The following is a 246,926-nucleotide window of genomic DNA, read 5'->3' as shown; positions in this document are numbered from 1 at the left end:
CAAACAACCGTCGATAGTGGGAGGATTCCATGATGATGCTAGCATATTCAAGAATAGACCTAATCAGAGCACAGTAAAGGTTTCTTATGCAGCTTTGAGCTCTAAAGATAGAGGTAAAACGTAAAATAAACCCAATGGTTCGGTTAGCTTTTAGTAGAAGCAGAGCAGAGCAGATCAAGCTGCAGAACCTCATCAGTTGCAGATAAGTTAAGACGACTGTCAAATATAACACCAAGGTCACGGATAGACATAACACGAGAGAGGGACGGGTTAGAAAGAGTATAGTTAAACAAAATAGGAGAAAGAGAGTGAGAGAAAGAAATAATAGTACACTATTCAGGACACAGGCGAAGTAAATTGGATGAACACCAATGAACAAAAACATTGAGGTAATGTTGAAGTCTCAAACAATCAGAAAAAGAAGACACAAGTAAAAAAGATTTTGATATCATCCGCATAAAGGAGATGACCATCAGGAGGTTAGACATTACAAACATCATTGATGAACAAAGAAAACAGAAGATAAATACGACCGGATTTTAACCCTGCAAGATCGATTATTTAAGTATGAGGACAGCCTGCAAATAATGCCATCACCAAACCCATATTATTATAGTTTGCTTCCTCAAACTCAAACCGTGGAGGTGACAAATTTATAATTTTAAAATACAAACTGTGATATCCCATGTGTTGGGGTGCAGTTTTGTGCCCGAGAATGTGTGCCGCAGTCTTGTGATCAAAATCTGCAGTTCTGAGAATTGTTAACGTATTCAAGAATCGAGCTGCAATCTTGCGAATAATTCGATGACGATACGTGAAAGTGTCCGGCAGTCTTGAGTTCAATCGTAAAATTCTGCAAAGAGAAAAGAGGGGGGGGGGTTAAGGACAGTGAAAACCCGGTACAGGTTGTCTGGGTCGAGAAGAAACTGCGTATCTAGAATTTCAATTGCTTCTAGAATTTCAATCTAGAACGCAATTGGTTTTCGTGTAATTTTGCATAGGTGAGGCCTTTTAGAATTTGATTTAGATTTTTAAATTCGAACTAAAGGGAAATTATTTTGCATTAGACAATTGATGTGTAAAATCAATTTAATTTGTTTTGTCTGTGGTAGCTATCAAATTAAAAAAAAAAAAACTGCGTATTTCCGAACCAGCTTATGAGATTTACCGCGTATATCGGGGACTTCCTGTACTTTGCTTGTTAAGAATGAGGTACAGTTTACGTTCAGTAGTCCACACTTCATTGAGTGCGGATTATCGAATTACGTTTTGAGGTGTTTTTTAAAACTTCTTATTTTTACCCAGTTTATGAGATTATTTTTAAATTACATAGATTTTCACGTTGTATAAAGAAAGCTTCTTCTTCTTCTTTTGCACAACAGCCGTTGTCGGTCAAGGTCAGTCTGTACCCACTAGTAATCCTGATTATTGGTGTTACCACATTTTATATCGCATGTATCAATAAGATGCATTGAATACAGCCAATTGCAATTACCAGCCTTGCATCACGAACCATTGCATTTATTGTTTTATATTTTTAAGCGTATTCTTTTATAGGGAATTTTGAGCATGTCGTGCATAACACAAAAACATAATGCATAAAACCGCATACTTAAAGCAAACCCCAAACACTTTTGTAGTTCTAAACATACAGGTTTTTTACGCTTTAAATTTTGCGTAATGTCCTACGCGAATATGCCAGTCAGATAGTCAGTTTTGCGAGTTGACCACTATACCACAGGACGAGTTAGAAAAATGCATTGTTAATTTAAAACCTTCAGATAAATGTTAAAAGTCTATAGCAGACATGTGAAACATACGGCCCGCAAAGGCTCCTAATCCGAACCGTGAAGAACTTTGGCAGTTATTTGCATGAATCAGAAATAGATTGTAAATTATAAGATAAGAAAAACGGTTGTTTTGATGTTGATTCACTGAGTAAGAAGGTTTCAACAATCAGTTTTAATAGTTCGATTATCGAAGAGTGAAGTAAGTTACACATAGTTACTTGTTTGGGAAGGTATCCGCGAAGATGTCATGTAGTAAGTGTTTTAGTAGTTGTTTCCTGAGAGCACTCTAAAGTCGGACTATCAATATTTTCGCCCATTTTCCGACATTGAGTTCGGAAAGTTCGGAAATCATGTATTGAAATACCATTTTCTTCACTTCATTGATGAAGGTACTCTTTAGATATGGTTCTGCCAAAATCAGGTCGACATATTCAAAAACCATGAAAAACCAAGCCCTCAAAAAAGTTAAGAACTGTATGAGGTCGACTGTATGCTGGTGCAACAAAATGGCCACATATCTAGCCAATACTTGCTGATGTAGTGATAAATTTTGATTTATCGTTATTAGTCATTAGCGTTGTCAAAATGCAGCATTTGTACACCCGACAAACCGATGTGACACTTCGAACAAAATTACCTTCAAAAGTTGTCTCCTTATTTCAAATGAAAATACGTTAAACACTAGCGCCATCTCTATAATGATTCGCTTACTACACTGACACAGAGGAGAAACTACTAAAACCCCTTTTTGTTTTTCTCCCCAACTTCCAACGATGAATATTTTCTCCACTTCCACATGAATTTCATGAACTGTTTATTGGAGGCTTATAAAAAAATGTAAATAAGATTCTAGGTCCAAGAATAAGTCCTTAATGATTTTTGTCGATTGAAAGTCCTACCATCCCACCGCCATCCAACTGCGGCCCGCGAGAATATTTTGAACCGTAATGTAGCCCGCGACCCAAAACGAGTTTGACATCACTGGTAAACAGGAAATTTGCTCAAAAATGATATAGAAAAGGAATATGCGATTTCATGCAACTTCACATGTTAAGAAAGCCTACATAAATAGCCAGATCCGCTCAGTTCTAGGCACCCACGGCTTTGGAGTCGGTTATAAGGCAGAGCACCAAAATAATCCCTTTTCGAATGAAGTATCAAACGGGAAAATGTGTTGGAAAATCCGGAAAGACAGTATAGGCCTGCATGTCCACGTATGACGTTTACGTCAATAATAATAATAAGAAGAAAAAGACTGAAGGTTAGTTTAGTGAAATACTAAAAGAAGTGAAACTCGATTGAATAACTATTGTAATTCGTAACGATCGACACTACCAAAATATACTATAGGCAGCCGCACATCCATTCCTTTGAGGAGTCGGACGTCTAAATGGCCGTGGAAAAAAACTCTAAAGGATGCAAGGAAAAGGAAAAAAACTCTAAAGGAACGACCTAAACGAGGCCTCCCTTGGGGTGACAGAACGCTGCGCAGGCTCAAAACGGCTAAAGCTGCCGCGTATCGCGATTATTTGTTGCGTAGGTGTCCCGCTGCATTGCGCAACTATAATACTGCGCACTCTCTCTATCGGCGCTATAACAGGTTCCGCTACCTGGGGCACGTACGGCGTACGGTTTTGCGCTGCCGCGGCAATTCACGTGTACTGTGGAACTTCGCAAACAATCGTCGGAAATCCTCTGGTTTTCCTAGCTCCGTCAGTTTCAACGGGCGCAACGGCAACAATCCGTCTGCAGTATGTGATATTTTTGCCTCGCGCTTTGCCGCCACCTTTCTTCCAGCTGTAACTGATGAGAGGCAGATAGCCGACGCATTATCAAACGTACCGGTGGATGCTATGGCCCCAAACTTGCCGATCATCGATGAGTATTCAGTCTCGAAAGCGATTGACAGGCTGAAATCTTCGTTTGCTCCAGGGCCTGACGGGATCCCGGCTTCCACGCTTAAGCGTTGTGGCACCACCATCGCGCCTATCCTGGCCTCGATTTTTCGCGACTCGCTGCGTTTGGGCATCTATCCTGCCTGCTGGAAAATTTCGTGGCTTGTTCCAGTGCACAAAAAGGGGGACAAATCAAATGCATGTAATTACCGTGGCATTACATCGCTTTGTGCCTGCGCTAAGGTCTTCGAGCTCCTGGTGTACGAACCTCTCCTCGCAGCTGCCTCGAACTACATTAGCACAGCTCAACATGGATTTGTCCCTCAGCGTTCAACCACCACCAACCTGGTTGAGTTCGTTAGCCTCTGCCACAGGACCATCGATGCCGGCTCGCAGATCGACGCAGTCTACACGGACATCAAGGCTGTCTTCGATAGCGTTCCGCACGCCTTGCTGCTCGCAAAGCTCGAAACGCTTGGTCTGCCCGTGCAGCTGCTGGCCTGGATGCGCTCCTATCTTGCTGGTCGCACATACTGCGTGAAGATGGGACCCCATACGTCGCGCCGTATCGATGCTTCTTCGGGGGTGCCGCAGGGGAGTAACCTTGGACCGCTGCTGTTTGTCATTTTCCTGAATGACGTAACACGGTTGCTCCCTCCTGACGGCCACCTATTGTATGCAGACGACGCGAAGCTGTTCCTGCCTATCCGTGACCGGTCAGACCAACTCCGCCTTCAAGCCACTCTAAGTGCCTTCCAGTCATGGTGCTCTTTGAATGGTCTTGAATTGTGCGTCGAGAAGTGTGTTGTCGTTACGTTTGCGAGAAAGCGGTGCCCCTTAGTGTATGACTATGCGTTAAATGGATCTACCATTGGTCGCAAAAGCTGTGTCACGGATCTAGGAGTGCTCCTTGACGAAAAGTTGAGCTTCCACGACCAGCTAGAGCACGTTGTCACTAAGGGTAACCAATTGATCGGCTTACTAAAACAAATAGCACGAGACATCACTGACCCGATATGCATCAAGACGCTATATTGTGCTTTGGTGCGACCAGTGTTAGAATACGCTTCAGTAGTATGGTGGCCTACAGCTGCTCGTCCCCTAGCTCGTTTAGAGTCGATCCAGCGCAAATTCACGCGGTTCGCTTTGCGCTCCTGGAGTGTCCAACTGGACTATGAGGGACGCTGTGCGTTGCTTGGCATCGAGACGCTGAAGCAGCGGAACTGCAACGCTCAGAGGCTGTTTGTCGCGGGACTTCTTGACAATCGGATCGACTCGCCCGCGCTTCTTTCGAGGCTCAACATGTATGTCCCGCCGAGATCGCTCCGAGCTAGATCGCTACTTGACGTGGAGGAACGCCGCACTCGCTTTGGCTCCTCTGATCCGTTTATTCGTATGTGCCGTGAGTTTAATGTTATTTGTGATCGTCATCAACCTGACATGTCGCGCACCGCATTGTTAAATAGTATTCGTGTCGTGCGACCTTTTACATGTTAATTATGTTACTTAAGACTAAGCGTGACAAATGAATGACCGAAATGTGACTATGCTAATGTAAATGAATTCGCTTCAAGTGGGCCACTTGCGGTCCGTTGAATTTTAATTAATAAATAACAAATAACAAGACATGCACGTCAATAAAAACAATCACATCGAGTGTTTGCTTCCACACTCGCGAGAAGATACATTCGTTTCTTTTAGGCTAACGTAATACCGTATCCATTGAACCGTCAGTGCGGAGCCGTTGGTACGCTCCGAAATGCCCACCAAACTGGAATTTATAATTCGGTCAAGGTCAATGAAAATGTTGTGTGAACATTTGCTGCCAAATCGTTTGAACGAACTGTCAAACTGAAGTTGTTGAAACATTTTGTTGCAAAAAAAATCGATTTATTTGTTGCAGGAGCATTTTCGAATCCGTGTGCATACCAAGACAGGTATAAAACAATTTCAACCTAATTTAAAAACATTATGGTGAGCAACTTTGTGTACAGTATTTGAAATCAATATGAAAATCCAGAAATGTTGCCATCGAATAAATGTTGCGCAACCAAGGATTAAAAAAATTAAGATACAAATTATCGAATTTGCGTTTTTGTATGGAGCGTAACGTATTAGAAAGGATCAAACTATTGCGTATAGCGAATTCATGTCGAAAAATGTTAAAGTGTCTTTACAAGGGGTAAACATATACCGAGTACCATGTTGAAACGAATATTTTGATCACAAAAAGTTCATGGAGCTTATTAAATGTAAGTCTAATTAAAAGTACTGACGTACTGCAAAAGTATGTATACCATGAATTGCATGGGAATCGCGAGGAATGGCCGGTCGCGTGGTAAACAGTACCTCAATAAGGAGCACTGATTATCCTGCTACGGGTATTCAATAAGTCGCTGATAGCTCAATACCGGTTGTTCTGCCAAAGAAGAAGAAGAAGAAGAATAAGGAATGATGTACTGTGGAAATTTGATATAAACAATAACTTCAGAGCGTTTACTGTCACCTGAACAAAACAAGAAGAAAGCTTAAAAATGAGTAAGTAAAATAATCTAAATTCATTTTGCCTTCAGCGTAAATAATTTTAAAACAAAACATTATTGAATTGATGTATCTAATAATTAATTGAATTATATCATCAAAAGAATGCCTGTCATGTGCCCAACTCTTGCATGGATCGAGTCCCTGATACTTAAGGCGGTTTATCCTGGTATATGGGTAAACCAATCAACTCACTGGTGTCCAAACGAATGATTGATATGTCAGATCTTAACTACCTACGGTTATTACGCCAGATAAGAAGAAACGAAGCTTTGGGATAAACCGTTGGAATAGTTTTAGTACTCCTCGGATTGCATATTCTTCTATTTTTGAATTAAAACGAGACATTAATGTTAGCCAGTGTGTAACCGGGTAAATCAGCTAGTTTTAATAATAATCCACCACTTTTTACCGAACACTGTTTTATCTCATAACATTGGTTGTTGATGTGAAAGTGCAGATCATCGAGCGTGCGGATTCAAAAGGTGCGGATGCAGCATATTTGCTAAACAGACCTTATTATAAACCACACTATCAGCTATAGACACATTGTAACACACTTCGCAAAGCCAAATCACACTAATTATATTACATTAGCAAATCATTCCACACCATAGCAACATACCCAGACCATACCGTCCATATAAAAAAACATTGAGACACATTTATCGAAAACAACCGAAACGCGCAACATAAGCATTTCAAGCGTTACTGCAGCAAAGTGGTCAAACAGAGAACGCATAGTAATTTATTGCTAAAAGCGCAGTGTAGGCAAAGATCGACGAACGCACTCGTTCTTTGGCTAGAATAGTTGAAACTTTCCAGAACCTTTGTAAAAACACTAAAAGCGCAGCAAAGGCACATTGTTATATCTTTCGGATATATTGAATGAAACACGACCACTCTGTTTGGTTGTTCGTACGCGAGAGAGCGTGCCGCCAAAATCCTCTTTGTATTTTCTTCTTCCTTCACTTCCATATCTGCCGCCGCGCGTCAACTGTCACAGCGGTTTACACATCGTGGTTGGATACGCACGGTGTGTACGAGGTGTATATAACATCTCTCCCCTTGACGACTGAAAACAAGGATCCGGATGATTGCATTGAAATCATCTTCCTTGCAATCTGCTCGAACGTCTCAGGTTCACTGCATCCTGACTACTTGTAGGTTGTGCATCTGTCAGATTGTTGTTCGAATCTGGTAGGTCCTCCCCCACACCCATCATTTGATTAGTGTGCCGTTCCCATACTCTGCCATCGTCGAGACGTACCGAATACCGCAGTTTTCCTAACTTTTCCATCACTCGTCCAAATTTCCATTTGTCCGACGATAGGTAGTCTCGCACTCTTACACGGTCGCCATCCGAAAATTGCTTCGTATGCAAATTTCCTCCATGATCTACTTCATTCGAAGGTAGCATAAGATCAATACGTGACCTTATTTGACGACCGTAAATCAGTTGTGATGGTGTTTTACCTGTGGAAGGATGAATCATTTTGCGGTAAGTGATTAGTATGTTGCATAGACTAAGATGCAACTCAGACATTGAACATTTCAAAGCCTTCAGCTTTTGCTTGAACGTTTGCACATAACGTTCCGCTTGCCCGTTAGTAGCTGGATGGTATGGTGCTCCCATCTTATGGACAATTCCGTTCATCTTCAAAAATCGCTGAAACACATCGGAAGTGAACTGTCTTCCGTGATCGCTGACCAATACCGATGGTAATCCATGACTACTAAATATCTCGCGACACATTTGTACCGTTTTTTTCTGCTGTAGTAGATTTGCAAATTCGTATTTCCGGCCATTTACTGTAGGCGTCGACCATGATAAAGAAATAGGTATCCATGAAAGGTCCCGCAAAGTCTACATGAACTCTTTCGAACGGAGCCGTTGGTTTCTCCCAACAGTGTAAGGGAACTTTTGATGGTTCCGGTCTTGTAGATTGGCACTCAGCGCAGTTCTTTATCATTGTCTCAATAGCGATGTCGATACCGGGCCACCAGCAATAGCCTCTTGCTAGAGATTTTGTTCTTGTTACGCCAAAATGTGTCGAATGCAGTTCCTCTAGTACTCGCGCTCTCAATTTAGCCGGAACGTTGTTTTGTGGGTTTACAGGGGTTACAAGTACTTTTTATTATCACCACTTAAAATAACAGGATGGGTGTGTGTGTGGCGAACCGATCGCTTCGGTGTCGAGCAAAAGAGAGAGCTTCGTTACCACATTGCCACTACTTATAAAGCCTAACTGAGTGCCTCTCGCGGGCACTCCCTAGCTTCGGGTTTGCTATAAACTAAAGCATGCGTTACACTACGCTAACCTTAACATGCAGATCCCATAACACGCCCAATTTTTTTTTTTTTTTTTTAGTTATGCCATTTCTTGAGCCTATTTTTGTGTATTACTTCGCTTTTATTATGATCTTCGAGCCTAACGTTTTCTCCTTCATCTTTGATTACGGTGTACGGACCAGTGTATGGAGGTTCTAATTTTTTTTTGTTTTCTTCCCTGATTAGTACTTGATTGCCTGGTTGGAACATTTTCGTTTTTGTTTTTTCATCGTAGTGGATTTTGCTTTTTTGCTTATTTTTTATCAACCTTTCCCTGACTTCTGCATGGGCTATTCTCAATTTTATTTGTAATACATTCGCATAGTCGTCTAGATTGTATCGCACTTTCTTTGCGCTCTCATTTATTATGTTGGTTGGTACATTAGCCTGTCTTCCATGCATTAGGTAAAATGGTGTATATCCTGTAGCGGTATGCACGGTATTATTATAAGCAAACTCGTAAAAGTTTAACCATTGGAACCAATCTAGTGCTTTCTCTTCGCTATATATCCGTAAGAAATTTCCTAGCTGTTTATGTGAATTTTACAGCGCTCCAACTGTTTCGTGATGGTAAGCGGTTGATTGTAATTTCTGAATTTGCAATACCTTACATATTTCGCTAAATAATCCTGATAAAAATTCAGTTCCTCTGTCAGTACAAATGGTTCTTGGCACTCCATACTTTAGGATGACTTTTTCTACGAAAGTTCGTGCTACTGTATCTGTTCGTTTATTTGTGATTGGCGTGGCTGTTATGAATTTAGTTAGATCGCATTGCGTAGTTAAGATATATTCAAATCCGTTAGAATTTACTAGGGGACCAACAAGGTCTATAAAAATCTTCTCCATTGCTTCATTGGCCGTATCTGTTATTTTGAGAGGAATTTTAAATGGTTTATTTGATTTATAAAGCTGACAGTGCTTACATTTTGCTATCATATCTCTAACGTCTTTATCGATTCCGGGCCAAGTGTATTTTTGCTTAATTGTATTAATCGTTCTTTGAATTCCTGCGTGCCCTGCGGTTGGTAGTGTATGATAATCATTCATAACAATCAATTTCTTTGCTTTTTCTCGTTCTCCAAGTACTTTTACGTCTTCGTTTAGTATGATTATTTTTGGCATCCCCTTCTCATTGAGGGTTTTTAAGTTTTCCATGAATTTGGTTGTATGTTCATCACGTTTTCTTATTACCAAATACAGTGAACCCTCTCTTATTTGACACCTCTCCAATTTGAAAAACCTCTCTTATTTGAACATTTTGCACAGTCCCTTGCTTTACAGTACATTTTTGTTCCTCTAATTTGGAAAACCTCTGAAATCTATGTCCCTCTTATTTGTGTATGGTGTTGCCATGGTTATTGAATGATGTATGCTCAAATTGGCAATCCTGTTCGCAGTTTCCTATAGCAACAGTTCAGGCTGCATACTAAATGTTCTGTCTCTTTCTTGTTTGGATGGACCTTTCATTCACTTTCCACCTCTGTAATTTGAAAACCCCTCTTATTCGACAGTCCCATCGCCTCTCAAATAAAATAATAAAATCTTACTTTTCAACGATTTGATGTAAGATTTTATCCTTACTATCATTCCTCGTAAGCGAACGATAGTGGTGGATTGTGGTAATATTATTTTGTGTTTAGAAACAATAAGATCTTTAGTATTAGGATTTAACTGAAGCTCAACATTGGTTACTTTAGATATTGCTGACTCATTAATGTCTTCGCAAGTATCGTTGCTTTCAGTTTTGGATCTCGTAGATATTAGCACTTCATCTCGCACACTCATGGCTTTCAATTCAGAAATTGGCAATCGGGATAAGGCGTCCGCTATTACATTTTCTGCTCCTTTTTTGTAACAGACGGTGAAGTTGTATTCTTCTAACGCTAAACGAAATTTAGTTAGGCGGCTTGAAGGATCGTTCATGGTAAATAGATACGTTAAAGGTTTATGATCTGTGAAGATGTTAAAATGTCTTCCAAATAAGTAGGGACGGTAATGTTTAATTGACCATACTATTGCTAATAGTTCTTTTTCAATTGTTGCATAATTTAATTCGGCTTTGTTTAATGCTCTACTAGCAAATGATATTGGTTTTCCATTTTGATTACTAAGGACTGCTCCTATGGCACTGTTGGAGGCATCAGTGTGCAAATTGAAAGTATTTGTTGAATTATAATCTGGAAAATCTAAAATCGGTGGTTTAACAAATGATTCTTTCAATTTTTCAAACGCAAATTGACAATCAGGAGTCCATTCAAAGGGAACACCTTTTCTTGTCAAACGATTTAGTGGCATGCATATTGCAGCAAAGTTTTTAATATGTTTTCTGTAATAGTTTGCAAAAGCTACAAATCTCTTAGTTTCATCAGCAGAAGTTGGGGCTTTCCAATTTTGGATGCATTCCAATTTGCTCGGATCTGGTTTTATACCTTCCGCGGAAATATAGTGACCTAGGTAAATTAACTCTTCTTTAAGGAAGTGGCATTTTTCCGGATTCAGCTTTAGGTTTACCTTTCTTAATCTTTCAAATATATTCATTAAATGTTTGTTATGTTCCTCTATTGTTTTTCCAAATACTATAATGTCATCTAGATATATCAGACATTGTTCTGTATTTAATCCTGACATAGCTACCGTCATCATCCTTGAAAACGTAGATGGGCTTATTTTTAATCCCATCGGTAGCTTAGTCATTTGGTATTGACCGGTAGGGGTTGTAAAAGCTGTAATAGGCCTGTCTTTTTTTCGTAATGGACATTGATAGTACCCCTGGGATAAGTCTAAATGCGAAAAATATTTGCATCCAGACAACGTATCAATGACTTCATCGATGTTAGGTAGAGGAAATTTGTCGTTTTGCAATACCGTATTTACCTTTCGGTAGTCTATTACGAGTCTCCATTTCTTTGTATCATCAGCACTCTTTTTAGGGACCAATAAGATTGGACTATTCCACTCCGATTGTGTTTCTTCTATAGTTTTATTTTTCAACATTTTGTTAATTTGATTTTCTACTTCTGCCTTTTGGGAGTAGGGTAGTCTGTAAGGTTTGGAATATATTGGCATAGTATTGTTGTTAACTTTCAAGGAAGCTTCGTAAATTGAACTAGTGCTTAATTGATCGTTTTGTAGACAGAATACATCATTATATTTGATGCAAATTTTCCCAATAATAGATCTATCAGGTTCCGATAAATGAGTTAGTTTGAGTTCTTTTAATAGTTTATTTGCGTGATTACTATCGTGACGAAGAGTATTGAGTTCTAATATTTTATAATCTGTAGCAGGTTTTATGATTGGAAGTATCTTTGCTAAAGTTACGGTTTTGTTTTGGAAATTTGCTATCCGAATTGGAAGTTTACCATTTTTAGAATGGGCTATAGAATTTGCTACATACACATTTGGTTGAAGCACTTGATTTAATACAACACAAGTATTGGTTTCTGCTGTTTAAAAAAATGTAACAATCTCTGTTCTAGGCGGAATTATTAGGTTTACTGCATTATTATTGGTAGTACAAATTAAATCCATATTTCCAAAGTTTAGGATAGCCTTATGTTTTTTAAGAAAATCAGCTCCTGTTAATCCTACGATATGAGAAGGCAATGTATCCACAACATGAAACACTATATGAAAACTATTTGAATCCGTAGAAATGATGGTGTTAATACATCCTAGTGATTTGGCTGGACCGTTAATTCCATACATTTTTAACACAATTGTTTTATCGATAATTGAATTTTTAGGCAAGTAATTAAGATTTAATATACAACAGGTGGCTCCTGTATCAAGGACAAGATCATGATATTCACCAAATAAATAAAATTTTGCTTTAACACTGCTATTGAAATGTAGCTTAGCGAAATAAATTAATTATTTCCTCATGTTCAATATCAGATTCTGGGATGTTACCGTTAACTGATTCTAATGGATTACTAGATGCCAATTGCACTCGAGTTGTTGTATTATTTCGTCTATTGGAATTATTGTTAGATGGTAACTGACTAAAGTGATTGTTGGAATAAGGCCTACCTCTATACGTTCCTCTGTTGTTATTATTGGTAAATCTTGATTGATTTTCACTTGAGGAATTGTTACCAAAACGTTGTGAATTGGATCCACGGTAAGGTTGATTATAAAATGATCTAGGATAATACGAGTGATGAGGGCGTCTGGTATATCGACGAATGTTCTGCGGATATGAACACCAAAGTGTCATTTCTCTATCCTCTCCAGCTGATTTAACTGGTTCGCACTCCAAAGCATCAGATATGGCTTTATTTAGAGTAGAGGGGTTGCGAGCTTGAAGGAAGAATTTTGTATTGGCTTTGTTTAAACCTTGTATGAATGCACGAATCACTATAGGGTTTACTATATTATGCGCGGCAAATTCGGTTTCAAACGTTCCAGTAGACACGTGTGCAGCAACAAGTTTAGCAGCCATTTTCTCCAATTCTAGTCCAAATTCAGAAATCGATTTAGCACCTTGTCTTAGAGACAGGATTTCTTTTTCCACGGCTAATGGTGTTAGTTGCACACTAAAACGTGTTCGTAGAAGAACGAAAGCTTGTTTTAGCGTCTCTGCTGTATCGATAACTCCATGGGCAATACCAACTAAAGTAGTTCTCACAAACTTGAGGATTTCCTTTTCATCTACTTCTTGTGCGTAATCTTGCAACAATTCGATACTTTCAATGTATGCATTTAGTAATGTGGGTGTACCATCAAACGGTTTAATCAACTTCAGAGCCAATTGAATATCAAGTTTGGGAGCCATTTTGTGCCTTACAATATTACCAACTGCAGTAATGATGCGCCGAGGTGTACGAGTAGCGCAAGTTGTTCTTTTCATGAAGGTTTAGGATGAGATCCTTTTGTTAAATGGTTAAGGTTTATTCAAATTGTTTTAAATTCAGGAATATGCCAATATTGTTAAAAAGGAAAATGATCAAAAGCAAGAAACCGGATTGAAACCAGTGACGAACGATCACCTCACAAGCTTGTAGGACTTTATAGCATTCGTCGAACTTTCAACACAATCAAACACTTTGATAGCATAATTAACATAGAATGGATTTAGTAATAAACGCACTTTCAGGTTGAGCTATAGGACGGATTTGAATATATTGAATAACTATTTAAAATCAACAACGCGATAACTAATTATGAGAAAATATAGGGATCATAGTTTTAGCTTTTTTTTTTCACTTAGCACTGGTTTAACACTTTTTACTCGATTTGTTAGCGGTTTGAGTTTACGCAGTTTAAAATAAATATAATAAATATAAACGCAATTTGACGCAATTGAACAAAAAAAAATAATTTAAATTATCTAGCTAGCTCTCTTTAAAAAAAATATGTGGCAATTTTGTGGTTACGTACCTTGCTCTCGAAGGGTTAAGTGTGTGCAGCTTAGTATGATGTCTTCAGACCGCATGGTTTTGAGCAGCGCGATGGCGGGATATAGATGTCTTCAGATCGCATAGTTTTGCTCAGCGCGATGGCGGGATATAGGTGTCTTCAGACCGCGTGGTTTTGCTCAGCGCGATGGCGGGATATAGATGTCTTCAGATAGACACTACGATGGCGGCTTGGATTGTCTTCATGTGGCGGCTTACGGTGTCTTTTTGCGGCGTTTTTTTTTTTTTGTAACTGCAGCTTTCCTCTCGGTCAGTTTTTTTGGCCTGTCGTCTCACGATGCGTGCGATAGAACGGTCACACGTCGTCTCACGATGCGTGCGATAGAACGGTGCACGAGTCGGCTCACGATGCGTGCGATGGAACGGTGTACGCGTCGGCTCACGATGTGTGCGATGAACGGTACGCTCGTGTAGCGCGTTCTGCAGTTAGGTGGCGTGTGGTTGTATGCGTGCGCATGGACTTCGATCGGGATGAGCGTCGCTCTGAGGGTTATTCGTCTCTCTTCGTCCCCTTTTGTGTTGGCTGTTGCGTCGATCCTCTTTTGTTAACACTGTCCAATACTTTGCGGCACTTACACTTTCACTTCACCACGTTGCACTGATTATTGTGTTATACTTAAACGGCTACCGGCACACAGTACTTTATTAACCATCCAAGCGAACAGCTCCTGGCAGGATCGCCATGTTTTGTGGGTTTACAGGGGTTACAAGTACTTTTTATTATCACCACTTAAAATAACAGGATGGGTGTGTGTGTGGCGAACCGATCGCTTCGGTGTCGAGCAAAAGAGAGAGCTTCGTTACCACATTGCCACTACTTATAAAGCCTAACTGAGTGCCTCTCGCGGGCACTCCCTAGCTTCGGGTTTGCTATAAACTAAAGCATGCGTTACACTACGCTAACCTTAACATGCAGATCCCATAACAACGTAAACTCTTACTCCCCCAAGTAAGCAACCTTGTTGTATCGTAAACTCTTGTCGTTCAATTCCGAATCTGTTTTCATTTGGTACTTGCTTCCCATGTGTGATACCTTGTATGAGTGTTTTTACTGTTAGATCTTCGGCTGTTGCTTGGCTTAGTTCTTTTACTGTAAGTGGAAGTGTTTCAATCTGGTTAATTTCAATACCATCAGTTTCTTCAAAGAATGTAGTGGTATCTTGGCAACTTAATGGCAGTCGTGAAAGGGTATCTGCATTAGCATTATCGGCGGCTTTTCTGAATCGTATTTTGTAATCAAATGCTTGTAAGTAAGTTGCGTAGTGTTGCATTCGTAAAGCTGACATTACTGGAATACCTTTGTGCTCTCCTAGAATTTTAGCAATCGCTTGATAATCGGTAACCAGTGTAAATTGACGTCCGTATAAATATTGGAAAAATTTCTTCACCGCAAACATGATAGCGTATGCCTCTTTATCTACATGCATATACTTTTGTTGTACCTTATTCAGAGTTTGTGACGCGAACTGAATAGGTCGTTCTGTGCCGTCGGGATATACATGGCTCAATACTGCACCAACTCCGTATGGAGAAGCATCTGTTGCCAACAAAATTGGTAGTTCTGGTGAATAGTGCACTAAGCATTCATTAAATTGGATATGCTCTTTCACTTTTTGAAATGATTTCTCTTGTTCTTTGTTCCATTTAAATGGAGTGTCATTCTTTAGCAAGTTATTTAAAGGATAGAGAATTGTGCTCAGATCTCGCATAAACCTTCCATAGTAATTGACCAGACCCACAAACGAACGTACTTCGTCTTTGTTACTTGGCCTACGCATATTAGCAATTGCTTCGATCTTGTCACGCATTTTGTGTATACCATGTTCATCTATGGTGTAACCACAATAATCTATTTGTTTAGCAAGAAACAGGCATTTTTCTTTGTTAAGGCGTATGTTTCCATCATTTAGTCGTTTTAAGACTTCTTCTAGCCTTTGCAAATGAATTTGATCATTAGGACCAGTGATTTTAATATCATCGAGAAAAACGCTTACCCCTGAAATTCCATGCAGGATTCCTTCCATTTGCCGTTGCCAAATCGCCGGGGCTGATGCAATACCATACATCAAACGCTTTGGACGAAACAGTCCTCGAGTATTAAGAGTCAGCATCTCACGATCTTCGGGTGCTACCTCCATTTGCAAATAAGCTTGTACTAAATCGATTTTTGAAAACCGTTTACCACCAGCTAGGGACGCAAACAACTCTTCTACAGTTGGTAATGGGTGTTGATCTACCTGCAACTTTTGATTAACAGTTTGCTTGTAATCTCCGCAAATTCGGACTTTACCTTCTGCCTTCCGCACCGGTACAATCGGCGTTGCCCATTTGCTGGTTGGTACTTCTTCTAGCACGTCCTCTGCAACAAGCTTGTCAAGCTCTTGATCTACAGCATCGATCAAATTGAACGGCACACGTCGTGCTTTCAAGAAGATTGGCTGTGTGTTTTCTTTGAGGGTCAGGTGTGCTTGTACTCCCGATATTTTGCCTAAATTTGGATCGAAAACGTCGGCGTATTTCTGCAAAATAGTATTAAGGCTGTTTGTATTTATTGCCATTTCATTTACCTTGTTTACCTGTAACCGATTATTCCAATCGGGTACCGCATTTAACCATTCTCTACCAAGTAATGGTCGTTTCATGAGATTCACCACATAGAGCGGAAGCATTTCATTATCCACTTTTACTTTTATTGTGCCAAGCACTTCGATTGCATTGTTTGTATAGCTCACGAGTTCGACATTGCATTTTTGAAGAGGTTTGTTTTTGAAATATTTCTCGTAGCATTGTTTTCCAATAATGGTTAGCGGTGATCCTGTATCCACTTCGAAACGCATTGTAATGTTATCTACGGTAAGATCTATCCACCATTTCGGAACGATGTTGTTTAACGAAATTACCGTGCACACTTCATTTTGGCTTTGCTTTTTCATGCAAACTTTTGCTAAATGCCCTTTCTTCCGACAGAAGTTGCAAATCGTATTGATATGCTTGCATTTGTTTGCCACATGTTTTGCATCACCGCATCGATAACAGGTTACGTTCTTTGGCAAGCTTTTGTTTGCTTTTGCTTCTTTGTGGTTATGTTTTTCATTACGTTTCTGAACTGCATGTACATCTTGTGATGGACCACCATTTTCTATTTCAGCACTGCTTTTTTTGATAGCTCCATGCCAACAGCTATGTCTCTCGCTTCCTCTAACGTAAGGTTCCGCTTTTCAAGCAAACGATTACGGATATCGTTCCTCTTCAAACCAAATACTAATTGGTTTCGCAATGCGGTTGACAAATACTGCCCGAAATTGCATGTTGTGGCAATTTTTCGCAATGCCACTAAATATTCGTCCACACTTTCTTCTGCTGAATGGGCATCTTTGTCACCTTGACGTCGGCACTTGAACCTGACATTTTCGCTAATTTCCAATGGTTCTTCCAAATATTCTTCCAGCGTAGCAATCACCTCTTTGTACTCGCATTCCCGTGGTCGTTTTCAGAGCTATGTCGCACAGCACATCGTATGCTTCACCTCCCATTTGGTGAAGAAGAACATTTCGCTTGACCCTTACATCTTTTATAGCGTATATCTCAAACGCTGTTTCGATTCTTTCCACCCATCGACTCCATTTGCATTTTGCCTTATCAAAGGCGTCGAATGCGAAATTTGCATGAGTGATGGTGCGGGGGGCCTCAGCAGTATTGTTGTTATTTGTAGCATTTGCAGCATTTGCAGCACTTGTAGTCGGTCGAGGTTCCTCGTCGTTCGCCATACTGCGGGTTTTTACTCCGTCCCTCGTCGCCACTTTGTTATATCTTCCCGATATATTGAATGAAACACGACCACTCTGTTTGGTTGTTCGTACGCGAGAGAGCGTGCCGCCAAAATCCTCTTTGTATTTTCTTCTTCCTTCACTTCCATATCTGCCGCCGCGCGTCAACTGTCACAGCGGTTTACACATCGTGGTTGGATACGCACGGTGTGTACGAGGTGTATATAACACACATAATGACTGGCACCTCACTCCGATACAATGTATAAATTGCAACTTCATATCGATAACCTTTAATTGGCACAAAAACACATCCCAAAACCAAATGTACGAAACCTATTGAGTATAAATAAAACCAATTCCGAATGTGGAAGTCAGATTCGTTCGGACTGTCAAGACAGGACGTTACGCTGCCCAAAAATTTCGCCTTCCAACTTTTTTCAAGAGTTTAGTTGTGTCCCCCTTCCCAAGACAAGGCTTCTAAACTCCAACGTTTCCAGTAAGGGAAATCCTTTCCGGGTTTCTATGATCGCCTGGACGATCAAGTGTTGAAAAGTCCGCTTCGAACAAAGTATTATTCTTCCTCGATACATGTCAGCGAAACACTGACCTACCGCGACGTTGATCGATGTACCGTATGTACGATCATCACATTACATGGCGACCCTAGCAATCTCCGAACTTACTACACGGATTACCGAGCGTGAACTGTACAATGATAATAACAATCTTTTAAGAATCAGGATATTTTTTCACTTTTTTTAATTGGTAATCGTTTTCCACCTAGGCCTTACTGTAATCGAATTGCCTTACGGGGTTAAAGTTGATACCATTTCAGCATTTTTATTGGATGAAAGCGTGATTGCACTTGACCATATGCATAGGCATACGAAAAAAAGAAAAATAATTCAAATTTCATGTGAATTTATGAAATACACATTTTTTTAGCCTGATGTGGAGAAAGACATCTTCTTCTTCTTCTTTTTGACTCAACAACCGTTGTCGTTCAAGGCCTGCCTGTACCCACTTGTGGGATTGGCTTTCAGTGACTTTTTTTTATTACCCCCTATAGCAGAATGACATCAATTGTTTGTATTCTGAATGCAAGTAATTCTATCAAGTTATCAACTCCCTCGACTCAATAATACACCGTCATGGGTTCAAGCCGTTTCACACTTTGAAAAACTAAAAAAATCATATTTGCCAATGTCGATTCAGCCACAGACCCAACACCCGTCTGTGCACTATTTCAGTATTATCGCAAACCTAAATTGTCCAGCTCCTACTGGAGGGCGGAAGGGAGTACTTTGGTAACCAATGCGTTGGATCGTAGATTTATATATTGGTCAGATATGCTACACTGCATGCAAGCACGCAAAAGTTGAGCAAGAATTCGGAATACTGTGCATGTTATTGAAGAAATTATAACAAAAAGTCAAAACTTTACGACGAGTTTTCAATTCCGGACACCACATCCAGTTAAGAAAGAGGATGTTTAGATTATAAAATTGGTTATTCAACTGCATAATGAAAGCAGGATTCCAGAATTGATTTAGGAAGAAGGGAATATAAATGAGCGGAAAAAACAATAACAAATTGTATAAAATACATCAGTCAGATACAGTATGTGAACATTTGTGTCACCGCCTGAGTCTGCAATTTCGATCTGTTGGCAGAACAAGCCAGTATAGCAAGACAAGATAAGTGAGCATGGTTGCATTGTGTCTATGACAACACAAAATATCCATCAATCGCAGCAAACATTCCATGTGAAATTTGCTTACAAACCTCAAATAAAAATAAAATCAAGAAGCTTAGCTTACAAAATCCCATTTGCTAAAGATATGTTTCAAGATGGAGAACGTACTACAAGAAAATGTTTTGTGTGTGCAAAATGATAAACAGGATTTTGTAGTGTCTGCCACTGTTTATAAAGCACGTCATTTGCGAAAACTCAATTGTGATACATTCGTTATGGTATCCTGTAATGGAAAATATAAACGAACAAGGATTGCATATCGTACGGATAATCCTTATTTCAATGAGGTAATTACTGCTCCTTGCCTTTTATTTACTGAACTAGTTGTTCTGGTAAGAAGAAGTAGCAGATAAAATAATGAATACTTAATTCGCTATGAAGTATTTCAGTTTTTCATTGCACTGCTCTGGACGAAAACTTCGTAGGAAAGGAATCGTGTTTTCATTGTATCGGCCTTCGATTTGCACGACCATGCATTCATGCATCGGGGAATTCCATGTAGATCTTAACACCGTGTGGGAACAAGAGAGTAAGTACTAGGCAGTACAATTTAGACGATTTATTTATAAATACTTGTTACAGATCATGCATTTATAAAGAAATGGGCAATGTTCGAACCGATTGGTAGAGCCTCGTCGAACGAACTGCACTGTGGTTATCTTCTGATAGATTTAATGATAACTTCTTCGAAAGAGATGTCATTTCCCATTTCATTGGATAATGCGTTAGACTACGACATTATTGAGAGGTATGAAGTGTTTTAGAAAGGAGTTTGAATTAAATTTGTGTTAATTTTTAAAGCTCTTACACAGAAATAAGCTACTTCCTACGTACGATGCAAACGACGAAGTTCAAAAAGTACGATTTTGCTTCAGTGTTTTTGAAGGAGAGTTTGTTAATAGCGCAGAATATGCTGTCCGTATTTCGTACGCAGGGTTGAAGGTAAGTATCACTAATAGCCCTTTTCACGTGGTCATAAAACATGATATTAATTCAACAGGTACGAACAAGAACCAGTTCTTTTGGAAGAAACTGTCGTTGGAATGAAAAGTTATCCTTTGTTGGTACGTATCCTACGACCAATCAAATAATTGGAATTGATCTACTCACAACTAATTGCTGTACTAGTATTGTAAAATCAGCAAAAGATATTCATTTCTCTTCTTTATCGAAACATACCAACGACACATGTAAGTTACATGTATTACGTAGATAAGCAAATTATTTGATTTGCGATTATTGTTTGTAGATAATTTGCCCACGTTTGGACCAGCTTGGATGTATTTGTACAGCGGTACTCAGGAATCACAATATGTTGGCAAACTTTTAGTATCTTTCAATACGGAGGTTTTGTCATTCCAATCGGTACCGGCACACAAAACACATACCAATCGAATCTATGAGCCACTTGTCACGTCCAACTACTGGGAAGAGCAAGTTTTTGTAATTAAGCTCTGCATGATACAGATGCAGCTCTTCGCCGAGCTGTCCACGCGTCAACTATTGGTATATCTTAGCTGTGCTGATATTCGCTCCAAAGTCATAATTCTTAACATAGACAAACAAAAACTAACACAATGTCATCGATCTGTGCATTGTGGTGAGGTTATTATAACACTGAAGACACAAGCACCCGACTATAGGCATAAATATTTTGTACAAGCGACCATCAGTAATTTACATGGTGACATAAAGGATTTCTCGAATCTGTTCAAAAGAGCAATAATCGGGCAAGGTGAAAACAAATTTGATTTGAAAAATCGCAATATTTTTATCCATTTGCTGGCACAGTTGGAATTGGATTTTATACATGCTTATGAAACAATAGCACAAGGCAATTTCAAGCAACATACAAAATTGGATCAACTGCGTAAAAGCTACATCTTGCAACAATTGGTGAGTATGTTCATGCTATATGTATATACACTAAACGAGTTTAAAGTGATATACCTGATAACTAATACTCGTGTTTTCGCCAGATGTTGAAGAAATCAGAGATTACTGCTATTAGATCCCGTTTGAGTTCTTCTACCACCTTTCAAGAAGTTGCATTGCTCATTACGGACGTAGACGCTATTTTAAGCTGTTTATTGGAGTTATCAAATGATGTAAGTACTACTAAATAGCTTTCAAGTAAATGTGACACTTTTCCAGATATTTATTTATTCTGAAAGGATCAAAACCAGTACCCTGACGTCTTGCTACATGTGTATGCGTCAGGTCATTCATCAGTGATTGCAATTGCACGGTTCCACATGGTCCATTACCTTCAGTCAAACGCTTCAGGCGTGCCTGGAATACGATGTGGAAAACGATGCTCAATACTCCTGAGATCAATACACTGCAACCATTCGTGTCCTGATCATTGCGGTTGTATTTATGCTAAGCTGGACTATCAGTTGCAAATAGGAACCGAACGAAGGGAACAGGAACCTCCGAGCGGCTTGATGGTAGTGGAAGATCCCTCATGGGGTATTACTGATGTTCGACAGCAACTACTGAACAATCATATGACAACAACATTTGTTCGCTGCAAAATACACGTGTATCAAGGACGGATTTTTGCGGGAGTAGATGAATCTGAACAGTGTAATGTAAAATTAAGTATACTTTTTGAAGATTACGAAATGGCTCTTACGGTAGGTTTTATATAGTTTGTGTAAACTATTACTGGATTTACTGAATGAGTACTTTCGTTGCAGACACTACCATGCCCGCTTTCATCATTCTGGAATGAAACGATCGATTTTCAGAATGTGCCTTTTGTCAGGTCTACTGTGGCGTATGGCAATAATCAGCGATGTACTGTTATATTTATTTTACAGGACGATAAAAAGCTAACGGTAATTGTGTTGAGTTTTCTGTGGGCATTTGGGTGTTTACTATGTGAATGTTTGTTTGAATTGTTTGATATAATCACGTCGTGTTGGTATCCAAAAAAATGTAAAACAAAATAATTTAAATTTCATTCTAGTCAAAAATAGCAATTGGCTGGTTGGAAACATCAATTAAGCCGTTACAAGCAGAAGAACTAAAGGAAAGAAGCAAAGATCAGCCGCACGAAACCCTCAGGACTACAGAACTTCGAATTTTGAATATGACCATGCAATGGATTCCCCTTTTTCAACGAGGAATAAAGGTGGCAGAAATCCTTGTATCAAGCGAAATAGAGGAGGTTTTTGTCCAACAGTTTACAACTTTTTTTTATATTAATTTTAACAAATCAGTTAACACTAACTATATTAATATTTTAGATTCCTAACTTAGCACAGAAAAGCTGTGAACTGTTGCTAGTACATAGTTTGCCACCAGAGATAGTTCCAACGTTGGTTCCTTTTATAATTCGAGTACGCTTTATTGGTCTACGACAAATGCATAAGCGTTCATATGAAAAGTTGAAAAAAGCTAGAATTTTGATAACAATTGGAGATGGTAACATTATGAGTGGAGTTTCTAAAGCTACTTATGAAAACAGTGCTAACTTTCCGGAAGGATACGAAACATGTTCTGTAGTGAGTAGAACAACAACAAAAAAAATACAAGAAAAATGTAATAACTTTTCGACAATTATTACAGCGGCTTCCAGCGAATCCAAATTATTGGCCTTTGATGACCATCAAGCATTTTTGTTTAACAAAAGAAAAACAGATGAAATTAATCGGCAAATCCATAGTAAATGCATCTGGATTGCTAAATAATTCAATTGTCAAAAGATCTCCTGCTGAAAACACAACTATAATCGAAATAGATCAGGAAGAGAATATAACGAGTATTCCAAAACGTTATGAATTGACTACGTTATATTTATGGTCAAACGTTCGTGATATGATCGATCAACAGGTTAAAGAATTTGTTGAACCTAAAACATCGACGATAGAGCTGAATGCTGATGCTATGAATCACACATGGTGGACAAAATTTTATGATAACCAGCTTTCAAAAAAATACCAAAGAGCTATACTGAAGGTGAAATTTGTAAATTAATATTAGTACATTTTAAAAGTAACATTTCTTCATAATATTTCACAGATATTTCCTACAGAACTGGAGAATGTTTCAGAATTTCACGGATTCAAAGATTGGAGTGGTAGTTACACATTGCATAAAGTAAAAGACGAAAAGAAAGGTGGCATCCTTAAGCAAGAATATGGCGTTGTTAAAAGTCTGATTCAAATTCATTCTGACATTAAAACAATGGATCTTAACAAGCAAAACGAAGCGTAAGGCGCGGCAGTCGTGTATTATATCTGCTTACATTCATTATCAAGTTTTACCACTATTTCAGCGTGGACAAACGAATAATACCGACCACCGTGGAATTAGTAGTTGTGGTGTACGTTGTACAGGCTTTAAATCTTACTTCGCGTGATATTATGTCAGAATCAGATGCCTACATAAAAATATCCTACGGCCACCAATGTGTACGCGATCGTGCATATTACATTCCAAATCAAGCATCCCCCGTGTTTGGGAGACGGTTTGAACTACGCGGCAAATTGCCAAGGTAAGCATGAACAATGATAATTGATAATTGATTGAATAATTGATTAATGATTATGATTTGAACGTTGTTTATAAGCAAACATATATTTATTTGCACCACAGGGATCAAATATTGCATCTATCAGTGTATGACAGAGACTTTGCCTCCAAGGATGACTTAATCGGCAGCACCAGCATAGATATCGAGGATCGTTTCCGCAGCAAACATTTACCCTGTTTTGGATTGCCAAACTATTTTACATCGAAAGGCTGCAACAAGTGGCGCCACCAAATGAAACCATCCGAAATGCTGCTTGATTTGTGTGAACGGTATCGAGTGGAGAAGCCACGAATTGAGGGACACAAGATCATCATTGGAAAGGCAGAATTCAAAGCCGAAGTTCCGACGGCAAATGAGTGCCTAACGGAACAGCTTTGCCTGCTGGCGCTTAATAATTTCAAGCACGTTGTCAATGGGTTTTCCCTAACGCCAGAACACGTGGAAACACGTTCGTTGTATCATCCCAAGCGGGGTGGCATTGAGCAGGGCAAGGTTCAACTATGGATTGAGTTGTACGAACCAAGCCGTCCACATCCGTTACCGATTGACATTACACCACAACTCCCGAAACCTTACGAGCTGCGGCTGATCGTTTGGAACACGGCTGACGTGATGCTAAATGAGCGCAACATTTTCGGCACGGAGATGAGTGACATCTACGTAAAATGGTACGTACCAATTCATCAAGGTCATGTCCGCCTAAGGGACGGGGTCAATGACAGCCAAGTTACCTTTTCTTTCCCTCCGCTTCGTGTCGTTGCAGTTGGCTACAGGAGTTCACGGAAGCTCAGTACACGGACGTTCATTATCGTTCACTAACCGGGGAAGGAAACTTTAACTGGCGCATGGTGTTTCCTTTCCGCTACTCGCCCGCCGATGGGATGGTAGGTAGATTTCATGCTTCGGGTGTTGACCTCCACTGCCCGATCGCTGGCGGTGGGTAGGTGGGGAAGGTTGCCACCAGCAACATTGGAAATGTTTAGGTAACTTTGATAATTAAGATTTTATTACGCTCTCAGTTAGTGCTCCGTCGCAGAAAGGCTTTCTATGAGCAATACGATACCGAGCTCAAGTATCCCCCAGTATTGACCGTGCAGATTTGGGATAATGACTCGTTTTCGGCGGACGATTTTCTCGGAACGGTGGATCTTAACCTCACGCAACTGCCTGTCCCAGCCAGCATGGCTGATGCTTGCACGCTGACTCAAAGCCTATCATTAACAGGATCCGGAAGCGGTACAGGTGGCAATGGTTCTTTGAACCTGTTTGTACGTCGCCGTGTCAGAGGATGGTTCCCGGTGCATGGCAACATAGCCTCCAACATCGATACCAGTGATCAACAACGTCAGTATGACGGTATATCGTTGACGGTGAGTCTTTCCCACGAAGGTGTATCATCAATCGCGTCGAGGGTATGAACTTTTTAATTTAATTATCTACCATTCTTTCCATACTTCTATGGAACCGTTCATGCCAAAATCAGGGTAAAATTGAGCTGGAGCTGGAAATTCTTAGTCAAGAAGATGCTACCCAGAATCCAGTTGGAGTGGGTCGTAAGCCACCGCAGCATCTTCCCGAGCCGCTGTAAGTATAGTTGCAGAATCGGTAGTTAGACCGGGAGTGCCAACATCGAAGAGCATAAAATTCCTTCCGTACACCGTCTTGCCCACGGTTAGAAACAACGTGAAACCGTACAAAACAAACTGCCGCATTTAATACACTGACGACACTGGTAGTCTACAAAAATGTCCTTCTTCGATTACTCAGCCATCGAGCCATTCAGAGTATCTTCAGACAATCATTGAGATTTTTATGGCTTCGATGGGATTCTATTTGTCTCAATTAATAGCAAAGCCAGTTGCTGACCATACACTTCTTTACTTTTTTGAAGAAGAGAGAGAGAGAGAGAGAGAGAGAGAGAGAGAGCGCGCGTGGTTTAGGTGTAGACTGATAAACAAGTTAACTGAAACTTCTTCTTCGCACTGTCTTCGGAATATTTGCACAACAAACAAGAAATTATTTTGGATCTTCATTAATCAATGTAAACATTGTATTTCTCGCGTTTCAACACATGGTTGTAATTAGTTATGCGTTTCGATGTGTTCGATGCTTTGTTACTGTTTCCATCCGCAACGCATCAGCATTATTGTTTGACAAACAACAACTGGTGCTATATTTCCGTCACTTTACGCAGTAGATGTTGAATCTTTTTATCACTTTCTACCTAGGCTAATGTTCATTTTTTTATTATTTATTCCTTCTTTTTCCAGGCGTCCGGAAGTATCTTTTAACTGGTTACAGCAACCAGCAAAAACATTCAACAAGCTGTTGTGGCCGCGTGTACGAAAATCCTTCATTTGGATAGGAATCACACTGTTACTGTGTTTGGTTGTTTATGGGTTGGTGATAAATATGCCTACAGTCTTTATGGTGCGATCGTTAGAACAGCGACAATCCACTGCAAGTTCGTTTTCCGGAGAATCTTAACTTGAGTTCAAATGATGTAATATAATTGATTCATATTTTTCAATAAATTAAAATATAAATTATTTAAATTGTTGCACACAATATTACTTATATATTGTCCATTGTGTGTGTAGTAAATGAAAATGATCCAACTTTACAACCCTGATGATACATATGTATGATACATATTCATACCAACTTTATGTATGATACATATTCATTATGTTTGTATTTTCATTCACCGAGTCAGTTCATAATTGATTTACCTTGCTTTTTCGGCTAACGGCGTTTTTCACACGCCCAAAAGTTTCATATTACATGGCAAAAATAACTGACTGCACTCATGAAATTGTTTAGCTCTTTGAACAAAAAATCGATTTTTGTGTAGTAGGAAAATAGGCACGGTAAATCAGGATTGTAGACACCCTTATACGCTGTGTTTCGTAGTAAATGTTAGTGTGTAAGCTCGCCGTTTGTTTGGCATGGAACCGACGACAGATTCAACAACTTATACGCTGTAATATGGGTGAAGCCACATGCAACAAGTTACACCCATTGCAGGATGATTCGAATGAAACCAAAAACGGCGTAACGTGCACTGGCGGTAAACTGAACTATCCCGGGACCCATTAAAATAATGACCGATAAGATCCAACAACACAGCAGAGAACGTTCGTTTGGGAATAGACAGTGAAATGTTACTTTGATAAATGGATACAATTGGCGCGAAACTCTTCGTGCGGTATCGATGCGCAAGTGGACCGTTCGTGAATCAGGCTGATTTCGGTCGATTGCATGATGCTAAAATGGTTGATGACGTTTCATTTTTTCCTTTTATTTCAAAGCAATTAAATTATAAAAAAGCTGCAGGTTTTATCATAAAAGGATGGGTCATTTATTGAGTGTTATAAATAATTTCACCCTATCCGACTCAAGTAAACAAAATTAACGACAGCTTCATAGTTTGTGTTGAAATTCAACTCATTCTCTTGAATGTCCTGCAAGTGATAACATCAACAGCTGCTTTCATGTAGCTCGTTAGAAGGAAACCTTACTTCAGCAAAATCACTAATCATATGATGGTTTCGATGGTGAATACAAGGCGTTCGTTGGGATTCCAAAGATCGTACTCTTATCGCAATCATTAATCTATGTACTTCATCTAACCCAGCCATCCAACTTGGCGAGGAATATAGACAGCAAAACGATTTTGTAGCAGCAGGCGCTAAATGATGTTTTCTTTGCGACGCGTGTGGTTTATCTTCCATGACTATTCCTCCGCGTGACTCTCCCCAGCCACGGAGGAATCAACAGTATCTGGGCTGTGAAATGTTAACCTAAACACGTCAGCACAGAGTACAACGTGCGAATGGGAGGGTACGTCAGTATGGAGCTTTAACCACGCTGTACCACATTTTCATCGCTGTATGTTTGCCCTCCAAAGAATGGCCACCATTCGACCCACCCTCGAAAGAGGAGGGGTTTCCACTAGTTTTGTTTTCCCCACATTGCTACGCACACACACCGAGCCAACTGTTTCCTGTCCCCTGTGTGGATTATTGCAGAAGACTGGCACTTTCTCGCCTCGCTCTAATCATTTGCTTAATTTAACTCGTTCCGGTGCTGTTGCAACAGTATTCCGTCAGCCGTTGGACAAGCCGAACGTGTGAGAGGAGTGCATGGATGATATCGTATCAACTTGGAACAACCAGAGTATAATCCTTTGCTGTAAATATACTGCAGCTTTGTGTTGTAAAGTGTTGTAAAGTCACATGTGATTGTGATTAGTACGATGGACATCGATGGATCAGAACACAAGGATTATGTGAAAAGATGACGATTTTAACTGCTGTTTGGTGTTACAGTGTTCCTACACTGGTGATCGTTAAATCCAATCGTTATTAAAGTGTTGTGTCGTTATAAATGAGTTACATTTCTGTGTTAAATTCAGTTTTCTTAAGCAATTACGCCCGTGGCCGTTACTTCGTATAAAAAAGATCCTGTGTTAATGCGTTTGGTGATAATATGTAAAATTGATTTACAAAATATTACGGTTTCATGGAACAAATTGTGTACTTTTAATATTGCAATGAAAGCCTTTCTACACAAAGGATTCAACTTAAACGCAAAACAGAATCATACTAATTGACCAGTACGTTTCAGCAATTCCTTACGAAGGATTGACATATGTAGTTAGCGTGACGTGTGTGGTATTAATTACTAACCGCAATAAAACACCAATTAATTTGAATCACAAAAAAATTCACATAATTGCGTCCAGTAATGCCATGGTGAAAATGTTAATTCGTGTTCAACTTGACCATGAAATTGCGGATTGCGTTAAAGTAATGTTGAAATATTTGAGTGAAAATTTTCATGAATAAAGTAATGAAAAATAGTTATTTGAGATACAATTATTAAGTTCGAGATGAGCCACAGTTATAAAATATCGATGTATGTTATTACAAAAAGGTGGACCTGTAAAGTAAATAGCCTAATTGCTGGTCTCATCATGGACTAATAAAAAAAATCAAACCATGCATGCAACTGATATGATATCAGTTAAATTTAGGCTATCTGATTGTAAAATTATGTGTCATAAAAGCGTATGAAAATTTCTGGTACAAACAATTGTTAACTTTACTTTATCACACTTTTTCTATTTGAATTACTTGGAGGTAGGATGAATTGCCTTCGAAGGCATTTAAGCGTTTATAGTGATCTTTTATAACTTTGATACCTTTTTTTAAAAAATTTTTTTCGGCTCGAAATAGGCCTTTTTTCGGCAATGTCCTCATCATTGGTCCTAAATTTCTTTTCAGCAAAAAAAAAATTCTAGTTCTACAAATAGAGAATAGTCCCTAAGGCAAGATCTGAAGCGCACGGTGGATGGGGCAACAATCTTATTCAATAACTTGTGACACGGTTTTTTGATGAATTGTGATCTCACGTGGCAGCCACTATGCGCAAAGCTTTATCATATCAATTTTTATGTAAATCATATGGCACACATGTTTCTTAGATAACGCATCTGCTTCTGTAATCTCGATCCATCCTATTTTATGGATATCAAACCAATTATTCCTATTTTCTGGGGTTTCCAGAAAAGTAGGAAACACCTCTTCAGGTTCCACAGTTTTGTGCTTCGATTGTGCCGCTATGGCAACGTTTAAACTAAAAAAACTAATATTTATTGTTTGAAAGTGATAGTGTCCCTACGGTACTTATCAATTCAACCGCTGTTTGGTTTGAACAGTTTTATTCCCATCAAAATTGAGTGATTTATCAGCACACGAAAAAGTTTGTATTGATGTTTTGCTACAGCAGTAGCCTCACTAAAAATCGTATATATATTTTGTAATCTAATAAACTAACAGCTATCAAACTCATTCACATATATTTCCATGGTTGAACAAAATTGGCAATCATTTTAAATGAATTTTTATGCTGCAATTTATACAAATGAACAAATACTTATTCATCCATCTGTAGTGTAATGTCCTTTTAAGGAATCAAATTTTTCTACGAAATAAAGGACATCTTTAATTGCTTTTATACAGATGTATAGTGTTGAGGGGACAAAAAGGCGTTAAGGAAATTGTAATATTTTGAAGTATCAGTCGGAAAATCTTTGAATTCAGGAAGAACTCGATTTTTTATAGAGATGTTTTTGCCTCGTTCCGAAAAGATAAACAAAAATGTAAATAACAACATGCTGACTGTACACCCTCCCCATAATACTATTTCGCTATAATTATTGAAACAATAAAACAGTACATCTCAAGTATGCGAATATTCGGACATATGTAATCAATGGAATAACTGCTATTTTTGTAAACATTTTACCTACCACAGCTAATTGTCAAATGTTAAAAGTTTTGTATGATGCGTAAGAGCATTGCTCACTTCAATAAACGATGCCTACTCCGCTGTACTTAATTCATAGTCCTAGATCAGTTCGATCGGATACGGATCACAATCATCCAACATGCGAAGTCAACCACGAAGAAGAAGATCTTCAACAAACTCAAGCCTTCAAGGTGAAGCATTAGCAAGCGAAAACATTGCCAATGAACAGCGAAATTTTATAACGCATCAAAACATCTTCCAGAGTTGGCTTCTATCCCGGCTGAAGCTTCCAACTGGCCATGGTATTCAAAACACAAAGGTGAATCAAATCAATGCACACGATAATAATGAACTGCAAGCCATCTTAACACAGCCGGCTGAGGCCGAAGTATGCTTACTTAGCGATAGCCCATACCGGATTCTAAGGGTGAGTAAGATGTTAAAACGCTTTGCTAAATGTACTCAAGCAACAACTCCCATTTCCAATGGTTGCGTATCGTTACATATTTTGTCTGCATAAATGAATCACGGTACACTGTAACCGCACATTTAAATTATAGTAATCCATTTGCCTCAGTTTTATGTAAAGGTCAAATTGAACATGTTTCATTTTTAATCGTGTTCCCCTGTGTTCCCCAAACTTGTTCAAACTTCAACCGATCGCGTGAAGCTAATGGATGCATGTCATATAACTGATTGCTTAAAATGCTTTACATAAGGTCCTTACCGTTGAGTAGGGTCAGTATATTCCCAGAAGTAAATTTAAAAAATGTATCACGCGTGCTAGACAGTCCACTTCCTCCGGGACTAAAGTGGAGTACTTTTTACTTTCCCCCCTTTCGAAATTTAATTTTATACCATATCTGTTCTGATGGCTTTCCCGCAGTGAAACGATTCAATGCCATTCCAATGTTTCCGAATGGTTGATTCTATACCTAGGAACCATTTCGTACGATCTACCTACGATACTTCGTGCAGCGTTCGTCGGTACGAACGTTTCAGGTGCATCATCAGAGCTCTCCGATTTTAACCACAAGCAATGGCAAAGGACACTCTTTGATTGATAGCAAAGAGGGTTTTACTCTCGAGCTTCATTCGTTTCTCGTGCTTTTACAAAGCTGCTACTTTTTTTTGAATGGATGTACGGAGGTAGCCCTTATTGCTCGCTCTCTGTTTACTTGGCTCTCTCAGCATCCTTGGTAATCCTTATGGAAAGACGTCCGGTCCTATAAAACACCTATTCGCTGGGTGGTGTGGTCTCAGTCTAGTGTTGTCCGCGATCTTAGCCGATGTGTTTGATGAGAAAGTGAAAATTCGGAACCATTCGTGTGTAACGGTTTATTACTTAAAGGATCAAACCATCGCACATCTTATTCAGTGTGGCAGTAGTGGCAAATATCAACATTTTCAATGGAAGTGTTATGTTGTGATATATGTCCTGTATTTGAAATGAAAGTAGTAAACTTCGTGCTTTGTACTGAAATGAACCATCTAAAATCAAGCGAAATGGGGCAATAAAGATTGAAAGATAAAGATTGATAAAGATATAGATGCGATGAGCTTTTACGACTCCCATCCATAATCCCTACAAGCTAATATGCGGAATAAATAAAAAGTGCGTTTATATTTGCGTTTATGCTACGAATAATACTACGAATCAATAATTTTGAATGCAGGAAGTACAATTCAGGAAGTTATGTGTTTTAGAAAATTTCGAAGTTAAATGAATTTCATGAAATGTAATAATGTATAGTCCTTTTTTACAATTTATCATTTTATTTTCATTTTTAAATTTTTATACTTTTTAATGTTTTATATTTCATATCCATTGGAATTTCATGACTATTTCAACATTTTTTTATTATTTTATATAGTTAAGTGTAAATAAAGGAACTGTACAATTTACTTCTAAACATAATAAATAGTTTCAAAGTGTTTAAAACATTTTCCTAAAAAAATCTTTGCTAGTCTTATCAGTTTTTTTTATCAGCTATTATTGAAACTTTGATAATGTGAACCTAACTTTTAATTCTGACTTTTTAAATTGATTTAATTAATTGTCACTATCCGGAAAGTTCGACCGCAGCTTCGTATAGTAAATGACAATTCGTTAATTGAGCTTGATGAATTAGATTGACGGATACAGGAAATTTGGCGATGTTAAGTTACAACTTTGTTCGTAGGTATACCAAATAGAAGATAGATCAATTACCAAACCTGTAACATAGTGGTCGCTTACGATTTATAGCAATAGCAATAAGTTGATTACAGCTTTCAAGAGAATAAAAAACCTCAATAATTGGCGTAAAGTTAAAATAGCAGCGGTAATAAATACTTAACTAGAGGCGGTGCGATAGTCTATCCGGCAAACAAACCGTATTTACACGGCCTTATCTCTTACCTACGACTAACTTAATTCGGTGAAATTGTGTTAGCCTTTTGTGACTCTAATCTTCGTAGTACTTTTAAGAATAGGTAATCAGTGTCAAAACTTAGATAAACATAATACTTTAAAACAAAACATGCTTTAAGCTTACATAAGTAACATAAGATGTTTCACAAATCAACGAAGTACAACAGTAACGCAGTACAACGAAACGTTACTTAAAACATTAAACAGAGTTTTGTTTGAACACGCGTGGAGCTCGATCTCAACAGTACCATTATACCCAGTGCCAATTTATTCCAGATTTACGAATATTATTGTCATCTGTTTGTGGAGCTGTGATCTAAAAAATCCTTCATCGATCAACACAGCTTACTTAGAGCTCTAGTGCTTCAGTGTATCCTTGTTCAAGTGCTCACCGGAATCACTGTAGGTTTCAGCGAGTAATTGAACCCATCATCCTATACTACACTTCAAGTGCAGCTAATCTGATGTTATCTGTTGCTATGTATACACGCAAATCTCTACGACATATGTGGCGCAACTGTGCACAACGGAACGGGTTCACGATCGCAACACCACTGAAAATACCCGTCAACTGGAGCCGAGTACTGCGCCTTCAAGGAAGCGCACGCATTAATGCGGAGGAAGTATTGCAGGTTACTATCGAACGGTATTGGTAGTTAGTGTAGTTTAGCAAAGCAGAAATAAATTAAATGCAGCTTTTGACTACACATGCACTTTTATTTGTAAAATCATACGAATGAAAAGTTAACTAACCCATCGCACCGTGTGAGTGTATACCGTGGTTGCAATGGAGACGCCTGGTACGATGTAATTTCTTATGCTCGTCAAGCGGAACGTAAACAACGTCTTTGATTTGAAGATTTGGTTGAAATTACTGGTAGAAATGTTCCGCACCAGGTTGATTCGTTTCAAAACGGTTGTTTTGCTTTCAATGCTTCATGGTGAAATCGATTGACTTTCCGTGCTTATCACTCAATACAGTTCAATTATCATACAATCAATACGCGACTCATCCGACCATCTGACTGTCGTGTTTGCATTGGCGATCCTACCGATAGGCACGCATCACTTCACGCCTGGTTCGATTTGGGAATTAAATCGCCAAGCATTTCCACCGATGACAGCAGCGTACAACATAGCGATAGGTTTGGCATATCTACGGACACACGAACAGTTAGATAATGCGTTGCTTTGTTACCAATGGTGGGCATTCCTTGGACAAAGTAAACATTCAATAAAATGTATTCTGGAAAGGGTTATACTTTCTCCCGAAAAGGCATTGGGTGGAAGGTAGCTTTATCGCAACACAGCAAACGCGAAGTGACATCTACTTTTATCATTAACACATGAAAGATGTCATCCATATAATGTTAGTTTATTCGTTCGAGTGATACATAGAACGCAACTATTAAAGCGCTCAGTTGATGAACGTCGGTTGAACCATTTTGGTTGTTTAGTTGATGTGATCGAACAAGTGAAGCATGGGTGAAAAATACGAAAAGAAGCACAAAACTGCACCGTACACCGAAACGCCGAGGGTGAAACTTTGCTGGATTGATACAATGAAAAACACCTTGCGTAGTTCGTTTTCCTTTCTGAGGGTCAGTCCATTGAAGCGATAAGACTTATTTATATTTTATGTGTTGAAAGGGTAACATGCTGTGGGTTGGATGTATGGTAGCGTTGGTGAAGTTAAAGAAAGTTTTGTGGCAAATTCAACAGATTTAGCTCTGTTTATTCAATTAAAATTTGATTGCTGGATGCAGTTGTTTCTTTGAAACAATACAAGTTGATTACTGTCTACTAAGTTCCATTAGTATTTTAGATGCAGCTTCATTGTATCAACACACAAAACAATAATTGTTAAATATTGTGCATAAATCTCGTAATTGTGTAATATTAAATCAAATTGGGTACCACACAAGAGAGTGGAGAGTGGAGTTGATACCAGAGAGTGAAATGCTTTCTAAATAATATTTCTACGAAACTTTGAACAGGCGGCAGAAGCCGGTAATCTAGAGGAATTCATACGCCTGTATGAAGGGGACAATAACCGACTTTCGGTGAAGGATAGCAAGGGACGCACGGCTGCCCATCAGGCGGCTGCACGGAATCGAGTTAACATCCTTACCTTCATACACGGCCAAGGCGGAAACTTGAATGCACAGGACATGGTTGGAAACACACCGCTTCATACGGCAGTCGAAAACGATTCGTTGGATGCGCTGGAATTTCTGTTGAAAATGTAAGTATATAATAAAGCTATGCTTAATCTTTCAGCTGCTTGCACACGTTTGGAGCGATAAGAGCGCGTTCTGGCTTTTGAAATAAGCGGTGCATTGTTTTGTTATGGAATTAAAAGTTTCGGATGAAAGTTTGTCGTTTAGGACGCATCTCATAAACCCGTCGGTTGGTTTGTTTTCGTATACCAGCCTTACATTTCTAAATTTTATTAAAAAGTGCATGGAAATTGCACAGCTCATTCAAACATTAATGTACAATAACTATGGAACTATTATTTACTTATGATTTAAAAACAATAATTAAATTATCTAAATCTTCTTAATGGATATTTCATCAGATTCGTTCAGTCCTTTTGTTTATTCTAACATATTGCTCTTACAGAAAATTTGATAAAAAAATAATATTAATTTTTCTATATGGTAAATGTACCAATAGTGGTACAATTTGTAGTGGTACCGATGTGTTTTAATGGATTTAAAGTGTCATGAAGGTAAATTCATGAATATTTTAACAAATAGCAATTGGAATATGTTTATCTTTGCAATCACAACCATTTTTACCATGAAACACATCAAATTTTTCAAAAAAAAAAAACATATTTTTGTGACTGCTTCGTTGTATCTATAATGGTGGTATGGTTCCTATAGTCGTCGTATTGTGTTCCTATAGTGGTGGTAAACAAATATGCCTCAAAACAGTGTATACTATCAATGGAGCTTAATTTTGAAGCTATTTTCGTATAAATAGCAAGGATCACTGTCATTATTTCGATTTCTTACATAATTTGATCGTAAAAAATGTATGAATTTGGTTAATTAAAATATTGACTTAAATACTGTATGACACCTTTCGTCAACCCACATCTTAAATCTAAACCTAAAATTTCCTGTTTTTATTGATTTTATAACTAAGAGCACTGTAGGAACATGCCTATTTTGCGTACCTATAATGGCACTATGGTAAAAAACACTTAAAATCACGTAAATTTGGTCAAAAGGCAAATAATTATAATAAACAATATCATTTGTTAACAATTATGTTAAAAAACTAATAATTGCGTTGTTATGTGGTAATGTAGAACGTTAACAATGATATGAGATTCGTTATGAAATCCTAAAGATTTTGGAAAAATGTTGACACAATTTACAAAATAATGAATTTTTCGGTCACTATGTAACGGAATGGCCCCATTTAACTTGTAAACCCTTTTTAAAAGGACAGAAAACATGTCACACTATCATAAATAACTTAATTACTGTTAATTATTCGTATGAGACGCATTTTAGTGCAATACCACCACTATTGGTACCAGCACCACTATAGGTACGTTTACCCTAAGTGAACTTAATCCATCTATTCACTTAGGCATTTGTTAGGATTCGGGAATTTGTTGATTATTCAATTTGTCTGCTTATTTTCGTTTGATTTATGACAATAATTTAAACATATATTTAATATTGGTAAATTTACCTTTATGTCCGAAAATGGTTGTTTCTTTAAATAAGATGTAAACGATGGCGTCGGCTATCTTATTATAGTACCTTATTATTTAATGAAGTATTAATCATAGGATTGAACTCTTTGCAATTGAGCTATGTAATTTGCAACTATGTTATTATGCTAGCCAAAGCCAACGCTCCTCAACCTAAGCCATATGTCGACACTGAATGCGTGCGAAGGCTAAAACTTCATTACCTTAAATATGAATGTGTATGATATAATAACGATGCTTTGCAATTTTTGCATATCATTCATAATTACTATAGTTTTTCTAGTATATTTGTGATCATATGCTTTGTAAGTTTATATATTTTGTATTCGTTTTGATTCAATGGCATAAGACTTAAAAAAACATCCTTAAGACAAAGAAAATGTCTTAATTTTCATTAATGGTCGTAATTTTATAGTTTCTTCAAGTCAAATCCCTTAGTAAAGTACCAATAAATAGTAAAGCACCAATTTAATTATTAAGGCATATTTTGCCATACAACAAGTTTAAGCTTCATCAAGTTCAATCAGGCCAACTTAATTATGATTAAAACAATAACATCTAAATCGTGATCCACTATCCAATTGCCTAATACTCGACAGTCCGGTGGCAACGAATGTACTGAACGAAAAGAAGCTCGCTCCAGTGCATCTTGCTACAGAGCAGAACAAAGTGCACGCTCTGCAGGTGATGGGTAAATATCGAGAAGTAATCGACATACAGCAGGGCGGAGAACACGGCAGAACGGCCTTGCATTTGGCGGCCATTTACGACAACGAAGAGTGTGCTAGAATATTGGTAAGAGCTCTCGTGTTCTTGTTGCGAAGGTTGTATTTATTGCACCTTAAACGTATTGCCTTTCTGCTTGATGACATTTACGCATGTAGATATCCGAGTTTGGAGCGTGTCCAAGGAAACCCTGCAACAACGGATACTACCCAATACACGAGGCCGCTAAAAACGCCAGCTCCAAAACGATGGAGGTCTTCTTCCAGTGGGGTGAATCGAAGGGTTGTACCAGGGAGGAGATGATTTCCTTCTACGACTCGGAAGGCAACGTGCCGCTACATTCGGCCGTGCACGGTGGCGACATTAAGGCGGTGGAGCTGTGTCTTAAATCTGGTGCAAAAATTTCGACGCAACAGCACGACCTCTCAACGCCGGTTCATCTGGCGGCTGCCCAAGGGGCGATTGAGATAGTGAAGCTCATGTTTCGTATGCAACCACTCGAGAAGCGTATCAGTTTGAACTGCACTGACATCCAGAAGATGACTCCGTTACACTGTGCCGCCATGTTTGACCATCCGGAAATTGTCGAGTATCTGGTGAAGGAGGGTGCCGATATCAATGCGATGGATAAGGAGAAGCGCTCACCCTTGCTGCTGTCCTCGTCACGCGGTGGCTGGCGCACCGTGATGGCCTTGATTAGGCTGGGCGCAAACATTAGCCTAAAGGACGCCAACTCACGGAACGTCCTACATCTGGTCATTATGAACGGTGGGTGTTTGGACGAGTTTGCGAAAGAGGTTTGTCGCACACAGTCCGAGATTTATCTGTTGCAGCTGCTGAACGAGAAGGACGACGCCGGTTGTTCGCCGCTGCACTACGCTAGCCGCGAAGGCCACATACGGTCGCTGGAGAACCTGATCCGGCTAGGAGCGTGCATTAATCTTAAGAACAATAACAACGAGAGCCCACTGCACTTTGCAGCGCGCTACGGACGATACAACACCGTACGCCAGCTGCTCGACTCCGAAAAGGGGACGTTTATCATCAACGAAAGCGATGGCGAAGGACTCACCCCGTTGCATATTGCGTCGCAGCAGGGTCACACAAGGGTCGTCCAGCTTTTGCTGAATCGAGGAGCACTGCTACACCGGGACCACAATGGACGCAATCCACTTCATCTGGCTGCAATGTCTGGTTACAGGCAGACGATCGAGCTGCTGCATTCCGTCCATTCGCACCTGTTGGATCAGGTCGACAAAGATGGGGTAAGTAGGATGGGTATGCGAAGATGACGGGTTTTGGCCTACCCTTACATGTTAGCTTAATATTTTGTTTGGTTAAACGCAATCGATATATGCAATTCACGAGATTCAAAATTTGATATATGCAAGGCGTTCACGCCTACTCAAGATGAAAGTTGCTCTCGATTCTCACTATTCTACTTAGAATACAGCGCTGCATTTAGCGACGATGGAGAATAAACCAAATGCGGTGATACTACTGCTAAGTCTTGGCTGTAAACTGCTACACAATTACATGGACATGAGCGCTATCGATTATGCGATTTATTACAAGTATCCCGAAGCGGCCCTGGCTATGGCAACCCACGAGGAGCGCTCCAGCGAGGTGATGGCACTCAAATCGGACAAACATCCGTGCGTAACGCTCGCACTGATCGCTTCGATGCCGCGTGTTTTTGAAGCCGTACAGGACAATTGCATCACCAAGGCTAACTGCAAGAAGGACTCGAAAAGCTTCTACGTAAGTACGATACGACTGACTCCAGTCGGTTAATTAATTTCTTTTCAGCAAACACTCTTCCGCACGTGGCTCACGGGCACGGGCACACGGGAAATGGTCTAAATAAAAGGCTACCAGCTGTGTTGCAAGCGTTCTAATAAAACCCTTCTCACAAACAGATTCGATACTCGTTTAGCTGTCTGCAGTGTCCAGCACTGTACGCGCAAATGGACGCTCGCACCGGAGAAGCCGTCCAGATATCGAAACCGATTCCGCTTCCCGCGTTGAATGTAAGCGGCTACTAACCTTGGCACGCTGTGCTTTTGCATGGTTTGCCTGGATCAGGATCTGCATGATATTTTGCAAAATTTCAGTCATTATACCATTATGCTTGCTCTCATTGGCATGGCTAGCTTGTCACATGGCATCAACTTCGGAATCGGCAGCACAGCGAACGCTTTGTGTTGCATGGCACAGCGAAGGTAGCAATTACGCACCATTTGTCAGCCGGTCCCGCTCAATCATCCTCGGCTGTTTCGTCTGCCTAGCTGACTGTATGCATTTTGCATGCGTTTATCGTTGTAACGTCACGATCGTTTTGAATGACACTAATATCTGAAGAAAAAAGAAGCATTTTGCGTAGAAAATGTGTACGAAGCTTGGAATGATTAACACTTTAGCACTTTTCAAGCAAGCAAGAGTGTGTTATTTGTCGCTCGTTAAATTGAGAGTATATGATTTGTTCATTTTTATTTAATTTACTTTAGATCAAATATTCATTTCACGCGTACCAAAAGTCACAAGAGGGCATTGCAGAAATGCGGAAAACTTTGAACGATCCCAAATGGCGCCCACAACCTTTGCATGTTGTTAATGTGAGTTATTTTTCGCTTAAAGGTAATGAATGTATGTCGTACCTGTATGTGTATCAAGGCCAGTATTAAAGATGGTTTTAGTTTTGTGGCAAATCTTCGGTAAGGGATTTTTCCTATTTTTTTAGTGTGCTTTAAGGTTCCATGAAATGCTTTAAATGTTTTATTTTAAATTTCTGCAACAACGGATGACTCATGCCATTAACAAATGGTAACATGTTTTACCTTTGTTTAGATGTTTTTATGTGTGCTATGAATTTATTCAAAATGTCACTCGTAAGAGTTCAAATTTGACGATAAGTAGATACATAATAACGTAAAAAAAACATGAAATTTTTACAAATACACCATTCAATTATCATGTATAAAATAACAAATCATTAATTTGGAACATATATTTGCAAGGAAAAGAACATTGTTTCAAGATAAAGACACGTTCCTACTCATCGACCCAAATTCCAGATCATCCGATCTATTTAAGGTAAGGGAAACGCGATCAAAGTAAAACCGAAGTGTATCAAACTTTTGAGATACGATGACACCGGCATTAACCTTTGCACAGGGTTTTGTCTGCAACGAACTACCGTTCTAGTTTATCCACCTCGAACGTTCCGTCCAGCTTCTTACAGCTTACGTGCCCTTATTTGTAGTGCATTGTTCGTGTTTGCTGTTTGCACAGTCAGTGTCTCCGTAATATTGGTGGCTTTCAAAACCTCATCAGTTCGTGCTTGAAGTAATTTAATTAATCTTTTATTCACGCCACTTCCTGTTGATATTACCTTGCCGCATGACGATCTTCTTGCGTCTGCCGCAATTTTCACGCCACCGCTCGCCAGGCCATGGTGGCACACGGTCGTGTGGAGTTACTGGCCCATCCCCTCAGTCAAAAGTACTTGCAAATGAAGTGGAACTCCTACGGCAAATACTTTCACCTAGCCAACTTGCTGTTCTACAGTGTGTTTTTGTTTTTCGTGACACTGTTCACGTCCCAGCTGATGCGCAACGCTACTCCTATCGGGCATACGGATGGAAATGTAAGAAACCGGGAAACGGAAGCTGAGAAACTGAGCCAGTTTCGAGGAAGGCTGCGTTTTAAGACTTATTAAAAATTCATCTCACATGCTTTGCAGCACACACAAGCAGCAGGTACACCGGTGGACAGTGGGCAACATATACTGGCACTCCGCTCAACAATAGCCCGTTCGAAGGGATACAATTTGGGTACCGTGGCTAATGTGAGCTCCTCCGTAGCACCACCTACGATTGAGGAACAGATGGAAGTCACAACCACGACGCTTGTCTCCGGGATCGGTATAATTATCTATATTGTCGTCAATGCTTTGCGTGAGCTGGTGCAGGTTTACCAACAAAAGTGGCACTACTTACTCGAGCCGAACAACTTCATCTCGTGGATACTGTATACGTCGGCACTGATTATGATTTGGCCCATGTTTTCTAGTGGGATGTGCTTCAGTATCAACTATTCGGCGGCTTCGATAACTGTCTTTCTGTCATGGTTCAATTTGCTGTTGTTTCTCCAACGATTTGACCAGGTAAGTAATTTTCATTTTTCATTCCTTAATCGTTGACAACATTGTCACATTTGAGGTTTGGTGTATTTGCTCCACTGCTTACTAGCAGTGTGAGCCATCAAATGAATGTTTTCAATCAATCCGTACAGTTAAAGTTGCTCCAACATCAAACCTACACTGAAATCACTAAAAAGCAACATAGAACCAATGAGCATGACATAAACACGTGTACGCTAGGACCGTTCCGTTCGTGGCAACCGATTTGGAAACATTGACGTCAAGCATCGTATATAACGCAAGAGCTACACTGAAAAGGATACGTTTGGGAAATTCTTTACATTTTTCTCTATTATAGATTATCCTGGTGCTCCCAATTTACGGTATCGTGCAGAAGCTGATGCTTGCTTTGGCCGTTCTTTATACCAATTTTATACCAAACAACGATTTTTAAACGGATACAATGATGAAGACAGCAGCCTGCTTTAAAGTCATAAAACAGTTGAATCAATGCATTGGACACTTATTCATTTATTTGTCTGTTGAAAATGTTGGTTATTTCTTGCTTTGCAGTGTTTTTTCTGTATTACCATTGTAGAATATGAATATTTTTTATAGTTATCAACTACAAAATATCTAGATATGATCATATGTTTTATATGTTTCTACTGTTTGCAACGAAATTTTTTTTATTAAATTTTCTTGTTTATTAAAACCATGTATAAACTAATGGGCCATCAATTCAGACTACTATCTGGTATGACTTTTCCTACACAGTTCATATACTTGTTTTGCCAAAAGTACGTGTTTTTTGCGACGTGTTTTGCTACATTCTCACCAATCAGTGGTATGTGTGTTCCTCACAGCCATGCGAAGGAAGTGTTTGTGAAAGTAAAATGTAATAAAGGCAAATGGCTTTCGGACGGTATTTGTCGAAGGAAACGATAGCTTCAAACATTCCTTCACCATTCTACACGCCACGACAGCAGCAACGGAACGGTTATTAATTTTTTGTCTTCTTCTTTGTCCCGGTTTTGTATGTTTGTTTGTTTTTAGATTGGTATATACGTGGTCATGTTTCTGGAAATCCTTCAAACGCTTATCAAGGTCCTGATTGTGTTCAGCATTTTGATCATCGCATTTGGGTTGGCATTTTACATTCTGCTGTCGAAGGTACGTACTGTTGGCTATTCGGTTCGTGCGATTGTAATTAAAGCGTCCCTTTAAACCGTTCAGGTGTCTGAGCCTCAAGTGAATCATCTGTCCTTCTCATCGATACCTATGTCTCTGGTGCGGACCTTTTCGATGATGCTGGGTGAGATGGATTTCGTCGGCACGTACGTGCAACCGTACCACGTGGGAGATCTACCCTTTCCTTTCCCTTCGTTTGTTATACTCTGTAAGTGATGTGAACGACGCAGGCAAGTGTGCAGACGTACACGGGCTAATACAATTTTTGTTGCGCAGGTTTGTTCATGATCCTTATGCCGATTCTGTTGATGAATCTGCTGATCGGTTTGGCGGTTGGTGACATCGAATCGGTTCGTCGCAATGCCCAACTCAAGCGGCTTGCCATGCAGGTGGTACTGCACACGGAGCTGGAGCGCAAGCTGCCCCAGATGTGGCTCGAGATGGTTGACAAAATGGAGCTGATCGAGTATCCGAACGAGAAAAAGTGTAAACTTGGCTTCCTCGATTCCGTCCTGCGTAAGTGGTTCTGCAATCCTTTCACGGATGATTACAAAGGTACCGTATTAGCTTTACCAGCGCGACATCACGCTGTACTGGTAGCCGGCAATGATATATCGCCATTCATATAGGTGGTATCGATTATGTACTGGAAAACACGGAAGACTACGTAGCGGTTGAGTTGGAGAAGCAGAAACGAAAACTGCGTGACATTGGTACAGCCCTGGATGCACAACATCAATTGCTTCGGTTGATCGTACAGGTACGTAATGCGATTAACGTTGATGTATGTGTACTAGAGCATAACACCAACACAAACACCCTTTCTCTCTCCCTCTCTCTCTCTGTCTCTTTCTCTCTCCCTATCGATTGTATTGACTTATTACTCAGAAAATGGAGATAAAAACCGAAGCAGATGACGTCGATGAAGGTGTCTCGACAAGCGATCTGAAGGCGTCCAGCGGGCTATTGACCGGGACTCGATCATCGCGCTGGTCATCGCCGAGAATACGCAAGAAACTAGGTGCCACCCTCAGCTTCAACAAATCTATTGGCAAGTGAACGCATCTAAAGTGAAGTTCATAGTCAATTGTTCGTTCAATCCGCTGATGCATCTTGAGAGCCGCAATGAATATGAACCTAACTGGGCGGTTTTCATAACCGTTTCATTTCAAACTAATCATAAAAAGAATACACAGAGCTTGTACGCGCGTGTTTGTGTGTATGTGTACGCGTGTGTGCGTATGTAGATATGTAACATTATCATTTCAGCATCCATGTTTATGTGTGATGAAACTGGCAGAAACGAATTGTATGCATAGACCACAAAATGATGTATTTTTATTGAAGATACTATTTTTACCCCTTTTACTACAGTAACGTTTGCACGCGGCACATTGATGTTGTTAGTAGAGCTACTATATTATAAATGTGATGAAAATAAATAAAAACATGAGTTAGCGCTACAAATAATGAATAGTTGTTCATTTATTTTTATGTGATTCCGGAAGGTAGGTCCGCACAGCATTATCCGGAGCCGGAATCGTCTGGAATCGACTGAAGTCACACGGAGTAGTCCGGAGTCATCAGGAGTCGCCCGGAGTCGTTCGGAGTTGTCCAAAGTAGGAGTTGTTCGGACTCGAAGTCGTTCGGAGTCGGAGTCGTTCGGAGTCGGAGTCGGCCGGACATGCACGCTGCAATGTTATTGTGGTCAGGCATTTAATTTCTGACTCCAACTCCTGTTGACTACGTTAGACTCAAATACTTACTTACTTACTTATCCGGCGTTACAACCGCTCTTGACCTGCATCAGTGTTCGTAACCGCTCATGGTCTCGCACCATCGTCTTCAGTCCGTTACCCCGGCCTTAATGGCGGACGCCTCCACGCCATCCTGTCACCTCAATTTGGGCCTACCACGCCTTCTTTGTCCTTGTGGACGGCCTAAAAAGACTATACGAACTGGGTCGTCTGTTTCCATACGTACAACATGGTCAGCCCACCGGAGCCTGGTGAGCTTGATACGCTGCAAGACAGTGAGATCGCCGTACATCTCATATAGCTCGTCATTATAGCGACTTGCGTGGAACTCAGCTACCATGTCATTGTTGTTGCTGACCTTTGACCCGAGATAGGCAAATTATGAGACGACTTCAAAAGTGCATCGACTCAAACAGCTATTCTAAAAAAATAATGGTCTGTCTAAGTCTAAGTAACACTCGGACATTGAAGTCAAACAAGTGGTAGGGGTTGTTGAAAATCGATAGAGATCGGAGAAAACGATCGTTCGAACCGTAGCGGGTCTGGCGGAATGAGATTGATAGAGATAGGGGAGAGGGTCTATCACAAAGACGACGATAGATAGGTTGGCAGCTACATGGCGCAATGACAAGAGTTCGGAACCACGCACCACACGCCCATACAGGTGATAAGTTCGAGTCTATTTGGTGGACGCCATAATAAACGAATGTTTCATCAGTGACAGCGTGTTTTGGACCAGTATTCCTTGAGGCATAAGAGAGTTTTAACTGGTTTAGATCCAGTTGCACATGTCCAGTTGCACTTAAACGATAAAGGGGGCCTAGAGAGGTATGGCGGATATAAAGGAAAGGGTTTACATGTTTCAATGTACAGCATATTTCATTTAGTAGAAGAGATTTTTTAACAATGGACACAACTTTCAATTACGTCATATTTGCTTTGCTCACATATTGAGTTCGAGGAGAAGAGATGAATTCCGCTCCTAGTAGAAATGAATTCCGTCTAAAACGAGTGAGATAGGCACTTTCTTCTATGAACCTCCTTATTAATCATTCTTTAGGTATTGGTGGGCAAATGATTTGATTCAGAACTGATTTCGCCATACCTTGGTTGCACAACTCATAAATTAGTTTGCTCAATTAGATAATTAGTAAATTGATTAATCCATCGGGATCTTGATGATCCTACATGTATTTACTTAAATAAGGCTACCATAAACTATATAAGATGCATAATTGGTCAGAGGAAATCTAATGCACCAGTAACAAAAATATTGTATAACAAAAATATGGATTTGGAATCGGGAAATGAACTGACGTGTATGTAGACGTCCTTCTAGTAGAAGGAGCGTTTAATTCCCATCACGAAAACTGCCCACCACGCCACAACGAAATCGAACATTGTGCGGCAGTTTGTGGACATTCCGGTATCTACAACATCTTGGCACTATTAGACAACAATCAGAGCATCGAAAGGAAGTCTGGTTCCGAATGTCTGACGACTCTGAGCGACGCTACATCACTGCGTTCGTTTGGCCAGGAGGTCGATGCTTCCAGCCAAATATTGCAAAACTACCTGTGAAACATGAACATACATATGTCAGGAAGCGGAAATCGCTTCCACTGGTTCCGCAGCTGCAGACAATGACGCCGCAACTAAAAGCGTTCAATTGAACACTTTAACGGCCGCGCACACCACCGTGGTGTGATGCAGCTTTTCGCTTCACTCAGATTATTGTATTATGAGTGTTTCAATATTTATTTTCATTATTTCATTATAGTATTTCATTATTTTCACGAAAGCGAATCCTGCGGCTGTTAAAGTGTTGAGAGATAGAGCGGCAGAATATCGATGTGACACCCCAGTCAGTGAACAGGTTCAACATCCCCCTGCAATGTCCCATCGGGAATTCCTAGACCAACATGATGAAAAAGCTCTACTCCAACATTTTTGTCGCGAAGACTGAAGAGAAATTGATTAAAACTGAAGATAAAACTTAACAACCTGCTCGCTGTAGCGAAAATTCCGGATAAGTGATAGATCCCAGCTCGCAAGGACTTTTTAATTTGATTAATTTGTGCAAGGAAGCTTTTTTTGTGTTTCAGACAAGGTGCACAATTGAGGGATTAAGGACACACGCGGCTCTTTAGTATAAACAACTTATATTCTAATATAAAAAATATGTGCGCTAAAAGGACTGTTGTGTGTGTCGGGTCGTAGCCTATGATCGAGTGCCCTACGCTCGGTAGCCCGATCGCTCCCGAAGCCCTTAACAGCCATTCAGACGTCGGATGCTGTCAGTTGCACGACAGCATCGAGTCGCGGTTATACTGAACTGTTTGTGTACACAACAGCTTTAATAATTACCTTTGATGGAAAATTTATGAACAGCAATTATCTGTCTTAGTTTTATTAGTTTAGTCCGAGTAAAAGTCCATTTTTATGCAAACATAAGTTCGGCTTTCAATTTGCATATTGCTGTTGTTTAGGGTTAAAAATTGCATAAAAAATAAATTGAACTGAGCTATGAAAATCTCCCTACACAAAATATGGCACAAATTTGGACAAGGTGCAGCTACACCTTTAGCTGTGCAAAAGTAGTTCGGGTTGCGAGGTTTAGAAAAGTGTGAACTCAAATGTGTTTAAAAAATGTCCCATCAATGGTCAGAGAAATCTAAAGGAGATTAACGATCACCGGAAGCCAACGGCGTTAGACCGTAGGCAGTAGCGGGCACTTCTCTAGCATTTCCAAATAGTAAAGCAATTAGTGTGATTAGAAAGTCAGTAGTCTACCCTCTACCTATCTCAGAAGGTTCCAGTACAAGGAAGAAGCTCGTTGATTTAACGCAGCTTTATCTGAAGTGGACTGTCACATTGATTTAAAGTTATAGAGGCCATTTTAAGATATTTATTAGTAATTTTTGGAGGTTGTCTTGGTTTGTAAAAATGAAAATGTCGCAACAACCATAATATTTAATTCACAGGTAATGTACATGATCATGATCTTCGGTGAGTCAGGTTTCGGATGTTCAACGTTCTCGTTCGTATTCAACGGTATCAACGGAATTGATACGAAACACATCGAAAAGCATGGTACCTTTCGTTGCAAGAAGGCGCGATAACCCCAAGCTAAAAGAATTAGAATGCGTTATAATGTCCGCCATAAAGCGATCGGGTTTGCAGATTCTTCTTCTTCTTCTTCTTCTTCACATGTCGGTACAACAACCAATGTCGGTGAAGGTATGCCTGTACACCATACTAGTGGGTTTGACTTTCAGTGACTTATTTCTTAACCATAGCAGGATAATCAGTTCTACGTACCGGGACACGGTCCATTCGGGCCCATGAGCCCATGATCCCGGTCCATGTGTTGTTAAGTCGTGCAAGTAGACGACTGCACCACGAGACCTGGCCATTCCGGTCTCATAGATAACGAATATATGTCATAGATTAGGAATAATGAAATTGTACAATTACAACAGACTAAAAACAAAAATAAGGTACAACATTGTGATACACAACATCATGAATAACGGCGGTATGCAATGAACGAATAGATGTTTGGTTTTCCGTGTACTCCCACAACGTTCACTTTTATTTTTCGCATAATGAATCGCATATCTTCGCCGTGCAACATGCATTACAATTTCCCTACAAACAAGGGCTCTTGATTTTATTTGCTTTTCTCTTTCTCTCTCTCTCTCTCGTTCTCTTTCTCCTTTTCTCTCTCTCTCTTTGTCGTTCTACGCATTTATTCTAGCTTATTCGTCGCCTTCGTCGAAAGCATTCCACTTCGTAGGCAAACACGTTCCACCAGATGTTACAAAACACTAGCCACACACGATTCACACGCTTTCGTTTGCTCTCTCCAATCTAAGATTGCTTCATACTTCGAATACAGGCTCCAGATAAAAGATGGTATGAATTTAATCTCTCTGCGATTGAATGAAACCCGCAACCATCTGCACTATAGTCACATGAACCGGTGATACTACCCTTCTTCTTAAAGTATGTTATTACGATTGAATTTTTATTACAATTATTTTTCTCAAATCTCACTCTTCTTTGATTTCATCATGGGTGCTTCTGCCTTACTCTGCTTCAGGTTCGATTTTCTGATCCTTTACGAGACGGTTACAGCTGTACCCCGTACGTTTACGGCTATCATCACCACGCTGGTTTTAAGTTGTTCTGAATTTCAGAATAATTCTATTCATTTCAATGCTGCACACCCTCGACACGACGAAATTAACACATCATGCAAAGGGTAATCTCGAACCGAAAGCAAGTCGCCTCAACCTTGTCTCAGCTTTGGGAGCTATCAAAATCGATCGATCGAAAAGGGCGTTTCGACTTACAATTTCATGATAAGGTCAATATCATAACGCTAAGCATGGGTTGCAGTGGCTGTCAGTAGGTGTTATAATAGGCAAAGAATTAATTTAATTCTTTGTAGGTTGCCAATACATTCAGTAGTACGCTGCCTATGAACCAATTAAGTGACGCACCAAACGGCCGCATACGGTGGTGGTGATCGAGTGCAGCGTGGCATTTAGTTTCAGCTCGATATAGATGTGATTTCCTTTTATCCCTTTGCCCTGCATTGTTATAAGAGTGTTATTCTGAACGTTTACATTTGACTACGAAACAATCACTACACACCTGGCACCAGAACCGGATAGACGATAGCTAACATATACTGTTTTGTTTTTTGTTTTTTTTTTGCTTCCATGTGTTGATGCTATTGCTGAGCTTCGGGCGGCGTTATGTGATTAATTTGTTTGTTTGTTTGTTTTTTTGTGTTATTTGCTGTTGCTTATTTTCATTTTGTTTCTTTTTATTATTGCTCGTTTGCGTGACATACAGATATTGTGTGCGCTGCAGCTGCAGTGTGCAAATTCATTTCAGTGTAATTTTTGAGTATGGACTTTCATTTCTTAGACTGACTTTGTACCGATTCGGTGCATTACAGTGAGAAAGAAAACTTATATCATTACAAAGCTAAACACAGTAGTTTAGGATGACTAGCCAGCTTCAGTAGAATCGAATCGGACAAACTGGATAAAGCTGGGTAAGCGGTTTCAAACCCGATTGCGGAATATTGCATTTTGCGCATACCTTGCGCTAACCCGCTGCACTACACAATTAGAAGCGATTGGTAATTAATTGCTGTTGCATGCATGTATTGAAAATTGTGTACCCCTTCTGTCGCACCATATGCTTTTTTTAATATATAGAAAAATGTTTGATTTTAATGCTGACATTTCCATATGCCATCCTAGTGTCCTAGTGACTGTAGCGCATTACTGACAATAGATCGAAGATCGGACAAAAGTGTTAATGCGGTTGCTTTCAACACGCTAGCTTTGATGCAGGAGCTCGTTATCGGCCGCTTGTCGATCGTTTTCGAAACAATTCTAAATATTTGGGGCTCATTTTTTATCATACTATTTGTTTGTGTTAGCTTATGGCGCAGACTTATTGCGCTTACGAGGATCAAATTGCATGCATACATATCGGTACATTGGTTATGAACAGCTTGGTGCTAGAGTAGAGTAAGAAGAGAAACGATGACAATTAACAATTTGAATGATGTTTGCAGCTGCAAAATTGTTCATGGTGGCATTTGGTAGATTTTGAGGCAAACATCTGGCTACTAGTCTTAAAAAGCAGTTGCTCGCTTCTGTGCAAGCACAGACATTGCACTAATTATAGCTTTTAAAACATTTTCACTCCTTTTTTGCCGCATATTGCATGTTCACCTAAACACTCGTATGTTCTCCAGATTATGTTTCAGTTAAAACATTCACTGAACTATTGGGCTGAACAGATAATTAACACACAAAGTACAGATGAGAGGGTCACGCAGAGATTGAATACTGTACTGTGTTTATGCTTCTGCAGTTGCGGTACATAGCCGTTCTCGTCAGACGGGTTTCACCACATCCAATCCATACCACGTTTGTGCAACATACCCATTACAAATAATCTCAGGAGATTCATGGCCGCTGTTTATGGCGAATACGTTGGTACGGTAACGATTCTTGATCCTTTCGCGTAACTATTGTACAATCACACATACACACATACAAATACGTTCATATACATCCACTGTTCACATCTCGAGCACATACGTTCTTGTCCTATGCCACTGGGTTGCGTTAGATGTGCAACAGATTGTAGCACGTGGTGTGTATGCGAGGGAGAATAATGCTACCACAGCAAGCTAGTATGACTTAAACTGCGCTACACAAAACATTCGATTATCGATAGCGTCGGTACTATGTGTAAGCGAATGGTACATTGAACGGCGAGCGAATCTTGCTCGCGATTAGTTCACCGGCCCATTTTGAATTGGATTCTTTTATAGTATGTTGTGTGCTTTATTTTCGTTCCATTTCCAGCACGAACATTGTATCGCGGTTTGAAATTGTGCGACAGGTGCAGATAAAACCGGAATTAAAGAAAAATGTGCCTCTTTCAGAGACCAATCACGTTTGCACGTTTGAATAGCATAGAAATTTAGAAACTGTTCTTTGGTAAGAAGTACTCTTTCCTAGATCGCTCTACACGTTTGCAAGACTTTGCGCGTGCATACTAATAGCGTCCAGCGAAACGTCCAGAACGTGTGTTTCGTCCACGTCGATTACCGCCCTTGGGGTTGGGTTTGTCATCCTTTGATTCTTTACTGTCGTCCTCTTTGCTGGAGTCTGCTTCGGTCTGTGCACCCGATTCGTCATCTTCGTTTGCAGGGGTAGTAGACGTTCTCGCACCGTCCTTACCCACCAAGTCCGATGCTGCTTCCGTTTCCATTGGCTCGACCTGTTCCGATCCGTTATGACCGTCGTCGCTTTTACCATCCTCAGCCATGCTGGCGTCGCCAGATTCTTGAGACATGAAAGTAAATATCATATTTAATCATGCGTTTTAGAGAAGGTGTACAGCTGAGGCAAACTCACTCCACGATAAACCGATTAACTGAACATAAACGTGATATCATGCTGGGAATCGTGTAAATAAGGTGAATAAAATAACTTAATGTTTACGAAAGAAAAAAAGGCATTTGTTTCAAGTCAAATTATCACGTGCACCATGTGCATATATTCACAGTACAAAGATCAATAAGTTTTAAACACTCGCGTAAACATAATCGGAACAGGAACGTTCCTATCTGGATTAGTAAATATAGTAGGGTGATGTGCAACACAAATCTAAGACGGCAAGCAACAGAAGAAAATAAATTATCACAAAAAGGGTAAAATAAACTGGACTTTCGTGCGAATTATTTTCTACAACCAACTCAAAAAGCCTTCAGTTACACCACATCTGCCTGTTTAACGGAAGCCATATCACTAGTGTTTAGATTGTAACGAGTAGCACTGCAACCAGTATCTTCATAATCATCACCTGTGGCTTCCGAGGGATCGTACAGGTCCGAGTCCTTCTTTTCGCCTTCACCGTTGTTTGCCTGTTCACCGTTCTGCTCTCCAGTGCACTTTTTCTCATCGACCAGCTTTTGTTTCTTCTTGGCCGCCTCCGCTTCCTCCAACGCAACGGCGGCACGCTTCTGAGCGATGCGTACCTCCATTGCCTTCTCATTGAGAAAGCGAATAAAAGCACGGTAGTGCGAATGTGTTCGAGCATGCACCTCGCCGGTTGCCTCACTATCGAAATACTTGTGGCAGATACGACACTCCACACATTCCAGCTTCCCAATTAAGCTCAACCCGAGGGCGCGGTTCTTTTTGTAGCGAGGCAACTTGTTGTCAATTTCCGGCGCGATCTCGTCGCCCGGTTTGTAATCTAGTATACAGTCTTCACTTTCTTCCTCCTTTACCATCTCATCCTCAGGGCATTCTTCGTCCAGCTTCGGGTCGTCCAGTGTCGCACCGACACCATCTTCCACTGATGGTTTGCTGCAGTCGCCGGCATCATCAGCTGTGGCTTCAGCCATGGCGGTCCCTTCTTCGCCCACTTTACTCGACTCGCCATTCTCCTCGGTACCACCTGATGCGGACTGTTCGGCTAGCTGAGTCTTAGTCGCAGACTTGCCTTCTATATCCGATTTCTTTGTGCTAGTCCCTGAGGTATCCTTTTCCTTTCTCTTTTTGGGTGCTATCTCTTCACGAATATCCAGCAATTCATCGTTCATTGTAGAGATGGTCAACTCTGGCATTTGGAATGGGAGAAAGGAAAGCAAACGTGATACGAATTATTACAATCGACCCAACTAGCGGCTAAAGCGGAAGAAGATTAGCTGGAAAACTTACGTTTTGCCTTTCGTTCGATCTCAAGTCGACTCGGTTTTGATTTGCAGTTTTTCATGTGTACAACCGAAAGTAGATGATCATCATATTCCGTGCGATTGTGAAACTCGAGCTCACAGTCGTCGCACTTGGGGTGAAGGAACTTCTTCAAATCCAAATGCTTCTCGGAGCGCCGATGGGCAATGATGTGCCCGTAGAAGAACAGTTCACACATGGGACAGTACTCGCGCACCTTGTAGTAGTTTTTCGCCTTCCCCATACGCTTCAGACGATCGATCTCGATCGTTTTAAGCTGCTCGGCGATGCGGGCCTCCTGCCGCAACAGTGTAGCACGCATTCGATAGCTCTCTTCAATGCTTTCCTTCATTACCCGATGCGTTCGACCGGTGATGTGGTTCTCAAACGATGTGGCGTCGTACATATGCTTATCGCACATATGACAGTAGAGAAAGTCGTTCGACACATCCATGTACGGTGATACCTTTGAAGTGGAGGATTTTTCCTTCGACCCACCCACAGGACCACCAGCTGGATTGCCCTTTTTGACTCCTTTATTACCACTGTATGCGCATCGAATTGATTACAGACGTTGTTGCGACATGGGAAAAGAATGAAAATATGTGTAAGTCAATAACTAAGGATCAGATCTACCTATTTTATAATTATTCCAACACAATACAAAAACAAACACTCACACACACTTATACGCACACACCGAGGACTACTTGAACTCAACCCGCAATGTAGATCATTCGCATGTTGCCTAATTACAGTTAGCAGTTTGGTAAAATTGTCTTTTTTTACAATTATGAATTTAATCAAGCCGGTGCTTCCAGTTTAGTATAATCTCAATTTCTGTGTATTGTATTGACGTAGGGAAATTAAAGAAAAGTTCATGCATTACGTGCACTACCAACATTTAATAACATAAATATGTTTCTTACTAGCATAGAGATGAGATAATTCTTAAAATTAAATGACATATAATGCGTATATAATGTTTAAACGTGAAGTTGGAGCCCAATCGGCAGTAAGTGCAATGATTTTTCTTATAGTTGCCTATGAAGATTTTTTTAATCACCTGTAAAGTATTAATTTGAAGTGGTGCATATATTCATGTATAATCAACCATGCAATCATGCAACATAACATAACCACCAGGCGTGGGGCATAGAATAACAACATATAAGTAGCATAAGCGGAATAATGTAGTGTGATAAACAATGCAAAAAGCCAGTGTGCAGGTTTATTGTAATATTACCTGTTCTTATTTTTACTATTATTACTAGACTGAATTGGATTTCGTCTTTGATACCCAAGATTTAACCGCGAAATATAGTCGTTCTGAAACGGAATAAACCGATAGAATAGAGAACAATAAATGGAGTACAAGATTGATCACAGTAGAAATTATAATGCTAGGCGAAAAACGAAAACAGACAGTCTTTAAGTATTTATTTCAGATTAAATAAAAGAAACACAATCATAATACAGCAAAACAGACTCATACATTGGTGATAAAATCATATTCAATATACAAAGAGATCATCCAAAAACATCGAAAGTCCTGTGAGATCAAATCAAATTTGCAACAAAAATCTTTTTATAGTTCTAACTTAAAACACCCACTCACATACACACGCACACACACACATATATTTAAGATACTGGGGGCGGCTTTTTGGTCTTTGCTTATCGATAGTAGAATCCAATTACAAGTCTAGTATCGAAGAGTCTTTGTTATTCGGCTCTTTTCTACATACTGAAATAGTAAGAATAGTAAGGAACAGGTCTTATTTAAAGGCGTTTCATTGCATATATATAAGGGTGAAATATGATTGCTGTACGAGGTGAGCGACAGTAAAATACAAACATTTGTACTTATTCAAGTTCAAGTTTAAGAACGAGAGAGAATAATGAAGAGAGCATGAAACGACGAATTAATACAAAAGATGTACCAGCGAGGCTTAAAACAACCATTCAAACTATAGGTTATCATTGAAACCGAACCGTGCAACGTAAAGAAATGAAAGATAAATAGATAACGTGAAGAAAGAAATATTGTAGATCATACTATTGGCAGTATCAGTTGCATATTTTGCGGATGAAGTTTGCATTATATAAATTAATGCTTGATACTAAACAGAAGCACCAACAACTGTAAACGTTTATTATGAAAGAATAATCTCAGAATTTTCGTAAAAAATTACGTTTGAAAATTCCGTGCAATGCAAACATTAGGTTGTGTATAAAGTTATTGCTCATTAGGTATACTTATTTTCTTAGCAAAATTTATTATTAATTATTTTTAAAAATCAAACTGACTTCTAATGTAATCTTCGTCATGGTATGGATGGTAACATAACAGAAACGAATTTTTAAGTGAATGTTACACTCGGCTTATAAATGCAATAATGCGCTCATACACGGGTTGATATATAGCTGGAGTGTGTGCGAGAAGAACGAAACTCCACGAAAAAGCTCCTGTTCATTTCCTTACCTATGATCGTTTCGGCTGCTTGTACCAGCATTGCCGAGAGCATCTTTACCTAAAGGTTTATTATAATTTTTCGATAGTACGTTCTTGGAACGAACAACTGCATCCGGTTTGCGAATGCCACGTCCATTTATGTTACGATTTTTGGTGTATCGGTTCTGAAGATTTTTTTTCACATACAAAATATAGAGTAAAAGAGAAAAAAGGGGAAGTGAAAAAAAGTGTTTGTATCGATAATCGGCCAAGTCGAAGCACCATCATATTGGTATATTGGTAAAATCGACATAATAGGTTTACGCAAACCCGCTAGCCGTTTTTGGTGTGAGTTTTTAGCCTTTAGGATTGGAGATGCTTTAATAATAGTCTTCTAATGTTTATGGATTTTGTTAAGCTATATAAATTAAGAAGCAAAAATCAAATGTATGAAAGGTTGATGTAATAAAAACCCAAAGAGACATAATAATACATCTACAATCGAAATCAATATCATTAACTTTAAAATACTAGTTACATTTATTTGAATTGGAATGAAAATCATTTGCATTTTTTGGACTGTTCGAATGTTTAAAATACCATAAACGATTCTAAGAAAATAGAAATTAGTAATTCAAATTAATATGAAAAGCGGAATAATGAAATAAGGACAAATAAAAAGTTCAAATATTATACAATTTGTTTCACTTATGATTATTATGATCGTAATGTAGAAAAACATTCATTTACTGCTCTTTGTTAAGGAATAGGTTTTCAAAAGAGAAAAATATTCAATTGGAATGAGATTCCACGTGTGCCGCACGAGCAAATTTTCAAAAGGTAGGAGACATATAATAAGCGGTAACTAATAAAATGTAAATACCCTGCTGAACAAAAAGCTATCTAGCTCGACGAAAAAAAAAATTGTATATCGGTACAGAACAGAACAGAAAAGATGCGTGATGTAACACTTACCCTAATAAAATTGTATCCATTCATATCGTCAAATCGCGAAGATTGCACACCGTCCAGAAGCGACGGCACTTGGTGGTTCGCGTTTTGATTGCCGAGCAGGTTGTTAATTAAACTGTTGGCAAACGAGAGCGCATCATTGTTCACGCGGACCCCGCCCACACCCGCATCCCAAGGATTGATACGGTTGCCATAGTTGTTTCCGAAGTTACTACTGCTACCTCCGCCACCGCCGCCACCTCCGCCACCACTTCCACCGCCACCGCCGCCGCTTCCACCACCTCCGCCACGACGGTTGTTGTTGTTCCGATAAGCCATGCTTTCAGTACGACAATTTATTTCTTCGGCTTAAGGAATATCTGAAAAAAAAGAATAAACAAACGATTTTGAGCTGTAATGCGACATCGCAAAAACATTTCCAGTTCTTACGCAAACGGCCATCAATCAGAAAGTATTGATGTAATGCAAGAACACTAACACGTTTGGCGGCGTTCCCGGTCGAATGATGATTTAAAATACGGCCGGCATACGGAGTGCCCTGGAGTACGAACTACGGCTGTGGGACATGCGCAGTATATCAACGAAATGTGCTTCATTTTGCACGAATAAGCATTAAAAATGCTTAAACTAAACGTCAACAATTTGGTCTCACTTGGACAGGCGTAGAGTTTAGTTTAAGAAAAAAATATTTTAATGATGAATTAAACCCATTCGTCAAATATGTATAACTATTAGAGCTACTTTAAAAAACAAATTTGCATTTTTTGTAAAGTATTAAACATTATAACTACATTATTTTCCCCGTCGTAGATAATTTAACATTTAACGCAAACAGCATAGATTTTGGATTTTTTAACTTGAGTGCAAACAAACGATAAACTCGAAGAAGCAAAAATTGATACGATCACAACGGTTAATAAAGCTAACGTCAAGACGTCTTCCACCCTTCCAGTCTGTCAAAAATCGATCGAAACAGCTGTTCGGCAAGCATAAAAATCAACCCCCATATAATGCGGATTTTTGCTACTTCTTTTTCTTATGAATTTTCATTGCCAGCAGTATAGCATTTAACAATTGATTTTTTAGCCAACATTCGCCAACGCTCTCTCAATATCTGTATTCACAAAATAATAATAACTCAATCGATTGATGCTCCAACCGCTATCTGCAATAATGATAATCACACGGGTTTTTTACACGATACCGGCTTTCATTACATTTGATGACGGCATGATTCGGAAGAGCTGGAAAATGTCTATTTCACTCATACCGTATGGCAACGCAAGTGGGTAACCGAGACAGTATCAGCGTGAGAAAAGCGCTGAGAAAAATCGATAATTTTCCATCACCTAACATCATCCCCAATTTTACACGCCATTGCTACACGATTACCGTATTGTTTTTTCGCATAATATAACCGGTGTATTGGTGAAGCATTTACGCTTAACATTACTAAAATATAAATGCCGGTAACTATCACTAGCGAGGCCGATAATAGACGTGTTTTTTTTTCTAAATAATTTATACACGACAGCACACAGGCGGCACATTTCGGTTCCATTTCTCCGTAGCAAGTAGATTTTATAGTCGTGTTACGATTTGCACACCGGTGGTGGTTGAATTATAACATGAACAACTTACTGTGCTTAAGCAATTACTTACTTGATATATAGAAGAAAAATTGTACACTTTGAGATACACCTATGAAATTTTCTGAAAGCGATGAAAAAGTTTGACAGACAGAGTTTTTATTTTCACAAAACGTTTCGTCAAACGTTAGAAACACCGATAGACCCGTTTATCTCTTTCTAGCAACATTTTTTGTCTCGTTTCGTTCAAACGTCTAACGTCTGACTCAAAATGAAGGAGGCATTTGAATGTTTCGTGGAAATTATCTTTTGTTCTTTTTGGTTTGTTTGATATTATCTTTATTGAATTACTTTAAATTTAAATTTTTTTAAACCATCAATCGTCAATTTTTTTGCGTGAACGTGATCAGCACAAACAGAATTAACAAAACACTGTTATTAAATTCCAGTTCCTATTGTGCAAATAAAAATCCAAATAATTATTTTTGGGCCTTGAAAACTTATCCCAAATGGTAAAAAAGAAAATTATTCACAAATACAGTGCTGTACTTCGATAACAAAAATATTTGCCCTTTATAAGTATTTTTCTCTTAATAAGAAAAGAAAAGAGGAAATATTGTTGTAACGCTTTCAAGTAGGAATTGTATGTGACGATGTATATATGTGTGATGTTTAAAACTAATAAGATGTGTCGAAATAATAAATAAAATAAATAATAAATACTCAAAGTTTGATGAAGTTCACAGACATTTATGTTTAAGCCCATTCAAGAGAGAATTATTGCTTGTCATCTTACGTAAATCCTACTTAAACAAAGCATTTGCAGAGAATACTGTTATTTTCATAACATTACAAACAATTTAAAGAGCAAAAGCTTTTCATACACTTGGCTGAAAACATATTTGGTACTATTAGTAGCATTGGTTCGCTAATAAAAATAGTTTGAAAAAACTGAATATCTTTTTAAAAACAATTAAACTGATAGGTACAGTCTGTTCCCGAGATACGCGATTTATGAGTTCCCGAGGCATTCGCCTAACACGAATATTCGCGTTGAAAAATGGGTATTTTTTAAATATTTTTTTGGGTATGGGTATTTGGGTGGGTGGGTATGGGTATTTTAGTATTTATATAAACTTAACTATTTATTTAATACAATTCGTGCAGAAATTTAGAAAAAAAACTAGTTTTCGTTTTCAAAATTGATATTGTATTAAATGAATAATAAATAAATAAATAAATTAACGATGGTATTGAAGTTCTGTTCAACAAGTTTTAAACCTAGCATTCGCTAACCGTAATCTTTTTAGTTAGTTTTGCACAGGTGTAGATTCACAGATGCGGAGAAATATTAAAATGAATGAAGTCTTGTGGCTTAAAATTGTGTTAATTACGATAGTACGAACAATAAAAGCTGATAAAGATAGATGAATTTAAATGAAACAATTTTCGGATCGACTAACGCTGCTAAACAGCTATATTTCGAGATTGATACAAAACCCACAGTCCTAAAATTTTAATGTAGCCTTCTCATTGTTTCCGCTCCAAATGATTGCGTGATTCATTGTTTTATTGAAGCATCATTCATTTCTGTTACATTATTTGCATTCTGTAGTACTTTCGGTTCGTAACGTTCCACTTTCTTAACGTTTTCTAACACGTTTCTTAACGTTCTAGCACACCTTCTTTCCGCTTTTTTTCTCTCTCTCTCCTTCGTTCTTTCTCTCTTTCTCGCTTTCTCTCGCTTTCTCTCTCTCTGTCTCTTGTGAGGGAATCCATCGTAAGTACTCTCATTTTTCATTTCACTAACAATGCATTCTTTTGCACTGGCGAGAAGATTTATAATAGCTTCCACTCCACTTTCTTTCGGCAAGTGTTCAGGCATAACAACATTGGACAAGTAATAATCAATGCTTTCCATAACAATCAATATTAAATAAATCATTTTTTTTTCAAATTTCGAATACACAATCGCTTCAATGTTGCACAACGATCTGTACGCATTGATGGTATGCTATGTGCTCTGCTTTGTATTGTGTCTTTTAAGATTTGATCTCGCACCATGGACAACGAAAAAAGTGCAAATTTACCACAATCTCTTCAACTACATTTACGTCAGCGCGGGCGCGTAGTATTACATTTGTGACTTCAAAAAAAGCTACAAGCATAATCGTACAAAAATACACAGTCTTCATCCATGCTAGCGATTAGTTTCCGTAACTTTTCTGCATTTCCGCATATTTTCAATAAGTATATAATAAATGATACAAGATTTGCTTAGTTGCCTGTGTACTGGGGTGTTTATATTCTTACTGGGATACAGTGCACATCAAAATTGATCGAGTTCAATATGTTAGATTAGCATGCGTCAGTGATGATCATTAGTAGGGATATTATGCATTGATTTAGTATATATATATATATTGCAAAATAGAGTTATTTTGTAGCTATGAAATGCAATTATTATTAATATGTCACGATTACTTGCTAAATGTTGTTTTCGCACATCATACTATAATTATTATTACTATATACCATATTTAAATTTATCTCAAACGCTCATCACGCACATCAAAACCGAACTAAAATGTGTGGAAAGGGGAAAGTGGTTGCATTATGTACGAGCAACCAGTGTGATGTTTACAGTTGCGATTTTTTTTTTTGTCATAAAAATTGTTGTTGATAAATTGTGAGTTTCATCATATGCACATAACTTGTTCTTCTTTTCAGTAGTATTGGATTGGTCCATTGCGTGCAAACAGGACATTACATAGGGTTGTACATTGGATTCAAGCGGTAGGATAATTGCATAAATCGGCGAAAGAGAAGCAGATTTGTAAAGATTTCTTTTCAATTAGTTCAAGCATAATATATATATGCACTTTACTGAGTACGCATGTACGCACGTATATATATATGAACAAAGTTAAAAGCCTGAGATACACTAGTCTATCAAATGAATGTTTTTTAGTAAAAGTCTAGGAGCTGATAGAATGGTAACAATTATTCAGCGACTCGTTTTAAACGAATCCCATTTTTCCCAGTTGATTGCTAAATAACCTTTCATGTAACAGTGTACTACAGGAAAATAAATTCATTATATAAAGGAAAACATGCAACAATGACATTCGTTTGAAAATAAAAATAGTCAATACAGTGGTCAGTATGCGATATCCAAACGTAGTCACACCATAGACGATGCTTATCACACGTGTGTTTGTAAGGGTTACAAAGGAAAATTGTCCACTAGTGCTACATTTCTTAAAATTAGGCAATCAATATTTTAAAGTTTTTCGCCGTGCAAACAGCGCACAGCTCCGTTTGCTACAATGTTAACGTTCGTTTTATTCGTCTCAACATTTTACATTTTAAAAGATAGTCTTAACATTTTACCACATCCCTGACCGATGCAGAAATGCATGTAAAGTTTTATGATGCGTTAGTGAAACGGACAGACTAAATTAGTAATATAAAGTATCGTAATAACATAAATGAGTTAAAATTTCCCTATATTCTCAATCATGGTACTTGTAGGAGGCACAATAACAGTTGTACGAAATAAATAATACATTTTATAGGGATAAGTATAGCACACACCAAACGATCATTGTTTTTCGCAAATAATGATCACGTTTATACACGACCTATTGTAGTTGTTGCAATTGATGTAAAAAGTCAAAACGAGTGATGATTATCTTTCAAATATAAAATGTGGCCAAAATATTATAGTTTAGATACAGATTTTTTAAGGTTTGTTGCTTAAATTTTTACTCTCTTGTATTAATAATTGCAGCTCATACGAAGTAGACACATTAAACTGCTTACAGTGAGTGAATATATTCTTCTACTAGTAAACGTAATGGATTTCACATTTCAGTTGTATATCCGTAGCATAAAATATGTCCATAATTATTCATGTCGCTAACTACAAACAGTGAGGAAAAGGGGAAAAGGTAACAATTATCTTAATTTTAGTGGACTTTTGGATTGGTTTGATAAGTGCCGGTATTAATTAATTCCATTTATATAGTTAAGCATATTGCAGCCACGTACAAGCATCGCACCTCCAGTGGCAGCTATTAGTCATTGCTCGTTTATGCGCTTTTTCCCACCACCTCCAGAGTAGTTTAATATGAATGCTTTTTTTATTTTTAGATTCAAATACGGGTGCCTTTGAGATAGAAGTTGGTTTAGTGATTTATTACATTATAGATAAATACAGAAAATTGCTGTACGATCTAAACGATTAATCGAAGTTGATTACGAGGAGAGTTCCATCGATAGTGTTTCATTCATCAATTAATTTAAGGTACAGAAACATCACCTTTCAGTTCAACTGTTGACGCGATTATAAAATTGCAAAAGACTATCAAAAGATTAGTTCATGTAAGTAATTTGGCGTCTGCGTTAAAAGTTGTAGCATGCTATCGTACTCGTGGCGGTAGTAACGAAACTTTTTTCTTTTACTCTGTTTAATATGAAAAGAAGACGATCCGAAAATATGATGTGTCCCTTCATATGATGTTTATAGTGTAATTTTTTTGTATAAGCTACGTGCAGTTTAACAACATTCGTAAAACAGTTTCAAAACATGTGTGTGTGGGTGGTTTTTTTGTTATGGCGGCAACAATACACCCCTTTTAAAAGCTTACTTGTTTCAGTACATAAGGAGTGAAAACACTATTTAATATTTGAATATCATGTTTAACTAATCTTAGATAGTACAATGAATAAACAACTCAATCTAATCGCATTCAATTACAATTCTTCTAGTTCATTGAATTTGCACTAGTTCAAATTCAAAACATTTGTTATTTTAACTAGTTTCCTGTAAGAGCTTTTCGTACTAACGCATATTTCGATAACCAACGTTATAAGTAGGCAAAATACAAAATCTAATATCGTAGAACGTAAATAAAATGAATTGAAACCGATCTATATTGATGGAAATTTACTATTGAACTACACATTGTGTTCCTATTTGTATGTCTGTTGACGTTTAACGTATTACAGTCTATTTAAACATTGATTCTTTTGAACAAGCTACTACTATGACACGAATACTAACATAAAAAACCTATTTGTTGTGTGTAACACTTCAACATTTTAAACCTGTCCGTACTCAATAGTAACACATACATAGATTGTCGTTTGCTGATTAATTATACATCAACTACGATCTGTATAAATGAAACAAAAAATATGAAATATGAAGGGTGGCAACGATATTTAACATAGGTCTCATACAATGGGAACAGTTAAAAGGGGGAACAGTTAATGTGTATCAATAAAAGATAAATCGGCAATAAGCCATACTGTTGTTTTGATCAACAAAATATGCTATTCGTATGCTGATTTTCATTTCACTTTGTTGCATGATATCATTACTGAATTTCCTTCATCTACTCTTCGATTCGTTAAACTGCATTCGGATACATTGGTTGTGGCTTTTGCGCGGGTGTTATAATGCTTGTTATTAATTAACTAATATCACATTGTAGAGTAGAAGATATATTTCCACAGATAACTATCAGTTGCTCTTTTCAACTTCCCAACTAGTTTGAATTCATTACACTTTTTCGTTCATTAGGTAGCGCAACCACGCTCCTTTTGATTCATTTTGAAAATATATTCATGAGCGCATGATGCTACATTATTGCCTGAATAAATGTAAAATGATTGGAAAATTGTAGTATTTTTTTCTTCTGTACTTTTAAAATGTGTGTTATGTTATGCTGTCGATATTATTTAATATTTCTAAATTATGAGGCATGGATGTTACTTTTATGAGAAGAATGTTTTTTTTTTTTTTACGAGTTTTAGGAATCTATAGATCCATGTTTGAATGCTTATTTTATGTGCGTTAGATAACAATGAATTTTACAAACTGTAACTCATAGTTTAGTGCTCAGTAGGTTTATTTATGTTTGGTAATAATTTTGTTTCCAATATAATACTAACATATGTGTGGTTAATTCTTAGGTCTCTTAGTACATTTCGACATATTAGTAAACAATTGTTACATAAAAGCAGTCACACAAACAAACTCTAGTCAAAATGAAAACATAACTGGTAAAATCCGCTTTTTCCTAGTTTTTTAAACAATTATTACTTGTGTATTTAGTAGTAGGCGTTTTTATCATGCCGCAAATGCTTTGATTTGAATTGAAAACTCATCACCAAGATTGCCCCTTTCTATTGCATTATTAAAAGCGAGAAGTGAATACTTGGCTTTTGAGATACCTTCTCATTATTACTCAGCTTCCACATACTGACATTTTGTTCTTAATAGCTATTGGTTGCACTGCTTTATAAGGGTAGTGTTTGTTTGATCTGTTCCAGCTTGCAATTACTGGCCACAACAATTTGATTTCAGCATAAAAAAACATGCCAAACTCACTAATTCTCCATCAAACGTACATACTTCTTCATGCTGTTTCTACAATGGCACGGTGCGTATTCTGGTGTTGCGTTTTGATAAGGTACCGTATCTGCTCGCCCCTGCACCACACAATACCCGGTCGAAACGTAGAATCCTGTGATTACCGCTTACAGTTGCTAATTAGTTCTTGCTAGCTATTGCCACCGGCATTGCTGAACATTCTTTCGCTGCGACCCGTTGTGCTTGCCGTAATGTGATTTTAATTTTGCGTTTTGGTACCAATGTTCCGATCCGGCGGTTTATAGAATTGTTGTACAAAATGTAACAAATCGTAAACCGCACCCGGTCCCTTTCCAGGCTTCATGCAGATGAAATCGTCTAAGCTGTGGGTGCTCGCTAAAAGGAGACAAAATTAAACATTAAAATTCTGAGCAAAATGTTACAAACATTTCAGTTGTGCAATAAATGATTAATTATATGAATGTAATAGTAAAAAAATATCTAGCCGAAGAAAACTAATTGCATACGATATTTGCATTCGTCATAAGCAGAATTATGAAACTATAATACAATTCCCATTGCAGGATATAATGCTTCAATTCCTTGCAAACAATTCAACCAAAAAAACCCTTTCCAGATAGCACTAATACAAAATGTACTCACCGCTGGTCTGTATTGGCGGGTAGGACGGCGGTGGTTTAATCCAGGATCCATCTGGTCTACGCATATGCCGTCGATCCGAGGAAAACTCAGCCAAGTATTTTTCTGCCGGAATCACTCTGAAAAAACTATTTCCCAAACACACAGAACATGCAAGCTAGATTAGTTACAAAACTGGTCCAAACCTAAACGTAGTTGATAACATCAACACGAATTACGTCTGAGACTCGCTAAAATTGATTAACGAACCAATAACAGTTCGTAGTTAGTGTGAGAGCGATAAAACCCTTCTTTGTGACGCTGTGATGAAGGGCCGATAATGACATCATTCGCTAAATAATGGTGAGTAAATGCTTACCGGTGATGCTCTGGCGTTAAGGCATAATCCGATCGGAACGTTTCAGTAACATATTTGTGAAAGTAGGTCGGGAACGGTAACGTTGTGTCTAGATCAAACACCAGACACCGGTTCGGTGACGGATTGTGCATGAAAAACACATGGTAGTCCCATATCACCAGCTTTTCATCGCCTCGACCTGCTTTCTGTCTCCATAAGGGTACAGTGCGCCGTTCGTTGGACACAAAAACAGCATAACATTTCGGAAGTTCCGAGGGATACGTTTTCTTCACTTGTTCACACAGCTTCCAGACATTCTCCTCGCTAGAATGAAATGAAAAAAAAGGAAGGCATTAATAGATGCGTATGTATTTGATTATTTATTTACTTGCTTACAAGGGTTCTCATGTAATCTGACAACGTTGATAAGATCTGATAACATTCAGTTTGTTTTTTTTTCATATTAAACCAAGATCTGCTGCTAAAACCATTTGCTTAATGGCATTATTTGCGAAGCAAACTGAAATGATTGGAGACTCCTGCTCTAGATACTTGATTCTTAACCCTACCCTACCTTGAAGAGTGAGAGAAACAGGAACACTTTTTAAATCTTCGTGTCACTGTATTTAGTATGTGATTGTATGGACGATTGATGAGCAAACAGCAATTTTTTTATTCTTCAAACCCATGACTCGAATCCATTTAAAATTATTCATTCAAGTTCTTTCATTTTGTACTCAGTTTACTAAACGTAAATAAGGTGTCCGGCCCGTGTTTTTAAATACATTGTTTTGGGTTTTCTTGTAAAACTCGGCACTTTTTTGGAATTTTTATCTTTTATTTACAGAGAAGTTAGAGGAAAATACCGATACCGACGCCATCTGACGTCCGGTCTGACAATTTGTAAAAAAGTCCGTGAAATTGAAAATCAATTTTAGGATGCACAGAATTGACTGAAATGTACTGTATATGGCTAGAGCGCTATTAATTATTTTACCATACTAATACTTTAGCCATCTATTCTGCGATCGTTCAGTTATAATCCATGTTTTTCTTTCTTGTCATGAGTACAGGTGACCCCCGTGATACGACTGTATTTGGGACCGAAAAAATACCCCAAGGCAAGGAGTTAGTCGAAAAAGACGTATGTCGAATATGTGTCAGTATAAAGTTTATAACCGAAGCTGAAGAGTCGAAATCTATGATATCGATAAACTTTTATTAAAAACAATGTTCGATAATTTTCAATTTGACTACAAAAGCAGTTTACAATATATATATATATATTTATTCAAGATCGGGTAGTTGGTGAATCTTTGTAAATTTCTATCTAACGATTATCTAAGGGAAATTCAAAAACAATACATCAATTTCTTCTCAATAACAACTTTCAACATCAAAATCGTCGTATCTGCGAATCGTCGTAACTCGAGGGAGTCGTATCTCGGGGAATACCTGTAATAAATCTACCTAACTGTTGCTTTCGAAACGGTTTGAGCAAAAAGCTGTGATGTTTTTCTTTTTATATATTAACATAAATGTTTCGTAATATTATTGTTTGCAGTTAATTGAAAGGATCGCTTAAAAAAAATTGAAAAGTTTGTCCAATAAGATTAAACTAACTAATTTTATTCGATAAACAAAAATAAAACAAACTAGTGATTTGAAAATGAAATTTATACAATTTGGCAGATTTTTTAGCTTTGTAAATTTGCTGAACCTTATTCTATTTGGTGTAACGTCCTCTGCGAACATTCCGGTCTATTTGCTGAAATTTGCTAAATGTTTAATTTGTAACTAAATTTGTTTTACCTATCTTTGCAAAAAGGGATTGATAATAACTTTTGTTTACTATTCTTAGTTTCGCTTGGAAATGTCAGCTTTTGGATCTTTGAATTCTATATATTTTAGTAATTTATTTAAATTGCATACTGTTGTTGCATTAAACACAACAAATACAGGCTGTGGAAAATATTTGCTAGCAACGGGTCATGGTAAGCATCATCAGGATCTGCATAGAACACTCCATCTGCTCTCAATAGCATTATTGCCACTACGCTTGCATCGTAAACCATGAAACTGTTCCTGCATCCAGTATTGGAAAAGCATATGAGATCCCATGAGTGCATCCGTACACTCGTAAAACCATTCTTATTAAATCGCTTTACGTAGATGCTTCCGATTGCAATGGGATTTGAATAGGGTAAATCATACAACCTTCACCTAACTTAGAATGCAAGATTTATTGTGTGAATTTGTGTAACTTATCTTTAAAAAGTATGCATTTAGTTGAGAACAAGTCACTAAGAACATGCACCATCATAATCGCGAAACACATCTAAAAGTTGCCAAACTATATCCGCTTTCTGTTAACATGACTATTTGAATATTTACTATGGGTGAAAAATGAAATTTTATGGTCATATTTAACCATCATGACCATCATGAAATCAGCATGTGCATGAGAGAAATAAATTCAGAAAATCTATGAGATGTTGTGAGCATTCAAAGGCTACAGAAATTGTAGATAGTTCTGCATGAGATAGTCTATTTAGCATGTATTTGATTAGTGACCCCAGAAAATGCATGTCATGAGGTTGTTTGTTTAAATTGATTAAAACAAAATGTCATATGATATACCGGTAAAATCATTCAACAATGGATACCACATTTTCAATCGAGTATGTCCGGGATAAGGCAAAATATACAGGAAGCAAATGTACATGATATAGCCGATGCCATAACAATGACAATCTAAATCAGTAAATACCACTTATTATCTTATTATGCTTATTTGTTATACCACTTGAACTTTTATTGATAAGGTGATCAATCTTCCGCGAAAACCATAGTAACAAAAAAAAGAGAGAGTTTTAAACCGCAAGCAGGGAGTTCGTATGTACAACCATCCAGAGCTTTTTCACGTCCCCAATGTATTCGGATGGATTCAAACCTTTTGGACAAAAAACAACCTTCTGCGAAGGTAAATTATCTCAAATCATATTCTTTACCAAAACCCTTTTTGTTTCCTTTTGTATGTTGATTCAAAATCAAATTTTAACTTTTAAAATACATCTGTGAACATTCCGATACTGCCGATCCGATCGGATGAATCCGGTAGTAAATCAAACGTTTCATAATGAATTTGTCTGGCAATGATGTAAGAAAATGAATAAATCCATTCATTTAAAAACTATGACCGAGGGTTTACATGTCTTTATGTAATTCAACAGAATGAATAGAACCAATGTACTGTCGTATGTGATAATATAAATAAATAAAACTAAGTGCAGCATAAACAGAAACGACGACACTTGTAGTGCTTTTAATTTACACTTCACTTAATAATATGCTGTATTACATAGCATGTTAATGGTTATAGCTTGTAGCACGATTCACTTTTACAAAGCAAAATGATTGTCCCACTGAGATAATGTACGTATAAGGTGGCGATGTTTTGGATATACACAGGAGACTGTTGCCAACACAATTTACCATGAGGCTGTATGGCTATTAAGGCATCATTCAGCTATAACAAGAAGAGATAAAACACTTAGGAATACTGTCATCAAAGTGCTTGTAACAAGGTCGTAACGATATGTCTGTCAACAAACACGTAATTGTGTTTCATACTTTCTTGTTTATACATCATTTTACAATAATCCAAAAACTCACAATGTACTAAAATTAACTTCAACCAATACAAAATTGTAACTCTGTGCAATGTACTCATTCGAGTGTTGCTATCTCCAAAAGCATCATACGACATACTTTTTGAGCAATCAGTGCAATAACATGATATAACTGTTCAAAATTTGCTTCATATTGTATGAACATTTAGTATCTAATTATAAAGAAGCCACCACCGTACGCGGTGAATTGAATTGGGGGATGTGTCTTAAATTTTTACATCACTAGCTTGTCCTTGTACGCCTTATTTTTACGTTTTCTAAGGAAAATGGTTCAAGAGCAAGACTATTTAGCGGAAAGTCGCTACCAGCCGTAAGTTGTTTTTGTATGCCAAGTAACGCTTCATAACCGGGTTAAGAGTAAGCTCTGCCGCTGACTGGTCTGTTTATCGTTTCCATTAGAGGAGAAAATAAGATTGCTCACTGATTAACTTTTGGTTGCCTGTTATTTACTTATGTCATTTTAGTTATGTTGCATGCGTCGTACTCGACGTTCATGCCCAGCAAAGCCATCCATCGAATGTAAAAATAACCGTTCACACGTTCCAGTCCTGTTATGGCTATGAAACTTATTTGTGAGGCGCTGCTACTAACTGCTAATATTTTATAGCTATTTTTTAGCAATACGATTTGCATTTAAGCTCCAGCAAATATGTTCCATTAGAATTGTTGATTGCTGGGAACAGAACATAACAAATGTTCAAATAATTGAAAAACACATGTTGATGTAGCTAAAAAAAATATGGTAGTCTTGAATAGACAAATAACTCGGGGATCTCCTCGATATAATACAAATTTAATTTTCAATCATCATACATAACTTTTTTATGTTTGGCGTAACGATATCCGCGGTCATGGCAGCCTTTACAGACTATCGAAACTTATCAGTACCACGCAGCCGAATAGTTAGTCTTTTCTACAGGAGATCGGTCCACATGAGGCGTGAAGAGTAGGGAGGAAAAATGTTATTCCAACACAGCAATAGTAGTTTTCGCAGAAAATTTTTCAAATAGCATCGTTGTGTACTTCTATTTAATAGTGAATGATAATGATAATGATAATAACTTACCAAATAATTAAATCTTGAAACCCAATGCTATCCTATGACGCTTTCATGCAATACCACTTCATGACGTTCAATTTGAGAACCGTGCCTTACATCATTTTCAATGCAAATTAGATGTCATGTTTATTGATTTATCGAAGAATCTACAACCACAGAATAATCATCTAGTGTAACGTTAGAGACACATTATAACACCATTTAGGAGGTCTTGTAACATACCATAAGTCCAAACTAATATGTAAAAAAGTGTATCAAAAAGGCTGAAAAGTGTTGAAGAGTTCATTTAATTTCTGTTCTGTTCGTTATCTATGTAACACAATCGTTATCCATTGAAAACACAATTTGACTCGAGATGGCTTTATAGTCTATTGATTAATAAACACTAAACACTAAACACTAATTCTTCCATATGTCTGTTAGATTTAGAGGATATTTTAATTTGCAAAAGGACATCAACATCAACAGGATGCTTTGGCAATTCAATACCAGAAACGCTCGTCCCACTAAAAGCATGATTGGAATTTTTCCGCTAATGGAAAAATAATTAGTTATATTTTTGGGGGATCCCACTTCCTTCGTTCGGCATTTGAAATCATCTCAGTTTTCATGTTGCGAACCTCCATGACCCGGGTAAGATCAATCATTTCGATCTACTCGTTGATTTAAAATTTATACCTGTGTTTTGCTGTGATTCCGTTACGATAAATATAATCGATTTTCAGTAAACCATTTATTACCACGGTATCAGAATACAATCCCAATAAACCCCACAAAAATTATACTTTCGCATTGCACTGTTAAACCGTCTCCATAAGCAGTGCGATGACGATCAATCGCGAGGAAATTTTTCATTAAACTTTCTCAAAATGCAATGGGTCAAGACTTAAAAAGTAACATTTAAGTGGGTTGTTTAAAAAGTAAGATCCTTAAAATGATAACTCATTTAATATTCAACTGAAGTTGAATATTGTAGAAAGTCATTGAAACTAAAAATTGCAAAAAAAAACTTCCAAATAAATCCAAAATGATAGTTGGCTTTGCCAACTTGGTACAGCACTTAAGATAGATGCGGCATCCAAAATGACATGCGGTGCTTACGGTGTTACTTAGAATCAAAATACTCATTTTAATACTGTGTGGCCCAAATTTATGGTTTCGCGTTAAACAACTGTATAAAACGTCCCTTCCAAATTTTAAAATTCGAGCCGCTGTCGCGTTTGACACATAGAAGTACAGAATTAAGGTATTTATATGATAGTTGGAGGTGAAGCGAAGTTTTTAGATTGGTAGCAACAGAAAATAATGATTTACTCATTATTTATGAGCAACAGAAACAGAAATTTACTCACTTTGCAGAGATTAGACCAGGCTATGAATTATTAGGTTAAAAATGAAGGGCCGTAATTAGGCAGGCAGCAAAGGCTTAAGAAAAGATTGACAACAATACCGAGCGCGTATATTTAAAAATGTGTTTTATTTCTTGTTTTCAGGAGGGACGGCTTTGTAGTTTCTAAATGAAACGAAAATGTGAAACAGGATAAACAAAAGTCATGTTCAACACTCCCCTTCTCCACACAATTGGAAAAATTATGAAAGAGTGAAATTATTTCGTGCTTTAGATGTTGAAAATCATTTAAAAGACTAATCTTCTTCTTCTTCTTTGGCTCAACAACCGTTGTCGGTCAAGGCCTGCCTGTACCACTTGTGGGCTTGGCTTTCAGTGACTAATTGTTTTCCCCCCCATAGCAGGATAGTCAGTCCTACTACTCAAGGACTAATATTTCGCTAAAATTAGTTTCAAGACAAATCATAAGCAATAACATTACAATAGAAAAAAGACTGAAGTCGTATTACTGTAAAATAGAATTAAAGTTATTAATATTAAAGTAGCAACGTTGATATTTCGCGGTATAAAGGGCTTCAATTACGTTTGAGCTTAGTATTTAAATTAACCTACGTATTATCTTATTTATCTAATATATAAATATTTCCAATATTTAATGTATCTATGCAAGAACTTCAAACGATCCCTTCGGAAATAGTACTATTAGAAGAAACAATATGGCCTGTACTTCTTCTTTTTCTTTATTATATTTTATTTTATTTTTTTCTTTGGCACAACAAACGTTCCTGGCACAACAACCGTTGACGCCTGCGTGTACCTACTACTAAAGTGGATTTGTCTTTCAGTGACTTATTGTTACCAGAGCAGGATAGTCAATCCTACGTATGGGGGCACGGTCTATTCGTGGCTTGAACCCATGACGGGCATGTTGTAAAGTCGTTCGAGTTGACGACTGTACCACCAGTCCGGCCCAGTATACTTCTTACAAACTGATGTTTATAAAATATGACGTAACTTCTAAAGTTGCCCAAAGGGCGTCCTGATTTTTGCTGAAGCTGTATAATAAGTTAGTTTACTAGGAAAAACTTTAATATACATAACCCTATGATTTTTAACATGTTAAAGACATGACATTTAACATGTTTTATTTAGTTTTAATTTTCTTGTTATAGTTATTGCCATAACTTTCTTGGAAATAAGTAATTTTCTAAATAAGCCATTCATTTAAATGTGATTAAATAACCTTTCTAAAACACTGTTAATTCTTACAATCAAGGTATTACTTTTTTAAATATTGTCGTTGAAAGATGCCTTTACCTAAATGTGAATAATTTGAAACAGTTTTCATATTTGAAAATTTATTCCTAATGATTCACGTGGTGTAGAAGTCTAATTGTTTACCTTTCTTAATGTAATAGTAAATTAAATATTGTCGTTGAAAGATGCCTTTACCTAAATGTGAATAATTTGAAACATTTTACATATTTGAAAATTTATTCCTAATGATTCACGTGGTGTAGAAGTCTAATTGTTTACCTTTCTTAATGTAATAGTATTTACTTAAAAGCTAAAATACTCTGGGCATTGAACTCGAAACCTTAAACAAATTCTTTTCATCCCAGTCTGCTTCCAGTGTGCATTGTGATCACAGGTACACAATACAATACATTTAAAATCATTTTTTATATTTATATTATAGAAAATGAAGGTGCAAACATTTGTGACAGTTTTTCATCTTGACGCCGCTGGTTACCTACACATACTATATTGCCTAATGGCACGCACATTTCGGCTAGATGATGATTGCTTACACGAAACGCAGGCATTCAAAAAGTATAAGAAAAATATGAAAAAGAAAAAGAAATAAACCCAGTTTTCAACATAAGGTTTGATAAGGGTACAAGGTCATAGAAATGGAGGGAAAAGTTTAGTTGGTCCTATTCTACGTAAAATCACACTCAAATTCGATTTGAATATAGCAGTCAATCACACTACTTTATCCTATAACATGATATTAATATTTTGTTCTATTATAACTACATGTTATATTAGAATTGTAATTTTGACATTTACTTTACAGGGTTTTCCAAGTCAGTTTGGAATGTAAACGTTGTTATTCACCGCATGCAAAATGTTGAACCACATCGATCTGACATTTCCATCATAATAATTTTTAATTTCGTCAGCATGATTTTCAACACGACTCACACTGGATTGAGTTTGACAGTTCTTTATTATGTTTGAAAATAATGTGTTGAAACTTAAATTTCATGTTGAAGCAAATACACCATTTGAAATTGTCAACGACCATACCATGTTGAAAACACCAGTTCTCGTCCGATCACCATTTGATAGCTCTTGAAAAATATATTCGATGGGGTGAATAATTATGTGCACATTTAAAAGTGACTTGGAAAACCATTTACATTTTGCTTATTGAGAAGGAACAGTTTAGCAAGCTTACGTTGATTAGCAAAACTATTCTCCTTTATAAATGTATGTATAATTTTAAAATTACTAATTCATAAATAATGAACATTTTAAATTTTTACCCATTAAAATTTATAGAGCAAGGGTTCCTAGGTAGACTAAATTGAATAATATGTGCTTGACGCGGTTCCGTGGAACAGTCGCCAACTCGTACGACTCGATAAGACGCCCGTTATGGGTTTAAACCTAGAATGGACCGTCTCCCCGTAGCAAGGATTTGTCTATCCGGCCGTGTGGTAATGAATTAAGTCTCGAAAGCCTGTATAGGCCGGCATGCCCGCGTAGGACGTTACGCCATATAGAAGAAGAAGAAGAAGAAGATGCTTAACGAACGATTGCTTACTTTCATACGTGTAACGAACGACGACTTATTTCACAAGTCCAACAAGTGAAACCCTGAAACAAGTAAAACAACAGCTTGATTTACCAGTGTAAAGATGAAGATGGCTTTTCGGTATCCACAAAAGAGCAAAACATTTCATTAGGCCTCGTTTCTTTCACTCGTTTTCAATTCACAATGCAGCTGGGTTTCGCGGGTTAGACATACATATCGTATTTTGCTTCTTTTTTTTAGAATTTAAGGATATATTCAAGAAAAATCCATACGCATTTTGAGTATCGCACAAAAACTTTACCGATAAAATTGATTACTCGTTTGAGTGCTATTTTACACGCGTAACTAGGATAAATATGTAGTTGTGACTCTCCTTCTTCGTGAGAAACATTTTTTCTACAACATTCCTTTCTGCTTCATTGCCATCACTTCAACATCAAAAGTATTATCGCTTCTTTACATCGGCGAAATTTCCGTTAAATTACTACCGTTGTAGTATTTATAATCTAGCTAAATAGTGTATTAAACCCAATTTATTCGGCAAACTTTTAAATGAATGTTGTGTTTCTGCTCACTCACTGATAAAATTTGTAAACAATAACAAACTTATAGTCGATAAACTTTAATAAACATCTGGAAGCCAAAGAAACAGGCAAGAAACATTAAGCTCCTTTTTGTGCTGATGCAATGGTGCTCTAAATGTAGATTAACCTTTTCCACAGGCAGTACAAAACAACCAAAACCACAGGCAAAATTCAAACAGTGATGGGGCCGCCTGGTTGTGCTGGTGATAAACCTTCGTATCTGCCAAGACTTGTAAACAAGTACAGCAGGGCCAAGTGAGGAAAATAGTAGAAAGCATCGCGCCTTTGATCGTCTGGCATCTTGAGGTGGATGACGGCAAGATAAACAGGTCAGTTCGAAAGCTTTTCAGCAAATTCTATCCTAAATGGCGGTGCTGGCCCAGTAGCGGCTTAACTTGTCGCATTATTAGCGATGTACAGGGAAGGGTAGCGAAGGTCACTTGGAATGAATATAGCAGCGAAAGGCACCTTCTATAATGTTTTCAGTCTAGTTACATTGGAAAGCTCCATTAGTATTAACCGTATGATACACACATCTATAAAAGTAAGCTAAAGAGGAATCACCACTTCAATGACTCTTGGAAACAAACCAATAAGATAGGCTCGAACTTTGGAGAAATAAAAAAGCCTTTTTTGTGTTAATGTGATAACAATTTAATGTAGAATGGCTTCTTTTTCCAAATTAATACTCTTAAAGCAATATGGCGATCATTCCGAAAAGACGCTTTAGTGAGTAGTGTTGTAATACTAGAATTGTATAGTTGTGTTTGACATTTCAACGATTTTCAAACGAAAGGTTTTTTAACATTCTTCTTCTTCTTTGGCACAACAACTGTTGTCGGTCAAGGCCTGCCTTTACCCACTAGTGAAAGTGAGCTTGGCTTTCAGTGACTTATTGTTACCATAGCAGGATAGTCAGTCCTACGTATGGGGACACGGTCTATTTGGGGCTTGAACCCATGACGGGCATGTTTTTAAGTCGTACAAGTTGACGACTGTACCACAAGACCGGCAACTTTATGTTAAAAAATTTACTTATATTTAATAGCATTTCCAGAATTTATTTAGTTATTTCCAACATCAGGTTAAGAAACTGCATCTTAACATGATCTAATCGACGTTTGACAAAATTCTACAAAATGTATTAAAATCTTGGCATGAATAATATTAAACAAAATTGAAATCATTTTTTAAAAAAGAAGTTAGAGGAGGAGAACAGATAAAAACAAATAAATAAATAGATAAATAATTAAATGTTTAAAAAACAATGGCTGTTTTATTCTCATCTGGACCGTCCCTCCATTTTTATATTTGATCGATTATGCGGTTACCACATGCTTACGTCTTAACATTATTTATTTGAAATTAAAAAAAATCATAAAGCAAACAAATAAGTTCAATCAATTTGTTTAACGCATGAATGCTGCATCAAGTTGACATTCAAACAGTCTAGTGAAACTCTTTAAAGGAAAGCGCACGAGGAATGTTCTTACGGTAGAGTTTGCACATGATTTCCATAATTTTCCAGGAACTAGCCGTAGAGGTGGTTACCATTTCCATTGTATGAAGGTAGAACAGCGGACTGTACGACGGCAGGCAGTCAAAAGGAAATCTCGCTTTTTTCCATTTCAATCTACTCAGACCTTACAATATATGTTCTTCTACACATTGCCATGGTTTTCCATTTTTCAAATTACCATCCTGGTGAGGAAACCACTCAAAAGGAACTAAATTATGGGTATGTGACTAGTAACGTTGCGACGGAACGGGAAGCATACAAAGTTGATCCGATGTATATCAGCGGGTCACCAGTCGCCGGACGCCATCAAATTGGCACCGTACTGGTGAAACAATGCTGGCCTCGGCAACGGCATCAAACGCGCTTGCAATGGCAGGCAAACATACGGCCTCTGGATTATACTACTAGCGTGCTAAGCTCAACATTAAAAATCGTGCGTGCATCAACCTGTGTCCGTTAGTCGCCTGATAGACGAAGGCGGCGCGAAGTTGAGGGCAACAAGCTGGAAGGTTGGTGCCTGTAAGCTGGAAGGTTGGTGCTTGTAAGCTCGCAAAAAGGCTGTGAAGTGGTCATTATTATGGGTTAGCATGCGATGCGCATAAAAATCCATCCCCCAGTATTTCCTTCGCTGACATCTCATTCGTTTCACTACTCCTGGCAAATATGTAAAATCCCTTGAGATAGATTTCCCTTGATGTGCGCTTGCTTAAATTTTGTTCTTCTTACACTTCTTTGCTCTCGAAAGTAACTCGTTTAGCAACACAACACAAAACACATTAAGGGCCAGTTTTAGAGGTCTCATTCGTCAGATTGTAACGTGTCAGTTATGCAGCTTATTTCAGAGAGAAAAGTAACGCAAACGGTGATCTTACGATTATGTTAAACTCTTTCATGATGAATAAAACAATATAACTTATCTTACAAAATTTAAAAATTTGAATAACATACTAAAACTTTGAAAATAAACTTTCAGATCAAATTTTGATAACTGCATGAAGTTAGTTTAATGAAATGTTTGTCTTTTAGTAGCTATGGTCATGGCAAATATTTCACTGTACTATACTCAGATTGATCTTATACATATCTAAAAGGATAATGGGTCACGTAAATGACGAAAACTATTACGAAAGCTTTTCAAAAAAGACGTAAATATGTTTGCTTTTGTGTGATACGTTTTGTTACTGACTCATTCAAATTAATAGTACAAATTTATTAAAGCCTTCATAAAAATATATTAGAAAATACAGACAACTATACAACTTTTTTCTTTTACAAATTTGATTTAATATATTATATACTTTAATAATAATAATTTTTATAATATTATATATTATATATTATACACTCATGTTAAAGATAAAAATACGTACAAAATGTAAAAGACCTTGTTATTCAAAATTCATTTCAGGATTATTCCAGGATTTTTTAGAAAACCAAATCAGGTATTCAGTATTTATGTACAATCATCAAACAATTCAATTTTATTCACGATAAATATTGTCAGATAAATTCATATTTACTAGCAGTACAACCTTTGTGGGAATTCGTAAAGTACATGGACATAATAATAAGCACGGTAAAACATATGTAAAGGGAGTAGATACTTTGTTTGAACGCATATATGTGTGATAATTTAAAATGATCTCCCACGTGAAAATCTAAAACGAGTTTGGACATGCGTGGCTCAAGAAGGCGAATAGTGGTATATTCGTATAATGCCACAAAAAAAATTACAATGCTGTAATTTTATGTACAATCTCAATTATACGTAAAATTTATCATTATTGCTACTTTGCTAGAACATTGAACCTCAACGAAATTGCGATTACTGTATAACCATACTCTGTATTTGCGCAATGAGTAGAACGTGTTAGAATAATCAACATGGGACCGTTAGCATAGTAAATTGCACCGAGGCACTATGACATGTAATGCACACACGCACGATTACACATTAATCCATTGTAGGCCTTGGAGCAAGGATAAAGTTAGACGGAGAACATCACAACATTATTCAAAGGCCACAGTGCAAATGGACCGATGGACATTCCCATTCCCAATGTTTTCATTTTTCGTACCACTGACTATATACAGTGAACGTACTGATAATGTTTGGCGCCAAGATGCCGTTGCTTTCTACTCAGATAATAACGGTGGGTCGGGACAGACAAGATGTTATTCACCGCAGGTCGAAACGAGCGTGAAACGTTTTCCCAAAATGTCATGCTTTTGGCACTCCCTTCGGTACCTTATGTTGAAATATGCTTGACCTTACTTCTGCCGAACGAACCATTTTGAGAATGTTGAAGCACGTTGCGTACTTGCCATCATAGGCGGTACTTTTTTGCCTTGGATGACGATGAAAAAGTCTACTATGAATAGAAGCATAAAACTCAGGCACAGAAACACCGTTGAGAACAAGGAAAAGAGGAATCATCCATACCATACAAAGGAAAACGGGAAAATCGCGATGTACGAGAAAAAGCAGCATTCAAGGGACGCAGCAGCAATTTCATTCGTACTGGAGCAAAATTGTTGGCCAGTTTGATGACGATTGGACAGAATAAATAAAAATTGTATAAACATTCTTATGGCGCACTCTTAATTCAACCACCCAGGAATGTTCCTGCCATCCCTATCATCAATGATACGTCCGCTTTCGCCCTGATGAAATTACGTGGCTGTAATGGAAATGAAGTTAATAGGTATGATGTGCACCGGACCGCACAATCCATCCATTTCAAATTATTCCGTTACGTTGCACAAAAATTATATGATTAAAAATCTTATACTTTTCAACCGAATGATCCAGCATAAAGGACGCCTCGTATTTCACGTGAAACATGTGTCAGCAAACATTTAATTTTTTTTTGTTTTTTTTTCAGTCCAATTTTATTATTTTTATTAGTCTTTCAAGTATTTCAAAGGGAATGGGTTTTTAGATTATCCCTATCCTGTGTCGTATTTTAGTTATGATTTAACTTCCTGTTACGAGTTACAATCCCAATTCATAAGTCATTAATTTAAATTTATTAATAATTACATTTCATACCCGAGAAACATTACCAATAAGGACCGCAAGTAAACAAGGTGTGTCGGACTTTTGCGTAAGTTGTAAATTGCATTTGTGCCTATAGTGGATATTAAATATATACGAATCTTATATTATAAAGCCAAGCATATTAAGCGAAAGAGAATATTTATAACCATATTCTAATAATGGAATAATGGGTATTATTTTTGTTTCTACGATCTTTTTTCAATCAGCTTCTGCTGGGAATGCGCCATTGACAGGATAATAAGATTGTTATCCGTTCAATAACTGCAATCTGTCCAAGTTCACTTTTGAACCAGAATTAAAAAATAGTTTCAAGGTCGACAAGGATTCGATTTCAAGATCAGTTTCAGGAATGTTTTGAGTATGGTATCAGTTCCACGAACGGTATAGGTTATTGATAAGTCCTAAAACCGGTATGGTTACTGAATAATTTCCAGTACAGGTACAGGTTCAATATCAATTCCAGAATTAATATAGGTTTAGGATTTGTTTCAGGAAGGGTATTGATTTTGAAACAATTCCTGAAATGTTATGGATTAGAAATCAGTACCTAGACTGATAAAGATTCAGAATTAGTTCCATAACTGGAATAAGTTTCGGATTAATTCCAGGATCAATATGCTTCCGGGATTTATCGCATGTTGTTAAATCGTGCGAGATGACGACTATACCACAGAACCGGCCCTATACCGACGATAAATCGAGGCTAAGCGAACGCTAAAAGGTCACTCTTTCGTCAATACCCGTGAAAAATGATGGATGTCTTCAAATAATAATAATTTGCAGAGTAATTTGCCTTAAGGGAATAGCCAACGTGTTTTATATGTTTAAGATGGATAAACCACAATATTCATGCTATGTGGTTTTAGTATACATCATTATTGTTTAAAAAAATATTATGTACATTTTTTAGGTAGAAACACGATAAATAATGGCAGGAAATACTGATTTTTATTAATTAATTAATATATCTATTTGTATCCAGATTTGTCTTGCTCGATTTCGCTGAGACAACTAAATTATAATATTAATTCTACCCTATCTCTATCTCTATCGGGTTGTGCCGTCACCAAAGTTAAAAATTAAAAGCAAGTTTCATTTGAAAGTATCAGTAGTTATGTTAAAGTCAAAATGCTCAGACCATATATTAAATTGCCGAGCCATGGCAAGGATCGGGTCATTAGCTCCATGTAGTGTCCGTCTAGTGTCGTTTTGCAATAATTTTCTGGAACGGAGTGGCTTCAAAGGTGCGTAAATTTTTTTTTTCTAGTAAAGGAGGTACATCAAATTCATTTTTTTAAAGTTTTACCACAAAAACACTTTGGCTCACTCTGAAGCGGTGTTAAAGTGTTTGTATCCCCAATAGAAGGCGTCAAGAACGATAACTATGCATATTGTTGAATCCCTCGAAGGACCGCCTTTTATAGCAAGCCTGGTAAATTTCCGTTGAATACGTTCAATTATGTTGATCGGTGAGACACAATGCGGGAACAAAACCACGGAGCAGCACTCCACGCAAGATCGTACCCGTAAACAACGATTTCAGACATAAGGGGTCATTACATCCACGGGTTTGTCTGATAATGAAACCTAATAGTTTAGGCGCCTTACTCAACGTGTTGTCAATTTGTACGTAAAAATTCAAACCCTCGTCTAAGGTAACTCCTAAGTCGGAAGCTTCTTGACGACGGGATAGTAAACAACCGTTCATTAAATATTTATAAACAACAGGATTCTTAAGTCGATACAATAAAACACTTCTCAATGGCAAGTTCCATGTCGTTAGAAAGGCACCAGGTACTGAAGGAGTTAATAAAATCTTGAAGCAAGAGACAATCGTCATGGGTTTTGACAGGTATGAATATCTTCACATCATCTGGGCACATTATTCTCTGTTGAATATCTCTGTTCAAAAATCTAAATTTTACACGCTCAAAATTCTATTATTGCACATTTTATATCAAAATTTTGGCACGGTTTAGGACAATACGAAACGCTGCTACAATGCACGTTTGTCCTTGGTTTAAACCGGAATTCCGCAAAATACAGCGATTATCCGTATGCGTACCTCCGTATGTAAGGTTCCACTTAAATGAGTCTCCTGTATAGGTTGGCATGTCTGTGTAGGACATTACGCCAAATAGAAGAAGAATATGCATAATGTGTGTCACCAAACCTTCTGTTTTTTTTCTCCATATTTTCAATAGTGAAGCAGAGCTTCCCATTTTTTGTTACACTTTTTGTTACAAATGTTACCATGCTTACAATTAGAATGTTACATCCACCGCAGCGAAATTTTTAGTAGAGCAAAAGAAAGCCTAAAGATGATGCTTCAAAATGACTGGGTGTGTTTCGTTCCACCACAGTTAAATAAATTTTTGACGACACCTTTACTTATTAAATAGTCAGTGATTAATTTTAAATATATCGAGATAAATTATTGGTTAGTAAATTGTAACTACTTTTGCAAATGAAGACACAAACAAAAGACTCAAGTCCATGAAGCAAACGGATCAACTTAGGGGTTTCAATTGTTTAGTTACGATTGAACGAAGTTCAGATAGGCGTCAGTATTTCAGTTGGAAATCAAATGTTCAGTCAAATGTTTACTTTTAGTTGAACAATGTTCAAAACCAACTTAAATTGTTTATTTTGGCACGAAAACGGTGCGTAAGACAGACTGTTTACTTGCAAGACTTGCAAAAGTGTTATTTGTCAGTAAATTTGAGAGAAAGAAAAATTTCTGTTGTTACGTTTACAACATGTGTAGTGTATATGTTTTATACGAGCATAAATAACGTTAAAACTATAACAACAGACGACCAATAAATGTAAACTTACGATATATGCCACGGATTACCAAGTGTTTCATCAAAAGCCAATTACACTATGCGTTGATCACAATAAAAAAGAACATCGAAAGAACAAAGAATAAAAGAAGATAGCGAACAGTATAAAGAATTCGATAGTGATTATATTTTTAACTATCACAACAACAAATTAAACATACAGTTTTCCATAATGGCGTAATATAGACGATTCATTCAAACAACTTTTCATTTTTAAACAACAATGAATGTGAAGCATTGCCAAGATTAACACGGAGAAGGTAGAAACTTTTCAGATTCTACACAGGATGCGTACAGTCAAATTCCACGCATTTTTTCGAAAAGCATTTTTCAGATCATGTGTGAAATGTGGGACCAAGCATAGCGGTCTGCGAACATACCCCGGACTGTATAGCATTTAACCTCAACCTTCGTTTATTTCAGTATCATTTCTGCCGTTCGCATCCTCCGTCTAAAGGAAGTTGCTCTTTTCGTTAGCCAATTATGCTCTTTTCTAACCGAATTCCAAAAACTTAAAAAATATGATCCTCCACCAAACACCAGGCGGCTCCGTTTGCGTACACATTTCAGGCGCTTGCTCCTTCTGTTCTTCTTCTTATCAATTGTTTCCTTTCTCTTTTCCTCTCCGTTCTGCGCTCATGCTGATACCCACATTCGCTTCGTAAACGGCAAGATAAACAGAAGCATTCTTTGTCAAATGAAGCTGGTCGAAAATGTTGTATACCGCACAAAGGTGCGTAGACCGTGAAATACTGAAGACCTTCCCCAGTTGGTGGCAGTGAGTGCGTGTATATGTTTATCCACGCTCAACGGGGCAAAAGGAAAACATAAATTGATGTTAAAAAGATTGATTGAGTGCCCGGGACTTTGAAGAAATAGCAGGTGTGTAGGTACTAGAAACAACAGAATTGGGTGAATGTTGTGTCACGCTAACGTAAAGCTTCATCATCTCTCGCTCTCATTCTCTCTTTAACTATGCGCAACTTAATGTGGTAGCAATTTACTAGCTTTTTAATACCGATCTAGTTCTTTCAAGAATTCTTGATAAATTATTTAAAAAAAACTAATTCAGTTTACTTACCAGTAGCAAGAAACGTACGAGCAGTCGTTGATGTTTGAAAACAGCATAAAGTTAGCATCGTTTGTCGACATTTTCGCCGCTCCACACGTCTACTACTCTTTAGCTCCTGTTTTCCACGCTCTCGGCCTACTTCTAAGTGTGTGTGTGTGCTTTTGCCACCACTCTTCGCAGATTTTTCCTCGTGACACCACAACACTTCAATGGAGCGGGCGTCCAAGGGAGAGAAATAGCAGATGTTGCAGATTTTCCTCTCGCAACACGAGCCAAATTGCCGGGATACGGAGAGCAGCAAACGTTGTTATTATTGCTGAACACTTTTCCCCGTGCTGCTACAGAAGCAGTTGTTGCTGCTGGAATTATATTTGCTGTTCGCGCTTCAGTTGCCTCCACACTCTGGAGCGTTTTTCTCGCTTCGACCACCGTACCAACGCCCTAGCACTCAGTTTCCTTCTTTCACACCAGCTCGATCACCCAACGGCAAACGGCACAGAACACACCCGCAGACCACACTTGCTCACTCACTCGTACGATCTCACAGCCGGAGTCGGATTCTCTCGCAGGACATCTACCAGACAAGCAACGCTACACTCTACTTCACACTGGAACGATTGCTTGCTCGGTGCGTTTGGCAAATATTTGAAAAATATTCACTTTTTCACCGTCTGCCTTACCGTGCTCACGCTAGGCGTGAGGGTACTTTGATGGATTACTGTTGTTTGACTTTTATTGATATTGCTCTGGGGGTGTATATTTTCAATTTAACTAGCACGTTCGATATTTTAACGATTAGAATAGACCCTGCTTCCTCAAACACGCAAACACGTATCTAGCTCGAAGACAGCACGTACCACACACACACACATAAATCAGTCTGATAAATTTACTAGCCTTTAAGAGAAGCTGCTAACTGTCGTAATAATTCACTTGCAAATATTCGCCACAGCGTATAATCGATGCCTCGGACGCAAAAAGGAGGCTGCGGAATCTACAGCAGAGATGTGCGTGTACGCAAGTGTATGAGAGCTTCAAACAAAGGGTCGCTCTGATCTCGAAACAAACGCACGATACGCAGATACGGATGTTGCTGAACAGTAAGTAGGAGGTTATTTCGAAATGAAGATTTGCTGCTTTCGGCCGAGAAGATGCGTTTTTGTTGCCTATTGGGTTGCAAAGTTTTGGATGGTTCTGGAAAGTCTGGAAGGGCTGGCAGGATGTCGGGAGGAAACCAGGGAAATATATTCCTATCTAACCGTTCCTACAACTTTCGGACTGATGTCATCGTTTTCCCTACGTTATCACTGTACGAAAATTTGCACTCGTGTACAATTGCAATCCATTCTCAACGCGGGAAACTGCCACATTTGGAAAGTGAGTAGCCACTATCGACGGGATATATCGTCGCTATCGCACTGCCGATGATGTATGATGGTGCATAACTGCGGTTAGGCCCCGACAGGGTGGCTTTAGCTAGGGGTGGGTTTTCTGGAAGGGATGCGCACGACCTCAAACGGTACTACACATACCCATGACACGAATAGGCCGGACGTAAAGGATATCGCGATAAGACCACAAAGCACGGATAACGTTCTCGCACTGGCACGTTGCTGCAGGTTTTACCTATCTTAAGGGCTTGGTACTCTCTTGTTTTGCCAAACTGCAAGCTGTAGGTTGAGTTTTCCTTTACTCTCGCGGGAAAATCGTGTTATGCACGAAGAGAGCTCTCCGAGCACGTTAGTCAACAAATAACAAGTTCCGAACGTTGCTGCGGAAACTGTCGCAAGTAAGCACGGGTTACACACAACACAAACTAGTCATACATGTTGTAAAGAAACGTAATCAACATCTTTGCAACTTGGCGTGTACCGACTGTTCTAGATTCAGTTGGGCGATTTTTTTTTGTTACAGAACCTGTGACCTATGATGCAGACGGAAATATTAAAGGCAAAAATAAAGAGGTGAATGAGGCCAATCGGCTCAAAGTCTCTATAAAAAAAAGAAAACAAGGCAAAAATGTCTTTGTAAAATTACGTATCTAGCCACTCTTTTAATTTAAACAAACGAGAAGATTAAGAGTACAAATTGTCCCGGGTTCCGCTGTGAATGCGTTCCGCATAACTCAATCAAATATCTCATTTTTCTGTCAAAATATTGTTTGAAACAGGTATTTTTAAATAAATGGAGAAACTTTATACACCTGTGGCGACCACGGTGTGGCCCTACCACTGTTCGGATCTCTTTTTCCCTTTATTCTCTTCTCAAAGACACATCCAATTTTGTAAACCACTCGACAAAGTTAAATAAATCTTGGCAATCTCAAAATATAAAAATGGTCTACCGTTTATTCAGGTAGCCAAACACCCAATTACTGATTTAATACGATACGTGGAAAAAGTTAAGATTATACAGCCATTCCAAGGATTTCCAAACTTGATTTTTTTTATATCGCTTTATACCTCTCTATCTCTTTCTATTTCTTTCTTCATCTCGCGCTCTCTTTCCCCCTCTCTCTCTCTCTCTCTCACTCTCTCTCTCTCTCTTTCTCTCTATCTTTCTCTATTTCTCCATGTATGTCATTCTCTATCTCTCCATCTATCTTTTTCTCTCTCTTCTACCTACCGATAACGTAAAAAACAATCTGATTACTCTAGGTCCAGCATGAGTATCTTCGCAAAGACGCTCCATTGTACAAATTGTATACAAGATATTAGTGCGGACCGAGTAGAAACTACGTTTATCGAGTTTCCGCGTTGGTCAAATTTGGCAGTTTCTGGCAGCTAATTTTTTTAAGATTTTGCTTCAAGTTGTAGGTTTTAGTCAATAATTGAATTATTTGATATAGCTCAAACTGAAGAGAACATTTTTGTGTATTTTTAAATGATTTTTTAAACTTATTGTGTATTTTTAAATGATTTTTTAAACTCGTCCAGCAGGAAATTTATTTTTCATTTGAAAATTGATGTGTAACAGTACGAACTGCTCAAAGAACTGTCAAATGCACCGAGAAAACAGCTAAGACAGTAACTGACAGCATGCTTTGACAGCGACTGACAGCATTTTCCAAGATCTATTAAGGAGAACAGGTCGATGCAAAGCCCGTTGCTAGGTTGCCATTTTCAGCTCGCTTTTGACAGTTTCATGAAAAAGTGTTTACAAAAACACGGCTAATAGTTAACGTGGAAAAGTGGACGAATTTACTATTAGGAAGATTATATTGGTTAAATTTCTTGCGATCAATCACTTCTGGAGAATAAAGTAGAAATAGTTGCAGTCTACTCTGTATACAGATAACCTCATTGCTTGCTATTCCGTGGCCACGAATCACTACTGTTTGCTACGGTCCTGCTGGAAGAACGAAAAATTTAACAGGCATAAAACAGCACTTTACATGTTCCAACTGGGTAACAGAAGTCCTATTTACCTTCAATTAAACACTGAGAGTAAAATGAAACATGGAATCGGCACACACAAGTACAATATTCATACCGTCTTCTGCTTATAACCCGGCGACGAATGATAAAAGAGATCCTTGGATTGTATCAGCCATGTAATATTCTAACTGGATTCTACTTCTTGTAATATTCTAATAGGAAATGAGTGCAAAATGTTGAACAAAACTCTTATTCACTCCATAGCAACGTCCATCACTAAACATAAACAATGTTCAATTTAACTGTCAAAATTTTCCCATGGCTTTCTGTCAATTTACTCTAAACGCTTCGACCTGTTCTCTTTCAAAGACTTTGGCATTTTCGGTGAGAGAAATACGCTTGGCATGCAAAGAACGAGGTGAGAAATTTGCAGTTTAACCGTAGAGTTGGCAACCAGATTTACACACGTAAGTTGGCAACCGGCATACCCGGGTATTCCACACGTTTTGATGCAAAAAATTAACGATTTTCATAGGTAAACAATGCTTTCTATATTCTAATGCTATAAGCAAGTAATGCCGACCATATATTCTCTTTTATTTCATTTATTCATTAAGTTTTTTTCATTTTATTATAAAAATAACGGTCAAATTGAAATTTGGAATCGCTTGAATTTGACTCGAAAATAAGCACAATACGAAAAGAGGAAGAAGAGAAACGTCATTCTCCATACAAAATGTATGGAATACCCGGGTATGCTGGTTGCCAACTTACGTGGTAAAGTTTAAAAAAATCAAAATAAAATATTTACCGACTGTTTAAAATTACAATTTATGCACCAAAAAATCAGAAATTAAAAGTTGGGAGGCTACGGAAAATTTCAGGTCAATAAAAGCAATGAATCAAAAGTTATTTCAGTTTAAAGTTAAAAAAAATACCAGGGTATCCGGTTGCCAACTTAAAGGTTAAGGTGGACGATCAATTATAGTTAGTCTTTTTGCAATCAAACAAGCACATAAATATTGATAAATTGCAGAAGAATATTTTTTGACTACATTTTAGCGATAAAATCTTTTTTTTTATCAACATCGTTCCAAAAGTCCCATCTCGGTGTCTTTCGGAGCTTCTACACACACCGGCGTGAGAAACCAGTTATCAATTCTGTCACAGCCATCTCTCACCTTCAGTCTCGGTGTATGTAGAAACGCTCTAACAGTTACCGCGTATCTCGGGGACTTCCTGTATGCATAAATATTTATTGCAACTTGTTGTAAAACATGTGAAGTAGTTTAAACCATTAAATATCATCGACTTCGTAAGCATGCTGTCATATTAAAAATGAGCAAAATATGGCAAGATACACTGCTTGTACTGAATGGTGTTTAGCTCGACTAATAAATAGAGCTAACTTATAAAGAAAAAAGAAAATAATTAAACAAATATTACAAAACTATGCTTTCAGTTATTATCTAAATCACGAGCTGAAAATTAAAATCAATTTGCTGGATTATACACATTATTTATATCGTTATAAACCTCCAGGGGTCGGCAAACTTTTCGACAAAAAGAGCCAAATTACATAAAAATGTTAGCAGTGATCCACTGAAGGAGCCAAATTCATATGTCATGTGCATATGAGGACTAAGAGCAATCTTGCAAATGCCTAACGTTTGGCCTAAGGATACGTACTAATGTATTGCCGGAGGGCATAAGTTCATTTCCTTTTTTTTTTCTTAAAAAAACTTGCAAAAAAAAATATATTATAGAATTTTGTACAAAATGCTTTTTGCCACCTCAAATAACCTGCATCGTACATTGTATACTTCCAATCCACCTCTGAGACATCTCAAATTGAGGTAATGTCCTAGAGCCCGTTACGGTCTGTTATGGTAGATCACCGATAACGCCGAGTAAATGTTTTGGTAAACGAATGAATGAACATAACCATAAAAAGCTGTTATAGCGCCTAAATAAGTAAATAAGTAGTTCATGTGTTACATAATGTAACATAATTAATAGGTTGTATAATAACTTAAGCAACGGGTTGTTTAAGACAACGCAACTCTCAACTGCCTCTCAAATCCATAGGGCACGTCAAGAGAAAATTATTAACAACACATATCGTTCATGGAACTGTTCTCAAAACCGGATTTGGAACCAAAATCACACTAGTTCCACTTCATACTAATCTTCGAAACCATATTGACCTTTGAAATGGTACTGAAACCATACCGATCCCCCATACAGATCTTGAAACCCCATCTAATATCATTCCTTTCATTAAACTTATTTCTAGATTCCAAGATATTATTCCGAGAAGGAACCAGGATCTGTTTCTCTCATGTAATTCATGTTTACAGGATCTGTTTCTCTGTTGTAATTCATCAACCGTTTTTTTGACGTTAGAGGAAGTGGTTACGGTGGAAATAGTTTCTACAGCTAGCAACAAATTGTGGATCTGTTTTTCTCATGTCATTCATGTTTCACTCTGTGATCCATTCCGAACCATTTCTGGCAACAGTTTTTTGAAAACTTTAACGTAGAAATAAAGTTATCCATTTAACCATGATGAGCCGGCCCCATGATACAGTCATCAACTGACAAGACTAACAATATGTCCGTCATGAATTCAAGCCACGTGTGGACCGAGCCTCCCATACGAAGTGGGCTATCCTACCATGGGTACACGCTAAGGCTAAGTGGCTAAGGTAGACTTAGACTAGTGTTTGGCAAATTTAGATGCAAACCTTTAAAAATTTTAGTAAAGAGCCGCCAAAAGAGTCGCCGTCTAGGTAGGAAAGAGCAAACAACTACTATTAAGCTAAATAAGAAAAAAATGTCAGTAAGTAACAAAAGTTAATGCGTGTTTCCCCTTAAATAAATTTTATTTATGTAGAGAATGGCTTTTATCGTTTTACTCAAAAATATAACAGCGGATTGCCATATATTGCCATCCCCTAGTTTAAATAAGTCAGTAATTCGCTTTTATTGGGTTGTTAACAACAAATACAATTCTCCATTTAATATATTTAATTACACATTTAATTTCGAACTGTTGAATCATAGGGAGATAATTATTTTAATCCTTTGAAATGATGGATATATTCATAATGTCAACACAAGGTAACGCGGGGGAAATAAACATAGAAACTTCTATTCTCTCTGTTTTTTTTTGCTTTGCATTATCCTACGTATAAAAATTAAAGATAACAATTTAATTTTGAAGTCACTACATTTATTTGTAGTTTAAAACAAAAACAAAAAAAGGAGCCCAACCCCCAACGAGCGAATAATGTAAGCGTATTTTATTCGTTATTTTCCAATAGAGCTTTTCGCGTATCCACGTTTAACTGTATTGAATCTATTTGTCATTATCTTTTTCTTCTTTTGGCACAACAATCGATGTCGGTCAAGGCATGCCTGTACCACTAGTGGGCTACAGCATTCATTGATTTAAGAACTACCCCATAGCAGGATAGTCAGTCCTTCGTATGGGGGCACGGTCCATCGGGGGCTTGTACCCATGCCGGGTATGTTGTTAAGTCGTACAAGTTGACGACTGTACCACGAGACCCGCGAATTCAAATAGTTAAATAATCTATTGACAATTGTTTACATGAACCATTTATATAATTTAGAATTAAGTTTATAATTAAAATGATTAAAATATTTAGACACTCTTCTTTATATTTGTTCACGGATTTTAACATTATTTCTACAGTATAGAGTTGTTTGTGTTTGTATTATTTATTATATGGTTAATGGTACTTATTCGAATTGATTCGTGTTTTGTATGAAATGCGATCCATGTACTCTACGGTTCGATGCAAACATGGGTCTAGCTGTTGAACCGTCCGCTTTAATAATACAACTTTATATAAACTTTCTGTAAAAATAACGGAATGTATTCATAATAAAGCTTACATGTTTCTTTTCAAAAATCGTACTAATGTGTTTTCATTTGTTATAGTGTAATGTGATATTTTGTGAGTGAACCTCCAACACCAACAACAATCTCACAAGAGTAAAAACATTTAAACGTATAATCAATCCAACCCGGCGCGACAGTTTAAATTGAAGGACGGCATACGGAGAAGAAAACAAACAAAAAACACGCCAAAACAGAACAGAAAGGTGACAGATCATTAATTTATTCCACACATCAAAAGCGAAACAACGGTTGGTAGAATTTATTGACATGTAATAATGAAAACTCATTTTCAGTGCGTAACATACGTTATGTTTTGTGTTGTGTTGTTTGTTCTTCGTATATTTTGATCGAGCTACGTTTCATAGTTTCAGGTTTGCCTCCCACCGAATGGCTGCCGGGGGAGTTTTTCGCATTTTTCAATTTCTTTCGTTTCTTTTTTTTATGCCAACTACGTTGACAATCGTAAAATGGTTTTCTTAATTTTGTACCAAGCAATTTTGGTGCTTTGTTGTTCGATCTATTCCCAATGATCGGTACACTGTTCTTATGTTTATTATAATATGTATGGTTGGTATTTGCATTCATAGTTTAATATGTTTACCTGTAGTACTGTTTATAGTATTTCAGGGTGTATTAGATCTTCCGTTTATTTTTTTTTTGCTGTTAGAGGAAGTGGTTACGGTGGAAATAGTTTCTACAGCTAGCAACAAATTGGCGCTTATTTACAATCAGTACACGAGCAGGGCAACAAATGGAACCGAGATTGTGATCCATACGAAGGTAGCGTGCACAATGGGGAAGAAGAATGGCCTTTATGTTGATGTTTCGAATGTCCAGCACACCACCGCCGTATCCGTGCCGGTCCAGGGAAGGCGGGAGGCGACAAACAAGCGTCCATCAATCCAGGATGGTGCGGCGAGCGTTTAGGCGCTGTTGCCTCCGATTTACCTAGCAAGACGCCAGCAGGACCGAGTGGGGCGGTCGGATGGTTGGCGGGTAGCTCATTTTCCGAGTCCGGCAAGCATGTACACGGGATCGTGAAAGTTGGTCCCACGGTACAGCTCCGGCACGGTGGAAACCAGCGCTCGAATCCGGTGCGAGGGCCGATAGTTCCGGATGGCGTGCAGGAAAGCGGCACTGCCCGCCGGCTTGGGATAGTCCTCGACAAACTCTGGAATAGAAGAACCCTTCAGAAAACTTGGAGTCATTGGAGCTTTCAACCCCGCGGGCGGGTGGTTGTACCTTTGCGTAGATTGCTGATCATGTTTTGACCCTCCAGCAGCTTCACCTGATCGTTGTTCAAGTTCTTCGACTCGAGCGATTCCAGATTGTGCTTAAGGTTCTGGAAGAAATCGCCCAGGTTTGTCAGCGCGCCTGGAAATGAATGGGGGATGTGGGGGGTAAGGAAAATTACATCTTCCCGGCGAAACGCGTTTTGCGCACAAGCCAATTAACGATATTAGATCACACGACACATCTAAACATCCCACACAGTACAGTACAGTACACCACAAAACAGTAACATCATGCAACCGATCGCTAGCCAGATTAGAGCACACGTGAATAGTAACACAGCTGTTCGAAGAGAGAGAGAGAGGGCAGGGAGGAAGTTCCATGGAGCATAATTCATCACCTGACGACTGACAGTGATGGGAACGAAAGGAGTCGCGTTCAACCACAGTAGATGTGAGTGTGAAACATCGAGCAGATGAATTAAATCACCACTGGCGCAAGTAAACGAATTAACTATCAGTCACACCGGTAGCCCATGGGAACAGGTATGCTCCTGTGTGTACGAATATCTACACACTTCGCACTGACGGTGGAGCATCCTCGGCGCAAACCACCACCCACCATTATTAGACCAAGCCCGATGACGATGATAAATTTTATGTCGTCTCACAAAACGGCCTAGCGGTTAGAGTACTACCCGCCAAAGGACGCTGGGATATGGCAATTAAAATGACTATTTATGGTTGTATGATACATGCACCGGCCGGTTCTGCTATCCACGGGCGCTAAACGCACACCACGGTCGCGTCAATGAATAATGGTTCCAATAATCAAGCCCGTTCACTACCAATCCCTCCCTTCCGGCAGGCATGGTGATCAATCAATCAATTTTTGCTACTAATCAATTGGCGTGATGTAAGCACGATAAACAAATGCAAATGAGGTGAGCGTGGAAAGCAGGTGATGCTAGCGCAGGATGACTACGCACGAGAGGTATAACCGAAGACTGCTACCATCTCTACGTGGCCAATTAAAATAGTTTAAAACAAATGCAGACTGTTTTTTTGTTGTTGCCCTGTTGGGGTGCAAGATGCACTGATTAATTTTGGCAACTAGTTGATCGGTGAGCTTGATCATGTGAAATTTCATTAGTACTGTGGAGCTGTGGGCAACGGACGAATCAGAAGGGCGCTGAATAGTATTGATTTGTTGGATTTATATGTAAATAAATGCATGTGGAAATATTTAATATAATTACATGATAATTGTGCAATACATGCATAAATGTGTAATAAATGTACATAAACATAATAAAGTGTAAGGTAAGCAATAATTGGTGTACTTCGTAACACTGAAAGCCCAAAAATTAAAACAAAATGTGAAGGACATGCAAAAACTATTGAAAAAAATGGGTAAACATTGCTTTTAGCCACTAGCTTTTCGTAGTCTATAATAGAAAATACACAATACACAATAGAAAATACAATAACAGAAAATAATCAAAATGTTGCATCTTTCCTCATTACTTATGGTAAGTAAGAACCCCCCAGGTGAACAAACTATATTACTAGTAATGTATCAAAAAGACTAATATAGTGAACAGTAGCTTACTGACTGATTGTAAGTAATGAAAAAAAGACAATAATTGAATTATGTAAGTCGAAAGCAATATTGTATGTTCTTTGAACAGTGAACAACTAAGAAGAATAATAACAAGTGATTTAAAAAAAAAACTACTAACAAAAATGTTAAGTCATCTAAGCACAACATATAATCACAATTATTATACTTAAAGTATCTGATCACTAATTATGAAGCACAATTTGCATGCTTTTTGTTTAGTTAAATACAATAAAGCTCCGAAAGCACTGCAGATTATAAAGTTGAGCATTCGTAAGCGTGCCATTGCCATTTGCAGCCATCTGTGCCGTACCAAATAGGGTATTGAGATGGGAGAAAATCCTTTCATTGTTACCGTACCGTAAAACTCACCAACACTGATGGAAGGCATAAAGCTGCCCTCCTCCGCCGCCGTACCGCCTCCTCCACCCTGCGTGGGCATAATATGGGAACGACGTGCCATGGTAGAGCGAAGAGCAGCGGCCCGCTTTTGACCTACGATTCCGAAGGATTCATCCAAAGTTCCGGCATTACGATTCTCCCCGTCGGTAGAACTACCAAAAGCAGTGCGCTGTCTTGGGCCTATCTCAACCAGTTTGCCGTGAAGCATATAGTTCGCCGTGTCTGGCCCATCGGGAACCAAAGGTTCACCGAACAGTGCTTCCTCTTCGTAGGAACCGATCGCATCATCCGCTGACAGATGTGGTCGATGTTGCAGCCTACCGTACGGAAGCAACAGTTGAAGGACCGTTGCTAGTGATCTTCTTACGCCAGCCATTTCGGACTCGGAAGCGGTCGATGGTACTGATCGGTGGCCCCCACTGCGGGGAATTGGTTGCATATGTTTTAGTTGACTGAACAGATCGAGGTCTTTGCGTCCCGCATCACTGATACGCTCTCGGCCTAATCCTGCCGACCCGGTGTCTACGAAATCCATTGGCTGGGTCGGTAAGGATCTTGACGCTGATGCATGGCCTGTGTCGTCGGGGCTTTCGTTTACGTTGCCATACACTGTACAGTCTGAAAATGAACAATCTAATTAAGATAGTTAATTAGTAACATTTTATATCAGTTATACAATGATCTTTCGATCGATCAAATGCGTCCGATATTCGGGGCGAGTACCGGCTTCGAACGACGAAATCCGTTCGACGCTCATGAGAGAATGAGAATCATGAGATACAACTGTCAAGCATTTAAAGACGTTTATATCTACGATTCAAGGATGGTCATGTTTTGAATTTTGATTTTTTTGCCGTTGGTATTGGATTTCATTCGTTACATCATTATTGGATGATTTGTTATCAATCAGAAGGCAGCTTGACACACTTTCTTGAAATTTGATTTAACTTATTTCAAATTTAGAAGGGACGACAGGATTGGATTTACTTTTTAAAAATGTGTAAAAATACTGATTGATTTTATTTTAAAGAGTTATAAACGTTATTTATATGGTGAAAATGTTTTGCGATATTTTTCTATAAATTTTTCAGACATTTCATATGAAAAACATAAAATTTGACCTTTACATGAATATTCAAGTATGTTTATATATATTCCGATATATTTTATGTTTTTAATATAAAATTTCAAAACTGATGAAAACTTTTTTATTGGGAATAGATAACAAAACATTTTCAAAATGTTAGGCCGCAAATACACGACGCGCGTTTCCGCGCCCGCGGAAACGCGTATAACAATCCAGCCATAGAAATGAAATGTCATTCGAACGCGCTACCGCGGAAACGCAGAGATGCACAGCTGGATATCTCTGCGGAACTGTTATACGCGTTTGAACGCGCCCGCGGAAACGCGCGTCGTGTATTTGCGGCCTTACATATCTCTAAGTTCAGTTCACTTCAATCATTTAAAGCAAAATTTAAAGCAAAACGTTACATTGAAAACAACATTCGTTCCAAATCCGCAGCGCAAAACCTCGCGGATTTCTCCCCATACAAACGGGAACGTTCGACCCCGGCAGGTAGAACTCATTCTTTCGCGCGCTTCTTACGGTCTCTCAATGGTACGTTATTTTAAAATTAAGCGCCAAGTGAGCGCCTTCTGACAGCCGCGGCGAACGGATCTCGTCGTTCGAAGCCCATAGTCGCCCCGATTATTTCACCATTTTTTGTAGCATCAAAGCATGAATGATGTGAATTATTTTCAAGAATATATGATAAAAAACAGATCAGAACATATTAGTTATAGGATAACGATATAATTTAGATAAATTAACGCATAAAAACATCAGTTTGGTGGGAGTATTAAACATTGTTTGAACATGTTTATATGAAACAGATAAAGCAGTACAAACAACACCCGAATGCTAAAATCCTGAAGAAGTATTGGTCCGTTTTTTTCGGCTGTGTGTCGAAATCGTTTTGCAGGAAAATAATTGCCAAAAAAGTAATTTGTCATTCTTTATCTTCAGCTAGCACAATTTTATTTGTCCCAGTGCTGGAGTGAATGTTACCAATGGTCTGCTAATAATACTACGCCCACCCGGCATAACCGTCTTCTTTCACCTCTGGTTCAAAAGTACGTGCTTTGCATTACAACTTATTATCACTTCTTAAATTGTGTGTACCGTGTGAGTTAGGTTCTTATGCCGTTTTACGGTCATTGACTTCCAATTGGTTGTTGTATCACTAGATAATGAATTATAATTGAAGCTCCTAAATTTTAAAGCCGAATTTGAAAAGAAACCTCAATTGATTTTAATGGAATATTAACATATTTTACACATAAAACACAATACACAGCATATATGCAAATAATACGTTGCACAGTTAGCAGTTTTTTACGTTGCATTTTAATTTCGTGCTTGATATGATACTACTGAAAAATTATGAAATTTTGAACACTGCACCATTTTGGTGCTCGAACTGGTCTTTGAATGAACCAAAATAAATTGTTATCAGTAGTGCTATATTTAAAGTACAGCTTCTATTTGGCTTTCGGGATTTATTAGTATCACACAGCACTAATACTACGGAAGGACGGTTCATATGAGTCTTGAACCCATGACAGGCATTAATGCGAGTTGAATACTATACTACGAGACCGTCCCTGCATTTAAATAACATAAAATGATGTAAAATGTACTGAATTCAGCAATGTTTGTACTTGTTACGGTAATTATTGTGTTATATACTACGGCACAAAATAAAATTAGAGTTATAATTGAAGGTGTCAAATAAAACAACCCAACCAACCGAATATCTGTAGGTAAACGATGAAATAAAAATCACATTAATATTAAACCGTTGCCAAAACAAAATGTCTTGTCTTTTAAGAGTACAATTACTAGTTGGATCGCTCCATCCAAAAGCATGACAGTAAAACTTTATGTGATAATTACCCGTAGTAAATACTAATAAAACAATCCACAGGTGCCACATTGTTACGATCACTAATGCGCTTTCGCCAAACACCTCTGCAATAAATGTTTCACTTTCTGCACGCCCTCGTGCAAACACACCTTGTGGCTCAGGGTTAAAAGGATAGAGGAGCCTGCCACATACAACCACACAGACACAGACAAATGATATCCACTACACTTTGCTTGGAACTTTTATGGAAACATAATCACACCAATAAGCTTATCTATAGCACACAAACAACCAACGATCACACCTTGTTGTCCTTTTAAAGGATCTCCTTAACGAACTGTGCTCCACAATGCGACCGGATGCGACCTGTTGCTTCCGGTTCGGGACACTGAACCATGGTACCGCCGGTGCGTTCATTTTTATATACACTCGCTCGCACCGTGAACTAGCAGTGAGCTAACTAGCGTTTAAGTGAGTTTTATGTGGTGAGAAGCGATGAACATCGTGGAACATGCGTGTTGGTAATGTTGCGGATCGTTCGAAATTCGCTCGACATCGAGTCGAGGTGGAATGAATGAATTGTGCGCTACCGGAAGTCGGTGTGTATCCGTCTGTCCAACTGTCCTTTGCTAATTGATAGCCAAACTTCGAAGCCTAATGGAAAGATGTTCCAAACTTTTCTTTCGTCTTATTTTAACTACAGCGCAACTGTGAATGGCGTCTAACACTAACTTAACAGCACTGCTGAGATAACATTAACGGGTATCGGGCCTTTTGCTGTGGAGGCGGTATGATGAGTTTCGCTTTTACTTGTGAAAAATTAATGCACTGTGAACGGTTTGTCATCTCGTCACTCTCGCGACTCTTACCGAAATGATACATATCGGAAGGAGTTTTTTTTTACAAATTCGTACTGCGTTTACGCAGTAAATTTCAACTCATAACATTACATCCCTGGCACAAGGGTCCGCGTACACTTTAAGCGTACATAGGATTGAGCTGTGGCATTAACATTGGTGCACTGTAAACAGTGACGATATGGCGAGGCATTTAAACGTTCTCGAGGGACATGTGAAATCGATGCGGCGTTATTGCGTTAAAATTAGCTGCTAGTTACGACGGGAGGGGGGGGGGGAATGAGTAAAAGGAGGGAAAATTATCTGAACTAGCAAGACCTATGCAATGAGATTAAAGATATAATCTAACTAAAATATACTACAATATGTTTATTTGATAGATAATCAATAGCCGCAAAAATATATACAAACCATGAAATATTAAACATTTTGTAAAAAAATATTGTAAGTATTTCAAAAACTACAAACATTAAATCATTACCTCTACGAAAAAATACATAATAAAAATAGAAAATTTTGATCCTATTGATTCATCGACAGAAATATTGCATCCATTTATTACTCATAGATTGTAGATCCATTTATTACATTTTTCGATTGTTGTCGATTGTACTGCATTTTTGAGTAAGCTAATTATTTTTGTTATGTTATAGCTAAACAATATGCTCGTCGTGAGTTCAAGTCTAGAATGGATCGTCTCCATTCTCTATAAAATTTGCCCTGGTAAACTATAAGTAGGAAATGGGATCAATTCTTCATACATAATTCTTAATGTTAATTGTTCAATTACACTGTAACACTCTTACATAATGGCAATCTAGCTAAAGTAGGACTATATTCTGTTGAAGAGCAAGCCTTGAGTAAAATAGTAAGCTATGATTATTAATGTAAGGTTCTTAAAAATATAGTATTGTTCCAACCAGCAACCTTTACACAGCTACTCTCTACATATTCTCACGACACTAGCAACCTACACCTAACTAATGGGAGACTAAACGATATTCAAGGATTGGGTAAACGAAACTGCATTATGAGGCCGTAAAAAAACGCCCATCGCGCACAGCTTTAATCATTGCGCGGGTCATACTCAATATTTTTGATGTCTCGATTTCGGTGATATCAAATTCCGAACATTGAGGATGAACGAGAATTTTATCAGTATCATTGCAATACTGTTTTGTTAACGAGTTTTCACTTAGATTGTCTGGTAGATTGGACGACCCTCTATCGCTTGTTATTCAGGCTTTTTGTGAGGCTGCCTTTGACTGTATCTCCCACGAAATACTACTCGAAAAATTAAAATAAAAAGAGTGTCCCTTATATGCTCTCATCCTGGGTAAAGTACTATCTCTCGGACCGTAGTTACCAAGTGGGAATACAATACAATCACAACGCTCATGCCCGTTTGCTAGCACGTCTAGGGTTCCGCAGTGCAGCATCCTTAGACCTCTGCTATTCCTGATTTACATCAATGACCTATCAAGCATTCTGCCCGTGGGATCATATCGAGCTCCATCCTGCATACGAAATCTTGGTGTCCTGCTAGATTGTAAACTCACGTTTCATGCACATCTTGCAAGATGCCGCATATGATAGTTCAATGCCGCATATGATAGTATAGCCAGGGTAAAACTGTATGACGCTTTGAGCTCTTTTGGAATCCCGTGTAGCATCCATGCTATCGCATACCCGCTTAACGCATGAATACTGCACATGCGTCCCGTGCTTTACTGCACACGCGGTTCCGTGTTTTACCATGGTGGTCGCACCACCCAAGTTGGAAATAAACAAGGAAGACCTCCAAAGTAGGTCATAAATCTTCTTCTTCTTCTTCTATGGGCTCAACAACCGTTGTCGGGCAAGGCCTGCCTGCCACTTGTGGGCTTGGCTTTCAGTGACTGGCTAAAGTGACTAAACATAGCAGGATAGTCAGTCCTACGTATGGCGGCACGGTCTATTTGGGGATTGAACCCATGACGGGCATGTTGTTAAGTCGTACGAGTTGACGACTGTACTATATAGACCGGCCATAAATAAGGAAGAACAATTAGCATAAGAAACGCATTAGACCTTAAGCAAAACATTGTAAATTGTAAAAGCCCACCAGGAAAGCGACCGTCTTGACAAACATTCGTTCGTGAAAGCGCATCAAGTTGCGAAAGGGAAAGTTACGAGCGTAAACATCTGGTGGACGAATGTGCGCTAACTTTCTTAAGATGGGAGTATAAATAAAGTTACCAGAACGGACAGAAGATCAGTTCTGATCGGACACAGGATCGTACATCTTGTCCCTTCAACTCATTTATGAGCAGTATTGTCCCCCTACACAAGGTAAGGCTTTACTGTCTCCAACAAACGCACCGTGTATTAGCTGGGCGGTCAGCAAAACTCCAATCCGAAAGGTTAACGTATGCTAGGTGGCATAACGTCGAAAGTTCCCACGGTTTAGCATAACTGGAGGTCCGGTTTTCACCTGACACATCACATTGATGTCAATTGTTACGCAAGGTCAAGTTCGATTAGTTTACCGCGCCAATCGCAAAGTGCTAACTCAGCACTGCCACCAGGCCTATGACGCGAACCCGTACCGAACCAACAAAATTTTTCCCATCACCACACCAGGCCAAACTGATAAGGCTAGTTAGAATGACTATGACCAACGTCACTTGCCAGGTGAGGGTGTATGGAAAACTCTCAGGACCTTTTGCTACCACCAAAGGTCTGCGCCAGGGGGACGGGCTTGCTTATCTCCTATTCAACATGGCGCTATAGAGGGCCATCCGCGAATCGAGGGTGAAGACTACGGGTACCATCTTCTATATGTCAACCCAGATCCTGGCATACGCTGATGATATAGACATCATTGGTCTGCGGCTCTCCTATGTAGCAGAAGCCTACCAAAGGATCGAGAAGGCGGCAGAGAACCTCGGATTGCAGATAAACGAGGCAAAGACCAAACTGATGGTGGCAACATCAGCGGGCCTACCAATTAATAATCAGAATCTACGTAGGCGTGACGTACAGATAGATGAACGCACTTTTGAAGTCGTCCCACAATTCACCTATCTTGGGTCAAAGGTCAGCAACGACAATAGCATGGAAGCTGAGTTGCGCGCAAGGATGCTGGCTGCCAACCGGTCATTCTACAGCCTGAAAAATCAGTTCACCTCAAAGAACCTGTCGTGACGGACGAAGCTGGTACTCACATACCCTCTTAGCCGCGTTCGAGTGGAAGATGCTCAGAAGGATACTTGGCCCCGTATGTGTGGAAGGACAATGGAGGAGCCGCTATAATGACGAGCTATACGAGATGTACGGCGACCTCACTGTCGTACAGCGTATCAAGCTCGCCAGGCTCCGGTGGGCTGGCCATATTGTACGCATGGAAACGGACGAACCAGTCCGTAAAGTCTTTTTAGGCCGCCCATAAGGACAGAGGAGGCGTGGTAGTCCCAAACTGAGGTGGTGTAGCATATCTGCTAAACAGAACTTATTATAATACACACTATCAGCTATAGACACATTGTAACACACTTCGGATGGCCTGGGGATGGCCTGGAGATGGCCTGGAGGCGTCCGCCATTAAGGCCGGGATAATGGACTGGCAGACGAAGGCGTGAGACCGCGAGCGGTGTCGGACACTCCTGAGGCAGGCCAAGACCGCAAAGCGGTTGTAGCGCCGGATAAGTAAGTAAGTAACCACTTATACTACTTACTTATTACTTATAACTAACTTATGATGTAACTTATGATGAAAATGTGTAAAGAGTCCATGATCCTATATTCCTTGTTGTTACGCCTGGTAACAATCCGTTTATTTTCGGTAGCTTTGCAGACTTTCTTGTAACTGGCTCTCGCGTATAGGGTTTTCGCTGCACAGTTCAAAAAATAGTCTTTCTTCTTTCTATGTAAGTTTGCTACTGTCCCTTTTACGATGGCGGCATTTTACTCGATCAGCTGATCTCCTTGACCTCGTTTGCCCTTAAGTTGACCATACATGAACTATTTCCTAATTGGCCCTAATGTTGGAGATCTAGCTGTCTCGTATTTTCGTCCTTGTCTGTATCTGTATAGCGCCATCTGAGGGATTTATTGCGACTTATTCGAGCTATCATCAAGATAGCTCGATATATAATTATGCGGTGTACATTTATTATTCGGCTTTTTATTCAAAAAGATTAAATGTTACTCCAATGAGTTCTAAACTAAAACTAAACCCTCACATTAATTCTACCTCGGTTGGCGGTGTATGTTTGTGGGAGCTGTCTGCGTCCGGCTGGTGTCCGATGTCGCGCGACCGTGCTGTCTGCGTTGTCGGCCCGGCTGGTGTCCGATGATGCGCGCCCGTGGGAACTTGAAGAGATGGAATGTGCCGCGCTGCAAAATGGTAAAGCATTGTGTCGTGTCACGTGATGGTGTCCAATGCCACATAACTCCTCCAGGGGGTGAAAAAAAGCGTGTCCTCATGCGTTTAAACTGTCTTCGAGATTATTTTCTCTACGATGGTTTCGTGACGACGTCTGTGAGCGAGATTTCCTCTTTTCTATCTGATTTGATACGGCTGAGATGAAACGACTAAAGTAAAAATAGACAAATATGATAATGGCAATAGATACTGTAGTGGACACTCCCAGTCCAGTTAATAAGCTCCAATTCCAAGTAATATTTTTATATTGTTGCAAGTAGATGTGTTCGATGTGTTTGCGATTCGTCAATGTTCTATCATCCAGGGAAGCTAAAGGAGTTTCGACAACTTTTCGATGAATTGCGATGTTGAATACTGTCCCATATACAGCTGGACTCTTGACATGGATTTCTTCTGATGTGAAGCTTTTGTTTCTGAATTGTATGGTGCAATTAGAAAAAGTTAATAAGAAGTTTCCATTCAAATGTCGATCGTTCGGTCCACGAGTTATTGTGATTCAGTGCTAGTATTTCTATTACTTTTGACTCCTCCTTTTGCAACTCTGGCACTTTAAGTATGTAGAGCAGTTTGTTGTTGTTGACTGCTATTTTAGGTGTGACATAAGAAATAATCTCGTCAGGAATATCGCTTTTAACTCCTTGGTCTTCTAACAGCTGTTGTATAATAGTAATTTCGCGTGGTGATAGAAGTTTGCTGCTTGTAATAGACATTTTGGATAACGATATCGCTTCTTGTATATCTTGTTAATTGTATCTATATTGATAATTGCCGTCAGCATGTCTAATTCATTAAGAAGAATGTCGTTTCTATTTTCAATCATCTGCTTCATTTTGTTGGTGAGGTTTTTAATTTTCATTCCAAGATTTTCATTTACTAGGAATTGCTGATTATTACTCTCTATCAAATCGTTCATTGTACTGTTGATGATTTGCAGGTCATGTGCATCCGGGCTTCCTCCAATCCATTTCCAAACCGAGCCTATAGCTTCTACGCTTCTTATCAAACGCTTCCTTGGTCTTATGAGATTAAAATTAGAATATAAGTTTCTAACCTTATGCTTCGCAATTATTGATAGAGGACTATTGGTTGGGCGAAAAGCTACTTGAGTTAATAGGTGCATTGTATTTTCAATTTCTGTTATGTTTACCTCATGTATTATATTGATATTACCGATTTGAATTTTGCAATTATGTTTCTCTAGAATTAAAATTGGTTGATCAATCAAACTAGTTATTTTTAATTCTTGGGCTTTAATATGAGCTATCATTAGAATGACCATCAACATAACTATTCTGACGACGTCTTGTCATGCCGCAGAAAAAAATTTAAATTCAAAATTATTCATTTTTCAATTAATGATTTAATTTGCTATTTCCTGTGATTCCTTCGATTTCCTAACCCTTTTTTTATCAAGTTTCTTTTCCTAATTTAAATGCTTTAAATTAAAATGAGCGACAATGAGTCGTACCACTGCGATCCTTTTTTTTTCTTCTTTAGTTTTTGTTTTTGCTAAAAAGAGAATGAAAAAAAAATAAAAAAAATGGGCTCAGCCAGTCGTCTGTTCTTTTTTTTTTCTTTTTTCTTTTTTGAGACGTCAAATCCTGTAAATATATAAAAAATATTATTTTCATGTACAATTATGTTCTTATGCGTTTTATTTTATTTTTATTGCGTTTGACATTTCTTGGTCCAATTTGAATGGTTTTTTCATTATTAACCAAACATTTTGATTTTGAAAAGCGTGGATCTAGCTTTTTTCTAATGTTTTTCTTTATATAAACATCATGTCCTTCATTTACAGCAGGTGCAATTTCTTTTTTGTCGTTATTTTTTGTCATTCTATTTGCAGCTAGCTGAAGGTTCTTTTTTACATTTTTGAAAATTTTGTCGGCGTTATCGGCTATTTCTGGTGGGTTTATCGTATACCCTGGATTAAAAATAATTTCATTAGGGGTATAAGTGGTGACTGAATGAACAGTATCGTTGTACATTGAGTTCGCTATTTGCACTATTTCAGGAGATGAGTTATTGATGAATTTGTGTTTGTTGGTATTATAAATTTCAATGATAGTACTATGAGTTTTTTCTATTTGGCCATTTGACTCTGATGAGGAAGCGAATTCTATTACGGTTCCGAAATTAGCTAAAAAGTCTTGGAACTGAATGCTAGTAAAAGCTGCTTCATGGTCGCAAATGATTTTTCTTGGTGGTCTAAATGTTCTGAAATACTGTGAAAGGGCATTCCGTATATCTGTCATGTTTCTAGATTTAATTTCTATAAGTTGAAGGTGCTTCGAAAATGCACAAATTAAAGAAAGGTAGTAGTGTCTATCCATGCCGAAAATATCCATATGGACTCTGTAAAAAGGACCATTTTCTATTGGCCTTGGTGAAATTTTTATATTATATGGTTTTCGTTCGTATTTGTGTTGAGTATAAATTGTACATGAATTAATTAATTGCCTGATTCGTTTGATCATGTTTGGGAAAAAGTAAGATCGTTTAATCTGACTTTCGACTTCGGTTATGCCTCTATGGGCTCTATCATGTTCTTTTCTTATGATAATGTCTTGCATTGTTTCGGAAGTTACGTCTTCAACCATATTTTGTGTAATAATGAAATGGCAGTTTGTGTTGCAGAAGCATTCTCTGTAAACTTCTTGAATTAAATTAAGTAAGTATTCTGGAGCTAACACAGCATTTTGCTTTCCATTCGAATGATCTTTCAAAAATGTTGTAACTTTTCTATTATCAAACGAAGTGGAGCAAATAGTTGTTCGCTTATAGTTTGGAAAAATTTGTTCCGTGATAACGGAGTCGGAGTCCGTTACTTTAAAAATGATTTGATTTCTGTAACTATTAATAGCTCTTTCTGTAAAATGCATATAATAGTCATCGGATGTATTTGCTGAATGTGCTGTTTCGGAAGAAGATGAACTGATATTATTTTCCACAGATACTTGATCAACAGAAACAACATTTTCTAGTTGATTGTTGTTAACTTCGACTTTTTCTACTAAGTGCGTCTGCCACAACATTTGTCTTTCCTGTCTTATAGATTACGTCGTAGTCGTAATTTTCTAAGTCTAATCGCCAACGTATCAATTTAGCGTTCTTATTTGAGTTTTTAATGTAAATAAGGGGTTTATGATCGGTAACCAAAGTGAATTTGTTACCATACAGGTACGGCTTAAACTTGGTTACTGCCCATATGATGGCTAGTGCCTCTTTTTCTGTTGTGGAGTAATTTGACTCTGTTTTGTTTAGAGTACGGCTTGCGAAAGCTATGGGGTTTTCTGTTTTATCGATTACTTGTGATAAAACGGCGCCTATGGCATAATTGCTGGCGTCAGTTGTTAATATAAAAGGAAGTTCAAAGTCAGGATAAGATAAGATTTGATCTGAAACTATTATATTTTTTAAATGTTTAAAGGCTTCCTGATATTCTTGATCATTAAGGTTTACTTTTTCATCCTTCTGTAACAATTTGGTGAGGGGTTTTGTTAATTTTGAGTAATCTTTAATAAAACGTCTATAATACCCTACGAGTCCTAAGAATTGTTTTATTTCTTTTTGATTGGATGGAAGTTTCCATTCTTGAATTTTTCTTATTTTTTCTGGGTCAGGTTTGATTCCGTCAGGGGCAATAATGTGTCCAAGAAATTCCGTTTCTCTGCGAAGAAATTCACATTTGTCTAATTGTATTTTAAGATTGAAATCACTTAACCTCTTAAGGATTTTTGAAACATTGTTGAGGTGATCTTGAAGATTTTTACCAATTATGATTATATCATCAATATACACATAGCAAATTGATCCAATATAGTTTGATAAAACATTATTCATCGCACGTTGGAATGTCGCTGGGGCATTTTTCAGGCCAAACGGCATTCTCGTAAATTCAAAATGCCCTAAAGCTGTTGAAAACGCTGTCTTTTTTTGATCGTCGGGGTCCATTTCGATTTGATGAAAACCTGATTTTAAATCTAAGGTGGTAAAATATGCTGATTTGCCAAGATTATCTAATATTTCTTCTATTTGTGGGATGGGAAATTTATCGTTAATGGTTTTGTCATTGATCTTACGATAGTCAATAACAACGCGCACTTTGCGTTTTCCTGATGCGTCTATCTTTTTTGGAACAACCCAAACTGGCGATGAGTAAGGGCTAATTGAATGTTGTATGATTCCGTTATCGAACAATTCATTGATTTGCTCTTCCACATCTTTTTTAAAAACGTGTGGATACCTATATGATTTTGTGTAAACAGGGTTTTCGTCTGTTGTTAAGATTTTATGTTTTATTAAAGATGTAGATGTAAGTTTCTCTCCAGCCCTAAGTAAAACTGTTTTATTTGCAAGTATTGTTTTGAATAGTTCATCCCTCTCTAGTATTGACAAATGATCTGTGCGGATTATTTCACTAAGCACTTCATTTGTAACGCTACGCTCTGGATGTAATGGGATTGGGGAAATTGTTTCAAAATTATTTACTATTATGTTTAATTTTCCTTTGACATCAGGTATTGTTTTTTCTGTGCTTAAAATTTTTGTTGTCGTTTTATTGTTATAAGCTCTATATAAACCTGGCTCAATAACAACTCCTTTACAAAGTTTTTGAAACGTTGGTACGAACCAATCGCCATTAACGGATGTTTCCATTTCTAAGCTGTGCGAATATAATTGTTTATCGGGAAAATATTTTTCATATTTGAGTTTCATGTTTCCGATTTCAAATGTTTCTTCTTTAAAATTTATTATTGCTTGGTTTTTAGCCATTTGTTCTGAACCAATGAGTGCGTCGAAAAAATTATGAAATTTGAACTCATAATAGGTTTGATTTGGAAAATTATCGCCGAGTAAATTAATACGTCCTTTCTCCGTAACGTGCTTACATCCAGCGGTGTTTTTTATTTTGGTTTCCTTTACCTTTCTTGTTTGTGGGAGAATGCCCGGCCGTATTATATTTTTATTTGCTCCAGTATCGATCAAAATGTTTGTGGGATAAGTTTGAGTATTTGATATAATGTAAGGCAAGTAATTTACGTGTTTTTGTTTTCTGGATGAATTAAGCAAAAATTTATGTCTAATTCATCCTCAGACTCAGATTCTTCGTTATCGGAGGGTTTTGTTATTTCAGCATTAAACAGCTGTTTCTTATTTAAAGTAAGTCGACTTTTGGTAGAACCTATTTCCATCGGTTCGGGTGGCAGATTCGTGTCAACTGGTTTACGAGGTTTGTAATCCTGTTGCTGAGGCTGTGTGATTTTTGTATTGTTAAATTTCCTTTCTGTTTGTTTTTATTATTTCCTTGCCCTGCGGTATGTGAGTTGCCTAAGTATTGTTTTTGATTGTGTTAATTGAATATGGGTAAGGTTTCTGTTAGATTCATTTGATGTAAATTTACATATAAATGCATACGCATTTTCGATTGATTTGGGTTCAGCAGCTTGTACATACCCAAAATAGGGTTTCTGCACCCCACTGACGTATGCAGCTAGACTATATTCGTCTATAAAGTCGTTTATGGCATCCCAATGAAGATTGTACTTAGGATTTTGTTTTGCCAACGATTTTATATTGTGAACCAGTTCCTTAGTTTTCTGATAATGCGTGTTTGCGTTACCATCCATTTTGTTATGCCAGAGTTGGCAGTTATACGTGGAAAGATCTTGTTTATCTCCTAGAGATGTTATCAAAATTTTTTTTCACTTCACTGAACGTTTTTGGGTTGCCGTTTGTACAAATTACATCTTTAGCATGCCCCTCTATTTTGTTTATAACAGCTGTCACATAAATTTCAAATATTTGTGGTGACACGAGGTTTTCGAATAAACGAAGAGTTTTTTCTGCTGTTTCTATCCAACTTGCGAGTTGCTTTTTATTGCCATTAAATGTGGGCAACATTTTTATGGGATCAGGGATACGGAACGGATCACCTGATATTGTCACTTCACGAGGAATAGGATCACTTCGTTGGTGTGCTATTCCCTGGTTTCCATTTGTACTTTGCCATTGCAACTCCTGCTGCGTTAATCTTGCACTTATGTTTTCGATGGCTTGTATCATACGAGCCATCTGATCATTACCACTCTCTTGAGTAGTTTGAGCTTGAGGTTCCATGTTTAGGTGCTCAAGTGATAACTGCAAATTTGCAATTGGTATGTGCGAATATTCCTCAGATACCGTACTTTCTTCTGATTCGGAACTTGTTTCAGATGTAAAAATCCTTTCCTGAATCAGCTGTTGGGCCTTTTTGAAAGCGTTGTTCTTGATTTTTGGCATAAAGAAAGCCAATCCTAAAGCTCTATCTGGTAGTGGCTCTAGGTACGTGAATGAAAAGAAATTTATAAAACTAGTGTGATGCGTCTATCTGATAGTGCGCACTCACATTAATTTTAAATTCTTTCACCCCCGATTTCTTGTGTTATTATTTAGGTAGTTTTACTGAACACGATTTCACGCACAGAAACTCAACACTAAATACTCACACGGTTTATGTTGAAGTCGTGTTTGGGCGAAGGCCAAGAAAACAATGACGGTGCTCCGTGTGCGTCTTAGCGGGGGGATCCTCAACTCCTCAGCGACGTTGCCGTCCTTGGTGCTTGTGGATGCTCGATGCTCGTAGATCACGATGCACTTTGCGGGATCACTGTTGTACTGTGTTATTAGTTCAGTACTTTCCACTGTTTCTCACTATGACGTCACTTTTCTTTAGTGCCTACCCGGCTGCGCCAATTATGCGGTGTACATTTATTATTCGGCTTTTTATTCAAAAAGATTAAATGTTACTCCAATGAGTTCTAAACTAAAACTAAACCCTCACATTAATTCTACCTCGGTTGGCGGTGTATGTTTGTGGGAGCTGTCTGCGTCCGGCTGGTGTCCGATGTCGCGCGACCGTGCTGTCTGCGTTGTCGGCCCGGCTGGTGTCCGATGATGCGCGCCCGTGGGAACTTGAAGAGATGGAATGTGCCGCGCTGCAAAATGGTAAAGCATTGTGTCGTGTCACGTGATGGTGTCCAATGCCACATAACTATATGTCAACATTCGCCTGACAGATCTCGCACGAGGTCGATATCGTGCCAACATTCCTGAAAACCGTATATTGAGCTATCGTTCGGTCCATCCTGGAATATTGTGGTGTAGTCTGGTGTCCCTTAGCAGCCCGCTCAATCAATTGCCTCGAAAGTATTCAGCGCAAGTTTACGAGGTTCGCTTTACGACTCCTTCCTTCGTCTAACCTCCAAACAACCTGCTTACTATCGACGGTGCCCATTGCTTAGTTTGGAGTCGCTTAGTGTCAGAAGAAAAACATGCAGTGTTTAATCGTATTTCGGCTGCTACAAGGTGATATCGCTTCCCGGCGCTCCTTGCTGGCTTGACTTGACATCATCTAGGGTAGTTTAAGACGAATTTATATTTTTGTCCCGAGCGTGCGAGGACTATTTATGGACAAAGAGCACCCATTGAGTTAATATTTCTACGTCAGTGTAAAAAGATCGCCTTCGTCAACGTTTCTGCTGTGGTTAGTTTATAACTATTAGTTAAGCTATGTAGAACGCTTTTATTTTGCAATGCATATGATGATGCATATATACCCTTTCTACCAGCACTTCTTGAACCACTTAATTCACGATTCTATTATGATCCGTGTTAGAGAACTCGATTTGTATCTGGTTTGATGTATCTAACTGAACGAAGGTCATTTGCATTACCTGTCTAACTACTAAATTTGTTTAACTACTAAATAAATATTTTTAAACCACACGTATTGCATGTAATTATATTCAGAAGGGATTTTTTGTAATTATTTACTTAAAAAGGGTCGGAATAACAAAATGCACAAAAATTAGAGACACATAACAAAAGCACTGCTTTGCATGACATTGCCAATAACATTTAAAGAACAATGATACGCCACACGTATATATAATTATAAATTGATACGATACGTCCTGCGTTTCGCGTTGCAGTTTGTTTTAACAAATAAAGCCATTTCAGATCAATTTGGCAGCTATATCTCGAGTCAGCGAAAGAATTCTCTAACCAATTTTATTTATTTATTTATTTATTTATTTATTTATTTCTCATTTAGTATCTTGCATAGATTTGCTGGGACACGTACTTATATAATAAATCCTTAATTCATCTACAAACTTAGCTACAGCGCTATCAATAAAGAGACAATTGGTTTTAAACTGAGCTATACTAATATTGAAGTCGAAGAATCTTTGGTATTTGTTGAAGCTATGTATCATTTGGTTAATAGGCGCATTGTAGGAATGTGCAGATCTTGAGAACGTAGGTCTTAACAGCTCACGTATCCTGAGAGGTCGTTCAGGAGCATAAAGATTCAGCTTTTCAAGCAGGTAGGGAGAGTCTATGTCCCCACTGATTAACTTCGCGACAAAAGTAGCTTGCAATGCCCGACGTCTATGTTCTAAGGTTTGTAGACCAAGAAGCATGCACCGTGACAGGTAATCTAAATGTTGTGATGAAGCCCATTGTAATCGGTGTATTGCTATTCTGGAGAATCTTTTTGTATGCTTTCTATCCTAGCCGTTCACACGTGATAGTATGGGGAGAATAGAACTGAATTAGACTCTAGGATGGAACGTACTAATGCGGTATATAATGCTTTCAGACATATTGGATCTTTTATCTCAAGAGTTTGTCTGATTACAAATCCTAACATCCTATTGGCCTTGCTAATAATAGAGTGGTAATGCTCGCGAAAGGATATATTTATAAAAACAAATTAGAAAGGATAGGATTTATAATACCGATTTTGTTTCAGTTCGTGTAGCGCGGTTTTGTTTGATACTTTTCCTTTTGAATCAGATAATCGACACTATAATTGACACAAACAATAAACACATTCAAATGATACATGTGGTGGCCGATCAACGAACGGATGTGCAGGATGTGGATTCAGGTTCTTCAACCCGACCATTATAAATGTGCCTCCTCCTTCAAGCACATGAGCATCCGCAACCCCTGCTTCCAGCATGCACACCGCCATAGTTACACCTGCAGACACCCTAAAGGTGATTCAAAGTCCCAAATCGACCACGTTCTGATTGACGGAAGGAACTTCTCGCATATTATCGACGTCAAAATGTATAGAGGCGCAAACTTCGATTCGAATCAGTTGATCGCGAAAATCTGGGAACAGGAGGAACTACCGGAAGAGTGGAAGCTGTGTGTCATCCACCCAGTCTATAGCGACAGGCTGGATTGCTGCAAGAGCGACAGGCTGGATTGCTAGAATTTTCCTGTCCCAGATCCTGTTCAGCAGACTCGCGCCCTTAGCTACAAATTTCTTCGGCAGCTACCAAGCTGGGTTTGTTGGAAATCCCCCACTGACCAAATGTTCATTCTACGGCAGATTCTCCAGAAGTACCGAGAGCGCCAGCTCCCTACGCACCACCTGTTCATCGACTTCAAGGCGGCCTACACCATAGACCGGAATGAGCTATGGAGCATCATGCAGCGGTACCACTTCTCTGGGAAGTTGATCCAGCTGTTAGAGGCCACTATGAACGGGGTGCAATGCAAGATGAGAGTGTGGAACTTGACGTTGGAATCGTTCGAATCTCAAAGGGCTCTGAGGCAAGGTGACGGACCCTCCTGTGTGTTCTTCAACATCGCCCCGGAAGGGCTAGACAACGACATCCGTGGCACGATCCTCTACCGATCTCTCCATTTGTTTTGGCTTCGAGGATGACATCGACATCATCGGCAAGACGACAGCGAAGGTGTGTGAGGCGTACCGCCGACACAAACGCGAAGCAGCATGCACTGGATTGAGAATCAATGCGACAAAGACGAAGTACTTGTTCACTGGAGAATCAGACCATCTGGAAAGCAGTGTATTAGTTGACGGTGACGTCTCGAGGTAGTAAAGGAGTTCTGCTACCTCGGGACGGTTGTTTAAGTTAGGATGCATTTTTCAGTAAAGTGTACCGACCCGAAGGCTGATTCTTAAAGGATTGTTAGAAGACTCCGACATTAAAAGGTTCATATACTACGTACGTTGGCCGGTCTGGTGGTACAGTCGTCAACTCGAACGACTTAATAACATGCCCGTCATGGGTTCAAGTCCCGAATAGACCGTGCTCCCATACGTAGGACTGACTATCCTGCTATGGTAACAAAAAGTCACTGAAAGCCAAGCCCACTTCACTAGCGGGTACAGGCAGGCCTCGACCGGCAGCGGTTGCTGTGCAAAAAAAAAAATACTACGTTAAAGGCTCGAATCATGGAGTTGAGAAGATCTCTAGATCAACGCAAGAAGCGGACAGCAGCGTAGCTGAAATGCGGGCACATATAAATTCAACTACTGAAGCCAGGATGGACGTTGGACGCTGCTCAGTAGTAAACCTTCCATAAATAGTTGTTGTGCAGTGCGGCGTTTAATGTGGAGTGGATGCAGCTCAAGAAGCAAAAGTCACGTTTAACATGGTGGTAACTGAATGTCAGGAGACCAGGGTAGCAGGCGTATACAAAACCGAGACAGTCGACATAGAATCTATTTCATCCTGCCATATAGCCTTCCATAATATGGAAGCCAAACTATACACCCGTACTCGAGTACCTAGCGAAAGATCCAACAAATTGAGTCAGTTTTATGTGACTTTATGTGACGGGAAGTGGACTAGTAGTGGGACCTACCCCATTCCGATTCCTTGTTCGGAATCAATTCCGGAGCCGATTCCGACTGCGGAGTCGATTCCGGAGCCGATTCTGGAGCCGATTCTGGAGCCAATTCCGGAGCCGATTCCGAAGTTGACTCCAGAGCCGATCCCAGAGTTGACTCCGGAGCCGATTCCGGAGTTGACTCCGGAGCCGATTCCCGAGTTGGCTCCAGAATCGATTCCGCGATCAGAATCGGCTTCGGAATCGGGATTGACCTGGGAATCGCAATTTGCCCGATAACGGAATCATAATTGACTCCAGAATTATAATTAGCTCCGGAATGTTAGTTAGTTCTTGAATTGGAAAAAGAAGATTTAGAAGCGATATCAGTCCGGGAATCTCCATAAGAATGGATATTTTACAAGTTTATTTTTTATTTTTTGCGATTATCAATACGTAGTATGATTGGACCCAAACGTCTACTTTTATGACTATGCCAAAACTGTCTCCGTTCGGAAGCCTATTATAATTTAGGAGCCAATTCCGATTCGAGAGCCGATTCCGATTTCGGAGTCGATTCCAAAACCGATACCGATTCCGGAGCCAATTCCGGAGTCAATTACGATTCCGGAGCAGATTCCGGAATCGATTCGGGAAGCAGATCCTAGACCTACTATCCGGAATCAATTCCAGAAAACTGCGTAGCTAGCCGGAATCGATTCCAACAAAAACTTCATTTTTCCCATCACTAAAGTGGACTGTACGGCACCCTTCTTGGATACGCTATAGGAATGTTCAATGAGCTTTTGCTCGTTATAAGGGGTATTTGTGGAGCATTTACATTTACTCGTTCTGATAGGATCAACTGTATATAATATTTCGAAGAACTATCTAAAAATACGCAAGTGAACGGTTCAAATGACCAACTACGAGAGGAAAACACAAATAACACTCCTCTTTTTTGCATAGCCTTCGGATGTAATCGATTGCAGGTATTTATCCTGTTAGTGCATTAAACAATGTACGTATTCTTAATCATGTTTATTTCATCAATTGTAAGGACTATTATAAAAGAAACACGGAAGCCTCCAGGAGCTAAAATATTTCACTTCTATCGTCATGCAATGAATAGTCACTATCCGTTTGAATTATGCAGGGGTCCATCAAGAAGAATATTTTACTTGCCTAGTGTTAGGTTATGCTGCTGCTGTAACTTCGCCTTAAAATAATACACGAACAGATAAATGCATATTTTTTCCCAGCTTCATCACATTTCCAAAATGGTGGTTGTTCGTGTTTCGGAAATTACTACTCTATAGTACTAGGCTTATATATTACAAAACTTGAAAATTAAAATTCAGGTGTCGAAAGCTAATGTACTTAAAATTCAAGCAGTATTTGCAAACAGTTTTTTACATTCATTTATGTATTGCAATTATACACAATAGCTTTGTTACGATAGAACACATCATCCAAAATGTAATACTACAGTCAAAGGAGCTACCCATTCGATCTTCCAATTTGATGCTAATTTGTGTTATGAAAATTGATTCGACAAGAAGTATCGAAAGACTGAAATACAATTGCAGTTACTAGTTTTCCATTTATATTGCCTTTGTGCCCACAGTTGAAACACTATCAAATATGTACTGTTATTATAATCAATATCGAAGAGTGCTCAATGCAGGAATGCAGAAAATAGGTTTCACTGCGTAAAAGTTTGGATCTGTTTCAAAGACATTTGCGTTCGGAACGGCTTACAATGTGGTGTATTGATCTTAAAGCATTATCTTATATGTCACTTGTGTAGAGCTGATAATTTCACGTATCATCATCACTACTACTTTACGTTTTTTTTACTTTCTAAACAACGTATCACAAAAACATCTATGCATACAAACCTTAATGGTTTACGCATAGAACGCTGTTTAAACATTACTTTCGTACTTATATGAAAGTAGATACAAACTCTTGTTTAGGAATCCTTCGACGAAGAATCTGGCAATACCGCATCGTCCGGTACCATGCTTAGTAACTCCGCTTCTGACAATTTCGCCAACCGGCTTTCGCCTTCAGAACCGCTCGCAGGCTGACAAACGTTACTAACCGAAGGCAAGCTGCCGGCTAGGTTAGCCAGCACTTCTCCAGCAGCAGTAAGGGAAGTGACAGGATCAAACGACGCAGCATTTGGTACCGCCACCGTCGCTGGCAGCAGCGTTGCAGGGAGAATGCGTTCATCTATATCACCTTGACTGTTGGCAACTGGTATGGCAGAGTAAGGAATAGATGGTGCAGCTTTGTATCCACAGTACAGGGAAGGTGTCGTCGGGTTGTATTCCTCCTCCTCCTCGTCTGCATTCGCTTCGGAAGTTCGGTTCGTGACAGCCGTTACGGGTTCTGCCGCTAGTGAGCCGAAAGATGGCCCAGAAGAAACTTCGCCGACGTTTTCTACGGACGGCACACTTGCAACACCTGCTGCTGTATTACTGCCTCCCTTAATACTGGCCAGAATTTGTGATAGGTTGGGAGGTATGGGTATTTCGTTGATCAGTGACGGCGGTAAGGCGGAATTAATTTCGTCCTCCTTAAGTTCGGCCATGCTGATCAGACCAACGATTTCGTTCTTTTGTTCTGCAATTTTCCTGTTCAGTTCATCCATGGCGATGCGTATTCGCTCTTCTTCTATATCAACCCCGTGTTCGGAGGTTGAAGTACGTGCCACCTTTGACGTATCGACGATAGCGGTCACATCGGCGAAATTACTATCATCGCTCCCACCTCCAGGAGAGTACGGTTCATCGTCGTCGTCATCTATCAGCATGGCGCTAGATTCCGGTGCACGGCTCGATCCAATGGTGCTACTGTTGCTGTTTCCTTCTACGGTCATGACTAAAACCGCGATCAAATAATGTTAAAGATGATGATAATGATAACAATAAGCATGACTTAACAAATAATCAGAAAGCATACTCTTACCTTTGCCTGCGATCGGTGCTTTTATGATATTCATATCGACTTCCATATCCATCGGATCATTGGCCGGAGTATCAGGGGTGCTCAATTTATTCGATTCTAAGCTAGTAGCCGATTCAGATCGCACTGTCGCTGTGTCATGCTTCAAGTCCACGTCCGGTTTTGCTGGCGCTTCATTGGCTGGTTCCTTGGAAGTGTACTTTGTAATAACTTGCTGCATCAAAGAAGATTTACTGGACGTCGATGAGCTTGTGCTGGACTTTCCACTTGCACTACTGATCGAACTTTTCGGCTGGTGCCGTACGACCTGTAGCAAATAAATATAAAAATTATATATTTATTAACAATTATGTTACAGAGAGCATTCATCCCACTATCAAATTATTTACCTTTGATGGAGCTGACGTAACGGAAGAATTCGAAGCTGCTGGTCGTTTGCCTCCCTTGATCTTTACCAGTATACCTAGCAAAAGGTTTGGTTTATTATCACCTTCAATGATACCAATACCCCTAAGAGGTTTTAAAATCATCGGTATCATTTGATCCGCCGGCAATGGAAAAATGTAAAAGTCCTTAATAGAAGCCGACGGTGACTTCACTACACTGTACCGTTTGCGAGAGTGAAGATGTTTGTACAGTGTGTAATATGCGCTTGCTTCCGGCGAATGGAAACGCACCAAACAGACCTCTTTATTGGGACTCTTCTTTATCTGCCCAATGTATTCCCAAACAATCTCTGGTTTAATAGTTCCGCAAATATTCAGATCCACTGTGAAGTCTTTCACTACATCGTGTATTTCTCCGCTAACAGCGCGTATTGACATTTCGATGCTCGCAACATCGATCATGTGTACGCTACCCGTCCAGTAGTTCTTTTCTGCTTCTAGTTTTTGTTGATCAACGGGGTCGCTGCTTTCCGGTTCCTCCAGGGATTCTCCTTCATATGGATAGTGCGGGGGTGTTGGAATTGTAACTGTGCTTGTCGGTTCTTGGTCCTGCTCGGACTTCGAGTCTTTAACCGTGCTTTCTACTGCTACGGCTGAACTGTTAGAAGCCTCGGCATTTTTTTCCACAGTCGATTGATGTTTTTCCGACACAACAACCTCACCCAAATCATCTGTGTCTGTCTTGTTTGTTTCCGTTTTCTCAACTCCCTTGTCACTAAGCGTTTCTATCGCGGATGGTTGTTTAGTTGTGTCTTTCGTTAGTTCTTCTGTTCGTTTTTTCGTCGACCCTGTAGTAGTTTTGCTTTGCGCTTCAATAGTTTTACCATCTGTTGTCGTGTTCGGATCAGATGAAGTTTCGGCACCACGACTAGCAGTCGACGTTCTTCGTTTCTCCGAAGAACTTTTCAATGATGCTTCCTTCTCGCGTGAGCTCTTCCTTTCATGTTTAGGGCGATCTTTGCTACGTTCGCGTCCTTTATGATGACGATCACGATCACGATCCCGTTCGCGGTCTCGATCGCGTTCCCGATCACGATCACGATCCCGTTCTTTGTCACGATCGCGTTCTTTCTCGCGGTCCCTGTCTCGACTGGAATGCCTTTCATGGCTACGTTCACGGCTGCGTTTTCGTTTGTGCTTGGAGCGGCTGCGATCCCGCGAGCGATCGCGTTCGTGTTTTCTTCCACGGCTGCGACTGCGACTGCGACTACTTCGGCGAGATTCTTTTTTGCGTAACGAAGATGATGATGAACCTGCACCACCGGAACCGTGACTATCAAGCTTTCCGCTGCTGAGTGTTGTTACACCACTGCTGCTGGATATTGATCCCATGCCGTATAGACCAGAGTACGTTTTACCATACACGCCGCCATATTCGTACTCTTTCGACCGATGCGAGCCTTCCAGCAAACCAGTAGATGAATCATCCATCTCACTCGTACTGCTAACAGCCGAATTGTTTAGCAGAAGAACTACATCCTCAACAGGCGCCGAAGGGTCCAACTGAACACGATCATCCGTTTTTCCTTCGATCACTTCTTCGCCCTTATGCGTCTTCAGAACGTAATTCTTCGCACAGGCAAGCAAATCTAATTCCGATTTCTTTATCATTTCTAACTGATGTTTAGCTTCTTTCTCGCGCCATTGCGCCAGTTCTTGACTGGCCAATTCGTCGGCGGTCATACGAACCTAGAAGAAACAAAAAGTTAAATTAAATAATATACACCGTATATACCGTAAAATTAAATAATATACACAGCATTAACCATATTCAACAGCTCGTGCATTTATACATACCAATTGCTTTGGTTCAATTAATTTCTCGGATATTTTTTGGAACAGTGATAAGTTCTTGCGATCTTTTATGTTAAACACCAATGATCGGTACTTGGCTCGATACTTCATTCCAGTGTCCTTGTTGAACAGGATAAACATTTCCCGTTCGGTGTCGTCTACGAAGCGATCAATTTCTTCTTCCGTGAGTCGCATAATCGTACTATCTTCTAGCAGTTCAGCGGTACGTTGCATAAGGTGCTCCTAAAATCGATGCAATAATATTTATGTTATCCTTTTGAACAATAATTCTTAACAAATTATAATAGAGCTATTTTTTATACATTTAAATAGTGACTACCAAGTATTTCGATAAACACGTGGTAGACCACTTTGTTAACAAATTAAAAGCATACGTGTGGATCGTGGTTAATGTATTTAAGCATTCGCGGGTGAGAAGTAGTATCGAAATAGTGAACTACGTACCTTCAATGTTTTCTTGACAGTCACACGAATGTTTTCACCAGCAGGAGTAGTAGATGATTTTGATCCTTTGAACTGTTTTGTTTGATCTGATGCGGTGGACGATGAAGGCGAAGGTGTATGAATTGGTTTTTGTTGTTTTTTGCTGATCGGTGTACTGCTCGGTGAGATCGGGACGCTGCTGTTTGTATTCGATTTCGGTGGATTTGCAACATTCGATGCAGTTTTGGCCACAGGCGTTGCAGTTCCCTTCACTGGCACAACGGGAGTAGAGGCGCTAGGAGTAGACGAGCTAGATTTTTGCTGAATTTGCTTGCTGCTTGTTGTCGGGAGAATTTTCGGAGAATTTTGCGACTTTACACCCGGTTGCGGCGAGCCCGAGGCAGATGTGGATAGAACCATCTTTTTCTGTTCGTTAAATTTAAGCTGAGTTTGAACCTTGGGAGACGATCCACCAACGCCGCTGGAAGATGTAATTGTAGCATTAACGGAAGAGGAAGGTTTCTTTTCCGCCGCTTCTTTAGCGAGTTGCTGCTTCCGAACTTCAGCCTGTTTGGCAAGAATAATCGACGCTTGAGCCGAACCGGGTGGCACAAGCTCGAATGTTGGATGCGCTTGAAGCCAGCTTTTGAGTTTATCTAATGAAGGTGCATTTCTTCCTGTTAAGCAACGACCAGTTTTTCGCTCCATTACTATTACCTACAATAAAGGCGAAACGTAATGTTAATATCAATATGAAGGGAACAGAGCAGGATAAATATTCTTACAATGTGACTTTCATTTGTTGAATCTGTATTGCCAACCGATGCCGTGGCAGGGGAAGAAGCGACAGGAGGACGGTCCTTGGATTTGTCCACCTTAGATGACTGCGCGTTCACAATGGTACTAGAAGCGTGTTTACGAATGCATTCATCGCTACAGTAAATCGAGCTAGGTTTAGCACGTTTAGTACAAACTACACAATTCGTCACATCGCTAGCCGTTGACGGTGTGGGTGCTGCCGGATGTGTGATCTTAGGAATCGCATCAGCATTTGCTTCCGTGGTTCCGGTGTCACTACTTTTTTGCCAAAATGCCATCAACTTCGGTTGCTAGAATGATAATAGATAGAAGCCTCATTAAGGACGATTCTATGGTATTAACAGCCAACCATTCTGCCTACCTGTCGATCTTGTTTCTTTTTAAGACAGTTAGGGCAAGTCCATTCGATGCCGTCTTGCTCCATTTGTTGGCCCATCGCTTTAGTGATGTTGACGCATTTACCGTGGAACCAGTCCTCACACGAGTCGCAACATATCATAAAGCGATTGTTGTGAGGTTGTCTGCAAATACACCAAAGCCTGCAGGAGAAAATATGCGCATAAATATTAATTATGTGCTACTGCCGTTGTTATCTGCTGCAGGCCTTACCGATCTGGATCGTCTTCCGAGTTCCAACTCTCATCTGATTCGTAATCATCGTCCTGCGCTGCTTCTATGGCGATTGCCACATTGGACGAGCTAACTCGTTTCACGCGAGTACTATCCACCGATTGGCGCACTTTACTGTTTCGTTTGTTTGCCGTTGCGTCGTCAGTCGTTTTTTGTTCGCCTTTACCCTCCACTAAGCTACCAGCTTCAACCATGGCGGCTGTAGGCGTAGCGGGTCGAGAGGAGGATGGAGTCATTACACCCTTTGCAACGGACTGACGTCTTGAAAGCTTGGGCGTGTCAGATGCAGCGACTGTTTCAGAACTATCAGCCGCAGTTGCCGGTGGCTGTTCGGTAGGCTTGCGAGACGTTGTCGGTGTATTCGATCCACCAATTTGTGACCGTCGTTTAGACGCGCGTGTTGTGGGTGCTTCTATTGGAGGCAGCGTTATTACGCGCCCGTCACTACGACGAATTAGAATCGCATCTTTCCGTTGAACCGCTGGCTGATCTTGGATGGTGGATTGCTCCTGAGCGGCATCATTGGGGGTCAATGGTGCCATGGAAACTGGATTAACATTGTGTTCCTCCGGTACTGCAGTTGCAGGTCCAAAGGGTACAGCGCTATTTGCAGTAGGCTGTACAATCGGTTGCTCCGGCATCAAGTTTGTCATACCACCGCCCATAGGTAGAACCGGTGGAGCTAAAAGTCCATCCGGACTTATCACTCCTAACACCTGCTTATCGAGTATTTCCTGCAGTTCCTTGTTTTTCGCCAACTCCGCCACATGCTCGAGCAATTCTTCCGGCAAGGCATCATCGTTACTGGTCAGCGCCTCCAGGATGCTGGTATCGGGTAAGATGTCCACGGCCGGTGCCACTGGCTGAATAGCTTTCACCTCGGGAAGCATAGCCGTCATGGCTCCCGCACGCACTGTGTCCACTGTATTGGACGTTGTTTCTAACATTTTTACAATGTTTGGAATTTCGGCTGGTTGTGCATTCGTCGTCTGTGCGGAGCCTAAAGATTCAGTGACGGGTGTAACAGTTACTGGTTGTCGTAAATCTTCTTGTACGATTGCATCAATCAGATCCAATCTTTGCTCTGTGCTAGGATGCGTAAGGGTAGCCGATGCTGGCGCTTGTATCTGCATTACTGGTTGTTTCTGTTCGGTAGTTTTCATCGTTGAATGAGCAGGTCCTTTTACTGTTGTTAAACTAGTGGTGGTGGTGGTAACGGGCAAAACGTTACTCGTACTAGTATTTGCTGAGGAAATGCTACTAGGGGTTGACGGTTTGTTAGCATTAACTTTTTTGATTATATCTGGTGTAGAAAATAGTGCAGACATATCGCTAAATAATGCGGCATCGTGTGGATTGGTTTTGGGTTTCTTTTCTTTCTTGGCAACCGGTACACTAGCTGCGGCAAGCGACGCGACTGCTGCCGCGACAGAAGCTGCCGGCTGTTTGGGCATGCTAGAATCCAGTTTAGTTTGAATCTTTCCAGAGACAGCTCCATGCGGCAGTTGTTTGTTGCTGCTAACCAGTGTCGGTGTCGTTGATCCAGACGAGGACGAGGAACTAGAGTGAATCCTTACAGCATCTTTCTTCACAGGCAATCCCTTAACACTGGGCTCCACTTTAACGATGGTAGATTTTTGTGAAGGTGTTTTCACAACTACTGGCGTTGCCGATTTTACGATTACCTTTCCCTGTTTATGCTTATCGCCTTCCTTGGTCATGGACTCATTTAGCTCTTTTAAGTCAGATTTTTTATACTGCGCTCGTGGCATCGTTTTCGGCGAAACCTTACTCTTTGCTGTTTGCTTTCGTTTCTTGCTCGTCGAACGTCCACTGACACTAAAGTCTGCATCCATCTCATCATCTTCTTCCGAGAATGAAGACTCTTCGTCGGAATACTCCGAATCGAAGTCGTCATCCTCCTCTTCTTCGTCATCAACATCATGAGCTGGCTTTCCAACAGGTTTAGTGGGCTTGGTTACCTTTTTCTGCTCCGGCGGCGTAACTCCTACAGCTGACGTCGATTTTTTCAATTTGTTCTGAGGTGTCGAGCCGGCTGCTGATACCGCCACAGGGCCAACTTTGATTACCTTCACGCTGGATGGTTTACGCACATCGACACCCTTTCCACTGACTGATTGACTCACAAAACTGCCATCGATCTTAGGTTTGCTGGCCGTAGTGACAGTGCATTCTTCGGACGAATCGGCATCATCCAGCAACGTTCTTGGGGGCAATTTTTGTGTCGGCGAAGAAAGTGGCGTATAGCAATGATCGTTTGAAACGAGTAGCTTCAAGTATTCGATGTCAACTGCCTCCTTGCGTAGAGGATGCTCGTAGCCAGTTAAGCTGAGCACTTGGGCGGCAAAATTTGACGCCTCCTTTGGGGGGTAATAAGCTTCCACCGTCAAACTAACGTGCTTTGGATCATCGTCGTCTCCCAGCAGCATCGTGCTCAAGCTTTTCTTAGCTGTAGATCGCCCTCGCCGGGGTGCTACTCCGGCGACGCTCGACGTAGCGGAGCTGGTACCAGCGACGGAATTACTGTCCTCGTTCGAATCTTCATTAGAGCTGCCAGCATCAGCATCCATTTGCTGTTTCTCTTCCTTACGCAGTCGCTGTTCTTCTTCGATTTCCTCCTCAATGCTTGGCGTTGGGGAGGATATCCGCACCACGCTCACCGATGTATCATTTGTTTCATTGGCTAAAAAAAAAGGCAAAAGCAAGAACAATATAAAACGTAGGCAAAAATCTTGAGTCTCTTTATTGACTCAACCCGAATGCAGACGCGGAACTAAAACGTAAACAATTACCTAGCAGGCTCTGGAGAGTGCTTTGATCTACCGATACGGATCCATCCTTGTTGACCAAAATGACCAAATTTGAATCGATTTTCAGATCTTCGTGAACAGCACAGGAATCGCTTACATCACGTTCCTTCGCGCCAATACCGCCGCTGGAACCGGCATCACTCTCGAACCCATCGCGGCTGGAAGAGGCGTACACTTTGAACACTGAGCTTGACATTGCTTTATTCCTTGCGCTTCTAGCATGGGCATTCTACTCTCCCGGTGGAGGTCTTCTTCATACAAGAAAAAAGCACAATCGAAGTCCGGAAGAACGTGCTGCGTGCACTAAAGCTGACACCCACACACAAGTACAACATCCGCTCAAGTAGTGATGTTGTTATTGATAAAAAAATGCCCGCCCAAAAGTGATTGACCGATGCTCACATACAACACCAAAAGCGCGTGTGATATGGTTAAACGATGAAGCCTATTTAGTTCGCTTTACATTGATACATTTCACTTCAATTGCAACCAATCCGCTTCATTCTAGCAACACCAGCCACCAAAAACGCCAATAAAACCACGAGCACAAACAACACCAGAATGCGCCTAGCCAGCCGACGCCATGTTTTTTTCTCGCTCACACACTCTAATCCAAGAAACTGGCAAAAACGCGCCCACCAATTCTGTCTCCGATGTTTAGATAAGGAATTCGGTTATTGGAATATATGAACGATGCTCAATGCAGTGTGCAACATGGAGGAAAGCATAAATAAAAAGGTATCAAAGAATTAGTGGCGTGCTGTCGCAGTTATTTCAGAGCCAATCTTTTCGTTCAGTGAGTGTGAAGAGGCGACGAGACCATAGGTATGACATGAGCGCCATGTTGAATTATAGGTTGACGGTATAGTTCTCAACCTTTTTTGTCAATAGCTCAAATTGAAATGTAGAATGAAGTTTGTGGTTTTCCTGTAAGATGTTTAACATAAAATTCCGTACCATTATTCCTGCCATATCCTTAAAATTTGCTAAGCGATTGTTTTGTGCTGTCCAAACAAAATCAATTCGGCAATTATTCCTACCATGCAGTAGAGGCTTCACGAGATCTGACATTACCATCGACCTTAGAATGACAGCTGGTGACACGTGAGCTAACCTTCTGCTATTCGCTGCCACCATTTGTACAAAAGTCACTTTTGTCTGCAGAAAAAATAGCTCTCTGCTCCATTGCGTGGAACATTTGTGCGAATTAAATATCTACCCTTCGCGTTTGAAAGCACAAAACACGAACGAAATATTAAGCGAATACCATGGCAAGCCAAACGCAAGGAATTCAGCAACTGTTGGCCGCTGAAAAGCGCGCCGCGGAAAAAGTGGGCGAAGCACGGAAACGTAAGTGTATCTAGGGAGATTTTTTTTGTTACCATCTCGTCTTCTCCCAGCGCACAGTCGTCAAGAAAAATCGATAGTACACACATTACATTACGATCACAAGAGGCGCCGCGCTACCCACTTGGTGGCCTTGCCCATCATCCAGCAGCAACGGGGACTGCTGCGGGGGTCGTCAGCTGGAGGTTGTGCATTCATCGATTGTGAATAATTAACCAGAGGGAACGAATCTTAATTGCAGGAAAGCAGCGTCGTCTGAAGCAGGCAAAGGAAGAGGCACAGGAGGAAATTGAACGATACCGTCAGGAACGGGAGCGACAGTTCAAGGAGTTCGAGGCAAAGGTATGCACAGAAGTGCCGTTGGGTATTGTTGTTGTTGTATTATGTTGCTAAAATATGTTTTTCCTCGCTTTTCAGCACATGGGAAGTCGCGAAGGTGTGGCGGCCAAGATCGATGCCGATACTGCCAACAAGATCGTCGAGATGAACCGCTCCATTTCGGTCAATAAGGCAGCACTGCTGAGTGAAATCCTTACACTTGTGTACGACATTAAACCGACGGTCCACAAAAACTTTCAGTACACCAAGTAAGAGGCGTCCCAAACAGCAGCCGAACTAACGGTTCTCCAAGTGAATTGCATACTGCAAATAGGAACGGAATACACACGGAACAGTAGTTGTAGTAGTACCCCCCCCCCGCCCCACAATGTTGAACACAAGCGAGATTGTGTGGCAAGACAGCGACAAACGACAAAACAAACGCCATTAGATTCTATCGATGTTCGTCTGGGTGGAAATTAGTGGAGCTGTAAATACTTGTTTCACGCTGTTCTTCTTTGCGCGAGGAGCGTTGCCGCAAGTGAAGAAATGCTTACTTTGTTTGTTCCCGAGCCATTACACGTATTGCTATCTTCTCTCGCGTATCCTGTTTGTAGTGTGTAACAGTTGGAGAATTTCCCCCTTCCCCCCAACGATTTTGTTTTATCTCTTCTGCACCACTGTAGAAGGGAGGTTTTAATTCGGTAAAAACTCGGCCCAGGCTGGCTGGTGATCCCGGGTGCGCATACGTTCGTCGTACAAGGCGAAACGTTTGAGTCAGCGCAGGTAATCGTCGAATATTGATCATATTACACAAGGATCCGGTATCTCTCATTCCAAATCTTTCAATCGGTGTAGTATCTTGTTGTTCCCCAAGCCATTGTCGATACTTGCTATACATTAGATGAATTACTAACAAAAATCATGACAATATTATCGAACCACTGATCGCTTGTAGAGAGGCAGGAGGCCGTCGCGACCCGCCGCCTTATTAGTTTCGTTACAGCCAAGAGTGTTTTGTTTGGTATTATGAACCGGGGTTTGATTAAAAAAAACAGTCCTACTCTATGATCTATAAAAATATGTGGCCGCACAAACACTATGAGGCGCTCAAGATATTCAACTTTTTTTTTGTATCCGTAATCCGTTCCGTTCTTTGCTATTGTTGTTGGCTTAATTGTTTTTTTTTTTATTATTACTATTTCGTTCGTTTGTAACTGTTTACCGATGATATTTCGGATACGCAATACTGTTATATCTATCTATAAAGTGAAGGGCGCGTGTGTGGTCATGAAAAACTATATATATTCCCTATTCCTTAACTGCAAAAGCTATATCTATCTTTACAGTGTATCTCCACAGGAAAAGTTATCTCATAAATCGAAAATGTAAAGAAACCGATAGATCTACATGGAATATAGTTATGATGAATGCGGTTGAACAAGTTTCGTTTTATTTTTCGTCACCTCATCCGAATGTACACCCGAACGACAAGACGACACATGAGTAGTGCATGATAATCGGCCGTATCTATTTTGCCATACCGTGCGATAAATTACAAGCATTGTCTAGGAAGGTACAACCAACTTTATTGTTTTAAAATTCGTCTTTAGAAACATCATAAACAAACCCTTCGCTAGCGTGCCGAACCGCGTCTGGAAACAGCACATTCCAGTAAAAGATGTACAAAAGATTAAATAGATTTACTCCTCCATGTCTTTATTTAGGCTTGTATGTATAGTTATAGATGTTTTTATGTTCGTTCAGTACAAACAAGGGACTAAATACCGTCCACCTTCATGGTCAAATGTGCTTTTCTGGCAAGGATGCGTGCCAAATATGTTCCTAACTCATTATCTGGTCAGTTTAAGGGTTCACAAAACCGTAAGCGAGTTTGTGTCGTTAAAAAAAAAACATGTGGCTAAAGAACAGAACATTCGTTGAATACATATTATTCTATCCGTTCACGACACTAGTCTGCGACTTCATACTCAGGGATACACTACGCGGGGAAAAGTTGGAACAGAGTCTTCCAGCATAATTGGGTACAAATAAAATTTGCTACTGCAAAAACTTAACTTGCGCTTGGGAAAAGTATAAATTTAGGCACCAGTTAAGTGTATGTTTCATGGTACAAAAAGGGCTCTTCTTTATTATTACACACTACCTTGATTTGATGATTCCTGTAGTTTCGTGTGAAAATGTTATAAATTTCCTAGCTATCATCTCAGCACTAGAGGAATATCATTTCTTACCATATATGTAGATATTACACACAGAATAACATCGATAGCATCTTCCGAAACGAAAGCAAAGACTCTTCAAAGCGGCATTTACTTGCTGCGTAACAATACTCATTATTTCTGATCGAATATAGCACCTTGCTACGGCTGCGAGACACATAAGGGAAATCGAACGCGATTGTTTTTGTCTTCTGACGCCGGTAATGATTTTTTTTCGCTTCCCAACAGATTTTGAAACGTAAAACCGCAAAACATTGAGATGAGCTGGGAAGCCGTACAACATATTTGCTGGGTTCGTCGTGCTGGGTTTGAGGAGAGAGTGTGGTTTTTGTTATTTATTATTAGTTACATGTTAACGAGGCGCATGCTGCTTCAAGAGGCGCCGCCGCGCCGATTATCATCCTAATACGATACCACGTGACTGTGACTGTAAGAGCAAAGGCGCACATTCATTTGCTGCTCAAGTAGCGTTATTATCTTGGGAAACGAATAAGATTCGTAAGGAAAACGAGACATTGGATATTCTCTCCTGTATCCACATTTGTACCAATCTGCTTGCTTCTGACTGTAGTTTAGTTGTAAGGCTGATTATCATGACGAGCAACATTAATTATGGAAAATAGCACACATGATAGATGGAACCGCTATGAAGCTGTACGAAAGAGGAAAGAATAATCCGTTTCCGGGGTTACGTATTCTACGACTCTTGTAGGCGATAGAGTGCTTTAAACGGGCCACTACGATGTCGCGATCCTCCTGCCATTGATCATTTTCACAAAAAGCGAACGCACAGCTCATCCCGTTTTAAGCCGCAATATGCTTAAGGGATAGGCTTCTCCTCTGGGATGGCGGTTGGCGTAGTCACAGAACTGCGACGTTCATCGTTCTGAATATCAGACAAGCTTTGCACCGAACTGGAGCGTGATGAAACCTTCGACTGCAAGTAAGTAATTAAATACATTAGCGTATTGAAGTTCTCTCCTGCTCCCATTCTTGTCCAATGGTTTGTGGACTACTACTACTACTACTAACCCTAACATTTTCGTACGCCGATCCAACTCGTTCCTCGAACGACCGGAAAGAATCAGACTGCTTCATTTCCGTTAACTTCTGGGTCATTTTTCCCGCAATGCCACCGATCACAGATGTCGTCTTGCCAGCAGTCGTTTTGATCGCACTTTCAGTTTTTTGATAGCTGTATCAATAGAAAAAAAAAATAATAAGAACATGAAATATTACTTATTAATATGTTTAATTGCATATATAAACTTTGTTAGTTGTTGTTTCTAATCATACGTTGAAAATTTTGATTATATCAAGCTTACTTAGTAAGTGCACATATTGAACAAACACATAGGAGGTGCTTAGTTTTTATAATTTTAAAGGAAAAAGTAGTGATAGCTTTTTTTTATTTCTAAAAAGGAAACAGGCGACTTACCCTCTCGATATCCTATTTTTACATGCAAGCGGAAGGAAAAAAAGGGAAGCTTATATAGATCACACATTTATGCTACAAACGTATAAAGACATTTGCCACACCATATTAAGTCAATGCCGAGGTCACAAGTGTTAGTAAAACAGGAATAGGTGCACCGATCATACAATCAACTAATCTGTAGCCATTAATAGTTAATTTAAGTTATTTGCTCAGTTTGCGATCCTTGCAACCTTTCTATGGTGTGTAAGGATGGCTTTTGATAAGAACATCAATGCTAATGCTAATGGAACCATGTTTGTTAGGAAAATACACACACTTTGGATATGTTTTACAGCTTAGTCACATAAATGATACGAGCAGAAAGATACAGTTAGATACAGTTTGAAATAATATTTCAGTTTTACTTACATCGGCGCACTTGTAACCACGGTCGTGATTTCTCCCACCTTCGTTTCAACGCTTTGATAACTTAAAAGCAAACCGAGAAACATATTGAAATAAAACAACAAATAAAATAAATTCGGTAAAATAATATTCGGTCAACAAAATGTAAAACGTAAATTATTAGTTTTGGTAGACATAAAGAATGGGGTCGTTTGTTTCTCGATGTAGCTTAAACGTTTTTTTTTTTTAATAAATTTAAACAGTTAGCAAATATGCAGTGTATAAAATGGTAAAACAGCCAAAAATCAAAGATATTTGAGAACGCATCGACAGCAGTTTGTTCTTTGACTCCTTATTATGTGTGTAGTAGCTAAATGATTGTACTTACACGTTGCTTTCCTTGACGTTTTTAATTCCTTGGCTGACATCGTCCGTGATTTCCTTCCACACGGTGATTCCTAGCTTCCGCTTCAGCTCGCTGGCATGGCGCATTTTAGATTGAAGCACCGTCCGCAGTGTTGTGATCTCTTCTTCAACTCGTGCCAGTTCCTGTTGATATAGAAAAACAGAGGTACGTGTATAATTGATTAATATATAACAAGCTTAATAAATCTAAAGACATACCTGACTCCATTCCTCACGCTGTGCGGTTTGCTCTTCGGCTGATAGTCCGGAAAATTCGTTCGCGATTTCAGCCGAACTGATGGATCCAACTGGAGATGCATCGGACAATTTACCAGAATTGTCTGTAATCAAACATAACAAAAGTTGTAAGTAATTTATTCTTAAGAGATTAAGATTCTTATTCTTTAAGATTCTTTAAATTAAGATTCTTATTCTTCTTAAATTATTAGATTTAAGATTCTTATTCTTAAATTCTAAATCCATACTTATTACATAATAACGTAACTGTCCCGTCAACATAAAAAAAAAAAAAACGCATAAACCATTAGAGGAAGTTTTGAAACTCACTTTTTATCGCAAAAAATATACAATACCCCCGCCATTATATAAATGCTTGGATTCTTTTTCCATCGTTTTGTTTGTAATAGGTTTCACCAGTCACTTGGGGCCTTTTCAAAAGTTGGGTTTCTTTATTCAAAGCTTCACCAGTTCAGCCGTGCATCTTTGCAGGGTTAAAAAACGTATACAAATTAACTAGATTCCACTTGAAAAAAATGTGAATGAGCTTTTTGTCACACAGTTGCAAAAGCCAACCCAGTGCATCGGTCCAACTGGAGTTTTGCTTAAATTTAAAAAAATGCCGCTTTAAGTAAAAAAAAAACATTTAAAATACATAACAAAGAGGTCTTATTTATAGAAAATGCTTGCAAAAACCTATTGTTGTAATATATCTTACATTACTTTTTAACACTTTTGGATTATCACAAAAATGAAATGGATTGTATTGTATGATGAGTTTGCTAAATGTTCATGTTATTTTAAATCACTGTTGTTAAGCTTCCCAAACAATGAATTGCTGAGTTGCAGTAGTTTGAAAATAATCGTATTTAAAATTTAATTTAGTGTGCAATCGCACCACACAACACGCAACAGCGTAACAAATCAATGGCCTTGAAAGAGTGAAAGAACTCTTGATCGAGTAACAACCAAATTTCATTGTGGTACCACCACCACCACACACAGGTTCATTTCTGTTACATTGGCCCAATTAACGGGCTAAATGTAATCATGGAATGTCTGCTTCTTCTTTTTTCGCATTATGCCGTGGTTCGTACGGCTATATCATCCGCATTGGTTGTTCAAAACAGCACAGTAAAACCGATTAGCTGTTCCCTTTTCAAGCTGATCCCCTTCAATATTGTTAACAGTTTAAAAAATTACTCTGTATTGCGTTCATGGATCATACACGGAACTCTGTATGTGTGTGGAGCTAATGATACGTTTATGAAATGGTTGTCTGTAGTGACGCTTATTATTCATACATTTGCGCCAAAATACTCATTTTTTGTCACTGCTATATAGTGAATAGTAAACAATCTAAAGTTTTTTTTTTTTTTTAATTCTCGTTTGATAAGGAATTCTTTGACTTATGCGTGGCTGTTAGGCGCACAGCGCATTGTGACGAATGTAGTTGTAATTGTAACAATTGGTCTAGTAAAACGGCCCAAAAGGGGCTTTTAGCCCAAAATTAATGGAACATAGGCGAATAAAAATAACGACCTTGGAATGGTTTGTAGTTATGAAAGTATGCTTAATTATACTTCATGTCATGTTTCGTGTGCAGATGATGCAGCAAATAAGAATATTTACAATCATCCAAACTAGTGACAGTATAGATTATTCCTTTGCTGTTCGCTCGACACACGTATCGTCGTTGCACAGTGTTCTCCCTGACGTCAGATAAAAGTTACCACACTTCAGGGGTTTCAACAGGGCCTTGCCAGCAAAGTTCGCTATTCTAACGGACACATTTTGTAACGCGGACGGTTCTTGGGTATACATTTTATGCAACCAGTAGTTTCCCTTTACGCTCCTCCCACACGCTTACCTGGAGCACTCCCAATGTTGAGGAAACTTTTGTAGTTATCACCACTCGAGATACGCGCTAGATATGGCTTCGAGAAATCGATGAACGTGACCCGCACGTCCCGAATTTTGCGCCGATTGAACAGTGCCCGAATGCGCCTGTTGGTTGCACTACCGAGCAGCAGTTTGCTGGCTAGTATATTTCGCACCACGCCTCCTCCACTGCTCGACTGGCTGGATGTTTGATTTTTGCCGACCGGTTCAAAACATATGCCCACCCCTAACCGTTCATCGGCAGGATCTTTGCCGGGCGATCGAGCGACGCGACTGGACGGATGTTCGGTTGTATCGCCTTCGTCCGACGACAAAGGTGGATTAAATTCCGTTTCGACGGTTTGCAGCTCCACTTCCGAAGTGGGATCGATGTCTTCATCGTCGGACGGTACGCCTAGTATTTGATCGAGCGTGAGTGAGCGCAGGTAAAGTTCCGTTTCATCGGACCAATGCTGCTCCTCATGACCGATAAGCCCATCGTCCTCGTCAATGTCGTACACTTCGTCCAGCGAGGGGGTAAAACAGTTCGGATCGAGCTTCGGTATGTACGGATCCTCGATGTACTCGAGACTTGGCAGATCATCCTCGCCGACACGCATCTTGCTGGCAAATTCTTTCTGCGACGTTAGCTTGCTGGTGGACGATGGGTGTGTTTTATCACTGGATTCACCCATTCAACGTTTAGTTTTACCTGATCAGAAATCCTGATCAGTATATCTGCCAGCGTGCGCTATATTATCGCGTTAGTACGTCAGCACTCTGCACAACTACTGACCATTCTCTTCGCAGCACTTCACTATCGACGCCACTAAATTCATCGAACGAACTATGTATGGCTATTACACCTAATGAAAGGGAGAGCGGCAACTACTGTAACAATGGTGAAGTAAGATGATATAATTGCCTTCGGGGGCTCGTAATAACATCGCCAACATCATGTCCAACAGCAATTCTTTCGTGTTTCGCTCTCCGGACAATCTGCACCGTTACTGTGTCGATGGGTACGCAATTGGGGCCTGCCAAGACCCTCTTTTCTAACAAACGAGCTGTTCGTTATACATACACTGCTAGGTGTGTGAGTGTGTGTGCAAAATCGCTTGAATTGTTTTCCTCACCGCTGACACTCACATAGTACAAGCGACTCTGACGAAGCTTGAAGACAATCACTTCATAAACAACAAGCGACGTAATCCCCTCAACTTACAATCCCTGCTGTTACTGATCGGAAATCTAGTGAAAAATGTTTAATGAACTTTGCTGGGATCGCACATACACATACGAACATTACATTTACCAACAGGCGCCGCCGTTATGACCAATAGGATTCACACCACATGCACACAACGCGTTACTGTTGCTTTTCTAACCGCTCAGTTCCATCGCCACCACAGCGTGCTTGGATGATTTGGTTGTGGCTCTTTTTCTTTGGGATCTCTTCGGTACTTCTTGTGCCACTGTAGTTTCATGTAACGGGTTGTTGTAAGTATGCTTTTTCACGTAAAATTGCAGTGGTGAGAAGCTTCTACTTCCTGCTGAAAGCAAACAACGAACGAGCTTCGGCTGGCGGTCGTTAAAACGTACTTTCTTAACAGTACAAATGGCAAACGGTTTCACTAGGTCAACTGCAACACAGCATGGGATGAATGTGTGTAGAAAGTGTCATTTAACTGAAGTGAAATGAAACTGAACGTAGGTACCTGATCCCATTTCACCAGGTTAAACAGATGTCCATTTTTTAACTTCTTCAGCGACTTCTACAATCGGTGGTGGCTCACTCATCACGAACCTTCGGCATTCACGCTTGGCTGACCCCTCAGGGGAGGTTATAAAAATAAAATCACTCCAACGCGATTGTTTCACGCACAACTGGATAGCAGCAACCTGTCACGTAAAGCTTCATAATCGCTATATTCATAATTGTATTTCGAACCGATTATGCACGTAGCCTTCTCTAGCCCTGCTACCCGGTCGATCGATCTACCTTTTGTTCATTCACGGCGTTCTTTTCTAACCATTTATCTATTTCCGTTACTTCTCCCTCAGCGAATCATTGGTCGTTTATTGACCAAACTTCGAGACGGATGAAATAAATGGAAAGGTTAAAAAAACGCACCCACTGTGTGGCATTGCGCCATTCACTGCAAACAACGCTACCGTAAATTTTCCTCAGCGAACGCCGATTTGGCACACTTTTTGGGTCGGTTTCTTCCGAACGGTGGCGTAAAGCGAGCAAAAAACGCAACGGCAGCAGATAATGAAACCAGTTTCGAACGGTTTGAAACACCACGCGCACGAAGCTTTTCCCTTAACCGCGGACCGCGGAAAGTGTATCCGGACACTGATCCGTGGGCGAGAAGCTGCTTATGTTGCGCTCGTCCGCTAGGTTCGACGAGCGCCTGTGAACTAAAAGCAACGCGCCGCGAATCGAACAGCGTGGCAAAGCGAACGAGCATGAGGAAATGGTACAGCTTTTTGCCTTTGTGCTGCGGTTCCATCACGGCGTACCGCGTAAAAGGCATACGCGTAAAAAGCTCTCAGTTCGCACCAGAGTACCTCCAGAGAGAACAAATACGGCCAACACCGCAAAGCAAAACCGTCGATCGTTCGCTGGAGGAGAACGATGGAGTGGATCTTGCGAGAGAAGAAATGGTAACATGTAAGAAACTGAGAAAGGGTTTGCTTCCCTGCTCTCCTAAAGCAGCGATCCCAACCGAACACTTACACGATGTATTTCACGTTCTCTGAGTAAAGGAAAGCCTACAACTCTAAAATCGGATGTGATTCGTTGAAATGTCACGATCGGGAAGGGCAGGATTGCGGGGCTACTTTTACACTCGCTGGATGCGGTTTGTTACCCGTCTCAAGTTACCCAAAGCGGTAAGGTCGAGATGCAGTTAAGTTACCATTTTGCCAGATTGCACATACGGGTAACTTGCACCGGAATGCATCACGTTTTAGTTTGTGTGACTTTGTTCTAGCGAACCTTAGAACTGTCGCCTTTGCAATGTGTTATGATTTTCCCCTTGCCAGATGTTATACACAATTTCATAACTCATCGGCTTAATGTCTAATAAAAGCGAAAGTGTGTGTACTAATGCAACCATCTAAATTATCTAAATCTTCAATTATAGATTCGGTATTGATAAATATTGCACACATGTTGGAGGAAACGAGTAGGGTATGTTCAAAGATCAGCAACCTGAGTGATTATGTGTTGGGTATTGGGTATACAACATGTAATTTAACGAGGTGTAAAGAGCCCGGGGCTCAGGTGCTAAATGTTTTCCACATACATTCTGCTAAACGATTGTAAAAGTGACAAACTTTTTTTCATTCCAAATCGTTACTCGTTCGAATACGAGCAGCTTCTGGGTAGAGTATGGCAATTCTGGTTCCCTGCCAGACCAGCTATAGACGGTTAATTGTGATAACATTGTTTGCAACGATGATTAGTCATCAGTGTTACGATAACGTGGATTGGCTTATGGTCAGATGTAGCTACTAGTTTAGACCATTTTCTGTCGTCACATGCAGCTGCTGACCGCTACGGCAAATGCAGGAGAAGGCAATAGAAAGTGCAGTTGTACTACATGTAGTAGTTCAATTTAATTTGATTACTAATTGATGGCTGCATTTGCATCGTTCTGCTCCCTCTGACACACGCAATGCACACGGGCAGAGGAAAACAAAGAAACCCCATTCAGCAGGGCGGAACAACAGTAGAACGAATGGAAAATATGGCATCACGAGTGGCTTCTTTATTACACCCGATGCAGTCCATTAATTGCTGGAATTATGTCTAAAGATACACGTACACCAAAATTGTTGAAAATGTCTACCGTGTGGGTAGTATTGGCAAGTTTTTTTTACATTACAGTACTGAGCGACAACCGGCTGTAAATTCATACGTGCACCAAAAATCTTTCCATTTTACTTACATGATGAGTCTTCCATTGTGAGGTCGAGAATTAGCTAGTTGTGGACGAAGTCAACTGAGCACGATAATACACGCAGGAACTACAAAATAATCGCACAGAAAATAGGGGAAAACCTTTGGCTATTTGTGAATACCGCTAGGCTATTTTTTTCTCGTTCTCGTTCCCGAAGGATGCAAATGTTTGACATATGACGTAGACGACATTTTAAATGTCGAAATGGGCCAGGTTGACCAAAAGATTTCAGTTTGACATTTGCTGACCGGCCAAACTTGGCGCAGCTACTGGCTAGAACGAATCGTCGCGCAATTCATGCAAATGTACAATGAATGAAATAAATTTGCTTACATTTTATGTGCCGAAATCATGCACAACTCTCCAAAGTAATTTGATTACATAAAGGAGAGAAAAATATGTCAACAATGTCTACAACTGAGCATCGATTGCGTGCAGACGTATCGCATCATAATCATCGAAAATACGAGAGAAATCGGGGCGTGTGAGAAGTATTGTGAGTAAAAAGGCTCAATTAAATTTTGAATTGTTATATTGGAGAGGGTTATAAATGATCTTATCCACGCTAGAAAAGATTTGCTTTCGAAGAACAGTTGATCGAGTCACATTTCCCCATGCCGATCGAGCCATCAGCTACCCGCACGCGATTGAGCGGTGGTTAGACGAGCTGTACAAGCAAAACAGATCCGGGGGGCATGAATCGGCAAATGCGGCTAGTTGTCAAATTGGCACCAGCAGAAGGCAAACAGCCAACAGACTCGGCAGGAAAAAGGTGAAGACGACTCTGGGCACCAGCGTACTGAAAGTGAATAGTGTTGTGCGAAAGGAAATGGAAAGTATTGTTGATGTAAAGTTTCCTGTGACATCGCTAGTGCCGAAAAAATGAAACCGGGGCGCTTAGTTTTATCCGGATGTATCCGGAGTACGATGGCCGAGACGTCACAATTGCAATCCTCGACTCTGGCGTAGATCCCCGGGCCAAAGGATTAGAGGTAGGTGGAGACAGAGAGAGAGCTGTGACGATCATGGGTGAGAGGAGCGCGGACCAGGAGTATCAATTTTCGATTATTCGACATTTGTTGCAAGCTCTGCCGGTATCTAACTGAACGGCTTTGTTGCACCTTCCAAATGGGCCTTTCCATTTTCATACATTAAGCTAAATGTGTCTTTGTCTATCTTTCTTTCATCTTTGTCTGGTGTCATGCGATGCTTACCGAAAAACGACGATTGAAATGGTTTAGCAAATCCCCGGCGGAGACGTTAAGGTTATCGAACGTTTTGATTGTTCCGGTTGTGGCGATGTGGATACCAGCAAAACGGTTACGGCCAGTCCAGATGGTACCATTGTGGGTCTTTCTGGTCGCAAGCTGCATCTGTCTTCCACGATGAAGTCAAAAAATGTTGCCGGGAGCGAATATCGCGTTGGACTGAAGAGTGTGCACGATCTGTCGCCGTCGCGCATTCGCGAACGTATTTTAACCGATCTGAAGGTGAAAACCTGGGACGATCGGCATAAGGTGGCAGTGAGTGAGGCGGCCCGAGAGTTGAGTGATTTCGAGGCGAAGAATCCATCCACCGGTCTCACTGTAAAGGACAAGCTGGCCAAGGAAAATCTGGAAAGCACGCTGGAGTTCTTGAACACGTGCGATAAAAAGTTCACCGATCTGAAAACGTCGTACGATTGCGTGCTGTTCCCAACGAAGGAGGGCTGGATGGCCGTCATCGATACAACCGAAAAGGGAGATCTCGAAAACGCTGTTCACGTGCTGGAGTACACCCGTTCGCATCAGGTCGTGAATTTGGATGATTTCCTGTCGGTTTCTATCAATGTGCACGACGAGGGAAACGTCTTGGAGGTTGTCGGAGTATGCTGTGAGTATGAGAGGAGAAGAGATACAAAAGAACCGGTTGAGTTATGAATTGTTTTTGTTCCTTTTTGTTGTTGTTTTGCAGCAAGCCATGGCACGCATGTGGCATCTATCGCCAGTGGCTATCATCCGGATGATCCCGAGCTTAACGGTGTCGCTCCGGCTGCAAAGATCGTGTCTCTGACCATTGGAGATGGGCGGTTGGAGTCGATGGAAACAGGAACCGCGCTGGTTCGTGCCATTATCAAGGTGATGGAGTTGTGTGAAGCAGGCCGCAAAATCGACGTCATCAACATGAGCTATGGAGAGCACGGACATTGGTCAAACTCGGGACGTGTGGGCGAGCTGATGAGTGAGCTGGTGAACCGATACGGCGTGGTGTGGGTAGCTTCGGCCGGTAACCATGGTCCAGCGCTCTGCACTATCGGTACCCCCCCAGACATTAGCCAGCCGAGTTGCGTTGGCGTCGGAGCGTATGTGTCGCCCGAAATGATGGAAGCCGAATACGCCCTGCACCAGAAGCTTCCTGGCAATGTGTATACGTGGTCTTCTCGCGATCCGTGTATCGATGGAGGATTCGGAGTGACGGTTTGTGCTCCCGGTGCTGCAATCGCTTCTGTTCCACAGTTTACAATGTCCAAGGCACAGCTGATGAATGGTACCAGCATGTCGGCGCCGCATGTAGCCGGGTCGGTAGGGTTGCTGATTTCGGGATTGAAACAAAAATCCATCCCATACACTGCATTCAGTATTAAGCGTGCTCTATGGAACACCGCCACCAAGATTGATTACGTTGACAAGTTCGCGCAAGGCAACGGATTGTTGAATGTCGGGAAAGCTTTCGATCATCTGACCACCTACTGTGGACTTATCGAGAATAAGCTACGTTTCGCCGTCACGGTCGGCAATAACAATGCGAAGGGTATTCATATGCGCCACGGCGTACTTACTAAGGTTGAAGATTTTTCCGTTAACATAGAGCCGGTAATATTTAACGAAAAATTCGCTGGTAAGTTAGAAGCGAATGTCCGTGGTCGTGAAGCTACTAAATTTAGTGAAATTTCAATTGCAGATGCAGCAGACAAGATCAACTTCAACGTACGATTAACGCTCATACCAACGGAATCGTGGATTCAGTGCGGCAACTATCTGGATCTGTGCTATTCAGCAAGAAAGATTTCCGTCAAGGTAGACCCGTCCGGATTAGCTCCGGGTGTGTATAGAGCGAGCGTGAAAGCGTACGATTCCGCATGTCCGGAAAAGGGAGTTTTGTTTGAAATTCCGGTCACCGTAGTGCAGCCGCACGTGGTTGATGCTAAAACGAATGAATTTATGCGCAGCGATTTACCAGTTGACTGCAAACCGCATACCATCATTCGGGACTTTATCCTGGTGCCAAAGTATGCGACCTGGGCTGTCATTGAGATGCGCTCGGCCGATACGAACGATGCTGTGGGTGGCAAATTTTTCCTGCATACCCAGCAGATTCTGCCGATGAAGTTCTGCAAGGCGATGGAGATGCAAAAAATATTGCCGGTCAACGGTACGGCCCCCACGGTGCAACCCGTTCGAGTAGAGGTACGTACAGGAGAATATTACATAGCTGTATCGTATAATTTCTCTAACTCCATATTTGATGCGTATTGCAGGGTGATCATATAATTGAGATTTGTATTGCCAAGTTTTGGTCTAACTTCGGAACGCTGCCATTACGCTACTCGATAAAATTCCATGGAATAAGCCCATTGAATGGATGTAAATATCTCAATACACGACGTGGGTGAGCAAATAATAATTCTAATTTATCGTTACAGCGGTAATGCATAGTGCCAGTGGAATTCATCGAATCGATTTAACCGCGCTCACTAGCGAAGAAGTCCATCCAGTAGTTTCGTTAAAAACAGCAGCTATGGTCTTGAAGCCATCTGAAACAAAAGTTACTCCACTAACGACGCGCGATGTCATCCATCCAGCAAGGCAAATCTACCAGATGCAGGTCACGTACCATCTGCATTTGACGAAGGGCTATGAGGTAGCGTTCTACACGCCACTGTTTAGCAACATTCTGTACGAGAGCGAGTTTGAATCCCAATTCTGGATGGTGTACGATACAAACAAAATGATGGTTCGCTGTGGAGACGCCTATTCCTATGATAAGTACGAAAAATTGGAAAAGGGAGACTACACCATCCGTTTGCAGGTGCGTCACGAGAAAAAGGAGCTGCTCGAGAAGCTAACGGAAGCGAACATGGTCGTTAACTTCAAGCTAGCTAGCAACAGTCTTTCCGTTGATGTGTACAAATCATACAACCACGTGCTGTCGGGTGCTAAAAAGATGACGAGCTGCTCCATGGCGGCTGGTTCGTGTCGCCCGATCTACCTGGCACCAATCCCTAGTGAGAAGCTGCAGAAAGCTGCCATGCCACCGCAGTGTTCTTGGCTGGAGGGCAGCATTACGTATGCGAAGGAGGACATCATTAAAAGTGTGTTTCGCACTGCTTCCAGTACATACTAACGGAAGGTCCTCCGGCAAAGAAAACTTCTAGCACGGCTAATGCAATCACTGGAGCCGCAAATGCCGTCACAAATACCGCAACCAATGGCAACAGTGTGGCCAATTCAGGCTCAAACGGTACCGGTAACAACGTAATCACCGCTACTAACGGAGCTACCAACGGTAGCTTGCCGAATGGAACGGCAGTGAAGGAGAACCGAAGCAAGTGGGATGAATATTGCGAAGGATTGCGCGACTATCAGACTGCACAGATCTCCAAACTGGATGCGGAAAATGCTGAAAATGTGTATCAAGCGTTGCTAAAAGATAACCCGAACCACTTGGCAGCTCACTTAGCCATGGCCGATCACTTTGATAGTGCAGATTTGAAGCAAAATCTGCCCTACACATTTACTGCATCATTTGATGGTGCAGACTCATCAGCAGCGACTCTGTTGAAGGTGAAGTTGCTACGTATCATCGAACTGGCGAGCTTAGTTGTAAAGGATATTGATCAAAATGCATTACTCGCATACTATGGAATGAAGATCGATAATCGACCAAATGCCGCCAAGATTAAGATGTATGTAGTCCTTTTCGATCGATCGTTGCCTACGTAGGCTCTATTTTTATATCTGTTGTGTCTATTTTTCTCTCTCCAGTCAAATGGACAAACAAAAGCAACTTCTACTGGACGCTTGTCAGCGAAAGTTTGTAGCATTGTGCAAACTGAAGGTATTGCAGAATGTATTCGATGCTCAAGACGCGAGTCAACCGGACTATACCGAGGAGCTAGAACAACTGTACGGCGATGTGGGCAAATTTATCGAATACACCGATTCGAAGGTACGTAGCATTGTTATCCTTATGGAACTCTTTCTAATTGATCTATTTCCCATTGACAGGTATTGCTGCTTACCATTTGGCATGCGTTTTCTCTGAAGCAGCACGGCCGTATGCTAAAGTATTTAAACAAACTGTACGAAGAAAAGCTTAGCCGCGATATACTGGAGGAAATACTTACCGTTGTTGATGAGAAAAAGTGGTCACACGTACGTAAGCAGCTTTCAAAAATAATTGTATCATCAAATCCTCAGGGCTATCGACCATTCTAAAATGGCACACCGTTCTAAAACTGATGCCTGTTTTATACAGCGATAATTGATTCGTCATTTTCTTATGCACTTTGTGTTTAATTCGCTGCTTCGTCGTGTTTGGTGAAAGCGGTTTTGATTTGTTACATTACGGAACATGCGGAATTAAATTTTAGAAAATAGGTGCGATCTAAATTTTGCTGAATATCCTTCCATTTGCTGAAGAGCCGCCTGGTAATGAAATTCTTTCCAAAAGTTCGCTAGTAAAGTGTCGCTTGCCTGCACTGTTATGACTATATAACATTATTTTTAATTTCTACTGCATTGTTTTGCTATATACTCGACAAAAACGCCGTTTGTTCATTTTCTATGAAGGAAACAGGAAGGATTGTCAATTTTCGTGGCATCCCAAATTGAGGTCTGCTGACACTTTTAAATCCTAAGGTTTTCGCATTTAAATTTCATAACAAAACATTTACTATCAAAACACTTGTGTGTTATCTGAACAAGGAGTCTGAAAATCTGAGAAAATCGACAAAAACGTAACCTAGTTTTCTAAACTTACATACCTTGTCCCGAAAGTGTGCAAAGAACGTAATTTGCGTAGTCGCACACAAATAAAAAAATGGTACTGCCCTTAGCAGTCAGTCTCGCGATCGAAGTGTATTAATTCGCAAACAATGGCTGATGATTGATGTTCAATGAACCGGAAGTCTAGAATATTGTATTGTAAGAATTTTTGATTGCGCAACATTAACAACTCGTTCAATACGTAAAAAAACAAAAAAAAAAAAAATACATAGAAAATGATGCTGAAATTGCATTCAATTTTGTTTCTGTTTACCACAAACAAAGGTACATTTAGTGTTTCTTTCGCAATGAACACTGAAGATGAGACATCTAAAGAATATTTTTTTATGTTCATCTTCATGTAAAGAACAGTATGTTTTACGCGAAACATAGAACGAATAATGTCTAAAGATCTAAATGAATACTGTACGCCACTATAGCTTTCTGCATTTGTAACGTTTTACTATATTATTTTTCATCGAGATAACTCCACATTAGAAACGATTAACTTTGATAGAAAATACTACAGTTTCAAAAATTGACTGCCCTAGAAAAGGAATAAATGAAATAGAGATAAATAAACCGTATTAATTAAAAGTTTCTGAATACAATATTGATGAACGAATACTTCGAACGGAAGAAATAATGGACCCCCTTGCAGCAGAGAAGCAGGTAAGCAATATGAAAGAAAATCTTGAAATGTTTTAAACGCAACACATTCAAATGTGGGTTATTCAAATTTAATATGGAATTTAATATAGAACAAATTAGGATCCGCTATACAAGGAGTTACCGAACGATCTCACTACCCGGCTGCGAGTCAAGATCACCAGACTTTGGTGGAATAACTATATCAATCGTATAATGACATCGGACGGTCCAGTACGAGTACACCTTTCTGGCTGCTCTAAGATAAATGAAGCGGGATAGGTCTGCGTCAATGTGGCAAGATCCATTTCTCCATTAAGATCGACATAACTGATAGCAACGACGTCGATCTGAGTTGAAACCTTGGCAATTACGGACTCTTCTGCAGCCTGTGAAGGCCGAGTGTGGGTAAGTAAATGATAATGCCACATTCATTAAAGATACAATTTAACGGATTCGGTTGTTTGATGCCAGTCAAATATCCCACTCTTTCTTATGTACAGTGGAATACCTCACACCGACACAAATGGATCTAAATTGTGTTTTTTAAATAAAAAAAAACTAAAACAATGACAAACAAATAGTACTTACTTACTTATCCGGCGCTACAACCGCTTTGCGGTCTTGGCCTGCCTCAGGAGTGTCCGAAACCGCTCACGGTCTCGCGCCTTCGTCTGCCAGTCCGTTATCCCGGCCTTAATGGCGGACGCCTCCACGCCATCTTGCCACCTCAATTTGGGCCTACCACGCCTCCTCTGTCCTTGTGGACGGCCTAAAAAGACTTTACGGGCTGGGTCGTCCGTTTCCATGCGTATAACATGGCCAGCCCACCGGAGCCTGGCGAGCTTTATACGCTGTACGACAGTGAGGTCGCCGTACATCTCGTATAGCTCGTCATTATAGCGGCTCCTCCATTGTCCTTCCACACATACGGGGCCAAGTATCCTTCTGAGCATCTTCCTCTCGAACGCGGCTAAGAGGGTTTCGTCAGATTTGGACAGTGTCCATGTCTCAGAGGCGTATGTGAGCACTGGTACTATATAGGTACTATATAGTCCCAGCTTCGTCCGTCGCGACAGGTTCTTTGAGGTGAACTGCTTTTTCAGGCTGTAGAATGACCGGTTGGCAGCCAGCATCCTTGCGCGCAACTCAGCTTCCATGCTATTGTCGTTGCTGACCTTTCATCCCAGATAGGTGAATTGTGGGACGACTTCAAAAGTGCGTTCACCTATCTGCACGTCACGCCTACGTAGATTCTGATTATTTGTTGGCGGGCCCGCTGATGTTGCCACCATCAGTTTGGTCTTTGCCTCGTTTATCTGCAATCCGAGGTTCTCTGCCGCCTTCTCGATCCTTTGGTAGGCTTCTGCTACATAGGAGAGCCGCAGACCAATGATGTCTATATCATCAGCGTATGCCAGGATCTGGGTTGACATATAGAAGATGGTACCCGTAGTCTTCACCCTCGATTCGCGGATGGCCCTCTATAGCGCCATGTTGAATAGGAGACAGGCAAGCCCGTCCCCCTGGCGCAGACCCTTGGTGGTAGCAAAAGGTCCTGAGAGTTTTCCATCCACCCTAACCTGGCATGTGACGTTGGTCATAGTCATTCTAACCAGCCTTATCAGTTTGGCCGGGATTCCAAAAGAGCTCATAGCGTCGTACAGTTTTACCCTGGCTATGCTATCGTATGCGGCTTTGAAGTCTATGAAGAGATGGTATGTGTCGTTTTTGTATTCAGCCATCTTCTCCAAGATCTGCCGCATGGTGAAGATCTGATCAGTGGTTGATTTTCCGTTTCGGAATCCTCTTTGATAGTTTCCTACTATCTCTTCGACGTGCGGGACAAGGCGATCCTGAAGGATCAGGGAGAATATTTTATAGGCGGTATTCAACACCGTAATACCCCTGTAGTTGTTGCAGTCCAACCTATCTCCCTTCTTGTATATGGGGTAGATGATGCCGAGATTCCAATCACAAGGCATCGATTCGCTATCTCACACCTCAGTAACAATTTGATGAATCTCGTTTTCTAGTCGTGCACCTCCATTCTTGACCAGTTCGGCTGCAATTCCGTCGGTTCCGGGTGCCTTGTTATTTTTCAGCCGACGGATAGCCTTTCGTGTTTCTTCTATGCTAGGTGGCAGTAGGATGACATTATCTGCTAGTGGCGCTTCTAGCTGTTCGCTAAATTGGTCATTGAGTAATTCATCAAAGTACTGAGCCCACCGCGAGAGGACCTCTGGCTGGTTACTGACCAGATCTCCATCCTTGTTGCGACAGCAGGTTACCTTAGGTACAACGTTGTTTCGGTGACCTGCTATCGCTTGGTAAAACTTTCGTGTCGGTCCGTACGCCTCTCTGGTTTGCTCGAGTTCCCGCATGTTTTGCTTTTCCAAAGCATGCTTCTTGGAGCGGTGAACTCGTTTCTCTTCGCGTCTAAGCCGTGAATATTCCTCTGCGCATGCCCGCGTTCTATGCCGTTGCTGCATTGCTCGGTATGCAGTATTCTTACGTTCGGTCACTTGTCTGCATTCATCGTCGAACCAGCCAGATTTGGTGTTGCCACGACGTGGTGGGAGTATATTTCTTGCACAGTTTATTATTTTTGTTTTTAGAGCGTTCCACCTCTCGCTCGTAGTTTCGTATCTGTCTTCTGGTAGTAGAGACTCTTCTAAAGCGGATTTGAATTCCTGTTGGACAGCAATGTCCCTTAGAGAGTCCGTGTTGAGCCGAGCCTGCGTGTTTTCTCCGACCCCATTGGCGCGGGGGCGGGCGATTCTACAACGTATCACTAAGCCAACCAAGTAGTGATCGGAATCGATATTGGCTCCTCGATATGTTCTGACATTTAACAGACTCGACTGTCGTCGGCGGCTTATTAACACGTGGTCGATCTGGTTGAAGGGTGCGCCCACGTAATCTTGTGGATTTTTTTGCGCGCAAATTTGGTACTTCCTACAACCAGATTGTTCGCTGCGGCGAACTGGACCAATCTTCTACCATTATCATTACTGTGCTCATGCAGACTGTGACAGCCAGTGTATTGGCGGTACATTGGCTCCCTACCGACTTTTGCGTTGAAGTCCCCCAGGATGATTATGAGGTCATGCCTGGGGCACGCATCTACAATTCTAGCGAGGCGGCCGTAAAAAAGGTCCTTCTCCTCTTCCTCTTTATCTTCGGTAGGGGCGTGAACGTTTATGAGGCTTATATTAAAGAATTTGCCTCGCATGCGCAGGGTGCATAGCCTATCGTTTATAGCCTTGAAATCCATGATTGCGGGTTTCAACCGGGGACCTACGGCGAAACCCGTTCCGAGCACGCGGTGGCGGTCGTGGCAGCTGTAGTATATGTCGTAGCAATGCTTACCACGCCTGTTGTGCACACCGTTCCCTAGCCACCGAATCTCTTGTAAAGCTACGAGGTCCATGCTCAGTGTGGCTAGGGCATCATCAAGTTTTTTCAAGGCTCCGGCTTCGCTTAGAGTGCGTACGTTCCATGAGCCCATTTTCAGAGTAGTCCGGGGGCATTGCGTATGGTCGGTATCGGGATGTCCGTTTCGAAAATTTCTGTGGCTTTCCGTAGTCGTTGGTTCATGGGACTGGGTGACTGGCCCCGCGCCCACGTGACCGTTTTGTTTAGCGTCGGGTTGCCCCCCCGACGTTCAGGCACCCAGTTTCCCGGGATACCCACCCCCCTCCTGGTTCGCCATGTGCCACCATCCGCCCAAGGGGTTGGGTCAAGCCCGTGTACCCAAGCTTGGATATGTGGTGACACATGTTACCACTCTGCACGGCGAGGACGTGTCGGAATAGGAGTTGGATGGGAGAGCCTGTATTATCCCTCAATGGGGCTTCGGATCCCATCCCATTACAATATCTTCTAATTTGTTTGTACTAGTTAATTTGGCCCGGTTACAGGGTTATGCAAGATAATTTCTATGGTATATAATAACCTGCAGGCAACGGATTTCTTAAAATACAACGCAAATTCCATGTGGTTTTTAATTCCAAGTGATGCATTAATCCCAAACCCATGTAATCCTGAAGTTTTATAGAACTTATTCTGGTGCTGGAACTAATTCCATTCCCGTAAAGGTATTATAATTAGTCATGAACCTGATCGTGGAACGGATCCTAACCCCTTACTGATCCTAACCCCTTACTGATCCTTTTTACTAATCCTGATCCATTCCGGTCGGGAAGTTGATCCCATTCCCATACCGGATCTGAAAAATATCTTGACCCTTAGGGTAAACGTACCTATAGTAGTGTAGTAACAATAGTGGTAGTATGGCTCTAAAATGTGATAATAAGATTATTAAGAACAATTAACTTATTTATTTCATTGTTTAATGTTCTCTGTTCTTTTAAAAAAGGCTATAAAAGTTAAATTGGGCCATTGCAGTGATAGAAACACAACATATTTTGTGAAATGTGTCAACTTTCTTCCAAAATCCTTAGGATTTCAAAACTCATATTTTTGCTAACGTTTCAAATGACCACATAACAATGCAATTATTATTTTTTTGACACAACTTTCGTGAAATGTTATTGATTTACTAATATTTATTGCCTTTTGACCATATTTTCGCATTTTTATTTGTTTTCTTTTTACCATAGTGCCATTATAGGTACAAAAATCAGCCATGTTGCTATAGTGGTCATAAATATTAAATTAGTAAAAACCGAACATTTTAGATTTTTTCCGCGATATTGTTAACATTTCGTATTGTTTACACTAAAATAAGCACTGGAAATGAGTTTCCTGTAAGTAATTTACCAAAAAAGTCAAAAATTCGTATATTCAACTGAGTGAATAACCGACTTCGAATCAAGCTTTCTCTTACTGGTTTTTAAAGACTACAGTTATAAAGTTTTTTAGTTAATATTTCAATCACTAATCACACTTAATACATTTTTACGATCAAATTATGTAAGAAAACAATATTATGGATGTGATTGTTACTATTCATTTGAAAACAGCTTCAAACTAAGTTCCGTGTGTATTATACACAGTTTTTAGGTATCTTTGTTTACCAACACGATAGTAACACAATACTACGACTATAGGAACCATACCACCATTATAGGTACAACGAAGCAGTCACAAAAATATACCTTTTTCATAAATTTGTTGTGTTTGATGGTTAAAATGCTTTTGATTGCGAAGATAAAACATATTCCCATTGCTTTCTGTTAAAATATTCATAAATTTACCTTCCTGACACTTTAAATCTATTAAAGTACATTTGTACCCTTACATTGATATTTTTACCCTACCGGTACTTAAATTGTATATATATATATATCGGTATAACAGCTCCAAAAACAGATCATGATTCCTAGCCCAGATACTGCTTCCTTATATATTTCGGGACCTGAATAGTACCTGAATCTGATTCACTAATCGAACCACCCAGTCCAATTTTCCTATTTTTATCCTGGACCGTCCCATGGACCGTCGCCCTAATCAAGGATTAACTATCCGGCTAAGTGGTACTAAGTATCGAAAGCCTGTATAGACCGGCATGTCCTGTTACTCCTAAAAGAAGGTTATTTGTTTCAGTTACTTTTTCGTATAAATGTTTTCGCAACGTTTTCATACATCCGGATCCAGTTCTTTGAACCACTGATTGGAACATTTTACTTACATGTAGTAGAAGACATTCTTTAGCTTTGCTCAAACCAAAAATTAGGCCCATGCATAGAAAAAAGACCACGGAAAAAAGTTCAATTATTCAATTCTGACTGTAATTTGTATCATTGTTCTCCATACGTTTCAAAATACCAAAAACTAAGTCAGCGTTGCGTTTTCTATAGTCGATGTGGTTGCCATTGTATGGATGTAAACTAAGCAAAAAACATCCAAGCTACCGCTGGAAAGTAAAGCTGATCAGCCTTTACTAGAATTTTATAATAGAGATTATAAGCACATTATTATTTTTTAAATCTTGTTATGCTTGAGGAAAAGAGCTTCCCGCATAATAAGCTTTTCGTATAACGAGTGAGTCACTAGAACGGATTAAACTCGTTGTGAGGGGTTCCACTGTATTTGAAGATATTCAATCATTTGAAAACTAATATGCACTACTACTACTGTTTATCATTTTCTACTATTTGTTATCATCTAATTGTGAATGATAGTGAACTATTTGTGATTTGTTCTTTCTTTTGCTTTATTTTTTGGAGAGTCTTTGAGAACCTGTTTGGCCTGATTCCCTCCTTTGGATTTTGTACGCTACTTTACACTGTTTTCCTCCTCAGTTTTCAATGTGAACAGCATTATTCAAAACATGCAAGATGTTTTTCGACAACTGTTATTACTTGATTACCTATTAAAGATAGGTTAACGCACGCAAGTCGTCACAGAATTTACCTATCTTGGGTCAAAGGTGAGCAGCGACAATAGCATGGAAGCTGAGTTGCGTGCAAGGATGCTGGCTGCCAATCGGTCATTCTACAGCCTGATAAATCAGTTCACCTCAAAGAACCTGTCGCGACGGACGAAGCTGGGACTATATATCACCTATATACTCACCGGTATATAGGTACTCTAGCCGGTCTATATAGTACAGTCGCCAACTCGTACGACTCAACAACATGCCCGTCATGGGTTCAATCCCCAAATAGACCGTGCCATCATACGTAGGAATGACTATCCTGCTATCCCCATAGGGGGGGGGGGGGGGGGGGGAGAACCAATTAGTCACTGAAAGCCAAGCCCACAAGTGGGTACAGGCAGGCCTTGACCGACAACAGTTGTTGAGCCATAGAAGAAGAAGAAGAATATAGGTACTCACATACGCCTCTGAGACATGGACACTGTCCAAATCTGACGAAACTCTCTTAGCCGCGTTCGAGAGGAAGATGCTCAGAAGGATACTTGGCCCCGTATGTGAGGAAGGAAAATGGAGGAGCCGCTATAATGACGAGCTATACGAGATGTACGGCGACCTCACTGTCGTACAACGTATAAAGCTCGCCAGGCTCCGGTGGGCTGGCCATGTTGTACGCATGGAAACGGACGACCCAGCCCGTAAAGTCTTTTTAGGCCGTCCACAAGGACAGAGGAGGCGTGGTAGGCCCAAATTGAGGTGGCAAGATGGCGTGGAGGCGTCCGCCATTAAGGCCGGGATAACGGACTGGCAGACGAAGGCGCGAGACCGTGAGCGGTTTCGGACACTCCTGAGGCAGGCCAAGACCGCAAAGCGGTTGTAGCGCCGGATAAGTAAGTAAGTAAGTTATTATTTGTGACAGTTTGATTGTTAAAAAAACAGTGTAAGACAATGTAAGGATGTTTGGAAATCATCAGATCTAAAATCACCTTTTATAGAAAATAAGCACTTTAAATCATCCAACTACTACACAAATGCAGATTTGAAGTTTTTTGAATGAAAATGTATGTACAAATGCCATGAATTTCGATAATACACCCCAGATGACGAATGATACCAGTAATTGTTGAGAAATGTTGAGTGAAAAGTAACATAACTGTTTAATTAATTCAAGCACTCATAACGAATACCGAGTAGCGAAGGAAACAGGACTATTGGTTTATGAATTATTACTATGTGACGTTCGATTTGTTCCATCAGCCGTTAACAGTGACACGGATAGCATCGGCCTTCAAAACGATGGCCCTGGGAAGGGGGGAGGAAGAAGAACTCGCACCATTTGCTTTGCGTAATGGGCATTTGCATGAAAATGCAACGCCCCGGATACTAGAACACAAAAGCAGTAGCAAAAGGGGACGTACAAAATAGTGGCAAAGTATTGCAGTTGGTAATAGCAGCTCAAGAGACATGAGAGTCGGTGCAGCTGCGGTAACAGTGGCCCGGTCCTACCAACGTCCACTTCACGTAGCCAGCAAAAGAGGCTCCGTTGAGGGTTGCTTTCCGCTTTCCTTTCAGTGACAGTCCGTGCGGTTTGTCATGAGGCGCGGTATGGTTTTAATGATCGTCTTGCTTTTGCTTATTTGTATACTTTTTTACACATCCATTCCCGGGATGGTGGTTTGGGGTGGGTTCGGTGGCCACATTCACCCAGAGTTCACTTGTAATGAGGGAGTGGGAGGGGGTGGGAGTAGGGTGGCTTATTTCTTTGCGCACAGTTGTTGCAGGCAGAACGAATGCCCTGCCCGTACTATGTCAACTGCATCGCCAGATCATTCCAAAGGGAGAACAGGCGTGAGACACATACAGTGAGACACAGTCGAAAATGAAAAGTTTCACTCAGTGCACAACACGTATTGCTTGTGTTCGCAGCTAGGAAAGCATCGGGAAACCATCGTCAACTGAACATTCCGCAGTGTCCGGTCAGTGTTGTTTTTCGGTTAGTTGAAGAATATACTTCTGTTCGCTTATCTATCGGCGCTGGACGTTTGTTGGTGTAAAACATATTTGTTTGTCATTTTAGTGATATTACTTTACAAGCTTTCTTTCTTTCTTTTTTTTGTGGGCGGCTTAGAACTTCAGTTACCAAAGCAACGGTCAGCTGATTATACAGCCACCTGCCTCTCAATTTGTGGAAGCTGTAGAGGAATACCTGTTGCATTTTTCAGTGGTCAGTTGGTTGCATTGCCAAGGTGGTGGGAAAAGCTTTCAGCGAAATGATGTGTTGCTTCGTCGGTTTTAAGGAATGGAATGTTGATACGTATTAAGGCATTTCCGGGAAGTGCACGGTGGGTGGCAAATGGGTTTGTTGTGTTGTTTGAATAGCAGGACCATCATTAGTAGAATTACTTTCTTGGCTGTGTGGTGAAACATCGTCATGCAGCAACAATAGTGTATCAAAGAACCGCAATTTACCTTCATTGTTTTTTATACTCTTTTTGTACGAACAAAACGAAAAATGTTATAAAATAATTTTTGTACATATTTCAATGTGCCTCTCCTCAACTACAGTTTATATGAACTGTTACGTTTAGACTGTTACGTTTCATATAAAATGCACATCGAGGAAGGGCTCAAAATAGCGGAGTCGATTCGACTTCTGTTCAGTTACGATTATCGATTGAAACAACTTTCTTGTACCATGCAGTGTCAATATGCATTTTTGAAAAGAAGGAACTGCATTTGTGTTGAATGGGTGAATAATTCATCCTAATAACTGCGTCATTGGAGAATGATATATGTGAATTAATATCGATATCGGGCTGATACGATCATCGATGAAAAATAGAGAACAGCAAAGAGTCAGTCCTCGAGTGATGTCAGGGTTTTTATCTAACTTTACAACGTAACGTTTGTATCGATTTTATTAACACTGTTTAATGCTACAATTAACTGTATTTATAGGGCCAGTGCAGTGCTAATTATTGCTACAATTTTTCCTAGAGGATAAGAGAATTACAGATGAATTTAATTTTAATTTGAGTCTACTATGTAGCCGTGCATTAGCTATTTGTAAGTGTGCGTGTATGTTTGTGTTGGTATGTGTGCCTGTTTGATACATTTAAAGTGCAATTTACCGCAGCAGCAATCTTGGTCAGTATCGAAACTGCAGCACAAGTGAACTGAACGTGATATTTACATAAATGATGGTTCCACTCGATCCTATGGGACCACCTGTAGTCAACGGTGGTAATGGCAGTGGCACCAATGGTGGTGCAGATGCATCGGGAATAGCAAATAGTTATGGCATTGCAACCATCAGTACGAACGCGTCGTTTCGGAGGCGCGATGACGAATATCGGAACAAAATAATGGGAAGTAAGTGTCCTTCTGCTGAGTGGCAAAAAAAAAGATCGATGGTTTGAAATCGTTTCAGCATTTTACAACAGAACTGAACATCAGCCCGCAGTCCATCCGATTGAAATTAATCTAGTTTTTTTTTTCTCCATTCTCTTTTGTTGCTTGTTCAAAATTAAAGCCCAGGTGCGGAACTATGGTAAGTGTGTTATTTCCGTTTAGATATTGAGATGTATGCATTGAGGCGTAATGTTTATTTTGAAGTGAATAAACATTACAAAACACTCTGCTAAGAGATTGCTGTACACATGAGTTTGTGTTTGATGCATAGTACATGTATAAATTGTAAAGTATACACAAGCAGTACTTGCCGGTTTATTTGCAACAATAACTGTTGTTTTGTTTGGTTTGATGGATTTGTTTGGTTTACCGATGATTCGTTCTGCGTTTCGGAGGCTCAGTCTATACGGGACTTGAACCCATGATGTGCACGCTCCACCGTCACAAACCTAGTGCAGTTCTTGCATTTTACTTACAAGCAGCTAGACAAAGGGTTCCAAGTAGATACTGTTTACACTGATTTTCACTCTGCTTTCGATAGCGTCAATATCCATACCTTGACTAGCAAACTTTTAAAACTTGGTTTTCATATCAGCATAGTTAGGTGGCTGAATTCGTATCTGTCGCGTCGTTCAGTACGTATTAAGATTGGAGATTGCATCTCTAGTGAATTTAGCAGGGTCTCTGGTGTTCCTCAAGGCAGCATTTTAGGGCCTCTATTATTTAATCTCTTTATTAATGACATTTTTTACGCTATACCTGACTGCCCGGTGCTACTGTACGCAGATGACCTTAAAATGTACTTTCCTGTGCGTAGTTCTATTGACTGTCTCCGATTACAAGGCTTTCTTTCTGTTTTTAACCTTTGGTGTTCCTTAAACTGTTTGTCACTCAATGTTAGTAAGTGCTCGGTCATTTCGTTTACTCGTGCGAGAACTCCATTATGTTTTAATTATATTCTTTCTGACACTTTATTGCCTCGATCTGAAACTGTTAGGGACTTAGGCATTATATTAGACACTAAACTTTATTTAGACAAACAATTTGACGACGTAATTGCTAGGGCCAACAGGACTCTTGGACAAATAATTAGAAGTAGCAAAATGTTTCATGACCCTCTCTGTTTAAAATCACTTTACTGTTGCCTTGTTCGTCCTTTGATTGAGTACGCTTCAGTTGCTTGGTTTCCGGAGCAAGTTACTAGAATTGAGAGGCTTTAGAGGATCCAGCGAAAATTTACCCGTGTAGCTATTAAGCGGCTTCCGTGGAGACATAACGACGTGCTACCAGCTTATCATACGAGGTGTCAGTTGTTAGGGCTTGAAACTTTGGAAAAGAGAAGAATGGTTGCCCAAGGAATTTTTATGTTCAAACTATTAACTGGAAGAATCGATGCACCTCTATTGCTAAGTCATGTAAATTTGTATGTCCCTACTAGACCTTTAAGAACTCGACAATTTTTAATAACTGACTTTCGTTATCGTCTTTTCTGTGCTAGGGATCCGTTGTTATTAATGTCCAAGAATTTTAATTTATTTTCAAATTTTGTAGACCTGTCCTTTAGTGTACCGAAATGTACTAGCGTCATTCGAGATTGCATTACGTCTAATTTTAGGAACACATAGTTTATAAGACATTAGTTTTAATTGTGTATGTAGGCCATGGAGGCTCGATACTCTATAATAATAAATAAATAAATAAATAAATGTTACTTGGTTGTCCTGCTACGTCGATACGTAAAAAATTCAATTAATAAAAAAAACATTTTCATATTATTGTCCCTTTATCAAAGATCATATTATGAATATTCGCAATTGCATATTGCGTAGCATAAGTAGAATACGTTTTAAATCTATTCTTGCTTCATATATCTTCTGTCTGCCGTAATAATATAAAATAGTAACACATCACAGTTTGCTATCTGATAAATCCATATAATTCCATTCCAGTCCTAACGCATACTAATTAATAGAACATTTTCGATTAAAAACTAAAATCTATGGTTATGAGCTATACTTTAAATGTCATATTTGAGTTTGAGTCCACTTCAATATCAGTTATTTTACATGATCCATACAAGATAATACTAAACAATAAGTGTTTAAATAAGTATATTAAATATTTGTCACTTTATTTGAAATAAAGTTGGTCTTTCGTGGACACATTCGTTTCGTATAGCTTAGAGTGTAAACTATGATTAGGCCTGAATTTTGTGTAATCGATCCCCCACATTGAGTTCGTTGATTTTCTGTACTGCGTAGAATTTAAGCGTAGATTACAGATGCCTTTCTTTCACACTACCGTGCAAATCTCTAAAAGCACTCGTAGCTAGTGGTCATACGACGGTTTACCCTGGCAGATAACAGAAAGCGTTTCCGCATTACAAACTGGTCAAATGGCAGGATTTCCGAACCAGTTTCGCTCAATCCAGATGCGAACAGTGCGGGACGACAGTACTTATTGGCATTCAATTGGAAAAAAGTCACAATCGCAAAGCGAAGAAAGCACGCAACTTTCCACGACTCACTCTGCACTCAACACCTTCAAGATGCGGTCACCGTGCCTTGCTCCATAATATGGTGCTTGGTCACGGTGGGGGCAATCCTCTCTCTGTAGTAAGAGCGGTGTTGGGGAAGTAATGAGGTTCAGGTTACAACGGTCGCACGCTGACGGAAATGTTTTCTGAGGATTGTGGGTACCTTAAGTCGTTGTAGCAACAAGAAACCATTAGCAGTAGAAAAAAACGTTCTTGTTATGTGCTTACCAGTCGGGTTTGCCATTGGTATGGCACAAAACGGGAGAGTTTTTAAGGAAACTTCATCAGCCATTGTGCCTTTGTTGGGATTGGTCGGTGGTTTCGCTTTTGCCAACCATGTCCATGAGTTTCGTATTCCTGCGTGAACTTCGGTTTCTTTTAGGGGAATGTTACGATTAATTCAATGATATGCGTCAAATATTTTTTCTTGACATTCAATAATGGAAATCAATTCGGACAGAAGCGAGAGCTTTTTGTTAATGGCGTATCGCTACATTTGCATACTCACTTTGCATGGTTATGTACATTAGTGAAAGTGGTCTGGGAGTTCAACCGTTACCAATAGGGAACACATAAAAAACACATGGTAACTCGGCCACAATACAAGCTTCATTATACTTATTACAGATCTGTCTTTATAAATGATTGTTGAGGAAATTATTTTGGGAAATCTGAGCTTTGAATGTCTCCAAAATCATCAGCTCCCTTTTTTAAAACACATTGGCTATTCAAAGACAATATCTGATAAACCAGTTCATTAATTGAAATTTTTGGTAAAGCAAGAAGTGGAAGAGCCATTTTCAAAAGAACTTTCCAATCTCATTTTTAAATTTGTAAACTAGAGTAAATGCAATAACACTTTCTTGCACAGCACCAACAAGATGTAAGGAAAAGGAAATTAACTTCAGCCCAATGTGCTTGAGGCAGTGCTGAGGACACTCTCCAGTCCGTTGGTTTGATCTTGTGACTCTGAAGTTCTCTGAAGGGTTGCAGGGTAATCAAAAAGCATTCCTAAGGATTGACTGGCGTAAAAATCGGTTGGAGTTGTAGGATGCTTATTCGAGCCTTGCGGCAGAATTCATTATCGTCTTATCGCAATTTGTCATCGTTGAGGGCTACGTCGTATTTGTGGGGTAAGACAGCATCCAAGCTGCGAACGGGACGGAACGGGCTTATGAACGATAGCCGGGAAAATCAATAAAAACTTCAGTATCTGGATCAAGTGTAGCTTATATACACTGCACAGAGTTGACCTATCACTTTCATCCAAAACTGCAACCCATCCGGCACACTACACTAAAGAAGGTCATGGTTTTAATTGAACACTCAACCTTTATGTGCAGCCTTTTCCTCCAATAAACTAAGCTGCTCGTGTATACTGTGTCGTGGGTAGGTTTTTGATGTGGCTCTACTAATACAAAAAATGATGAATGAAGCACGATTAATGACGAAAAGCATGTTTAAAAAACATACTCTTGAAAAAAAGAAGGAAAATGTGATGAAATACGTCAAAAGCTTTAGCTTTTTATATCCTTTGGCCAGGCTGACCTCGTCCACGTTCTATGGTGGCTAGCATTTAGGGAAAACAGTTTCAAGTCGAGTTTCAACATTCAACACAAGTATGCTACGTGCGGCTTTTGCTGCAACAAGCTCCAGATTTCTTCACATTCCCGGTGTCATGCGAGCGCGGCATCACGTTTCAAACTTTTATCGTTCACTAGGGACACGGTAGAATCTTGTAGGTTCTTATAGACCTTACCTTGAGAATAAAAGAAAAGTGTTTGTACGATTTCATTGCAAATAAGCACCGCAAGAGAGGAAAGTGATGGTAGGGAAGTTTCAACTGTGTTGCGAGACATACAATTATGAAGAGTTGTTTTGTTGAAACCTGTGCGGGTTATTCGGATTCGGAAATTCATTTCGAGGCTATCGCATTCACCGCTGTCAGATTGGGAAAGATGGCCTTATGAAATGAAAAATGTAGAAACTTAGTTTTGACATGAAGGGGTGAAACATCGTTTCAAGATATCACTCGCTAAACATTCATGTTGTTTAATAAAGTTTGAATCATCATATAAAACGTTCCTTAGGTACGGAATTGCGCGGTTCCGTAGTACATTCGTCATCCTGCACGATTTAACAACATGCCCGTTGGTGGTTCAAGCTTCATATGGTGGACCGTTCGGCAAATTCGAATAGTTCGCAAATGAAGGCGATTATTCATGTTTTTTTTATGAAAACAGCACACAAAAACTGATAAATATTACAGTAGTACTATTTATTTTTACATAATTTCATAATGTTATTTGTAGTATCAATCGGCAACTATAACACGAATTACTCATTGTTTCAATGAATAAAAATTAATGTAGTAATGTTTAAAGACTACACAAGCTTTACTAGATATTAGAAGAGTCATTCTTACGGAGTGAAAGTTTTTACAAAATAAATGGTCGTTGTTGACGGTGGTTGTAATTTGTTAAACAATTTTACACCGATGAAAAGTGATGGAATATTTTACGCCATGGATGGAACGAGCAATGTTCGTATTAAGTGCTACAGGATCACACTTTACAAATTGCTTGTCTCATCCAAACCATCATTCGCTGCACGGTGTCTGCTGTCGGCAAAGAGTGATTGGTTTAAAAATTAATTTTTCCAAGCTGTCGAGCACGTGTGACGCATTTACCAGGCAGAGCTTTGCTGAACACCAACATTAGCTGAACAGCCACTGAACGGCCGCTGAATAGAAATGTGTCGGTGTCGATGTCAAACCGCTTTACGACGGGACACAACACACAACGGCAGGATCACATCACCCGGTCGTGTATCAAACTTTTCCCTCATCAGGGAATTTGGTGGCAAAAAACGTGTTCGTTCGAAATGTGCGCAGGGGTAGATGTGTTTGGTTTTGCTTGCTCTTGCTCCAGGAAAATGTAGCGCTCTTTATCATCCGGTCATGCTTCAATCTTCCTGCTTGTGGATAACGCGATGCTAATTATGAGGACGCATGTGGTTGGCGTTTTCGCACGATATAATTCATAATTAACGTCAATCGTTTGTACAACAATGTGATTGGCATCAAACTAACAAAACATAGAGTGCAGAAAATGAGAAACAAGTGTCAGTGTAGAACTACATACGGAACGGATTTAAATACAATCATGCCAACTTTATCTGAATGGATTAGAACGGATTGACTAATGGTTTTTGTTTATGTCCTCATTAATCTTTGACTGCGAAAGTAATTTGGTCATTTTATGAAAAATAGATAAACCTCATCACTTATCAAGTTATACCCTTTTTTAACTTACGTATGTTTAAAAACACACTCTAAGGCTCCAATTCTAAGGTTTTTGCTTTAAAATCTGTATAGATATACAGATTTGTTGAGTAATACACAATTAATGGATTTTCATTTAAATATTTTATATAACGATTAATATAAAACTCAAAATCACGATTCCATGCTTTACTTCATTAAAATAACTGATATCGTTTAACAAAAAACTTGATTGTTTACGAATTTACCAACCTCCGACCAACATGATGATTCAAAAATAGGTCAGCAAACATGTTTCGTTGCCTCCAGTCAAATCAATCAGATTGGGCCAAACACGTACGTGTACGTATACTGGTCAAAATTTCATGCTCGTCGTCTGTAAACTATTATGTCTGTTACGCATATACGCTTCCCTTGCATGCGCTCTGAGAGATAACAAAAATGTACAACGCGGTACAAAAATGTCCAACCAGCAATGTCGACCATACCACGCGGATGCGCCATACCTAGATGAAATATTTTGAATCGTTCAAAGTTTTGTTGTTGTTTTTCATATAAAAAATGTAGTGACAATTTTAAGCATACATACCAAGCATGTAATATTTACCCCAAAACACACACACACAAACTGCCACACAGATATCATCACAAGTTTAATAGGATCAGTGGTCCCGCAGGAGAACACGTAAAGGATTTTACCATACAACGGTCCACGGTGGGAAACAGTGATTGCGTCGGGTGCGAAGCGTGACGGTGAGGCAGACTTTAAGTAAACTCTGCCGTATTTTCTTACACCGCCCTTCGCAAACGGTCAGATTCCGCAATTTCTGAAATGAGAAATGAAACGGGAAAACTGTTTTATGACACCAACTTATACAGTCCATTTTGTACGTGTAGCCGTTAAGTGAGACTGTGTGCGTGTGTGACAGAGAAAATGCGACAGTGTGTGACAGTCCGTTCCTTCATAGCTTCACGGAGAGAGAGAGACGAGCCGAGAGTTAGCGAATGAAATAAAAGTTGTAAAAAAAGCTGAGAATGTGACGCCTGTGGTGGGCGGTGGAACCGACCACAGACCACTGTTGCTGCCGAGAGTGGGGTTTTTGTTAGCGACTCAGCGGACATCAGAAATCATGCGGATGATTAGTGGGTTTGGCTCATGGCGCAACGCTGGGATGGGTAATACAAAGATGAAGAAACACCAGAAGGGTGGCATGTAATAAAGCAAGCCACAGCAGATCCTACATCCGAGTTTACGGCGGGAGTGTATTATAGTTGCTCAATTCAAATCAGAATCCACCCTCGGGGGCACGAGCAATTCGTTTGGTGTAAATGATAGCCACAGGGCTGATGGGATCGTAGTCAAATGGTGCCGGAATAGCGTAAGCGATACGGCAAACACCGTGCACCGTGCACCGAGCGGCCCTTTCACGAAAGCCGCTGGAATAAAAGAAGCTAGAAAATGGGAAACGAGGAAAAAGTGTACATATTTATCTTTGCCGCTTTTTTGTCTTTCTCTCCATCCTCTTTTTACTAGAATTCGCCGGTTTGTTGGTGAATACTACTAGTCAACAAGCTATTAGCTTTGAATGGCAAAGCTTAGTGTGCTTGTGTCATGTTCGTTACCACAAAACCTAGACGCAGCGCTGGGAAAGCCTTTTACGGGAGAAGTGTTTGATGGTAGGATGGCCAGTCCCTTTTTGAGCTAAGCTGCTTGTACCAGTTACAGGTTGCTTTGGTCTTAAGCATGTAAGTCATATTGCACACTATGCACACATTCACATAGCTAAAGTGTTAGTGTTAGTGGAGAAATGCTGCGAAAAAAAAATCACATGTGTGTATGTTGATTCCAAATACCACCTACGGAGTTCTTGGTTGAAGATTCGTGTTCGGATCTCGGGCGTTTAAGAGTCTACTGCGGAGCGTGAATAATCACCACCACCGATCTTGGGATTCGTATAACGAACGCATGCGTGTCCTATGTTGAAGCTCTGGTTTGCTCGCACTTCACTAGTAATATTCATTTTTATTTCCAAAAATTGATTTCTAAATCAATTGTTAGGCTACTTACTAATTGCTGTTGTTGGTATAGCAGTTGCTTTAATCTTATATGATGTGGTAAACTATAGTTTTTTTTGTGATTGTGATTTCTTACTAATTGATGTATTTTGTGATTTCGTTAAATTTTGTTTATTTTTTCAGTGCTTTTTTGGCTAATTACAATATATTCGTGCTACATAAATTTCGTTTCGATAATCATTTGTGAAAAACTTTATTTCCTAGTAACTTATCATTTATGTATCAAACATGAGCTTTTTTTATGTATCAAAATTTTACTTAAATTAGCTTAAATAAACGTTGCAAAACACGTTCGTTAGTACCGTTTGGTAGCGAAAAGCTTTTTATGCATGATATACTGTTGTACGGTAAGATTTTGGCCATCGCACGCAAAACGCTCGGTACGCTCTGTTGTGTGCTTCCGAAGGTCCTAGTGTGCACACTTGTAGCGTGTCTTTCCGCTGTTCCTGCTGGCAGGCGACATTGTACGGGTGTTTGTCGGAAAATTGCGATAAAGAAATCGTTCGCGTGTGGAATGGAATTTCCCTCCGACTCGTTTCACTTTTCACCCTGCCCCATGGGCTGCCGGAGCGTCAGGGCAGTGGCGTGGCTCGTCGTGTTAAAAACAAATAAGAAAAGTGTACACATAAAATCACTCGCCTCGTTCACTCAAACGTTCGGTGAATCGACGTTCCTCGGTGAGTGATGGTGATGTGGGAAAAAGATACCTACGCGATACCTACACGCGATAACACGGTGTGGTTGGTGAGTACCACTTCGTATCATTTTGCTTTGGCGCTCAGCGTATTAAGGATTCTGGTGCTTTGAAATAAGGATTGAGTACCTCGGTGAACTGGAGCTGTTGCCCTGTAAGGTGGTGGATGAACGAGCGACTGAGCGACCCGAATGAACGTAGAAAACTCACCATAGCAACCGGTTGATGTGAACCGACGAAGACCTGTAGTAAGATCGGTGGAATACACACACACACACACACACACACACACACACACACACACACACACACACACACACACACACACACACACACACACACACACACACACACACACACACACACACACACACACACACACACACACACACACACACACACACACACACACACACACACACACACATACGCATAATAGGAGCAAAATACGATGGTCCTTCTGACAGTGCTTGTAATGGGTGGCGCTGGTGGAAACCTGGCCTAGCTCGAACCACCTTCAAGGAGAGCGTCCGTGGGTGACTGGCGTTAGTCGACGTTGGTACGTCGTTTTTGCGTGTAGTCAGGTGGACTTTTCCGCACATGAATATTAAATGTACGACATATTTCGATTCTGTGCTTCGTTCTGTGGTACTTTCGAGTGCTTTTAATCGCAGTACTACCACTGTGGAATAATTTGTGACAACTTGTGCCAGTGTGAATGCAAAACAGTGTAAAATTGGGAAATCTGGAAGCTTCACCAGAACCGCGGGAATTCCATGGGAGCGTCAGAAGTACGCGCTTGATAGCATTCGTCTTGGTACTTTCCACCCAGTGATGGAGCGTTTAGTGTAATCGTGTGAATTTATTGTTGGGCTTTAGTACGACACAGTGAAACCGTGGGGGAGTATCCATTGTCAAGGAGCAAAGAATAGTTCAATCGAGCAAAATAAAAGCCACACGCCTCCGCAGTGAATTGATGCGCCTTCCGTTGCGCCAACTCTAACCATACCACATGTGAAGCGTGTTGGGCGTGTACGTGTGTTTATCAGTTTCCAGTTCATTAGTCACGTAAAAAGGGGGAAATTTCACGGAATTAGCGGAGTGCCCCACTCGTTCTGGGTATTATCAGGTAGAGCGTGATAGTGTAACCGACTGCTCGGGTATAATTTGTCACATGGGAGTTGCTCGTTGCTTGCGACCTGTGCTGATAAATCCGCAAGGTGCGTTGACAGTTTTGCGGTTGTTCTAAGGTGTGAAGCCATAGGGTTGCACCGGTGGTGGTGGCTGTAGACATCGGTGCGTTCATTAGTGCAGTAGAAGTGTGTGCAACCGTGTGACTGACTCGTGGTTAGTAGTGCATGCTGGTTTGGAGCCGCGTGCAAAAGCGATCTACTGAATGGCACCGACTATTAATCCAGCGACGCATCCCATCAAAATGTTGCACTTTGGCAATAACAACAACTCCCGTGCCAGTTCAATGCGACGTCCGGATACTACCGCGTCTGGTTCGTCCATGTACACATCAGGTCAGTATGATATGGAGGGAACAGGAGATGTTGTTGTGTTAGTGTTTGTGGTTTTTTAGGACTACTTACTAATTCTTGGTAAGACAGGATCCATCAGCTATGCGTCAAACGTGAACTATCTCTTTGGTGGCAAAAGGAAATGAATGGTCTTGTTGTTTCACTTTTTTCCACGCTCGGAGAAACTTCCTCTTCTTTGGTAATTGCTGCAGCATACGTAGTCGTTCGGTAATTTGTGAAATCCTTTACGACGCGTCCTAGACGCACGTGCTCGCAGCGTTCTCTGCAGATATTTCGATGTCGAAGTCGATGGGACTTAGTATTACAAAATGCTGACAGTGTTTTAGAGTTGGTTGGATGTGGTTGTGGTTGAGACGCACTCAGCCAACCTGCTGTCGGTGAGGTGGTGTGTCGTGCGTTTTCCAATAAGGTATTCATTGAGTGGAATAATATGCTGATGATAGCGATTTCTGCAACTCTATAGACATATACTCGTCTGTAACATCTGCTGCGGGAAGTATTTACATAGAACATGATGATATGTTCAGGACTGGATGAGTATGAAAGATGTTTCTTATTGATCGTACTATACAGCAAACTACAACGTTTTTCCTATAATTTACTTACCAAAGATATTTCAAATATATAAAAAACAATTTCATCAACCTTAATCGTAACCTCCCAAATGTTATAATTTTAGCTATAAAATATTGGTTAATGTACTTTTAGTTTTCTATGCATGGCAGATATTTCAACTATAATAAATCAACTCTTTAAAATTCCATCCTTTCCCGACAATGGCTGGGGCCGTTGATGCACATACAAAACATGTGTGAAAAATAGCGCAAATATTTCACCCAAACCACTAGGCAGCGATTTTCCACCGCTAACCCTGTTTACCGAGTATGGTATGGTCAGTAAAATTTGCACCCACCCACATTCAGCATGGCAGTATGTATACAGTATCCTTTTGAGATAGTGCACAGTCCCACAAGCCCTGGACGTAAGCGTCGTAAACAAAATTGTAACACCAGTTTGCGAACGAGCCTTGCACTGGCAGCGTTGGCTTCGAACTCGGTGCACTGCGACAGCTGGATCTCTCGACGTTTGGGGTTTCCTATGATTCTACTGGCTCGTGGTCGGAAGATATATTGTGAAAAGAATGTAATCCCCATTGATAAATAGAACAAAAAGTTTATCATGCTTTTGTTTGCCTAGCGGCACATATATGCAAGCAATGAGGAATAAAAGAAATCATAAATAAATCCTACATTACACAGGTTGCAAGCCGATTCCAGATCGAGTTGGATACCTGTTTTTTAAATCATTTATCATACCTTGATATCGTTCGTCTGTAATAATGCGTAGGACATAAAGTATTTATTTTTATTTTCAATGGCGAGTAATGGCAGAAGAACGTGAGTAGAGCTCCTTAGCGGCCAGACTAATGTAGACCCTGCTGAAGTGTCCAGCAGAAAGGTTGATTGAACGATTCTCTACCGGAGAGGTATCGAGATGAAAATTTGCTTTTGTCAGGACAGGACATGGGTTTTTTTTGCACTTTTCCCATATACTCAGATTTAAAATCAGCAAACAACATATATTCTACTCAGCTATGCTATAAAAATTCCCGATTATTGAGGAGAGCACATTGCGTACCCAATGTTAAAGAACGTTCGATTCTATATGTATTTTTTTCTTTATATCCACAATAAACATCTCTACTACTACTACTACTGTCTGGACAGGAGGGGAGGGTAGGGAGGGGCATGTTTTTGGACCCGCTTGTGAGTTCAGAGCCCTAAGCAGCCGCTTATTTTGCATAACGGTTGATGCGCGTCTGGGAGTACTAGAATTTGACCAATGCTGTTCAGACAGTAAAATAAATATAACCGGCATGATGGACACTACACTCTACATATCGAAGGTAGTTTTAGACTAAAGTAAAATAAAGAAACAAAAAGCAATACAAGCATAAAAAGCAACAATGTATAATATTGGCATTCGATGTGGAGTGAAACATTGGCCTAGATTAACATAACAATTTTAGCGAAATAAAATCGTAAACACTAACCACGGTTTAAGGTCAAACTCATAATTAAAAATTTATTTGCCATCATACATATCCTCCGCCTGCGTAAGAAACCGATCTCGATGGGCCTTTAAGCTTCATCCGTGAAGGGTTCGAGAACGTACACTCGCCTTGCCCAGAAGGATTTACGTAATTACTACTAAAGTTGATTAATTATCTCACAGGAACCGAGTATACCGCAGGTTTTTGGCTTTTCCCGTACTCTGGCGTTCTGTGTGTCGCAAACCCAGTTGACCTGGGTAAAATACCATCTGCTATCAAGGGTAGTGCGGGTAGTAATTTGACCGTGGAAGGGGCTTTTAATTATGAAAACGAGCCCGTTGGTGTGTTGGCGCGATTGGATAAGGTAGTAAAAATGTGGAAAATTTATAGAAATACCGCGGCAGCATTAGGCTCGGGCAAAACTCTCGGGAAACCCCTAAAGCATACCAACATTTAGAGGTGCTTTTACATGATAGAATGTATAGCTGTAGCTACACAAAAACACCATTATGAAAGGTGGCGGTGCACCTCCAAGACCAGCAAATTATTGTTGTTTTTATGATTTTCCAGATAAACTAATTTTCGTAATCCTGGAAACATTAATTGGAACCAGTGAAGGTAAGACAGAAAGTGAGACAGCTAAGTGAAACCGTATCCCGTGCTATCTTTGCGGGATGCGCTTTATTTTCGTGGAGAAAGTTTCCTACTTGGTGGATAATCAAATCAACCCATGATGGAGAAGCCTGGTAATTCGTGTCTAATGGAGGCGCATGGTGTTTCATTTGTATTGGGAAAGCGAAGGAATTTGGACGATGTCTCTAATACCATCACGCACGAGCGACCGTTTTACGTGCACGGAGATATCAGCGCTTCCGAATTGGAGGGAGAAATGATAAGAGGTTTACGTGGTCTAGGATACACACGTTTTCGCACAACATTGATTAATGACTCTCGGTTCGAAATACACTCGAACAAGATGTACGGTGGACGGTAGATGAACAAATAATCCAATTGTGTGGACGTGCAGTGCATGTTGGACTGGACATAATAACGAATTTGAATTTAATGGTCTTTTGTAGCGACCGTCTGTGTAATATAATGCTTCCTACAAGAACACAATTGAAACACCAACTTCTGAACTGCGTATAAATGGCTTTGTCAAAGTGTTTGCTGAATAAATAAAGACTCACACAAGTACAGTTTCGTAATTTAATTCATAAGTTGGCCCTTCATTCTAAAGCCCAAAATGAGAAATCGTACCAAAGCAAAACCATTTACTTCCCTCTGCTTTATTTACTCTATTATCTTCATCACTTTCACTGTTCGTCTGTACGTTCATTCTCTGTTTTTTTCTCATTTTGTTTTGATGATATACTATGAGATGATGCTATTGTTTGAGCTTGCCACACAACAACATATTAAAAAAGGGGGCTGAAATTGAATTTCCCAACCGGTGCAAATTGTGCGCTGTAAACATTAGCGCCCATAAAACGAGCCATTCTGCACGGTTGATGATGTTTCGCGTAGCGATCGGGATGAGGCAGTTGTCTGTCGCTTGAAACGCCAGTAACGCTTGATTGCTGTCTGGTGAGATAATGACCGTTGTTTTGTATTTCGATTACTCATATGATACATTAAAACTGCACATTACTGTACAGTACTGATTGTAAAAGAAAGGGAAATTTGTTGATTGTTTGTTTTTGCTATACATACTATACTTTCCGAGCTCAATGATTTTCAATTATCGAATATCATCCTTACAGTTTTAAAAACTTATTATTTGAAACAAGAAGAAACAGTTTATGGATTATATGCAATTATATAGCTTGTATGAAATATTGAACTATGTTTACTTAGCGTACATGTACAGCAACAGTATACGTTAACAATATGTATGAAGTTTGTACTAGTCAACCATCTTGGGATGATGGCATTCGTTACGCTTTGCTGAACTGGTAATGTAGTTCTACGGCAGGCATCCAGAGCATCATCTTATGGAACAGAGCAAGGAAAAAATAATGACGACCGGAGCAAACCATTTAACAAACGGGCAGTTTAGTGTACATCGCATAAATGGGGGGTTCCCGACCTTTTCGTGTGGCCTGCGAGACCGTGGAGCTGTGCAATTTAGAGATGGTCTAATTTGCATCTACCCTTTGATTTGTGGCTCAATAAGAAGCTATGGCTGAAAGTAAAAGTTAAAGGAGGCGTTAGTCCCTTTCGGTGTAGTGTAAAAGTTTCTTGTATGAAGCATTTACATTTGCAGCAAAAAAGTTTATTTTTACTATCATAGCTTCATGATCCTTGCGGCTGGGAAAGGTTGGGATTGATTTTTGGGTTTCTTTACAAAAATAGAGAGCCAAAGAATATTTTCTGTCTCCCTACTGCTTGAATATAATAAACGTCTTGTTGTAGTAGCCCTGAGTGACTGTTCAAGTGAAATGGGATTAAAGCTGCCACACTTTGATATTCCTGTATACATTCGGGATACAAATATAACGAAAACTAACACACACATAAACTGTAATTTAATGGTAACATTTCATCTTCTTTGCAATCCTGCTTACAAATATCGTATCATAATACTAAGTTTCTATTATACGCTACATAATTCCTTGTCGTTTCCCGTGACTTTGTAGGTAAAAAGGAATGGTTCAATGGAATGTAATGATTGAATAAAATTATAAATGCTAAGCAGACAAAACAAATGAACCCAACGAATGGTAGCTTACGCTTACAACGAGTTTAAACTCTGTCTACTGTCTGCTCCATAACACAACTGCACGTTGAAAGTGGAAAATGGGAATCGAAAAACTTTCCTCGAGAAAGCGAGAATAAAGTCATTGCTAAAGTCTCGCTGATTAATACCCCAGCACCGGCAGCTATTATTGTCTACTTGTTGTTTGTCGTTAAATATCGGGTGCCATTGGGCGCTCGTATCAGTCCGAATCATTTATCTTGATGGAACGAAAAAGTTGCCTCCGGCAAGTTTTACTCCGTTGTCGATAACGCGATCCGAGGCACCATTATCCATTCCGCGTACCTTCAGACAAGGCAAAAAAGCAGTCTTTTGTGGAAAAAGGAAAACAAAAATGCCGGAGGTTATGGCTAGTGCCCTAAAACAAAGAGTAGAATTTACTTTTAATCAGAGTGTCACGGTGCTTCCGACAAGTTGCAATTTACTGTAAATAAGTTTTGAAATCTTTTCCGTTGGTTTTTACATTCCGTGCTTCCGGGTCCGGGCAAAAGGTGCTCGGTGGGTCGTTGGATTAGTGGTTTCGACTTACGATTTCTACGACGCCGTACGTACGAGGGTTAGCTATGACAATACGAACATCCGCAGAGAGATTCGAAAGGGAGGGTAGGAAAAAAGTTTTTCCCCATCAAGGAAAACACATTCCCGAACTGAAAAGCTTGTGTCTCCGATTGGTTGAAAGAAAAGCTATCCTTTGCAGAATGTTTTACGTTACGAGACGCGACCGGAACAGTTCTGAGGGCATCGCTTCCGGTACACTGATGTTGGTGTTGCTTCTATCTGAAAACGAAATCTTTCAGCAGCGAGGTGGTTGAAACAAAGTTGTTTGGTAAAGAAAATAAGCTTCGCTCGAAATTAGATGAAAAGGAAAGGAAGAGAATGAAGGAATTGATAGAAAATAAAAATGAAAGAGAAACTAGCTTAGCGAAAGTTACACGTTCCACCGGGAACAATCAACCTGAAGTGGAGGTCGGAAATCGGTTTATGGTTACAGTGGTTTTGTGGTGGCTTTAATGGTACCAATACAGGGAAGTTGGTAAACAACATCCTGTTCCATTTAGTTTTGAAAGGTAATACGCGACACTTTTAAGAATAATATAACAAGAGGAAATTAGACCTATTAATTAATATTAATAAATGGAGCTTTTAAAATGTAATATAAACATATTTTTAGCTGCCTAACTTAAAACTAATCGACACAACTACATAGCTATAGACCATGCATGAACTTTTTAATTCATTAAATGTTCTGCTTGCAGGTGAACTTACCAGTCAAGATTTGCCTTCGAGGTAAATAGCGTCCCAAACAAGATTGAATCATCTCAAATACCAATTCTAGCGTAAACATCGCAGATTACATTCGAACCATCGAGGCTTAACTACATAATAGCGTTCGATCGTTCACTAACGTCAATTATCCCGTGCATTATGAAGCGTACGAAAGTGTATTGACCTGTAAAGGGCGATACGGTTCGCTGGGTGGAAGCCCATTTTGCTAAAGTGCTTGGTTGTAAAAAAGTGACTCATATAGAAGCTGATTGCGTTTGCAGTACAGCTAGGTTCTTGCAACTCACTCGAGATTGCCTATTGAGCAGTAAGAATGGTTTTTCTTGTTTTCTGCTCTTTCTAAGGGCATTGTTGAAAAGCTTCGATGTTTTTTTCAAGTTTTCAAGTTTTCAGTCATCTGTGGGTCCATGAATTGTTACGTTAATTTATGAGGCACCATGTGTCATAAAATGGTTAAAATATATAGGGTTTTCCAAGTCACTTTCAAATGTAAACATTGTTTTTCATCGCGTGCAAAATGTTATTCCACATCACTCAGATATTTCATTTCCTTCAAAATAATTTTTAGCTTCTGCATGATGGGTTTGTGGGTTTTTCAAGGCAGTTCGAATATAAACATTGTTATTCAACGCGTGCAAAATGTTATGCCACATCAATCTGACATTTCATTTTTATCAAAATAATTTCTAATTTCTTCAGCATGATTTTCAACACGTCTCAAGCTGGATTGAGTTTGACAGTTCTTTGTGATGTGTTGAAAATCATGTGTAAAAACTGAAATTTCATTATGAAGCAAATTCACAATTTGACAGCTGTTGAAAAATATCTTGGAGGTGGGGAATAATTATGTGCACAATCGAAAGTGACTTGCAAACCTCTGTAAGTTCGTTTTGAATGTTAATTTCAATGAAACGATCTAAAACAATCGACCTTGATAAAAGCATATACAGGGTTTCCCACGATTTATTGGTGGGTTCCCATTAATTTTTGGTGGATTCCCATATTTTTTTCGTGCGTTCCCACGATTTTTTGGTCGTTTCCCAGAATTTTTTGGTCTAATTGTATTGATATCCAATCGGAAAATACCAATAAATTATGGGATCGAACCAACAATCTATAGGATACGACCAAAAAATCGTGGGAACGCACCAAAAAATCATGGGAACTGACCAATAAATCGTGGGAAACCCTGTAATTGGGGACCAAACAAAAGTGATTGCTGACCTATATTTCCGGCAGTTGAATGTTGATCTTTGTTCTCTCACTTCATCTACCAAACAGTTCGTAATGGTACTGTATGCGATAAGCAAACATTTCCGAACACAGCATGGCACAGTTGAAACATGCATCAGTAAATGATATCAAACACTGATGGAAAGGTTTTGTCAACTCTTTGTACAAATTAAAGCTCTTGAAATACGTGTTGTACTTGCAGATCATAACATTTGTCAACAGTATGAAGAATAAACTAAATACTAATAGGTGTAATAGATAACTGTTAAATATACATAAATATATAAATACGTGAATCATCATATAGATAATGTTTAACGAAAAATATGTGTGTTGCTCAACAAAATTCAACCTAATGGCAAAGGAAATTAAATTGATGAAAAACTGAAAGTTTAACAATCTGAACTGAAAATGATTCAATGTCCTGTTAGAAGTATTGTTAGATGCCGCATCTTAAATCATTTCATATCATTGAGATGGACGAGTTATATAAAACACCATCCAAAGAGTCATCGTTCCCCCATCCTTGTTGCTGAGAGTCCTATTTTTTCCAGATACCACATATGGAAATGCAAATAATAATATGGAAATTGCATATGATACTAAATTTCTGTAAAGTTACAAACATACTTTTATCTAAATTCAATTGAAATCGAAACATTTTTCAAAAAAAATCATAACAAATAATGGGCCCCTTTCCTTTTTAAGATCGTAGGCTGAGATTTCAGCCTGTCAGCTGTTTGCATTATATAGTAGTTTTCGAGCAGCTATCAAAGTGGGTGAATATACAGGTGGGATTATTCCGAGGTGTTTGTATTTAGAAGGTTGATTTTTATCGCTTCTGCTTCTGAATGAAGATTTTAAGAGTGTTTTTTGTATTTATTAAGAAAGCATGTTTGAGCTAAAGTTTTCACCCATACTGTCAAAAAATGACGTTCAAACAGGCTATGAGACCACCTGGACTACATACACTTTGATTCTAGATTCCACCACCTGATCTCTGAAATGAAAACTAGACCTTGTTTTGACATTTTTTCGAGCAGGTACTCGAATCTAATTCTAACTTTGAGGTTAAATTAAACTAGGCTAAAAATTGCAGGCTAGTTTTGTACGTGATTTTGTATGGAATGTTGACATGATTGCAGCCGCCAACTGTCAAACTCGATATAGAAAAGCTGGCTGTATCATGAAAGGCCCCAACAATCAAGAAGTAACACATGTCTTCGTTATCTTTTATGGTTTGGGAGAACAATTGATCATCTGTTTTATCAATCGAATTAGTTAGATAGTTATAGAATAGTTGAAGCAGAGGAACTTGTCTCAAATTGCTTAGATAAGCTCTGGATTTGAAGTGACAAAGTGAATGCAAAGCTTCGCACTGCTTTTGATACTTTGTGATTGAGTGAGTTTAATATAAAAAGGCTCATAATTTAAACATATAAAAAAAATCATAAAATTTTATAAAGTTTAAAATTCACAGTACTTAACGTGTAGTGATTATAATGTACCGATAATTTTGTTTGTTAGTCATAGTTGTAACAAGTTCCTGCAGCAATTTTTATTGCTATTAAAATAATGTTTTTTTAAATATTTATCGTTGTTCATATAACATATTTAAACCTTATAGTGGGATGCAAAAGAGTGTTACCATAAAATAAAAGGTTACTGCAGTTTCGCAGATTCAACAGCGTGAATTAAACAACCATCGGCCTGCGTAACATTTGGTCTAGTAAATGAATTTCTGCCGCCGTCCACTTACGATCATGTGTATGTAGATGAGTGATTCGTCTGCGAGCATCCTGATTATAATGAAGCAATCTTGGTTCATAATTAAAATTCATTATCACATTACGAATGCATTATTCAACAGAAAGGTACTATCCCCGCAACACAGTTTATCCTTTTTATTAGCCAACTTGAGCACCATGCCCAAAGCTTTGAAGCTTGTTCTCTATGCCCGGCTTTTGGACATTGCGTTTAAATCTGCGGAGAAGCCAACGGACTGCATTCTCTACGGTGTCTCATGTCGAATAATGGTTCTCGAATCTGCTATGTCGTTTCGATGGTACTTGCTATCTATTTGAATACTGACTGCCTCATGCTTGCGCTGCTTTTTGTAGTTGTTGCTGCCACCTACTGGTATGGGGAGCTAGGGACGAATACAGAATGGAACAGATTGGCCAATTCGTTTAGAATACGGGATTCATGTGTAGCATTGCATTTTGCATTGGTGGCTGCTGGTATTCAAATCTGAAACAGACAGACCTTTATCACACATCCATTCCGTACAGCAAAGTGGTTACTTAATGTTGAGTATGAGAATTGTGTAAAGTTGCTAGTATAGTAAAATGGTGACCTTAGATTAAGAGATGGATATTTTATACAGAGAGTTTGTGTAATGGATCCAGTTATCGAAAAAGAATTTTTCTTTTTGATAACTTATAATCAAACAAAACTGAACTGTCACTTCTTAATTTACAGTTCTATTTACAGTTACAATCATAAGTTAACTGCGCAAAATTATGCTTATATTTTTAATTAATGTGATTCCTAACTATGTTGATCTGTTGGATACAGTTTGAGAGTTCTAGTTTGAAATCACGTCAACACTAGGCTGAGATTTCAATCAATTCAGCCTCAAAATACTGCATAATATTTGATTCGACGTAAAAAAGTCTGCTGTAATATTCTCATTTCGAATAGAAAAAAATGCATTGGTGACTGAATTTTGCAAAACATTGTTATTTTAATCACAGCACAACGTTGACAGAGCAAAACGAATAAATCTATCTACTCTGGTGTATTCAATTTGTCAATATGTACGTCAATGGTGGTGTTTTATTATACCGACAACTAGCAGCGGCTCTGAATGGAGTTCCGCACACACCTACTCCATGATGTCTTCAGCGTTGTATCCATGGAACAATGTGCACATGCCATTGATTTATGGATGCGAGACTAAATTCGAACGACCGAAATATACCATAGTCTGGCCATCTTTCTTACGGGACATATCATTGAGGAAATACTATATGTCACGCTCTTTTTTTCTTTCTCGTGTGCTAAAGTCTTTGTAGTAAACGTACTACGAAATCTTTGCTTGAAATACTTGCTTGATCCAAGCGCGGGCTAATGGCGTTCTAAGTAGTCGTTTACTTCAGTTCGTTAATTGTGTTTCACAAAAGAAACTGATTCCCAGCCACCATTCATTCAAGTCCTCTGGGAGCATGGTCACAGATGCTTGCCAAATTTGGCGGATGATTATTCTTCCATTTTATCTTAAGCCCTACAATCTCATTTCAACATGTCCCCAAGGTCATCTAGAGGCAGGGAGTGTTTCCGCTTGCATTGTGTTGTTTTGAATTGAGAATGAATGTACCACAGTAACAATATCTTATCTCTTTCACTGCTCTGCCAAGTGTGTGTGTTCTCTCGAGATTCCGGATCTTGATATCTGGCAGCTTGAATGGAGAAGACCAAACTCTGGCGTACAGTACAGCACTCATTCCATCCTTCCATTTTCCCCAGTTTGTTACGCATTTCATTGTCTGTAAATATTTAATTCTGTTGTGGTAGTTTTATTCCCTTGCACTCTATAGACCTTTAAGATTTCTTTGCAAACCAAAATAGCAAAACATTGGGCAAATTTTCAATATAGATTGCAGTAGTATGTGATTTCATGTTAAGGTCCTGGAAGAGTAATAATGTTAAAAAGCAATGTATTTGAAATGAAAATGAAAAAGAAGTGAATAACGAATTAAAAAAGTGCTATAAGTTCATAAATAACTTAAATATCTATGCAATACATAAGTATAAAAATAAACAAAAAATCTTTTTATGTAAAAGGACAAACATATTGACAAATATATCATGCTGATACTATTTACTTTTATATATTATTAGTAATGGCATATTTTGCTATTCTATTCGGTGCCTGCCATGCTTTTTCTAAGCAGAGCTCATTTTTCGCCTAATTAATCATAAATTTTGTCATCAATTACTTAATTTTTTCCCATGCATCAATACATCATTTGTTCGTTTTGGCACGGCTCTTTGATAAGCGTACCATCAGCCTTATCATCTGAAGCTTGCCTCCTTCGTGATGGCTAGATGGATGTTTTTTTCTTTTACTGTCCAAAAATGATTGACGAATCACGTTGAATGAGATGGGCATTATCCTGCAGCCTCATTTTCTTTTGCTTAAGCTTACTTTTGTCAACGCATTCCTTGCATCACCTCATAGCGGCATAACGTGTTACACGTTTTCTTCAAGTGGCCAAACGAGCAGGTCGAACGATGCTGATAAATGATTACCCGTAACAGTTGTGATGAGAAAATCGATAGTTTCCCTGTTTTTTTTTTGTTACTGCACCGCCATTCGTTGCGTTGTTTGCTGTTCTTTAGCGCAGTCAGGTCAGCTAGACGATTTATTTCTTGGCACATTAGCCAGACACTCATTGCGACGTATACAAAGTTTGACGCGTACGAGGTAGATGATTTAGGAAGGATTAGAGTACTAAAAAATAAGCAAAATTATATATATTTGTTCGTGTTATATTTTTACTTTTAATTTTATAATGTTTTATGTTTTATGGCTTAGAATAAACTCTAATCCATGTGAAGCTTCTCATATATAATGTATACCACTAGCACATCTTACACAACACCAGCTCATGTAAATGCAATAGATTATAGATCACGTTAATGGCTTTTAAAGACATTCAATTAACATGAGTTGTGAAGTAATAATCAAGCTGTAATCGAAAGTAATACTAAAAGTGTTAGTTTCATCACTCGATAATGATTGACATTAATTCACTAGTAACGTTATGAAGTCAATGACCTTTACGTGATTTATGATTGAGACGAGCTCGAAATTAATCCATCTGCGTGGTTCTTATAGTTTAATCGTTAAATGTCTATATAATCTATTTGTAGTGTCTATTATACTCATTCTAAGTAAATTTAAAAGTGTTTGCTTTAGGAGACTATGCATAGATAAATGATGTATCCACTACATTAAAATATTTTTTCAAACATTATATTCCTCCGTAAAGCCACCTGCTTGGTCTCATAGCAATCAGATTATTTAAAGGATCGGTTATAAATTTGCCCTTGTTGTTTTATCTGATGGTTCATATTTTTCCAATCACCATTCTTTGAAGAACCTTTAGCAGCCTGCCCTCTGTAAAGATTCTATGAAAACAAAACAAAATTTAATGAAAAATCTCACACTGAACGACGAAGGCTACCGAAGGAAACATTTACCACGCTTCTTCTTCCGTTTCGTTTTACACGGCGTTTTACACCGTCAGAGTATGCGTTTCCGGCACAGTTTCCTACACTTAGCACCTTCACAAAGAACGGATGCTCAATTCCGTCGGTGGGACTGGCAGAACAGTCTGGCATCGGAACGCAATTATGACAGCAGATGATGAATTTTACTTCCATTTCACTTCGTTCGGGTACTGAACTGAAAGTACGGTTGTGTTAGTATTTCTTCTGCTTTCTGTTTTGTTCGCATTTTCTCAGTAAGGAGCTATCGATAAACGTCAAACGTTTTTTTTTGTGCTGCAAGGAGCTTGTTTTTTTTTTAAAGAGAAATGGGTTATAAAGTATAGGTATAATAAGAAAGATAATATGTTTGGCTGTCGGTGACAGGTGTAACATATGGATTTCAAGAGTAAGAACGACATTTTATCTGGTCGCTTTTGCGAGTAACCGTTTAGGAGAGCTGAAAATATGTTTTTTCTCATGACTGTTTACAACATAAGTATAGACACGATTTGTTCGTAGAGTTGTATAGAATTAAAACAATGAATATAAATGTAATAATTGATTATATGTAGTTTTGTTCAAATTACGCTATCGAACATCAAATCTTTGTCATTTATTTTGCAAGTTTTCGAGAAGCAGATTCTACAAAAACATTATAAATAATAGTTATTTAGCCTCCCAACAGCAACGCTATGGTCCAGCTTGGCTCCTTACAATGAATAATGTTGGAATGTTTGTAATGCTAGCATTTATTTTAGATAATATTGCATCTTTTGCAACACCGATTAAGGTGGCATGAGTAAGTGGCATTCCTGGTCTCTTATGGCATTACGGATGATGTTAAAACTTGGCGAAGCTGGGATTATCCTTTCAGCTTGTTTGCAGTACGGGAGAAAACACATGCTTTTCTCTCTGTACCGGCTACTAGAAGTCACGTAGTTCTTCGTAGGACCGTGTACTTAAAAGCGAAAAGACCACTTGGAACGATGGCTGAACTAATTAATTATAGCGTGATGTGATGCTAATGTGTAGCGGATCAGAAATGGATTTATAAGGATGAGCTAAACAGTTGTTACAAATCAATTTATTATAGAAAGTAGGAAATCAACATTAGCACTTATTATCGTGTAGGTTGAAGTTTTCATTGGACGATTAAAATTGTTTTGAAAAGTGAAAAGAACAGCATTCAATCATAAATTTTACAAAAGAGTCTTAATGTTTTCGTTTCATTTAAAAATCATCATGCAAATATTTGATTTTAATACCTTACTTTCAATGAAAATTCAGTCATTCTCAATGTAAAGATACGTTCGCTTGGTTTTCAACAAGATAAAAGTTAATTAGAATCAACATTTATGAACAAATTATACACAAACATACTTATGTGTGCTAGCCAGACGCAATGTATGTTGGCAAGTGTTGGCACAACCGTGATGGAACGAACGTGCTAAAGTATGTACGTTTACCACTTCTTTCACCGACCACGTAGCATTCCATTGATGAGCATTTGGAGAGCTCTTGCCTAGGGGAAAAGCACTAAAGTTCATCTGCTGAAGTGCAAGAAGTCCAGTGTAATGGTTAGCCAGAGTACCCTTAGCGTCAGGCAACCTTTCTTCGGTATAGAAAATCAAAACCCGAACGAATGTAAACCGGACCGGATGCAAAGGATACATGGTTTGGCTTTGTGAGTATTCGTGAACCGAGAATAAGAAAGCTTGCGACGACATATAAGCCCAAAGGGAGCAGTTGTTGAATGTTAGCTGGTGACTATTGCAGTACTGTGCACTACGTGCACTTGGTTGCAGTCGGGCTCGGTGCACATGGATAAGCTAGCAAGCATAGCAACATGTAGTTTGCATGTTTCATCGCAATTTGAACTTCCGAATTGGCAGGAACGTGTGTAAGTGTCTCGGGACAGGACTAGGACGTTTTCGTACGAGACTGTACAACAAATAACGCTGAAATGAAAACATCCTACATTTCAGGAATATGTCAACAAGATTTAAAAGGTTAAAATGATGTTTGTGATTGAAGTTATCATTACAAAAAAGTGCAATTTAGTTCAGTTTTAAATACTCAAAGACAAATAAGGGTCTCTTTTTGCACTATTCATGAAAAATGCGAAACAAATGAATGGATGTGATGTACGCCTTTAGTTTACGCCTTTGTAAACATTGTTGGCTGTTTTATTGCGTTGTTCTACGAGCAGTCGTAGCAAAATTTGTGGGATTCTTACGTTTACATCAATCCTGTACCCAACATCAACAAATCAATGGTAAAAGGGTGTTATACGCCCATGTAAACCATTGAAAGTAAAATTCAGTTGGCTTCATCGATTTTTTATTTCATTCAACAAACAGGTAAGCAACGCAACAACGTTAAACCTGTTGATGTCTGCTGAAACTTGTTGTTCTTTGGCCTCCCAAAATAGCGCTGGTGGTACTAAACCAGCGTAAACCATGACACGTGGGGCGTGATTTCGTGACTTACACTTACACGCTGAATTTATTGTTGGTTTGCGTGCTAATTCTTTTCACCCTTCACAAAAGCTTTGAAGCGTTACGCACGAGTCTCGCTCTTTGCAAGCGTACCAGTGTGCGGGGTACTTGATTTCCATAGAAAATCTTTCTTTGTTGCTCCTGACATGGCACTAGGTGGGAATCAAAGGCAGCAAATAAAAAGAACGCTACGTTAAATAAATTCACCTCCCTTCTTCTCCGTAGTGCAGACTGGTAAACATTTTCTTTGTTAAATCGACATGCTCCAACATTTGTGTGAGCTAGTTTGATTAATGTATGTTACAATCCTTCATCTTGAGGAAGGATATTAGTACATGTGTTGTTAGGTGAGTAATTATTTCCATAAAATACAGTGAAACACACGTCTATCCACAATATTGTTTGAAGTTAAAAGTTTTATTAGAAAACTAAAGAGATCTGTGCAATAAGATTAGAATGAAAATAATAATTTTATAATTCGTACCTTATCTCGTATCTTATGAGGATGAGCATCGTCGTATCTTATAAAAAGTGCAAATATACGGCAGTATACTTGTTTAAGATGGCAATTATGACATTCTATTTAAAACGTAAATTAATATGCGGAAGGCAATGAGAAGAAATATATTCATGACGTTCTGAGTGTAGTTTCAACCATTTGTGTTCAAAACGCAATTGTAAATTTTAATCAACGAACAAACAAATATATTTTCATCATACATGACCACCTACCTCATAAGACATCATGCCGTGAGGTCTTTACATAAGTATAGTTTATAGAACAATTTTTATGGGTAATGGGTAATGGGTAAGTATTTGTGTCAAATTATTGTTTGTATTGTGTGTGTTTTGTTATTTTTATATGTCAGATGAATTCTTGTCGAGATAGGAGTTTATTGTAAAACACTTTTATTTAATTATAGCATAATATATAATATAAAAGCATAAAATATGGAGTTGGAGCGTGCTGTGATAAAAATGATACATTCTTTTATAAAAATACAATACTATATTAGAAGTCATCAGCGTTCTGAAATGGAGATCCTATTACCAATCAATTGTTTCAGATCTTAATTTCAGAAAATAATCAAGTGAGAAAGTACATCAGTAAGAAAGTAGGAAAGAAAAGTGAAACAAAGAAAGTAATAAATAACAATAGTAGGAACGCAAAAACAAGAAATTAAGAAACAATACAGTAAAAAAGTGAGAAAGTCATCAAGGAAGAAATTATATCAAGGAATTTTATAGTCATCAAGGAAGATATATAAGAATAATTTAGAAAATTAAGTAAGTACGTGAGTAAGTAAGCAAGTAAGTAAGGTAAGTAAAAATATAAAAAATGCCATTTTTTAATGTTATAGAGGATACTTAATCAATTGGCTTTGAGTCACCAAAGGGCCTTGAGACCTTGAGTTTAATAACAATTCAAAACATAACAACCAGGTGGCTTTAGCTCCCAGGTATTTTGTATAAATTTTGTTGCTAGTGAATATTATATGTGATGTAATTTTGACGATGCACCTTTGTGTTTTCCCGCGAAACTTTGTCATGTGGTATTATAGTATAGTCATGAAACAATTTGACCTCGACGGGCGTTACCAAACTGCCTACCGTACAAACTGTCAAGCAGGTCGTTGTCCTTTGAATATTCCAAATTGGTGGTCTATTGCATGATAATAGCGTGTGGTCACTTTGTTGAAATGACCTTTGGTAGGCCATTAGCAACCAATCAGAACGTACGGTTAGAAATGTAAAATTATGAAATAATGATTCACACAACTCATTCTTTTGTACGTGGTAACCAATTTGAATTGAGAAACAATTGATGTCAACAAATTGATCTACTAATAAAAGGATAGGCATGTGCGTCATTGATGTGATTATTTTTATTTTAATAATAGTCAGGAAGTAACGCTTGGCTCATGTTCTAATAGCAATGACTTACTTATTATTCAGTATCTATAGTTTAAATCACTTTACCATTTACACTAAATAAGCACATTTGTGCCGCGTATAGTATGTACATATTCCTTTTGAAAAAATACCATACAAATTGATAAGAGTTTGCATACAATTGTACCAAACACCTTTACTTACTTTATTTCCTTTACTTAAGAGACTATTGGTTCATAATCCAAGGCATGCTTTCCCTTCGCACAAAACAAAACACCAAAAGCTTTGTTATTGAAGGCAAACGCAACAGAGTCCTTTTAGAGAGGGAAAGATAGCAGCTGCTTTTAATAGTAAAGGCTGCATGCAGAAAAAGGACGGTTCACATTTACTAAACAACTAGTGATAATTTGTACCACAGAGAACGGGCAGAGAGATACAGTTTCGCAAGGTACGAGAGTCTACTGATACTGATTCATTCTCTTCGTGCCACTTCCCCTAGATTTGGAGATGAGAGAGCTTCGTAAAGATGTTTCGAAAAGCTCTGCAGAATAGAAATCCTTTGTTCAGTTTGATTCAGAGCTTTCGATCCCGGTAACTGAGCTCGCGTGAAAAATACTGTTGAGCCACCTAAAAGCTTCCCAGCTTGTTTTCTCGTTCTCTCTCAACTGGGCAGGTTATGTGGCAGAGGAGAGCTTTTCCCAGGAGAAGCAGGAAGCTTTTTCCATGCTCTCAAACGCTCTCACCAATCTCTTGCAAGGTTTTCTCCCGTTTCGTATTTCGGCTAGGGAGCAGGAGTTTACTTGGGGCGAAGGGTAACAATTGAAATTCGAACCATGCCGTTCGGTCCACAAGCTCACATTTGCTGGAAGTTTAGTTTGGTTGTGCGTCTGCTAGCGAGTGGTCGAAATTTTCGTTGGTCGAGCCTGTGCTGGCTGGAAGCTGTACGTTAAGCATCCACGAGTTGATAACGAGCGTGTTCGATCCGCATTGTGACGCATGAAATACGGTACCTAGTTACACGGGAAATTCAATTTATAAGCTTAAACAAATATAAAAAAATAAAAAAGCCTAATAATATAAACATAAAGTGATGCGGTTCCAGTCCTAGTGTCGGTTTGCTTGTTTGTCTTGTGTTTGTTGCCCCTCTCACATAAAGCATACTATTGCGTGTATCCTGTCTGCAGCATCAGCTCACATCCGGGCCAGGTTTCATTTCCGTTCAAATTCGTTATCCTCGCGCTTTGGTGTTCTTTGTGCTCTTTGTGTGTTGCCAGAGCTTGTTTGTATGTGGCAGTATTATTTTCTCGCCTTGTTACAGTAAGATACCTTGTGAAAGCAAAAATCAGCTCGGCGAGCCCCGGAAAAGGTTCATGATGAACTTCCCTTCGCTGCAATGAGCTTACCCGTAGCGACCTGTATTCGAGGGAGTTATTAAACTTTTCAAAACTTTTCATCTGCAGCGTGTAGTAGCGTACCGTTGGTCCACAGGGAAATGATGTGTTGTAGTCCCCGAGGGTTGAGATTTGAAGAAGCATTTGCGTAATAAGTGCCAGTAACTGAGGAGGCTATCATTAGTTCCCAGTAACATGTGTGTCGGAATGTTGTGTGTTTGTTATTTAGTCAGTGTTTAAATTAACTGTGTCATTTGTGCCGTCCATTGCGTCTCCAGAAGAAATCAATATGTTGGTAGTATAACCGTCTTTTTATCGTAAGAATCGATAAGAGAAGCATTGTGAATCATATCCTACCATTGTCGCTAAACAATCCCGTATGTAAGCAGTGCTGTTATGCAGGTGTTATTTGCAAATCCTCTATCAAGCAAATTACGTGTTTCGCCCTAGGTGACTTTGTACACTTAGGCCAGAAATACCGTGCCAGCAGGTACTTGTGGTTTTCCAATCTCGCAAACTTCGCTCCTCGTTCGAATGAATCGTGATCAATAACGGTAGCTGTGGGATTAAGTCTGCAGAGAAATTGCAAAGGTAGAAAGGCACACACTAGAAGCGTTCTTTCTCAACCTTTTTTTCGTGTATGTGTGCGTTCTGAAGAGTGTGTGTGTGTGCGTGTGTGTGTGTTTGTACGTACCTCTGTATATATGTGAGCTCTTTGTATGCTGACGCGTGTAATCATGCCCAGTGAAAAGCCTGTGTGCCTGCGAAATGATGCATGTTTATAGAATATTGATTTCGCGGCAAATTGTTTCCAAGTACTGACCTCCACGCCAAACCACACGACGCAACTTGCGAACTTTTGAGCACAGCGTAGTAATATCGTTAAATAAAGTATCCTTTCGACAGTGACGGTCGAAAGCGTCGAGCCACGGTGAAGGTTCGAAAGGGAAGCAAAATACGGCACTGCAGTGTTTGATCCCTGCCGGGATAATTGCTTGTAAATTCAAAACAGCCGACCGAGTCGAGCGGTTCTCTTGTAAAGTGTTTGCCCAGGTTTCTACGGAAGACGTAGAACAAAATCCGCCATCACGACGACTACCAACGGGGGAGGAAAGCTTGGCCACATCACACTGATAAACGGAAATATGCCTGAAGACAGTGCTGTCATAGTGGAAGGTAGGGACGAACGGGTGGTTTGAGCGTTTGGAATCGAACAGCCACATGTGTATGTCCTGTGTGCACATCCCATTTACACCGTGTCCTGTGTCCTAGTTCCCACCAGCATCGCGGTGCAAAATGGTCACTAGTTGCAGAAAAACCCAATTCCCGAAAAAAAAGTTCGCAAACCAGTACACTATTGAACGTTTGCACCGATCGCTTGCACGATTTCATTAAAGTACGATGTTCGATGCACCATCAGTGGAGGAAACAGATGGTGGAGTTTCATTTTTGTGTAGTACAGTCACGTCGCACTACTTGCACTGCGTTGACAATCGATTGAATGTGATGGTGCCCAGATGTTCTCTACACATCCTACTGGCAAGACAACGACCAACAAAAAAAGTTTTGATTTTTGTTTGCAAATATTAATCTAACCTGCTAGTGACATTCCCGCTGTCCGAGACACGGTCACATCCAATCCATTTATCCATCACATCCATGCACACTTGTCTCTCTTACACCTACTGATATACACTTACAAGACAAATACACTGCACAATTTCTACCGGCTTTCATCAGAGAGTGATGATAGACTGCAGCAGGTCAGACGGAAGTGAAGTCTTCCCAGCCTGTTGTCGGTTTTCAGCAGCTTCATTCCCGTTTCTAGGCCACGTCACATGTGCCCAGCAACGTAAAGCACTAGAATGACTGCACAGAGCGGCAAGCACACAAGTAGGCGCAACGAGTGCAACAGGAAACAAGAGACTTCGCCTACTAGCAGTCGATAGGGCACTGGATACTGTTTCTAGTGAGCGTGAGTGAAGGCTTCCTGTAACAAGAGTGGACACTCGATCAAAAATGACACGTTTTGGAGGACGAGTGACGAGCATCTCGGCAACGGGGTGACGGAGGGTGCAGGAGGAAAATGTGAAAAAGGGGTACCTATTTATATAAAAACGAATGTCACCTCTGTGTGACACGGTATCGGTCGGTGCTGAAAGGGGTTCAGAAGTGATTGATGAGCATTTGATGAAAGTACAGTTTATAATCCAGTGGAAACTCTGCGATAAGAAAATAGATCGATCCCGCCCGTCTCTAGTTGATGTGCAATCTCAACATCGACAGTTTGGTGAAAGGTGAAGCTTAAGCGATGCCTGATACAGTGTGGTCGAGCTTACATCGCTAGAACAAAGGGCTTGCCATCGTATCAGGTGATGAGAGCGGTGGTGAGATGAGAGGAAAATTTTCAATCAAACCCTCAGCTCATGTTCTATGGAAATGGTTCGCTTTACCGACCGAACTCCGAAACAGAGTCTCTCTTTTGTGTAGCGTTGATGCATTCCAGCATCCCACAGCTCGATTACTTTTTGAACACGCTTGGATGCATTTATTGCCTGCAGTTTTCGGGTTTTATTTTCTTTTAAATATTCTGCCAAGGAACGATGTGCTAGTTTGTTAGTCAAAGAAGGACCTTCAAGCGGGCGTCAAGACCTACTGCTGGTTTGCGATTGTATGCGGACGGCACGTTTTATAAAATAAATTATCCTTTAAAGTTTGCTCAATCATGCCGTCATTGGCATTGCTAAATGGTCACAGCTAAACTGACCTACTTCAACACCAGTCGTCGGTGCGTTTGCCTGGTGGCTGGCTGTGGACTGGTCGTTTGGTGACGTTGCCTGCGATGCGACCCCTATTGCAGTGGCGTCATCGGGGTCTACTCGGGATGCTTGGCTTGGCCACCGAACCGTTTGCTCCTGTCGCATGGCAATGCCATAGGCCGAGTAATAAATTCCCTGTACCTTTGCCAGCTTCGGTCTTCGGCCTTGGCTGGATTCCAACGTTGCTGTTATAAGAAGGTCAGTCAGAGCGAACACTCGATAGTGATTTATCGCTAAGTAGTTATTGTATTGCATTTTATCATCACGATAGCTTGGTTGCAAAATTCTAAACTATGACACATGGGTTGCCACACCGTCACTTTGTACATGTTAATGATTTTTGTTAAGCCACGACGCATTATTGTCACGCTTTGATAAATTGTGCACAGTCAGCAAAGGACAGTTAATTCATTTTTTGCTGAATCGTTGACAAGGTACGAAGATTTCCTGTTTTTGTTGAGTTGGTTAAAAAGGAAAACTTTCGACTGCATGATTAGCGACCCTGGAAAGACAAAGCCCTAAAAAGGCCACAAGCTGTAATGACATGGCAACTTCTGGAGCCCAATTTGTTCCGTCTAATAGCAGCTCTTGTCTCTCTGTTTCTCATGTAAGCATGAAGAAAAAGTCAAGAGAATTACATAAGAAAAACCAGCGATGAATTAGTGTAATCTATTTAATAATCGTTTAGTTGGATTACGTGCTGATAAAATAAAAACTAAAAAGTTTTTTAGTTGATCTACAGCATACCAAAAAATTAGACTGTCCTACGGAGGGCCTATTCGATGAATGCAAGGCCGATAGAATCGATGCCCAAACGGACGGTTTCCGCTCATCAACTGACTGAACATACTATTCGGATGCGGATGAGGTATTAAACTATTACAGAAGCATGATCACGTAAAAGAAAAGAAGAATAAGATAATCAAATGAATTTGGAAGTGAAACCTTGTATGTGGTCGTAGCCACTACCTCAAGGTCGGTTTTGCCAGTGATATAGATCGAAAGGAAATTTTCTATACATCGTACATTTGTCAGTCCGTGTTAATGGTGCTGTCTACAATATTGGTTTTCCCCTTGTCCGGATAGCTAACTGTGGCTAGCGATTCACACAGAGTATTCTCCAAAATGCGATGCAAAGTGTTTGGGAGTACACGTTGAAATATGTTCTGAACATTTCACCAGAAGAGCTTCGTGTCCTAGTGGCTGATCGACCGATCAAATGAAAGGTAGTCGCATCGCGAAAAGGTAGTTCCAATAATGTTCGTAAAGTTCTCGACACCTGCCACTTATGTGTCGATGCAAGTGGTTTGGAATAGGGTCGGTAGATGTGGGTGATGGTTTTACAAGTGTTGTACCCATCCACAACGGTGCTCCCGTCGCTCAATATTACGTCGCTACCGTGGACGTTGATTTGGCAGGTTGCAATATGGTGTGGAGTATCTAGCACCAACACTCAACGTAACTGACCGAGCAAATGTGCGATATACGATGGGATAAGCATTCAGGAAAAGAAACTTTAAACGCTATACACTTCGGAGCTTCCTACGGATATATCGTCACGATAAGGACAGAACAGAACATTTTTGATGTGACGAAACCAGGTTGGATGTTTCGGTAAAAGGTCACAAGAAAGCAAACCACTTAAAAATGCTAATTGTTTCATGACTGACAAGGGAACCGTCGATTGAGAGCTTGCGGAAGGATTAAAAAGGCCGAACGGACAATGTTATACAATAACTTACATATTGTGCCATTGTAAAACCTCCATTGTTGCATAAAAGAAAGCAAATAGTCGTTTAATAGAAGTTTTAATCAACTAAAATGCAGATAACCTTTTTCTACAAACGAGTGTTCTATGTACTGATTTAATGTATCACCACAGTCCTGCCAATTATGCGGAAAAAGCTTCATATCGGAAAAGACTACATTTGATTAAATATTTTACACTGCTATTGGGAATTGGATTATTTCACTCCCTTGATTCACTCCTAAACCTCAAATACGCTTTTGCTGATTGCGATAATTTGAAGCAAAGAGCAATTGGTAAAGTGGTTTGGCAAATAAAGTCGTTTGTTTACTTACCACATCATTTACGAGGGCACAGAAAGTTAGCGGTCAATGGGACGGGAATATTTATGGCCCACTCGGAGTCCACCCGGGATTGGAAAGAAATAAAATTTTGCAAATAAATCGTTCTCAATTCCCGAATGTAGCCCGATTGATGAATCTAGGCGGCAAATCTAAATACCAGCATTGGTGGACCAGCATTTTCACAATCGAATTGAATCGAGATGAAACCATTGTGGAGGATGAAATAGGCGCAGCGCGGTGGATGGACTGTAGAAAAAAATTACGATAAAATGCTCAATTTTCAGCGCATTGCCGTTGGATCGTTCAATTCAATTAAAAGTGGGCAAGCCAAACGAATGAAGGCAATTTATTACCAGCGGTACCGTAAAATCCAATCATTTGCGGTCGAAGAAAATCGCTCGATCCATGCTGGCGTAATGACTGCTCGTTGGTGTGTGTGGGTTTTGGTTCCGAAATGTGTGCCGATAACCAACGCGAACACCGTACTGACTGTCACTGACGAGAACGTAGCACGGGCATTGCCCCGGGGGCAATAGGGGTGTGATGAGTCATATTTGAAAGCTTTGAAAGCCATTTGAATGCTTGATGAAATGGCGGCCGTCCTGATTGGACCAGGACAATTATTGATGTGATGTCAGCGTTCTGTGTTTTGGCGTCACAGTAGTCAAGGTGATCGTAATTGCAGGATACAGACACGCATGTGGTTGTCACTGTACTATACAGGTAGCGGTGGCGCTGTAGTATTCCGATAAATGTTCCATTTTTGGATCCATACGAATGGCTTGTTATATTCCGCCGTTGCTTGTGCGCTTTCAATATTCATATGATCACCTGACACAAATCCCTTGCCATATTATATAAACGCCAAAATAGGCTTACGATTGATCATGCTTGACGAGCAAATCCTCTTTACAAGAACACACGAGTAGAGTAGGAAGCATATTTTGTGTTACGTGTGCCTTGTATTGCAGTAACACGTGTAGGGAGCATATTGTGAGTCACATACCAATGTAATAGAAAACGTGACATTTTTTCGCTCTATCTGTTTCTGCACGAGTGAGGATGTATTTCCGGATTTAGAGAGATTTGCACAAAGAAGAGATATTTCTTTCCAAGCCCAGCCAAACCACAGCTCAAATTGTATTTGCTGTTAGTAGGAAACTGATTTTACTTTCAATGTTTATATGTGGTTTTACTCCAAGTGTGCCCAAGTTAATGCTTTGTTTTTTGGACGACACTCAAAAATTCTTAAAAGATGTATTGCACTGTTATAGCTAATGAAATGTTTCCCCAATACTCCATGATGCTGCTAATTGTATATCTTCCCTTGATGCTACTAATTGTATATCTTCCATTGATGATTGACATTCTCGGGCTTAAATGTAGTACTATATCATTAATATTGTCCCACTTCGTCTTAGACCCGCGACAAAGTCCGACAAATTTTGTCATATAGAACCCTACGAAAACGCCGGGCTTTGTCAGTCCGCCTGTACCGAAATAAAGCGTCCTGGAAACGGTTGGTGCATCGCAAGCCCAGCCGTTGGTGCCGCAATGCTACACTTTACCAGGGCAGAGAGGCATACTTTAATTAAATTATCCCCATCACCATGAGTCCTGACTAAGTGAACGAGTCGAAAAGTGGGAACGACGAAATGCAGAGCGATACCGTACCGTTTTGTCTTCATCAAGCGCTTTCTTCTGATGATGATGACGATGAAGGCGGTTCAGGCAACGGACAGGCCAGCCTTTGCTAGCCAGTAATTAATTCAAATCTCCTTAATTACCCCAATTTGGCAACTTCGGCCGCGTGCATGTACGCGTCATACAGACCAAAAAGCAGTTGCTCAAAAGTTGGGCGCATATTAACCGATCGTCGTAAAACCGGTCCGGTGCAAACTACCCCTCTATAACCGTCCAGGAGCCGTGTGTCTGTGGTAAGGAATTGTACTACTCAGCAAAAAAAGCAACAACTCCTGTGCCGCGTTAAAGCAACCTGATTAATGGGTTCACATAAACCTAAACAGTAAACCGGCGAGGCAAACGATTCTAAATAAAGGCTGCCGAGTGGCTGAGCAATACTTCTTGTGCACACATCGCACATAAATCATGAAAGTTTCACCAATTACAATGTCAAAATTTTAAATTTTCCTCATCAGCAGCCAAGAGATTTATCGCTGCCCATGGCATGGTGGGAGCCCTGGGATAACGAGATGGAACAAATCGAGATGGGAGAGTGTTCTTGCTGCTGCGTATGAAAAGCGTACTTTCACTCGTAAACGGGCGGGAAATGGGCGAAGAAAAATGAGCTTTCCGTTTCTTCTCACAAAATTTCACAGCACAAGGAGAAGAAGGAGAAGCAGTTCCGGCAGTACTCTGTTGATGATGAATGGAAATCTACGCTTCGCTCGCTTCGTTTGGTGCACACAGAGCCATCGCAAAAGGGGTTGTTAGTCGGGCTTGTATTAAGAAAGTAGTCCAATTTGATGGATCACATCGTGGCATGTGGTAGTAATGGTTCCGCTTTAGGACATTGAGATATCCCTAGCTGGGAGGCATTTTCCGGTAGATTCCGGTCCTTTGTGAAGGTTATTCCAGTGCGATTACGGTTGCGGTGCAAGCCCAACATACCGCAACACTCGCCATACACAGCCACACCCAGCCGTACATGAAGTGTTATGAAAGCAACCGCAAGCAGCCAGGAGCAACCATGCTGTGCCAATGATTATGAATGATCGCGATAAGCATCAGCGCTCGTTATACATCGTTATTGAGCGTCACTGGAACTGTATACTGTACTGTGGTTCGGGCACTGCTAGACCATTTGCTTTGATTTTGAAAATGTGCCATCGGGTGCCATAGGCTGCGGGCCTGAAACGAGAAAATGAAACGAACCAGTTGGAGGCATGTTGTAGTTCGAAGGACACGACACGAGACTTACTGGCGACAGTAAATTAATTGATGTCTTTCGATCTCAATCACTCCATCACTACTGGTAGTATGTATCTGTGGAATACTGGCACATAACGTATAATTACCGGCACGTGGTCAACGTTGTGCACTTTCTGTACGGTGCAGAGCGATGTGGCAATACAACTTCTGACATGCTCTTATCGTGTGAAAGTCATTTTTACGCTAGCGAAGGGATATAAATAATGGTTAGCCATTAGTTCGGCTTCGTTCGGTGTGTTATCCTGTGACTACATGAGCTTTCAAACCTGCTAAATGAGTATGTCACGCACGTCGAGTCTATTGTAATTGTGGAATAAAAACGGAACTCCTGGAACAAGGACAATCTATTATTAGGTCAATTTCAAAATAGGTCGATAAATGCTTCAACAGTAAATGTTGAACAACGGGAAATATATATCATATATTTTAATAATATTTTGTTAAAGGATATTTTGCCGAGAGAGCGAGAGATCTTTTCAATGTAATTATTTTTCTAAGAAAAGGATTCAAAATTCCCTAAACAATTTACACGCTTAGCACGCATAACTACTTGACGTTCTGAGCCTGCATGATTTCTTATCTCTAATTGGCGTTGTCTTACAGACACATTTGTAACTCAAAATTTTGCCTCCCATCGCCCAAGAGTATATGCAGGATGTTTCAGCGAAATGGGAAATGCTTAGCCAAAAGTACATACCATTCATCATTCGCTACCCTCAGCCAATGGCAGTAGAGACCAAACACACTGACATACAAACCTAATGTGTCTCATTATCGCGTCGTGTCGATCTAACACCGCCATCCTTTCTAACGATGGCCAAAAGTGTCTCTCGTTATTCAGATTTCCGTAGCCCTGCTTCTGCTCGATCCGTCTAATTAGGCTTCTAGTGCCCTTCTAATGCGAACCGAAAGACAATCTCCAGCGCAGACGGAATTTGTTGAAACCTTTGCTAGCTAGGAAGGAATCCCACAAGAGCGTTGTTGGGCGGTGATTTTGAGAATCCTATTAATTTCCCTCATCGCCGTTACGTTCGGTCCGTTGCGATTGTGTGCCCGTACCAGGACGTGGAGGAAACAAATGTCCCAAAGTCGATCGATGGATGGACCTGAGAGCCTCAGCTTGAGAGCACTACCGAATGTTGTCAACGATGGTACCGACAGAGGAAGGCTTTATAGCTGGCACCCCGGTTCAAACGGACGCAAACGGTGTGACGACCATTTCCATGGGTAATATCATTTTAATTGCGTCTTCATTTACGTAATCTATGTTGGTAGCAACTCTCCCGACCGTTTAACCACAACCATCATTAGGAATATCATAAGAACCTTGATTTTGGTTTTTATTTCAAGGTGGTGTGATGCGGTGTGAAAAACAACAAATGTTGTCCATTGAACCGTTTCAGAATTGGTTCAGACAGTTTTTGCTCGAAGGTCCTCTATACGTTGTGGTATGTTCAATTATTTACTGTACACCGAGTATTTTATAGGAAATGTAACAGTTTCTTTGTTTGCTGTAATCATACAGACAATAAAGTGTAAGAAACTGTTCCAATCTTTCATTTGTTTTCTGTCTTAGACAAGACAAATGTTCCGTAACTTTGCTCGGCTTGTTTAGCATTAAGGTGTTTCTTTGTATTTTTTATGTCACACTTCCAAATCAGTTTTGCTCAAGCTTTAAAGTGCCGAAGATTGCGTTAGGTATTGTTGTGTGGTACAAATTCAATTCAAATATTTACATTTGACAATGAAAAACAACATCGTGTCAAATTGCTTCAATCCTTACCACGCACAGCTTCATCAAGATACACTTCTTGATACACTTGGTCACTGTAAGCATGAAAAGACGTTTGTTAAACGAATTGAAATGATGTGAACCGCGGGATAGTATTTCTAGCATGGGAATCAAATTCTTCCTCAAACGAGATATGTATTTACGATTGTACTCGTCAGCTCACACCGAAAGGATCTTTGGATTTGGAAAGATAGAAAAGCTTTGGATATGCAAGAAATGGTGGTCTGTTCCATCTCCGTATGCCATATACTTTACCATTTATTTGGACATACTATATGCGAGATTGAGAGAAAGTAACAGTGTACCTCGTATCGGTATGAATGTTTGAGTGCGGTTTGGGGGTTTAGCATGTTCCAGCACAGTACTTGGTGGCCCGCTCCAATTTTGTGAAGCACCAACCACTCTTAGATCATGCGAAACTGTTTCAGCAACAAAAGAAATAGCTTTTATTCAGTGGAAACGACGAAACATACGACGATTCCTTTTTCATGCGCTGAACCGTACCGATCGCTTACAATGAAGCACTGAAAGCCTTGAGCTTTTTTATGCTTTTCAAGGGAACTGTCGTATCCTGTCGCATGGTTCGACCGGCCAAGGAACACACTCTTAAAAGTGCTTCTTATATGATCTGGCAAGTGGAGCGATGGCAAGGGATGGATATGGGAAAAGAAATCCTTTTGTTACCATGCAATGCAATTTATTTACCTTTTCAATGAAACTGCGTAGAGTTGTGTCTTGCGCTTAGCTTTTCTATGGAACGCAACATACGAATGTCGGAGTATGTTTCCAAAAAAGATCGATTACAGTTATCCAAATGGTATAGGCAAGGCGACAAAAGTATCGTTTTTAAATGAATTTTATATTCCTGAAATGGTAAACTTTTAAGGATTTCTAAATTAAAATAAAAAAACTTGGTCGATCATGATTAGGTTTTATATGATATCATAGTTGTACAACACTAACTGGTTTAAATGGTTTAAATAATGACTAGGTTTAGAAGGTAAACCAGTATTTTAGTAACGTTCGGTTTATACAAATCAAAATGAATTAAATTTAGACTATTTGAGATTGCTACACTCATTCACCACAATCTGAAAACTGAAACACCAGCAAGATGAAAATGTATTTGCACTACTAACAAATCTTACCCAAAATGCGATAGTTTGCGTTGCGCCAAATCTTTCTCGTACTGTTGTTCCAGGAACGAGGCTCATAAATAACCCAAATAAACAGAGCTGTGAACAAAGCTGGGCTTGTAGGAGTCATTCGCAGCCGATAAGTGAAAGAAGAAAAATGTTTCATACTTCTTCAACCACCCGTTTTGTGAACAACTTATGCCCTAGGATGTCTTGTGGTACATAATGCACGTAGTGCTGAGTCTCTAGAGCACGATGCAATATTTTCCTACGATTTAAGAAGCACAAGATTAAGAACACTGGCATAAGAGAATGTCTATGGCTGTAGAAAAAAAGAAGGAAGAAAATTCCCTCCCAGTCACATGCAAATGCCCGAGAATCGCGAGATGCAGCCAACAATGAGCGCATTAGCTTAGTATGTTAGTCGTATTTGTTTTTTCTTCTGGTTTTTAGGAGTCATTTCATAAAGCTGTTCCATGTTCATTGGTGTTACTTTCAACCATATAAAGGTGTTTCGATGATACGAGACATGTTTCTGTTGAGAGTAGCTGCGAAATATAATTAAATTTAGTGATATGTCATTTAATGTACAATGCAATGGCTTTTAATGATATTTTATAAACTCTTTTAGACCACACGACATCTAATTGAGCGTATAATTAATGTTTGTTTTGAGGAAGAACATTGAGAAGGAGGTTTTTTCTCGTCTAATTTTAAAATACATTTAAATTTCATTTGCATTTCACAGCTTTTGTTGTGACTCATGTGCTATTGAATTTGTGTTTCATGTTTCACATTGGGAGTGGCATTTGGACATAACGTAATTTTGTTATCATTTGTATTTTGATTGTTTTTTTTCTGTGCGCCCTCTTATGTACACACATCAATACATCAACAATCACACTTTACAGCATTGACCAAAGCGGCCACCCTGAAATGATACCTCGATTCGATGCATCTAAATTCATAAATGTTTCCAATCACACCGTATAAATCCAGCCAAACTAAATTGACCCCCCCCCCCCATCGAAAAACCAAATTATTGAACAAGCTAAATTCTAATTCATTCCAAAACTAATTCATCTTTTCACATTTTGCATACCGTTTTATTTTTATAGATGTTAAAATGAAAAACTCACTGTTGCTCTACGGTAAGTGGTGACAGCCGACGGTGGACTAATATAATGGATTGCGGATACTTGGTCGTTAAAATAAAGTAACCGTCTCGCTGTGTCTTTCTCTCTCTCACTCTCTCTCTCTTTCATTCTCTTTGGTACCAAATTTCAAAATTTCCAAATATTTTTCATATTTTCTCTTTTCTCCCTGTTACCCTTCATAATCCATTTGGGGTATCGGGACTCTCTCATCACGTCTCATTCCGTTGCTCCGGTGTCTTTATCTGTATGTGTATGTGTATGTGTGTCGTATTAAAAAAACTCAATCACCTTTTACCAAATTCAACAACAAAAACTCATCTTACGACCATCACGTGAACGGCTAACACGTTTATCTTCCCATCATCCAATCTGCCCCGGGGTATCTCGACGAAACCGTTTCTCCCGACATTGGCCACACTCGTATTGTTCTCGCATAACGACCCACACAGGAAGTACGTAAAAGACTTTTTATACCAAAGTTCAAGTAGACACTTTTGCAATAGTACTTGGTTGATGCCGCTCTTCTTATTCCTCTTCTTGTTCTTCTTCTTCTTCGAATCCCCGCATACATTATTTACCCGTATCCCGTTCGTATGTTGTGTCCTAATTTTGTCTTACAAAAGTACTTGCTCTTTGCCGTCCGAACGGTTGTAATTGAGAAGAATTTTCCGCACCATAGTAGTTTATAGCACCAGTGAGTAAAGCAGTGAGCATTTCTTGCATGATGACAGTAATATCTTCCCCGTACATGTGTTCACCCGTTTGGTTATATTTCACATCACATTTAAACTCCCAGTGTCAATTCGTGAAGGTTTCAGTTACGTGAAATGTTTGATTATCTACATTTTTGTTTTCAAAATTTATCACTTAATTTGTGCATGGTAGTTTGTAGTGTTTATGCGTTGAAGGATAATTTCTTGATGTGTTTCCAAATAAATTCAACCTTATTGTCACAAAATGATCACCACATAAATCACTTATTATAAAAAAATACTGCAATATTTTATTGGATTAAATCATATCAATGATATAAAACTGCTCGAATTTTCGTAAATAATTCTATAGGTAATATATTATGTGCTTGAAGGCAATAAAAACCGCAATAACTATTTAAACTCGTTTTCATAAACATATTTTTTTAGATGAATCCTACATATAAGCAAATAAATCAAGTTATAATGAAAGCAATTAGCATTCCTTACACAATCCCAATATTGCATTGTGTAACATCCTTTCTCTAAGTAACAAAACGATACGTTCTTCCGCTGAATCGCGCCATTGCTACGCAAATATCAATTGTATGGCTAAAGCACACCTTCGCTGGCATGTAATTGACAGTAAATTACGCCATTTGATAGCCGTTTGCTTGAGCAGGTTGTAAAACTCGCGGCGCAAGTTAATTGCAGCTTTCAACAACGACCTTTACCGGCAGCGTTGCCAAATAAACTCCTAGTTATTACTTCAACGTATTTGCCCCGTTTGCTGTGACCATCATCCGTAGGACTTTACTTGCTTTCGGGCTCAATTATGTGAATTTTATGAAAATTTACGGTATGATCCGTATCATACCGCTTTCATAAAGCAATGACGAAATATACTAAGGGTAGCGCTTTTCTGGTGTCATCCTGCCAGCATCCCTGGTCGTGAATAGTCGTTAAAGGAACGCCTCTGTGAGCGCAACGACGAAAAGGTGGCAGAAGATAAGAAAGATGGATAAAGTATTTCATTTAATTCATCTTGAAACATTTTTTCATTCTGTATTTTTTTTTTTGTTTCGTTTTTTGAAAGCTAAGCCTGCATAGAGTGGTTTGCGGCTGGCATTGAAAGATTGTGAGGCGTTGTTTAGCTTCTTTCTAGCTCACGTGATCCAAACGTCTTTTGGATTGTTCTGAGAAACGTCCTTGAGGTCAAGGATCGTTTGAGGAAGGTCGAAAGCATTGAGGAAGGATTTTAATTGTGTGTGTGTGTGCGTTCGTCATTCGAATGACAACGGAGCTTTGTGGTTTTCTCCATCAATGTGGAAAATTCATTAGCAAAGCGGACAATATCGCAATTGTGCTGCCCATATAAATATATATATATATATATATATATAGTGGGCTCTCCACCATCTCGACCATCGATGAGCCACGGTATAACTCACGGTAAGCGCGACAGCTTTCGTTTACTTTGGAAATTAAATTCTGTTTATCTTTCTGGCAACTTTCTACCACCATGGACATTTAAGCTGGCCGTTTTTCATCGTCGTCGTTGTCGTTAAGTCACACAAAACACCAGCAAAGCCGTCCATGTTAAAGTTTGGCTCTCGCACCAAATGGAACGATATGATTCGACAACGGGATGATGATGATGATGATGCAACGGTGTCTATGCAAACAAACCGTTTTTCGGTGGTTTGGCTACATGTTTGGGGGAATGACAGTGAGGTTAAGGTGCGAGGAAGGTGCTGCCCTTAACATAAATCCACTTTCCAGCAACAGCAACTGGGCTTAACTTTTGATAGCCACACAGTCAAATAAAAGCGAGGAAGATAAAACACCAGGGACAACCCGCCGCGAGCGTGCACTGCACTGCTTTCAGGAGTGATTTACTGTTGTACAGTAAGGAAAGCGTAAAAAGTTTCAATTCCGGCTTGATGTTTGCTTTCGGGTTTGTTTGGCAATGAGTTATGGGTGTGTCGGTGGGATCTAGGAATAGAAGTAATCGCGGAAGAAAAGTATACGTGAAGCGATAACATATTGTGTTGAGTAGATTCCTAAAATGCGTTAGAGCACACATCCCGTAGCTTCTAGTCACAAAAATAAAGTTTGACGTGGTAGAAATCATTACTATAAAAAGTAGCGTGGGAATAGCTGAGAGATTGTTATAGTCACTCTATTCAAATGGATAACCTTTAACTAATTATTTATACTGTTATAAATCTTATGCTGTAGCTCTTGATAAAGGACATTTATATACAGTTATTAATTCAAACGAAAATTAGTCCAACTCAGTACGTAGTTTTATAAGTTTGTTGTTAAACCTAGTTCCTGAACCCGTATTCAAGGATAGTATCTAAGCTGTTGAAAAAATTTCCAAAGCATTGCTTGCAAACAAACTATCCAATTTACCAGCGTCGTCGATCCAATCCAACAGCAGTGACCGATTGTAATTTCAGCGCAACACGTTACACCTTTTGCTCTTAATCTAATGTACGACACTTGTCACACATGCGACCATGTACGTACGAGCAACGTTCGGGTCGGTGTGTGAGCCATCTCCTTGTAGCAATTACCCGCTCGAAATGCGGCTGGGTGGCACAAAAACCTAGGTGACATTGTAAAAAGCAGACGTGGTAGAAGTTTTTCGAAAGAACAGCCGCAGCATCAGCAGCAGCAATGCTTGGCGGAAAATCTAATAAAAGTTTTTCACTTTGCGCTAGGTGGCAAAGCCGCACCACGGCACCACACCTACCAAACTACGATTTTCTTATGGTGTACCACTTCTTAGCTTATTTCTTTGTATCGACGTTATACTCGTTCTTGTACGCCCTTTCCAGTTGACTCACACTGTTCTTGCATATTCCAGCCGAGGATGAGACGAACGGCGAAGCATCGACCTGTGGCCGTATCCTGATATTTCTGTCCTGGGTGCTCGTCGTCCTTACGATGCCGTTCAGCCTGCTCGTCTGCTTCAAGGTAAGAGGAATGCTTCAACAAATTTCGTCCAAATTTTCCACTATCATTCCGTCTTCTTCGAGGAGGTGCACGGAGAACCCGGGCACGGTGAAAGGGAATCAAATTTAAATTTGGTCCCTATTCAGACTTTCACGCTGTTTGCATATCGTTACACACGAGCATACTACACACTAGGCCATAGTTCCCACCGCGCATACACATATGCGTGCTATCTGCGAAGCCGTGTAAACTGCAAAACCCGCCCTGGCGGTGGAAAACTAGCGGGAAATTGCTCTCATTTGAGAGCGCACAGCTATTTTTCCTTTTCTTCCCAGCTCCCCAAAAAGCTTCCTTTTATAACCAACAAGCCCGCTCGTACGAACGAACGAACGAACGAACGGGGTAGCAACTGCGGACTGGCTAAATGAAGTGTGAACTTAAATAAAGTGACGGACGATGTGAATATGAAAATACCGCCCCGAACCGGCAAACAATTTCGTTCTTGCCAAACCACTCCGCCGGTCACAAAGTGTGTGGCAGCTTGCGAAGCCGGAAGGAAAGAAAAGAAAACAACGAATGCTTTATGGGCGCGAGTAATGCACGCGAATAAAACGGTCCACAGTTGGGTGTTTGGGGCCGCTCAAGCGGAAACGGAATCATTTTCGTCGTTGGAGGGAAGTGAAAGGGTATGGTGGGTAGAAGTGCAAGCTGATTGTGCAACAGATTTATTGACTTAAGATGAATGATTTGCCTGGTGGAAAAGGGTAAACCTTAGTAGCTAGCGTATTATGATGAGGCGAAATTATGGAAGAAATAGGAAAGTAAATAAGCTGCCAATTGTGTACATAGATGTACAAATTCAATATTATCCACAAGTAAGCGTTTTGATCCATTTGAAAAGTATAATTGATTGTAGGACATATACAGTGACCGGCAAAATGAAGTGCCCACTACTTACAATTTTCATTTTTTACATTTTTTCCATGAAAAATGAAGTTATTTTACTGCTTTATTTTTTTTTAAACACTGTTCGTGAAATGCTTAAGAATGTGTAGTACCATAGCATGACAAAAATGAGAAGTTTTCTTGAAGAAAATTTTTTTTCCTAAATTGTTTAAAATCACTGTGCCAAAATAAAGTGCCCACTTTATTCATTCTACAAAAAATATTGTTCTGAATAAATATAACATCAATCTTTTAATTTATATGCAATCCTCTGGCTTTCTTAACGTGTTCTAGGCGTGTTTATATTTTTTTTATCCAGTTCTGCATCTAGTTTTTGGTTCTTCTGGTTCTTCACAAGCGTTATCCAGAGCTTTAAATTTAAGTTTATTTATTTGGTTACACCTGTTGTATCCACCTTCGCACCTAGAATCTGCCACAAATGTTCGATGGCACCAAGATTTAGACTTTATGCAGGACTTACAAGGTGTTTTATACGATACGAGTTGAGGAATGTTTTTGTATTGATTGTTTGTGTTGAAATGTTAGCTTGTAGGAACATGTTTTTAGTTTTCAAAACCCATTTTTTTAAAGAAATATCCCATTATATTGATGAAGGATGTTAAAATAGGTATCAGCCATAGTTGTACTTTCGATTCGAGTTCGAGTTTTCGCGCTGTAAAAACTTTAAAAACCATTCAATAAAACTCTGTTTTGGACGCAGTTACGCTTTCACTCCATAGTTTGAGTTCAACCAAACAATTTAGTCAATAAATAAGATGATATGTTATGTCTTTCTTCTTTATTGTCTGCCAACGGTTATATACACATTGATTAGGTAAAATGAAATAGCCTAACAACGGTTAATGTCGTGGTTATTCTTGATTTACCTTAAAATCTATGAGTCTAGTAAAGTAGTATATTTGTGCTCCTTTGGGGATACAAACTATTTAAAAGAAATGAGAATCAAACAGTAACAACTACTTGTTTCGTGATCAGTTGTTGTAGATTAGATTAGGTCCATCTGAGGCTTGCACCCACGACGAGCATGTTGTTAAGTCGTGCGAAGTGACGTGATCTAGTGTTACCATATTTGGTATCAAATTTATCCCGATTGTGGAGCCTACACCATATCTCTCGCGGCCTAGGAATTAGTAGTGAATATATTCTGGAATTGAATTCATCCCTATATCAGTCCTGCAACGTGGTTTAAAATGTTGCTGGTGAGCCATCTGTTTTTTTCGACATTGTTTAGATTTATCATCGTTAAACCTATCAAAGGTTTGAGATTGATCTTGAAACTAAACACATCCTGACATAGACGTGTACTTTTGCGGCTGTGATGGAATGAAGTAAAACTTAAGGACCTAATTTAAAAATAAAAAAAAAACATGAAGAAATTTAATAAGAAAATATGCTCTAAAACTGTGGCAGCTTTTGAAATGTGTATTCATTTGCTTAAATGTATCATTCCGTAAATCAGCATACAATAATAACGAACATAACAAAGCCGTTTACCAAACAACATTAATTCACACCATTAAGCAACGACATACAACGTACTTCCACATATCCACACCCTGAGCAGTTTGGAAAGAAAACAGACCTTTGTAATTGCATCTGCTATCTTCTGAAATCGTCTTCGTTTACTTGGACAGGTCGTGCAGGAATACGAGCGTGCCGTAATATTCCGATTAGGTCGTCTGATGCAAGGTGGCGCCAAAGGACCAGGTAAATTAGCCGGAACAATTTTCCACCTTAATTTCCACTTTCCCACTTTCGCTGCTCTACCATCCCGCTCACGACTGACTGTAGAGTTAACTGAATGGGAAAATGTTTCCCACGGAAGTTTTTTGCATATTAATTGAATCTCTGTCTCTTTCACTTTTCTCTTTGTGTTGTTCTCTTTCTTTAATTGTATTCTGCCTACTTGTTCGTGTGTTTGGATGTTGCTGTGTGGAATCCTAGGTATCTTCTTCATACTGCCATGCATCGATGCCTACGCACGTGTAGATCTGCGAACGCGAACGTACGACGTACCACCGCAGGAGGTAGGTAACTTGTTTTACCCTCACTGGGTTGAGTTTACATAAATGCAACAGATAAAGTGAAAGATTGGTTATCCTGATCAGTAAGCACCTTGTTAATTTATTCTTATTTCTGTTTTTTTTTGTTCTCTTTTTCATGCTTGGCACGGTTCATACGCACCACATGCGCGCATTCATGTACTATCTCTTTAAACCGCGTCACGGTCAGGTTTTGACGAAGGACAGCGTCACCGTGTCGGTGGATGCTGTGGTGTACTATCGTGTGTCAAATGCCACTGTTTCGATTGCGAATGTCGAGAACGCGCATCACTCGACCCGGCTGCTGGCACAAACCACGCTTCGCAACACGATGGGCACACGGCATCTGCACGAAATCCTCAGCGAACGAATGACAATCTCCGGCAGTATGCAGCTCTCGCTGGACGAAGCGACCGAAGCCTGGGGCATCAAGGTGGAGCGCGTTGAGATGTAAGTACAAAATCTTAAGAAGTTTCGTCCAGCGTACTTTCCAACGCTAGAACGTTGTGATGAGGCTCGATTCGATATTTGTTCGTCGATATCGATAACAACCATGTTCTCTTTGCCCTTCAACTCAACTACCCAACTCCCCACTATAGTAAGGATGTACGCCTACCGGTTCAGCTGCAACGTGCGATGGCTGCTGAAGCCGAGGCTGCCCGAGAGGCCCGTGCCAAGGTGATTGCAGCCGAGGGTGAGCAGAAGGCTTCACGAGCACTGCGGGAAGCGTCGGAGGTGATCGGAGACTCACCGGCCGCCCTGCAGCTACGCTACCTCCAGACACTGAACACCATCTCGGCGGAGAAGAACTCAACCATCGTGTTCCCGCTACCGATCGATATACTGACGTACTTCATGAAGTCCAAGGAAGCGTTTGTGCCGAACGCGTAAACCGGTGCCCGGTTCCATCCCTTCTTGCCTTTGAGTATTCTGTCACACACAGCCACTACAGTCGGCAGCATTATATAGTATTGACGCGCTTGGCTTTTGTTTTGAGTCTCATTCATTGAATCAATCACAGCTGCAGCAAACAATGTAACAAATAGCCTTATTTTTTCACAAAAGGACGCTGCTGCCCTCAACGCTTCTAATACAATCTCCCAGAATTAACAAAAATATCGTTCTCTCCTTTTCAATCATCCGTACATGACTTACGCCCAAAATAGTAGGAAATCTATCAATGGCAATGATAAATAAATGCAGATTCAAGCATCGGGCCAGCCTTGCCCTTGCTTTCTACTGCAGCGAGACGAATGAGTAGCCATCAAACGGTATGTGAATATAAAGAGCAGCAATAGCTTTGCAGATTTCGGGCGAACATGGCGAACGGTTTTGGCAGGACGATGAAAAACAAAGCCCCAAAACCATAACCAAATCGCAAAGCTGGATGAAATAACTGTGGAAAGCAGCAATCGTAATGATTGGGAAACAAAAGTCAAACGAAAGCAGACTGCGAAGGGAAGGGAGCGATCGAAATGGAACAATGATGGTTCTTTTTTTGGTCGTTCCTTGTGTTTCTTTGTTTCCTGTCGGCCGTTTTCGCCACGCTCTGACCCTTAACTCAATTTCCCTCCAACTTTTGGGGTAACGGGGGAAGCGGGTTGTTTGAAATTGTCCACCGGCACTCGCATACCGTGCGTCCTTGGAGCCTTGTTAAAGTTTTTAATATAACTTTTGCAAATTGTTTCCATTTCCGTTTTCCGCACGCTGTCCTGGCGTTTGAGTGTGTTTGCCTTTTCCTACGAGCCTTTGACGAATCGAACTCGGTTTCCCTGCCGGATTCGGTATGTTCCAGTGGCGTTGTACGGGCATCGATAAGGCTCCACCATCAGTCGTCACAGAGGACAGTGTGGATGTGTGAGTGTAGCTGTGTGTGCGTGCTCATCCTCCCGGTGGTGGAATATTCCGATGCTATCGTCCCTTCACTTCGAACCATTCCGGCCGCACGGCCGGGGCGGAACCCTTCGGGAAGGCTAAGCTTAGGCAAGGGTCTGCTGTTTTGTTTTAACCTTTTTTTCCGTCGAGCATGGAAAAAAAGGTTCAATCGTAAAACGAGGAATGGGTGCAAGTTAAGTTGTTGGTAAAATGGATGAATTTTTAAGCATCCATTTCCGGTGGGGAAAGCGCCACGTGGAACAGCGCCCCGGACAGTCGGTTCTGTATAACTTTTTCATCTATCATGCGGCGACCCATCCGCTATGAAGGGGATGTTTATGAAGAAAAACATAAAAAGCACCAAAAAGGTAAAGGATTTAGTCATTGGTTTATGTTTTTGCTTTTTTTTTGTTCCGGGTCAGCAGGACAGATACGGTCTTGCACGGTTGAAAAGGCTTAGGGATGAGTTTGATTAGAGAGAGAGAAAAGAGAGAGCTAAACAAAATAGCGGTGCACCTAAGAGCACTGGACATGCTTGTGCAGAGGTTGAGTTTGGTTTTGTTAGAACTTCAGCATAAATAAGTGTGTTTATGCACAAACAATCTGCAAACATTTCCTTTGGGCTCTGCAAATGAGTCAATGAGTTCACAAAAGTGAGAAACAGCATAGCCCAAACACACGTACACACACACACATATACACACATACACAATATTCTAACAAAGTAGATATCATATCATTCAACCAGACGCACCTGATCATCTAATATTAAGTATTCGTGAGTGCAATTGCCAATGATTGTTGACTTTTGTTGCGGCAATCACTAACTTAGCAGCCAGCGTGTCACACGTCATGTAACAATATTTACATAGCAGCACATTTGAATTGCACGAACAAGTTGTTGTCTTTTAATGTGCATCGATTGAAGTACACCCTTGCACAGGAAAACGCGTGATCGGTTGGGTTTGTTTTTAAATGCCGCCTCAATGATTTGGCCTTGGTCACGCCTCTTTCATGCGGTCGTAGCATTCGGTGCAGCTTTTGGTGGATCTCAAACCATACGGTTTAGATAGATAGAAGGTAATTCACTTCGGTCGCCAAAGAGAAATGTTTAGTTCGCTTCTTCAATCACACAGCAGCACGATCGTTCGAGCAGTCGATCGACAGATGCGGTGGCTGCATCGAAACAAACAAACAAACAAACAAACAACAACACGGTGTCAAACTGTATAATGCAAATAATGACCAATAAATCAAAAAGAAACAAAACTCGTTGAAAGTGATATAAGCTTTAAGAGGAAGTTGTACTTGAACGGAAGCAATGAACAAACCAGCTTAGATAATGCAATCATTGTTAATAATGAATCAATAAAGAGTGTACTGCACGTAAGGATGCATCCGGAAACAGAGATTAACAAAAAAAAAGAACAAAAAGAAAGTTACACCAAACTACCAATCAACAGATCTCTGCTAAAGGCAGAAGGTATACAGATTCGTTCGTTGAAATTGAATTTATTTGGTGAGATACAAAGCACAACCCGATACACGATACAATAAATGCACATCGATTTCGTTACTCCATTACATCACAGCAGCAAACGTGTGAACCATCCACGACGTTTGGTAATTTTTTTCCGCTCTAGCAGTGTGTGCGTGTGTGTTACAATAAAACGAACGGCAAGTGTGCGAAGCGAATGTGCAAATTTTTATCTATCAGTGTTGTCATGTATTGCCGTATTCAACGAACCAAAGACACAAATTCTATTTGACATACTAAGACGTTTAATTCGAGTGTAAAAGAGAGTACTACTTACAATGATAGTATAACGAGCCACTTTACCACGTTAGTTATTTGATTATATTAATGTTAACAAGTGCCACACCAGCACACAACTACACAACCACACATAAACACGAGCAAGAGGGAGTACAACAGTAACAACCAAAACAACCAACCAACCAATCGAAACAGTAGACCTAGAGCGATAGAGTTTATAAGAGAATGTTTTGACTTAACGGATCACTTTCAACTCGATGTTCTAAATATTTCACTATTGCTGTGTTCAATACAGCTTCAAGAAAACTCTGTCCAAAAGCTGCTCCCGCTGCCACGAACGAGCGAATCTTAAACGGGGAAAAAAGTGTATTAGACGGGGAAACGTAAAAATCAAAAACGGAATTTACTCTAGACTTTGTGTCCTGGGGCAGGGACCGGAACGGTTGGGCAGGGCGGATGTAGAAGCGTATCTAGTTAAGAGACTCACTCACACAAACACACAAACACTAAACACAAACTTTTGTCAAGGACGGTTTAGTTGTCTCGTGCATCACGAATTGATGCGATCAAGATCTTCATCGTCATCTTCATCATCATCGTGACCATTACGACGATTGTCTATTTTTCTCACGTTACTTACATTTTCATGATCCACTCGGAATGTTTAATGGTTGATGGACAACAGATAAAATCAAAGTATATTATGCAAAAAGGTGCAAAGATATTACACAGAGGATTACACATACAGAAAACAGAAAAGTATATAGATATATATTAACGACGTTGAGCGAAAGGCAGAGTCTAGCAAGCAAGTGTCATTGTTATAATAGAGAAGAAAGCGCACAATAGAAAGGAAGTGCAGTGTTAGTTTGTGGAGGCCAAAATGAATGAATGGAAGGAATGGAAGGAATGACAGGGGGAAATAGGGCTGAGTTTTCAAACACTGAATGGCGGAGCCGTACCAAAACCAATTACTGAAACAACTGAAATGTGTGTTCTACACCAAGCGTAAACTTGTACGAATTCATCATACACAGAGCTAAAAACCGGCCGCACAAGGGCGAACACAAACACCCAATCATCAAAAACAATACATACAAATCTACTGATTGTGACAAAAGATCAAAACGATTCAAATAAACAAATTCGTATGAAACATTTCGTTTTACAGAAAAAATGGTACAAAACTGAACGATCTTCAGCTGGTACAGTACATTTATTGCACGTAGTACATCCGAACAGCGGGACAACGGAACAACGGTACATCGCCCACAGGGCGGTTTAATGAAGCACACCATTACTTATTGCTGGTGCAGGGTTGCTGCACGTAGTCGAGACAAAAGCCACGATTGTCCACATCGGTCGGTGCTTCGATGGAGTCGGTGTGGAAGGCTAGCCGGAACGGGCGTATCGTCGACACGACGGTCCGCTCGACAGAGCTAACCTCCGCATTGAAGGTGCCGCCGCAAATCTTGTCCTCGCACGTGCTAGCCATCGGCAATCGGTCCGCAATCTTGGCACACGGCACCATCAACCAGTCGTTGGTGCAGGAATTGGGTGAACCTTGCGTACCGCCACCAACCATCGCCTGCACGACGCTGTTACTGTTACCGGACAGTGTGAAGGTGCGCGATCGATTGCCAGGCACCGCACCCGGACATGCCGTGTACTGGATGCTGCAAAAGTTGCGCTCCGTTCGGATGCATATGCTGTAGTCCTGGTTCGATAGCTGCCGTCCACTGAGCGGGTCAAAGTTGAAACTCTTCACCCGGCCACTCACGCCCGTGTGGTACTGCAGACAGCCCTGGTCCGCCTTCGCGATGGCACCGCAAGGAATCTGCGAGATGCGAACGCGCCAGGATCGCGGGAAGCTTGGTCCACTCGTAATGACGGTCAGTATGATGGGATTGCTTTGGCCCATTCCTGCATCTATGTACACTGTGCAAGCGATACGAACAAATGGGAGGGAGGAAGGTTGCTAGAAATGGAAGAGCAGAGCGAAGTTCGGTGCATGTGCACGCCCCTGATACTTACTGTGCTCACCCGTTGCGCTGCCACAGATCGTTGGGGCAGGACTGCCGCCCGACACGAGGAATTGGTCCGTGTTGCAGATGTGGTTCACGATCTCGGGCCCGTTCAGCGAGAAATGGTCAAAGTCGAGTCGAACTTGGCAAATGTCCGGATGCATCTTCAAGATAGTGAGCTGACAGCTGCCCGTCCCGTCCGTACTGTCCGGATGGTTCGGGTTGACGAAGTAAGTTCCATTTTCACGCACCACTCCGCCACACGATGCCATAACTGTACCCAATTGGAAAACCGAATGTCACTGTACCTGAATGCAGATTCACTCTATTCGTTCAACTTACAGATACAGCACGTCCCGTACCCACCGGCACACGGTCCCGCCGGTATGCCGCCGCGCAGTACGCACTCGTTGTTGGGCTGACAGGATCCATACTCACCGGAAGCGGCCGAACACAGCCCTTGACCCCACTGATAGACGGTAAATATTGGTAAAACTGGTAGCAATGGGAGACAGACGGAGAGAGAGAGAGAGAGAGAGAGAGAGAGAGATGGTTAAAGTGCTTAGTATAACCACTGCCGTTTGACGTCATTCGTGCGAGCTGTAAGGCATGTGAGCGGAGGTATGGAAAGCTTGAGAAAAGCTTCCAGCAGCAGTGCAATCGACGGGGCAGTGATAAAATCGGCTCGCGGTGGCCTGTCGGAAGCTAAGGTTTGACTAATGGCGGCAAAGGCTAGCGAAGCGGAAGAAACGCACTATAATGAATGCATTGACCCGAATTCCATGTTTTAATTGCATTTTTTGTTTGTTTGATTTTGGAAACGGTTGAAAGCTTCGACAGCTATTTTCTAGCCGTGGCTCAGGTATGATTAGGCACGAGCAATTATTGTTGCAGATGGGTGACTGAGGTAGCAGTAATGCGGCTATTAAATAATAGTTTGGTATAAAATTACAGATTGCAACTAGCAAAATAGCATGAATTTGTATAATAATATCAAAAAGAAAGTACTCTAGAACTGATACAAAGATTTATTACACAAAAGATTGATTTAGCCACTAGCACTGTTTATCTACTGCAAAGATTATATTTATATATTTAATACCTTTTTTTCATTTGATTTTTACAAATTACTCCTTGATTACTTCATTACTAGCCATTGTTTCATTTCAGTTACGCTAAACAATAGATATCTATTGACTGTATTACGGATCAAGCATGATTTTCGTAAAATTGTGATGTTTTCTGCAGATTTCAAAGAAGCGTAAGTGTTTAGTACAAGTAAATGACGTCTCTATAAAAAGTAATTATAACCTTTGGAAGTGCTGTTGAGCTATGCTAATAAAACAAATAGAACCTAATCTATTGGATTGAGATATGATCCAGGCTTTTCATCTGTACAATCCGTACCATTTGATTCGTCTCAAGAATGAACGAAGCAGCGATTTAATTACGCACAAAACCCGCTCTATATTGTGTGTATCATACGTATTGGGAGGCTTTATTTTTTTGCTGACGGTGAAATAAAATACTGAACCTGTTCGTATCCCATCTCGTCTATCAATGATCCTACCAGTGCAGTGCTTTCAGTGAAGCCTTAAGTCTGCCACAGAACGAGACGGTCCAGTGATGTGATGGAAGCATCAAATGAACTTTTTAATATTCAAAACCAAAGCCAGCACTGTCGCCGCGCGCTGAAAGTGATGGGATTTGCTGTGGCTTTCTTCTCCGTTGCGAGCGATTCTTTGTTCCCTGTGCTTGTGCCATTCGCCTCATTCGCCTAGCGCCACCGGTGCCAACGGTTTGTTAAAAATACATGGGGATTCTTCTCTGCTTTAAAAGCTCACGTCTCACTGATCCCGCTCGTTGGCATAGTCGTTGCGTTAAGTGAAGTGAACGATACTCTCCACAGCGTACCGCGTACTGTGTGTGTGTGTATGTGTCCTTCCTTCCCCCGAGGGAACCCCCCGTCCAATCATGTTTTGTGCGGGCCAGTGATGTTTAGTTAATTAAATTTGAACCAATCTGCCAGGCAACTGGCGAGGCACTGACTGGGCACGTTACAGTACGCGCGGCCTTGGTAGCAGTAAATGGCAACTTTATTTTTTACCTACCAAAATCACTTGCGCTCACAAGTCATGGGGGCACGATACAGGGACGAAACAAACGAGTAGCATGCACAAAAGGGGAGCCGAAAATATGTTGCTACATGGCTCCTTCCGTTGCGGTTTAATGAAGGAACAAAGCGTAAGGAACAACACCCAACAAAAAGAGGACGAACGAGGGCAAGCTATGAATATTGAAGAAGAAATACTTCCACGCACTTGGAGAGCTTGCAGGATGCAGGATACGATCCATTCGATCTACTGCACGGTGCGACGGAGCGGAGGCATTGCTACGAAAATAGCTTCTACAAACAAAAACCGCACGGAGCAGCGGGGATGTCCTTTCATCGTTTCGCTTTCTTTTCAGCTTCCTCTGTCCATCCGATTCACTCGATGGATGATGTTTGGCAAACTAAAGCCGTGTGAACGTGTTTGCAATACGTAACCGAATCGTTTAAAGGTTCGGTTAGAAAGCACTCACACATTGCTAGGGACACTTGCCACCGCTGTCCCGTCTCTCCGTGGTATGGGAGACTGTTTTAGTCTTGATTACATTGACCGGATATGAGAGTAGATAAAGTCATTCATCGAATATTCCGGGGATGGCTTTGCACTGTCCCACTACGTCCACTCGTCGATCCACCCCGACACGCAAGAAAGCGCGCCACTGTGTCCGGGATGGGATGTCAAGTGGCGCATTGCCTTTGAAACATGGCGCGCTAGGCTATGGTTGGCCGATTGTTTGCCGGAACGCACTAGTCCAACACAAGGATAATGTCCGTATTAATCATTCCAGATGCTTCGTTTACCACCCATCACTGTTTGCGCGCGTTTGAGTGTGATGCGGACGCGTGGGGTAGCATATTCCAGCGCAAAAGGGACACTTTACGCACACATATTTTTTACATTAATCCTTTTTGCGCACAGAGTGGCACAGAACACACACACACCTTACATTCGAACATTAGTCGCCAGAAATGGATTGTACGAATATTCTTAAAGTTAACAACCGAACCGATTGTGTTGACCGCGAATGGGTTTATTCTTACAGCGTGTGTCTCGGCGGCTTGAGATCTGTCTGCTGGCAAGCGATCGTTGTGCACGAAACTCTTCCTGTAGCATGTTTGCTGCTGCTGGATGAACGAATAGATGAGTCACCAAAGTCTGCACTAAAGCCACAAGCACAAGTTTCTCATGATAACCATCCACCAAATACCGCCACACGGATGATGGCATGGTGACGATTAGTATTTTGTACTTTTTTTAACTTTAAAAATGAACCACTAGTGAGGCGACGAGAGTTTGCTGTGTTGATGTAATGTTGTTGCAGAAAATAACTTTAACAAGTCATCTTTTACAGACAACAGACGTTCCCTGCCGAGCCAAACAATCGGAAATGACTGCGATGCGTCTGGTGATGTGCTGCTTTATTTATCACTTTGTTGCAGTGTCGCCGTTACCTGCCGCTTCGTTGCCGTTCCGTTTGGATTCGCGCGCTGCTACGGTTGTTAAACTATCGTCACCCGTCACCGTCTAAGCGCAGATGTAACTGAGCATTGTCATTTGATTTGTATGTTGTTCCTCCCTCCAAACGGTATGGTATAGTGTTGGGGTACAATTATTCTGGTGTAAGTTGCTTTCTTTCTTTCATTTTTTTTATTAATTATTTACCCAAGGGAAGAGTATGGCTAAGTTTGCAGAATTAGAACCTGATAAGATAATTGTCATTTATTTTTTTATTAACCTTTATCATGCAAAGCTGTTTTATTACCAAGAAAGATTTTTCATTTTGAAGAAAAAAAATCGTAGCAATTGTGTACTCGATAAACAATCATAAATATTTGTGTCAAAAAATTGAGCCACATAATTTATGTTGATTAATAAACCACCAAACGTTGCTTTCTATGCAAATCAGTACTAAACACACAAACACAAACACTGATTCTGTCTGGCTGCGTGTTGCCGTCCATGATCGATAGATAGTGAAAAACAAATACGCACACAGCTCTGTTGCACAACGAATCAGGGAAAAGCAAGCATAGCAACCGCATGCTCCAACCATACACATACACGGAAGGCACGATTGTGGCCATTGTGGCGATGCGTTCATTTGATAAAGAAGAAAATTGCACTTTCCAACAACAATGACACAATTATGCCAACGGACCGGAGTAAAAAGGGCAACGCGCCCCGGTGGGTTAAAAAACAAAAGACCCTTTACCCGTGCTTCCTTGTCCCTGGCCCAATGGCTTCAACCGGGAAGCTGTACACCTGTGCTGACGTTTAATTTCCTTCCACATTCCAATGCTCGTGCATTATGTGACGATGATATCTGACTGACCATGTACGAGCATTCGTATCGGTGCCAACAGCAGGAAGCACCGGTATCGTAGCGACTTGCACAGCACACTGTGATGAGTATCTCGGTCCTCGGTTGAACTGAAATGTAGGTGTTAGGCGAAAGTGCGAAAATGTCACCCAAAGTCACCTGCCCTTGTTGGTTGGGTGGCGTCTAACCGTCATTTGGGGGCACACGCTCCACCCTGATGGCTTTGGAACAGAGGTTACAGTTGATGGAGGATTTATTGCATAATGTTTCAGTCGGCTTGTCGCAGGACTGAAGTTGCTTCTGCCAAGATGCTTCAGCGACGTGTTAGGTGGTTTTGCACTGAACAATCGAAGCTTCTTCAAGCTTCTGTCGTCTTCTTCGGTATGATTGGAGGATGAGCGTGTCGTTCTTAACATCCGGGACAACGTGGGACAGTTAAGGGTGCTCGCTTACGTTTTGGTCAATGAGCCGTAGCCAAAGCCATCGAGAAACGCTGGTGTAGGCTGTGAACGGGAACTACAGCAATCAAGAATATTGTCTAACCCGTCGAAGCTCCCGAACCGGAAGTAAGTTGTGTTGAAGCGTAAATAATTTGTGGCCCATAGCTGCAGGGGAAGCATTTCGGGAGCTTATGGGCGACAGTTATAGTGGCTAGTTGTCAGTAGATGATGTCGGCAGAAGACGGCATAGATAGTGCCAACACTTCCGCTCTCTAGTTTTATGGAACACTCATTTCGCTTTCACCATCACTTTATGGATCATTCTAGATGTGACTAGCGTGATGGTAGGATACTTCATATCATTTTGAATATAGTTTTATGTTGTTGTTAACATGTTGCTTCGCGTCGGTAAACAAGAAGCAAATTTGTATTTTTCCTCAAAAGTTGTGCATTATTTTGTGTATATTCTATACATTCGCATTCTTCTTTTTTCCACTCATGTTTCTTCATACTCTCACGGATTTTACTTACTGTCGCGAGGACGTACTCTTTAGAGAGAAGCATAACGAGACAGAGAGAAAGAAGATTTTTCTCATTCGAATATTATCTCATATTTCCTCTTTTTCTATGTCACTTTAACTTGAATTACTTCTATTAATATGTTTTTTCTTTGTTTTATGTTTAATCTTAGTTCTAAGATTAAGTCCAATATTAAAGAATTCTTATTTTTTATTTTATTATGCTGAATTGCTTAATTTATGTGGTTTCTTACTTTAATTTATTTTGATTTATTCATTGATTTACTGTTTTATTTAGCTTCTAATTATATATTTTTAAAAACTAAATTCCTTTCTTTTTGTGCAACGATTTACTTAGTTATGTATTGACCACAGTTTACATTATTGTTTTTTTATAGTATACTGTTTATCAACCTACCATCTTTCGTCAGTCGTGCCATTTATACGAATAACCATTTCATCATACTCTTATTAACCTCGTTCGGCGCAAATTTGCGTGTAAAACTGTGTAAACAATTGCGAGATCACTCGAGCAGGAAGTGTGCCAACGTTTACATTTCGTTGATTTGTCTGTGATATAATTTTACATGTCACACCCTTTGACTTGTTGTTTGTTGGGTTGCATCGTTCATATCGTTACTCATGAGAGGTGGGAAGATAACGCGTCACTTACGATCATACTTGCTGGTGGCGTAAGACATATATTATACATTTAACGTGTTTAACACGTCATGTTACCCGTTTTTTTAGTAACCGAATGGCGTTTTTCGGGTGATAACAAGTAACACAGCTAAAAAAAACTTATCAGTACCTCGTCGAGATTATACATTCTAAGCCTATAAAATGGTTGCTCATAGTATAATATCAGTTATTTTTTGGCAATATCATGCATCATATAACCATACTACTGTAGTAATGCTTAGTTATTTTATTTATTCAGGAGGGACTGCTTTGCCGCATTGCTTATAGTAATGCTTAGTAATACTTAAGAAAGAAGGCGCTTAACAAAAGCATGTATAAATCGTACGAATGTATAATACATGGAAACACAAACGTATATTAATTAAGAAGGAATATTGAAATAGCTAACTTCTGAACCTGAAATTGCTGTTACAATCATATTAATTTCATTTATTGTTTTTCAAGAATCATCATAAAATGTTTTAGTATCTATTTGTAGATCAACATCTGCATGTTCTATAATTATCTTTATTACATTAATTGTTAAATACCTATAGCTTTCAGAACTACATCTTACCAGTCGTTTCAGTGTTTCTCAACATTTCAACCAAGTGAAATATTTTTAAAAGATCACTATCGATTAACACATGTTTTGAAATTGTTGATATTTTATTGATATAGTTGGCAGGCCGAAGATACTTGTTATACATGTCGCTTAGCATGCACAATATGAATTTCGCAATACTAAAAACGGCTGTTTGTCAATGCATACACATCGGCTCGGTACATTAGCTCTACCTATCTCGAGCCCGTCGTTTACATTGAATAGTTATTGTATCAGTTACTAGGTAAGTTAAAACTCTCCCTCTCTCTTTTCACCTCTCTCTCTCTCTCTCTCTCTCTCTCTCTTTCTATACACCCAATGCTATTAGCATAGTTGGTCTGCTGCACGAACGTCTCATTTCATTAATCTTTGATTTTCATAAGGATTGAGTCTTCTGTTGGTTAAAAGTATCCCCTTTTTCCCTTTTTCGTATCACATGGTCGGTGTAAGATTCTTTTATTTAATACGATCACTCCTTTCCCCTCCCAAATTATAAGCAGCTCCTCTGGTGTAATGCTGGGCCGACCAAATAGCCAACCAAATTCTATTCTAATCGCTCTCTCTCTCTCTCTCTCTCTCTCTCTCTCTCTCACTCTCTTTTGCGCATCCCAAAAGCATCCCAATCGGTTCCGCCTATCTGCTTATTTGGCCTAGCTAAGTTTGTTTCGGTTCCATTTTGGTTATAGTGATATAAAATGATCTGTTTCACGCTCGCGAAACAGTGAGCTTCTCGAATTGATCCCACCCATTGGAATTACTTCAAGCGGAACAAAGTGCTGGTGCTGGAGAGGCGTATCGATCTTGGAACATCTCACTAAGCAGCGCTTTGTCCACGGTACAGCGGCATAGCAGCCGTTCAGTCACACAAACATAGGCACACGCACACCCATCACATAGATTCAGCCCGCAGCGCAAATGTCCTTCGATCCGCCCGCGGTTCCTCGCCTGCCCGTTTCCAGCTGGGTGCGGGTGATGATGCGGCCCGAATTCAATATCCTTTTATTAACGAGGCTACATGTTGCTTTTCCTCCTCCGATAATCCGTTCTTCAGCGTGCGGCGTACTACGCAGCGTGGCGTTTGATATGGTTTTGGTCGTTGTTGTTGTTGCATTCCGTGACGTTGACGATAATGATGATGATGATGATGATTGGCAGGCCCGGACATTTGGTAGAGTGTTGACAGAAGACAAACGGGTGGCAAAAAAAGATGAAATCAAAAAAGTGAAACATGTTAAATGCTTGATAAAATTTCAGCCATGCTCAAGCAAAATGGGAGTTGAATGCGAAACTGTGGCACTTTGAACAATTGCCATGCAAAATACGATTGGGAAGGGGGGACAAGGATGGCCCTAAAACGATGGCACTGTCAGTCGTTGATGCATGCCTGCCATGGTTTTAAGGGAAGGGAGACGGAATGGATGGATTTGCACTTTTATGCTGATCGGTGCATCGATGCATGCATTCACACATGCCTTTCGCTTGTCAAGTTAGTCTGAGTAAAACCAGTTTTGGTGAGACAATGCGACTCTAGTAGTGCCCATGGTACGCTTTAAACACTTTATCATCATGCCAAGATATGCGGTCTCAAGGGTAATTAATTAAAAACACAAAATTAGTTAAAAATAAACCAAAAAAGAATGAATTTAAAAGGAAAAACAAAATACAAATAGGAGCAAGGGGTTACTGAAAACGAACTCAAAACGAGCGACACGAACGGAAGCAAACGGAAGAAAACAAAACCATGAACAAAACACATTGAGGCAATATTCACCGGTATGTATAATTGCGAACCGATACTGAATGGAAAGTGTGTGTGCGGAAAGGTCTCTCCAGTTGGTAGTCGGTAGTGGAGGCACTTAACAGATAAGCACAAAGCCGATCTACTGCTCGAGATGGAAGGATAGTTCGGGAACCCTAGCGAGAAAGGAGGGGAGACGCTGCAAGTTGCACTCGGTTAAAGGGGAGGTGAGCTTCCGGTGCGTTCCATTGTGAATCCTTCGCGCGTTCTAGATCGTTTGACTGCAGAGTCGGGGAAGAATGGGGGGAAAAATGGAAGAATATTCCGTCAAACCTGGTAGACTCGTCCTCGAACGGGTGGTGGTGATGGTGGTGTTTGTGAGCAGACAATGGCACAATGTTGTTGTTCACCGAGAGGGGAATTATATTACAACAAGGTGAAAGCAGTGGATGGTGTAGTTTGTTATTGTATTCTAGCTTTAGCTGTTTTACTGTTTTTTTGTTGTTGTTGTGGGTTTGTTTCATGTGTACATGAGTGAGCTCCACCGAAATGGCTACCTCACGGTGGTGAGATTAAAAACGACTTGTAAAAATGATAAAACATATTTGATTCGGGAAGGGATGGGTCGCATCCAATCGGTGGCTACCAACGGCAACTTACATGATTTCCGATCTGCCTGGCGCGTACGTTTTCGCTCCCTTTGCATTGGCCGCGGGGTGGCCGTTTTGGTGGCCGTTTTCACTAGCGACTCCAGTATCTCATCGTCGCCATCGGTGAAGCTTTCGTCCCGTCCGCCCATCACCGAGACGGAATTATGCCCCGGACTGGGTACGGTAGGGTGCGAGTTCATGAGTGTGACGGGGGATGCTGTCGCGTCACCGCGACGCCGGCGCCAGGTTAATGTACCGCTCATCTCCACCTCATCTCCACCGGGGCCCTTGGTCGGTGTGCCAAGCAGCGTGCTAACGGAAAGAAAGGACAACTTAATAAGAGATTTTACTTTCATCAATGGCGCAAGAAAGCTTACCGCAGCTCGTCATCCGCCCGGTCCTCTTGCGTTTTGAGCTTGGCAACATCCACAATCAGCTTGCCTCTAGTCTTGTTTCTCTCTCGATGGTTGGCCTTCTTCTCGATCTGCTGCTGAACCCGTTCGCGCGTTGTTCGATACTCGAGCGCAAACTCGGACACAATCCGGCAGAATTCGTTCGGCCGTGATTCGGCGATTCGTAGCTGGGGTACACCGAGCCATAGCAGGAACTTTCGATACCTTTACAGGTGCCAAACGAAAACGAAAAAACAACAGAACGATTAGCAAATATTCTTTCAGCAATGGAAAGCCCTTTCACCCCTGTTCGACCTACCTGTTCAATACCCGTCGATGTACTATGTCCAGGATGATAATCCGTTCAGCACAGTCGGCCAGAAAATCAATCAGCTTCTGCTTGAGATGCGGTGCGGTATCGTGTTTGCCGATCAGCTTCAACCGGTCCCAGGACGCCTTACACTCCGTCTCCAGATAGACGATGTTGTGAGCCAGCTCGTTAAAGTCCGCCTTGGAGGCGCGCGTGATCGGCCCTATCTCCGAGTACAGGTCGGTGGTGTTGGCCTGCGATTCCATCACCATGTGGCAGAGATGGTGCAGCAGCGAGTGCTTGTGCACGGTGTCCTTCACCTCGGGCACCTTCGCCAGATAGTCGATCTGGAAACCCTTCACCGGTGCACCGTTCAGGAAGATGCCAATATTCAACAGCGTCGACAGGATGCATTTGAAGGTGAGGTTCGATTTCAGCAGCTCGATGCCCTGCTTCAGATCGTTCAGCGGTTCGGCAATTTCCTTCTCGATGTTTTCAAAGTCCAGCTTGAACGCCCACAGCTTTAACCGAGCCCCCAGCTCGGAGATGGAGGGAAAGGGTCAGCAGAAACTGTTCGGCCGTGCCGAGCGGCAGCTCTGGGTTGAGCATCTGTGCCTCCTGGATTTTGCACCGCTCCTCGTCGGTGGGCAGCATGTTCAGCAGCTTGTCGATGCCTTCGCGTGTTACGACGGTCGAGTCCATCTTTAGAATGGCCGCCTTAATCGCTCTCGGGGGAGGCAGCTTCGTCATGGCGATGTTGATCGCGTTCGAGCGCTTATGGTCCAGGACGATGATTTCCTTGTTCTTGTTTAGCTCCTGTTGCTTCTGCACGGATGGACAATTTGATAATCACGTTGTTGAGCGGTGGGAGAGCGTAGACGAGGTAACCAAAAAAAGACACCGAAAACAGAGGGTGTCAGCAAGAAAGAGAAAAAGAGAGAGAGAGAAAAAAGTAGAACCAGATAACAACGGTTTACTAAATGGTCGTCCCGACGTTGGAGTGCAAGGACGGTACGTTTTTATTAAATTTTTTATCCTATCCGTCGTGCGGAAGGACGGAGCGCCACGACACTGGCGAACGCCAACCGGTGGCTGTCTGTCTCCGAACACGTACACACTCACACACACACACAAGATGGAATACGAGTGGAAGGACAAGTTAGCGAAACTAAATAAGATGTAAAATAGGTTCATGCATATTTATGAGTGCAAACAAGCGGCACGGTACCGGAAACTAAACTATAAAAAGGCATGCTAGGGTAGGCTGAAGATAGTGACGAGACGAGTGCACGTGATAAAGCGAACTGGATGGATGGTGAAATTAAGCTTAAATAGTTGAAATTTTAAAGGGGTTTATGACTTTTTTTTTGTAATTATCTACTCACATCGACTGTTTATTTATCTATGTTATATCAAACGAGTACGAAACTACCTTCACGTGTGGCAGAAGCAATTCATTTAGTTGAGGTTGAGGTTCGTCGAGAGAAACATTGATGCAAACACTATTTATAACGCGAATGCAATTTACAACCTTCATCCACTATAACCTACTGCCTTGTACGAACTGTACTCTTACTCTCCATAAACCGTATGGTTGCTCTTCAAAATAGCAGGAAAAGGAAATACCTAATGGGTTCTACTCGAGTAAGAGCTTCCTGCACTACTATTAACTGCATGAGTGTAGGGAAAGGTCGTTGGAGACAATGATGAAAGCAGCAAAGGTAAGGTGAAGATGTAGTAAGACTTTATCCGTCTAGACATGGCATCGAAAGAAAACTCATTGCTTGAAGAAATCCCTCAAGGAATCCTTCCATAATGTGCAAGAAAAATGAAGTTGAACAAAAGTTGCGCCAAACTTGTGTGCCGTGAAATGATCCCGGAAACGTTTCTTACGAAAAACCGAACATTAAATCTCAATCGAATGATGGAACATGGGTTAAGACCGGCACAACTTCCGTACAGGAATCGTTAGTAACTTATTCCTCCGTTGTGGCGGAAAAATAAAAAGATAAATGAGGGGAAAAATTGATTGAATAACTGTCTCACATTCATCTTTCCATTTTTTTGCTACTACTAACTGTGTCTAGTGCACTCCAGAGATTAAGTAAATCGGTTATCCAATCAGTCGATGATTTCTGGTGCGATAAATCAGCTCAAATCGGCTCCAAATTTGCTGAGGTAGATCCCACTCGCTTAACAAATGATGCCTTTCACCAACCTTGCATCTTGAAAAAGCTTTTATCATCCCATCTGCTTACTTTCATCTATTTTTAACAAATGCCAGATCCTGCCCCATATCAGTGTGCATATGAGAAAATGGCAGAAAAGGGAAGCCAAATTTTACGCAACTTTTACCTGTTAAGGGTTTCGGAAGGGTGTGTGTGTGTGTTCCCGGTACTGCTACAATGAAGGTGAATTGAGAGATAGACATTATGGAAGTGGAAAATCATGCTGCAGGAAATGAAGTACGATAAAGGGAAGGAAGAACGAGGGCACTATCGAACGAACATTTCTTGGAAATGAAGCTACGCAAGACGAACCGAGCTCTGCTACATTAAACAGATCGATTTCGTTTAGATTCGTCTGCAGGCAAAGTGTGTTGTGCTGCCAAAGTAATGCCACTGTGAGCAAAAATTGAGACGAGGAAATCAAATAGAGAATCATTGCAAAAGGACAAAAACACGCAGCAAAGAGGATTACGATAACGAACGAACGGATGGAAAGCTGTGTGCAGCTCACCACTAGCAAAACCTGGAACAAAACAACGCGCTTAAAGTAAACAAGGATAACAGGGGGTAAAAGGATCCGAGAACCTTCCCATGCGGGTTAGCAAAATGGGATGAGAAGGGAGGGAGTTTCATGCAAAAAAGAAAGAATACACACACACACATGCATATTCTCTGTTCATCGTGCTTGGCGTATGCGCTTGCCTTCGTCAAGCGGCAAGAGGATCTCAAATGGTCAAAAATTAAATGTGGCGTTAAGATGGGATTTAGTCGAATTGATGTCTACCGTCGTGAAGTTAAATAAGATGGGATTAATACAGGATTGAAATGTTCGTTTTTTTTCGTTCGGGAAATGGAAGTTGCACGTCTAAACGGTTCAATGTTAAAGCACAGCCTCGGAAAGCCATATCGTATTGTGTTGTAGCAATAATGTACTTCTGTAAAGCTTTAAGCATAGCAGAGAAAACGCAAACTAAAAAGTCTATCGCTAACGCATCAAAAAGCAAATGTAGGCAAATGCAGCACAAAGCTTTCGCACACATGACACCGAAACAATGGAGTAGGAAAAACTACAGAACCACTCACCTCCTGGTTAGGTCGTACAGATTTAGTCATGATGGTGTGGTGACAAAACAGAGACAAACGTGAATGGCGAGGATGGATATTTTGATCGTGTGTGGGTTTGTTTTGATGGAAAATAGTTCAGATACAGCAAACAAGACAAAGGTGAGTATATGACCGCGAGCGACGAACGGATATGATGGATACAGTGGTAGTTCCGTTGATAAACCCCTCAAAATGAAGGGTGCAAATAAAAGTAAGAACGGCCGCATAGCAATTTCATCCACGGGGGAGGGCATGAGAAATCGAATGAATTTGGCGCGTAGCACAAATGGTGGATATGTAGTGATGTAGTGACAAATTTTGAACCATGAAACGGCGAATGGAGAGATAGAAGAGAAAGGTAAAGAGAATCAGAAACGGATGAGTTATGAAACACTGGTAGTACATTAGTAGTACTGTGAGTAGTAGCTGTGAGGCTCTCTTCTTCGGCCACACGGGATGACGACACGAGAGACGCGCTCCGACTGTGTATGCCTGTGCCACACCAGCTGCTTACCTTTGTCATCAAATCTTTGGCTCTTGATTCGAACAGATGCTCCAGCTTTTGCGTGTCTACAATCGCTTCGGGCAACTCATCCCAGATGGTGCGCTGAATAACGGCAGGAATCATATCGTCACGCACCTCCTTCCAGAACAGTTTCACCTAAACGCGAGCAAAGCAAGAGAACGGAAGTTTTCTTAATAGCTGTCCATCCTCTAACGTACTCCTTTTAACGTACAGTCTTTTTGTTTTTCTTAATGGCCGCCGACCCGTCCAAGCTGTTCGGTTGGGGCAGCCCGTTTCCATTCATCATGCTGCCTGATAGCGGTACCAGGTTGGTCGGTGGCGGGCGCATCATACTCGGTGGAGGGGGCATACCGTTCATCAGCATACCGCTGGGAGGAGGCGGCGGTGGTACAGCTCCACCGAAGCCCCGCGGAGCCAGCAAATCCTTATCGTCGTCCGAGGTGAGATCGGTAAAGTCCAGATCGCACAGGCTCAGCTTGCGCGTCATGTTCTTCACAATCTCTTCCCAGTGGAGCTCGTTTTCGGACTTTTTCGGTTCTCCGTTGGCAAGCTTTTTGATGTCATTGTCGACGCTGGGCGATCGAGAGATGTCCTTGTTGCTTTTGCTCTTAGCCAGCCCTTCCTTAGCTTTGGAAATCAGGCCGGACATGTCACCGATTCGATTTTGAGGCTTCTCCTCTTGCGGGCTTAGCGGTAGGCAGCTTAGCTTCTGGGTCAAATCTTTCACTGTATGGTCCTTCTTTAGCTGTAGAATTAGCTTCTTATCTTCGTTATCCGATTCTGCTAAAAAAGGAAGAAAGCGGGAGAGATAAAGAAAGGAACGAATTTGAAACATTTGGCATACTTTTAGCTTGGAGTGAAACTATTAGTATCGTCTACACACAACATAACGCAATTCTAATGCTGCACAGTCTTAATAGCAGCATTCCATCGAGTACTAGCTCTAATGACAATGGCTTACCTGGAACCGGTGGGAGATCTTGCCCCTTGGGCTCAACGTGGCCTCCATTCAACGAACCATTCGACCGTTCATAGGCCGTGCTCGTGGCAGAACGTCGATGGTAGCTCGCGTCGGAGGAATCCTTACCGTTTGCTAGCTGCTTCCCGTACGCAACCGATAGCCCCATCATCTGTGTCTTAATGTTGGGACTTTTGTTTTCGTCGTCCTGTTCGGACAACACGCCGGTGCAGGTGCGTGTACTTCTAACACTATTTCCATTGAGATCTGCCTTATAACGATCAGGGGCGGTGCCGTTGGAGATTGATACAGGCGCCATACTAACGCCACCGCTAGTGCCATGCTTCTTGAGCAATAGATTGCGACTATTGCGATACTCAACACTGTCCAGTTGGGATGTAGCGTTGGCTGCACCGTACCCATTAGCATGCCCGGTGCCATTCGTGTGTTCTATATGATTAGAGGGTTGTTGCTTATGCAAAATCACAGACGAGGTTAGACCGCCGTTGAGACGTAACTGAAGTTTGTCCTCTTCGTGGATGGTTGGCGGTGCTAGCAGCGACGAGTTCGTGAGAGGTCCGGTACCGCCAGACTGTCTGCGATAGTTGCTTGCACCATTTCGATGCCCCGCGTGATATCCTACTCGATCGAACACGACCAGTAGCGTTGCACACAATAACGCATAAACACACGCATACAGACGTAAAAGCAAACAAGCGCATGCGCCAAGAAATACATCAAATAAACGTGTGTTAGTAACAAATGAGCAATGAACAGTTGTCACACAATAAAAAATATTAGAAGCGTAACTCCAATGAAATTAACTTGTTGACAAAGTAAACTTACCATTGGTTGCATTATTTCCATCTTCCCCGGTTGGCACAATGCCGTTCGGGAATTGGCCGAGTTCTTGCTGTTCGCGTATTAAGTTCATTTGCCGCTCGGCTCGTTCGCGACGTCGTCGCAGTCCGGGCGTTACTCCGGTAGTGTCACGGGACGGATCGTGATATCCACTGCCGGGCAGGTGATCACCACTGTGAGCCGAGCTAGAACTGTCCTCATCCTGTTGACGTTGTCCGGGCAGCTGGAGTCCTCCGTACAGCTGTACCGGTACCACTGGTGGAGGCAGTGGGGGCGGCGGTGGTGGTGGAGGACCACTGGGCGGTGCCGAGTACATGGTGTACGCTGGCATCGGTGGAGGTGGTGGAGGAGGTGGTGGAGCAACTGAAGGCGGTTGGGGTGGAGCCGTTCCCGTGCTATGTCGACGCGATTTCCGTCGATCGGTCGTATCGTTGCCAGTGGAACGGTATCGAAGCGTTTTGCGCACAGTGTTATCCGGTATGCGTATACCGTCACACTCACCGTCCTCGAATCTCAGAACGCTCTCGTACAACTGCAGCTGATCGAGCAAATCGAGATCAGTGCCTGGGCGGGACATGTATCGCTGGATGATGCCCTCCATGCCCTGCTGCTCCAGGAAGTCACTCTCGTCGTAGAAACTGTCCTGATCGCTCAAGCCCGACAGAGTTTTGTTGATCAGTGATGTAGCGTAGATCAACAGTTCGGTATCAGCGTTTTCGTAGTCTTTAAGAAGCCTGAAAATTGAGGGTGAAAAGAAGCAATTATTAATCGTCGAAAATCTCCTAAGCCACAGAGAAAAGGAAGTTCGCCGATGTTAGCGATATCCTATGTATTCTGGCTGAGTGAATAGCCTTACCGCATGATGTTGTTCCACGGAACAACGCCGCGGGCCGTATCCATGAATCGGATGGCGCTTACGAGCAGGTAGCAGTTGCCCTCACAGTACTCGACAAAGACAAGCAACAGCTTGAGCGCTGTCTTCACCACCAACCGATAGCGTGACGCGATCAGCGAATACAGCCACTGGATGGTCGGCGAATGTTTCATCACACCGTTCATACCGTCCACGTAGAGCATCACCTGTCCGAGTGCTCGCAGAATGTAGTTCTGATAGTTCTGATCCGCTTCGCTGCCTATCTGCACCAGACAGTTGAGACCCCCGTGGGCAACAAATCCGTGCACCAGGTCTTTGTCCTCTTGGAAGATTTGCTTCAACGAAAATAGCACCCGTCGCAGTTCGCGGCCTTCGGAGGAAAGAAGTTTTTCTGAAATTGAGAGCATAGAAAGGAAGCATACAATCAGATGGTCATGCGTTTACAGTTTGCATTATGTTTACTTATATTTTTTATGCTTAAAATCTGTACATAAGCATTCATTGTAGCATAATCGTACTATAAATCATATACTTGGCAGGCCGGTGTAGAAAACGGAAATCAATAGATCTTATATCGTGGCATACTGTCCATGAGCGCAAGCAAAACAGTATCAAACGTGACCGATCGAGACCGCTTTGCGCATAGGCCAAGTGAAGATATCAATCATCCGCACCGGTGTCGTTGGCGACAGCCGCCGTTCCATGCAGAACTGGTTGGTCCGAAAACCGGGCCGCCAGTGACGCCCGGAAAGCTAAATGCGGATGGCGCCAGGCACGTGGTTAGGAAGAGAAAGGATTGCTTTGGGCAGTGGCAAAATTTGCTAAGCGCTCACTATTTTGTTTGCTGACGGAAAAGTGCTTGCACACCACGGCTCTGTTGTGCTAAAGCGAAATCCGGAAAAGTGCTAAAGCGACCAACGCGAAGAGAAGGATGTACGCCAAAGACCGATGAAGGTGGCATCTTGTTTTCATACCGAAAGTATTCGCATTGGCGCTTGGCATCTCCCGTAGCAGGAAAGTCAAATTGACTCTTGTACAGACAAAACGCTAAAAAGACGACATGGTACGGTGCTATCACTGCCACTACCACTGCCACATGCATCCAGCAAAAGGAACTAGCAACCAGGGAGCGATGTGCTATGCCCGCGGGAGGTTCGTTGTTGAAGAAAGCATAAACACATTTATGCTCTTGATTGAAAGGGCATTTACGATGTGCACAAAAAGGGGGGGTAGGCAGGGCACAGCATGGTGTACGTAGACGCACAATGTCTTCGGCTATTGTGTGCCTGTCGCGGCGTGCGCGTCATGAATAGCAGCGAGATCGCGGTAGTTTTATTTTACGCAACACACCATCATGCCGACGCAAAGTGAAGCTTTGCGTACGCATCAATCCATTTTGATTCATTATTAAATTATACACGTTATTAGATAAGAGAAAATTGGACAGTCGTCGTTATCGAGCCACACTCGCACCAGAACCGCCGTAGTTTCAACACCGTCACGGCATAATGCTGTTATGCGATATGTGAATTTGCCATGCGAAGCAAGAAGCATCATGCAGAAGCGATTTATTTCCCGATAGAAACCCTGGGACAATGCGAAACGCATTGCCCAGCGAGTTCCAGACAGAGTTCCATAGAAGCAGGGCAGTCCATAAAAAATAGGAAGCATTTCACAGTCCGCCGGGGTCGCAGTAATTTTCGTCAAAGCCAAGTTAATAAGCTCATTAGCATCGTTAAAGTCGGCTTGCCATCAAGTTGTAACGTTCGCAGTTTCATCGATCTTCTTTAGTTAATAAAACAAACATAAACTTTAAACGAGTCGTTCTAAATTGGACTCCGTTTATGGCAGCATTCGTGTTATGATGTTCTTTTAATTACCGAATCGTCTGGACTATGTTTGACCGTTTACTATTGCAGCGAGCCGAGGTTCCGTTTCCCACACTACCAAGTATTGCATTACGAACAATAAGCTCTCTTCAAAGAACTTGCTTGGCTCGAGCAAGCTAGCTAGTTAGTTAGTTGTGGCTAGTTTTCGTAAAACAACCGAAACCGAAAGCTACAAACTTTTTCCATCTCCCACCACTGTGATAAAACAAGGGCAAAAAAAGGGTCGAACCTGGTTCGTTAGACCTTGATCGTGAACTTAACAACCGTACATCAAACTCATCGTCGGTATCAATCGGACTGTAAACTGTAAAGCCTATCTAAAGCTATGCATGGAGCGAAAATAAACCACCGAATGTCAGATTCGATTTGGATGCTTGCCCCAGTGGACGGCAGAGTTGGCACAGTAAATCACAACACACACACACCTTCAAACACCGACCCAGTGGTACTAATCGACAATGACCTCATGGAAGAAAGCGGAAAACCATGTATCACCAATCACGGCTGATGGTGCGCGTGTAGTGCCCGACAGTGATGCCACTAGCCGTAGCACTACGAAAGAGTTTCGAAGATGCGGACAAGGTAAATCGGGGGGCGAACAACACTCACGCCCCTAATGCAGATTAGATCAGGAAAAGGGAATTTAACCCCTACACCAAGTGTGACAAGCAACCCCTCTCTTGGTATGTTTTTGATATTTGTTTTATGAACACGGTACATGGCGGGCGGGATGGTGTGTGGTGTGGCGATGTTGCTAAAAGCTATAAACTTTTATGGCATCTTCTTCAGAAGTTTTGTAAGATGGGTTTTTGGGGCTCTTCCGGCTGCTTGTGCACTGTTGTGCACTGTGGCTTCTTTTCAAAACATTACAGGACCGGGTTCGTTCACCCGTTCCCTCGCTGGTGTGTGTGTGTGTGTTTATGGTTTGTGTGGTGATCTGTGGTTTCAATATCATTTATTGAGCTTTTGGGCGATGTTCAGATCTTTCCGTTTTCGCTTTCCATTTCCTTCGGCTTTCGAGAGAGTTTCCGGCCAGACGAGCATTTTGCATCTTTCTGCCGAGAGTGGCCGTAACCTTAGCAATGCCATGGTAACCGATTCGCACATAAAACCACCAGCAAAATGACAACGACAAGTCTTACAAAGTCTAACCTCTGTCGTCATGTGTTAGCATGTGGTACGCTTCCACCACACCATACGGAACAAAGGAGCATCCGGACATACTGGTTGATGTTGATTTTGGCGACCATCGGTGCGATGGGCTCATAAATGAAGAATAATCGAAAAAGGTAGGGTAGTCTGTACTGAGGATTCAAGGTGTTGGTGGCAGAAAAGCACCGTCAGCTGCTTTTAGCAAATTAGCTGCACAACGTAAGTTTGAATAATATTATGAATCGTTGGATTTTTATTGTACAGAATATTACAAAAAAACCACAAATATTAATAAAAGATAACTTAAGTGCGCCTCCATGTTTAAGCACAGAGGACTCACAAATGATATATTTACAGGATTATATTCCAGTTACTTTTCAAGGCATGCTTCGGGTCGGCACAGAGAACAACAGACTCACTGCACACTTGGTACAACGTTCCCATCCCGTTGCTGAGGATATTTTTTCTCTACCCCTCCATTGAAGTTCGAGCATAAACTTTAGCATTACACACCTCGCGTGCATGTGTGTGTGTGTGGGGACACTCATAAATAAACAACGGAATCACACAGCCGTTGACACACATTTCATCTTTTACCGTCTTAGAATCTGCCATTATTTGCCGGCCTTTTTGCCATTCCCGAAGGTTGTGAAATCGCTGCACCGTGCCTGGGACCTGTGAATCCGTGTTGCTGTATGTATGTGTGTTTGTATGTGCGTGTGACGCAAATACACGATTACAGCGTCTTTTTTTCTTAGTTGGCTCTTTCGTTCAGCCAGATTGGACGAAGAAATCGTGACAACGCTCGAAAGGGTATGAATGAATTATCTAGAGAAATTACAACCTTGACCGTTATTCTGTATGTTTCTGTCAGTTCACGTTTCTTGGGCGTTTCTTTATGAGATTTTAAATGCAGGATACGCATTTGCGTTGTTGAGGTTTATACATGATTGTCTTAAAATGTCTGAAAGCTTTTAAAAGTATAATATAACACAAATAAAATATGTGAAAATTTGTGAATGGAGCATAACAATCGACAAATATTGTATTCACTTCTTGCAAATTGTTAACTAGTAAGTATCCGTATTAGCAAGTCTTAGGGATAGTTGTTTACACTTTACGCCAAACGTCTACTGAGCGCATTCCTGTCTACTCCAAAAATATCCCATTCAGTACAGCCGGATACTGTTCCTAGTGTGATAATCGATTTTTATGCCTCGACTCAACTGATCCACCTCCGGCGTTTTTGATTAGTTTGGTGCTACACAAGGATCATCAGGAAGGAGAGCAGACCTCAGAGCACGGCCGCAGCAGCAGCAGCAGCAGCAGCAGTCAACAAATCGATATTAATCTTGAACGAGTGTGTATCTAATATCCTGCTCAGATTTCTGCGGTTCTGTACCGTTTTGTTGGGTAGGTTGGTCCATCCCCGTGTGTTACCCCTGGTTGTTAAATAATCGACCGAAATTCCAATCCATACACTCACGCACAGAAATTCCTACACGTCAAGAAAGACCTCGCCAGAGGCGCTTCAACAACACCAGCTCCCATGAGGGTGAAGGTGGTGCAGAGCAAGTGGCATCACCGAATGACTTATGCGAGTTGTGCCTCCATCTTGTGCATAGAATCTTGAACGTCGTGGCGCTGAACCGTCAATTACGCCCGAATTTGTTCACAATGTTCGCAAACAGCTCGCACATGTGAGTCCGAAGCGCAAGCGAAGGGCCCGATGTGGCAGCCCACATCGTTGTCTCAGGGGTCATACCATAAACAAGAGCCAAAGCATAAACGAGCTCAGAATATTGAACATTTCGTTTCGCATTTGTAATTTTGCACACAAACACACACACACACGCACTCGCAAACACGATCATATCTGGGCGGCGTGCACCAAGCAATGTCGTATTTTCCGATAGCTGGTGTTGTGTCACCAATTCGAAATTTTTCGGCACCGACGAAACTATTCACAGCGACGTGTCGAGGGTCTGGAGATGGAAGCGGACCAATGCTTGAAGGAAATTGGGAAGATTTCGCTCCTTCCTTCGTACATTGACCCTCTCTTTTGCCAGCCCTTGGGCTGCGTATAAGCGTATTATGTAAATCATAAGAATCGCAAACGAATTCGCCCGGCGTATAGGGACAGCATTGGGATTGCTGCACCATAAATACACTTTCCTTATGTGGGTTGGTGTAGGTTGCGATGGAGATTCTGGCTCTTTGTAGTCCTTTTTTGTGGCTAGCACACAATGTATGGTTATTGAAATTTCTTAACTCATACTTTATGATCTATACGTTACACATCCAAACGAGTATTAGCTAAGCAGAGTTGAGGCACTTCCCCAAAGTGCACTAACAAATGTAATGCCTTCAACCCAAAATCTTTAAGAATCTTTCAGCTACAGAGTCGCACAAACTGGAGCATTTTTCATCATGATTTCAGAATTATTATTCATCCAGCTTATGAAGCTAATAGGTAATCCAGCGTTTCATTGGAAATTCGCCCTGCAAAGTACCACCTATCGCTAACCGTCATGATCGTCACGTAAAATTCAATCAATCGCCCTCACAAACGGAGGCGATAAAATAAATTGAGCTTCAATGGGCAGTGTCTGAGCAGACTAAAAGCCTTTCGAAATTCGCGTCAGGCTGTCTCTAGGTCTAGGCGTACAATAAAGCGGTTTAGCGGAGCGGTAATTTCGTTGTTTTCATCCGCCCGCCTAGAGGTTACGGACGTCCCGAGACACTCTCGTTTGCAGTCTGCAGTTGTGGGGAGTACAATGCCGATGTGGCGTGAATGTTAAAATGAGCACACACACACAGACATAAAAAAACTATATGAGTGAGAATCATTTTAGGTAATCCCTCCTAATTTAAGTGATAAAATTTCACCTTTCTAGACTGCACAGCAGAGGGTTTGGGTCGACCAAAAAAAAAAGGCGCCTTAATCACACGGAAGACGGTCGCGGGCAAAATGGGCGGCAATCTCTCACCCAAACGCGTCCAACGGCGGCCGCGACTCAGTGGCCGACCGCGGACCACTTCCTTAGAAGCGAATCATTATTGACAACGGCCAAAATGAAGGGCAAAACTTTCACGCCTACCAGAGAGCTCGGCTCGGTACTCCGGTGTCCGGATCGTCGTAAAGGTAAATCGATTTGAAAATGTCCAAGTTCAGTGCTGACCTTTCGTTACGGTACTATCGTGTTAAAACGAGGTGAACGTACGGATTTAAAACGGATCATAAAACATTCAAACGATCCTACAGCTGCTCAGGATCGTTGCATACATACACACTGAAACTCACTTTCAGTGTTTTAGCGCGATAGAATGGAATAAAATGCCAAACTTTAAGTGAGAGTTATGGCTCTTTGTACGTGGTGATTTTAGAACTTAAATACACTACTATTGTCCTTCATTTTACAACATTGAATGTAGTTTAATTTTAAGAATAATCAAATTGTAATTGAAAGACAACGAAAGTTTGATTGAAAACAGGTCTTAGTATCCGCGTAAGCCGAAAGCGAAAATCGTCCACGCGATGATCAATGAAAGCGTCTCGAACGGTTTCAGGGTGGGTGCATTTGGGTGCCGCCAGATAGATATCAAGTTTGACATCAAACTTTTCACCCAGATCGGTTAGCTTGGCCTCTGCAGTGGTCTCACTCTGTACTATGTTCAATTTAGAACGAACGGTGATTTTTAAGTTGGGTGAGTTTTCTCTTGCACACAGCGCTCCTTTCTACTGGCCATGCGAGAAGCCAGCGGTTATGGTGCACCTTTTCTTTGTTCATGTTTCGCATTGATCAATTTTAAGGTTGGCTATAGTGAAATACTTTCAATTTACACGTTGCTTCGAATGCGATGGACAAATTAGGTCAAGTTCGGTGTTGGTAGTGAAATTAAAACTTTATAACCAGTCTATCCCGTGTTTACCAGTTTTGTAATGTAAGTTTATAACTTATCAATCCTCTGTAATGTAAAAATGTTTGTTGTTTATTATAGCTTATCATCTGTTAAATAGATACCATGAAAAGGCAAGTTTTGACGACGAAATAAATCATCCGGGTTTAAGTCGAAAAGCACAAAACAAAAAAAAAAGAACCTTAGGATTGTCTATGTTATCCCCTAATTTACCGAGCACAATGAGCGACAAACGACGACGGTTGGCGAGTAATGTGCTGCTTTGTAACCGTCGTAAAAAGTGACCATTAATTCGGAAATGGTCGCCTTTGCCCAGGATGCAATTTATCACCATAATCATAATGCTGCTACCAGAGCGGTAAAAGGTGATGGAGTACGGATGTAACGTTTGGTGGCGTGGGTTTTTTTTTGTGCGCACAAAGTTGGGTGTTAATTTTACGAATTATTATCGATAAGCGGGGTTCCTTTGGGTTTCGGGCTGCTGGTCATTGCAATGTAATTACTGGTAGTACACTTTGCGCGCTTTTCTTTCACATTCAACAATCTTCATTCCGACGTAGAAATGCGTCTCAGCGGCATGCTTCACATCGATAAAAATCAATCACGAAAGAAAAAGCAAAAAGCTGCTTTTTTGTTTCAAATATGATGTGAAAGATGTGGAACAGCATACGGAGGAGAACATTTTGCATGATTCGAATACAATACCAGTGCGGATTGTGCTTTTTCTTTGCTTCTTTACATGTCGTTCGGGGTTGAATGTGAAATTTATGTGATTTTATTGCATCTTGATGCTGGCTTGAACTCACAAGCACAATCGACACACATACCCCAATACCGACTGTACAACGTTTGGTAGTTTCATATTTGCCTCGAAGTAGCCGGAACGCGATGTTCCGGATTGTTATCTTCTTAATAATGGATTCATCGATGGATATTGGATAAGAATGGGATGGTATCAAACCGTGGTAATAAAAAAGGCCATAATATTTTGCTGAGCACCGCATTGTTTACGATGCATTACTGCTGCGATAGTCGTCGTTGATTGTGGTATATAGATTCAGGGCGCCAAAAACTATGCAAAGATAACTTTAATCTAAACGCTAATTTGATGTTTTACTTTACGGTTTGTAGATAATTTTCATTATGTAAAAATACCCATCAAGTTTGTTCCTTTTTAACAAAAGTATCATTGTTTTTTGCTTTTAAACATTTCGTATTTATAATTATTTTTTATTTATTTGTCGCTTCTTGAACATGTCGACCTTGGTTTGTGTGTGACATAGCAGGAAAAAGAAGCAAAAATGTAGCGATTAATAAAAACTTCTAGCAACATGATCAGTCTATGACGGAAACTAAGCCTAAAGCAGACTAATCCTAGGTGTGCACATGGATGGATTGCATGTACCGCAGACCATAAGGTAGTCACATGAATGCCGCTAACTGTCGCATGACGCGAGACCTGAAATTCCAATCCTCTGAACGATACTGCCACTGCAGCTAATCAACGGGAACAGCGTCTGTCTTGTTATCCGTAAAGAAAAAAAAAACCGCGTGAGATAGATAAAGCAAACCCGTGGAGACAAAACTATAGCATGAATAGGCGAAAGAAGTGTGGCACAAGATTTCTAGTCTGCCGGTCGAAACGAAACCGGGCGAAGAAGTTCAAGTTCATTCATTTAAAGGCATTTGGCGCAGTTATGTTTGTCGGTTTGTGTAAAGCGAAATCGAAGCCACCCAAAGCCTTTCACAGCTTCCTCGATTGCAACTACCAGACAAACATCTTCCTCCGTCAGCTTTGCGCAACCCCAGTCTTGCCGATCGTTGCAGTAAATGCAGGTAGTCTTGCTTTTTCTTCTTCTCTTTCTTTTTTCTCCCACTGCACCCGAGCTGTCAACCAAAATGGTCAACGAGCTCATCAGCACCGTCCTCAGCAGCCTGGCCTCTCTCGTCTAGCGCTTTCGAAAGATGCAGCTACCATAGCAAAGGAATGGCAATGCAATAGACGGTTGAGCTCGGGGCTTGCGGGAGCTTGCAATAGTGCGATGAAAAAATGTCATTTGCTCGTGAAGACTAGCGAAGGAAAGCAGGCACTTTCCTGAAGCTTTTTTCCCTCTCCCATGCAATTCATTGGAGAATGTTTCCGGTGAAGCTTTACGGCAGCGGCTCTTTGAATTACAGTGACGATACAGTACAAGTTTATGAAGTTGGCTCTTTTACTAACTTAAAACACATGTTACGATAAGTTTTCATACAAGTTTTGTAAAATCTTATAAGCCTAACAAATGCTTGTAAAAAATTTAAGAACGTATGTAACAAACTTTAACAGCGTTTCTACCGAGACTAAATGGTTGTAGAGAGAAAAATCTTACCTCCAACCAAGCATCAAGCAAGACAAGAAAAAGGAAAACCCTTGCTCAAAAACACGTCCGCACAACACAAACGGACTGCCGTTCAATTGGAGACCACGATCTGGAGAAAACATGAACGAACATAAAAATAAAAATCAAGCAGCAAAACGCGACGTGATTGACTGTGCACGAAGCACTCTTTCGGTATATCGACACACTTAACAAACGCTTGAAGCTGTAGGAAGTAAAGTTATGCTCGGAGCTTTCCAACGTTTTTAGATAGAATGGTTTAAGAGGAATGTTTTCCCGTTAAATTAAGAGTAATGGATTGTTTTAAACAACAAAATGTTGAAGATTGATCTGTGCGTGACAAAAGCAAATGAGCTACATTCACCTTGACTGGGTCAGCGCACGGCGAGTGTGTCAGTACTTGCGACATTACCAGAGTAAAATGATCATAAACACAAATTGCTACCCCTTCGGGAGTGCAACGGTTTAAAACTGTTTACCATCACTGACCTTGCTCAAGCCCTTTCTCAACAGCGCATTTGAAAAAGGTTTCAAATGGAATGGCTCATCGAGCACTCTGTACAGTGTTTTGCATCCGACAACAAACTTCGGCGAGTAAATATTTGGGTCGTTTCAGTGCTTTGCGTTTCAGTACCGTGTGTACACACAAGCGGAGACGAGACGATGAGCCAATCATCTCGAATGAGTCATTCAAAGACAATAGTACTGCTCAATTATATGTTGTGCGCGGTGTTTAACAATGCTTCACTGTGTGATTAATTTTGACATATGTAAAACCAAATTTACTACACTGAGTGAATGTATGAAACGATTGTAGCGCAAGATAATGAACATTTATCAATTTTTCTCACTCTCAAAAATGAACCAATTAGCTGTGTCCCAAAGTTTCATCTACCATCAACCCAAACATGAATTTTACTTGTATGTTAAAACTTTGGCAAACAAAACACACGGCAACGGACGACATAATTGCCACCCTGGTTTGCTAATAAATAATCATAGTGTATGGCTGGACCTTCATAATTCCGTTCAACGCGGCACTGAAGCCACTTCCCAAATGAAGCCATCCATCTGTTACGATTGAACCGTGTCCGGCATATCGTATCTAGTCTCTTCCACGGCTCCATAAGCTAACAGACAAAAAAAAGACGAAAAAAAACTGGCCAGGAATTTTCCCTACGCTAGCCAGCTACCGTACAAGCTGCACGGCAAAAGCAAACAGAACGATAGCCGGAGTTTTTGCCATCGATTAGTGAAAGCACGTAACCTCACTTTATTATAAAAACACATGCTCCGGGTAAGGACTGTTGAAGGGGTGTTAATTCTTTCCCTCTGGCACGTTTATGCTCGCTGATATTCGCTTTCGTGGGGAACGAAGCTTTTTATTTGCAAAGATAATCCGCGTCTCAAAAGTTCCTTTCGCGCTGATTTTGGTACAGGTATATCAGGATCAAAGATCGAACGATGAGATTATTGACCAGAATTACGAGAATCATGGTGGTAAATATGAGCGACAAAAAACATTAAGCTTCACTAAGCTCCCACAAGAATGTACTCGTAAAAACTAGGTCTTGTTACGGGCACTGATTGAATGAGTTGCAGTTTTGTTGATTCATCCCAAAAGCTCAAATCTCATTCTCTTCATCCGAATCTGTACGGCCATTGGGTAAGTTTTATGTCCGTGTTTATTGTGACCCACGTATACGGTCGAATTTGACACAGTCACTATTGATAGTCCAGGACTACTGACGGCCAGGATTTAACGTCTTTTAAGCTATGGGAATAGCGAAATTCACAGGCTCGTGGAAGAATCTTCCGAAAGGCACGCCACTTCCGTTATTCCCACTGGAGCACTTTTTTCGATTGATATCTTCTTTCGTACCTCACACATTGTGGCGCCACGTTCCATCACGTACTGGCCACTACACAGCTGCCCTGTTACGTTTGTGAATTCTGCCCGATCATTACTCGCCTTGAAAGGGCAAATCCCATCAAACTATCATCACTGTTCGTTGCTAATAAAGTACCGTTTAGTACTATCGACCCGATGGCTACCACTAGAATATGCTTACCCACCCGTGCCATCCACGGAAGGAGGCACAGATATTGCGTTGGAAATTCTCAAATTATCGTCCATCGGGCCCCCACCTCCGGTTGCTTTATTTCTCATCTGCAATCTTCACCCGCAGGTCGATCAACGTATTCAAGAGGCATTATTATCGATTTCGACGCCAGAATACCGAATGAAGCTAATCGGTGACGCTGGACTTTGCAATTTCCTTTTGCCCCGTGGGTACTGGAGCTGCAAAATTCGGCAGCTTCAGCTGGGAGTCGAGCCTTTTTTGAAGCCAAAAGCAAACATGCGGGCAAACCATGCTACCGTTGCCGTTGGATGCACTAGCTCCGAGAGGGAGGCCGAAGATAGGATGACGTGGTGAATATTTGGGGTCGTGTTTGTTTAAGACAAAACCGTACAGAGGTACAATGGAACTTTGGGAAGGCTATCACACATACATTCGAGGGTTGTATGCGTAGATAAACGAAGCTGCTGCTCACTGACATCATCATTAGCTGTCGCTTTGTACACGGCATCGTGTGTTTGCTCAAATATCTTAGAGGTTACCGCACACATGTGACCCCTACGATGAGGCCAGCAAATATTCTCCGAACGAAATTAAATTATGTGGTTTTATGTGACTATGACAATAATGTATGTTATAGATAGTCACATGAAAGTAACATTTGTTGCATGATTTTCATGTTTGTATAACATTCAAGCGATTTTATTTATTTGCAGGATTAGACATGAATAGAGAAAATATAGATAACTATATAATGTTAAATAATTCACCGCATGTAGTAGAGAAGGTTTGCAGTGTTGTTGTTGTTGTTAAAATGTTGCACAAGCGTTGTATGCAAATTCACACTTCACAAAGAGATTTGAAGTCTAGTTTGCTGAGAAACCTTTTGCTATCCTAGTGAATGGCATGAGTACCGAACATTCCTCGACAGCAAATGTTGTAGCGATTGGTTTAAGAAGGATATGGCCACTTCTAGAATCCTTCAACACTTATACCCACGACCACCCATGTGACTACGATTGTGCTGTGTTGCGAAACAATTTTATGCAAACACTCTTACAGCAGTTGCAATAGAACCGAAGTTCAACATGATGCGCTTTTAGACCCCACAGAAGCAATGAGTCAATAAGGCAGTGAATGAAGCACAGTGTCAGCCCGGCGTAACACTTCATGCGTATTACCATTTTCATAATGATCACTCCATACAACAACCTCATCTTCCGACGGGGCTTCACTCGCACCAGCGGCGTAAGTGGTAGCAAAGGGGTGGCAGCAGGAGCATCATCAGCATAATAATGGTTGAAAGACAGGTCAAGCCAGAATCAGCTGCAAACGCACGAGGGTAGGCCTGGATAAGTCCTGCCGTGTTCAGTTCGTTGAATTCGTATGAATTTATGACCGAATGCCAACCGATCGATGGTTATGTTTTCTTTCGATAGCGATAATTGCCTAATTAGCATAACAAAACATCGATTCAGCGGCGAGGAGACACGCGAACGACGAGACGATCACGGCCCATGACACACCATAGTCTGCAGCATCACGACCTCTTTCGCATCCTCGGTTGTTCCTTTTCCGCGATTCCATCGGGCCTATCGGGAAGCAAATGGTTATGAGCTATCAAAACTGCTGATGCTTGTTGATCATTGATTGCGTTGTGGGCGGTGCTGTTGTACTGTGTTGTGTTATGTTTTTTTTCTCTCTGTATCTTTCTCTCTTTACCTCCCTCTCTCACTCTCTACCCTCCCAACTATCCATTCGTTCGTAAGATTCGTTCCATACTTTCTTCTCTACGCATGACTTTTCGGTATTGGTGTGTACACAACCTCATCAAACGGTAATTAATGATAGGGCACGATTAGTCTTAACTGTTATTTTACTGGTCAATTTCAGCAGTAAACGTGTCCCTAACAATGTTCTGGTTAACCAGCAAATTTGGATTTTCGCAAATAAACAAGATAAAGAAGTATTGCTGAGCGTTCATGAAAAGATTAGTTCAAAGAAACAAAATGGTTGCTTTAGTTTAGGGGAGGCCAATCGGTACTATACTTCTTGGTTCAATGCTGTCGACGCCCTGTAGACAAAGCTGCCCACTTTTAACGAGACTGTGGCGTACAAATTAAGTCGAACGTGTAGCACAAATGGGTAGATAATCAATTTTGGAAACCACACACTAAGCACCACTAGCGGTAATAGTGATTTAGAGGTCAGTAGGTACAGCCACAGCGTGCGCCTGCAAAACCGCCAAAGTGAAATTGGAAATTTATCAGCTTCTACATTCTGCGCCAAACCACTTCATTGCCCCCATCGAGCGAAAAACGTACTGGGACAAATTGTGGTGGCACAAAAAGCAGACCTGCGTTCATATCCTTCCCAGGACAGAATGGGATGCTTGATAGAACCATTACAGTGCTTTGCAAAGCCCGCTTACGCCAATACGCCGATTTTGATAGGACTACATTTGCTGGGGTAGATCCATGGTGCAGGATGCTATGGCAAGCGGTTTCAAACCATCCTGGGAACGATCAGCGCCTGCATGGGATGGCTTTTTTGGCAGTTGTTGTTGTTGTTGTTGATGCATTTGCATTCGCATGCAGCAGAATGTGCGAAACGTTTGGAGTAATGGAATGGAATAAATTTTATTTCTAACCCCGGAGGGAACTGTGCTACTGGAAGCATCGAAACCGAACATGGCCAGAACGTTAGCTAGCTATGGGTATGGTAGCTCGTCTGTGAGTCGAGCGGCAAAAACGTTTTTCGTAAATTGTCGATGGATAAACCTGTTGCGTACCCGATGGTGTAATGATCGTCTGTATTTTACTCCAACTTTCGATCAAATATTCTCATCTTCAATGCGCAAAACTGGCATTTGCCCACTGTTTCCTTTCATCAAACTGTCCACCAAAACGTATGAGTTTGAAATGTTTATTCAAATCAAAGAACAAATAATCATATTTTACGATCCTTTTTAATGGTGCAGAGAATAAAGGCTTTTGAAGCGACATGCCGTACGGCTAGGTTGCTTTTATTACATTATCAACCAACGTGCTTGCCGGGTTTTGACGGACCGTCCGTTCCATTTCATCACTCGGCCATCCCAACGATTGAAGTAACCAATTTAAATCTTATTTACATTTCATTGTCCCTCGGGGAAGGATGCAAAACCATGACTGTGGTTCGAGCCCATATATGTGGAAGAAAGGATAACGAAATAAGGACAAACACAAAAACCCTGGCCAACGTCTGTCGTTTCGGGGGTCTTATGCCCCTGGCCGGTGACGTTCCAATACCAATGGCTTCGATACACCACTTCGATTTTCCGCCAACCGCCCGAGAGTCTTCGGTGCTGCTCACAAACTACTATAAAAAGGAAGCATTTCTGCAGCATTATGTTGCGATGAAAAGAAAGCCATTATTCGGTAGGGTTCGATCGAGTTAGCTGCAGGAATTCATCCGGGACACCCAGGTGTGGCGTAGCGAATCCAAAAACTCGAACGTAACGTCCGGAGTTAATTGAGTGAAACATCAAAGAAGGAACAACTAAGTTATGCAGACGATTGAGATGGCTACGCCTGGCGTCACAGCCAGTGTGTGCCGATTTCTTTGTCCTTTTTCTTTTCTGCTTTGCTGGTAGCAAAAGGTAGGTAACTTCTGAACATCTAATCCGTACGGAATTTGACTGTGGAATGCTCTTTGTCTTTAAGGAAATGTTGAGCGTCTTGTTGAGGCAAGGACAGTGGTTCTTTAATTTTTTAAGGACATATCGTAAAACAACCATCCTTTGTGTCTAACGGAAATCCCTCTAACCGGATTGAAGACTACTTCCTCCTGCATGCTGAATATATTGGTTAAATTTCTCGGATTGTGAAATTACAAGTATTTTGCTGTTATTGTTGTCCTCGATATGTAATTACAAAAGAAGTACACTTTGTCTACTTCTAATAATCGATCGATATGAGCTTGTAGTACATTTTGAACTGCAACGTTTTTACCTTGCGGCGTTGAGAGGTAAAATTAACTTGTTTGGCCGTGCCGTAAACATCTAAACATCCCAATATACCATAAACATTTATGACCTCAAGCACGGAGCACGATTTCCCGAGATCCCATTTTCCCATCGTATCCATCGTCACGATATGTCCAAGACGACAAAGATGTACCGGCCGGCCGAAAGGAATATGATTCTTGTTCGTTTAAAGTGCCTTGCACGCTCTCACGGATGGACCTATGACCGTTTTTAGGAGGGCAACGTGTTTTGTCATTCCCGGTCACCGGAAGACCCGAATGGCTTTCACCCTGTGGTGCACATGAAAAGAACGTGCCCCGGTGTGTAATAATTCTTGCAGACTTACCGATAATGGAGTGAACTCGGACGCTGAGCTGCGTACGGACGACCAGTGAGTTTTTGCGGCTGTGAGTGTACGTAAATGAAAATAAAATCAGATAAAAGAAACTCATAAATACTACAGTTTATTAGCTGAGGAGCAGTCAGTAAGGGACGGGTTGGTTTCGGGCGGGAAAAGTCAGTCAGCCTGTCAGGGGTTTCTGAATTGTTTACTCAAAGTTTAATTAAAACCATACAGGAAGATTCTTCTTTTATTAACTTCGGCAAATTCTGTTACATCGAGCACGTTCGTGAACAATGTAACAGCAATTAATGTGTACTGTGCTTACTGTGCCCAGAAAACTATTATCCAATTAGTGTTTCAACCCTGGTTTTTTTTTAAATCCTGACTGCCTTAAAAGAATGGTAAAATAAGTTTCAATCCGATTTGAAAACTCAAACACTTCAAGAACATTCTCAACTCTTCGCCAAATGATCGAGCAATTTCTTACACAAACTCTAGCAATATCCAGAAAAAAGGAGTGTCTTTTTATTGCCACTTGCGTCATTAGCACACTCTACCAAAACTGCTCTGCATAAACCGAACCATAAGATGGAACAAAGTGTCAAAAGAAAATGTGATATTTTTTTTTGCAAATGTAGCCTCCAACAGATCCAACTTTGGTGACAACACAAAACGAAGTCGTTACAAACTATCGCCCAAGAGCTTGCACTACCGGCTAAACTTTTCAACTATTTGAAAGAAAACTTGAACAGTGAGAAAGTGGACTAAAGTAGGATGCTACCGTAGCAGCATACAGTGTTAGTTAGGTAGCTGCAGCAGGAAAGCTGGAGATTCACATGAAGAAAGCACACAATTTTCGCGCCATTCTTTTGCGGGAAATTAATTCGTTGCAATTAGCTCAACAATCCCGTTCGCCGGAAGTGATCCGGCAAGGATGCCAGCGAGAGCAATTTAAATTCATCCCTAACTGGTGGCATGGTTGTGATAACAGGTTTAGGTAGGGGAAAAATGGGAAAACTACGCGTTTGTCTAACTTACTTTGCGTTGAGCCCTTCAATATCTTCGGATTGTTCGGCCAGCGACGATTCCAGATCGAGGTATGCTCCATAGTCTCCGTCTTTGTATACTTGTAGCGCCGCATCATCAAGCTGTCGAGTAAAGGGTAAATTGAAAAGTATTATATAAATTAATTTAAAATATGCATGAAGCAACACGTAAGATAATCAATATGAAAATATCAACATATATTTGAAATACAAATGTTGCCAACAAAGTATTTCGACCTACACTTATTATTCGGACTGCAGTCCATTTTATACAGTTTCAACACGTTTACAAATATGTGCAATTGTTAAAGTTATTTCAACGTTGCGATTCTTTGCCGTATGTAATAATCGCTTTATTGATCCCAAGCACAAGAGATATGTACATATATGAATTCGAGAGCTTTCCTATTTTACATTTATTTTGATGCATTTAGTCGCACGGGTGGATTCACGCTCTCGGTGGATACAACATTGCTCGTAATAATCCCCAGCAGGCTGACCATAGCAAAACCTTCGCAAGGTGAATGAAAATGAAAATTTATTATTTAATTTTATGGTACGTAGGCTCATATTTCGGAGCACCTTGACGAGGTAGCCTCTTTTTTGCTCATCACGGTTTGAAAAATGAATATTAGCTCTATCTGCCGCGCCGCTCCCGGTAGTGTCTGTAAACATTCGCACGAACGAGAGAAAACAACAAAGTGCATCCCAAAATTGGAAACTGTAATAACCGGAGCTTCCGAGACAGCACAACAATAACGAAGGTACATGCACACAAAAAACAGCCCAACCAACGCGTCACTGTACGCCATTTTTGTACGCATTCCCCTTTGCCAGCGAGACCTTTCGGACGGCTGCTCGGACGATCTGCCCGTAAACCGGTGAAGGTCATAAATCGGTCCACTGCAACTGTATCATTTCCGAATGGTACAATGAGTGCACCGGTCACCGGCGATATGGGAAAAGCGATGCGCTCGCAACGGTTCGGTGCGTTTGTGTGGTGTGTGTGTTTTTTTTATTATTGTCTTTGAAGCCACAGTGTTTGCTTCATGCCCGCTGACCGCAGCGGTGAAATGCAATACAAGACGGATATGGCCAAGCATGGTTTATGCGCAGGATGCAAGTGATAAAACAATTTATCACATTCTGACAGCACGGAAAACACACTTCTTTAGCCCTTTATAATTAATGTCATGCATAATCCGGCCGAAATTTTAGCAGTTTGTACAGCAAAGAAAAGGGCACAATCATTCCCACGAGGAGTGTTTTGTTGTTGTGTTTTCCTCCATTGGCACTGTTCGTAACGATCCCGTAACGAACACACTTTTGCAGCTAATGAACTATGAAAAATACTGCGATTAAATATGTGTTATTTACGGTAACCGAACAAACAAAAGCAAAAAGCCCAATATTTATCATTTCTTAGCGAGCATGTACGCACTCTTGTATTACAATAATAGACACAACGAAAGTGATGAATTTGAATAACAATCTTTTACCAAAAGTCTTTCTAAAATACGATTGACTTAGAAATAAATCAAATACGATATAAATTAGTTCTAATTTTCACGGAAATGCTCAGTATTACACAATTTATTCCGAGGGAAAAAAAGAAAGAAATTATATTATTCACACCACAACTTTACTTTTTGATGATGGCCCTACAAAACCGTACCGTATGTGAATTTGTTACGTATCTTCGACAGCATACTCTCATACGCTGGGCCGTGTATGATTTGCTTTTTCATACGCCGCCCGTTCTAATGATCACCGATGGAGCCCATTGAAATCGAAACTAGACGATAGCTATTTGTACCAGAGTGATGTCTAGCTTTCGATTTCAGCTAAGGTGCCATTAATTATATGTAACCGTCACCTCCCCTGCCTACCGACGCGGGGCAGTACTGCCGTGCATCTACGCATTCTACATCGAGCATGGATTGGGAGGCTCTTTTAAGCTTCCAACTTCCCAACTTTCGTGTGTTTGCATGTATGTTCGTGTGTGCACTCGCCACATAACTGAGTCATTATTATGATTTGCAGCAGACCTCCGACACCAGAAGCCACCAGTTCACTGCAAAGCCCACCCATATGGCGTGAAAAGCGATCCCTCGCTAGAAGCGCCACCGGGGAGGAGGAAGACCTATTTCATGCCCATTCTCTCGCACACCCGAGGCAACCCCTTGTTGTGGTTTCGATGCGCGTAATGATGCGATGCTGTAATAGATGAAGCGAATGAGCGATCGTTTGTTCGGTTGGCTTCGCGAAAACTGAACATCTTCTGAGGAGCGTTCGAGCCCGCGATGCAACGCGATATCTGCCTAGCGAAAGGAGGGCACTATTCGGGGCAGAGGACGCGCATGTCGTGATTCACCTTCCGAGATTCATTTCTTTAAGCTAGTCTCCGGAAGAATGGTAAGCGATAGTTTCAAACCGCCGGAGAAACGATGCAATCGATCGGAGTGGTGGCAAAGTTGGGAAAAGTTAGATTCAAAGCCTAAGGGCTTGTGAAAATTAGGGGTATGCAAAGTGATTGTTTTTGTGCTGTACTTTACGTATTCAAATTTTACCAATTGTGAAAAATAATTTTTAAATAATTTGTGTATAAAAAATTGAATTTTGTACAAATGCATTTCTATTAAAATATATCAATTATTGTTTAAACAGCTACTTCATCTTCCTGCGCATAGAGGACAGTATTGCACGTTGCCACACGTTAGTGTGTCGTTTGGAAAGTGTAACAAACAACATCCGGTTTGAAAGAGATAGTGCAAAGTTTCGCTTTTGTTGACGAAAAAGAAACCGTCAACCATGAAGACGTAAAAACGTACATCAAGTGTGTACCGTTGCTGCCTCCAGACGGCCGGCATGTCTTTGCTAGCTAGCCAAACAGCTTAATTGAATTCGTACTCACTTTCAATCGATCACCTCAATACACGGTACGCGGTTTGCTGATGGATTGCGCCGTTTTCTTCTTTTATGTAACCGGCGATATCCACCCGGTGACCGTCATTTGCATACACTAAATGCTACGTACGCGTGACGAAAGCATTTCCAGTGCTGAAGACCGGGTACCGCATTTCCGTTTGCACGAGCCGGTTTATGCCTTTCGACGACGGCCCCTGTCCCTTCCCCTGGTAGTGGTGCTTCACTGTCCTCAAGCAAACGGTCACCCACCCATCCGGAAGGCCGAAAATAAATCTTACGCGTGAAGCGTGATCACCTCACAACGTTCACCGCAGCGCAATGCAACTTTGGCAATCGGCGTTTGGCATCGGATATAGAGTGTGCGCCTCCGAAACGCTGCCATTCGCCATTGGATCCGGCGCGCTAACGAACTGATCGAATACATCAATCTGATGCGGGCGGATGGATTCGCTACGCCTGGTCGACGCTGGGGTCAGCGCGAAAACAACGATTTTCACTCGCACTGCACGGTGCTCGATGGGATCGTGTGCAGTAAATGTAGGTCAACGCTGCTATATAGATTTTCCACCGATAGTAGTTCGTTGCCAATGATGAGGTAAGTAAGTAGGCGCCAGAATGAACGATCGTCTCAAGATGATGCTGTAAAGTATAAATGTGTGTGTGTGTGTGTGTGTGTGTGTGTGTGTGTGTGTGTGTGTGTGTGTGTGTGTGTGTGTGTGTGTGTGTGTGTGTGTGTGTGTGTGTGTGTGTGTGTGTGTGTGTGTGTGTGTGTGTGTGTGTGTGTGTGTGTGTTATTTGAATTTCAATAGGAAATAAAACCAAAACATCTAAATGCAAACGCCCTTGCGGTTATATTAACAAAAGTGAGAACTCGCGCAGCGTTAAACAATAACTATCATGTCTTTGCAATCTTATTTTATGCTGTACAAAAGCTGACGATTGTAGATAAAGATGTGTTTACGGTGCGATAGAAATAAGCAACGATTTAGCCGCTTTGGATCGAAACCATCTTCATTATGTTCAAAGCTTAAGTAGCAAGTTAACCATTTTATTGCAAAACTTTTACTTTTTACTGCCATATTTTGAGGTGAATGAAAAGATAACTTTGAAATAGTCTACTGGTATGTGTTTTTGTTTTGGTTTAAAAATGTGTAACGCCGTCATAAAATTGCACATTACTTCATTTTTATTGAACTTCCTTAGGCTTTCCTTAGGCAAACGCACATCCTGTCTAGCTAAACATTCATCTAAATTCACGATTGCATATCAAACGTTCAGGTAACCCATTAACACCCTGGTACCATCGCATGTTTTGCATGCAATAAAATCATTTCTTCAGCAACAGCTTGTCGTACAGGAACTTGCACCACTTTTACCAATCGCAGCATCGTAGACCTCACATCGCCACGCTCTTCTCTTTTCCTTCCCGTTGTACGGCTCTTGTAAACGCTCGTTCCATAAAAAGTAAACACAATCCATTAGTGACAATATTCGCGACAAATTCACCAATCTCCCAGCATTAGCCACTACTACCAATAGGCACCGTGGCATTTCTGTCACCTTTTAGTTTGTGGTCCCCGTGCACCTCAGCCCTAACGGGGGGAGGTGTTAGCGAATCCGGACAACAAAAAGGAGAAGAAACCGCACAAACGAACGCCAACCGTCCGTGCAATTTATTGTTATTGTTTTCGCAAATTAACGCCCGACACGCTACCGAAAACGGATGGAAACTTCGTAATTTTCTTCTCCGAGTTTGTGTGTGCGAATCCACGCCAGCCGATCCCCACGTGCAAGGCGGCAAAAAATTGTCCAACAGCCCCGGAGCCGGAAGTCGAAACGCAACGTGCTTTTCCCCCTTTTCCGTGCACAGGGGCTGCATGCAGAGTTGCCGCTACCGCTGCAGCTTCTCTGCCGCTTTCAACCGACCAAGAAACGTGACCCAATACGAACAAACGTTTCGAAAGAAGCAGCAACAAGAAGCTTTGTACGTGAACGGACAACTGAAACTGATGCTCGAGCTCGACAATCGAATTGTCTTTCAATGTTTCTTGCGCGAATCTTGCTGTACACTAAAGCCAACTCCACGGCATACACCTCGGCTATGCGTACCGATCATTGAATTTTATGGTCGACGTGCGGGAAATGGGTCGTACCGCTTTGCCACAAACCATCCAACGTTATGAATGGTTGATCGGCAGATGTGTGTGTGTGTGTTTGATGTTATCTAACCGTATGGATTCAATTTGCGGAAGAGCCAATGGTCAAGTAATGGAATATAGGATAATGGCGCCAATTTGGTATCGCTTTTTTGTTCCCAAATCTACTATTTGAAGAGCAATATTTTTTGTAGCTAAATAGCGAACAATATTTGAAGACTCAATTCGTATATGTTGTTGCTAGTTGTACTTTGAGTTTGTAACGTGACGATCTTTAAATACTTCGATTGTAACGCTTAATGCAGCACTGCTTATTAGTACACTAGGGTAACTGTACCTATAGTGGTGGTAGTACCAATAGTGGTGGTATTGCACTAAAATGCGGTTCATACCGCAAATTACAAGTAATTACGTTATTTACGTTAGTTTAAAATGTTCTTTAGCCTTATACAAAGGTTTTAAAAGTTAAATGGGACCATTCCGTTATTTAAAGACCGAAAAATCCATTATTTTGTTAAATGTGTCAACATTTTTCCAAAATCCTTAGGATTTCATAACGAAACTCATTTTTCTGTTAACGTTCTAAATGACCACATAACCACGCAATTACCAGTTTTTCAACATAACTGTTATGAAAAATTATTGTTTTACTAAAATTATTTGCCTTTTGACCATATTTATGCATTTTTAATTGTTTTTCACCATAGTGCCATTATAGGTACACAAAACAGGCATGTTCCTATAGTGGTTATAGTTATAAAATCAATGAAAACAGCTCGTTTTAGATTTTTTCGAGGATATTTTTGACATGTCGTACTGTTTTCACTAAAATAAGCAACAGAAATGAGTTTTATGTTGGTAATTTACCAAAAAACAGGCCAAAATTCGCTTATATGGCTGAATAAAAATTGACTTCAAATCAATCACACTCTTCCGGGTGTAGGTTGACGACAGGTGTGATGCAGTACTTTTGTCAATAGTTTCATTGATCAAATCTAAACATTTTTTTACGATCAAATTACGCAAGAAACCTATATTATGGCAGTAAGCCTTGCTATTCATACAAAAACAGCTTCGAAACTAAGTTTCATTGATATTATACACCGTTTTTGATGCATTTTTGTTTACCACCACTATAGGAACACAATACGACGACTATAGGAACCATACCACCATTATAGGTACAACGAAGCAGTCACAAAAATATGTATTTTTTCGTAAATTTGATGTATTTCATGATAAAAATGGTTGTGGTTGCGTAAATAAAACATATTCCAATTGGTATGTGTTAAAATATTCAGAAATTGTCCTTCCTGACACTTTAAATCCATTAAAACACATCGGCACCACTACAAATTGCACCACTATTGGTACATTTACCCTATCTACATTGCTTGTAGCTACAAACAATCCACCACCATTGGTAATAGACTACCGCATTACGGTTTTAACATTGCTTACCCTTTGTGGAGCACCGAGATGGCGCAGCAGCGCTCCGAGCTGCGTTGCCAATGGTACGGCACTGGCGAACGAGAACACTGGAGCCCGGGACGGAATCGGATACATGGACAGACTGTTGAACGGGTCACTGTCCACGAGGTATTGGACCCGAATCGTGATTAGTTCGTCCGGCTCCATTCTGTCGATGATTTGGCTGATTTCACTGTGTCCTAACTTTTCAGCTCCACTTTTTTTTATTGTGCTACCGCTTTCTGTGGTCACAATTTGCACACACAACTGCCCTGTTCCGCAATTCGTTTGGGCAACGACTCACACAAACAGCGAATAGATTTCTGCAATTTTCACGTTCTCTGTGCTCATCACGGTTAGCAAAAAAGGACATCAGTAGTTTGACGGTTGTCGCGGTCACGCTGCGTTGACTGTGAACGCAACAGCCGTGAACGGAGTATCACACCAACACACCCACATACACACACACAGACACACTTAGATGAAAATAGCACACGTTAACAGTGGTGCTGCAGCTGTACCATTTCTGGAGCTTGCAATGCAACAGCATACAGATACACGGACCACGATACGCGAATGTGCAGTGCAGATATTTGGTGCATCTCTTTTTTTTCGACAGCAGCCACAACAAAAACCACCACAGGAAGTGATTTGCAAAACCCGATACGGTACGGTGCTCCAATCTGCAAGAATAGACATTTCGATGTTGTAGGAAAAATGACGAAAAATCAATCTAACAAAAGCTCCAAAGCGAGATGCATTCTATGAAATGGTCCTATGCTCCCCAGAATGAGCTGTCACTTGTGCCATCCAGTGTGACGTAGTGTGGGTCTCCGAACACTTTTTTGCACCCATTCATTTGAGGTCGTTCGTAGTTCAGTGTGTGGAAATTGAAAAAGAAAGTAAAAATCAACTATACCAACCATGGAATGGTGCAGCGTTTTCTAACCACGGGTTTTTTTTTTTAAATCCCGACACCAATGCAGTCGTCATGCAGCAGCCGAGGAATGCCTTGTTTGACAAAATGCGCGAAATCAAGCGGGAAACCGAGCCGATGCGCACATCACGAGTAGAGGACGGCGCACGGGGTAGACGGGTATGATGTAGATGTATGAGCACAAAAAATAAATCAGCTCTCAAAACTCTGGATCGAAAGAATTGACGCGCATTTCCCTTCACTTCCGGTTGCGGAAGCGAATTCTTTCCACAAACAACCCCAGCCGCTGTGGGATGGAAAATGCAAGCAACTCAAAATGCATCATCCTGCGATGCGTTTGCTCCGCATTTTCACATGCCGCATGCCGCGATGTATCCAGCGTTTGCTGCTCCAACAGCCGGAGGCGATAATTGATCAGGTTTCAAGTTTTAGAAATGAAGCTCCCCGCCGCTTCCGCTGTAGTCTACTGCTCGGCACTGCCTTTACCCAGCACGTTGTCGCTGGGTAGCTGCTCCTTCCTGTTGTGATATCAAGCACGTAGTAATAAATTATTTCCATTGCAAACAAACGCAAGGAAAGCCATGTAAATGGCGTTTTCACCCGGCGAACGCTGTGCGTACTGTCCTGCTCTGGCGAATATGTTTCATACGCTGTTGCTATTTTCTATTCACGTTTCGTCAGTCTTCTCTTTTCTTCCTTCTCACCTTTCTCTTCCTCATTCTCCGTTCGTATGTTTTTATAAAATGCATTTGAGTGCATTATGTACAAGCAAGCGCCGATACGTGAATGGCTAAATTCATCTCACAATCAGCACAGCATGCACAGTAGCAATAATATTCAACAGATTAATTGCAGGATGCTAGTATTAGTGTCTTTTATCCTAGGGCACCTAACTTTTCCTTGCTCAATTCAAGCTTGCTCTTGTCATGCCTGAGTTAGAACTAAGCCTGTCAATGCTTGTCTTGTATGATGATGAAGCCTTCTCCAGTAGTGTTAAGAAAACTAAATTATTCCAATGCATTTCATTCAATACTTTTGTATTTTCTTTGACCAAAACAAAACAATCAAACATTTTTTTAAACAAGCAGCACTGTTTTTGTTTGATGCTTAAATAAAGAGCAATGAAAGCAATGTCTTAAATGAAGGATTTTGATGTTAAACTATCAATCAATAGAGCTGTACGGAATGCAGATGATCTTTAGTGTTGTAACACAACATATCAACGTTTCGATTGTATGAAACCTTCTTTATTTATTGTTCTTCCCATTTCTACCCCGATTTCATATCTCACACACTCACCCAGCTAGCTCTATAATTTAACCATTGATGAAGCAATTTTGTGTACAATTTCATCATTCAATCCCAATTTTTCTTTCTCAGCGTCTCGTATTCACATGTAAATCAAAATTTGAACAAACATTTGTCCAACTCTCCGAACGTGTGTATGTGTGCTGTGAGCAAAAGCAAATTTCGCACCACGCGCTGCTCTGCGCACCGGTGCTGTTGAAAATGTAACAAATCCAACACCATTCATCTATTCAAATATTGAGTTATAATGATTGCTAATTTCCTTACATTTGAAAGATGTTGAGCCTGCAATAGACGAACAAGTGTGTGCATTTGTGTGTGTATGTGTATGTGTGTGTGTGTGTGTGTGTGTGTGTATATATTTTTTTTATCTTTGCATTCGCTGCATGATCCACCCAGCACTAGAGGAAAACTCAAATCTCAAATCGAATGATGGCTCAAAAGGAGAAGCACAATTGAGCACACACCAACGCACGTGAAGCATCGATGGAAATGCTGCGATAGAAGGAAGTAATCTCAATTCGAGCCATCCGGTTTCGGTATGTGCGCTGCACGGATGCCAGGCTAACGGGGCGGGAAAACGGGGGAGAGCAATCACTGCCATAAGCCTTGCAACGTTTATATACGCCCGAGAGACAGGGCTGCGTAAGCCTTTGAACGTACATTTCCCCTTGGACTGCGTTCATGAGATGGTATAGTCGTCGGTGTATGATCATTACCAAAATGCGTCATATCAAAACTCTACTATCCAAAGTGTAGAAAGGATCAGTGACAAATCCTCTGCTTTGATTTTCGAACACTCTTCAAAATCAACTCATGCCTACAATCTGTAGCGAAAGCTATGTTGTGTATTTATTCATTCGTTTGTTCCACGTGGGTTTGACTACATTTTTACAGTTTTTTGAGTCACTTTAATGTATTGCATCATCCAGATAGTGCACAAAATAACAACTTAATTCTATCATTGACCAACAAATACCCTACGGTTTGTTTTATAAGACCCTCTTAATAAGTCCTTCCAACGACATGCGATGAACACCAGGTGAAAAGCTAAATCGATCCAGTTTATTTGATCATCAACTTTTGGAAGAATCTCGTTTGGAAGCTTTCACTTTCATGCAAGCGGCTCTGAAAAAATGCTCCCCCTGTGTCTAAATATCTTCTCACTTTC

The 246,926-nt window shown here is 40.4% G+C and overlaps 12 protein-coding genes across 34 annotated transcripts; 5 read left to right on the top strand and 7 right to left on the bottom strand.

The window, feature by feature from the left end:
- Positions 1–19,498: 19,498 nt before the first annotated feature.
- LOC120896997 (myoferlin) lies at positions 19,499–26,605 on the top strand. Of its 3 annotated transcripts, none has more exons than XM_040301563.1 (19): positions 19,499–19,794; positions 19,897–20,036; positions 20,090–20,255; positions 20,320–20,449; positions 20,508–20,697; positions 20,757–21,403; positions 21,487–21,615; positions 21,682–22,146; positions 22,210–22,350; positions 22,482–22,682; positions 22,762–23,019; positions 23,084–23,473; positions 23,537–23,727; positions 23,793–24,011; positions 24,113–24,718; positions 24,814–24,934; positions 25,070–25,420; positions 25,534–25,634; positions 26,321–26,605. In XM_040301563.1, exons 1-19 carry the CDS (start codon positions 19,736–19,738, stop codon positions 26,535–26,537), a joined length of 4,722 nt encoding a protein of 1,573 aa, XP_040157497.1. In that variant the 5' UTR covers positions 19,499–19,735; the 3' UTR covers positions 26,538–26,605. The 3 variants fall into 3 exon arrangements, with proteins under 3 accessions (XP_040157497.1, XP_040157496.1, XP_040157498.1); XM_040301562.1 differs by having other exon boundaries at positions 19,889–20,036; XM_040301564.1 differs by lacking the exons at positions 19,499–19,794; positions 19,897–20,036; positions 20,090–20,255; positions 20,320–20,449 and having other exon boundaries at positions 20,517–20,571; positions 20,636–20,697.
- Positions 26,606–28,164: 1,559 nt separating this feature from the next.
- Positions 28,165–43,631, top strand: LOC120895903 (transient receptor potential cation channel subfamily A member 1). 4 transcript variants are annotated; one of them, XM_040299637.1, is made up of 16 exons: positions 28,165–28,244; positions 30,372–30,556; positions 30,628–30,792; positions 34,776–35,023; positions 37,114–37,309; positions 37,399–38,505; positions 38,687–39,001; positions 39,160–39,270; positions 39,748–39,855; positions 40,689–40,886; positions 40,983–41,405; positions 42,438–42,554; positions 42,618–42,780; positions 42,849–43,127; positions 43,202–43,332; positions 43,461–43,631. In XM_040299637.1, the coding sequence occupies exons 2-16, from the start codon at positions 30,434–30,436 to the stop codon at positions 43,629–43,631; spliced, it is 3,855 nt and encodes a 1,284-aa protein (XP_040155571.1). In that variant the 5' UTR covers positions 28,165–28,244; positions 30,372–30,433. The 4 variants fall into 4 exon arrangements, with proteins under 4 accessions (XP_040155571.1, XP_040155573.1, XP_040155572.1 ...); XM_040299639.1 differs by lacking the exons at positions 28,165–28,244; positions 39,160–39,270 and having other exon boundaries at positions 30,434–30,556; XM_040299638.1 differs by lacking the exons at positions 28,165–28,244; positions 39,748–39,855 and having other exon boundaries at positions 30,434–30,556.
- Positions 43,632–47,889: 4,258 nt separating this feature from the next.
- On the bottom strand, positions 47,890–57,796 carry LOC120894078 (zinc finger protein on ecdysone puffs). 4 transcript variants are annotated; one of them, XM_040296444.1, is made up of 6 exons: positions 57,701–57,796; positions 56,042–56,397; positions 55,097–55,251; positions 52,600–53,156; positions 51,737–52,498; positions 47,890–51,216 (listed from the first exon to the last, which is right to left on the bottom strand). In XM_040296444.1, exons 2-6 carry the CDS (start codon positions 56,354–56,356, stop codon positions 50,927–50,929), a joined length of 2,079 nt encoding a protein of 692 aa, XP_040152378.1. In that variant the 5' UTR covers positions 56,357–56,397; positions 57,701–57,796; the 3' UTR covers positions 47,890–50,926. The 4 variants fall into 4 exon arrangements, with proteins under 4 accessions (XP_040152378.1, XP_040152380.1, XP_040152379.1 ...); XM_040296446.1 differs by lacking the exon at positions 55,097–55,251 and adding an exon at positions 53,858–53,940; XM_040296445.1 differs by lacking the exon at positions 57,701–57,796 and adding an exon at positions 56,468–56,685.
- A 1,364-nt stretch (positions 57,797–59,160) lies between these two features.
- LOC120894426 (protein N-terminal glutamine amidohydrolase) lies at positions 59,161–84,765 on the bottom strand. Its single transcript, XM_040296995.1, has 4 exons — positions 83,022–84,765; positions 65,028–65,330; positions 64,673–64,797; positions 59,161–64,405 (listed from the first exon to the last, which is right to left on the bottom strand). The coding sequence occupies exons 1-4, from the start codon at positions 83,090–83,092 to the stop codon at positions 64,269–64,271; spliced, it is 636 nt and encodes a 211-aa protein (XP_040152929.1). The 5' UTR covers positions 83,093–84,765; the 3' UTR covers positions 59,161–64,268.
- Positions 84,766–90,534: 5,769 nt separating this feature from the next.
- On the bottom strand, positions 90,535–108,830 carry LOC120896258. Of its 4 annotated transcripts, XM_040300250.1 has the most exons (5): positions 108,626–108,830; positions 108,280–108,552; positions 93,534–94,208; positions 91,563–91,694; positions 90,535–91,507 (listed from the first exon to the last, which is right to left on the bottom strand). In XM_040300250.1, exons 3-5 carry the CDS (start codon positions 94,108–94,110, stop codon positions 91,269–91,271), a joined length of 948 nt encoding a protein of 315 aa, XP_040156184.1. In that variant the 5' UTR covers positions 94,111–94,208; positions 108,280–108,552; positions 108,626–108,830; the 3' UTR covers positions 90,535–91,268. The 4 variants fall into 4 exon arrangements, with proteins under 4 accessions (XP_040156184.1, XP_040156181.1, XP_040156183.1 ...); XM_040300247.1 differs by lacking the exons at positions 108,280–108,552; positions 108,626–108,830 and adding an exon at positions 96,535–96,883; XM_040300249.1 differs by lacking the exons at positions 108,280–108,552; positions 108,626–108,830 and adding an exon at positions 96,535–96,883 and having other exon boundaries at positions 90,535–91,491.
- A 4,625-nt stretch (positions 108,831–113,455) lies between these two features.
- On the bottom strand, positions 113,456–123,178 carry LOC120897596. The gene is made up of 9 exons (XM_040302587.1): positions 122,349–123,178; positions 119,515–122,239; positions 119,267–119,444; positions 118,872–119,195; positions 118,108–118,803; positions 117,646–117,885; positions 115,792–117,537; positions 115,406–115,709; positions 113,456–115,318 (listed from the first exon to the last, which is right to left on the bottom strand). The coding sequence occupies exons 1-9, from the start codon at positions 122,560–122,562 to the stop codon at positions 114,405–114,407; spliced, it is 7,341 nt and encodes a 2,446-aa protein (XP_040158521.1). The 5' UTR covers positions 122,563–123,178; the 3' UTR covers positions 113,456–114,404.
- A 319-nt stretch (positions 123,179–123,497) lies between these two features.
- Positions 123,498–125,472, top strand: LOC120897598 (V-type proton ATPase subunit G-like). The gene is made up of 3 exons (XM_040302593.1): positions 123,498–123,716; positions 123,955–124,055; positions 124,131–125,472. The coding sequence occupies exons 1-3, from the start codon at positions 123,635–123,637 to the stop codon at positions 124,302–124,304; spliced, it is 357 nt and encodes a 118-aa protein (XP_040158527.1). The 5' UTR covers positions 123,498–123,634; the 3' UTR covers positions 124,305–125,472.
- A 252-nt stretch (positions 125,473–125,724) lies between these two features.
- LOC120897597 lies at positions 125,725–133,044 on the bottom strand. 4 transcript variants are annotated; one of them, XM_040302588.1, is made up of 8 exons: positions 132,795–133,044; positions 130,609–131,510; positions 128,721–128,842; positions 128,485–128,645; positions 128,121–128,180; positions 127,713–127,724; positions 127,307–127,469; positions 125,725–127,211 (listed from the first exon to the last, which is right to left on the bottom strand). In XM_040302588.1, exons 2-8 carry the CDS (start codon positions 131,312–131,314, stop codon positions 127,095–127,097), a joined length of 1,341 nt encoding a protein of 446 aa, XP_040158522.1. In that variant the 5' UTR covers positions 131,315–131,510; positions 132,795–133,044; the 3' UTR covers positions 125,725–127,094. The 4 variants fall into 4 exon arrangements, with proteins under 4 accessions (XP_040158522.1, XP_040158525.1, XP_040158523.1 ...); XM_040302591.1 differs by lacking the exon at positions 128,121–128,180 and having other exon boundaries at positions 130,609–133,044; XM_040302589.1 differs by lacking the exon at positions 127,713–127,724 and having other exon boundaries at positions 130,609–133,043.
- Positions 133,045–135,045: 2,001 nt separating this feature from the next.
- LOC120894191 (tripeptidyl-peptidase 2) lies at positions 135,046–141,222 on the top strand. The gene is given in 10 exon segments (XM_040296626.1): positions 135,046–135,473; positions 135,475–135,582; positions 135,832–136,462; positions 136,544–137,467; positions 137,531–138,036; positions 138,108–138,213; positions 138,273–138,944; positions 138,947–139,535; positions 139,615–139,798; positions 139,858–141,222. Coding segments are annotated over 10 exon segments (4,263 nt in total). The 5' UTR covers positions 135,046–135,140; the 3' UTR covers positions 140,068–141,222.
- An 8,274-nt stretch (positions 141,223–149,496) lies between these two features.
- LOC120893220 (band 7 protein AGAP004871) lies at positions 149,497–202,993 on the top strand. 9 transcript variants are annotated; one of them, XM_040294979.1, is made up of 8 exons: positions 149,497–149,600; positions 150,657–150,979; positions 151,140–151,157; positions 195,053–195,162; positions 197,742–197,814; positions 198,052–198,134; positions 198,340–198,599; positions 198,749–202,993. In XM_040294979.1, the coding sequence occupies exons 2-8, from the start codon at positions 150,805–150,807 to the stop codon at positions 199,038–199,040; spliced, it is 1,011 nt and encodes a 336-aa protein (XP_040150913.1). In that variant the 5' UTR covers positions 149,497–149,600; positions 150,657–150,804; the 3' UTR covers positions 199,041–202,993. The 9 variants fall into 9 exon arrangements, with proteins under 9 accessions (XP_040150913.1, XP_040150914.1, XP_040150916.1 ...); XM_040294980.1 differs by having other exon boundaries at positions 149,536–149,583; XM_040294986.1 differs by lacking the exons at positions 149,497–149,600; positions 150,657–150,979; positions 151,140–151,157 and adding exons at positions 179,040–179,153; positions 180,445–180,714; positions 191,447–191,479.
- Positions 202,994–203,017: 24 nt separating this feature from the next.
- LOC120893219 lies at positions 203,018–207,309 on the bottom strand. Its single transcript, XM_040294978.1, has 4 exons — positions 206,977–207,309; positions 204,168–204,320; positions 203,836–204,099; positions 203,018–203,739 (listed from the first exon to the last, which is right to left on the bottom strand). Exons 1-4 carry the CDS (start codon positions 207,161–207,163, stop codon positions 203,099–203,101), a joined length of 1,245 nt encoding a protein of 414 aa, XP_040150912.1. The 5' UTR covers positions 207,164–207,309; the 3' UTR covers positions 203,018–203,098.
- A 3,220-nt stretch (positions 207,310–210,529) lies between these two features.
- Positions 210,530–243,809, bottom strand: LOC120898209 (FH1/FH2 domain-containing protein 3-like). Its single transcript, XM_040303749.1, is given in 13 exon segments — positions 210,530–211,561; positions 212,898–213,199; positions 213,265–213,504; positions 213,599–214,140; positions 214,142–214,414; positions 217,436–217,582; positions 217,659–218,230; positions 218,409–219,044; positions 219,252–220,000; positions 220,123–220,531; positions 235,914–235,972; positions 236,949–237,058; positions 243,502–243,809. Coding segments are annotated over 13 exon segments (4,290 nt in total). The 5' UTR covers positions 243,679–243,809; the 3' UTR covers positions 210,530–211,487.
- Between the last annotated feature and the right edge of the window lie 3,117 nt (positions 243,810–246,926).

The sequence above is a fragment of the Anopheles arabiensis genome, chromosome 2 (genome assembly GCF_016920715.1).
Source record: "Anopheles arabiensis isolate DONGOLA chromosome 2, AaraD3, whole genome shotgun sequence".
Classification (NCBI taxonomy): domain Eukaryota; kingdom Metazoa; phylum Arthropoda; class Insecta; order Diptera; family Culicidae; genus Anopheles; species Anopheles arabiensis.
This window is presented reverse-complemented; position numbering and strand designations above follow the sequence as displayed.

Coding starts and splice junctions, on each gene's coding strand:
- LOC120896997 (XM_040301562.1), top strand. CDS start 19,603: ATGGAGAACGTACTACAAGAAAATGTTTTGTGTGTGCAAAATGATAAA. Junction 22,683..22,761: donor TATCAAGCGAAATAGAGGAG/GTTTTTGTCCAA, acceptor TTAATATTTTAG/ATTCCTAACTTAGCACAGAA. Junction 24,719..24,813: donor AGTGACATCTACGTAAAATG/GTACGTACCAAT, acceptor GTGTCGTTGCAG/TTGGCTACAGGAGTTCACGG.
- LOC120895903 (XM_040299637.1), top strand. CDS start 30,434: ATGCCTACTCCGCTGTACTTAATTCATAGTCCTAGATCAGTTCGATCG. Junction 38,506..38,686: donor ATCAGGTCGACAAAGATGGG/GTAAGTAGGATG, acceptor TATTCTACTTAG/AATACAGCGCTGCATTTAGC. Junction 42,555..42,617: donor TTTACATTCTGCTGTCGAAG/GTACGTACTGTT, acceptor TAAACCGTTCAG/GTGTCTGAGCCTCAAGTGAA.
- LOC120894078 (XM_040296444.1), bottom strand. CDS start 56,356: ATGGCTTATCGGAACAACAACAACCGTCGTGGCGGAGGTGGTGGAAGC. Junction 53,157..55,096: donor AGCAGCCGAAACGATCATAG/GTAAGGAAATGA, acceptor ATGCGCATACAG/TGGTAATAAAGGAGTCAAAA. Junction 52,499..52,599: donor GATCGAACGAAAGGCAAAAC/GTAAGTTTTCCA, acceptor TCCAAATGCCAG/AGTTGACCATCTCTACAATG.
- LOC120894426 (XM_040296995.1), bottom strand. CDS start 83,092: ATGTCGACAAACGATGCTAACTTTATGCTGTTTTCAAACATCAACGAC. Junction 65,331..83,021: donor TCGTACGTTTCTTGCTACTG/GTAAGTAAACTG, acceptor ATTTCATTCTAG/CGAGGAGAATGTCTGGAAGC. Junction 64,406..64,672: donor CCCGCCAATACAGACCAGCG/GTGAGTACATTT, acceptor GTCTCCTTTTAG/CGAGCACCCACAGCTTAGAC.
- LOC120896258 (XM_040300247.1), bottom strand. CDS start 96,574: ATGTGGCACCTGTGGATTGTTTTATTAGTATTTACTACGG. Junction 91,695..93,533: donor CAGTGTTGGTGAGTTTTACG/GTACGGTAACAA, acceptor ATTCATTTCCAG/GCGCGCTGACAAACCTGGGC. Junction 91,508..91,562: donor GATCAGCAATCTACGCAAAG/GTACAACCACCC, acceptor AGTTTTCTGAAG/GGTTCTTCTATTCCAGAGTT.
- LOC120897596 (XM_040302587.1), bottom strand. CDS start 122,562: ATGTCAAGCTCAGTGTTCAAAGTGTACGCCTCTTCCAGCCGCGATGGG. Junction 119,445..119,514: donor TCGGAAGACGATCCAGATCG/GTAAGGCCTGCA, acceptor TTTCTCCTGCAG/GCTTTGGTGTATTTGCAGAC. Junction 117,886..118,107: donor CTGTCAAGAAAACATTGAAG/GTACGTAGTTCA, acceptor CATCGATTTTAG/GAGCACCTTATGCAACGTAC.
- LOC120897598 (XM_040302593.1), top strand. CDS start 123,635: ATGGCAAGCCAAACGCAAGGAATTCAGCAACTGTTGGCCGCTGAAAAG. Junction 123,717..123,954: donor AGTGGGCGAAGCACGGAAAC/GTAAGTGTATCT, acceptor TCTTAATTGCAG/GAAAGCAGCGTCGTCTGAAG. Junction 124,056..124,130: donor TCAAGGAGTTCGAGGCAAAG/GTATGCACAGAA, acceptor CTCGCTTTTCAG/CACATGGGAAGTCGCGAAGG.
- LOC120897597 (XM_040302588.1), bottom strand. CDS start 131,314: ATGGGTGAATCCAGTGATAAAACACACCCATCGTCCACCAGCAAGCTA. Junction 128,646..128,720: donor AGCGTGAGGAATGGAGTCAG/GTATGTCTTTAG, acceptor CTATATCAACAG/GAACTGGCACGAGTTGAAGA. Junction 128,181..128,484: donor AACGTCAAGGAAAGCAACGT/GTAAGTACAATC, acceptor TTTGCTTTTAAG/TTATCAAAGCGTTGAAACGA.
- LOC120893220 (XM_040294979.1), top strand. CDS start 150,805: ATGATGGTTCCACTCGATCCTATGGGACCACCTGTAGTCAACGGTGGT. Junction 198,135..198,339: donor ACGACGTACCACCGCAGGAG/GTAGGTAACTTG, acceptor CGTCACGGTCAG/GTTTTGACGAAGGACAGCGT. Junction 198,600..198,748: donor AAGGTGGAGCGCGTTGAGAT/GTAAGTACAAAA, acceptor TCCCCACTATAG/TAAGGATGTACGCCTACCGG.
- LOC120893219 (XM_040294978.1), bottom strand. CDS start 207,163: ATGCCATCATCCGTGTGGCGGTATTTGGTGGATGGTTATCATGAGAAA. Junction 204,321..206,976: donor AAGCCGCCGAGACACACGCT/GTAAGAATAAAC, acceptor CATTGCTACCAG/TTTTACCAATATTTACCGTC. Junction 204,100..204,167: donor GTACGGGACGTGCTGTATCT/GTAAGTTGAACG, acceptor AATTGGGTACAG/TTATGGCATCGTGTGGCGGA.